The 245,846-nt window shown below is 54.4% G+C and overlaps 5 protein-coding genes across 6 annotated transcripts; 3 read left to right on the top strand and 2 right to left on the bottom strand.

Annotated features, from left to right (window-relative positions):
* The first annotated feature begins 4,456 nt into the window (after positions 1–4,456).
* Positions 4,457–115,518, top strand: RYR1 (ryanodine receptor 1). The gene is made up of 104 exons (XM_087421947.1): positions 4,457–4,504; positions 9,105–9,224; positions 10,171–10,275; positions 11,320–11,394; positions 11,486–11,564; positions 11,840–11,952; positions 12,267–12,360; positions 12,740–12,833; positions 12,982–13,056; positions 13,554–13,710; positions 13,847–14,011; positions 15,676–15,797; positions 16,244–16,439; positions 19,448–19,583; positions 19,665–19,760; positions 19,846–19,964; positions 20,637–20,770; positions 21,300–21,541; positions 22,076–22,268; positions 23,266–23,482; positions 24,787–24,891; positions 25,129–25,232; positions 25,670–25,753; positions 26,545–26,852; positions 27,459–27,661; positions 28,598–28,772; positions 28,966–29,174; positions 32,542–32,936; positions 33,861–33,993; positions 34,840–35,000; positions 35,447–35,612; positions 37,569–37,655; positions 37,817–38,043; positions 39,197–39,809; positions 41,850–42,116; positions 42,474–42,674; positions 43,019–43,130; positions 44,228–44,374; positions 46,128–46,401; positions 47,064–47,178; positions 47,262–47,394; positions 47,801–47,895; positions 49,156–49,291; positions 49,526–49,712; positions 49,794–49,902; positions 50,264–50,384; positions 50,484–50,653; positions 52,213–52,433; positions 52,522–52,612; positions 53,892–54,032; positions 54,430–54,593; positions 54,706–54,784; positions 55,055–55,144; positions 55,592–55,732; positions 56,076–56,150; positions 56,247–56,322; positions 56,528–56,651; positions 57,926–58,041; positions 59,744–59,811; positions 59,909–60,030; positions 60,504–60,553; positions 61,394–61,454; positions 61,560–61,798; positions 63,770–63,851; positions 64,360–64,490; positions 64,728–65,060; positions 65,907–66,147; positions 67,687–67,774; positions 67,880–67,972; positions 70,157–70,327; positions 71,910–71,969; positions 72,223–72,360; positions 73,137–73,249; positions 73,433–73,529; positions 73,778–73,884; positions 75,396–75,447; positions 75,572–75,637; positions 76,883–76,982; positions 77,284–77,363; positions 77,457–77,533; positions 78,184–78,257; positions 79,920–80,000; positions 83,596–83,684; positions 83,768–83,896; positions 83,982–84,086; positions 86,319–86,400; positions 87,975–88,162; positions 99,170–99,511; positions 102,061–102,867; positions 103,620–103,684; positions 104,240–104,396; positions 105,438–105,524; positions 106,534–106,785; positions 107,579–107,709; positions 109,891–109,933; positions 111,124–111,254; positions 111,356–111,416; positions 111,918–112,064; positions 112,297–112,431; positions 114,092–114,248; positions 114,654–114,718; positions 114,807–114,907; positions 115,073–115,124; positions 115,270–115,518. Exons 1-104 carry the CDS (start codon positions 4,457–4,459, stop codon positions 115,363–115,365), a joined length of 15,081 nt encoding a protein of 5,026 aa, XP_087278073.1. The 3' UTR covers positions 115,366–115,518.
* An 89-nt stretch (positions 115,519–115,607) lies between these two features.
* MAP4K1 (mitogen-activated protein kinase kinase kinase kinase 1) lies at positions 115,608–131,251 on the bottom strand. The gene is made up of 31 exons (XM_004441488.3): positions 131,027–131,251; positions 130,800–130,857; positions 130,589–130,679; positions 129,756–129,820; positions 128,094–128,149; positions 127,954–128,001; positions 127,755–127,797; positions 127,588–127,660; positions 126,944–127,075; positions 126,499–126,561; positions 126,319–126,400; positions 125,735–125,851; positions 125,425–125,503; positions 124,884–124,942; positions 124,764–124,807; positions 124,642–124,686; positions 123,651–123,693; positions 123,067–123,229; positions 122,891–122,973; positions 122,424–122,508; positions 121,481–121,557; positions 121,330–121,390; positions 120,314–120,422; positions 120,169–120,227; positions 119,874–119,977; positions 119,135–119,309; positions 118,801–118,863; positions 118,539–118,628; positions 118,385–118,455; positions 117,678–117,733; positions 115,608–115,786 (listed from the first exon to the last, which is right to left on the bottom strand). The coding sequence occupies exons 1-31, from the start codon at positions 131,123–131,125 to the stop codon at positions 115,717–115,719; spliced, it is 2,463 nt and encodes an 820-aa protein (XP_004441545.1). The 5' UTR covers positions 131,126–131,251; the 3' UTR covers positions 115,608–115,716.
* A 1,152-nt stretch (positions 131,252–132,403) lies between these two features.
* On the top strand, positions 132,404–142,552 carry EIF3K (eukaryotic translation initiation factor 3 subunit K). The gene is made up of 8 exons (XM_004441490.3): positions 132,404–132,560; positions 133,391–133,489; positions 134,708–134,828; positions 136,129–136,203; positions 138,620–138,686; positions 138,791–138,868; positions 140,672–140,797; positions 142,485–142,552. Exons 1-8 carry the CDS (start codon positions 132,502–132,504, stop codon positions 142,514–142,516), a joined length of 657 nt encoding a protein of 218 aa, XP_004441547.1. The 5' UTR covers positions 132,404–132,501; the 3' UTR covers positions 142,517–142,552.
* Positions 142,553–147,710: 5,158 nt separating this feature from the next.
* On the top strand, positions 147,711–221,123 carry ACTN4 (actinin alpha 4). 2 transcript variants are annotated; one of them, XM_087421796.1, is made up of 21 exons: positions 147,711–147,927; positions 191,914–192,028; positions 192,239–192,358; positions 195,545–195,631; positions 196,735–196,822; positions 198,462–198,540; positions 199,605–199,686; positions 201,499–201,584; positions 204,787–204,879; positions 206,558–206,788; positions 207,373–207,520; positions 211,300–211,450; positions 213,948–214,056; positions 214,250–214,390; positions 214,464–214,646; positions 214,732–214,866; positions 215,931–216,110; positions 216,869–217,015; positions 217,876–217,956; positions 219,576–219,734; positions 219,845–221,123. In XM_087421796.1, exons 1-21 carry the CDS (start codon positions 147,766–147,768, stop codon positions 220,001–220,003), a joined length of 2,736 nt encoding a protein of 911 aa, XP_087277922.1. In that variant the 5' UTR covers positions 147,711–147,765; the 3' UTR covers positions 220,004–221,123. The 2 variants fall into 2 exon arrangements, with proteins under 2 accessions (XP_087277922.1, XP_004441548.1); XM_004441491.3 differs by lacking the exon at positions 201,499–201,584 and adding an exon at positions 200,432–200,517.
* A 53-nt stretch (positions 221,124–221,176) lies between these two features.
* CAPN12 (calpain 12) lies at positions 221,177–233,096 on the bottom strand. Its single transcript, XM_087421798.1, has 21 exons — positions 232,860–233,096; positions 231,903–231,972; positions 231,653–231,771; positions 231,320–231,453; positions 230,420–230,588; positions 229,552–229,626; positions 229,388–229,473; positions 229,243–229,317; positions 228,473–228,636; positions 228,165–228,394; positions 227,422–227,433; positions 227,017–227,225; positions 226,758–226,800; positions 226,615–226,674; positions 226,080–226,137; positions 225,694–225,764; positions 225,532–225,594; positions 224,952–225,030; positions 221,884–222,000; positions 221,742–221,800; positions 221,177–221,663 (listed from the first exon to the last, which is right to left on the bottom strand). Exons 1-21 carry the CDS (start codon positions 233,094–233,096, stop codon positions 221,637–221,639), a joined length of 2,157 nt encoding a protein of 718 aa, XP_087277924.1. The 3' UTR covers positions 221,177–221,636.
* Between the last annotated feature and the right edge of the window lie 12,750 nt (positions 233,097–245,846).

The raw sequence follows: 245,846 nt of genomic DNA, 5'->3' as shown, positions 1-245,846 counted from the left end.
CATTTATGTAAAAGCACACACACAAAAGAAAAGTCTATATTTCTATAAGGTTCATGTATATAACGCACAAAGGTTTGAAAGGAAAGTCACAAGACAATATTTTGTATATTTCTTCTTATGTTTCTTTTATCCCTAGTTTAGTTTTAATAGTACCATTTGTACCCAGAAAAACATTTTCACTTTGTTACTTTTATTGTGACAAACCCTTATGTAGCGTGTACTGTATACCACACACTGTTCTAAGAGCTTTTAAAATATTAACTCATTTAATCCTCACGCCGTCTTAAAGACTGTTATCTTATTGTGAAAACATTACAGATGGAGGTAAATGCTCTGGGGCCCCCCTCCCCATCTCGCTGTCCCTCTTAGGCTGGGGTGACCAATATCACATATTGTTGGCTTTCATCTAATCTGTTGGCTGTGCATCTGTTTAGGTACATAAATAGGTGCTCATAGTAACCCAGACTTTTCTTTTGAGTATGTGTGTTTTTTTCTTTTACCTAAATGTGTCATGCTTGACATACTTTTTAACTGGTGTACAAAAAAGAGCAGAAATCAGAAGTGTTCATGTTGATGGAGGGTGACACACTTACCGTATCCATGTGACATTTGCACAAATCAAGAAACAGAACATTCCCACCCCCCACAAGTCCCTTGAGCCCCTTCCCCACACTAGCTCCTAAAACTTACCACTAGCCTGACTCGGGGAGCAGAATGGTTTTGCCCGTTTTTGAGCTGTATCTAAATGGAATAGTTTAATGTCTGGCTTCTTTCATTCAATAGCACGTCTTTTGTGATTCCTCCATGTTATTATATTTGGTCGTCATTTATTTCTTTTCGCTGCTGTAGAGTCTTCCATCTTGTGCATATTCCACGATTTATCGACCCATTCTCCTGTGGTGGACGTTTGTGTTGTTTCCAGTTTGGGCCTATTGTGAACATTCTAGCACCTGTCTTTTGAGGAACATTAACGTGTGCAGTTCTGTAGGCCAGATCCCCAGGAGGGGAATAAATGGGTCATAGTCATTAGCATGATTCTGCCAAACCTAGTCTGTTAGTCAATTCAACCAAAGCTCTAAGTATATTTTTGCCCTTTCTTTTTCTCACTAAAAGAAGTCACCATGGATGTTTTTTTCACACCAGAACATTTAGACAAACACAGAGCCCATTCTCTTTAGCTCTTCCAGACCCTCTGTCTCCATCTCTTCCTCTTCTGCCTCCTTCCTGCCCACCCCCGCCCGTCTCAAGCGGGGCTCTCCATGACGTGCTGTCTGTCTGTCTCTCGGCCCACCTCCTCAGCACCTGCATCCCACGAGGTGATGTAACGCTCCTGGCTGAGCCAAGCTTGTGGTGTGAGAGTGTCTCCAGGCCGCTGGGACTCAGGTCAGAAAAGGCCCTGGCACTGATACATATGCATGCCGCTGTCAGGGCCCCCAGGGATGGTTAATACCAACAATAACACCGACAACCACAAAGGAAAAGGCTGCTGAATCAAACCACAAAAACTCATAAGGCGGAAAAAGGATGCATTTGGTAACACACAAATAAGGATTTGTGTGTGTGTGTGTGTGTGTGAGAGGAAGATTAGCCCTGAGCTAACATCTGTTGCCAATCCTCCTCTTTTTGCTGAGGAAGATTGGCCCTAGGCTAACATCTGTGCCCATCTTCCTCTACTTTATATGTGAGACGCCTGCCACAGCATGGCTTGACAAGCGGCGCGTAGGTCCACACCCAGGATCCAGGCCTGTGAACCCCAGGCCGCCGAACCAGAGCACGCAAACTTAACCACTATGCCACCAGGCCGGCCCCAGAACTTCTTTTAATGATGACACCATGGGACAAATATCAGATGACAGGGCAGGAAAAGGCATTTACAATGTCTAAAATCAATGAGAAATTAATATGTAGAATGTAAAAGGAACAGCTGCAAGTCAGCAAGAAAAAAAGACAGCAATTCTGAGAGAAAACTGGGCAAAGAGTATGAGCAGGTGACGACGAAACCCCAAACTCGGACAGACACCTGAGAAAATGCTAGAAATTATTGGTAACAGATCAGGAAAGTGCAAATTAGAACAACTGTGAGTCATCCTATTGGTCTGGCAAGAATTAGAAGTTGGAAAATCCAAGTGAAGATTGGGGATGGGGGGACCTAGGAACCCTCACGCACCGAGAGTGGGCAGCCATTCCCCAGGGCCACTGGGCACTTCTTAGTCAAACCAAGTATACGTGGAGCCCTCACCCAGCAATAGCTCCCCGCCGTGCATAGTGGAACATTCTCCCTCAGTTCCATACAAGGATGTTCGCTGCAATGTTAGTTTCAGAGAGCTGGGGGCAGCCTGGGTGGCCACCCCCAGGGGAGTAGGTGAATCAATAGAAGGGGACAGTCACCAGGGAATCCTGCAAAGCCCCCACAGCCACAGACCAGGTGTCCACAGAGCAACACGGGTAGTAGGTCTCAAAACACATAATGATGACTGTCACAAAAAAGAAACACTATTAATATCTTATGATGTAAGGCACAATGACACAGAACAATTTTAGGTTATATATAAAATTCTAAGGAAAAATGTAATATTTAATATACAAGTGTGTATTATATAATGTATAATATATAATTGTACTATATAATTATATTAGCCTAAATATATAATTATATAATTATGCATTATATAATTCAGTAATATGATACAAACTTAAATGCCGTATATTACAATTGTATCAATATATCAATATTAATGATGTAACACATAGCAACCTATTATACACTTAATAGCATTTTACGGATAATTTTATTGAACTGTAAGATACTGTTTTGTATAACTTAATAGATACCATTACATGTTAATAATAATAATAATGATGATGATGATGATAATAATAGATCTCTGTATCAATCAGTTACCATGTGGTCGGCTCTAATCAGTTTCCTCACAGAATCTTCCCCCAACCCGGGAGGTGGGGACTATTCCAGGTTAGCCCAGTTGACAGATGAGAAAACCGAGGCCCAGAGGCACGAAGCTGCCTGCCTGGCAGGAGGCCCAGGTGTGTGTGGGGCGTCCTGCGTTGGGCCTCCAGGCCCCACCGCTTCTTGTTTTAGGGAACTGCAGAGGCCCTCTGCGCCAAGCTCCCCAGAGCCCACGCCTCCTCCAGCCCTGGGCAGCCAGGAGTGGGAAGGAGCTGCTTACCTGTCTCAGGACTCTCCTATTTACAAAGCCCAGGGTACTCATCTGCATAAACCGGTGGCCCCGCTAGTGGCCCTCGGTGGCTCAGGTAGCCCTTGGAGAGAGGGAGGGTTAGAACTCTGGGGAGCAGGGCCTGGCCCTGGGGAAGTGAGTTTTTGTTAAAATTGGGGGATTTTATGCAAATATGGAGACAGTAAAGGGGAATGGTTAAGAACCCTGGCTCTGGGTTCAAATCCCTGGCTCAGCCCTGTGTGACCTGGGGGAAGTTACTCCTCCTCTCTGTGCTCAGCTTGCCTCATCTGTAAAATGGGCACCACAGGAGTACTGACTTCACAAGATTGTTGTGAGAAATATATCATTTATTCCAGTTGTGTCCTTAAAACTATACAGGGGAAGGACTATACCTTTTTATTTCCTCCTCTAAACAATGTGGGTCATAGCAAGGTTATTGTGAGAACTAAATGAGAGGCAGCAAAAAGATCTTAGCTCAGGGCCTGAAATGCAGCAGGCACGAAAAAGACATCTGCTATGGCTATGATTCCTGCCTCATCAGTTTTTATAATAATGAGAATGCTGATGCTGATGTTCACAACACTCACATAACATTCACTATGCACTGGTACTGTATTAAGAGCTGTAAATAAATTATCTCGTTTCATCCTTGTAACAGCCCCGTGAGGTAGGTACTATTAATATCCTCCTTACCAGTTGGGGAAACTGAGGCACGGAGGGGCGAAGTGACTTGGCCGAGGTCACATGAGTGAGTGGCAAGGCTGGGATTCGGGTCCAGACTATCTCACTCAGAGTCTTTGCGTTTAATAACTTCTGAAGTCGGGAAACCTGGTGTGCATTCGGCTCTGCTGTAGGACATGAAGGAGAGGCTTCCCCGCTTACAGCCTCAGTTTTGCTCTCTGCGAAATGGGAGAACGATAGCACCCTCCTTACCACGGAGGTGGAGAGCAGGCAGCTACCTTCTAGACTCTCCTCCTACGCCGCCCCAGCCCCCCCGCGTGCCTCTGGCCACGGTCTAGGGCCTGTGGGCGGGGCTCCGGAGAAGGGGCGTGGCAGGCGTCGTCCTGGCCCAATGGGGGGCGGGGGGCGGGGCCATCCTCCCAGCTCTGTCCAGCACGCGCGTCCTCCTCGCAGTTCCATCTACCCCGCGGGTGCCTTCGGCGTCCCCAGAGGTCTCCGACCCCAGCCCGCCCGCCCACCCAGCCCGCGGCCCCCTCCTCCTATTCCCCGGCCTCAGCCCCGGCCCTTCGGGCCTCGACATCATGGGTGATGGAGGAGAGGGCGAGGATGAGGTCCAGTTTCTGCGGACGGTGAGTCTCTCTGCGTTGGGGCTGTCTCTCGGGACCCTCTGAGTGTCTCTCTGTCTCTGGATGTCTCTGTCCTGATTGCTGGTGGTCTGAGTCTCGGAGTCTCTTCCTCTGTCCCTTTGGGTGACTGTCACTCTTTCTTTCTCCGTTTTTATCTCTTAGTCTCCCCCACCTTTCTCACCACAGAGAATTAGCAGAATTGGGGGCCACAGATGGAGAGGGGGCTCTTCGGCCACCCTTTATTCTGACATTAGCGATTTGTCCTGGAGAAGGGGGGCCGCTGAAGGAGCACCCCCTCCCACCACCCTGGACGCAGGCACTTGGGGAAGGTGGTTCTAATTCCTGAGCTTAATTTAGCCGTCCCCCCTCCCCCCCACCTAGCCCTAATTCTCTTCTTGTTCCAGACTCTGACCCATTTAAAGTCTTGGGAAGGGGGTTGGGGTAGGCTGGAAGACCCAACTCCTTTGAACTCGCAGGCCTTGAGGGTCTCCTGGGAGTCCCTCTGGTTCTGGGTCTTCCTTCTTTCCTCCCCAAGTTTTGGGGAGGAGGTCAAATATGGCTGCTAACGGTCTCTGGGTGGTGTCTCTGCTTCTCGGTCTCTTTGGGTTGTCTCTATGTCTCTGTCTCTCTCCATCTCTGTCTCCTTGTCTCTGTTTTTGTTCTTTGGCTTCAGGCCTTCTGCGTTTCGCTCTGCCTTTCCAGCTCCGCGTCTCTGATCCTCGGCTGGGGGGCAGGGATGGGAATTGGAACAACAGGTGTCCCTCCCAGAATAGCCCGCTTTTCTGGGGCCTGGACAGGGGACAGGGAGAGGATGGGGGGAGGAGCTGCCCATCTCAGAGTCCTTCCCAGTTTTCCCAGTGGCTTCCCTTTCCTAGTGGCTCAGCCAGGTGTGGGGGTGTGAGTATGGGAGGGGACGTTCTCTCTTCTGGGCCAGGTCTGCTGACCCTGCGTTAGCCCCTCCCCACCCCCTCCTGACCCTGGGAAATGCTGACACAGCATTCTGGCCCCAGAATAGGACCCTGGTGAGCCGGGTCTGGTTTCCGGGGAGGGAGGAACTAACAGCTGAGGCTGGTGGTGAAGGATGGGGACAGCTGGACCTTCGGCCGTGGGGGGAGGCCTAGCTTCACCCTAGACTCTTGCCCCAGCTCCAGCCCCTTAGCAGACACTGTGGGTTGGGCTCTCCCCTCCTCGCTGGCCCTAACAAGACCATGAACATGGCCATCAGCCCCTGAGCAGCCACTCTACATCAGGCCCTGTGCCCAGGGCCTCGGCCTCCTGAGGCATCTAATTATATCTTTGCTGCCCTATCTTCTGAGGTAGGGCCCTATCTTTATCTCCCTGGGAGATCTGAGGGAAACCAAGGCCTGAGGGGTAGTCACTTGCCCAAGGTCAAGGGCAGTGTCATCTCTGGATGCCCCGGGGCCTAGCCCTCCATTCTTCCACTAGAGGAAAAGTGGGCTGAGACTTGCCAAGGTGGCCAATGCTGGCTTCTAGAGGCCTGGCCCTGGCGGTTCTTGGCTCCACGCTGGGTCTGTTTTTCTGCACTTACTGAGGATGCGTGGTAGTTTTCTCAAACTTTTTGGATGTCATCCTACCAGCAAGAAATATATTTTATATTGCAACCCAGTACATGCACATACACACATACATCATAAAACATCAACTTTATTGAGGAACAATTGACATGCAATGAGTTGTACCCGCTTCAGGTGTTACAGATCAGTGAGTTTTGACAAACTGTGCACACTCGTGTCACCACCATCACAATCAAGACATAGAATGTTTCCTTGACTCTGGAAGGTTCCCTCTTGCTCTTTGCAGTAGTCACCTGCCCACGTGCTTTACATCACTAGAGATTTCGTTAGTCACTTCCGGTGTTTCATATATACTATGGGCTCATTTGTCTTGATTCACTTCTCAGGGTAATATTTTTGACATTCAGCCGTGTAGCAGGTATCAAGCGTTCATTCCTTTTTTGTTGCTGAGTAGTATTCCGTCGAGGGAATGTGCCACAACTTGTTTATCAGTTCCCCTGCTGGTGGACACTGGAGTTGCCTCCCATTCATGCTCTAATGGCCAAATTAGGTGTATTCACACAGATCTATTTTTAACTGAAACCAGTTTTGTAAAATGTAGGTGGCCTTAGAGCACGAGGGGCATGTTGCTATTTTTGGTTCTTGCTCTACTTTATTTGCTTTTTAAGCTTGGTGGCCAGAGCCCTCCACACTGCTTCATTTCCCTTGGATGAGTGGCGATCTCTAGCCCTCCCGGGGCTGGGGTTTCTCAAAGCGTGCCCCACGTCAGAACCTCCTGGGGGCTGGTTACTGGTACAGACTCTCTGATCCGCTGAATCAGGCTCTGGTGTTGAGGCGGGCAGGAGGGAGCCTGGGCAGCAAGGAAGCTGTATTTTTAACCAGACTCCCCCTCATTCTGATGCAGGAGAAACTTTGATAATCATTGGGGTAGTGATCAGGCCCCTGACTCTGGTTTACATCCTAGCTTTGCCGTTTGCCTGCTTCCTAACTCTGGGCAAGTGATTTTTATTTTTCTCTCTGAGCCTCAATTTCCTAATCTGGAAAATGGGGACAAAATAGGTACCGTGAGGATTCATGGGGTACACGCAAATATTTCTCTGAGCACACCTCCTCCCACTTTCCCCCTCGCTCCTGCCGCCGTCCTCCAGTCTCCCTCGCCATCCTCAACACCTTGGCCCCAGGCCTTTGCACAGACTGCCCCATCTTCCTGGGGCATTCTTCCCCAGAGATGATAGGGCCTGATTCCTTCTCGTTACTTGGACAAGACTCTTCTCAAATGTCACCTCCTTGGAGAGGCTGTCCCTTCACCCCCTCACTGATGTCACCGCTACCCCAAAAGTCACTCTCTTACATCACCCTGGGTTATTTTTTCCATGACACTTCTCACTGACATTAAAATTATGAATCTGTTCACCTGTCGATTGTGTCTCGCCCACGAGGATGTCAGCTCCACGAGGACAGGGATTCTGTCTACTTGATTCACTGCTCTATATCCAGCTCCTAGACCAGTGCCTGGCACACAGCAGGTGCTCAATAAGTGTCAGATGAATGTAGAGTCCTGAGCAGAGGGACTAGCAGACAGTAAGTGCTTAATAAATGCAAGCTGTACGATTCCTATAAATACACAAGTGCACAGCATGTGCCAGGATGTTGGGCTTGAGGGTTCAGGCCAGAGCCATTGCGGGGCCTCCTGCCAACAGGTCAGAGCTCTCTCCCTCCTCCCAGGCTGGCTGGACAGACTGAGGGCTGCCTGTGTGGGTCGAAGCCCAGGACTGGAACATGCTTGTGTGATGTGCTGAAAGGGCTGGATGTGTGACCTCATGCCAGATGCCTAACCTCCTTGATCCTGTTTCCTCGGCTGTAAAACGGAATAACCACTGCCTTACTCCGTGGTTAACAGCTGGGATGTCCATCATTTTTGATGGAGACCTCTATCAGCAAAAATGTTGAACACCCCCCCATGTACATTTGTATGAGTTATAAATGTAGATATGGGCTACTACACTAATATGTTAAGAGGTAGTCTAGTGTTCTAAGAGAGTGGCATATGGAGCCACGGTGTTGGGATCAAATCCCAGCTATTCTCTAAGCCAGCTGTGTGACCTCAGGAAAGTTACTTCACCTCTCTGGGCATCTGGTTCACATAATAGGACTTATCTCAGTGGGTTGTTGTGAGGATTAAATGAGTTAATATATGTTAAGTTATTGTAAGGGACGCAGCACATAGAGAACGACTTTATTTTAGTTAAAATTCTAATTTATAATCTTGAAATCATTTCAAACTTAGAGAAAAGTGGCAAGGTTAGTTCAAAGAACTCCCATATGGCCTTCAGTCATTTTCCCCAAATGTTAAGACTTGGTATGTCTTCTTTATCTTTCCTTCCCTCTCTCCCTCTCTCTCTATTTTTTTCCTGGATGTTTTGAGAGTAAGTTGTGGACATGATACTCTTAACACCTAAACACATCAGTGTCTATTTCCTAAAAACCAGGGCAGTTTCTTAGCAAACCACAGGACAGTTATCAGAATTGGGAAGTTCAGTATAGCTCTGACCCACTATCTCATCCACAGTCCTAACTCAGCCTTCACCAGGCGTCGTGATGCTGCCCTTTATGGCATCTCCCCCATCCAGGATCCAGCCCAGGCTCGGCACTGCATTCAGGTGTCACTGGAAAGCACCCCTCAAATGATAACTGTTATTACAACAATGCACAAAAGAGAAATCAGAGAATGCTGGGCTTAAAAGCCATTTAATTCGAGGTGCTCATATTTTCTGCCCCGCTGGGAGGCCTCTGGACCAGCCAGACTTGGGTTCAAATCCCAGCTCCTCCTCCTGCCAGCTGGGTGGCCTTGGACAAGCCATGTCCCCTCTGAGCCTTGGTTTCCCCATTTGAGCACGGGGTGACACAGGCTCCTATCTCAGGGGGATGTCAGAAGCGTGTAGAGTGCTCAGCACGGGCCCTGGCTGGATAGACTGCGACCGAGGGGCTTATCACGAGGGGAAGGGTGGGGCGCGTGGCCCGTGGTAGCCGCGCGGGTTGGATGCTCTGACCCTCCGTCCCGCCCCCAGGACGACGAGGTGGTCCTGCAGTGCAGCGCCACCGTGCTCAAGGAGCAGCTCAAGCTCTGCCTGGCCGCCGAGGGCTTTGGCAACCGGCTCTGCTTCCTGGAGCCCACCAGCAATGCCCAGGTGTGTGCGGGAGGGAGGGCGGGGGGTCTGAAGGGGCGGAGAGTCTAGGGTCCAAAGAAGAGGGCTGTGGGACTCTGGAGGGTGCGTGCTGACAAGAGAGAAAACAGGGAGGGGGCTAAGAGGGAAAGGGGACCTGGGTCCGAGGTGGGTAGGGGTGGAGGTCTGAGGAGGGAGGCCAGAGGTCCCAGGGGTCTTAGGAAGTGGTGTCTGAGGGGGCAGAGGGCTGCGGATTCAAGGCCAAAGGGCCTGGGGGGGGACAGGGGGATGCTAGCAGGGGGCTGACTGGGGAGGGGGTTCAGAGGTGGAGGGAACCTGGGGTCTGAGGGTGAGGGGGACTCAGGGCCTGAGAGAGGAGGTGACCTGGGGGGAGGGGATGGGGAGTGGGAGAGGGAGGGATGTGGAGTCTGAGTGGGGCAGAGAGTCTTGGGTCCAAAGGGGAGGGCGTCTAGGAGTCTGAGGTGACCGGGCTGGGAGGCTGAGGAGGGAGGTGTGGGGTTGGACCCTCCTCTGATTTTGCAGTAGTGTTCACAGGTGTCTGAGGGAGAAGGAGGCACTGGGACTGTCTGATGGTGACATCTGGGGCTTCCTTTGGGACTGAAGAGATTGGGGTGCCACAGAGGAGCCTCCTGGAGTGGGAGGGGATGCAGTATGACTGAGTGGGGAGGCACAGGGCTGAGGCTTCTTATGACGTTAGAGTGGAGGGGTGGGGTACCTGAGCGGGGAGGGTAGTGTGGAAGCTTCTGTGAGGCTCTGGTGGGAGGAGGCGTAGCAGAGGTGTTTTCTGTGATGGTGTGGATTCAGGGCGTCTGAAGGGGATGGCAGAGGGCAGGGCTTCTTGGGGAGTTGGGATTGGGTCTGGGTCTCTAAGGGGTGTGGGTATTTAGACCACGATCAGGGAGTGCGCCAGTGCTCGGCCCCCACTCACATCTCCCCACCCCACCCCCAGAATGTGCCCCCCGATCTGGCCATCTGTTGCTTCGTCCTGGAGCAGTCCCTGTCCGTCCGAGCCCTGCAGGAGATGCTGGCCAACACCGTGGAGGCCGGCGTGGAGGTGAGGCGCCCACTCTGGGCAGGACCAGAGGGATGGGTGGGAGGACCTGGGGGTCGTTTACTTTCTGATCTTCTTCCTCTCTCTGCCCCGCCCCCCACAGGCCCTCAATTTGGATAAGTGGGTAGGTCTGGCCTCGGGTGTCACCTGTCCTTCCACCTCTCCTGACCCCAGGTCCGCCTCTTGGGCCCACATCCTGCACACAGGGGCTGGGGGTCTCCCCTACCCCGGGTGTCAGGAGCTGTGGAGCCCAGAACAGGCCAGGCAGGAAGGCAGGAAGGAAGGAGGTGGGGGCTTCAGAGCCCCCGTCCCCCCCTGCTCCTTTCTCCTCTTTCCCGTCCTCGTCCCCCCCCCCGACCCCAGCTCTTCTCCGCATGGGACCCCTCCCCTCCCCTCCCCCCCCATCCCACCTGTGGGCCCCCTCCGGTCCAGGAGTGGGTCCGCCATGTGATCACATGGCCCCATCACATGGTCCCTCAGAGCATGGGCATGTGAGAGCCGGGATGGGAGGCATGAGCCATCGGGCGACCAGGTGGACCTCTCCCAAGAGGGGCCGGGTGTCCTGGTGCTCAGGGGTGTGTGGCAGCACAGGACGGGTCCCCATGGGTGATGCTCACATATTTAACCACGGATAAGACTGTTCTGGGACACACTGCCCACAGCTCAGCCGTGTTATGACAGGTTAGAGCAGAGGCAGCTGAAGTCCATGGGACACGAGATACTGGGGCTCCCCCGAGCATCCCCAGGTACCCAGAGGAGGGGTCCAACCTCCCTGAGTGACTTTGGGGCCTGGTTAACCTGGCGAAGGAGGCAGGGAGGACAGACTGGGCTTCGGGGAACATAAAACACTCCATCCACAGGCTTCTCAGAGACAAGCCGCTGCTTCCATGGGCGGGGAAACTGAGGCAGAGAATCTGTTGAGGGTCTGAGCTGAGGCTTCCTTGCGGCCAGGCCTGAGCGTGGTATTTTATGGGGAGCATATTCCCACTTGGGGTAGGCCAGATGTCTCAGGGGTCTGTGCTGACTCTGCCCCTGCTCCTTCTGCAGTCGTCCCAGGGTGGGGGACACAGGACACTCCTGTATGGCCATGCCATCCTGCTCCGGCACGCGCACAGCGGCATGGTGAGTGCACCAGCGAGGGGTCACGGGCTGGGGGCAGGGGGCGCAGTGCCTGCCGGAGGAGACTGACACACCCCACCCTCTGCAACCCTAGTATCTGAGCTGCCTCACCACCTCCCGCTCCATGACTGACAAGCTGGCCTTCGATGTAGGACTGCAGGAGGACGCAATAGGTGCGGGGGTCGGGCATGGGATGCTCTGGGGGCAGCGATGGGGGGCTTGGAGCAGAGAGTCTGGGGCTGTGGATGGACACATTCTCGACAGGGAGACTTGGGCGAGCATGGGGAAACCCTAGGCAGAGAGCCTGAGAGCAGGAATGGGGGGCAGTGAGGCAGAGGGTTGGTGGCAGCAGTAGGAGAATATTGGGCAGAGGGCTCAGTGGCTGGGAGTGCCTTGGGGAACAGCACTCTGGGCTGCCATCATCCTGACACTTCCCCCCGCTCCATAGGAGAGGCCTGTTGGTGGACCACGCACCCTGCCTCCAAGCAGAGGTCGGAAGGAGAAAAGGTCCGCGTTGGGGATGACCTCATCCTCGTTAGTGTCTCCTCCGAGCGCTACCTGGTGAGCAATCCTACTCCCACCACGGCTCCTACTGCCCCCAGGGCTGGGCGCTCACAGGATTGGCCCCATCTCCTCATCACTGGTTTGCCTCCTCTCTGGCCCCAACGTCCTGACTCCCAATTTCCAGGTTCCTGACCTCTGACATCAATTTCTGGTTTCTGACCCCCCTTTCCCATTTCCTGGTCTATGACCTCTAATTTTCGGTCTCCCATCTGCTGGTTTCCTGGCTTCCACCCCTGCTTTCTGGCCTCTGACTCTGAAACAACTGCCCGCCCCACCATCGTCTCGGACCGCCACATCCCTGTGGCCCGCAGCATCTCTCGACGGCCAGTGGGGAGCTCCAGGTCGACGCCTCCTTCATGCAGACGCTGTGGAACATGAACCCCATCTGCTCTGGCTGCGAAGAGGGTGAGGGCCCCAGACCTCTGGCCCCCAGCCTGAGACCCCCAAAACAGACCTCCCACGCTGCCCCTCAGACATGCCCAGACTGAGCCTTGTAACCTCAGACCCCAACTATGACCGTCACACTTAGATTCCAGCTGACCCCAGATCCAGAACTCTAGAGCCCAGGCCCCCAAACCTGAAACTCAATAGCAGACTCCCAAACTCAGACCCCAAATCTCAGACCACCACTTCTCACCCTGAAACTCAGATTTCCAACTGCAAACCCCCAAACCCAGCCCCCAGCCTCCCACAGGAGAGAAGCAGGGCCCCCGGACTCTACTTTTGTTGTGGGCTTTCTGGGGCTCCAGCCCCACGGTGACCACCGTCCCTTGCTCCTCTCCAGGCTATGTGACCGGGGGCCACGTCCTCCGCCTCTTCCATGGACACATGGATGAGTGTCTGACCATTTCTCCTGCTGACAGCGATGACCAGCGCAGGTCAGGTTGGGGACAAGAGAGCCCGGGATCTCAGAGCGGGGGTTGGGCAACGATCGGCTGGGGGGCTAGGCCGTATGAGTGAGGTTGGGGTCAGATTCTGGGGGGCGGGAGCCTGAACCCCTGACCTCACTCTCTCCCATGTCCCCAGACTTGTCCACTACGAGGGGGGCGCTGTGTGCACCCACGCCCGCTCCCTCTGGAGACTGGAACCACTGAGAATCAGGTGGGGGCGGGAGCCGGGCTGGGAGAGGGGATTGGGGCCCCTGGGGGGCCTGGGAGGAGAGAGAGGGTCTTGAAGGAAGATCTGAGGAAGAGACTGGAGGGTTTCGATGGAAAACCTGGGGAGCCTAAGAGAGCAAGGAAGGTCCTCAGGGTTCTAGAATCTGGGAGGAAAAGGAGGTCTTAGGGGATGGTGGGGGGTCCTGAGGGAGAGATCAGGGGGTCCTGAGTGAAAATGTGGGGAGTGGAGGATGAGAAATGGAGGGTCTGGGAAAACTGGGGGCACTGGAGGCATCTGGCGGGGCCTGAGGAAGCTGTGAGGGCCTGAGAGGATTGGGGTTCCTGAAAGAGGACTGGGGGTCCTAAGAAAGATTTGAGGGCCCCAAGGAAGGTTTGGGGCACCCTGGAAGCGGGCTGGGGGCTTGAGGAGGTTTGGACCAAGACTGTGGTGTCCATGGGAGGATTGGGGGTCTTCTGACCCCTCGCCCTCACTCTCGGCAGCTGGAGTGGGAGCCACCTGCGCTGGGGCCAGCCGCTGCGCATCCGGCACGTCACCACCGGGCGGTACCTGGCGCTCACCGAGGACCAGGGCCTGATGGTGGTCGATGCCAGCAAGGCCCACACCAAGGCCACCTCCTTCTGCTTCCGCGTCTCCAAGGTCAGCGGCGTCAGGGTGCCCTCCCCCATCTGGAGCCCCAAATCCCGCCCCAGCCCCTGCTCTGCAGTCTCTTGGTGGGGCTCCCCCATGAAACACACAGGCAGAGGAGGCTGACCTCTGTCCCCTGTCCCTGCAGGAGAAGCTGGATATGGGCCCCAAACGAGACGTGGAGGGCATGGGCCCCCCGGAGATCAAGTATGGGGAGTCGCTGTGCTTTGTCCAGCACGTGGCCTCGGGCCTGTGGCTCACCTATGCCGCCCCCGACCCCAAGGCCCTGCGGCTCGGCGTGCTCAAGAAGAAGGTGGGCGCCTAGCAGGGAAGGGGTCGGGGGAAAGCACGGGAAGGAAGGGGACTGGGGGGTGGTCATGCTTGAGCCTTCACAAATTTGAGGACAGGACTGAGAGGAAGATGGCGGCTGGGAGAGAAACAGAGATTGAGAGAGACAGGAAAAATCAGAGGGATATATATGGGGGACAGGAGGGGGAGGGAGGAAGGGAGAGAGAGAAAGAAAGAGAGAGAAATAGAGACAGAGACAGGGAAAGGCAGAGACAAAAAGATATGGAAACAGAAAATAGAGAAAGATAGAGACAGAGAGAAAAAGGCAGATAGTGACAAACAGACTGAGAACAACATTCAACAAATTATTGAGTACCCAAGTTGTTCTGGATGTGTGTGGGGAGAAATAAGTGAGCTACACAGACCTGTTCCCTGCCCTCCCAGTGCTCAGACATGGTGAATAAACTGCCTTTAATGGAGTACACAGTTTTATAGCTACTTTTGACAGAGGGAACAGCATGTGCAAAGGCCCTGAGTGCAAATGAGGTTGGATCCAGTTTGGCTGGAGAGAGTGAGTGAGGGGCGAGCAGTGGGAGATGAGGACAGAGAGGTGATGGCTGCAGATTGTATGAGGCCTTATGAGCCATGGGGAGGTTCCTGGCTTTCACCCTGCGTGAGATGGAGCCACAAGAGTTTTGTGCAGGCCAGGGAGGTGACCTGACTCGGGTTCACAGGGTCCTTAACTGCTTTTGGGAACAGACTGTGGCTGAGCAGAGCTGGAGGAGGGAGACCAGGGAGCAGACTGCTGTAGTGGTACAGGTGGGAGATGACAGTGGACGGGGTGGGGCTGTGGAGTGGGGAAACCTGGCAGATTCTGGTTGTATTTTGAGGGTGGAGCCAACAGGATGTTCTGACAGATTGGATACGGGGTGAGAGAGAAGGGTTGAGGGTGACACTATGACATTCGCCCTGAGCAACTGGAAGGATGGAAGTGCCATGAACCGATCCGGGGAGAGCAAAGTGTCAGCTCAAGGGGACAGGAATCTGAAGTTTGACCCTCAGTGCCTAGAGCAGAGCCATTCAATAGGCGTGCTGAGTTAATGAGTGGGAAGATGAGGGAGCCGTCTGCAAAAAAACGAGGCCTGTAACTGGACACACGGGCAGAACATGTAGGTCTGGGCCCGAGGGGGACATGTGGGAGCCGTCAGCAGAAGGATGGTGTTTACAGCCTTGGGACTGGATGGGGCCCTGGGGAGGTGAGCTCAGGGGAAAGCCGGCCGCCATGATGGTCTCACCTCCCAGAAAGGTGTTCTGTTGGTTGTTCTGTCTGGGACCTGTTCAGTTTGGGGTGCTGTTAGAGCTCTCTGGTGGGGGGATATTACAAGAGTAGATACAAGTGGAGAGGGTCCGGCCTGAGACAGACAACAGACAAAACAGAGACAGAGAGGGAGAAGCAGAGACAGAATCAAAGAGGGACAGAGACAGAGAGAAAGAGAGACAGAGGCACAGAGGGACATAGACAGAGAAATTTGGGGCAAAGAGAGAGAATGAAAGACAGATAGATGGAGAGGGATAGAAGGATGGGCACTGGCAGAGATTCGCTGGAGGAGGGGCGGCTTTGGGGATAGAGTCTGGTGGCGTGGCCCTGAGTGGCAGGCCCCTCCTGATTTCTCTGTCCCCCACTGCCAGGCCATCCTGCACCAGGAAGGCCACATGGATGACGCACTGTCGCTGACCCGCTGCCAGCACGAAGAGTCCCAGGCGGCCCGCATGATTTACAGCACTGCTGGCCTCTACAACCAGTTCATCAAGTGAGCCGCCTGCCCGCTCTGCGCGGGTGCCGGGCCACACCTGGACCCCCTGCTCCTGGCGTTCATGTACCTGACCCCTTTAATCTCTGCCTCTGACAGCCACACCCCTGTGTAACATACACATGACCTCTAACCTCTAAACTCTGACCACTATACACTTGACTGCCAATCTGACCTCGACCACTATGACTCAGACCGATCACCACCTAACTTTCACACCCCTGATACCCAGACCCTTGACCCTGGACTTCCCCAGCCCTGACTCCTTCCACGAACCCCTGTGTGCGTCCCAGTCCCAGGTCTGCCCTTGGCAACTGTGTGACCTTCTCTCTACCCGTCTCAGTCTCCTCCTCTGTTGTGTCTGTGGGAGCGCCACGGGGGCCGGGGGTGGGGGGTACTCGCGGGCGCCTCCGGGCCCCTGGCTGACCAGGGCACGGTCTCCGCAGGGGCCTGGACAGCTTCAGCGGGAAGCCGCGGGGCTCGGGGTCGCCGGCCGGCACGGCGCTGCCCATCGAGGGCGTCATCCTGAGCCTGCAGGACCTCATCGGCTACATGGAGCCGCCCTCCGAGGAGCTGCAGCATGAGGAGAAGCAGAGCAAGCTACGCAGCCTGCGCAACCGCCAGAGCCTCTTCCAGGAGGAGGTGGGGCCGCGGCCAGGGAGGGGCGGGGCCTGCCGGCTCAGGGGCGGGGCCTGCGGGAGGGGCGGGGCCTGAGGGACCCGGGGATGCAGTGATCTGAGAGGGGCGGGGCAGGTGGAGCGGCACGAGCAGGGACCCCGGCGTGTGCGAGGGGGCGGAGCCTTGGGGGAGGGGCGGGGCCTGAGAGAGCCGGATGGAACCAGAACGATGAGGCGGCGCCGGCCTTGTACCCTCACCTGGAGGAGGGGTGGGGCCCAGGTGAAGCTCAGGGCCGAAGTGAAGGCGAGGTCTAGGAAGAAGTCAGAGCAAGAGCGGGGTGAGGCTGCCGGACTCAGAGGGCCGTGTCTGTGGGGGCGGGACCTGGGGGGTGAACGAGCAGAACCAGAACCCGGCACGCAAGGGGACGGCAGGGCCTGAGGTGAGTCTTTAGGCATCAGGGAGGGCAGTGTAGGGAGGGATCTCAGCGGAGGTGAGGGGCTGGGGGTCTGTGTGTTATGGGAGCACGAATGGAAGAGATGTTGGGGGGGGGTCTCCGCTCAGCACGGGGTCTGAGTGGGAGGGGCCGAGCGGGGTGGGAGGAGGGGAACTGGACAAAGGTCGGAGAGTCTGATGTCTCCATAGCATGATAAGAGTGCATCTTCATTTAAAGGCTTCCAACTTGGCCCCCCTCCTCTCCAGGACCTCCCAGTCTGATGGGGGAGGCAGACCCAGAAAGGATAATAAAACTTACTTATGGAGTGGAATTAGTGTATGCAAAGTGCCTAGAACAGGGTCAGCATATAGTCGATGCTATGTAAGTGTTGTTAGTGGTTATTATTACCTGGAATTTAGCCCTTACTGTGTGTTAGGGGTGCTATATACATGGTATCCTCTGGGTCACCCCATGGGGAATTGTAATTCCCATTTTACAGATGGGTCACTGAAGCGCAGAGAGATTAAATAACAGCCGTCTATGCAACAAATATGCCAGGGGGTGCAGCTGTCAACAAAACAGACAAAAATCCCTGTCCTTGTGGAGTTGACATGGGGGGAGGACAGATGATCAATAAAATAAATAAGTAAATTCTGTGGTATATTAGATGATGAAAAGTGCTAAGGAGAAAAAGAAAGCAGGGCAGCAACAGGGAGCCGTGGGGTTGTTGTGATTTAAAATAGAGTGGTCAGGGAGGGTGACCTGAAGGGAGAGAGGGAGCCAGGTGGACACCTTGGGCAGGGAGAGGGAGGAGACAGAGTGATGAGGAAGTGCAGAGGCCATGAGGTGGGCGTGTGCTTGGCAGTCTCCAGAATAAGAGGAGGCCGGGGCGACTCAAGCGGAGTGAACCTAGGGGAGGAGTGGGAGGAGATGAGGGTAGACAGGTGACAGGAGTCAGGCTATGGGATGACTTTCGCTTTGGGAGCCACAGGAGAGTTAGGTCTCCTACAGTCACAAATAGTGGCAGAGCTAGTCTGTGTGACTCCAGCCTGCCTGTGCTCTCTGCCACGATGCTCTGCCTCTCTTACTAGTGATGTGGGCCCCGGGATACAGATACAACAATGGTCATAGCAGCACTGCTTGTAAGAGCCTAAAACCAGAAACAGCCCAAATGTCCACCACCACTAGAATGGATCCACAAATGTAGCATATCCATACAATGGATATGGGTACCACTCAGCAATGAACAAGCTACAGCCACGTGAAACAGTGTACTTGAATCTTAAAGCATAATATTGAGCAAAAGAATCCATGTACAAAAGAATACATATTGTATATCTGAAGTTCCAAAACAGGCAAAACTCAATTAGACTGTTTCCATAAAATTCAGGATGACAGTTATCCCTAACAGAGAGGGCTGTGTGATCAGGAGGGGCATCCAGGGGCTTCTGGGTGGCTGGCAATGTTCACTTTCTTGACTTGGCTCATGGTTACACAGGTGCTCTTTATATCTGTTTTTTAAATCATATACATTTGCTCCTTATTATTCGCAGATTCTGTGTCTGAAAATTTGCCTACTTGCTAAAACTATTTTGTAACCCCCCAAATCAATACTTGCAACACATGTGTGGCATTTGTGGACATATGCAGAGTGGCAAAGAATTTGAGTCATCTGATGTGCATGTTCCCAGCTAAGGCTGAGCAAAGGATGCTCTGCCTTCTTGTTTCAGCTCTCAAAATGTAAACGAGTGTCCTTTTCATGGTCTATTTAGTGCCATGCTTTTTGCATTCTGGTGCTTTTTGTTGATTCACTAAGTATAGTGGTGAAGTGCAGCTAGTGTCCCTAAGTGTAAGAAGGCTGTGAGGTGCCTTACAGAGAAAATGCGTGTGTTAGATCAGCATCATTCAGGCATGAGTTATAGTGCTGTTGGCTGTGAATTTAATGTTAATGAATCAACAATATATACTAAATAAGTGTCTTTAAATAGGAAAACATGTAAAACAAGGGTGTGTATTGATTCATTGGCGAGAATGTTGCGACCACAGACTCAGAGGAACTCTCAGTATGTCCCCTGGGAGCCACAGTTCACATTCGCTAATTCAGCATTCGCGGTGACTTTATAGAACCTAACTACCACGAATAACAACAAATGACTGAATGTGTTTTATGTGCTTTTCTGTGTGTCTGTTATAATTCACAATAAAAGAAGACAAAAGACTAAAATGTAAAAAAAAGAGAAAGTGAAAAAATCTCTCTGATGGTTGGTGTGGAGAGTGAACTGGGCCAGTTAGGACCAGGAGAGGGGTGCTTGGAAGTGGATGGGATGGAAAGAAAATTGTGGAAAGAAGAAGACAGATTCGGTCCTGATGTTAATAAGGGTGTATTATGTTGGAGACAGAGGCAGAGAGGACAGATGTAGGGAGCTGAGGAGGAGAGGAGGGTGATGGGAGTGCAGGGGGACATGGAGCTAATGGCACTTGTTCAGGTCTGGGAACACAGTCACTCGTTGTTGAAGGCTTATGAATTAGAAAATCCAAGAAGACAAGGAAGGGAGGGCCTGGGACTCCTGTGGTGACCCCCCTGTTTTCCCCACCCCAGGGTATGCTCTCCCTGGTCCTGAATTGCATCGACCGCCTAAACGTCTATACTACTGCTGCCCACTTTGCAGAATTTGCAGGGGAGGAGGCAGCTGAGTCCTGGAAAGAGATTGTGAACCTGCTGTATGAACTTCTGGGTAAGGGGCCCCAGTCCTGACACTCCCTAGAGCCCCCCACGTCCCCAGTCCCACTGGTATGACCCCTCTTTCCACCCCCAGCCTCCCTGATCCGTGGCAATCGTACCAACTGTGCCCTTTTCTCCAACAACCTGGATTGGCTGGTCAGCAAACTGGATCGGCTGGAGGCCTCGTCTGGTAGGAGAACCCAGGGGGAGGGGACAGGGACTTGGGGGAGGGGAGGGCTGCAGCCGCCTCCCCTCTCACTCTGCCACCTGTGCAGGGATCCTGGAGGTGCTGTACTGTGTCCTGATTGAGAGTCCTGAGGTCCTGAACATCATCCAAGAGAACCACATCAAGTCCATCATCTCCCTCCTGGACAAGCATGGGAGGAACCACAAGGTTGGCCCCTCACCCCTGACCTCTCATCCCCTGAACTCTGAACCCTGACCTCTCCCCATGGCCCTGGAACTCCCCACTCCCTTCACTCCCCTCCCGCATCTCATCTCTTACCTGGATTCTCTCCCACATGCTTCCATCTCAACACAAGGGTCTCAAATTCATGGTTCTTAAGTGGATTCTGGGCCGCAGATGTGTTTCATTAGATCTCTGAAATGTTTTTTGAATTTTCCAATTATACACTCTCCAGTTTGCCGCAGGTCCTACTGGGCCCCACTGCATTGTTTCACCACTTCACATATTTACATTATCCATCTGGCCCCTGAAGACCCAAGTTTGCAACCCTGGCTGATCTCAGGTCTCATCGAGATCCCTGTGCTCTCTTGCTGACCCGACCCTTTCACACTTCCGCTGACCTCTTACCTCTTACTCCAGTCTCTCCTTTCTTACACTGCTGATGCCTCATCCCACCTCATATGACCCCCAGCCTCTCCCTTGACCTTTCTCTTTGACCCTCGACCTTTCTCTGTGATCCCTAACCTCCCACTTTTACCACGTCCTCTCAGTCTAAATCTCCATCTCCTGTCCTGACACATCATCATTGACTTCCCACACTGGACCTTCCATAAACCCCCACCATGCCCTCACACCCTGACCTCTGACCTTGACATCCAGGTCCTGGACGTGCTGTGTTCCCTGTGTGTGTGCAATGGCGTGGCCGTGCGCTCCAACCAAGATCTCATTACCGAGAACTTGCTCCCTGGCCGTGAGCTTCTGCTGCAGACAAACCTCATCAACTATGTCACCAGGTCTGGCCCCTAACCCCTGACCCCAGTCTGACCTCACCCTGACCCCAGAACTCAGACCTCTCAACCCTCCCTCTGCCTCAGAGGCTCCACACCCAGGTGGATGTCTCTTCCTCCATCTCCCACCCCAGGACACAATGCCCGGTCCTCGCAGATGTCCACTCTTGCCCCAGCCCACCCCTGGCTCCCCACTCCTCTGTTCTCGTTCTCTGCTCCATGTCTGCCTCTGTCTGTTCCTCTCCTTTTCTGTCTCTCTTTCTGTGTTTGCTCTTTTTGTCTTTGTCTGTTCCTTCTCTCTCTCTCTCCTTTGTCTCTCTGTCTCTCTCTCCATTTCTGTCTCTCTCAATTTCTCCTCCATGTCTTTTTCCCTGTCTCTCTCCCATCTCTCTCTGTCTCTTACTCTCTGTCTCCATGTCTTTGCCTTTCTTTTTTTTCCTGTGTATCTATTTCTTTCTCCCTTCCCTCCCCACCGCCAGCCTGGCTCTCCTCTCCATCTCTCCCTTATCCCCCTCCTGTCCCGTCTCTCCTGCAGCATCCGCCCCAACATCTTTGTGGGCCGAGCAGAGGGCACCACGCAGTACGGCAAATGGTACTTTGAGGTGATGGTGGACGAGGTGGCTCCATTCCTGACAGCCCAGGCCACCCACCTGCGGGTGGGCTGGGCCCTCACTGAGGGCTACACCCCCTACCCTGGGGGCGGCGAGGGCTGGGGCGGCAACGGGGTCGGCGACGACCTCTATTCCTACGGCTTTGATGGGCTGCATCTCTGGACAGGTACCTGGACCCTTCTGGAGGACCCTCAACCCTGATCATTGACCCCAGAGTTTCCAGGATTCTTACCACACACCTTGGAACTTTGGGATCCTGACCCCCAAAACAGGCCAACTTTTGGCCCCTTAATCCTCATTTCCCAAGACCCTAGCCCTAGAGCTTCCAAAATCCTATCCCTAAAACGTTTCTTCATAGCCTCTAGAACTCGGACCCCAGAGGATGTATGATCTCTGACCCTAGAAATCCCAGAAAACTGCCCAGATTATGACCTCTGATCTTTGACTTTTGACCCCAGAGGTTCCAGAATCCTAACTCCAGGAGGATTTTAATCTCTGACTCCACAGCTCTCAGGATCCTAACCTCAGGGGAACCTTGACCTCTGCCCCTAGTTTCAGAGCTACAGGACCCTCCATGGGAACACTTGACCTTAGAGATTCAGACCCCAGAGGATGCTTTGACATCTGCCCCTTGTCTCTTGAGACCATTGGTTTCACGGGACCTCTGACTTCTGACCCCTCCCTGGTGACCCTGGTGCAGGACACGTGCCACGCCTGGTGACTTCCCCAGGGCAGCACCTCCTGGCCCCTGAGGACGTGGTCAGCTGCTGCCTGGACCTCAGCGTGCCTTCCATCTCCTTCCGCATCAATGGCTGTCCTGTGCAGGGCGTCTTTGAGAACTTCAACCTCGATGGGCTCTTCTTCCCCGTCGTCAGCTTCTCGGCTGGTATCAAGTAAGGACTTGTCCCTGTCTCCGTGCCAGTCCCCAGACCGGGACTGTCCTGAGACAGCCTCCGCAGTCACTCCAGGGCCTCCTCTGAGGCCAGGACCTGGCAGCCTACCCTCTGACCCCTACATGAAGGTCCCAGTGACCTCTACATGATCCCAGACACTTTCAGTGTCCTCCCAATGACCCAGACCCTCCCAGTGACCTCAGCTTCTCCCCAACACCATGTCCTTCCAGTGACCTCCAAGTGTCCCCAAAATTTCACAATGACCTTCTAATAACCCCAGACTCTCCCAGTAACCTCCTAAATGACCTCAGAATCTCCCAATGACTCTATACCATTCCAATGACTTCCAAATGACTCTAGAATCTGACAATGATCTTCTAATGACCTCAGACCCTTCTAATGACCCTCCAATGATCTTGGACTCTCCCAATGACTCCATGCTCTTAACAACTTCTCAGTGACGCCAGCATCTCCCAATGATCTTCCAATTCGTCCAAAATTCTCCAGTGACCCCTCAATGACCCCAGTTATTTCAAAGACCTCTCAGTAAGTGAGTCTTTTCCCAATGACCCCAAGCTCTGTGAATGACTTCCCAACCACCATTCAGTGGCGATTATGGTTCTCTCATAGTTACACCAGATTCTTGGTGACTTCCAAATGACCTTCTTGGTCTCCTCCCCCAAACCTTCCAATGTCCCCAAACACTCTGTTGACCCAGGGTCTCTTCCAGAGGACCTTCCCGTGACCTTGCATTAACTCCACAGTGACTCCACACTTTTCTTTTTTGATCCTCCAATGATTCCCATTGGCCTCGGATATACCTTTGACCTTAGACTTTCCTTTCTGACTCCTAAATGACCTCCAAGACCCCATGACCGCCCAGTGACCTCAGGTCTCCCCAGAACCTTCCACTGATCCCAGGATTTCTGTCCTACCCCCCTGAGCACAGAATCTCCCCTGTAAACTAACCCACAAGTGACCCCGCTCTCCCATCCAGGGTGCGGTTCCTCCTTGGTGGTCGCCACGGTGAATTCAAGTTCCTCCCTCCCCCTGGCTACGCCCCATGCCATGAGGCTGTGCTCCCGAGAGAGCGACTCCATCTGGAACCCATCAAGGAGTATCGGAGGGAGGGGCCCCGGGGGCCCCACCTGGTGGGCCCCAGCCGCTGTCTCTCACATACCGACTTTGTGCCCTGCCCCGTGGACACTGTCCAGGTACTGCCTGCCCTGCAACGGTTTCCTGGTGAGGCAGACTCTCTCAGGAGAGCTCCTCTGGAGCTGGGCTGGAAGCTGGGGACCTTGTTGTTTAACAGATGGGGAAACTGAGGCAGAGAGGAGGCATGGGACTCGCTCAAGGGAGAATCCCAGTTTAGCTTCCTAAAGAAAGGAATATTAGTGCCCCCAATTTACAGTTGAGGAAAGTGAGGCCCAGAGAGGTTAAGCAAGCTGTGCAGGTCACACAGCTGATTTGAACCCAGTGCGGTCTGATCCCAAAGCCTGTGCTCTTACCCACTGCCATCTGCCGGACATCTCTCCCACCCCTCTTATCCTAGCTTGAATTCCCAACCACCCCCAAGCATGTCCCCATAGGAGGGGATATAGTCGTGTTTAAGAGCCTGACTGCAAGGGCCACCGTGGGCATGTGGCTTCTCTTCTCTCTGCCTCAGTTTCCTCATCTGTGAGGAAAAGGGGATAACCATAGAACTGACCTCACAGCATTGTTGTGAAGATCAGATGAATTAATGTATGCAAAGTGCTAGCATGGTCCTGAGTAAACAGTGGGTACTCGATGCAGTTACAGTATTGTAATATTATCTCAGGGATGAACTTGCCAGCCCCCTGCAGCCAGGCCAGAGCCCTGGGCCTCCTTCTGGACGTCTCCCTCCCCTCCCCCAGCCCGTCAGCCTCATGTGCGGTCACTTGGCCTCCTGGACATCCCTCCCGCCCCCTCCTCTCCTCACCATGGCCCGCCCTGGTCCAACCATCATTATCTCTTGTCTGCAGAACACCAACAATGTAAATATTTATTAGGTGCCTACTGTGTGCCAGGCATTTATATAAACTATACAACATTTAGTAGTTTATGTAAATGGTTTCAATGAATCCTTATGAGGTGAGTATTATGAGTTAATATTGTTTTTTGATCCTCATTGTACAGAAAGGGAAAGGGACTCGTCCATTCATTCAGCAAACATTTCTCGAGCTTCTCCTCTCGGCCTGGATCCAGGCTGGGCAGGCTGGGCAGATGGTGGAGACTGAGGCGGCCCCAGGCCCTGCCTCATGGAGCTCCCAGCCCACAGGGGAGACAGACCCATTCCCAGATAATTCCTTAATTCTGATGATGCAGAGTCCTTACTCAGTGGGGTGTCAACCCTGCAGGCAGGGCTGTGGAGTAACAGGAAAGGTCCAGAGAGCGTGCTGGGGGCCCTGTCCTGGGCTCGTACATTTTCTTGGGAAGAGGGGTCACAGTGCAGGCTGGAGGGAGCTCAGGGACCTCACGAATGTCCCGTCATCCCCAGATTGTCCTGCCTCCCCATCTGGAGCGTATTCGGGAGAAGCTGGCAGAGAACATCCATGAACTCTGGGCGCTGACTCGCATCGAGCAGGGCTGGACCTATGGCCCGGTGAGGGGCTGCCTGCAGCAGGAGGGAGTCAGGCTAGACCTGCAGTGGGAGGAGTGAGATGGGCTCACTGGCAGGGAGGGGTCAGGGGTGGGGGGGAGGGACTTTAGGGCTCCAGGGGGGTCCCTGGGTTTCAGGGGGCAGAACTAAGGCTTGGAGGTCGGGGGTCCCTGTGTGGGGGTGTTGGGGGTGTTGGGGGAGGGAAAGGGAAGCGAGGAGTTGACCCTGGGGCTTCCCCAGGTTCGGGATGACAACAAGAGGCTGCACCCGTGTCTTGTGGACTTCCACAGCCTGCCAGAGCCCGAGAGGAACTACAACCTGCAGATGTCGGGCGAGACGCTCAAGTGAGGGGGGCCGGGAGCAGGGCACCGGGGAGGAGGGCAAGGAGAGGCGGAGACTGAGAGAGGGCGAGAGAGACAGCGAGAGAGACAGAGAAAGAGAGAGGGAGACAGAGATAGTGAGGCAGAAACTGACAGAGGGCAAGGAAGAGAGAGATGCAGAAAGAGACAAGAGAGAAGCAGACAGGAAAAGATGGACACAATCAAAGAGATACAGAGACAAAGAGACTGGGAAAGACAGGAGTCAGAGGGACAGAGACCGAGACAGAGAGAGATGGGGACAAAGACACCCAGAAAGTCAGAGAAGAGATGTGGAGAGAGCTGGAGACCCAAAGACAGAGACGACAGGGGCGGGAGGAGGAGGGAACCCCAGCTGGAGGAGAGGGGGCCAAGGGCAGAGAGGCTGTGTGGGGCATGACCCTGTCCCCCCGCCTGCACCCCAGGACTCTGCTGGCGCTGGGCTGCCATGTGGGCATGGCCGATGAGAAGGCGGAGGACAACCTGAAGAAGACGAAGCTCCCCAAGACGTGAGTGTGGGCGGCTAGGTCCCATCTGGGGAGTAGGATGCGGGGCTGCGAATGCCATGGTGAGGACTGGGGCAGTCGCAGGGTCTTGTGGGAAGGCTGAGGTCAGAGATGAAGGGGCTGCGGGTTGGGGTGAAGGTCGTAGTGTCAGGGTTCAGGCTCTGGGGTCAGTGGTGAGTCCTGGAGAGGTGTCAGGGTGGCAGAGGTGGGAGTTCCAGAGACAGAGTGGGAAGGAGTCAAGACCGGGGGTCAGAGTCTGCCGTGGAGTCCAGGAAAATGAGAGAGCAGAGGTGATATCTCTACGTTAGCAGCAAGGGGTCAGTGGAAAGGGGTGAGAAGTTGTTGGCGTTGTAAGTAAAGGATCCTAAAATTACAGGTGAGAGGTCAGAGGTCCTGAGGTTGGAGATGAGAGTTCAGAGTCAAGGACTCCAAAGCCAGGAGTTTGGAGTAATAGGGTCCTGGGGTCAGAGATAAGAAACCTCAGTTAGGTGAGAGGTCAGAGACTTCCAGGGTCAGAGATGAGGCTCTGAAAATCAAGATGAAGGGGTCACAGAGGCCGGAGGTCAGTGAAGTCAAAGCCCTTGCTGAGGTCACAGGATCCTGGGGTCAGAGGTCAGGTATCTCAAAGCTTGTTTGAGGGAGTCGGAGAACCCTGATGTCAAAGGTCAGAAATTCCAAAGCTTAAGGCTCAGGATCTGGGATCCTGGGGACAGGGGCCGGAAGTCAGGGATCCCACAGCACAGAGTCCAGAGCAGAGGGGAGGGTCTGACTCCACTGAGCTCCGCCACCCGCAGGTATATGATGAGCAACGGGTACAAACCGGCACCGCTGGACCTGAGCCACGTGCGCCTGACACCGGCGCAGACGACGCTGGTGGACCGGCTGGCAGAGAACGGGCACAACGTGTGGGCCCGAGACCGCGTGGCCCAGGGCTGGAGCTACAGCGCCGTGCAGGACATCCCCGCACGCCGAAACCCCCGCCTTGTGCCCTACCGCCTGCTGGACGAGGCTACCAAGCGCAGCAACCGGGACAGCCTCTGCCAGGCCGTGCGCACCCTGCTGGGCTACGGCTATAACATCGAGCCGCCAGACCAGGAGCCCAGTGAGCACTAGCCTCTGACTCCAACTCCTGAGCCCTAGCTAGGACCCCTAACCCCTAACCTCTGGGCTATAGCTACAACATGGGGCCACCCAACCAAGGACTCAGAGAGCCTCTAACTCCTACCCCTAAACTGACCCCTGACCTATCAGTGACTCCATCCCAGCCTTGACCCCTAACCCTGGCTGTGGTCCTCAGTCTTCAATTTAGCAACCCCTGGCCCCAACCCCAATTTCTATCCCCTCCCTGACTCTGACTCCTTCTCCCCGATCCTGTTCTCAGTCCGTGATTCTAAACATCGACCTTAGTCTTGACTCTTAACCCCAGACCATGACCGTGACTGACCCCACTTTCTCCCTCTGTATTTCTGTCAGTATCTCTTCTCTGAGAGCTCTGACTGCCAAAGACACGAGGGAGGAGTCTCCCTCACCAGATCCCTCCTACCTCTCTCTGACGAGTCTGAGATTCCCCAATTCTTCTTCTCTAACACCAAGAAATTGTCCCTCGTCCCCCAAGGCCCTTACCTTCCCTGGTCTCTCCCATCAGCCTTGTGATGTCTTGGGTTCCACACCCCACCCAGCCTCTGACTCTGCCTGGCCCCATTTGTAGGTCTGGTGGAGAGCCAGTCTCGTTGGGACCGGATGCGCATCTTCCGGGCAGAGAAATCCTATGCTGTGCAGAGTGGCCGCTGGTACTTTGAGTTCGAGGCGGTCACCACGGGCGAGATGCGAGTGGGCTGGGCGAGGCCTGAGCTGCGGCCTGACGTGGAGCTGGGGGCTGATGAGCTGGCCTATGTCTTCAATGGGCACCGCGTGGGTACCTCCCCGGGCTCTGCTCTGCCAGGCCCTGTGGTCCCTCCCACAGCTCATGCACTCCATCCCTGCCTCTATCTGTGCCTCGCTGCATCCACCCATCCCTGCACCTGCCTTACCACTCATCCATCCATCCCTCCCTCCCTCTCTCTCTGTCCATGCCTATATCCATCCATAATCCATCTCTCTACACAACCATCCAACTGTCCATCCATCCATCCACAAATCCAACCATGCATCCATCTGCTCATCTGTCCACATAATCATCTAACCATCCCCTATTCCATCTATGTTTTCATTTATTAGTTCAGCCATGCACTTATTTAACCAGTCTGTGGTTTCATTTATCTATCTATTCATCTAGCCAGTAATTTAATGCAGGCATCCATCAACTCATCCATCCATCCATCCATCCATCCACCCACCCACCCACCCATCCATCCATTTGTCTGTATATACTTTCTCCCTTCCCTGCATCAACCCACATAGACTCTCGGCTTGCATTTCATTCTTCCATCCAGCCATACCTCCAGCTTCCCAGCCATCCACCTCATTATCCACTCATTTATTCCGGGGGCATATGGGTCTATGTGGATCTGTATGGGGGACATGATAGGTTCGTTGTTCTTTTCTATCTCTCTACTTGCTGCTGCCCCCAGGCCCCCACTACCACTTTGGTGGCCTGCATAACCCCAGCCCCAGCCACAGAAACAGTAGAGAACTCAGGCAGTAGGGATGAGTTACAGAGATTAGTAGAAGGGAAAGCATGAAATCCTATCCCTTATATTCCAAGGATCGTGGATGCAAAAGTGGGGAAAGATGGGGGACACTGGACCTGATGCCTTGCATGTGTACATTTACACGTCTCTCCTTGCTTCCATATCTCTCCATTTCTCTGTGTCTCCCACACCACGTCTTCCCTGCGGCTCCTCACAGGGTCAGCGCTGGCACTTGGGCAGTGAACTATTTGGGCGTCCCTGGCAGTCGGGCGATGTCGTGGGCTGCATGATCGACCTCACGGAGAACACTATTATCTTCACCCTCAATGGTGAGATCCTCATGTCCGATTCAGGCTTGGAAACAGCCTTCCGGGATATTGAGATTGGAGATGGTGAGCGCTGGCCTCATGGCCCCTGAGACCCCTTCATATGCCCTTTTTGGTTTTCCCCCATCTCACCTGACCCTCCACTGCCCCCTCCAGCCTCCCGCTCCTCCATTCCTTCCTTCCACAGTAACCCCTCCCCACAGCTGCCCTTGCCCTGCCCACCTACCCTCACCCCTGCCCATCTATCCCCTCCCACCAGGTTTCCTGCCCGTCTGCAGCTTGGGACCTGGCCAGGTGGGTCACCTGAACCTGGGCCAAGACGTGAGCTCCCTGAGGTTCTTTGCCATCTGCGGCCTCCAGGAAGGCTTTGAGCCATTTGCCATCAACATGCAGCGCCCAGTCACCACCTGGTTCAGCAAAAGCCTTCCCCAATTTGAGGCCGTGCCCCTTGAGCACCCCCACTATGAGGTGAGGACCGACCCCACTCAGTACCCTCTGGTCTGCCTCCAAACCTCATTCCTCCCGTAATTCTCTTCCCTGAGTTTCTCCTTTCCTTCTGTGTTAGCCCACAAACCTTGAAGAAGGGATGTCAGGATAATGGGTTCCCAGGGCTGCCTTGTAGGGTTTAACTTTGGCAAACCACCACCTTTCTGAGCTCCAGGTCCCTCACCTATAAAGTGGGGGAAGGGAGAAAAGAGCAGCTGGATTAAGTGACCCCAATGGAAATTTCCAGTCCTTATAACTATCTGATCCTACAACAAGGTTTAAAGAAATACAAACCCCTGGGTACCTTTTGGCACCTTCTTACTCATTGTTATCTGTGTATATATATTTTTGGTTTATTTGTTTTTAGTAGCTCTTTATTAATCTGAGTGTCCTAATTTTTAGACTCTAGTGTCTTTTTGCCCCCAAGGTTAAAGTCAAGGTCAAACTCTGACCACAAACACTCCCACACAGACAAAGTGATAGTCCTTCTCTCAACCTGGGAAGAACTTGAACTCTATGTGACTGAGCTTCAGTGGGTATTTTAGAATCAGACAGACCTGGAGTTGGTCTCTTACCTGCTGTGTGGCCTTGGGCAGGTGACTGTCTCTTCCTGAGCCTCAGTTTTCCCATCCAGGGCATTGTTTGGATCTGCCACTCACATAATCTCTCTCTTTCTTTCTCTTTTCTGAATCATTGAGTAAGCTAGGGACAGCATGTGTCTTTACCCCTAAATATTTCAAAGTGCATTTCTTCAGAACAGGCTATGCTCTTACAGAACGGCATACAGCACAGTTATGAACGTCGGGAAATTTACCATTGATACATACTATTTCCTAATTCAGAATCCATATTCAAACTTGGTTAATTGTGGCAATAATGTCCCTTTTTATTTTTCCGGTCCAGGATCCACTCCAGGATTACAACTTTCATTTAATGGTTATGTCTCTTTAGTCTTTAAAGGAGAATGTTTCTGAGTCTCTGTCTTTCATGAGATTGATATTTTTTAAGAGTACAGGCCATTTATTTGGAGCACAGTCCTCAATTTGGGTTTGTCTGATGTTCCCTCATGATTCAGCTCAGGTCACACATATTTGGCAAGAATGCCACAGAAGCGATGTGTCCTGCCTGATGTAGGATATCAGGTGGCACATAGTGTCGCCGTGTCGTATTACTAATTACGTTAACTTAGATGATTTGCTTAAGGTACAGGTTTCTCCACTGTAAAGTTTCTTCTTTTTCTTTCTTTAATAAGTAATTTGTGGTGAGGCATAAGACTAGGTAAAAATGGAAGAGTTTTAAGCAGGGAGATGTCTAGTCTAGCTTTGAGTTTTGGAAAGGGCCTTATGAACAGTGGACTGTAGGAGGCTAGAGTGGAGGCAGATACACCAGAGAGGTGGCTGGGGCAGGAGAGGATGGTGGAATAGACGTGAACCTCCCCATCCATGCCATGGTCAGAGGGTGTTCTCAACCCAGAGAACAGAATTGCCAGACAGCAGTGGGAACCTACACACAACCAAGTAGAGGAATCTCACAGACTCAATGTTGAGTGAAAGAAGCCAGACCCAAAAGAGCATGTCCTGTGGGATCCCATTCATAGAAAGTTCAAGAGCAGGCCGGGCTAATCTGTGGTGTGATAAGTCAGGAAGGTGTTACTGTGAAAGAATAACTCAGAGACATTTGGTTACTTTGCACACAATCACAGGCGGGAGATGGTCAGCAGACCATTGTCAAGGATCAGATTTATAAGAGAGGGGAGAGAGAGGAGAGGAAAAGACCCTGCAGACAGTCTGGGAACAGCCAATCTTGGTTGCGCAGTTTTGGGGTGAATTCACTTGCTGATGAGGACCACAGAGGTCCATCTCGACAATGGGTCCTGAGGGGGGGCATCAAAGAAACCACTCCAGTTGTTTCTGGAGTCTCCAAAAAACTTTTGAGAGTCTGTGTTTGCAGCTCACAGGCCAGGCGTCTGTCCCTCTGTCGGCTCCTGTCCCTCATTTAGGCCAGGTTGGTGCATTTCTCATCAGAAGGCCTCACTGTCTTTGAGAGCGTACTGACTAAGTGGGCACTGAGGGGGCCCCTGGGGGGCTTGGTCATGCTCTGTTTCTCTCTCTGGGTGCCGGGCACACAGGCATGTTCACTCTGAAAACTCATCGTACTGTGCACTTAGGATGTGTGTGCTTTTCTGAGTGTTGCATTTCCACATACAAGAAGTTTAACAAAACTTCATCTGGGAGCCTTTACCCTTCTGGGCTGCTCTCTTCAAGAAGTCTTCCCGAGAGGCCAGGAGGGCAGGGCCTTTGTTCTGCTCACTGATGTGTCCCGGCACCTGGAACAGGGCCTGGCACACAGTAGGTGCTCAGTGAATATCTGTGGAGTGGATGGACAGGAAGATGGAGGGGTGGATGGATGGGTGGATGGACGGGTGGATGGACAGGAAGATGGACGGGTGGATGGATGGGTGGATGGAGGGCTGGATGGAGGGGTGGATGGACAGGAAGATGGAGGGGTGGATGGAGGGGTGGATGGATGGGTAGATAGATGGGTAGATGGATGGGTGGATGGACTGGTGGATTGAGGGGTGGATGGACAGGAAGATGGAGGGGTGGGTGGAGGGGTGGATGGAGGGGAGGATGCACGAGTGGATGGACAGGAAGATGGAGGGGTGGATGGATGGGTGGATGGAGGGGTGGATGGATGGGTGGATGGAGGGTGGATGGACAGGAAGATGGATGGACGGGTGGATGGATGGGTGGATGGAGGGGTGGATGGACGGTGGATGGATGGGTGGATGGGACGGTGGATGCAGGGGTGGATGCAGGGGTGGATAGATGGGTGGGTGGACAGGTGAATGCAGGGGTGGATGGACAGTAAGATGGAGGAGTGGATGGACGGGTGGATGGAGGGATGAATGGACAGGAAGATGGAGGGTGGATGGATAGAAAGATGGACGGGTGGATGGACAGGAAGATGGACGGGTGGATGGATGGGTGGATGGACGGGTGGATGGAGGGGTGGATGGACAGGAAGATGGACGGGTGGATGGACGGGTGGATGGACGGGTAGATGACTTGGTCTGGAGTGAGGACTGTACATAGATAGGTTTTGAAAGCTCCCCAAGTGATCCCAGTGCCTGACCAGGGCTGCCACTGCTCAAGGTGCCCAGACAAAGGTTGACAGAGGGCTGAACGCTGCCCATGGCCAAGCTGTTTGCCCCTCTGCTCAGAGGGGTGAGTCTCTGGCTAATTCTCACACAGGTGCTCTCAGGCCTAATGGCGGCTCTGTGCGTAACCAGTTTTAGGACCTATGGCCTAGTCCACCCGCCTGGCTCAGTGCTTCCTGTCCCCTCCAGGTGGCCCGTGTGGATGGCACCGTGGATACACCCCCCTGCCTGCGCCTGACGCACCGCACCTGGGGCTCCCAGAACAGTCTAGTGGAGATGCTCTTTCTCCGGCTGAGCCTTCCAGTCCAGTTCCACCAGCACTTCCGCTGCACTGCAGGGGCTACCCCCCTGGCACCCCCCGGCCTGCAGCCCCCTGCTGAGGATGAGGCCCGGGCAGCGGAACCTGACCCCGACTATGAAAACCTACGCCGCTCAGCTGGGCGCTGGGGCGAGGCCGAGGGGAGCAAAGAGGGAAATGCCAAGGAAGGGGCACCCGGAGGCACCCCCCAGGCTGGGGTGGAGGCCCAGCCCGCCAGGGTGGAGAATGAGAAGGATGCCACCACAGAGAAGAACAAGAAGAGAGGGTGAGTCAACGTTGGGACAGGGTGGGGTTTGGGGTCTGTCCTGGGAGCCCCAATTAGGCAACCTCAATAGCTTGAGAAATCCCGTTGAATCCCAAAGTGGCCCCATATATGCTAAGTGGGGTCAGAATACTGAGGGAGCCCATAATGTCTCAAGTGAACGCCATTACTTCCCCGAGAATGCAAAATTGGGGTACCCCACTATATCTATGGAGAACCCCACTGTCCTTGGAGTACCTCGTGGGCCCCAAAGCTTTTCACCTAATGGACTTCATTATCCAGGGACATGAAAGGGACCTTAGTACCTTGGGAGAGATGACTGTACTCCAAGGTAGCCCAGTGAACGCCATTGGCCTTCTAAATTGGGGTCATTACTGTGTCTCAAATGTGTTCCCCAAAAACTAACTTCAAAGAGACCCTTGAAGGGCACTGAACTTGAATTGAAACGAAATCTGCTTTTCCCCTACTATGGCAGTGGTTTTCAATGGGATGTAGTTCTGTGTCTCTTGGTGGGGGGGTTGGAAGTGAGGGAAAATTTTGGGTTATCACAGTTTTGGGGGGAGGTGCTGGTGCTGGGGGGGGCTCTACATGCCTTCAGTGTACAAGACAGTGCCACATAATGAAGAACTGCCCTTTCCCAAATGCTTCAGCACCCGTAGGAGTGATATATATGAGAAATGCTGACTTAGGAGGACCACTGTATGACCCAAAGGGAACCTCTAAATTTGGGTGACCCGGCATCCACAAGCAAGGAGCACAGCACCTCCAGAATGGATTAGGCTGGTGCAGTTGGGAATTCCATCCCTTGGGTATTAGACATGGGGTGTAGTTAGGACGGATATGGGGGCATGAATGTTGTGGTGGGGAGGGCCGGGGCGCTGGGCTTGAGAGCTGGTTCTCATGGCAGCCTCTCCTTCTCACCACCAGGTTCCTATTCAAGGCCAAGAAGGCTGCCATGATGACCCAGCCACCAGCCACCCCTACGCTGCCCAGACTCCCTCACGAGGTGGTGCCCACCAATGACCGCGATGACCCCGAGATCATCCTCAACACTACCACGGTGTGAACCGGGGACCTTCAACTGTGGGACTCCTCAGATTTCCAAATTTCATGCTGCAATCCCCAGTAACCACCCAGACCTGAGGACACCCCAGTATACAGTGGGACCACAAAATACAGCACACACTTATTTAATCCTTTGAACCCCTAAATCCATAGAGCCAGGGGCCTAAAAATTGCAGGGAACACAATGAAGCTATGAAGCACACTGATATAACTCCCAAGGATCCCAAAATCCAAGGGATAAACCAATATAGACTCAGGACCCCAATATTGGGGTTCACTCATATAAACTCAATACTCCCAAATTTAATAGCTATTCTAGTATACTCCTGGGAACCAAATTTTACAATTATCTCAACATAGTCTTGGGATTCCCCAAATCTGGAATATTTTCTGAGACAAATAGCCTAGTGGTTAGGATCTTGGGCTTTCTGGGTGCCACTTGGGTGAGTCACCTCACGGCTTTATGCCTTCCCTTCTATGGAAGCTCTGTAGTTTCGCCATCAGTAAAATGGGGATGAAAATTGTAGCACTTGAGGGTGATTGTAGGGTTGAGTTATTTTGTGAGCTAATTTGTGAGCTATTATTTACTTATAACTTTGCTGTAACCTGAAGAGGGGCCCAATTTGGGGTATCACAAAATAGTCCCAAAGGATTCTTGAATCTAGAAATACATCAGTAGACACAGAAACAGAGGGACATAGAGTCAGAGGGTCTCAAATCCAGCAACTTCTTGTTAAACTCCCAGAGGACACAGAATCCAGAGAAACCAACTTAGAGTCCCAGGGAAGCCCTGTGTCACCACACTTCCGGACTTACCACTGGTCCCCCTTTGCCTCTCCAGTACTATTACTCCGTGAGGGTCTTCGCTGGCCAGGAGCCCAGCTGCGTGTGGGTGGGCTGGGTCACCCCCGACTACCATCAGCATGACATGAACTTCGACCTCAGCAAAGTCCGGGCAGTGACAGTGACCATGGGGGACGAACAAGGCAACGTCCACAGCAGGTGCGGGCGAGGGGTGGGGACTGTGGAGGTGGGAGGTCAGCGCTGGGCACCTGCTCAGAGGCTCCCCGCCTCCCCTCCTCTCCTCTTCCTGTTTATCTTCCAGTGGCCCCTGCTCTGTGTTTTTCTTCTTCCTCTTCTTCTATTTCTTCTTTTCCATTTTCTCCTCCTTTTCCATTTCGCCCTCCTCTGTCTACGTTACCTCCTTTATTCTCTCCTCCTGCTCCCTTTCCTTCTCCCCCTTCCAGAAGCCCCCACCAGCTTCTAAAAATCTAGCTCCGAGGGCTGAGGTTCTGGGGTGAGGGGTGTCAGTGCTCAGGTCTGCAGGTGGTGGCTGTCTGCGGATGGGCTCTGAGGTCGTGGTATTCCGGGAGCTCGGGAAGGGGGTCTCCAGGGTCCTGAGCTCCTCAGCCGAGGATCCGTGCAGTGACCGCTCATGTCTCCTCCAGCCTCAAGTGCAGCAACTGCTACATGGTGTGGGGCGGAGACTTCGTGAGCCCCGGGCAGCAGGGCCGGATCAGCCACATGGACCTTGTCATTGGCTGCCTGGTGGACTTGGCCACTGGCCTAATGACCTTTACGGCCAATGGCAAAGAGAGCAACACCTTTTTCCAGGTGAGCCCAGCCCTCAGCAACTTAGCAATAGCGTCTGCGTGTTCCGGCATCCCGGGACCACCATTCCAGACACACACAGAGGCCAGACCCCAGAGAGTCAGCTCCTAGTCTGTCCTCAGGACAGGCCAGAGCCGGGAGGCCCCTGGGGAACTGCCTAGTTGAGCCATCCATTGAACTGAAGGCCAGAAAGGAGCAGACAGAACACAGCCTTGACCTTGGAGAGAGATCCATATTCCCTCTTAGGCTGGGGGACGCCAGTCACCACCTTTTCACCAATCAGGGGACACCCTAGGAGGCGCCGGAATCCTAAGGTGGGCTTCTCCTTTTCAACATTTTATTATGGAAGATTTCAAGCACACAGCAAAATTAAAGGAACCGTACAATGAACGCCCATATACCCACTACCAAAAATCCGTGTTTTACTACACTGGCTTTATCACATATTTATCCGCCTATCCAGCCATTAATCCATCTAACTTGGACTTTATAAAACTTTATTTTAAATGGAGAATTTAAAAAATAGAATAGCAAACCGTCCCCAATACACAGCTTCCGCTCCCACCACTCACAGTCAGTCTAGTTTCATCTTCACCCCCACACCCCCCTTCACCCCCACACCCCACTTCACCCCCACACCCACCTTCACCCCCACACCCCCACACCCACCTTCACCCCACACCCACCTTCACCCCCACACCCACCTTCCCCCACACCCCCTTCACCCCCACACCCACCTTCACCCCCACACCCCACCTTCACCCCCACACCCACCTTCACCCCCACACCCCTTCACCCCCACACCCACCTTCACCCCCACACCCACCTTCACCCCCACACCCCCACACCCACCTTCACCCCACACCCACCTTCACCCCCACACCCACCTTCACCCCCACACCCCCTTTCACCCCCACACCCACTGGGAGATTTTGAAGGAAATCCCAGGTATCATACGTTTCATCTCTCTCCAGCATGTAGCTCTAAAAGATAAGGATTCTCTTCCACAGCATAACCACAATACCACTATCACCTAAAAAAACCCTAATATTTCCCAAATATCTAGTCCATGCTCAGATTTCTCTGGTTGTCTCAAAAATGTCTTTTTACTATTTATTTGCTTGAATCAGAATCTAAATAAGGTCATATATTTTAGTTGGTTGCTGCGACCCTTGAGTCTCTTTTCACATGTAGATTTCCCTTCCATCTCTCTCTCTCTCTTTTTTTTTTTCCTTTGAAATGTATTTGTTGAAGAAGCCGGGCTGTCTGTCCTGTAGAAGCTTTGCTCCTCAAACTGTGGTCCCTGGACCAGCAGGGTCTGCATCCACTGGGAGCTCCTTAGAAATGCAGAATCTCACGTCCCTCCTCAGACCCGCCCAATCAGAATCCAAATTGTAACAAACCCCGGGGGGATTCGTGGGCACACTGCATCTGAACAGTGCCGGCCTAGCTGCCCACAGTCTGGATCTGGCCGATGAATCCTTGCAGTGTCACTTTAACGTTTTCCTCTGTCGCCTGTATTTCCTGTAAACTGGGAGATGGGTCCAGGGGTGCAATTAGATTTGGGTTTGGCAAGGCTGCTTCACAGATGGTGGTGTTTGTGGTGGTGGAGTCTGGGTGGGTTCCACTGCAAAAATCAGAGGGGCTGGAGGGAAGGGGCAGTCAGAGGACGCTTTCTGGATTTGGAGAATGAGTACTCTTGGGAGAGAAACGGGAATGGCATCCGTGGTGGGGGCAAGATGTGCGCAAAGACGCAGACAACAGGTTGCCCTGGGGGAGCTGGAGGAGATTGGCCTGGCTGGATCAGAGGGGATCATTGTGGACCCTCCAGGGCCTGAGTCTGGATCTGCAGATCCAGCAGGATCAGGAGGGGGCCCTCAGCCCCAGAGTTTGGGATCCAGAGTCAACACCACTCCCAGCTCACCTTCTTCTTCACCCTGCCCTCTTCCCCCTTGCCAGGTGGAACCCAACACGAAGCTGTTTCCTGCCGTCTTTGTCCTGCCCACCCACCAGAACGTCATCCAGTTTGAGCTGGGGAAGCAGAAGGTAAGAGTGCCCTGAGGGGGCAGGCCGGGCGGGAGGGGCGGGCGGTCAGGCTGGCAGAGTGGCTGAAGGGGAGGGGGCAATCAGGGAGGTCTCCCCGGAAGCGGGGTGGCAGGACGGAGAGGGCGGGGAATCCTGACCCGTGCCCCGCTCCGCGCCCCCAGAACATCATGCCGCTGTCCGCCGCCATGTTTCTGAGCGAGCGCAAGAACCCGGCGCCGCAGTGCCCGCCGCGGCTCGAGGTGCAGATGCTGATGCCCGTCTCCTGGAGCCGCATGCCCAACCACTTCCTGCAGGTGGAGACGCGGCGCGCCGGCGAGCGCCTGGGCTGGGCCGTGCAGTGCCGGGAGCCGCTGACCATGATGGCGCTGCACGTCCCCGAGGAGAACCGGTCAGGGCCCGCCCAGCCGCGGGGGTGGGGCGGGTTCCGCAAGCCTCTGGGGTCTGGATCCAACTCAGTGCCCCCACTACTACCCCGGGACTCCAGACCTACCTTACTATCCCCAGATAACACCCCAAATCAGCCCAGATCCACCTCAGTGGACCACAGACCCACCCCAGGGCTCCAGACCCAGCCCACAGGGCTCCACTCATCTCCGGGAGCCCAGCTCTTCATCAAGGAGTCCACACAATACCCCATGGGCCTCAGGTGCACCTCAGAGGGTTTTGGACATTATTGGAGAGGCCTGGATCATCCCAGGGTCTCTCCGGCATACACAGGGAGATTTTAGGTGTATCCAAGGAGATGTGAAACCCCCTCCAGGGGACCCAGACACACCCAGGGCTAGAGATGTGCTCACATGGATGGCAAGAATGCTCTTAAGGACTCTGATCACGGCCAGGGATCCCAGACTTACCCCAGGAGGCTTCCGACATGCCTCATCTTTCCTTTATTCATTCGTTGGACAATTAGCTCTGAGCCCCTCCTGTGTGACTGGTGGCATGCTAGGCTGCAGACACCAAGCCCTTGTGAATGCACATTCTCCTAATGCTCAGGTGTAACTCAAGGGGCTCAGACCTGCCCAAGGGGACTCCCCAGGGGCCTCAGACACACCTGTTTATTCATTTATTGATTCAACAGGTATTTATTGAGCACTCACTATGTGCCAAGTCCTGTTTAGGTGTTGGGAATATAGCAAAAACAAAAACAAAAACAAAAACCCAAACAGGCAGAAACGTCCTACCCTGTAGAGTTTACATTCTAGTGGTGCTCAGACATAACCAGGGGACTCAGACCTGCCAGAAGGGTTCAGACCCAACCTGGGGATCCCAGATATGTCTCAGGGTCACCAGATCTTCTCCCTGGTCTCTCAGATACTCCAGATTCGCAGACCATCCCAGGAATCTCAGATGTATCCCAGGGGCCCCCCAGACCCCTCAGGGACTTCCAGAACCACTGGAAGAGTCCTAGACCCAGCAGAACACTGGGAGTCCCTGCGGAGCCACTACACTCACCAAGCACCTCTTTACCTCTCTGTGGTCTATGTCTCTCTCCCATCTCCTCTGCCCGCTGTGTTCCCGTCTGTGGCCCATCGCCGCCGCAGGTGCATGGACATCCTGGAGCTGTCGGAGCGCCTGGACCTGCAGAGGTTCCACTCCCACACCCTCCGCCTCTACCGCGCCGTGTGCGCCCTGGGCAACAACCGCGTGGCGCATGCTCTGTGCAGCCACGTGGACCAGGCGCAGCTGCTGCACGCCCTGGAGGACGCGCACCTGCCCGGGCCCCTGCGTGCAGGCTACTACGACCTCCTCATCAGCATCCACCTCGAAAGTGCCTGCCGCAGCCGCCGCTCCATGCTCTCTGAGTACATCGTGCCCCTCACGCCTGAGACCCGCGCCATCACGCTCTTCCCTCCTGGAAGAAGCGCGGAGAATGGTCCCCGCCGCTACGGCCTGCCGGGCGTTGGTGTCACCACCTCGCTGCGGCCTCCACACCATTTCTCAGCCCCCTGTTTCGTTGCTGCCCTGCCAGCTGCTGGGTTGGCGGAAGCCCCTGCCCGCCTCAGCCCCAGCATCCCTCTGGAGGCCCTGAGGGACAAGGCACTGAGAATGCTGGGGGAGGCGGTGCGAGACGGTGGGCAGCACGCTCGCGACCCTGTCGGGGGCTCTGTGGAGTTCCAGTTTGTGCCTGTGCTCAAGCTTGTGTCGACCCTGCTGGTAATGGCTTCCTCCTGCTCCCCTCTGTCCCATTCTTCTTTCACATTCCAAATCATCCGTCCATCCATCCACAACGTACATCCCCTTCCCGTTTATCATCCAACCACCCATTCACCTTTCCATCTGTAGGTCCTCCACCTCTCAATTTATCCTCCTATCGTCTCCTCATCCTTCATCCACTTTTCCTGTCATCCATTCCCTGTCATCTATTCATATGTTTATTAATCTCTTATTCCTTCTTTCCATTCATCCATCCAATCCAATCATTCATCCATCCATCCATCATCCATCCACTTCCCATCCATCCATCTATTCGTTCAAACATACCCCCATCTTCCCAACTGCAAGTCCATCCATCTATTTATCCTTCCATTCTCCACCCACATATCCATCCATACATACATACATGTGTCCATCTATCCAACTTTATTTTTTGTGTGTGTGAGGAAGATCAGCCCTGAGCTAACATCTGCCAATCCTCCTCTTTTTGCTGAGGAAGACTGGCCCTGGGCTAACATCCGTGCCCATCTTCCTCCACTTTATATGGGACGCCACCACAGCATGGCTTGACAAGTGGTGTGTCAGTGCACACGCGCAGGATCCAAACCCAGGCTGCCAGCAGCGGATCATGCGCACTTAACGGCTGCGCCACTGGGCTGCCCCCCAACTTTCTTTCTTTTTTTTTTAAAGATTTTATTTATTTATTTTTTCCCCCCAAAGCCCCAGTAGATAGTTGTATGTCATAGCTGCACATCCTTCTAGTTGCTGTGTGTGGGATGCGGCCTCAGCATGGCCGGAGAAGCGGTGCGTCGGGGCGCGCCCGGGATCCTAACCCGGCCGCCAGCAGTGGAGCGCGCGCACTTAACTGCTAAGCCACGGGGCCGGCCCCCAACTTTCAATCTAATTGTCCATCCAGCCTTCCATTCACTCATACATCAGTCCATCCACCATTCCATCTATTCATCTATCCACCTACCCATTTATTTATTAATCTTTCCTTTCATACATCTAATCATCATCCTCCTTCTACCTGTGCCTCCATCCATCCATACATACATGCATCCACCCATGCAGAGATCCATCCATTCTTTCATCTTCCACCTACCTGTCCATCCATTCATGCATCTCTCTATCCATATGTATGTACACCCGTCCACCTACTGACATCCATCCAAACATCTACGGCTATTCATCCACCCACCCATCCACCCATTCTCCATCCTATCTGTCCTCTATTTCATGTACCCCTTCATTCATAACCCATCTAATAATGACTCACCCACATATCCATCCATCCAGTTTCATATACGAACCTATCCACCCATCCATCCATCCCACCCCACCCTATGGCTATTTACCTATTTATCTATTTACCCATCCACTCATTTGCTTGCTCATGCATCTATCAAACCATCCATCCACCTACCCATCTCTCTATACATCACTTATCCTCTGTCATCCATCCACGCACCATCTCTTTCTCCACCTTTACCTTCACTTTTCCATCCATTGTCCACCCACCCATCCATCTCCCCTTCCATGTATTAATTCCATCTATTAGTTCAGCCACCCAGCCACCCAGTCCTCCCCCCATTCATCCTTCTCTCTCTTTCCCAAGTCTTCTTCCCTTTCATCCTCCCACTCTCCTTCCACCTGTTAGCACCTTCATTATGTTGATTGAGAGCTGGCGTATCTTGGGAGCTATGAGGGCCTCCATCAGGTGTAGGGTCTGTCCTGTTCCAGAGTCACATATGCTCGAGCTTGGGAGAAAAAACACTTACTTGTGTAGGGAGAGGTGCTCATGTTGGGCTGTGTGGTCTAGCCATGTGGGTGGGACACAGGTTGTGGATGTGGGGGGATCTTAAGGTGGGTGGATGGCAGGGCAGGGGGATGCCGTTCCTGCTTGTGGGAGGAATAATATACAGCCAATGCAGGGGTGGATCTGGCATGTGCAGGAGAAGCAGGTCTGGGAAGTGAGGCTGGGACTTGATTATGGAGGCTCTGCAGGCCACAGTGGAGGACCCAGGATTTGTCCTGTAGGTGATGGGCATCTTTGGTGATGAGGATGTGAAACAGATATTGAAGATGATTGAGCCTGAAGTGTTCACTGAGGAGGAAGAGGAAGAGGAGGAGGAAGAGGAGGAGGAAGAAGAAGACGAGGAGGAGAAGGAGGAGGATGAGGAGGAGGAGGCACAGGAGAAGGAAGATGAAGAAAAAGAGGAAGAGGAGCCAGCAGAAGGGGAAAAAGAAGAAAGCCTGGAGGAGGGGCTGCTCCAGATGAAGTTGCCGGAGTCTGTGAAGTTACAGGTGGGCTAGTTCTTCCTGTTTCCCAGCCTCCATCCATCTGGGCTGGGAGACACAGGGTCTGGTGAGGCGTGAGTCTGGACTCTGTCCTGAGGCAGTGGGGAGCTGTGGAAGTGCACAGAGCAGTGGGGTGCTGCTGGCTTGGAATGATCTCTCTGGTTTCCAAGTGGGAGGTGAATTGGAGGGATGAGGCCATGGAGAGGTCTGGCCTAAGGATCCAGGTGGGAGACGATGGTGGCTGGACCAGGGCACAGCCATGGAGAGTGGGACCATGGAGAGGGGGAGAAAGCACGAAAAGTTTCAAGGGAGTCCTGATGGTCTCACCACCATCCTTCCTACTGCATGGCTGTCTTCCCACAGATGTGCCACCTGCTGGAGTATTTCTGTGACCAAGAGCTGCAGCACCGTGTGGAGTCCCTGGCGGCCTTTGCAGAGCGCTACGTGGACAAGCTCCAGGCCAACCAGCGGGACCGCTACGGCCTCCTCATGAAAGCCTTCACCATGTCTGCAGCTGAGACTGCCCGACGTACTCGCGAGTTCCGCTCCCCACCCCAGGAGCAGGTCCTCTGACCCCTGATCCCGCTGGCCTTACTGTATAAACCCCAACCTTAACCTCTCTTCTACTCTGATCACTAATGGTGCTCGACCTCTAAACCTGTGCTTGGTCTCTGACCCTATTGATAGATTTATCTCCCACTCTCCCACCTCTCTGGACCAGCCCGACCTCGGAGTCACCCCAGACTGTCCCTGATCCCTTTCAAACCTCTAGTCTCCCAGATATTCTTCACTACCTCACACTTTGACTCATGACCTTAGACAGGGAGTCACAATTGGATCTTTGATCCTTAACCTCAGAGTTCCTGCTCTGAGGTCTCTGACACACAACCTAACCTTTGACCTTCTAGATCAACATGCTATTGCACTTCAAAGACGTTGAGGATGAGGAAGATTGTCTTCTCCCTGAAGAGATTCGACAGGATTTGCTCGAATTTCATCAAGACCTGCTGGCACACTGTGGTAAGGAGAGGGGATCAGAGAACCATCCTGCCAGACTTTCTCTTGAGACCTCTCCTGAAGTTTCCTTAAGATTTCCTAATCCTAAACATCTATAGTATTGGTGCTATATAACTGTTGGTTGGTTGAATGAATGGATGAAAGAATGAATAGAAGTATTAGTGATCAGATAGATGATGAAATGAAGGATATGTTTATATAGGTGTTTGGGTGGATGTATATATGGATGGATGGCTATAGGCAGATGGATGAGAGTGGAGAGATGGCTGGCTGGAGGGATGGATGGATGACCTCTATTGTTTCTAGTGTCAGCTAATAATCTTACTGAGATTCCCTTATGATGTGTTGTTTTCTGTGGCTGGCTTTCAAGATTTTCTCTTCGCCTTTGCCTTTGCACAGTTTGAGTATGATGTGTCTAGGTGTGGAGCTCTTTGAATTTATCCTACTTGGAGTTTGCTGAGTTTCTTGGATGTGCAGATTAATATTTTTCATCAAATTTGGGACTTTTTGGCCATATTTCTCCAAATCTTTTTTTGCCCCTTTCTTGTCTCTCCTGGGACTCCCATTATACATATATTGGTACACTTGGTGGTGTCTCATGGTCTCTGAGGCTCTGTTAGTTTTTCTTTATTTTATTTTCCTGTTCTTCAGACTCAATAATCTATATTCCTACCTTCAAGTTCACTGATTCTTTCTCCTACCAGCTCAAATATGCTGTTGTATCCTTCTAGTGAATTTCAGTTATTGTACTTTTCAACTCCAGAATTTCTATATGGTTATTTTTTATATTATCTACCTCTTTATTAGTATTCTGCATTTGATGAGTCATTGTCATCATGCTTCTATTTAATACTTTAGATGTGGTTTCCTTTAGTTCTTTGAACATGTTTATAGTAGACGATTTAAAAGACAAATGCTTCAAAGAACGAATAAAGGAACGAACATATGAACATATAAAGAAATAAATGAAAACCCCCATGAATGCACACATGAATGAGAGATGAATGAATAAACAGATGAATGAATGAAGAAGTGAATAATTGAGCAGACAAATAAGCAAACGGATGGATGACACTCCCTCCCTTCTCGACCACCTCCAGGAATTCAGCTGGAGGGGGAGGAGGAGGAACCAGAGGAAGAGGCCACCCTGGGCAGCCGCCTGATGAGCCTGTTGGAGAAAGTGCGGCTGGTGAAGAAGAAGAAGGAGAAATCTGAGGAGGAGGGGCCTGCAGAGGAGAGCAAACCCCGTGAGGACTGGGACCACCAGGAGGGGGCTGGGGGGGGCAGCCCTGTGCTTGGGGAACATCTGGGTCCAAGACAGGTCATGAGGAGTAGTGCAAGGGAGGGGTAGATGGGTATTAATGAGAGAGGAGGCGTGCTGGAGGTGTGGCCCAAATGTGGGGGCTGCACAGTATGTGTGTTGGACCAGGGTGGCATGTGGTCCTCCAGAGCATCCAACCTTGGGATGGTGGCAACTCCTGCACCACCGTGGTTTTCAGGTCCTCGTGGCTTTTCTTTGTTTTTCTTTTCTTTCTTGGTGAAACGATGACCATGCTGAGGGATTAGAAAACCAGTCGTGATCAATGTTGGTCCAATGGGTCATTATGCAAACTATATATTAGCCCCATCTGACAAGGACAGAGTCCCTGACGTTGATACAGGGTTTATTCTACAACATTCAGGAAACTTTTATTGGGCCAACTCTAGGCCAGGCACTGTTGGCAGGGCTGGAGAATACAGTAGGGGAAGAAATGCCCCTGCCATCAGGGAGTTTAGATATTACAACAGATATAAGTATACGTATACCATAATGTCAGGTGGCCATGGGTGCTAAGGAGAAAAATGAAACTGAGTGAGAGGAGAGGGAGAGGAACAAAGATAGGGAGGTTGGGTTGGGGGAGTGAGGTTTACAAAGATCTGGGGAAGGATGATTGGTACAGAGGGAACAGCCCATGCAAAGGCCCTGAGGCAGGGACACGCTTGGTGTGTTTAGAGGCCAGTGTGGTTGGAGAAGAGTGAGCAAGGGGGAGAGGGGCAGGAGATGAGGTCAGAAGTGACAGAGCCAGATTGTATGGGGCCACTGGAAGGAAGGTAGGATTAACGTTGCAGGTCATGAATTGAATTCACACCATCGTTCAGTGCTAGTGCATGGAGGTTTCTCCTAACCCTGAGACATGGGACATGTGTCTTCTCTCCCAGAAATCCTGGGAAGGAAAAGGGTTGGGAGAGAAAGAGAGACAGAGAGATAAATGGATGTTGGACATAGGAGAGGTGAGTCCCAGGGAGATCGTCAGGGAAAATAAAACAGGTTTGTTTGTTTGTTTGTTTGTTTGTTTGAGGAAGATTGGCCCTGAGCTCACATCTGTTGCCGATATTCCTCTTTTTCTTTTTTCTTCCCAAAGCCCCAATACATAGTTGTATGTCCTAGTTGTAGATCCTTCTAGTTCTTCTATGTGGGATGCCGCCTCAGCACGGCTTGATGAGCAGTGAGTAGGTCCGCGCCCGGGATCCAAACCAGCGAACAACCCCGGGCCACCGAAGCAGAATGCACGGACTTAACCCCTACGCCACCGGGCCAACCCCCAAGTTGTTTTGACATCATTTTCAAATGATACCAAAGTCCTCCCAGTTTTTCTTTGTGTCTGTTGTCTCTCTTGGTGAAATATTGGTGGTATTTTTACAGAACAAATGGAATCGAGACTTGAATTTTCAAAGGTGCACAGTGAACTGCTTATAATAGTGCTCTGCTGTTTTGAGTGATACAATTCCTTCTTCCTCTTGAAACTTGTGGGGGGCCCTAGGGAATGGGTATTAGGGTGAAGAGAACAGAGGCTCTTAGGGCAACAGGAGAAAATCTGCCGGGATCTGCCCACTCCTGGCAGGTGGAGGGTGGGGGCGGTTAGTAACCGAGGAGCCTTCTGGAAAGGGGGCCCCTTCCGCATTACTCTGGCTCAAGGCCCTGGCCAGGCAGAGTGTCCCGACCCCCGTGTCCCCTTCCAGAGTCACTGCAGGAGCTGGTGTCCCACACAGTGGTGCGCTGGGCCCAAGAGGACTTCGTGCAGAGCCCCGAGCTGGTGCGGGCCATGTTCAGCCTCCTGCACCGGCAGTACGACGGCCTCGGGGAGCTGCTCCGGGCCCTGCCCCGGGCCTACACCATCTCGCCGTCGTCCATGGAGGACACCATGAGCCTGCTCGAGTGCCTCGGCCAGATCCGCTCGCTGCTCATCGTGCAGATGGGCCCGCAGGAGGAGAACCTGATGATCCAGAGCATCGGGTGGGCGCCGCCCCTCCCCTGACTCTGCGTGTGCCCGAGGAGGAGCGGGAGCCTTCCCGGATCCAGCTTGCCCCCCCTGGGTCGTGTCCCCTCCCCTTACCTCTCCATCCACCCCCACAGTGACGGCTCCTACTCACCTGCCACTCTTGGCACAAAGTTTACCCTCTTTGAGCTTCAGTTCCCTCATCTCTAAAATGGCGAGAGCGTCGTCTCCCTCGTGGAGTCATGGTGTGGCTTAGGGAGCTCATGCAGCAGTAGTAATAATAATAATGATATTATTAATGCCATTGAGCACCCACTCAGTGTCAAGTGTGCCTCCTTCATTCACTCAGCAAGCACTGAGCACCTACTGTGTGCCAGGTCCTTTCGAGGCACTTACAATGGGCAACAGGACGGAGGTCTCCTCCCTAGGGGAGCCCACCTTGGATCCAGGCCTTGGTTTGCTCATCTGTGAAATAGGGGCGATTACAATCCCTCTCCGCACAGAGTGGACATAGAGTGGACAAGTTCAGATCTGTCAGGGGGGCCGGGCCGGGCACAGAGTAGGAGCTCACTAAATGTTAACTGGCATCACGTGGTGGCGACAGCGCCCCCGAGGGGCTGGGCTCTCCCTGTGGTTGGGCCCCGCCCGGCCCCTGGTAACCGACGCGCTCTGTCTGCAGGAACATCATGAACAACAAGGTCTTCTACCAACACCCGAACCTGATGCGGGCGCTGGGCATGCACGAGACGGTCATGGAGGTCATGGTGAACGTCCTCGGGGGTGGCGAGTCCAAGGTAGGGGGCCTGCGTGGGCCGGGGGTTCCGGGGAGGGGCCACGGAGGGCAGCGCTGACCACCGGCCCACCCTGCCTGCCCCAGGAGATCCGCTTCCCCAAGATGGTGACGAGCTGCTGCCGCTTCCTCTGCTACTTCTGCCGCATCAGCCGGCAGAACCAGCGCTCCATGTTCGACCACCTGAGCTACCTGCTGGAGAACAGCGGCATCGGCCTAGGTGAGAACCCTCAAGCCCGGGGCTGCCCCCCAGAGCCCACTCCTCATGGTCCATCCAGGCCCATCCCATTCTCCACTGGCTCAGTCACTCATTCAGTCATTCAACAAACACTAGCTCTCAACCCACCCTGGATCTGGGCCTGTCATGGGCGGTGCTGGGGACACCCAGACAGCCCTGGGCCTGGCCCTCATGAAGCTTATAGTGCAGTGGGAAAGAGACCCATCCCAGACAGTGACAGCTCGGAGTGGTCAGCCTGGGATGGGAAAGCACAGGCCAGAGGAGGCACCTGACCCAGGCGGGAAAAGGGGTGGTCAGGGAGGGCTTCCTGGAGGAGGTGAGATAAGCAGGAATGAGACAGGCTGCTGCTCACCTCCAAAGAGCATTCTCATGGCCTCTCCCCCCACAGGCATGCAGGGCTCCACGCCCCTGGACGTGGCCGCCGCCTCCGTCATTGACAATAATGAGCTGGCCCTGGCACTGCAGGAGCAGGACCTGGAGAAGGTGTGGAGGGAGGAGGCCTGGCCCCTCCTTGGCCCCTTGGGGTGCCTGGTGACTTGGGACCCACTCTGAGGGGCGATTCTGGATGGTCCAGGACCCAGTCAGAAGGGGAACACTTTGCTGGGCGAGAACAGGACTCAGTCAATCACTCATGAGGCTGGGCGCGAATCCACGCTCCCCCCTCCCCAGCCCCGTGGCCTTGGGGGGCTACTTGGCCCTCTGTGCCCCCTGTTTCTGTGGGTAGTGGGGAAGGGCCTGGGTGCTGGAGTTCAGTGACTTAGGTTAACAAACTCTGCTCCCTTGCTGTGTGGCCTTGGACAAGTGACTTAAATTCTCCAGGCCTCCGTCTCCTCGTCTGGAGAATGAATATCACAATAGAAACCACTTCACAGAGTTGTTCTGAGGATTAAATGAGTTAATCCATGGAAGCGTTTATAAAACAGTAAGCACTTAATAACAGCTAGCCACTGTTATATTATTATTTATTTAACAAATATTTATCGAGCACTTACATGCATCAGGATCTGTCCAAGGCCGTAGGGGCGTGACAGTGACTGGGACAGTCAAACAGCCTTGTCCTTGTGAAGCTGACCTTCTAGTTGGGAGATGGGTGATAAACAAGATGAATAAGTAAAATATACAGGGTATTAGCTGGTGACAAGTGTTAAGGAGGGAAAAACTGAGCAGGGGAGAGAAATATCGTGTCAGCGGGGTGTCCGAGTGTAGACAAGAATGGTTAGAGAAAGCCTCATCGAGAAAGTGACCTATATGGACATCTGGGGAAGAGCATTCCAGGCCTGGAACGACCAGTGCAAAGGCCCTGAGGCAGGAATGAACTTCATGAGTTTGAGGAACAGCCAAGTGCGGCTGGAGCAGAGGGAGCTCGGGGTGAGCGGTGGGAGGTGAGGGCAGGGAGGTGACAGGGGCAGATTGTGTGGAGGGTCTTATGGGCTCCAGTGAGGGCTTCGGCTTTGACCCTAAGTGAGATGGCACCACGGGAGGGTTCTGATAAGGGGAGGGACGTGACCTGACCCTAGTGTTTGCAGGCGCCCTCTGACTGTGTGTGGGGGACGGACTGGAGGGGAGGGCAGGGAGCCCAGGGAGGAGGCCACTGCAATGGTCCAACTGGACAGTGAGAGTTATTGTTTGCCGAGGGATGCAGAGATGAATCGGATTGCGGAGCTCCAGGGATGGGCAGGGAGCTGAGCCTTGGGGAGGAAGGTGGTGTGGGTCTGGCCCTGGCTGAGTCCCCTCTGCCCCCAGGTGGTGTCCTACCTGGCAGGCTGTGGCCTCCAAAGCTGCCCCATGCTCCTGGCCAAAGGATACCCGGACATCGGCTGGAACCCCTGCGGCGGTGAGCGCTACCTGGACTTCCTGCGCTTCGCTGTCTTCGTCAATGGTGAGGCAGGGGGTGGAGGTGGCAGGGCGGGAGGCGGGGGGCACTGGTCAAAGCTCCCCTGGGGGTGAGGTCCACAGCCTGGCCTGGGCCGGGATCCCTCCCAGTGGGCACGGGGCAGGGTCCAGAGGCCAACAGGGGCCTGGCGTTAAGCCCTGAGGTGCTGGGTCCTGGGCTGCCTGGGGATGGTCCCTGGGCGGTGGCTCACGGGGCCTCCTGACCCCGTGCGCCGGCCAGGTGAGAGCGTGGAGGAGAACGCCAACGTGGTGGTGCGGCTGCTCATCCGGAAGCCCGAGTGTTTCGGGCCGGCCCTGCGAGGGGAGGGCGGCTCGGGGCTGCTGGCCACCATCGAAGAGGCCATCCGCATCTCCGAGGACCCCGCGCGGGACGGCCCGGGCGTCCGCAGGGACCGGCGGCGCGAGCAGTGAGTCTCCGCCCCTCCTCCACAGAACGGCCCGCCCTCCCGGGCGTGCTGCCTCCCCCACACCACCGCCTTCCCCTGCAGCTTCGGCGAGGAGCCCCCCGAGGAAAACCGGGTGCACCTGGGACACGCCATCATGTCCTTCTACGCTGCCTTGATCGACCTGCTCGGACGCTGTGCACCGGAGATGCATGTGAGAGCCCGAAGGCCGGGGCCGGGAGGGGCGTGCATGGCAACCTTGGACCTCTTCATTCAGACATAACAGCACTGATTGAGCTCCCTCTTCGGGGGCTGGCCCTAGGCTAGGCAATCCTGGGGACACACCACTGACCAAGAGAGCCCAGGCCCCACTCTCACGGAGCTCCCAGTCCTGGAGGAGACCAGGCAATGAGAGCTGGGGTGGGCAGGGCTGCAGTGGGGAAGCACAGGCCGAGGGGGCAGCTGGGAATTCTAGAGTTAGCCCTCCCACCCCAGGAGGCCTGCTCTACCTGCCAGTGTGTGAGGAAGCGATGGATGGAGTAATGACCAAATGTGCCCGCACCCCCCCCCTCCAGCTCATCCAAGCCGGCAAAGGCGAAGCCCTGCGGATCCGCGCCATCCTGCGCTCCCTCGTGCCCCTGGACGACCTCGTGGGCATCATCAGCCTCCCACTGCAGATCCCCACCCTGGGCAAAGGTGCGGAGGATGGGGCGGGACTCAGCAAGGGAGTGGTGCCAGGGAGGGAGCGGATGGGGCGGAAGGGCATCCCTGACCCCCTGCCCTCTTCCCCGACAGATGGCGCTCTGGTGCAGCCCAAGATGTCAGCATCTTTCGTGCCGGACCACAAGGCGTCCATGGTGCTCTTCCTGGACCGCGTGTACGGCATCGATAACCAAGACTTCTTGTTGCACGTACTGGACGTGGGGTTCCTGCCCGACATGCGGGCGGCCGCCTCGCTGGACACGGTGAGCAGCCTGGCCACCCTCCCTGTCCAGGGTGGGATGTGAGATGGGTCATGGGACTAGCAGCAGCACGTTTGTTTGTTCTGAAATTGTGTATATATCATAATCCTCCTTCCCCATCATCAAGACAGAAAACAAAAACCAAGAAAAACTCTGAGTTCTGGGAAAGGGTGGGTGGAAATCTCCAACATCTCGGGTTATAAGAAATAATCATTCTTACTGATGGCTCAGCACATGAAGACATGCAGACCTGTGCACGACAACAGTCACAGTAACAGAAGGTGACAAGGCCAAGTAAGATGAGGACTGAGAACTGGCCGATGGTTTGGCCTCACAGAGGTCACTGGTGACCTTGACAAGCAGTGTCAAGGTGGGGAAAGCCTTACTGAGAGCCTGGGAGGTGAGATCTTGGACAGCCAGTGTCCACAGTTCTTTACACAAGTTGGTGACAGAGGAGGCAGAGGGATGGTGATATGCTGGAGGGGAAACTTGGTCAAGAGAAGGCTCTTCTGAAAATGGGAGAAATAACTGTGGACCCATTAACTGGCAAAGGGAACCCTGGAGCTTGGCTCTGTAACTGCCAGTTCATCAGAAATCCTGGGGGCAGAGGAACAAGTTAACGGACACCACCGGGAAGCGACCAGCCAAAGCCAAAACCTAGAAAATTCCACTGGACGAATGACCCAGTTTCTCTAGCAAATAAATAGCATGAAAAAGGGGGGGAGGGAGGGACAGTTACAGATGAAAAGAACTAAGAGAGCCATCAGCCAAATACAGTCTGTGTCAGGGGCCGGCCCATTGGCGCAGCGGTTAAGTGCGCGCGCTCTGCTTCGGTGGCCCGGGGTTCGCAGGTTCGGATCCCAGGCGCGCACCAACGCACTGTCAAGCCATGCTGTGGCAGCGTCCCATATAAAGTAGAGGAAGATGGGCACGGATGTTAGCTCAGGGCCAGTCTTCCTCAGCAAAAAAAGAGGAGGATTGGCAACAGATGTTAGCTCAGGGCTGATCTTCCTCACACACACACAAATAAATAAATAAAATAAAATAAAATAAATACAGTCTGTGGACCTTCCTGAGCCCCTGATCCAGACAATCCCAGCTAAATGCAAAGCAATTTTTGAGACAATTGGAGAAAGCTGATCATGAATAGTGAGAGATTGTTCTGTTAGGTGTGATAATGGCAGGGTGGAATGTTAAATAGAAGCTCTTGTCTGAATGGAGACACATATTTACGTATATATGGGTAAAATGGTATATGGCTGGGGGTTGCATGAAAATATTACAGGAAAAAAGGTGAGGGTTAGAGAGGAAATAAACACGCAGAAGGTGGATGTCTGCCCAACAGTCCAGTCTGGGTGATGAGGGTTCATTAACTGGCCTCTCAACTTTTACGTGTGTTTGAAAATTTGCATAGTCCAGAGTCATAAGGGGAGTAGAGACTGGGAGGAGCAGGTTTGGGGGAAGATCAGAAGCTGGGTCGTTTGCCCAGAGTTGTCCAGGGCGGGTGCCAGGGCAGCCCCAGGAGCGCACAGCGGGCCTGATGTCCCCACTCTGTGCCCCAGGCCACTTTCAGCACCACGGAGATGGCGCTGGCGCTGAACCGCTACCTGTGCCTGGCCGTGCTGCCGCTCATCACCAAGTGCGCGCCGCTCTTCGCGGGAACGGAGCACCGCGCCATCATGGTGGACTCCATGCTTCACACGGTGTACCGCCTGTCCCGCGGCCGCTCGCTCACCAAGGCGCAGCGCGACGTCATCGAGGACTGCCTCATGTCGCTCTGCAGGTGGGGCGGGACCCCAGGGCGTGGCGGGCCGCGGGGTGGGGCGGGCCTCGAGGTGAGGCCCACCCGCGCCCGGTGCTTGTCCCCGCAGGTACATCCGCCCGTCCATGCTGCAGCACCTGCTGCGGCGCCTCGTGTTCGACGTGCCCATCCTTAACGCGTTCGCCAAGATGCCACTCAAGGTGAGGGCGAACCCTCTTTAGCGTGCTTATTTGCATGCCCCACCCACCCGCTACCTCTGCCCTCGGACATTTATCTCACACCACCCAGGCCAATTAACCTGCCCATGTGAGGGCAGCCGCCCGGTAGAAACCTCTTTGGCATTCTCATTTGCATACTAGGATTCCCAGGACATTCACTTTGCATCATTGGTGTCTCTAACATTCCCTAATTAGCGTTTAATTTGCCTAACAGTGAGCCAGCCCCCGCCTCAATTAGCATATATTCGCATGGGGCACACTACTTTTCCTAATTAGCTTGCTTATTCGCATGCTCAGACCACCAGCCTTCCACTATTCAAATGAGTGCATTTATTTGAATAAACAGTACCACAGCTATTCTGAATATTTGCACACTGTCTCTCCTACATTTTTTTATTTGCATGCTAGTTTGCATAAGGAGATAACCCCAACTCGGATAGCTTGACTATTTTGCATAACACATCTAAATCAGTCCCTACTTCAGATTTGCATATTGGATGGTGGAGGCCCATTTACCATATATTTGCTTCCCAATTACCATATATTTGCTTCCAAATTACCATATATTTGCATGGGGTGCTGTCTATGTTTCTGTTTGCCATGGTAATTCACATAAGCACAGATCACTCCATCCATATGCTTATTTGCACACGACCCTACCCATGGATTAACATTAGCATGCTTATTTGTGTAAAGCAACACCAGACAAATCCAGATCTGGTTTAATGCCCATCTTGACTCTAAATTAGAATGCCAGGGGCCAGCCCCGTGGCTTAGCGGTTAAGTGCGTGCGCTCCGCTACTGGCGGCCCGGGTTTGGATCCCAGGTGCGTGCCGACGCACCGTTTTTCCTGCCATGCTGAGGCTGTGTCCCACATACAGCAACTAGAAGGATGTGCAACTATGACATATAACTATCTACTGGGGCTTTGGGGAAAAAAAAAAGGAGGAGGATTGGCAATAGATGTTAGCTCAGAGCCAATCTTCCTCAGCAAAAAGAGGAGGATTAGCATGGATGTTAGCTCAGGGCTAATCTTCCTCACGAAAAAAAAAAAAAAAGAATACCAAATCTGCATAATAAAGTGTCCAGGACCATTCCCCAATAAGCATAGTATTTACCCTTATTACCATATCATTTGCATAACCCACACTTCCTTCATAAATTAAAAGCAGTGGCACCCCTGGGCCTCCCTGGACCTTCATTTGCCTGACACCTGCTTATGCCCCCCTCATTTGTGTGTCTCCCTCTTGCTCCCACCCAGCTCCTCACCAACCACTATGAGCGTTGTTGGAAGTACTACTGTCTCCCCACGGGCTGGGCCAACTTCGGGGTCACCTCGGAGGAAGAGCTGCACCTCACGCGTAAACTGTTCTGGGGCATCTTTGACTCGCTGGCCCATAAGGTCTGGGCACACAGGGACCTTGAAAGGGGCCTGTTGGGAGGGTTGTGGGCCCAAAGTTGGGGATCCAGAATGAAATCCCCAAATTTGGAGGTTCAGGGAGGGAGGCAGTTCTGCAGATGTGGATCTAGGAGAATCTATGAGTGGGGTCTCCAGTTTGGGTGTTATGGAAGAGGGGAGCGCCTCCTAGTTTGGGGACTTGGAGAGGGGTGATATAGGGGTGGTTTGAGGGTCCAGGTGAGTCTGAGGTTTGAGTTTTAGGCAGAGGGACCATACTTTGTGTTTGCGGGCTCAAGGAAGAGGGTTGATGATTGGAGGGGTGAGTGTGAGGTCCTGGAGCTCCAGGATTTGAAGGCTCAGCCAGGCCTGCAGTGACCTCCCCCCCCCCCGGCATCCTCAGAAATATGACCAAGAGCTGTACCGCATGGCTATGCCTTGTCTGTGCGCCATCGCAGGGGCCCTGCCCCCCGACTATGTGGACGCCTCGTACTCATCCAAGGCCGAGAAAAAAGCCACGGTGGACGCTGAAGGCAACTTTGATCCTCGGCCTGTGGAGACCCTCAAGTGAGGCCTGGGGCAGGAGAGGGGTGGGGCCTGGGGCCTGGGAGAAGGAGGTGGTCTCAGAGGTGGGAGGAGTGGCCCGCCCCAGCATCTGCTGACCCTGTCCCCCTAATAGCGTGATCATCCCAGAGAAGCTGGACTCCTTCATCAATAAGTTCGCAGAGTACACACATGAGAAGTGGGCCTTCGACAAGGTTGGCCTCAGGGTCCTCCCTCCTCAGGAACCCCCACCCCTGCCAGCCTCCTTCAAGACCCCAGCTTTCCCCAGACCCAGGTCTTCCTTGAGGCCCCCAGATTTCCCCAAGACCCCTAACTCTTTCTGGGACCCACAGCCTCCTCTGGATCCCTCAGCCCCTTCCAGGGTTCCCGCTCTGTGTCCCCCAGGCTGCTGTCTACCCCTCATCCTGCCCCCACCCCCAGCTCCATAGTGGCACTGCCTCCACCCGAACCCTCTCCACCTCCAGATCCAGAACAACTGGTCCTATGGGGAGAACATAGATGAGGAACTGAAGACCCATCCCATGCTGAGGCCCTACAAGACCTTCTCAGAGAAGGTGACCATGCCTTGGGGCCCAATGTTGGGGGTCCAGAATGAAACCTCAAAATTTGGGGGTTCAGGGAGGAGTGAGTCTGCTTCACGGGCTTGGATCTAGCTCGATCTGCAGGTTGAGGCTCTCCGTCCCTCAAACTTGGCTGCCTCCTCTAGATCCCAGACTCCTAGTGTCCTTCTCTTAGAGTCAGAGAGACTGGGTTTGCTTCCTTGACTGTACAACGTAAATTCTCATGTGTAAGATGGGATAATGAGAGTTTGTTTGGGAGGCTCTGTTACAGAGCAGGTAGGAGGCCTGGGTTCGAATCCGAGCTGGACCACTTCCTAGCCACGTGGTCGGGGCTTTCCCCTTCTTGGGACACTGCAGGCCAGTGAGGCTGAGCCAGGGGCTCCTACCTCCACCTCCCTCTCACCCCATTCCGCCAATTCTGCTCCCTCCTGTCCACCCCAGGATAAAGAGATTTACCGCTGGCCCATCAAGGAGTCCTTGAAGGCCATGATCGCCTGGGAATGGACGATAGAGAAGGCCAGGGAGGGCGAGGAGGAGAAGACGGAGAAGAAGAAAACGCGGAAGATATCCCAAAGTGCCCAGGTGGAGGCGGGGCCGCGGCAGAGGGCGGGGTCATGAGGGGGTGGTGAGCGGCTAGAGTAAGGGGCGGGGCCAGGCAGGGGGTGGGTCGAGAGGGAAGAAGGGCCAAGGGAGGGAGGCAGGGTCAGGGGAAGGGGGCAGGGCAGGAAGGCTGAGAGATCTGGGAAAGGAGAGGGCATGATCTGAAGAACTGCAAACGGCAGAGGAGAGGAGAGGGTGGCTTAGAGACAGGGCCTTAATGGGGGAGCAACAGAGCAGGGGTCTAGGGCCAGGTTGGGGGCAGATTGGGTGGGGCCTGGGCTTCCTGCTAGCCCATCAAGCCCCCATCTCCGTCTTGTCCTCCCAGACCTACGATCCGCGAGAAGGCTACAACCCGCAGCCCCCCGACCTCAGCGGAGTTACCCTGTCCCGGGAGCTGCAGGTGAGACCCCTGATCCTTTATTTGGGGGCATGGAGATGTCTATTGGGGTGGAGAGGGTCCTCTGAATCTGGGCCTTGACTCTGCATCCATGCCCAGGCCATGGCAGAACAACTGGCAGAAAATTACCACAACACGTGGGGGCGGAAGAAGAAGCAGGAGCTGGAGGCTAAGGGTGAGGCACCCATCCGACCCTGCATAGACCCCCCTTCCCCGCAGTCCCCTCGTCTTAGGCTCTGGCGTCATAGGGCATAGAGATAAGTTACGCTTCTCTCTGTCTTTATTACTATAATTATGCACGCCTCAACTGCAGGAACCACTTCAGTGAGAGTGGCCTGGGTCCCCCCAAGCCTCCTGATATCTGGTCTTTGCCGCTCCAGGTGGTGGGACCCACCCCCTGCTGGTGCCCTACGACACACTCACGGCCAAGGAGAAGGCACGAGATCGAGAGAAGGCCCAGGAGCTGCTGAAGTTCCTGCAGATGAATGGCTATGCAGTCACCAGGCAAGTGGGCTGGGAGCAGGACCTGGGAGCAGCGGGCAATGTGGGTGGAACCTGCAGGACAAAAGCTGGGAGAAGAGAGAAGCCCAGCTGGAGTAGCAGAGGCGGGGCCAGAGAGGAAGAGGCTGAGGGGTGGGGCCTGGGGGGGAGGGGCAGACGGGGAGGAGCTGAAGGTGGGGCCTGGAGAGCATGGGAGGGGCCAGAGAGGGGAAGAGGCAAAGAGGGGTGGGGCCTGCAGATCAGGGGCGGGGCCAGAGAGGGGAAGAGGCTAAGAGGGTGGGCCCTGGAGAACAGGGGTGGGGCCAGAGAGGGAGGAGGCTAAGAGGGTGGGGCCTGGAGCTCAGGGGCGGGGCCAGAGGGGAGGCTAAGAGGGTGGGGCCTGGAGAGCAGGGGCGGGGCCATAGAGGGGAGGAGCTAAGAGAAGTGGTGCCTGGAGGGCATGGGAGGGGCCAGAGGGGGGAGGAGGCAAAGAGGGGTGGGGCCTGGAGGGGGCGGGGCCAGAGAGGGGAGGAGCTAAGAGGGGTGGGGCCTGCAAAGCAGGGGTGGGGCCATAGAGGGAAGAGACTAAGAGGAGTGGTGCCTGGAGAGCAGGGGTGGGGCCAGAGAGGGGAAGAGCTAAGAGGGTGGGCCCTGCAGAGCAGGGGCTGGGCCAGAGAGGAGAGGAGGCAAAGAGGGGTGGGGTGGGGCCTGCAGAGCAGGGGCGGGGCCATAGAGGGAAGAGGCTAAGAGAAGTGGTGCCTGGAGAGCAGGGGTGGGGCCAGAGAGGGGAGGAGGCAAAGAGGGGTGGGGCCTGGAGAGCGGGGGTGGGGCCAAAGAGGGGAAGAGTCTAAGAGGGGTGGAGCCTGGAGAGCAGCGAGGGGGCCAGAGAGGGGAGGAGCTAAGGGGGGGCGCCTGGGAGCAGGGGCGGGGCCAGAGGGGGAGGAGCTAAGAGGGGTGGGGCCTGGAGGGGGGGGGTGGGGGGAAAGAGGGGAAGAGTCTAAGAGGGGTGGGGCCTGGAGAGCAGGGAGGGGGCCAGAGAGAGGAGGAGCTAAGAGGGGTGGGGCCTGGGAGCAGGGGCGGGGCCAGAGAGGGCTGGAGGCTAAGAGGAGTGGGGCTTGGAGAGAGGGGAGGAGGCTAAGTGGGTTGGGACCAGGGAGGAGCAGGGAAGTCGAGGGGGCCTGGGGTGAGGCAGAAGCCTGTAGAGTCAGGGCCTGGGGAGCGGAGTTGGAACTGGAGAGGAGTGGGAAACAGGGCAGGCGTGCGTCTGGGCTGAGCCCTCCCTCTGCCTGTCCACGCAGAGGCCTTAAGGACATGGAGCTGGACACGTCTTCCATTGAGAAACGCTTCGCCTTCGGCTTCCTGCAGCAGTTGCTGCGCTGGATGGACATTTCCCAAGAGTTTATCGCCCACCTGGGTATGGAGAAGTCCCTCCCCGGTGCCCGCCCTCCCTGCGGTTGCACCCAGGGACCCGGTCATGCATTTCTCCTTCCTCCCCTCTTCTAATTAGTGTGCCAGACACTGTCCTAGGTGTTGAGAACACAGCAGTGAACGAGACAAAGACAGGACTGCAACTTACAGTCCTGTGGTGGATTCAGACAATTAATGTCAGAAATAACGCAATCACTTCGCGTGTTAGAAGGTGGTTAGTGTTATGGGAAGAATACACTAGGGCCAGCTGAGGAGGATTGGGAGTGTGGGGCAGTGGAGCAGGTGAAAATTTAAATAGAATATTCTGGAAGACTTTGAAGGAGCTGGGTGGGAGCCGTATGGACATCTGGGGAGTATTCCAGGCAGAAGAACAGACAGTGCAAAGGCTGTGAGAGGTCGCGGGTATGAGCATTAGGAGGCCGTGTGGCTGCAGCAGAGTGACTGAGGGAGAATGAGAGGAAATGGGGTTAGGTGACGGGGCAGATCGTGTAGGGCTTGCAGGCTATGGTGAGGACTGTGGGTTTTGCTCTGAGTGAGATGGCGCCCTGGGCGGGTTCTGAGCAGGAGAGGGCCCTGTCTGACTCCGTGTTCACAGGCTCCCACTGGCTGCCTGTGGGAACAGACTGGGGGCAGGAGGAGAAGAGGGTGGGAAACGGGCAGATTCTGGATCTAGTTTGAAGGCTGAAGCTGCTGGAGATGCCCCACAGATGCCTCTTATGTACCACTAAGAGTCCTGGCTGGGGCCCTATAGTCCCTTCCAGCTTCCCCCAGAGAGCCCCAGCATCCCCCTCAAGAGCCCCCCAGGAACCCCCAAATTCCCTTCAGGCGAGTGGTGGAGCAGGATTCACCCTCATACATCTCCCCTCAGATCCCACGTGCTGAACCTCTGTGCTGCACACCTCCTGGCAATTCCCCCCTTCTCTGAACCTCAGTTTCCTCATCTGTAAAATGGGGGACCAACTATAGAGACCTCCAAGTTGGGGGGAGATTGTGCAAGGACGACATTTCTTTTTTTTTTTTATTTTTCCCCTAAAGCCCCAGTCGATAGTTGTAAGTCATAGTTGCACATTCTTCTAGTTGCTGTATGTGGGACGCGGCCTCAGCATGGCCAGAGAAGCAGTGCGTCTGTGCGCGCCCGGGATCCGAACCCGGGCCGCCTGCATCAGAGCGCACGCCCTTAACCGCTAAGCCACAGGGCCGGCCCCATGGACGACATTTCTCACAGTGCCACAGACATAGCAAGTGTTTAGTAATTGGGGCCAGTATTATTATTTTAATAGTATTAATTATTACTATCACATTATTATTATGTTTGAAATTGATTTCCATTTTAAAATTATCTATATTGACTTCGTGTTTCATTTGGCCCATTCATTCATTAATTTATTTCAGATTTACTCAGTGCAAGTTCAGGAAGAAAAAGGCTTGTGATAGGTCAGGAGGAGGATGTTCCAAGGCTTAGCCCATCTCGGTTTGTCCTTGTCCCCATTTTCAGCCTCAGGAAGGGTTTGATCAAGGAGTTAGAGGATCAGATGGAAGGTAGGGGAGAGAGGTTTATCTCAAAGCCAACTGAGGTAACTTCATACCAAGAATCTATCCTGCATCATTTCCTAACTCTGCCCCATCAGAACACCCTGAGTTCCCCAGCCTTGAACCCACCATGACCCCTCTTTGCCCTCCCCCATCAGAGGCTGTGGTCAGCAGTGGACGAGTGGAAAAGTCCCCGCACGAACAGGAGATAAAATTCTTTGCCAAGGTGAGAGGTGGGCTCAGAAGCTGGAGGGGCTAAGGACGGGGGGGCTCTCCCCACCCTTTACCTAGTCCCCTTCATCTCTCCCTCCCCGCCCCCCCAGATCCTGCTCCCTTTGATCAACCAGTACTTCACCAACCACTGCCTCTATTTCCTGTCCACGCCGGCCAAAGTGCTGGGCAGTGGCGGCCACGCCTCCAACAAGGAGAAGGAAATGATCACCAGGTGGGCCGCCCTGTGACCTCTGACCCAGCCCCCTGACCTCATAGTATTGCAATCCTGGACCTGTTCCTCCCAACCTTGAACCTCAGGGGCTCTGTCCAGGTGCTGGGCCCTGAGCACTCTCCCTGCAGAAGTGATTCAAGGGCTAGGGTGACTGACCATCGTGGTGTGCCTGGGACTGAGGAGTTTCCTAGGCAACCGAGGACCAACTGGTCCTCCTTCAGAAAGGCGGGTCAGCCTCCCCACCCGCCAGCATCCCACTTCCTGCCTGTGACTTTCAAGCTTGCTCATCTCTGCCCCTCCCCACCCCTCCTGTCTCCATTTTCTTCTCCATCATCCGACCTCCCCCTGGCCCTGTCTTCTGTCCCTCTCTCCCTGTCTTCCCTGTCCCTGCCTCTAAGTGTCACCGCTGTCCTTGTCTCCTTGGTGTCCTCACTCCGTTTCCCCTGTCCTCCTGTCCCTCTCTCTTTCTTCAGCCTCTTCTGCAAGCTCGCCGCCCTTGTCCGTCACCGGGTCTCTCTCTTTGGTAAGTGGCTCTGCTCCCCGAGCCTTTCTCCCCCATCCTCCCTCTCCTCCTCTCATCACCAACCCCACCCTGGGGAAATATGGCCCAGGCTCATGCCTCAACTTGAGAACCTTCACTGTGTTCTTCCTCTGGTCCTGGGCATGGACTGGGTAGTCCTGGGGGCAGGGCAGTGACTGGGACCGCCCTGGGCCCTGCCCTCATGGAGCTCCCAGGCCAGTGGGGGAGACAGACTCATCACCAGGCAGTGACAGCCTGAGGGGTCAGGGCCGGGATGGGGGGCACAGGCAGAGGGGACAGGGCCGGGATGGGGGGGCGCAGGCAGAGGGGTCAGGGCCGGGATGGGGGGCGCAGGCAGAGGGGTCAGGGCCGGGATGGGGGGGCGCAGGCAGAGGGGTCAGGGCCGGGATGCGGGGCGCAGGCAGAGGGGTCAGGGCCGGGATGCGGGGCGCAGGCAGAGGGTCAGGGCCGGGATGGGGGGCGCAGGCAGAGGGGTCAGGGCCGGGATGGGGGGCGCAGGCAGAGGGGTCAGGGCCGGGATGCGGGGCGCAGGCAGAGGGGTCAGGGCCGGGATGGCGGGCGCAGGCAGAGGGGTCAGGGCCGGGATGTGGGGCGCAGGCAGAGGGGTCAGGGCCGGGATGCGGGGAGCAGGCAGAGGGGTCAGGGTGGGATGGGGGGGCACAGGCAGAGGAGTCAGGGCTGGGATGGGGGAGGGATGGGGTCTATGGGAGTCCAGGTAGGGGTGGGGTGGGTTGGGGTGGGGAGAGATTGGGTGGGGCGGATGTGGAGGGAGGTGCTGTGCTCGTAGCCCTTCCTTCACCCTGGCCCGTCTTCCTCTCCCAGGGACAGATGCTCCAGCTGTGGTCAACTGTCTTCACATCCTGGCCCGCTCCCTGGATGCCAGGTAGGGCCGTGGGTCACGGTGCCCACCCCCAGCCCCATTCTCCTAGACTCTCCGAAACCTAGAATCTCAGATTCTAGAACCGGGGTGCCCCCGCTTCCCTCCCAGGACAGTGATGAAGTCAGGCCCTGAGATCGTGAAGGCTGGCCTCCGCTCCTTCTTCGAGAGCGCCTCGGAGGACATCGAGAAGATGGTGGAGAACCTGCGCCTGGGCAAGGTGTCGCAGGCACGCACGCAGGTGAAGGGCGTGGGCCAGAACCTCACCTACACCACCGTGGCCCTGCTGCCCGTCCTCACCACGCTCTTCCAGCACATCGCCCAGCACCAGTTCGGAGACGATGTCATCCGTAAGGGCTCCTGACCCCGAGGGCAGGGGTCGTGCGCCTGATGGAATCCCCGGGTGTTTGAGTGTGTATTTATAGCTGTAAGCAAAGCGTGCTATCAGGAAATTGGCAGGTAACGGAATGAGTTAATTACAGGTTCAGCAGCTCTACCAAAAGCCTGTAATGACTGTAGCTTAAACAAGATACAATGTATTTCTTTCTCATGTAACAATCTACTTGTAAGTGGATCATGATGTCAGCAGCCCTGGTTCCCTCCACCTTGTTGCTCTGCCATCTCTGAACGGTTGCCTTTATCCATATGATGGATCCGTATCCATACCCATAAGATAGCACACCGCTGCATCCTCATTCTGGCCAGTAGGAGAGGGGAAAAAGCAAAGAGGAGGGCACTTCAGTTCTGTTAAAGGAACAATCTAGAAGTGGTCGGCATCACTTCTGCCTACATCCATCCTAGTGGCCAGAACTTGGCACATGGCCACCTGTGGCTGCAAGGGATCCTGGGAGAGTAGTCTTTATTCTAGGAGGTCATGGGTTGAGCTAAATATTGGAGGTCTGTGACTAGGAGGACGAGCAGTTATTGGGAGTCAGTTGGCAGCGTCTGCAGTGTTTATCTTACCAAATGGCACCCAGAGTGTGTGACCCAGCCCGGGGTGTGTGGCACAGCACACACAGGGTGTAACATACTGTTGTTAGTGAGACACAGGCAAGATGGAACACCGGGTGGGGTGGCATGACATCTTGTGCACAGGTGCTCAAAAGAGCCTTAGAAGATGTGGCCTGGACCAAGGTTGGGCCGAGGGAAGGACAGGAGGGGCTGGTGGGAGAGACGCTGAGGAGGCCGAGGAGATGAGCTGTGGACGGGAGGCGTCCAGAGTGAGGCCCAAGACCCTGGCCTGGGGACCTGGGGACACTGGGGCCTGCAGGAGACAGACTAGAAGAAGTAACACGTTTGGGGGAGATGCCCAGGTTGTGAGGGGCCCAGGGAATGCCTGGGGGAGGCGTCCAGGATAGGCTGTAGGGCTGATGGGCTGTGGGGACCAAGGGAGAGTGAAGCCATGTCTCAGCTCTCTGTTTATTTGAAATTAGAACCTACTGATAAAAGCAAGAAAAGTAGTTCTCCCCCACTCCAACATTTTATTTCGAAAATTTAAAAACATACAGAAAAGTAAAAAAAAAAAGAATTGTTAGCGCTGTGCCCCATTTGCTTTCCTTTCACTTTATGGGGAAAGTATCTACAAACTTTTTTGCTGAACTTTTGAATGTGAGTTGCACACGCAGTGACATCCATCCCTGAACAGTCAGCCTGCATCCACTGGGATAAGAACCTTCTCGTATGGAACCACAACATCAGTATCACACCTAGCCTGACTATACTTAAATTTCCCTGTTACCCTCCAAATGTCTTTGAGTTTTTCAAAACAATTCAGAATCCAGTGAAGTTTCTCCACTGCGTTTGGTTGTTAGGTCTCTGTTGTCTCTTTTCAATCTAGAACAGCCCCTCTGCCCACTGTCTGCCCTCATGACATTAGTGAAATTGATGAGGTTCTTCACCTGGCCTTCTAGAGGGTTTGTGGATCACCTAGAATCGTAGTCAGGATTGGATTTTTGCTTGCTTTCTTCTGGAGAGAGCGTCCATCACTCTCATCAAAGAGATCCACGAGTCCTCTCCAAGGAAAGAACAACAACTAGCCTTTATGCAGTGCCTGCTGTATGCCCTGTTCCAACTGCTTTCCAAGTAGTAACTCATTTAATCCTCACAACCACCCCATGAGGAAGACACTATAATTATCCCCATTTTACAGATAGGGAAACTGAGGTCAAGAGAGAGATGGTCCTTGCTCAAGTCACAAAACTAGTAAACGGCAGGCTGGCCCTACAGCCCCTGCTCCTACCCTCTATTGGAGACGAGTGAGGGGTGGGGGACGACGCGTGTGGCAGGCGCATCCCCGACCCTCGCCTCCCTCCCTCCCTCAGTGGATGACGTCCAGGTCTCTTGCTACCGAACGCTGTGCAGTATCTACTCTCTGGGAACCACCAGGAACCCTTACGTGGAAAAGTAAGGCTGGCGAGCCCTGGTTGGGGGCTGGGGTGGGTACTGTAAGGGCTCAGGGAGGGGAGAGCGCAGGAGAAGATAGGGGAGTGAAAAGCGGGGGAGACGGTCAGGCTACAGCCACAGACATGCGCACTGTGGCAGCTGCAGTTCCCCAAAGCGGCCACGTGAGGGCGCTCAGGGGGAAGGCCAGCGAAGGAAGTGGAGGCCACAAGCTGGGGCCAGGTGGGCAGGCACTTGCAGGCCAGGGTGCCAGGTTGCGTGGTCCACAGGAGCCACGGCACGCTGGGGGCACTGGGGAGGGCCCCTGGCAGTGCCCACATGGGCTCTCCTGAGCCAGCATCACTGGTGGAGCAAGGGGGCAGTCAGGAAACCCCAGAAAAATGCCACATCAATGCCCACCGGTGCCCAGCGCTGCTCCGAAGGGCTCTGGGGACAGGCACTTCTGTGGAGGAAGGGCTGGGACCCAGGACCAGGCAGAGGGGGCGTGGGAGCTAAGAAGCCCCTCTTCCAGGCTGCGGCCAGCCCTGGGGGAGTGCCTGGCCCGCCTGGCAGCAGCGATGCCGGTGGCGTTCCTGGAGCCTCAGCTGAACGAGTACAACGCCTGCTCCGTGTACACCACCAAGTCCCCCCGGGAGCGGGCCAGTAAGTTGTGTGGGGCTGGGGCAGTTGTCAGGGTGGCGTCCCACCCCACAGAGGCCCAGGGGAGAGCCCACTTTGGGGGCAGTGTGGCCCAGTCTGGGCTCTGAGGGGCAGAGGATTCCCCAGGTTGGGGGCGCTCCAGATTGGGAAGTCCCAGAGTTTGTGGGGGCCCTGGTTTGTGGTGTGGACGCTGAGGTCTGGGGCGATGGGCTGGCCTGCCCTGACCCCCCTGCACCCCAGTCCTGGGGCTCCCCAACAGCGTGGAGGAGATGTGTCCTGACATCCCGGTGCTGGAGCGGCTCATGGCAGACATCGGGGGACTGGCCGAGTCGGGCGCCCGCTACACAGAGATGCCGCACGTCATCGAGATCACACTGCCCATGCTGTGCAGCTACCTGCCCCGCTGGTGGGAGCGTGGGCCCGAGGCGCCCCCGCCCGCCCTGCCCGCCGGGGCCCCCCCGCCCTGCACAGCCGTCACCTCTGACCACCTCAACTCCCTGCTGGGGAACATTCTGCGGATCATCGTCAACAACCTGGGCATCGACGAGGCCACGTGGATGAAGCGGCTTGCTGGTGGGTCTGGGGCGCCTGGCTCTTGAGGGCTGGGGCCAGTGTCCTGGGCCTTGGGTCCCTCGATCTGATGGTCTGAGAGGGAGATCCCAGGGTCCATGGTCTTCTGGGAGTTGAGAGGAGTCAGAGTCTAGGTTTTCTCAGGGTCAGAAGGTCAGGGGTCACTGCAAGGGGTCAGAATCTCAGGGTCATAGGGTCTGAGGTGGATGGATGGGTCCTGGGAGCCCTCCAGACTGGATTCTGAATTTCTGGAGCCTGGAGAGGATTAGGCCAGGGGTTAGGAGCTGGGTCAGAAGCCTGAGTTCCTTATATAAAGCGTCAGAGGACCAGGTCAAGTGTCAGGGTCCTGATATGGTCAGCTATGGTTCTAGGTCACTAAATGAGTCTTTAAAGAGTTGAGATTCCTGGTTCAGAAGTTCCGTGTCAGGAATCAGGTTTTGGATCGTGGTCAAGCTAGAGATAGGGGCTGAGGTCAGAGGTCAGAGGCTGGGGTAAGAAGCCAGGGGTCATAGGTCATAGTGGGAAATCATGCAGTGAGGTAAGAGTCTGGGTATGGGCCAGGTCAGGGGTGAGAGGTCACGGGCTAGGGTAAGAGATCAGGTTAGGATTAAATTGTTGGGGTCAGAGGTCAGGGGCTGTGTCAGAGGTCAGGCCCAAGGTCAGGAGTGGGATCAGAGGTAGATGCTGGGGTTAGAAGCCAGGGTCAGGCTGGGGTCAATGATAGCTGCTAGATCAAAGGTACAGGTCAGGGGTCTGGGATGGGAACAGAGGTCAGGGGTGGGGTCAGAGGTCATAGGTCAGCTGCCGGAGTTGGAGGCCAGCAGCGAGCGCCCCCGTTTGCTTCTGCAGTGTTCGCCCAGCCCATCGTGAGCCGGGCCCGGCCCGAGCTCCTGCACTCGCACTTCATCCCCACCATCGGGCGGCTGCGCAAGCGCGCGGGGAAGGTGGTGGCCGAGGAGGAGCAGCTGCGCCTGGAGGCCAAGGCCGAGGCCCAGGAGGGGGAGCTCCTGGTGCGGGACGAGTTCTCCGTGCTCTGCCGGGACCTGTACGCCCTCTACCCACTGCTCATCCGCTATGTGGACAACAACAGGTCAGCATGTCCCCCGCATCCCCCACACCCAGGCCAACCCCCCCCGACCCCTCACCTTCTGACTTGCTATAAACCTGCAGTTCTCACCTGACCCCATCCAGCCTTCTGACTCCCCACCTCAATTGCTTCTGGCCCAACAAAACACAGCCCGCCGGCGTTTGCTCCCCTTCTGCTCCCCACCCCTCCTGAATCTGAGCCCCTGGGGGCTTGTGGTGTGGCCATAAGGAGCCCCACTTTTCCCCTCCAGGCTTGGGTAGACGGGGCTGTCTGATTTGTGCAGTGAAGCCTAATGGGCAGGGCTTCCTCCATCACTGAGAGAAGAAAGGAAGACAGTCCAGTCTGGCCAGGCTAATTTCCCCAGAAACACAGGTCTTAGATAAAAGGGCAAGCACAGGTATTAACCAGTAGCTAACATCTCCCTAAAATCAGAAGCACTGTTAAAGAATTATTAACTCCAAGGGGCAGCCTAACCCAGGGAGAGCAAATAAATTTCAACTCCAAGCTCCATCCTGGTTGAAACAGATTCTAAGGTTGCACCGGGGCTTTGTGAGAAAGGGTGCTCTGATTGATTAGTTATGTCTGTCAGGAGAGCAGAAAGGGGAAGCAGTGGTATGCATGCTGTATAGATCCTTGCACATCCATCTTTGTGCTCATGAGTGGGCCTTGCTATAGGACCGATTCCTAGGAGTGGGAGTGCAGGGTTAAAGAGTCTGAACAAGGGCCGGCCCTGTGGCTTGGTGGTTAAGTGCACGCGCTGCGATGCTGGCGGCCCAGGTTCGGATCCCGGGTGCGCATCGAGGCACCACTTCTCTGTCCAGCCTGAGGCCGAGTCCCACATACAGCAACTAGAAGGATGTGCAGCTGTGACATACAACTATCTACTGGGGCTTTGGGGGCAAAAAATAAATAAAATCTTTAAAAAAAAAAAAAAAAAGAGTCTGAACAAGTAAACTGTGGTATATTCAGACAGTAGAATACTACACGGCAGTGAAAGGGGACAGCCTGTTGCAACACACGACAACATGGATGAATCTCACAAACATCAGGTTGACTGAACGAAGTCCAAAGAATAAAAAATAGAGTACATGTCATATCATCTATTTATGTAACATTCAAGAACAGACAAAAATAATTTATAGTCTAGAAATCAAGGATGAGGGTCATCTTTCAAGAGGAGGGAAGGGGGAGTGGCTGGGGGGACACGAGGGTACCTCTGGGGACTGCAAATGGTCTATCTTTTGACTTGGGTGGTGGTTATGCAAGTGTGTTCACTTTGTGATAATTCCTCAAGTTGACACTTTATATTTATGTTTTACTTCAATAAAAAGGTCAGAGAAAGAAAATTTTTTTTGAAAAGGAAATGGTCATTTAAAAATTTTAAATCATCTGAATGCCAGATTCCCCTAGAAAACTCTATCCCTCCCATTGCAGTCTCCTGGTCCCCTGATCCCCTCCCCTGAGATGTGTGTGGCCCCCTCTCCTGGGCTTCCCCACCCCCATCGGCCCCATCGCTCACCAGTCCCTTCCCTGCCTGCCTAGGGCGCACTGGCTCACGGAGCCCAATCCCAGCGCGGAGGAGCTGTTCAGGATGGTGGGCGAGATCTTCATCTACTGGTCCAAGTCCCACGTGAGTCCCCGCCCACTCCGCCCCTCCTCTCCATAACCCCGACGCTGCTGCCCCAAGACGCCCTGCCCCTCCCTGTCTGATCCCCAATGCTGCCTCCCCCACCAGAACTTTAAGCGCGAGGAGCAGAACTTTGTGGTCCAGAACGAGATCAACAACATGTCATTCCTGACTGCCGACAACAAGAGCAAAATGGCCAAGGTGGGTGCTCTGCTCCGGGAGGAGGGCTTAGTAGGGGGAGGGGATACCCTCCAGGGCTTCCTACCCGACCTTCCTCACCTGGCCAGCCTGTCCCGTCCTGCTCACATTCCCTGCTGTCCTCACAGCCGCCCCATCTCCCTCTTCTCTCTTCCCCGTCTCCTCCCCCCTCCCCATCTGCCTTTTCCTCCCCATCTCCCTCCTCCCAGTCTCCCTCCTCTTCATTTCCCTCCTCTCAGTCTTCCTCCTCCCTGTCATCCTCATCCCCGTCTCCCTCCTCCCCATCTCTCTTGCTCCTCATCTTTCTCTTCCCTCCTCCCTGTCTCCCTCCTCTTCATCTTCCTCCTCCCAGTCTTCCTCCTCCCTATCTCCTTCCTTCCCATCTCCCTCCTCCCCATCTCCCTTGTTCCTCATCTTTCTCCCCCTCCTCCCCATCTCCCTCCTCCCAGTCACCCTCCTCCCGTCTCCCTTGTTCTTCATCTTTCTCCCCCTCCTCCCCATCTCCCTCCTCCCAGTCACCCTCCTCCCCATCTCCCTTGTTCTTCATCTTTCTCCTCCCTCCTCCCCATCTCCCTCCTCCCAGTCACCCTCCTCCGCATCTCCCTTGTTCTTCATCTTTCTCCCCTCCTCCCCATCTCCCTCCTCCCAGTCACCCTCCTCCCCATCTCCCTTGTTCTTCATCTTTCTCCCCCCTCCTCCCCATCTCCCTCCTCCCAGTCACCCTCTTCCCCATCTCCCTTGTTCCTCATCTTTCTCCTCCCTCCTCCCTATCTCCCACTTCTTTCCTCATCTCCCCCCTTTCCTCTCCCCGTATCCTTCTCAGAACTGCCCTCTTCAGGGTCCTAAAGAACAAACCCATCCTCCTGGAGTCAAGGTCTAGAAAGGCCCAGCTAGGGGAGGCGAGTCGGATGGGGCAGAGGAGCTAGGGTGGGGCCGGCTTGGAGGGGGCCTGGGCTTCTCTGAGGGACTGGGGTAACCCTTCTTGTCTCTGTCTGCAACCTGACGAAGCAGGCGGGAGATGTACAGGTCAGCCCCACGTCTGCGACCTTCCGCATGGCTCTTGGCTAATACCCTCTTCACCCCCAAACCCCCGCTCCTGCTCCCCACCTTGGCTCCCAGCCTCCACCCTCTTTCTCTTCCTCCCTGCACCCCCCCCAAACCTTCCATTCCCTTCCCAACCCTCAGCATTTGGCAACTTAACTTTTTTTTTTTTAACTATTGTTTAAAAAAACCTAGCACCTCTCAGCTTTCCATGAAGCATCATCGCAGCATTGTGGGCTGAGGTCACGGGGGATGGGACGACGGGGGGGGAAAGGCACGCGCATGGTTGGGTTTAAGGCTTGGGCTCTGGAGTCACACAGACTTGGGTTAGAATCCTGACTCTTGGCAGTTAGCTGTGTGACCTTGGTCAAGTGTCATCCTTTTGAGCCTCGGATGGCATCCGGCCAGCGGCCCCCGGCCGCAGGGCTCTGCAAGGACTCAGTGAGACGCTGCATGTGCGGCCCACAGGGGTCACGCTCGATACCATGAGCCGGCGTGGATGTGGCTCTGGCCGAAGCTTGTCAGCGGGGCTTCCCATTGGCATGACTGGGCCGGCCCTGGCCGCGGGTCTGCACACGAGGCTCCAGAACACGGCTGTGGGACTCTGTGCCCCGTGTTTCTGCCTCCGATCTTTCTGGATCTCTCTTGCATCTTCTATCTTCCTGTCTCCTTGTCTGTCTCAGTTTCTCAGTCTCTCTTTTTCTTCCAACTTCTCTTGTCTCTTGAGACTCTTTATGGTTCTGCGCCTTCATCTCATTCTTGGGAACTCAGTCTTGGGACATGAAATGTGGGGTTGTGCGGGGTGGGGGGATGAGGGAGCGGCACTGGAGTTCTTAGGGAATTCTGGGAGAAGACTGCCAGAGGTTGAGAAAGGCTTGGAATTTGGGTGGTATCTGGAAGGGTTTGGGATAGAAGTTGGGATTTTGGGATAGGGGCTTGGGTCCGGGAGGGTCTAGGGTCTGGGCGGAGGGTGTGAAGTGAAAGATCAGCAAGGTCTGGGGTGGAAACTGAGGCAGGCTCTTAGATCGGGGAGGGGTGCCTGGTGTCCAGGCTGGGGGCGGGAGTGTGGACCATGGCTGCAGGTTGGGGCTGGGGCACAGGGCTGGGCTGGGTCTCGGGCTGGCGCTGAGCCCCGTGTCCCCACAGTCGGGTGGCTCGGACCAGGAACGCACCAAGAAGAAGCGCCGGGGGGACCGGTACTCCGTGCAGACGTCCCTGATCGTGGCCACGCTCAAGAAGATGCTGCCCATCGGCCTGAACATGTGTGCACCCACTGACCAGGACCTCATCGCGCTGGCCAAGACCCGCTACGCCCTGGTGCCTGCCCAGCCCCATTCCGGGACCCTGCCAGATCCCGCTCAGCACCCCACCGAGCCCCGGGACCCTACTGAACTCCAGGATCCCCCTGGACCCTGAGGACTCACTGGGCCCCCTAGGATGCCCTCAATCATCCCCTGGGTTGCTGAGGACCCCACTCAGGATACTGCCAGGGCCCTGGGACCGAAGGACCCTAACTGGGACCCCTAACTAGAAAGGCCACTAAGACCCCTGGGACCCAAGGGCCACATTGAGCCGTCAGTCCCCCTACTGAACATCCCCCCACCCCAGGACCACGCCAAACCTGCTGGGACCCTGAGGACCCCACCCGAGACACCACGAGCCCCCGAGACTCCTCCGAGCCCTCTACCAGGAACTCCCCTAACCCCTTGGGACCCACCAAACCCCTCATGATCCCACTGGCCCTCCCCTGAACCTCTGGGGCCCCACTGAGCTCTCCAGCTCACCACCTCTTTCCCTCAGGATCCTGCTGACCCCTTCCCCTGGACTCTGTTGACACCTGGCTGAGCCCCCAAAGACTCTCAGGGGCCCAGTGAGCACCCTGTGATGCTAAGTAGCCCCCCAGGATCCTAATGGCCCCTTCCCCAGGGCCACACTCAAACCTCTGAGGTCTCAAGGACCCTGAGGATCAACTGACCCACCCCTGAACCCTCTTAAGCCCTCTGGGACCCCAAAGAGGCCTCCCAGGACCCCACTTACCCCTTCTATGGGACAGCAACCTCCCCACCCAGATCCTTTTCAGCTTCAGGGACCCTAAGGAGCCCTTCCAGGATCCTGCTCTTAGACGCCTAGAACCTTCCCCCGGGACACTCCTAAGCACCCTGACAACCTACTAACTCCCCTGGGGCCCTGAAGACCACTGACTTCTCCCCTGGTATCATGAGCACCCCCTTTCCTGGAACCCTAAAGTCTCCTTCCCTCAGGACCACAGGTCCTTCCTAGGACCTGCTGAGTCCTGCCAAGACCCCAAAGAGCCCTCCAGGGCCCCTCTGACCCTTCTGCTTGGTCTCCCTCTCCTGGGACCCCTCCTAGACCTCTCCTTAAGGGCTCCCCTCTCTGGGAGCCTAAGGAACCCCCACCTGCTGACCCCTCCTTTGGCCTCCGTGTAAACCCCATCAGTGACATGGCTGATCTGCCTGAGCCCCCATAACCTCTGCTGACCTGTGTCTCCCTTATAACCCCCCTCCTGCCTCTGATCTTCAGACACTCCCTGCCCATCTCCCACTTACTCCCAGCCCCACTCTGACCCTCCTCTGACCCCCGATAGTCCCTCTGAGGCCTATTTGACCTTTGAGGATATTCTCGTGTCACCCCCTACCTCATGCCCCCCACGAGGCCCCTCTAATTTTATGGTCTCTTCTCAGTGCTTCCGTGGCCTCCGATGCTCTCCAGGACCCCCTCTGATCCTCCTGACCTTTGGTCCTTCCAGTTGCTCTCAGACCCTCCCCACGCAAGCCTCCCACGAGCTGCTGGGGTGACGGGCCTAGAAGGGAAGGGGCTGTGGGTCAAGGAGGACGCTGGGCGCCCTCCGGAGTGACCCGGCCTGGCCATGTCTCCCCAGAAAGACACAGACGAGGAGGTCCGGGAATTTCTGCAAAACAACCTTCACCTTCAGGGAAAGGTACGCCCCCTCAGTCTGCAACGCCAGGCGCACGTCAGGATATGGCAACAATAATGGCCAACGTTCGAGCGCTTACTGTGTACCAGGCATCGGAGGGCCTGACTTGTACTCACCCACTGCACCGTCACAGCACTGGAAGGGGGCGGGCGGCCGGGGAAGCCCGGCCGCGCGGAGGGGCCCTCGGAGCAGCCCGGCCGAGGGGCGCAGCGGTCAGGGGAGGGGTCCTCACTCCGGCGGCCGTCTCTCCTCGCAGGTCGAAGGCTCCCCTTCCCTGCGCTGGCAGATGGCCCTGTACCGGGGCCTCCCTGGCCGCGAGGAGGACGCCGACGACCCCGAGAAGATCGTGCGCAGAGTCCAGGAAGTGTCTGCGGTGCTCTACCATCTGGAGCAGGTGGGCGGGTCCCGAGAGGTCTCCCTGCGGGGTGCCGGAGCTCGGGTCTCTGGGCGGGGCCAGGGGCGGGCCTCGACTCTGTGGGCGGGGCCGGCGGATGAACCTCAGGCTTCTGGGCGGGGCAGGGGGCGGGCCTTGGGTGTGTGGGCGGGGCCTGCGGGTGAATTTCAGGCCTCTGAAGGGGGGAGCGGGGGAGCGGTGGGCCTTCACTCTGTGGGCGTGGCATGTTGGTGAACCTTGGGTCTCTGAGCGGGGCAGGGGCGGGCCTTGGGTGTGTGGGGGGGGCCTGGGGGTGAATTTCAGGCCTCTGAGGGGGGGAGGGGGGGGGGGGAGCGGTGGGCCTTCACTCTGTGGGCGTGGCATGTTGGTGAACCTTGGGTCTCTGAGCGGGGCAAGGGGCGGGCCTTGAGTTTAAAACAAGGCTTAGAATGTAAACTCGGCTTTGGGGGCAGGCGCTGGTGCTTAATCTTGGGCCTGGGGGCGGGGCCAGGGGGCAGAACTTTGGGTCTGGGAGTGGGGCCTGGGGAAGACGCGTGACTCAGTGGGCAGGGTCTTGGGTGGGTCTTGGATTGGAGCGGAGCCTGGGTAGCAGCCCTGGGTCTGGGGCGGCGCCAGGTCTGGAAGCAGAGCCCAGGTCAGAACCTCGACTCTATCAGTGGAGCCAGGATGTTCCTTCGGCCCGTGAGTCGGGCCTGAATTTGGACCTGGGCACAGATGGGCAGCTTTGCCTGGGGAGGGGCAGGGTCGGGGGACATGACAGATTGTCCCGCCCCCAGATCGAGCACCCTTACAAGTCCAAGAAGGCCGTGTGGCACAAGCTCTTGTCCAAGCAGCGCCGGAGGGCAGTCGTCGCCTGTTTCCGTATGACGCCCCTGTACAACCTGCCCACGTAAGACCCCCGGGAAGGAGGATAGCTTGAGGGGCTGTGGAAAAAGGGTGGCTGAGGAGGCGGGAGGATGGAGTGCCCACACGATGCGGTCTTGAGGAATGGTTGGGGGAGGCAGATGCGTGGCGGGCCAGAGGGGGTGTGGAGGGGAGAAGGTCTCAGTGTCGCCCCACCTTCCCCTTGCAGGCACCGGGCATGTAACATGTTCCTGGAGAGCTACAAGGCGGCGTGGATCCTGACTGAAGACCACAGTTTTGAGGACCGCATGATAGATGACCTTTCAGTGAGCTGGGGCCTGCCTGGGAGTGTGGGGCAGAGCTGGATGGGGCAGGGGCCGAGCTGTTCATTGCACACCCCCCGGGGTGGCCCTCCACATTGAGGGGTGTGGGAATGGCAGCCTCTGGCCGGGGCAGAACCAGGGGAGGGGGCAGGATGTGTGGGAGGAGAAAAAATTCCAGCCCTGCAGGGCTATGGGGGGAGACAGGAGGGGACTCTAGAAGCCCCTCCCCCAAGTCCCACCCCTCCCTCCAGAAAGCTGGGGAGGAGGAGGAGGAAGAGGAGGAAGTGGAGGAGAAGAAGCCAGACCCCCTGCACCAGCTGGTCCTGCACTTCAGCCGTGCTGCCCTGACTGAAAAGAGGTGAAGACCCTTCCTAGGTCCTGGAAGGAACTCGCTCCCCCACCCCCACCCCAGCAACCTCCTCTTCCTCAAGAGAGACCCTCTGTGTCCTGGGGGAGCCCCCGGCTGCTCTTCTAATGTCATTTGACTAGGACAGGCAGGGTCCCATGTACTGTTGTGCAGGCTGAGCACTTCACAAGGGTTCACATCACAGTTGATATCGATTCAGGCTTTTCTAGAAAAAAGTGTCTTGCTCAGACAAAATCAGTATATTAGAGGGGAGAAATCAGTATATTATGACAAATTCATAACAGACGGAAGTGAGGAAGGGGCGCCTTTTTCTAAACACAAAGGCTTCCTATGGACTAATGGCAGTCTGGGAATAAATAACAGTGATAAGGATGCCGCCGCTGATGCTGATAACAGGCGACATTTATCAAAGGCTTATTGTGTCAGCACCACGCTGAGCACTTGATATGTATATTCTCTCACTCAATCTTCACACTATGAGGTAGATACTATTATCAACGCGTTTTTGTGCATGAGGAAATGCAGGCACAGGGATTTATTTTCCTCACATACGTGAAGTCAGGAGGGAGGATGTCCAGGGCGGGGTAGTGACACCATGACGCTGACAGGGACCCAGGTTCATTCAGGCTTCCTGCCCTGCCACTCGGAGCTGTTGTCTTGTGGTCACAAGATGGATGCTGACTTCCAGACATGACCACATGCCAGGCAGACAGAAGGGGCAAGGCTCTCCTCTAAGCAAGACCAAACCTTTTCCTCCAAGGAAAGCTCTCCCTGGTGGGCTTGCGCGCATATCTCATTGGCCGGAATTCTGACATTAGGCCACCACTAGCTGCAAGGGAGGCTGGGAGCTGAGGGGCCTGTTTTCCATCCTCTGGGAAAGCAAGGACTCTGGAGTTAGACTATCCAGGTTTGAATCTCAATACAGGCTGTGTGACCTTGGCCAAGAAGGATCTTTGCACCTCAGTTGCCTCATCTGTAAAATGGGGCTAGTAATATATCTACCTAATCGAATTACTGGGAGGATTAATTTGTTAATATCTATAAAGCACTCAGAACAAGGACTAACACGTTGGCCATTATTTCTATTATTATTATGATCAATATTATAGAGGAGACCCAAGGAGAAGTGGTTGGTCATGCTTGTCAAGTGAGCCAACAGGTGCCAAGATGGCCCCGGAAGCTCCAGGCTTCCATTGCACCATTGTAGTAGTGATCCCAGTGGAAAGGGAGCACCTCTACCAATAGCCCCAGCAAAACTCCCGGAATGAATTCCATGGGACCAGCCTGGATCACATGACCATCTCTGACCTACCGTGGTGGCCAAGCAGACAGAAGGTCCCGATCGGCTCAGCCTTCATCACATGCCCACTCCGGCAGTGGACAGTCACATGGGGTAGACACCCCATGTGAACCACTCAGCCTGAGCGTGGGGACAGGTGGCTGTTATAAGATGGGGGTCCTCTCCTCTGGGGTCCTTACTCTCTCCCCACTTACTCCCTCAGCAAACTGGAAGAGGATTACCTGTATATGGCGTACGCTGATATCATGGCAAAGGTGAGGCCCTGCCCCCGTCCAGGGCAGGGAGCCTCCCCACTACAAGACTCGTCCACTGAAAGGGCTGGGAGTGGCCTGGGCTGTCTCCTCTGTTCGCCATCTCTAACTGATGCCCCATCCCCAGAGCTGCCACCTGGAGGAGGGAGAGGAGAACACCGAGGCGGAAGACGAGGTTGAGGTTTCCTTTGAGGTACGTGGGATCAGGAGGTCTTGGAGGAAAGGGATGGCGGACCCCGACTTCAGTCATCCCCATTCATTCAGCATGCTCACAGAGCAAGGCTCTGGGTCCGGCCCTGGGCTGGGTGATGTTGGGGACACAGCAGTGACCAAGTCAGTCCACTTGGGAGACAGATACATCAACCAGACGGTAACAGCAGAGAGTGTTCACAGTGATGAGGGAGACTCAGGCAGAGGGGTCGGGGGGGATGGGGGGGCACCAGCAGAGGGGTCAGGACTGGGAAAGCCAGAGAAATTCAGGGGGCCCTGGGGGAAGTCCATGGGGCTGTGGGAGCCCAGGTAAGGCGCTTGACCCAGCCTGTGGGGACGGGTATCAGGAGGGGCTTCTCAGAGGAGGCCATGTCTGAGCAGAAAGATCAAAGGAGTGTCCACTTGAGGAAAAGGAGAAAGGTGTTCCAGGTAGGGGGCACAGCATATGCAAAGGCCAGGCAGTGAGAAAGAGCTAGTACACACAGCAAACCCATCCATCCATCCTGAAGGCAGTCGGCAAGCATGTCCCTGAGTTTCTTAACCGTTTTTATGCCAGGGTGCCTTTTGGCATCTGACGAAGTCTTTCTCAGAATCATGTTTGTTTTTAAACGTAAAGAATGAATTCATAACAGAGGAAACAAGCATATTGAAGGAGTTATCAATATATTGTTTAAAAAATTTGTGGCACAGTAATATCTGCATTCTTTATTCATCTCTCAAATAACCAGATCTAACAGTGGGTCTGATAGCTACTGTAATTGATGGATAGTGATGACCATAAGCGATATTTCGAGATGTCGCAAAAATAATGCGACATGGAGTCATTTGTGGTTCTTATTGGTGACATGACCACAGGTTCTGCCAATATTGCTGTGATTTACGGCCTCACCCATAATGGAGGGAAATGCCACATTTCAGTTAGAGGAGGGTAAATGTAAAAATATAACTTTTTCCATCCAAGTTCACAGACCTCCTGGATTTTATCCATTGACCCCTTGGAAGTCCATGGGCCCAGGTTAAGATTGCTCCATGCCCGGCCGGGCACTGAGTGCAGGAGGCAAATCCGGGACCTCAGACGGAGGGGACAGAGGGAGCTCACAGCTGAAGGAAGGAGCCAATGGCTGTGGCTGGAGCAGGGAGGGCAGGCGTGAGGGACTAGGCTATGAGGGGAAAGGCTGGCCTGGTGAGCCTGGAGTCACTCGGTGCTGCGGGCCTGGCTCTGCCCCAGGAGAAGGAGATGGAGAAGCAGAGGCTGCTGTACCAGCAGGCGCGGCTGCACACCCGGGGGGCCGCGGAGATGGTGCTCCAGATGATCAGTGCCTGCAAAGGTGCCCTCGCGCATGCGCCGAGCTCACCCACCCTGTCCTCACTCTCCCCGCCCATGCACTCCCTGTGGACCCAGCAGGCACACTCTGTCACCCCTGCGTGCTTGCGGTTTGCACACATACCCCAGCCCTTGCGTGTCCCACTTGCCTTTGGAATTTCTGACTTCTCCTTCAATCACGATCACCCCTGCATGCACACTCCTGCTCCCCCTTCTCTCCCATCCCCTGGGATGGCCGTTTTCTGGTGGGTGGAGAACACTGCTCCCAAACTGAGCGGGCCATCTTTTGCCCCCGCCCCCTCCAGGAGAGACGGGTGCCATGGTGTCCTCCACCCTAAAGCTGGGCATCTCCATCCTAAATGGAGGCAATGCTGACGTTCAGCAGGTAACAGGCGAAGGGACCTGGGAGGAGGGCTGAGAGGGGCAGGAGGTTCCTGCGTGACTCCCAGTTCCCCCTCCCCTCCTGCCCCCTTTGCAGAAAATGCTGGATTATCTGAAGGACAAGAAGGAAGTTGGCTTCTTCCAGAGCATCCAGGCACTGATGCAAACTTGCAGGTAGGCTCTCGTGAACATCTTTCAGTGAAACTGTTTGGTCTGGCTGAGCCCCTACTCGTGGTACCACTTCCGGTTCCGGTTCTACTGCCTTGGTTCTGGGAACAGAGACCCACTCAGAGCAGCTCACATAACAGGGAGTTTATATTATAAGAATTCACATGGAACAATAAGGGAGGCAACGTGCCACAGGCTTTGCGAATGAGTTGTGTGGGGCCGCCCGGTGGCATAGCGGTTAAGTGCACATGCTCTGCTGCAGCGGCCCAGGGTTCGCGGGTTCAGATCCCGGGCACAGACCTACGCACGGCTTGCCGAGCCATGCTGTGGCAGTGGCAGCGTCCCCTATAAAGTAGAGGAAGATGGGCACAGATTTTAGCCCAGGGCCAGTCTTCCTCAGCAAAAAGAGGATGTTAGCTCAGGGCTCATCTTCCTCACCAAAAAAAGAAAAAAAAAAAAGAGAGAGAGAATGAATTGTGTTATGGATCCAGACAGCTGGGACAGGAAGGTTGTTGAGAATCCAAGGGGCACCCAGCAGCAGGGAATAGGGGCTCCGATGACCCTAGTAATGTGACTCTACTCCTGTCTGCCTTTCTTCTCTCTTGCTGTCGGCTGACTTGCTCTATCCCTCTGAGGCTTTCCTTTCTTCCCCTCAGCGTCCTGGATCTCAATGCCTTTGAGAGACAGAACAAGGCAGAGGGGCTGGGCATGGTGAACGAGGACGGAACCGGTGAGGCCCTCTTCTGGGCGTCCCTCTCCCCAGGACATCCTCTTCCTTCGGGATCCGCCTCCACCCCCATGCTGCCCAGCGCTCCCTTCCTCCAAGGCTCCCCCTCCCCAAGAGCATCCCCAGATTCCCCCCTGCAGTGGTCCCCAGTCCTGCCCCACCATGGTCCCCACCCCTGGGTGTCCTTCTGTCTGGGTTCTCCTGCCCATCACCACATGAAGCCTGCCCTGAACGTGCCCCCGACCTCCCGTCCTGGTTGGTGTTCCCTCATTAATGTCCCTAATCCCGGTTAATCGACTCCCTTCTTTGCCGTGTTGTGACGTATCTAACCTTTCTGCCCTGACCCCGCCTCCTGCCTCTCACCTCTACCTGTCCATCTCTCTCGCTCTCTCCCCTCTTCTTTTTTCCCTCCGCTTTTACCTTCATTTCCCACTCTCTTCCTTGCTCTTTACCACTCTCTCTCTCTGGGTTGTTTCTCTCTGTGTGTCTATGTCTTCATCTCTGACCGTCTCACCGTGTGTGTTTTTCTGTGTCTGTCTCTCTGTCTCCTTCGGTCTCTCTTGTTCCCTCTTTTCTCCTGCTTCCTCCTCCCATCCTGTGGCTGCCCCAGTCATCAACCGCCAGAACGGTAATTCCCCGCCCGTAACCCCTTGCTGTGCGACTGCCACCCCTTCCCTTCTAACCCCCAACCGCCCTCCACCTGGGGGCTGAGGATCTGGGACAGCCGGGGAGGGAGGGACCTTTCCGTGGGGGCACCATGCCCGCGGAAAGTCTGAGGTCAGAGGTCCAGAGACCAGGATGCGGGTCCCAGATTAGCCACCAACACCACCTGGGACTATGAACAAGTCTCACCTTCCGGAAGCCTCAGTTTCCCCATGTGTAAAGTAAAAGCTAGCGAAGATGGCGCAGATCCCTTTCCAGCTGGATGTTCTGGCACTTCCAGACCCAGATTCGCAGTCCCGGGGTGGGTTGACCCCACTCCCAGCGACCCAGCTTTCTGCGGCGCGACCCCACACTGGTGGGGTCTGCGGTGCCCATCCACCAACCGGATTGGTTGCTCCAGCTCCACTCTGATTGGTCTGCATGCCCCCTCTGCGCCTGCTCTGGTTGGCCCATTCACCTCTCTTCCCGCCCCTACAGCCCACCGTGATTGGCTTCTTTCAGAGGCGCATTCTGATTGGCCCATGTTTACACGCCCCCCGCTCTGCTTCTCCTAGATTGGCTGCTTTCAAGGCATCTGAGCCACTTGACTGGCTTTCAATCCCATCCTCAGCCCAATCCCTTCCTGCTCAGAGCCTTTGCGTGAAAGCGGCCCCAACCCCATAATCCATTAACCTCCACGGCCCTGAACCTCTGCTGGGTCGGCAGACACTCCCGGACGTCACATAAATGGGGACATCACGGGGATACTGATGTTGTAGAAAGACCCTTGAGGCCCCAGCCTCATGACTCAGGGCCCCTCAGGTCTCCATGGACTCGGAGGTCGGGACCCCCCTGGTGTCACGGGTGCTTGTGGCCCTCACAGTGTCTTTGAAGTGGTGGCTGCCCCTCCCAGCGCCCCTATGCCCTGTGCATGAGGGTGCAGTGTGCATGGGCCGTGTGCATGCGTGTGCTGTGTGTTGGCACATCTGAGCCCTTCTGGGCCCTGCCCCCTCTTCCACCCAGGAGAGAAGGTCATGGCAGATGATGAATTCACCCAAGATCTGTTCCGATTCCTGCAACTGCTCTGCGAGGGGCACAATAATGGTGAGGAGGAGGGGCGGGTGGAGAGGAGGCCGAGGTTTGGGTCAGTCTGGAAGGGTTGCCTGAGTTAATCTCCAGTCTCCTCCTCTGCTTATCAGTGATGCCTCACCACCCATCCTGGCCTTGCCCTCACCCCATTGCCCTTCATCCTTGACTTTCAGCCACCATCAAGGCGTGTCCACCCACCTTACTAAGTCTCTCTTGAATTTCTGGAATCTAGCCACTTTCCTTCTCTTTCACCGCCTCTGGCCAGTCCAATGCCCCAATTCCCCATGCGTGCACAGCAGACGCATGCACACAACCCAAAAGCGATCTGCCAAAAACCCATCTGGCCAAGAATCGATTTGCCCAAATGAGCAATTAGCCACATGCCATTTTTCCACTGGCATTTTGCAGCAGCTGCCAAAGTTCAGTAAATGTGGCAGATTTCCATGGTTTGGTTCCGTAGAGGAAAAAAAATCACGTGACATTTTAAACGAGTCTATTCGAATCCCTTATGAATCTTGCTTATAAAATGCTTTGCCAGGAGGAAGGCCTACAGATTCTTTCCTAACTTAAACCAGAGTTTTCGCAGCTTTTGTTTTGGTTCAGGCGATTGAACCGGATCAAGGATGACATGCAAGTTAATTAAACACATCCGTTGGTGAGCAAATATAAGCCTGAGTAGCACAAGTAGCTTGCGACATGAAAGGGACAGCCAAAATGCTGTACGACGAACATTCTACCAAATGCCGTTTCCTATAACAAACATGTACAGTCTTGAGGTTGTGGTTGTGACACTTAGCAGGTGATTATGAAACCACAGACTGCCCAGAAATTAAGCTGCATGACGAGAATGGAAGCAATTATACATCTAATTCCATAGAAGCTGCACCCCACTTGGCTAGTGTTCTTTAAGGTAACTGATTAATAAATATCTTTAATCTTCACTCTTTGCTTTTCAACAAAGGATACAGCATGATCCATAGCTTTGCATTCTCAAAAGCTCTTATGTCCATAACTAGTTTTTCTTCAAAGTTTCTTAAATACCTTTGTGCCACATGACTAGGGTTTCCTTTCTTTAATTTTAACTAAGGTAGAATCAGTCTTTGGGGTTTTAAATGAACTTTATTTTCTGGGTCTATTACTTTTTAGAAATGAGAATGTTCTTATGGGTGGGATTTCTCTCTCCCCACCAATTGGCAGTCCAGTCCTCTGCCTAAATTCATGGATTCACTAACCAGCCCAATCAAATAAATATTTGAAATATCTTTCAAATCTCACATGCCTTGCATGTCTTGAGTATTTAGTGCCATTCAAAGCAGACAAAGGTTTGTCTCTTGTTTATTTGCACATGTCGATGACAGTGTCTTCAGCTAACAGAGTCCTTTACAGGTGGGAGGAGCTGTATATGTAACCATTTAGGCATATGGTCTGATTTAAATTAACACAAAGGAGTTAGAAAACAGGATTGATGAGAAAACCTGTACATTTGCTTATAAAATCTCTAATATGTGAGTATACTCTTCGTCTGTAATGTGAAACCAGGCAAAATGGACATTCACCCTGATAGAGCGATTGTGAAATGGCTATAGGGATGTCAGGTGGAAAGTAAAACTTTGGAGGAAACAAAAACTTTCCAGGGCTGTGAAAGCCATCCTATGCAACGTGACACTGCTGTCAACATTCAAAAGACTTAACTGAAGCCCTTCTTTGTTGTCTTGATAATTTGATGAATGGGTCATTTGGCAAATGGGTCTACAGAGGTGGTTCTTAAACTTAAGTATGCCTAAGAATCACCTGGAGGCCTTGTTAAAATACAGACTTCTGGGCCCCCACCCCAGAATTTCTGAATTAGTAGTTCTGGGGTGGAGCCCAGGAATGTACATTTCTAACACGTTCCCAGGAGATGCTGCTGCCGCTGCTCGGGGGCCACACTTTGAGAACCACTGCTCCGAAGTGCAGCTCTTAACCTCAGCTCTTTCTTTAAGGCCCTTTAAGAACAGTTTATTGATATCCCAGTTGCTGGCCCAAATCCTTTATGCATATTAAAGCATTAAAACCTCACAAGAGCTCCAGAAAGTAGAGTCTGTTGTGACCACCATGTTACATCTGGGGGAACTGAGGCACAGTCTGTGCTACACAGAGAAGTTCAATAACTTGCCTGAGGTCACACAGCTGGGAATTCACGCAGCCAACTCCTACTTATCTTTCAGGTCACAGCTCAGAGGTCTCCTCCTCCAGGGAGCCTTCTCTGACCACCTAGGCTGGGTCAGGTATCTCCTCTGGGCAGCCCCAGCCCCCTAGCTTCCCCCCCAATTCTGATCATTCCTGCCCAGTATTCACCAGCGCCACCCCTGCCACCCATGACGTGTTTTAGTAGTAGTAGTAGTAGTAGTAGTAGTAGTAGTAGTATTCTAGAACTTCTCAACGACACACTGAAGTAGAGAGAATGGTCTAGTAACTCCCCAAGTCCCCATCACTCAGCTCGAACAGTTACCAACTTTCTGCCAGAGAACAATGGTTTTCAAATACTGGTGGGAACCAACTCAGCAGAGGGTTGTGACTCAGTTTATCACAGAGGTTCTCACCCTGTGCTTTAAAAGACACTTAAGCCCGGGTTTCACCCCTAGAGATTCTAATTTAATTGGTCTTGGGTGGGGCTTCAGCACTGGGATTTTTAAAAGTCTCCAAGTGATGCTAATGTGCAGCCAAGAGAGAGGCTGAGGACTACAAATTTAGTGGGTTGAGATCAGAATTCTTTTGTAGCTAACTAGACTAGTACAGGATGGAAAATTCTAGAATGCAGGGCACATAGTAAGGGGATGTGACACTTCTGTTTCAGGTACGTATAGTTCCAGATTACATGCGTGCACCAGGTCTCAAAGTAAAATGGATTTTCTACTGTAGGTTACAGTTAGAAAAGACTGAAAAATTACCACACAAGAATATAAACTTCACAAGGGCAGGGACTTTGTTTACCTTTACTGCTGTATCCCCAGGACCCAGAACAGTGCCTGGCAGATAGTAAATGCTCGATAAATTTGTAGTACCAAAGAATAAGTGGCCAGTCTCCATCTCCCAAGAGCATAAAGTATATGCTCGATAAATATATATTGAATAAATGAACCCATAAATGACAGATGCTTATCTCCTCTGGCTTTTGGTAGGTGCTCAATAGATATCTGTTGGATAAATGAATAAATAAATAATCTTCCATCTCCCCCAGCACATAGTAGGAATTCAATAAAAATTTTTGGAAACAAATGGAGAACTGAATCTCCATTTTCTCCTGCTACATTGTAGGTCAATGAAACATGTAGCTCGAGAAACATATTTTGGAAAAAAGTGAATGAATAAATAATTGACCCTCCACCACATCTGGCTTGTAGTAGACCCTCAATAAATACTTATTACGTAAATGAATAAATGATCTTCGTCTTCCTCTGACGCAGTAGATAATTGATAACGAGTTATTATATAAATTAATGATTATATGCCTTCTGGCATACAGTAGGCACTCAATAAACTTATTGCATAAATGAATAAATGACCCACTGTCCACCTCCCCTAGCACACGACAGACTGTCAATGAATGAATGACTTTTCGTCTCCCTAGATTTCCAGAACTACCTACGGACACAGACAGGGAACACTACCACTATTAACATCATCATCTGCACGGTGGACTACCTCCTGCGGCTGCAGGTGAGGATGGGCGGCCGTCCAGGAGTGACCTGGGTCGGGGGCTGCGTGGCCCCGGCACCCCCTCACACCCTGTCGGCCCCCAGGAGTCCATCAGCGACTTCTACTGGTACTACTCCGGCAAGGATGTCATTGAGGAGCAGGGCAAGAGGAACTTTTCCAAGGCCATGTCGGTGGCTAAACAGGTGTTCAACAGCCTCACCGAGTACATCCAGGTAGGGCCCGCCCGCGGGGATGGGGCGGGCGGGGCGGTCCCGCGTCCGCGCCCTGCCCGGCGCTCACGCAGCCCTCCGCCCCCAGGGCCCCTGCACCGGGAACCAGCAGAGCCTGGCGCACAGCCGCCTCTGGGACGCCGTGGTGGGCTTCCTGCACGTGTTTGCCCACATGATGATGAAGCTCGCTCAGGTTCGGGCCCCTCTGTCTTCCTGCAACTGCTTCCGGGCATCCCCCAAGGGGCGCGTTTCCAAGTCTTGCCCCCCTCGGTCAATTTCTCACCCACGAGCTCCGGGCAAGTTCCAGATCGGTTCCCTCCCCGTGTCCAAATCCATCTTCTTTCCTGATTGGCTCTCTGCCTGACCCCGCCTCCTCCTCTGCCACCGCCAATCGGCTGGTTTCCCATCCGCACGTCCATTGGTCTGACGTTTGGGCCCCGCCCCCTGGCCCTGAGCTCCTCTATGATTGGTTGGTGTTCTTTTCTCTCTGATGAGGTCATCTCAGGTTCAGACAGCCCTGGGGACAGGATGGGGGCCGGCTTGTAGATCAGGGCCTGGGGCTGAACGAGTGTCTTGCTTCTTTATTCTGCGTGCGGCAGATGACGCCCATCCCGGGCATCCGTGATGTAAGGTCCCTGCCGAGCCCCATCTCCCATCTCGAGAATCTTCGTGCTCCCCTTTTCCCCACCACCCCCGCCCCTCTGCATTCTTGTCAGTGTCTCACGAACACCTTATCCATTTGTTCTGCTTCTGTCTGGTAAACACATTCAAGGCTGCCACACACTGCACCAGGGCTCAATTCTTAAGATATCATACAAATGTCGGTGTATTTATTACAACAGTTTTCCAGCAGATGGCAGTAAAGCGTCCTGTATATTACAGTTTCCCAACAGGACGAGTCCTGAGGAAGGGAAGCCTTTTTCTAATTCACTCAAAGGTGCCAAGGGCTGGCAGTAACTCTGTCTGGTATTATCTGACTTTTGAAAGGAGTTGAACTTAAGAATGCAATTCCTCAGTGTCAGTGCAGTTGAAGTCAGGCTGTTGGCGTAATCTTAGAATTCTAGAGAATGGTAGTATCTTAGTGTTACAAATCCTGCAGTGTTAATTCATCAGCTATGGTCTATGGATAGGTTACAAAGGCTAGAAATCCGATGCAAAGTGGTGGCTTACGAAAAGAAAAAGAATTTATCAGTTCACATCACAGATCCGGGGCCTAGAGTGATGTCGCAGAAATGTCCCTCTCCTCTCTGGCTTCATTCTCCAGCAGGCTCTCCCTACAAGCTGGAAAACTGGCGCCCCAGGGTTCCATGCACCCCACTAACAGCTCCAGAGGGAAGAGAACCCCCTTTCATGGGAGCTCCAGGAAGACCTTAGATTCTCTCTGATTGGACAATCGGGTCACATGCCTATCCCTGAACCAATCACCGTGGACAGAGGAGAGAAAGCTCTGATTGGCCAGACCTGGTTATATACCCACCTCTAGGACCAGGAAGGTGGGGTTAGCCCCATGCACTCTTGAGAGTGGAATTAAGAGAAGCCAGGAGGTGGATCACGGTGCACACCACAGGCACCCGCCCATCTTAGGATCTTGAGATCCTGGAATTTTGGAATCTTAGAGTCAAAATGTGGAGCTTTGGAAGTGTGGAAATGTGTTAGGATTAGAATCAGTGACTCTTGAACTAGCATTGGGGTAGAAGGAGCCTTACATCCCATTTGTCTAGCATCCTTCCCCCTCCTCCATTTTATTAGGTAGAACCTTATGAAATTACCACTTTGTGGGTCAAAAATGGTGGAATATTGGAATTTTATAGCTCAACCTAATACAAATAAGGATCATGAGGCAGAACTTTGACCATTTTGGAGACTTCTGTGGATTCTACATGAGGCACTGTGACAGGGGAATGTGTCCCCACATTCTTCCTAAATGGCTTACCAGAAAACACTTGGCTGTGTCCTCCAGCCTTTTTCCTGAACTCAGAGTCCCACCTTTTCCATCACACATTCATTCAACAAACACGTGTCAAGCACCCACCATAGGCCAGGTGCAGTGCTGAGCTCTCTCCCTTCCCAGATCTGTGTCTCTATCCCAAGTATTTGCCCCTGTCTGTCTCTGTCTCTCTCGGCCCCAAGGACTCCGAGCCCCCTCCTCCTCCCAATCCTTCTCGTCTGCCAGCCCTTGCCCCCACACATCACCTGTAGGGCCTGCTTCCCCCAAAGTGCCAACTCACTCCCACAATCTTGTCTCTCTGCCCCTTCCCTTGCTTCCGAGGAACATGTCTGGACTGGGGTCCCCTCGGAGGTAAGAGGGGAGAACAAAGGGGTCTTAGGCCCTGCTGGGCAGGTGAGGAAGGGTGGAAGCTACTGGAGTGGGGGAGGCGTCTCTGCAGAGACCAGCGCTCACATAGCTGGGATGGGGGGTCTCTAGGACTCGAGCCAGATCGAGCTGTTGAAGGAGCTGCTGGATCTGCAGAAGGACATGGTGGTGATGTTGCTGTCACTACTAGAAGGTAAATGCCCAGCGGCTGAGGGTATAGGGAGGGTACAAAGGTGCAGACAAGCCTAAGAATGGCCCTCTGAGGCCCAGGAGACCCTAACCTTCCACCCCATCTGACATCATGTCCGGGTCAAAGTCACAGTAACAGGCCCAGCAAACACGTGCTGAGTGCTATTATGTGCCTGGACATATAGTAGTTTACTGAATCCTCAGAGAAATCTTAATAAGATGGGTGGCCTGGACACTCTTTTTACTTATGTACTTATTGATTTGCTAAATGTATCAGTTAGCTTTTGCTGCCTAACAAATATACCCACAATTTAGTGACTTAAAACGACTATAATTTATTACTGATTAATAAAACAATTTAACTAATAGACAGATTTTTTTCTATGGAGGTTCGTGAGAGTGTCCTCAACCTTTTATATGGCTGCATAGAACTCCACTGTGTGGGTATACAGGGATTCATTTAACCACAACCCTATCGATGGACATTCAAAGGTTTTAAAAAATGTTTTGCTGTTACAAACAATGTTGCAATGAATAATCTTCCTACAGTGTTTCAATTTTTTTGTAACTAGTCCTTTGCTTTTAAAAATCAGAAGCTTCCCTTTTAACATCAGATTTCCAGCTTGTCTTGAAAAATTGAAAGATGTGGTGACCCTGGATCCACATTCTTACATGGCAAAAATCAGCTGGCCTGGATTAAATAACTGAATTATATCATTGTTAAATCTCCTGATTTTGATGACTGTGCTATGATTATGTAAAAGAATGTCCTTTCTTTTAGGACAGATATAGTGAAATGTTTAGGGCTAAAAAGACCTCATGTCTGCCACTTACTCTCAAGTGGTTCAGGGAAGAAATATCTGTGGGGAGGGAAATTATAAAGCAGATGTGGCAAAATATAAACAATTGGTGAATCTGGAATATGTGAGGGTTCCTTGCACTATTCTTGCAAGTTTCATGTAAATTTGAAATTATATTAAAATTGAAAGGTGTAAAGGAAGCTGGAGCCAGTTTGCTTTCGAGGGGTGTGGGAGCCCAGTTTGCCACAGTCTCCACCTCTCCCTGCTGTCTTACCCTTTGGCCTGCTCCACTCGTCTGTGGACCTCCTTGGCCTCTGTGGGCTAGTGGAAGGCTTAGGGGTGTGAGCTCTGAGGTCATGTAGCTCAGGGTTCAAGTCCTCCTCACCCCCTTACTGGCTAAGTAACCCTGAGTGTGTGACTTGCTCTGAGCCTCAGTTTCTTCTGTAAAAACAGATAGTAATTCACCTCCCCTATAAGGATGAGACCATGCCAGAGCAGCACTGGGCATGGTGGCTGGCTTATGCCATTGTCCTCTTTATTGATGACTCCCCCAGCTATCAGAGGAGGTGGATAAAGACAGGATCAGCCAGGTTCACATGATGCTGATGCAGATCAGCAAGTGACCCATGCCCTTAGAGTGGAGACCTGGGAACTGGTCCAAGAAGCTTCCACCAGCATGGTGGATCCTTGTGGCTCCTGAACTGGAGAGAGAGCCAAGCCGGGTGGGGCTCCAGAAAGGAGGCTCTGCTGGGCTGCACTGACCTGGGGCCGCCCACAGGGAACGTGGTGAACGGCATGATTGCCCGGCAGATGGTGGACATGCTCGTGGAATCCTCATCCAACGTGGAGATGATTCTCAAGTTCTTTGACATGTTCCTGAAGCTCAAGGACATTGTGGGCTCTGAGGCCTTCCAGGACTATGTCACTGATCCCCGTGGCCTCATCTCCAAGAAGGACTTCCAGAAGGTGGGTGCTGGAAGGCAGATGGGTGGGGGTGCCAAGGGCCAGTGGTGCCCTTCCTGGCTGCCTGCCTGCCTTGGGCGAGAGACTTCTCTGCGAGCCTCAGTTTCTTTATCTGTAAAATGGGATAAAACAGTCCTTGGTTGTTTCGAAGATGAAAGGCATTAACACAGATGAGAACCATTATTTCTATTATCATTATTAATAGTCATAATATTATCCTCGTTATAAATAGAGATCAGTTATTCAGTTGGTAAACATCTACTGGCTTTCTCCTCTGTGCTGGGCCCTGTGCTGGTTCCATGGACACAGCAATGACTGAGACAGACACAGCCCTGCCTTCATGAGGCTCATAGTCTAATGAGGGAGACAGTCACTAATGACCATTGCAAGTCTAAATAATGAGGCTGTTAGGAGGGAAATGCAGAAACCAGCTTTATCCAGAGCCCACTCATCTGCCTCTGTCCACCCTTCCACTCCATCTCAGCCGTTTCTTCCTGTGTAACCCCAGGTAAGTCACTTGTCTGCTCTGAGCCTCATTTTCCTCCTCTGTGGAATGGGCTAGGACAATGACATTAACTATCTCCCAGGACGGCTGTGACAGTAGACAGTGCCTGGCACACAGGAGCACTCCAGATGTTAACCACTCTTATTACTGCCAGATCATTTCCATCACTGTTTTGTTAACTTTTTTTTTGAAATAACTTCAGGCTAATAGACAAGTTGCCAGAACAGTACATAGAGTTTCTGCATACCCTTCACCCAGATTGCCCAAATGTTAACTTTTTACCACTTTTGCTCTATCACGAGTTCCCTTTACCCCTAAATACTTCAGCATGTATGTCTAAGAACAAGTGCATTCTCTTACATGACCACAGAACAATTATGCAAATCAGGAAATTAACATTGACACAATGCAGCTGTCTATAGACCTTATTCAATTGTCACTCATGGAAGAAATTCTTTTCCCCGTCAAGGATCCAATCCAGGATCAGGGATCGCATTTAGGCATGCAGTCTCTTTAGCCTCCTTCAATCCCAAACGATTCCCTTGGTCTGTCTGTCTTTCATGACCTTGACATTTTTGAAAAGGTCAGTTGTTTGATAGAATGGCCCTCAGTGTGGGTTTGTCTGAATTTGCCTCAGGATTCGACATATCTTTGGCAGGAATATCATGGAGGTGACGTGTCCTTCTCAGTGCGTCATATCAGGAGGCACGTGATGTTGGTCCTCCCCATTGCTGTGGATGTTAACGTGGCTCCCGTGGTTACGGTGGAGTTGACCAGGGTCTCCACTGTAAACATACTACCATTCCCTTCCATATATTGTGAGGACGTGCTTTGAGACTCTGAATATCCTGCTCACCCTCTAGGGTTAGCATCCATTGATGATTCTTGCCTGAAACAGTTATCACTATGGTAATTGACAAATGGTGAGTTTCTCATTTGACCATACCCTTTACATTGATCAATTCTTATTTGACTGTAAGGAAAGAGTTTTTCCTCTCTCTTCCATTTGTTTACTCATTCATCCACTTATGTATCTACATCAGTGTAGACTTGGGGCTTCTTATTTTGTTCTAGGGGTGGCAGTCGCTACTGTGCATCAGCACTTAAGAAGCTCAGGGGCTCCTGTCTTAAAAATAAAGTGCCCATACCTCCCAGCCGTCCTCCGAGGAGCCTTCCTGCACCTCTCCCCCCTCCTCAGCCATGCCTCCCAAGAGCTGTCTACCCTCACTCACTCCCTTCTCACCTCCCACTCCTTCCCTGACTCAGGGCTTCTGTCCCTGTCACTCTCCTGAAACTCCCCCCAGCAAGATCATCAGTGACCTCTTAACCCCCGAATCTCTCCTCTGACTTGTCATCTTGGCAGCATTTGCCACACTCGGCCATTTCCTCCCCCAGCAATGCCTGCTCCCCTGGGCATCTGAGCCACACACTCCCAGGACCCCCACCTTCCCTGCCAATCCCTCACAGCCTCTTTTTTTTTTTTTTTTAAAGATTTTATTTATTTATTTTTTTCCCCTTAAAGCCCCAGTAGATAGTTGTATGTCATAGCTGCACATCCTTCTAGTTGCTGTATGTGGGACGCGGCCTCAGCATGGCCGGAGAAGCGGTGCGTTGGTGTGCGCCCAGGATCCGAACCCGGGCCGCCAGCAGCGGAGCGCGCGCACCTAACCGCTAAGCCACGGGGCCGGCCCCCTCACAGCCTCTTAAACATTGCTGGCCCGCGCTCTCCACCTTCGGGAAGAAGAGCTAACGTTTATCGTATTCTCCCTCTGTGCCAGGTCCTGTGTGTAAATGAACTGGTTCATTGAATTCTTACAGCAACCCTAGGTGGTAAGGACTGTTTTTTATTCCCATTTTACAGAAGTGGAAACTGAGGCAAGGGGAGGTGAAGTGACATGCTCAAGGTCACACAGCTAAGTGACAAAGCTGGGATTAGAACTCAGGCAGTCCAGGGGCCGGCACCGTGGCTTAGCGGTTAAGTGCGTGCGTTCCGATACTGGCGGCCCGGGTTCGGATCCTGGGCGCGCACCGACGCACCGCTTCTCCGGCCATGCTGAGGCTGCGTCCCACATACAGCAACTAAAAGGATGTGCAACTATGACGTAAAACTATCTACTGGGGCTTTGGGGAAAAAAAGGAGGAGGATTGGCAATAGATGTTAGCTCAGAGCCGGTCTTCCTCACACACACACACACACAATAAATAAATAAATAAACAAACAAATAAAGAACTCAGGCAGTCTGGCTCCAGAGTACACTGCCTCCGGATTCACCCATCAATCTAGTCCAGTAAATGGTCAGTGAGCACCTCCTGGGTGCCAGGCCCTGGCTGGGCGTCCCCACCCTACTCCCAGCACTGGCGGGTTTAGGGAGACAGTCTCAGTGGGGCTGTAAGACAACCGAAAAGCACTCTGCAAGAGTGAAAGTGCACAGCATTCCTAATTTAGAAGTGATTCTGCTCAGCAGAAGAAGCCATCAACAAAATGAAAAGGCAGCCTAATGAATGGGAGAAAATAGTTGCAAACTGCGTATCTGATAAGGGGTTAATATGCAAAATATACAAGGAATTCATACAACTCAAAAGCAATAAAACCAATAACCCAATTTAAAAATGGGCAGAGGACCTGAATAGACATTTTTCCAAAGAAGACATACAAATAATCAACAGATACATGAAAAGATGCTTGACATCTCTAATCATCAGGGAAATGCAAATCAAAACCACAATGAGATATCCCCTCACACCTGTTAGGATGGCTATCATCAAAAAGACAGGAAATAACAAGTGTTGGTGCGGATGTGCAGAAAAGGGAACCTTTGTCCACTGCTGGTGAGAGTGCAAACTGGTGCAGCCACTTTGGAAAACAGTATGGAGGTTCCTCAAGAAATTAAAAATAGAACTACCATACAATCCAGCAATCTCACTTCTGGGTATATGTCCAAAGGAAATGAAACTATTATCTCAAAGAGATATCTGCACTCCCATGTTCGTTGCAGCGTTATTCACAATAGCCAAGGTATGGAAACCACCTGAGTGTCAGTGGAGGAATGGGTGAAGAAGATGTGGTGTATATATAACAATGGAATGTTAGTCAGCCTTTTAAAAAAGGGAAATCCTGTGATTTGCAACAACATGGGTGAACCTGGAGGGCAGTATGAAATCAGCCAGCCAGAGAAAGACACATGCTGCGTGATCTCACTTATCTGTGGATTCTAAAAAAGCCAAATCATAGAAACAGAGAGTAGAAAAGTGAGTGGTTGCCAGGGGCTGGGAGACGGGGGAATAGAGAAAGGTGGGTAAAAGGGTACAAACTTTCAGTTATAAGATGAAGTTTTTAAATATAGCTAAAGATCGCTCCTGACTCTTCAGGGCTTCACAAATCACAAGATTTGATGTCGCGTACACAGCATTTTGTAGCTCAACATCTCTGTTTCACAAAGTTACAACCTGTAACTTTAAAAGTGCATTGAGTTTCTTTTTTGAATAAATAATACATTCACACGATTAAAAAGTAGCATATAACAAGGTATGAAGTGAGAAGTCTCACCCCCACCCCTTTCTCAACCTGCCCTTCCCCCACTCCCACCACTGTAAGTATTAGTTTCTTTTGTATTTTTCCATCATTTTTTTTCAGACACTGTTATTTTCCTCCTTCCTTACATAATAGGTAATGAACTACATACACTAGTCTGTATCACCTAACCATATATTCTGGAGAGACAGGGAGTGTCCTCATTATTTTTTTACAGGTGCCCAATATCCCACTTAGTACATATATTATGATTTATTTGATTGTCTTTGCTTTTACTTTTATAACGCATGCTGTAGTCAGGGCTGCCGTGGATAGTTGTGCAAGTTGTGCACTGTACAAAGGTGCAGTTTATAGCACAGATATTGTAAATTGGTACTGCAGATTTCCAGCAGATGGAAGTAAGTGTGCTGAGGAAGGCTCCATGTGGGCTGCTAACAATGCTGGCTACAATGATTACCCTTGTACATGCGTCGTTCTGTATATGCAGTCATATTGAAGGATAAGCTTCCAAAAGTGAAATTGCTCAGTTAAAGAGTAAATGCATTTGTCATTTGGACAGATTTTGCCCTCCATTTTTCCCTCTCATTAGCAACATGTGAGAGCACCTGTTTCCCCACAGCCTTGCCACCAGACTGCATTGTCAAATATTTGGATTTTTGCCAATCTGATAGGTAAAAATGGCGTTACAGTGCAGTGTTAATTCACATTTCTCCTGTTTGAGTGCAGTCAAGCATCTTTTCATGTTATTGCTTTTGTATTACTTGTTCAGTGAACTGACTATGTCCTTGGCTTATTTTTCTATTGGGATGTTGGTATTTTTCTTCTTGATTTCTAGGAGCTCTTTATATATTAGGCTGATTATAACTTTGTTGGTGATAGGAGTTGCACTTGTTTTTCCTAGTTCATCATTTGTTTTTTGACTTTGCTTATGGTGTTTTCTTTTGGCCATGAAGAATACTTGATTTTTATGTAGAAAACTTATTTAAAATATTTTATTAATTTTTAACAAAATAGGAAATACAGGAATACATTCCTCTTGTAAAGAAATTTGGATCAGTACAGCTATGCTTGAGGCCACTTTTGGCCCCCACCCCCAATCCTGTTCTCATCCCACCTCTCCAAAGGCTGTCACTGTTATCCACTTGGTATACGTCTCTCCAGAGGTTTATTTCTGCATTTCCGTTCATATGTAAATCTGCATTAAAAATATATAGAATTGTTTCAGAGTTTCCCAAGTTCTTCATGGTTGACAGAATTCTCGACAGTCTGCAAAGCACATCTCCATTAATAAGTACTTTGCAGATTCCAAAACATCAGTACATTTTGGAAAGCCCTTTCTGGTGGTTGAAGACACATTTCAGGCTCCTAATTTAGTCTTGGTCAGTATCGTTTTGAGATTTTCTTTATTTTTTTATTTGAAAATATTTTTGTATGTATCTTTAAATTAAAATACTTCCTTTTAAAGACATCTTTGTTGAGATATAATTCACATACCCTGAAAGTCACCCATCTAAAATGTACAATTCAATAGGTTTTTAGTTCACAGAATTGTGCAACCATCACTACAATCTAATTTTAGAACATTTTAGTCACCCCCCAAAAAGAAACCCTGTACTCATTAGCAATTACTTCCCATTTCCCTCACCAGGCCCCTGGCAACCACTCATCTACTCTCTGCCTCTATAGATTTGCCTATTCTGGACACTTGATATACATGGAATTGTACAATATATGGTCTTAAAAGGCTTTCCTTTTATTTAACAAGCCACGGTGTCATTATGATGCCTAACCAAAAGCAAAACAATAAAAACAAAATGAAAAATATCCACTATTCCTTAAAGTAGCAAACATCTAGTCAGTGTTCAAATTTCCAAATCTCGTGAATATCACATACAAGCTTTTGCAGTGTTTTTGAGCCAGGATCCAAACAAGGCCCACTCATAGCAATCGGTTGATATTTCTTTAAGCCTCCTTTTGTCTACTGCTGGCCATCCATCACTTTTCCTTTTCCTTGTAGTTTATATGCTGGAGACCTGGGTTGTCAGCCTGGGCAGCTCTGCCTGATAGAAATACGATGTATAATTTAAAATTTCCTAGTACCCACACTTTAAAAAAAAAGTAAAAAGAAATGTGAAGTTATTCTTTTTTTTATTTATTTTTTATTTATTTATTTATTTCCCCCAAAGCCCCAGTAGACAGTTGTATGTCATAGCTGCATATCCCTCTAGTTGCTGTATGTGGGGCGCTGCCCCACCATGGCCGGAGAAGCGGTGTGTCGGTACGCGCCCGGGATCCAAACCTGGGCCGCCAGCAGCGGAGCACGCGCACTCAACCGCCAAGCCACGGGGCCGGCCCATGAAGTTATTCTTAATGATGTGTTTTATTTAACCTTTGTTGTTAGTGCTATCAAGTCAATTCTGACTCCTAGTGACCCTGTGTACAGCAGAACAGATTCCTGCCTGCCTGGTCTATTTGCACCATCCTGTCACCTCTGGCGCTCTATCAGACAATGCTCTGCTGCTATTGGTAGAGTTTTCATAGCCAATTTTTTCAGAAGTGGGGGCCAGGTCCTTCTTCCTAGTCTGTCTCAGTCTGGAAGCTCCACTGAAACCTGTCCACCATGGGTGACCCTGCTGGTATGTGAACCACGGTGGCAGAGCTTCCAGCATCAAAGCAACACGCAGCGGCCACAGTATGACAACCTGACAGACAGGCGAGTGATGTGGTTCCCTGACCAGGAAACTAACCCAGGCCGTGGCGGTCAAAGCGCCAAATCTTAACCACCATCAGACCACCAGGGCTGGCTTTTACTTAACCTAGTAGATCCAAAATGTGCTTTCCACATGTAATCAACATAAACAATTATTAGATATTTTACATTCTTTTTTCATACTTAAGTCTTCAAAATCGAGGTTGTATCTTACACCGTCGCACATCTCCATTTGCAGCAGCCACGATTCAAGAGCTCAGCAGCCACCTGTGGCTCATGGCTCTCATGGATGGCTCGGTCCTCTCTGTAGAGTTTCCACAGCCCGGGTCTGGCTGGTGCATCCTTGTGGTGTCATTTAACGTGTTCCTCTGTCCCCTGTGCTTCCTGTAAACTGGGACCGAGGTCAAGAAGCTCAATGAGATACAGACTTGGGGTTTTGGTTTTAGCTTCTTGCCAGCACCTTCCTTTCTGGTGCGCACATCCATCAGGAGGCACAGCCTGTCCCAAGGTCTTTCCTTTTGTGATGCCAGCAGCCACTGATGTGCAACGCCCATGTTAGCTCATTAGAGATGGCAGAATGGCAACACCCTCATGTCTGAATGTTTGACCATCTACCAAACCTCATATGGTTTCCCAAACACAAAACATCATATAGTTTCCCAGACTCCTTACAAATCTTGTATTTTACACCATGCTTTTCAGTTTCTTTGTGGCTTAAAAGACAAGTTCAGGAATTTTTTAGAGAACTTTTTTTTTTTTTAATAATTTTATTTATTTATTTATTTTCCCCCCAAAGCCCCAGTAGGTAGTTGCATGTCATAGCTGCACATCCTTGTAGTTGCTGTATGTGGGACGTGGTCTCAGCATGGCCGGACAAGTGGTGCGTCGGTGCGTGCCCGGGATCCAAACCCGGGCCACCAGCAGCGGAGCGCGTGCACTTAACCACTAAGCCAGGGGGCCGGCCAAGTTCAGGATGTTTTTTGGAGAACTTTTTAATTTTCAAAAGTTGTAACAGAGTTAAAAACTCTTCTCAGTTCTCAAGATGCTGAATTCATTTGACAAATATGTATTGAGCACCTACTGTGTGAAGTAGCAAGCAACACAGATCCCACCCTCAGAGAGATAGCCAGCCCAGTGGGGAGGGGCAGAGGAAAATAAGTAAATAACCAAAATAATTTCAGTTTATAATCTGTGGTCTGAAGGAAATGAGCAGGGTGGCGTGCGAGAGAGCATTGGTGGAGTAAGCCCTGTATGCTGGGTGGTCAGGGAAGGCCTTTCTAGAAGAGGACACCGAAGCCGAGAGCTGAAAGGTACCATGTGCAGGTGGGGGAGGTTGTGGAATTCCAGGCCAAGGGGACGGCGAGTGCAAATGCCGACAGGTGGGAACGAGAGGGATTCAGAGGAAGCCATTGTGGCTGGAGAGGGCTGCTGAGGAGGAGAGAGGAAGCAACAAAGTCTGAGAGGTGAGGGGGGCAGGCCTGCAGGGCCTGGTTGACTACAGGGAGGACTTTGACTTTTAACCTGAATGAGACGGAGCCAAGGAGGATACTGAGCAAGGGAAGGATGTGGCCTGACTCAGATGTTTACAGGGTCCCTCCAGCTGTGTGTGGGGACAGACGAGGAGCAAGGAGACCAGGGAGGAGGTTGCTGTGATGGTCCAATGGGAGACAATGGGGAACAAAACCAGGGTGGGGGCCACAGAGGGGGCAGAAGTGTGTACCTACACACCTAGATCTGTTGAAAGCAGAGCTGACAGATTTGCTGATGGATCGGGTGTGGGTAGAGATAAAAGAGAAGAATCAAGGATGACTCAAAGATTTTAGCTTAAGCACCTGGGTGGGTGGGTGGTGATGCTATTCCTGAGATGGGTAAGACTGTGGGAGGAGAGGTTCTGAAATTAAGAGTTCAGTTTTGGCCATTCCCAATTTGGGGTACAGAGCCACAAAGACACGTCAGATTGGGCTTCGGCTGAAAGTGTCTGGCTTCTGGGAGCAGTGAGGGCTGAGATGTAGACTTGCTGATCGTTGGCTTGGGATGACATTCAGAGCTTTGGGCCTCAATGATATCTCCATGAAGAGTGTATATCTCAAGAAAGGGGTGCAAATTGCAAGCCTGGAACCCACCCCCCCAAGCTTTAGAGGTCTGGAAGGGAAACTGACAACAGTCAGAGAAGAAGGTATTTCCAAAGAAGGGGGTGGGCTAATGGATGATGACAAAGAGAGCAGCAAATCCCGAGAGCAGAGTCCAGGACTGAATGGAGGGGATGGAGTCCCAGGCCCTTAAGGAAGAGGGGGGGCACTTTTAAGAGGGGCAGTGTCACACTGCATCATAAGGGGAGAAGGCAAGTCGGTGGAGTGAGGGTAGAAGGTGAGGAGTTCCTGTGTGATTATGTCTCCACACTCTGTGGTTTCTAGAGCCCTTCATGACTTGCAAAGCACGTTACTCATTTAGAAAGCATTTTGCAAAGTTCTTGGCTACAAAGCACTTTTTAGAGCCAGAGAATTTCGCTTCTGTTCATACCCCCAAGCAGCATTTCTCAAAGTGCAGGTTGCAGCCCATCTGTAGGTCACGAAATTAATTAAGTCATGACCAGCATCTTTAAAAATAAAAGAGACTAGAGCATTGCAGAGTGTGTTGCATAGCAAAAGTCAGCTCTGTGTCACGAAACCTTTTTTTTTTTTTTTTTTGAGTCACATCGTAAAATGTATTCTTACCATGGGTGCGGTCAAAACATTTCAAAAACTGCCCTAGGGAACCTCTTGCAAAAAGTTCCCGGGAGATCAGCACAAGAATGTTCCAGGAAAGTGTTGTCTGCAAAGCCAAAAACTGGAAAAAACCTAAATTTCCATCATCAGGAGAATAGATAGAGTCTTATATTTATAAAACAGGAATACTACACAGCAGTGAAAAGGAATTCATTTGATCTATACAGCAACGTGGATAGATCTTGAAAACACACAGTTGAGTGAAAAAAAGCCAGTTTCAAATGATGTGATTATAACAGCAATTCTTTAAATCAAAAAATGCACAGGATACTATATACTTTTTGTAAGAAAATGATGGGATATGGGTAGTAGAAGCATTGACATATTTCGAAGGATATGCCAACTTCTGGATAGCAGTTACCTTGGGGAAGGGTTGGGGGATGAAGCAAGAGAAGGGTGCAGGGAGGCCTCCACTCACACCTGTAAAGTTTTAGTCTTAAAAAAAAAGGTATTTGAAAAAAATATGTCGAGCCAGCCCTGATGGCCTAGTGGTTACAAGTTCGGTGCTCTCACTGCTTTGGCAGCCTGGGTTTGTTTCCCGGTCGCGGAACCACACCACCCATCTGTCAGTCGTCATGCTGTGGTAGCCGCTCACATAGAAGAACTAGAAGGACTTACAACTAGGATATACAACCATGCACTGGGGCTTTGGGGAGAGAAAAAAAAAAAGAGGAAGATTGCCAACAGATGTTAGCTCAGGGCAAATCTTTCCCTGCAAAAAAAAAAGTCACCATGAGCATTTGTTAATTCTGGGGTGATGGGCACATGACTCTTTGTTTCAAGAAGCCTCCACTGTGTCAAGTGTCAATCATTTAGTTGCTAGAAATGGGGATGGAGGCAAAGGGCCTTGGGGAAGGGGTGGAGGTGGCAGCATGTATGAGTCAGGGCCCAGCCTTGGGGGGGGGGCCTAGAGGAAAGAGAAGTACCTAACTGGGAGACGGAAGGAGCTGTGAGGGCAGGGCTGCAGGACTGACCTTTGAGTGAGGGACTCCACCAGCAGAGGGAGGAAGCTGGGGGAGAAATGCCACTGCCCCATTCTCCTCCTGCTCCCTGACCCCAACTGAATGGACCCCACCTGAAGCCAGAGGGCTGAGAGAGCCTCTGGCGCAGACCACAGGTGCCATCGAGCGGGGAGGATGGGTGGAGAGCCGGCCTGCAGGGGCACGCAGGATGGTACGTGGAGAGCTTGGGGCAACATCTCTCTACCAGTTGCTACCTAGGTGCCGACTCTCATCAATTCACATCTCACCATCTCTGAAAATGGAGTGTGTCTTACCGTGGATGGCGGCTCAGCTTTATTGAAATGCAGCATTTCAGTATTTTATTGGCTGGTACAGCCTTACCAGTGCCAACCTGCTGGGTGTCAGCCTTGGGTGCTGGTTATATGATTGTGGACTTTTCTGCCTCTATGAAAAGTCCACAGTTATTTTAAGAAGAGCATCGAGGGTCCCCAGGCCAGCCCTCTGACCTCCCCTGTCTATCCCTGCCCACCCCCCAGGCCATGGACAGCCAGAAGCAGTTCACCGGTCCAGAAATCCAGTTCCTGCTGTCGTGCTCCGAGGCGGATGAGAACGAGATGATCGACTTTGAGGAGTTCGCCAACCGCTTCCAGGAGCCAGCCCGCGACATCGGCTTCAACGTGGCGGTGCTGCTGACCAACCTGTCGGAGCACGTGCCGCACGACCCGCGCCTGCGCAACTTCCTGGAGCTGGCCGAGAGCATCCTGGAGTATTTCCGGCCCTACCTGGGCCGCATCGAGATCATGGGCGCCTCGCGCCGCATCGAGCGCATCTACTTCGAGATCTCGGAGACCAACCGCACCCAGTGGGAGATGCCCCAGGTCGGCGGACCTGCGCACGGGCACGCGCGCCTCCCAGGGCTTTGGGGCATGCTCCTCGCATGCTTGGACCCCACATGGGGGTGTGCATGCTTTGCGCATCTGCTCTGCAGACCCTGGTGGGCCCTCGCTCTGCTTGTGCAAGCCCATGACCACCCTTCTGCATATTTTATGGGCCCTGCTGTGCCGTTGCACATCTGGCTCTCCCATGCGCACCTCCTACAGACTTGGCTCCTTATACATGCAGCAGCACTGGTGTGCCCTCACTGTGGCTGCTGGCACTCCACTCCTACCTCTTGCACACTCACCCTGGGAGCTCTGGCATGCCCTTCTAGTTCTGATACAACCGCACCCACACCCTCGAGCACTGGACTCCACATGGTTGTACACCTCTGCTCACCTTCCCAGCAACTGTGGTGTGCCCTCTCTTGGCCCTGGCCTACCCGTGCCCAGTCTTTTGCACACTCACTTTGGGGGCCTCTGGGATGCTCTGGTATGCTGGCCCATACCTCACAGTCACTGCGTATGCCCCCAAACGCCCTCTGGGGTCCTGGCACGCAATGCCCATCCTACTTATTCTGGGCCCACATGTGTGTACACACCTGTTGCACACTGCCCCTGAGGACGCAGCCCTGGCACATCGTATTCTTGTCCACCTCTCACTCATTCACCTCCCAGCTGCCCTCACGGAAGCCCTGGCATACCCCTGCTCACCCATGCACACTTGGCCCACCCTCTCAAACTCACACCAGAGCCCCCGCGTGTCCCTGGGGGCCAGGTCGTCCCCCTGGCCTGATGTGCCCTGTCTCAGCCCCTCATGGACCCGGCCCACATGGCTGAATGCCCCTTACACATCCACTTGCCCCAGGAGTACACTCACGTGGCCCTGGCGTGCCCCCAGCCCACCTGACACACTTAGCTCGCATGTGGTTCCCATCCACCATTCTCTTGCACTCCCACATGGCCCCCACACACGCTCGGCCCCCAGCCCTGGCCCTGCGGCCCCTGCCGCCCTCCTGCTCACACTCACGCTGCGTGCCCAGCCTGCCCCCCCTTGCGTGCCCCTCGTGTTCACACTTCCTTTTTGTTCCTCAGATGCCCCAGGCACCTGCACACTCCTCCCACATGCTCTTGCACACTCCTTCCCATCTCACACTGTGGTCCCTGAGGCTTGCACTCCCATCACCTCTTCAACGACTGGGCCCCACGTGTTTCCTGCTCAGGGACACCTGGCTCACGTCCCACACTCAGCCCTGTCCTCACGGGCCAGGCCCTCTCACACTGACTCCCGCGTCCACTTGCACGCTCATGCCTACCTCACATCCACTGACCCTGTGTATGATGGACCCCCCCCCCCCGCATTAACACTGCCCTCCATTTTGGCCCCAGGCCCTCGCCTGCCTGCCCCGTGGGCCGACGTGCACCGTGCACACTGAGCCCCACATGGGTGCACACTGCCCACACCCTCCCACGCCGCCACACCCTCCTCACGCCCGATTCCTCCCATAGCCCCTGCTGCCTTCTCGCAAGGCTCTTGTACATCAGCCCCCTAACATGCTCCACAGGACCCTCAAGACTTTGCACACTCACCTGTTTCCCTTGGGGCACCACCGCATACTCAGCCCGCCAATCTGGCATAAAAGTGGTTGCAGTTGTCCTCCTTGCCCCCAGGACGTCTGCCGCACCCTGCACGTGCCGGAAGCCCAGGCTCACCACAGGCCCTTCACACACTTGTGCTTGCTGTGGGAGCTCCACCCCCGACCTCTCACGTGCTCCCCGCGTGCACACTCTTCTTCCCCTAGTGTTATTCCTCCAAACACGCACTTCCGCCTGCTCACCCCTTCCCACTCGCACTCTCCCCTGCCGGTCAAGAGTCCATGTAAGCCGGCGTGGACTTGGAGCATGCACACAGCCGTGTAATAATAGCGACCCCAGTATGGCATTTATTAGGCTCCAGGCGCTATTCTAACCCCTCAGCACCTATTAACTCGTTTAATCCTCACACCAACCCTATAACATCGGTCCTAGTATTATCCCCCAATTTACAGAGGGGGAAACTCAGGCCCAGAGGGTTACGTCTAAATTACCCAGCTACTCAGTGGCAGAATCAGGATCCAAACCCAGGCAGGCTGGCTGGCAGGAGAACTTCTGCCCTCAGCCACTATGCTCTGTCTCTCAAAGGAGCTAGAAACATCCATTCTGGAGCCAGCTTGTTGGGATTTCGAATCCTACATCTGCCACCTCTCAGCTGCGCCACCCTGGGCATGGGACCTTCCGGGCCTCCATTACCTCGTCTGTGAAATGGGCATAAGAGCCCCTCCCTCTAGGATTGTTGGCGGGGAGTAAATGAGACCATCTATGTAAAATGCTTGGTACAGGGCCTGGCCTGATGGAAGTTCTCGCAACAGCACCTGCAGCGAGCGCTGCCTAGGTTTGCCATTAACACTAAAAATAACCACCGTGCGTTGAGAGCAGCGGCTGCCGCGGTGAGCACGTGCAGCCGCCTTGGCTGCTGTCGCAAGTCGCCCTCGCGCCCCTCGGTCCCCCCGCAGGTGAAGGAGTCGAAGCGCCAGTTCATCTTCGACGTGGTGAACGAGGGCGGCGAGTCGGAGAAGATGGAGCTGTTCGTGAGCTTCTGCGAGGACACGATCTTCGAGATGCAGATCGCCGCGCAGATCTCGGAGCCCGACGGCGAGCCCGAGGGGGACGAGGACGAGGGCGCGGCCGAGGCGGGCGCCGAGGGCGCGGAGGAGGGCGCGGCGGGGCCCGAGGGCGCGGCGGGCTCGGCGGCGGCGGGCGTCACGGCCGGCCTGGCGGCGGCGGCGGCGCGCGCCCTGCGGGGCCTCAGCTACCGGAGCCTGCGGCGGCGCGTGCGGCGGCTGCGGCGGCTCACGGCGCGCGAGGCGGCCGCGGCGGTGGCGGCGCTGCTCTGGGCGGCGATGGCGCGCGCGGGCGCGGCGGGCGCGGGGGCGGCGGCGGGCGCGCTGCGCCTGCTCTGGGGCTCGCTCTTCGGCGGCGGCCTGGTGGAGGGAGCCAAGAAGGTGACGGTGACGGAGCTCCTGGCCGGCATGCCCGACCCCACGAGCGACGAGGTGCACGGCGAGCAGCCGGCCGGGCCCGGGGGCGACGCGGACGGCCAGGGCGCCGGCGAGGGCGCAGGCGACGCCGCGGAGGGCGCGGGCGACGAGGAGGTGGCGGTGCACGAGGCCGGGCCGGGAGGCCCCGACGGGGCTGTGGCCGTGGCCGAGGGGGGCTCCTTCCGGCCCGAAGGGGCCGGCGGCCTCGGGGACATGGGTGACACGACGCCGGCGGAGCCACCCACGCCCGAGGGCTCCCCCATTCTCAAGAGGAAGCTGGGGGTGAGAGCGTAGGCGGGGGCTTGGGGGTTTTGGAGAGATTGGGGGTAGGTGGGGGGAAGAGAGGGGAAGAGAGACTCTGAGAGACAGGTGGGTGGAGATGCGCAGAGAGAGGAGAAAGAGAAAAGGCGGGGAGTCTGAGAACGAGGCAAGCGATAGGCTCCCGAGAGACGTACACAGAGACAGAGAAAGCAGAGAGACACTCGGAGAGAAATGGACTCAGCAATGGAAACCTAGAGAGAGGCTTTAAGTGAAAAAGGTCGTGTTTCTGGGAGAGACAGAGGAAAAGCAGATCTGGAGGCAGAGACCAAATTAGAGGGGAAAGGGGATGAAAATCTAAAAAGACCCCGGATAGCGTCAGGGACGCTGGAAAAGACCCTCAGAGAGACAGATGGTTGTGGGGAGTTGAACAGCCCACAGGATGAGGGACGAAACCCCTAAAGCATCCTCATCCCTTGGCGGGATGAGTGCCATGGGAGTGCAGTTGTCAAGGTGATGGGAAGCCGAGGGAGAAGAGCTCCACTGGGAGACAGCCTGACCCTGCACAGTGCTTTGGGCCCAGTTCCCCACCTCTCTGAGCCTCAGTTTCCCCTCTGTAAAATGAGAAGCATAATCCCTCTTTCTTCTGGTGGGGGGAGAGTAGAACTTAGATTGCCCAGAGGAGATGACCGGAAGGGGACACAGAGAGGAGCGGGCGGGTCGGCACTGAGGAGCGCTGGGCGTGGGGCCCGCCCTGATGCTTGCTCTGCCACCAGGTGGATGGAGAGGAAGAGGAACTGCCTGCAGAACCAGAGCCGGAGCCCGAGCCTGAGAAAGCTGAGTGAGTGGCCTTGGGGTCCAAGGGGCCCAGCCCTATCACTGCCTCCCTCTTGGACTGGGAGCCTCCTGAGGTCAGGACCTGAGGCTGTCCTGGTCACCATGTGTCCTCTGCATCATCCAACCCAGGCCCAGGCCCAGGCCCAGAGGAGGGGCTCCGTGACAGGCAGTAGAGAGATGAATGCTCCTGTCTTCCCCCAAGCCTTTGTATGGGCTGTTCCCTCCCCGGAACACTGTCCCCCAAGCTTCGTCTTCATCTTCATCTTCAACATCACCCCCAAGTTGAAGCGGTGTCTCCTCCGGGCTCCCATACCCCCTGAGCTTCCCCCCTCCTAGCCCTGGCACTCTGGGCTGCCAGTGCCTGGTAGCAGGTCTGTAGCCCATTGGATGGAGCCCCATGGGGACAGGGCCTGAGATTGTCTCATCACTGTGTCCCCAACACCATCTAGACCTAGGCCAGGCATGGGGTGGCCCCCAGTGCTTGGCTTTGAATGAATGAATGAATGAGTGAATGAATGCATTGCCCAGGCACCTCCTCACTCTGTGTCCTGCCCTGCAGTGCCGAGAATGGGGAGAAGGAAGAAGTCCCCGAGCCCCCACCAGAGCCCCCCAAGAAGACAGAAGCCCCTCCTCCACCCCCTCCAAAGAAGGAGGAAGCCAGGGGCGGGGGCCTGGAATTCTGGGGAGAGCTGGAGGTGCAGAGGGTGAAATTCTTGGTGAGGACCCAGGAAGGGCACGCTGAAACTTCCCCTCCCCGGGAGACCCCGCACTGCCACCACCTCTCCTCCCCACCCTGTTCTTGAGCCCACCTGTGCCAGGCTCATCTTTGAGGGGAAGCCAGGCTGGGGAGAGAGCAGAGATGTCCCCAGACAGAGCCAGGCCCTGGGCACAGGGCAGCATTTTCAGGCGGTCCCCACTTGGCTCCTCTGCCCCTCCCTGCTCACGATCCCTATTCCTACCTCTGCACCTTTGCTCACTTGGGGCCACCTGCCCAGGCTTCCCCCATCCTAAATCCAGATGAGGCCATGGCTCTGTTCCTCCCACCGTGGCCTGTTTCTTGGCTCTCAGCCGTTGAGTCGGAGCCCCCACACTGGCCCCAGCTCCTCCTGTGTGTGGGAGGGGGAGGACTCGGCTCCTCATCCAGGCCAGGAAGAGGGCGGAGCATTTGGGAAGGCAGGGCCCAGGGCTCCGCCTGTCCCGTCTCCTCTCCAGGCCCAGCCCGACAGGAGAGCTGAGAAAAATAGGTTGGACAGAAGGTGGTTCAGTGAGGGTTCATGGGAAGAATGGGGGACGGAGAGAAAGGCGGAGAGAAAAAGAAGGGGGAGATGGAAGGAGGCATCCTCTGCCCCGGGTAAGGCAGACAGGGTCACCTCTCATGGGAAGCAACAGAGCAGAGCGGTCGGGAGTGTGGACTCTGGAGCTTCACTGCCTGGCTTCCAATCCCAGGTCTGCTACTTCTTGGCTATGTGATCTTGAGCAAGACACCCCACATCCCTGAGCCTCAGTTTCCTCCTCCATAAAGTGGGGATATCAGCAGGACCCACTTCATAGGGTTGTGGGGAGAATCAAACAGGTTCATGCAAATAAAGCTCCTAGCCCAGGTCTTGGTATACAGTAAGCCCTCGATAAATAGGAGGTTGCGGGACCGGATCTTGAGGTCCGGTGCTTGGGTAGTGGGTGAATGACGGGATGAATTCTCCGGGGAGGAGGGTGGAGCGTGAGCTCTCTTTCTCTGTCTGTTTCTCTCCGCATCTCAGAACTACCTCTCCAGGAACTTTTACACCCTGCGATTCCTTGCCCTCTTCCTGGCCTTTGCCATCAACTTCATCTTGCTGTTTTATAAGGTGCTCATCACGAGGGGCCAGGAGGATCGGGCGCTTATCCTGGCCGTGAGGTGGGAGGCTCAGCCCCTGACGGGTTCCCAGGGCCCCTGCAGGTCACCAGGGACAAGGTGTTGGGCCCAGGGTTCCCAGGAGGGTTCAGGCTGGACGCCTGGATCTTGGGACACCCATGGGGGTGAGTGTGGGTGTCTGGTCCATCTGGGAGATGCCTGAGCGCCTGTGGGAGTTAGAGCATGGAGCTGGTTCTGGGTTCCATGCTCAGCCTTGTGCCCTGGGGTGCAGGCATTCACCTCTCCGTAACCCACTGGTTCAGTCAAGCTCCTTTGCTTTCACATAAGCTACAGAGAAATTTGTGGGGAGGAGGAAATGGGAAGCTCATAGAATGGAAGGAAAAGGCTAAGAACCAGACCTCCCGAAGGGCAAAGGGACCCCCGGGATCTTGCCAGGGATCTAGATAACAGGACAGAGAGGCAGTCGAGCAGAGTGGTCAGCGTGTGGCTTCTGTGGGATCGAATCCTGACTCCACCACTCACTGGCTGGGTGATGGTGGGCAAAGAGCCTAACCTCTCTGTGCTTCAATTTCCTCCTCTGTAAAATGGAATAAGAATAGTATCTACCTCTTAGAGCTGTGGGGATTCAAAGAGGGTTAATATGTGTAAAGCACTTAGAACAGTACCTGGCATATAGCAAGTGCTACATAAATGTTAGCTATGACTAATTGTAGTGTTAGTGTTAATACTAGCAGTCAGTCTCTGTCGGGCTCCACTATCGTGATGAATCAACTCTGTTTTCAGTCCTGTCACTCAGTTCAGTAGTCAAATTCCCAAGGCAGAGTCTGATTTGCTAGCTAAGGTCTTGGGCCCGCCCCTTGATGCTGATTGACAGTCCCACTAAGACTGTTTCTGACAGGGGCCCCGTGCAACCTCAGCAATGGAGGCTGTTGATTTTGTTCATGGGTTCTGAGTGTGGCAGACCCAGGGTCCCCGCCCTGACTGACGTCTGATCCCTTCAGGTCTCAGACTCTCCACCAGGGGAGGATGACATGGAGGGCTCAGCAGCTGGGGACCTGTCGGGCGCAGGGTCTGGTGGCGGCTCCGGCTGGGGCTCGGGGGCCGGTGAGGAGGCGGAGGGCGACGAGGATGAGAACATGGTATACTACTTCCTGGAGGAGAGCACGGGCTACATGGAGCCCGCCTTGCGTTGCCTGAGCCTGCTGCATACACTGGTGGCCTTCCTCTGCATCATTGGCTATAACTGTCTCAAGGTGGGCCATAACCACGGTTCTGGGGCAGGGGTTTGTGTGTGTGTGTGTTGGGGGGGTGCTGGGGCACTGGCTGAGAGGATCTGGAGGCTCACACAGCAGTTGGGACAGGGTTGGGGTAAGGACTGGGGTACAGGGTACAGGTTTGGGGTCTTCAGCAAGGATGACATTCAAACTGGGAGTGGTTGTGGGTCACAGCTCAGGAGCCAGGTCCTGTGACTATGTTTGTTAATTCCTGGATCAAGAGGCACAGTTTGTCATTGGGATTATTCATTTCTGCATTCATATTCATCAGTTGGAGAATTAAGATCTGTGGGGGTCTGTGGGGTCTCAGACATAATGTGCTGCTCTTGGGGGGATGTGGATTCTGACATCAGCTATGCCTGAGGTGCGTGATGCCCCATATGGCGTGTTATGAGAGCTTCCATTTGGGTCCCATGAGGTAGCAAATCTTGGTACTTCACGATTGGATGAACAGAGATCTTTTGGCGTAGAACTTTTGCATATGCTGTTCCCTCTGCCTGGAATGCTTTGCCCCACGTCCCCCTCCTGTCGCCTGCCTGTTTTATTCAACCTCCTCCCTTGGGAAGCCCCAGGCTGCATCAGGCACCACTTCTGGGCTCTGCCGTTGTTCTCCCATCCCAGCCCAGACGCCTCTACTGGCGCTGCCCCGTCTCTACCCCATCACTGTGGTGTGGGGTCTCCCACAGGTTCCAGCAAGGTCTCCTGGCTCCTGCTGGAGCTGTGGTCTCCCGAGGCGCCTGACACGCACCCCTTTGCCCCCTGCTCAATCTAGGTGCCCCTCGTGATCTTTAAGCGGGAGAAGGAGCTGGCCCGAAAGCTGGAGTTTGACGGCCTCTACATCACGGAGCAGCCTGAGGACGATGACGTGAAGGGGCAGTGGGATCGCCTGGTGCTCAACACGCCGTAAGGGCCCGGCCCCCAGCGCGGGGTGGGTGGGGGGCCAGAGCTGCGCTTCCACTCCAGTCGGGGCTGGGCCTCAGAAAACGGGCTTCCAGGGGCCAGCCCGGTGGCGCAAGCGGTTAAGTGCGCGTGCTCCAGCTGCAGTGGCCCGGGGTTCACTGGTTCGCATCCCGGGCGCGCACCGACTCACGGCTTGTCAAGCCATGCTGTGGCGGCGTCCCTCATAAAGTGGAGGAAGATGGCCATGGATGTTAGCCCAGGGCCAGTCTTCCTCAGCAAAAAAAGAGGGGGATTGGCAGATGTTGGCTCAGGGCTGATCGCCTCACAAAAAAAAAAAAAAAAAAAGACGGGCTTCCAGTCACCGCCGGTCCTGACCCATTCTCCTGGTGCCTCAGTCTTCCTCTCCATGATACAGACAAATTTCTCGAGCATGGAAGCCCCTGTGGGGGTGCTGGTGGCACGCGGAGATTCCTGGGCCCCAGCCCTGGGACTCTGGTTCATCGAGTCTCGGGTGGCACCCAGGAACCTGCATTTTATTTTTTATTTATTTATTTATTTATTTTTGTGAGGAGGACCAGCCCTGAGCTAACATCCATGCCAATCCTCCTCTTTTTTTTTTTTTTTTTTGGCTGAGGAAGACTGGCCCTGCCCATCTTCCTCTACTTTATATGGGACGCCGCCACAGCATGGCTCAAAAAGCGGTGCGTTGGTGCGCGCCCGGGATCGGAACCGGCGAACCCCGGGCCGCCGCAGCAGAGCGTGCGCACTTAACCACTTGCACCACCAGGCCGGCCCCAGAACCTGCATTTTAAACCCCACCCCCAAGTGTGATTCTCGCCCAGGTGCCAGGAGTGGGAAATATGAAATGACTTGGTTTTTCAACTGAGCCCAGAGAGGTAGTGAGGGTGTGTGAGGGCCATGTGGGGGACCCCACACCCCCAAAGTGCTCTCCCACCCCACTCTGTTTTCCCCCAGATTGAGTCCCATTTCATGTATTTATACAGCAGGGCTGCACCGTGAGAGGGGACATCTCTAGAATAAGAACATCAGGTCGAGTTCGAATCCTGAGTTGGCCACACCCTAGCTGGGAATTCTTGGTCACGTCACTTAGCCTCATTGTGCCTCATTTCCTCATCTGTAAAATGGGGATAAATAACAGCACTGACCTCACAAGGATCTTGTAATGATTAAATGAGTTAATGTAGTTTCTGGGGCACAGTTGAGTCCCAGGTGAGGTTGGAAGTTATGGTACTCTGGGGTCCTGCCTAGTAGAGCTGGTGTGAGGAGGAAGGAAGAGAAGCCACACCAAGCATTTCTTATGTCTCGTTGTCACCATCAAAGGCACGTGTAACTTACACACGTTCGAGTACACGTGCTTAAACAAATGAGAGAGAGAGACACACCTGTTTAAAACAGTGTCTGCCCAAGACCTTGACTTCTAAATGCCATTTCCCACGAAAAGGATCCAGTCTGCTTGAAGTGGCAGATATCAGGGCTGGGGTGGGAATTACAAGATAAGGCTGGATTCTCTTGTGTCAGCAAGCAAGATGTGCTCAGTGAAAAATGGCGAGGGGCCGGAAACACCCAGCCACCAGGCAGCAGGGGCTCCCACTGGACCACTCAGGACAACTTACGCATCAGCAAGGAAGGGCAGTGCAGCGTACTGGAACACGTCAGATAGGTCTCAGTCCCTGGATTCGTGATAACCCTCCACTCCCACCTCCTCGCCCTCCCCAAAGCAAAAGTCATCGGCCACCTTTGCAGGGGGCTAGGGTATCAACTCGTCATTCAGAAAACTCGTAAATAAAGGGCCAGGATCATCCACAAAAATGAAATGAAACAGTGTGAGAAGGCGCATCGTTCGCCTTGGAGAGGGTCAGGCTGCCGGCTCCGACTCCTCCTCCCCTTCACACGCAAGAGTCTCCCCCAGCTCCTGGCTGCGCCTCTGTGCCTTTTTGCACATCTGGCTCTGAATGCAAGCCCCTGCCTCACCTGGGCTCCATCAAAGACGGCAGTGGGCGAACTTCACCTGGCATGGGGTCTTTAAGGCCTGACCCCAAGTCAGATGCGACCCCACTGTGAGGGGTCCCCTATAAGAAAAGCCTTGGAATTTCGAGCCACTCCGGCCTGGCTGGTGGCCCCTATTCCCTCTGCCCTAACATCTCGCGGTCTCTCCCTCGGCAGGTCCTTCCCCAGCAACTACTGGGACAAGTTTGTCAAGCGGAAGGTGAGAGGACGTGGCTGGGGAGGCGGGAGGGCCTCCCGCGCTGCATCCCTTGCTGCCACTGGGCCATCCCAGCCCCGTCAAGCACTTGCTTTGTGTGCGACCTTGGGCAGGGCACTTTGCATCTCTGAGGAGCACCTCAGTTTGCCCTTCTGGAAATGGGCACGATAACCACACCTCCCTCTCTCGAATGAGATGATAGAGTGGAACAAGCAGAGCAGAGTGCCCGGCGTGGAATAAGCACTTAGTAAACACTAGTGATGAGGGAGGGAGGGAGCCATATTATTTTAAGCCGGATTCCCTGCTTGTCTACACCGAGCCATGTCAACCTTTCAGAAGTGCCTCCGTTTCCCTCATATTCAAAGTGAGGTAATCAGAGGGCTGACCCCATGGGGTGTTGTCAGGTTTATATGACCTACTATGTGAACAATATCTGGCATATAGGAAAACACTAGATAAGCTTTGGCTGTTACAATCATTCATTCACTCAACATATGTTTATTGAGAACCTACTGTGTGCCAGGAACCATCTTAGGGACCTGGAATCCAGCAGTAAACAATAGTGATTCTGACATTTGAGTTGGAAAGACAGAGGATGAACACGTTTATAACATCCGAGTGGCGATAAGGGCTACAGAAGAAAGAGAGCAGTGGAGAGGGGTGGAGAGTGTGTGTGTGTGCATGCACCCCAGGAGAGGTTGCTCTTTTGTGTAGGGTGGTCAGGAAAGGTCACGCTAATTAATGAGGAGGGGAGGGAGTGAGCCAGATGGGGGAATCTGGGGGAAGAATGTCCTAGGCAGGGGAAATTGCCAGTGCAAAGGCCCTGGGGCAGGAACGTGCCTGGTGTATTGGAGGAACTTCGAGGAGGCCCATGTTTGGCTGAAGCAGAGTGAGGGAGGGGGTGATGGGAGGAGATAAGTTCACAGATGACGGAGGGCCCAGTTATATAGGATTCCTTGTTTACTTACCTAATAATAATAAATTATCTCAATTAATTTGGCTAATGAATCAGCTACACCTTTGTCACTTTTGGAGCCTCCCCCTGAAGAGCTGAAGAAAGCTCTGGCCCTTTTCCCCAGAAACATGCACCCCAATTTCTCACACAAAGTTCAGCTGTCCCCAGAATCCCCCTGCGGGCTGTGACCCTCCCCCACTCCGGCCGTGTCTGCATGGCCCCACGCTCTCCTGCACAGGTCCTGGACAAGCACGGGGACATCTACGGGCGGGAGCGGATCGCAGAGCTGCTGGGCATGGATCTGGCCACGCTGGTGATCACAGCCCACAATGAGCGCAAGCCTGAGCCACCGCCGGGGCTGCTCACCTGGTGAGCCAGGACGGCCCTGCGCAGGCCTGGGGTGGGCAGGGCGGGTGGCCAGGTTCTGACCCCTGGGCATCTGGCCATCCCTCTTCCCCCACCCCGCACAGGCTCATGTCCATCGACGTCAAGTACCAGATCTGGAAGTTCGGGGTCATCTTCACAGACAATGTGAGGAGGGGCCCGTAGGCGGGGGAGGGACCGCAGGAGAAGGGCCCTAGGGGGGTTGGGGGCTCCACCCCGGTATTCCTGACTGGGGACTGACTCCTGAGCCCCCGTGCACCTCTATTCTAGGGTACCCTCTGACCTCCCCCAAGGTGCCTTATCCCCAGAGTGCTCTTGAATTCCCAGATGATGTCCTTCTGCAGAGGGTTCCCTGACTCCTCCCAGGATGGCTGCTCACCCAGAATGCTCACGATCCTCCAGATACTCTCTAGCCAGAACTGGCACCCTGACCCCCAGAGTACTCCCAACCCTCTCGAATGTTCCCAGACCCCTTCAGTGTCCTGTTTCCCAGAGTGCTCCTTGACCCTCTTGAGTGCTCCCTGACCCTCATGAGTGCTCCCTGACCCCCCCGAGTGCTCCTTGACCCTCATGATTGCTCCCTGACCCCCAGAGTGCTCCCCATGAGTCCCATCTGCTCCCCTGACTCCTGACCCTGTGTGCCCACAGTCTTTCCTGTACCTGGGCTGGTACATGGTGATGTCCCTCCTGGGCCACTACAACAACTTCTTCTTCGCTGCCCACCTCCTGGACATCGCGATGGGGGTCAAGACGCTGCGCACCATCCTCTCCTCCGTCACCCACAACGGGAAACAGGTGTGAGCCTAGTGGTCTGGGCAGGGGTGGAGGGGTGAGGGCTGGGCAGCTGGGGTGAGGAGGGGTGAGGCTGGGCGGGCTGAGCCAGGGCGGGTGTGGGGAGTGAGACCCCGGCGGGGGGGGGGTGGAGGGGGAGGGCCACATGGGCTGAACGCGGATAAGGACCAGGATGGCCGGGCACGGGGGCGGGGCAAGGCGATGGCGGAGCTGACGGGCCCCTGCGCGCCCCCAGCTGGTGATGACCGTGGGCCTCCTGGCGGTGGTGGTCTACCTGTACACGGTGGTGGCCTTCAACTTCTTCCGCAAGTTCTACAACAAGAGCGAGGACGAGGATGAGCCTGACATGAAGTGTGACGACATGATGACGGTGAGCCCCTGTCCCAACGCTCTGGGGCCACTTACCGACCAGCCCTGACCCTTCGTTTTCCCGGCCCTAAGGGGGGCTCATCATAGTACATGCCTCGCAGACTTACTGTGAGGGTTCACAGAGCTGACACCTGCGAGGTACTTTGAGCAGGGCCAGACACGTCATCGGTGTTGAATAAACATTAGCCACGGTTGTAATATTCTTTGAGCCTTAAAGCTGTTATTATTTGCTCAGGCAAAGTGCCCTGCCACCTCTGAACCACGTGATTTGGGGCAGGCTACTTAACTTCCCCATGCTCTGGTGTCCTCCCTGTAAAATGGGTGTATAATGAACGGTGCCTACATCCTAGGGCTGCTTTTAGGACTCAGTGATGCTCCTTGACCGTTAAGACTTAAAAGTCTTAGAATAGTGCTTGGTGTGTATTAAGGATTCCATAGATGTTAGTGCCTGTCATCATTATAATTAAAAATTTCACCCAAAGAACTAGCATGCCCTGCGTGTTTCTATTTTCTCTTCTATTCTAATAATGGTAGTCAGAACCCAAATTGAGTTTAACCTACTAGAGGCATGGGCCCCAGCTGAAAGAATCATCCCAGCGCTCTCTCCCAGATGTCTTGTAAGCTGGCACCATGCTCTCAGGACCCAGCCCAGCTCCTCAGCCTGATGTTTGAGGCCCTACCAGACCTGATCTTGCCACTCGTAGCTTTGTTCCTGCCACCGTCGCTGGCCTTTGCTCTTACCCAAGACAACCGGGTTCTCTGCCTTCCTGGGGACACAGAAAGAATGAGTGTCAAGGCTTTCCCAAGGGCCAGGCAAACCATGTCCTCCTGTTTGCTCAGAACCTTCTTGTGGCTCTCCAATACCATGTGGATAAAATCGAATCCCCTTGCCATGGCTTTCAAAGCCAGGGAAAAGCTAGTCTTGTCTGAGTCTAACCACAGTCCTTCTTGCTTTTTGCTGTCTGGCTGCTGGTTCTCTTTCAGTTCCCCTAACACCATGTGTTTCCTCCTGACCCAAGCCCTTTGCATCTGACCTTCTCTCTGCCCATGCCCCCACCGCAGGCCCTATGTACACACACACTCCCTCACGTGACACCTCACGTTTCACCTTAAATGCTGCCTCCTACAGGAAGCCCTCCCTGACCCTTGGCTGGGCCTCCTTTCTCTCCCTGCTCTTGCTCACAGGAGCTCTGTTTTCCACCCTCACTGGACCTCTTTCAGTTCCTCACAGGAGAAAATGTATTCTTTCCTCCCCGGTGGTGACGTAGAACATGTGGTTTGCTCTGCCTGGAACATTCTCTCCCACCTAACACCTCCTTCAAGTTCCGGGTCTCACATGTCCCCTCTTCTAGGCAGTCTTGCCTGATGACCCAGGCTGGGCCAGGCTTTCAAAGCTTCCTGCGCTCCCCCCGTCCACCTCTGCTCACACTGTGCCTCCCCGTCCCGGCCCTGCCCCTCTGCCTGTGCTTTGCCTTTCACAGCCCCGAGCATTTCTATGGTGTCGCTGCCCGATGCCATGTTTGTGAGCCCCGTGAGGGCAGGGCCCGGGCCTGGCTCAGTTATGGCTACATCTCCTGTCCCCCTCGCCCAGCGCCCTGTAGGTGCTCAGTGAATGTCGAATGATCGAATGCGTGCCAATGCTTCTCACCCTTCCCCCGCAGTGTTACCTGTTCCACATGTATGTGGGTGTCCGAGCTGGTGGGGGCATCGGGGACGAGATTGAGGACCCAGCAGGCGATGAATATGAGCTGTACCGAGTGGTCTTTGACATCACCTTCTTCTTCTTTGTCATCGTCATCCTGCTGGCCATCATCCAGGGTCAGTGCTGGTCCGGGTTGTGGGGGTGGGGGCTTAGTGTTTAGAGCCAGACTGGCTCCTTTAAGAGTGCATCCCAAGATCCAGTCTGCCTGGGGCATATCCTGGCTCTGCCTGTTCCTACTATGAGACTTCCGGCAAGTCACCTCTCTGGGTCTCAGTTTCTCCATCTGTAAAATGCAGATGTTAATCATACTAACCTCATAGGGTTGTTGTGAGAATAAGTCATTTCATACCTATTAAGTGTCTGGCTCCTTAAGCGCTCAATAAACGTTAGGTATTATTTTTGGGAAGCAGCGTGAGAGTAGGGAGATGACGGGTGGGGGGCAAGGCTCAGAGGTCGCCAGAAGAGGGAGGCGTCTGAACTGGGCCAGAGGTTGGGCGCTGAGCTGCGCCCTCCCACCCCAGGTCTGATCATTGACGCCTTTGGCGAGCTCCGAGACCAACAAGAGCAAGTGAGGGAAGATATGGAGGTAGGTCATGTCTGGGGGCGACCCAGAGGGGTTACGGGACCCTGGGGGGTCAAATGGGCCTCGACTCTGATGTCTCCGCCACCCCCAGACCAAGTGCTTCATCTGCGGCATCGGCAGCGATTACTTCGACACGACGCCGCACGGGTTCGAGACCCACACGCTAGAGGAGCACAACTTGGCCAATTACATGTGAGCATGGGCCCGCTGGCCAATCAGGAGGGTGGGGGCGTGGCCGCTGACAGCCGGGATACTGGGCATTGGCCAGTTAGGGAAGGGGGTGTGGCGTCCCAGCCAGCCAATCAGGAGAAGGTGAGGGTGGTCCTGACCAGTCTCCCGCTGCCCTCTGATCCCCAGGTTTTTCCTGATGTATCTGATAAACAAGGACGAGACAGAACACACGGGGCAGGTAAGGGGGGTGTTAACGGGAGGCCATGGGCAGGGACACGGAGAGTTTTAACATAAGGCCAATCAGCAGGTGGCGGTAAAAAGCTCCTATCAGTATCAAGCGTTTGAAGATGTGATTAACAACTCTTCTCATCCCCCAACCCTAGGAGTCTTATGTCTGGAAGATGTACCAAGAGCGATGCTGGGATTTCTTCCCAGCTGGCGATTGTTTCCGCAAGCAGTACGAGGACCAGCTTAGCTGAGACCGCCCCCCGCCACCCCCAGCTGGCCCTTCACCCCCACCTCAAGTGCCTTATTCTTACAGCAAGCCGCTTAGCCCCCATACCCCTCCCCGCAAGGCGGCTGGGAGAGGGGTGACCATGTACTGGAGAAATAAAGTCTGTGCTACACCCCGACATCACTGTGTTAGACTGTTGACATTGGGGGGGGGGGTGGGCATCCAGGAATTCTGCCCTCCCCCCTCCAGAAAAACAAGATGACAGCGGAGGCTGAAGTCATGTTTATTGAGGACAGGACATGTCATGACCACTAATGTGTGTCCCTTGGGGAGGAGCGGGGTGCAGGGACTGGTTCCTGACACCCCCCCCAGGGACTCATTCCTGGATGTAGAGGTTGCTGGGGGCAGTAGGATCGTCTGCTGGACGTGTCTCCACCACCACAGGCCTGGAGAAGGAAGAGAGAAGTCAGTTTGTTCATTCATTTCTTCCTTCATTCACAAAGGAGTTAATAGAGGCTGTGCCAACACAATGCTGGGCTATGGCAATGAACAAGCAGACGTGGTCCCTGCCCGTGGAGAGCTTTAGAGTGGGAGACCAACATGAATCAGAGAATTACATGAGTGCAAAGAAGCATGGGACACACAGCAGAGAAACCTAGCCCAAGGGGTCAGTCAGCCAAGGTGCCCCCAAGGAATGGATGGTGGAGCCTGAAAGAGGCTCAGGAGGGAACTTGGTGAAAGGCAGGGAAGAGTGTTCTAGGCAGAGGGAACAGCCTGTGCAAAGACCCTGAACTGGGAGGGAGCCTGGGGCTTGGCTGCAGAAGTCATGGTCTTGTGGGCTGTGGCCAGGACTGAGTGTTTATCTTGAGGCCACAGGAGGGTTTTAAATAGAGGGAGAGTGACACAATCAGATTTAGATTTTAAAGGACTCCTCTGGCATGTCAAAAGGTCACAGGGGATCCTTGAAGGGGCTCTCACTGGCTAAATCTGGGAGTATTTGTGCCTCAAAATAAATAAGGGTAGTAATAGATTAGAATCCATAGAATAAAATGGAAATCCATGAGACTGCTGAAATACATACATACATATGTACACACATACATACATGTATAAATGGTGGAGAAGGGACAACTCCTCCCTACAGTAGTAACGTAGTAGGGAAAACAGTAATAAATGTAGAAGGAATGATAGAAAGAGAAAATCACCATTTAGTAACCATCCCAACAGATTCAGGCAAAAATCATCAATAGATGCTAAAACTAGTGGGTAAGAGTCTGATGAGAAACAGTGTATTGACATAGTCTCAGCAAATCGCCCAAAAAGATACTTAATACAAAGGAAAAAAAGAATAACTTTGTAGTGGAGAAACCTGGCTGACTCCACTTTAACCAAATGATCAAAGATAACGTCACCAGTAGTGGGACAGACTGACGTGGGCCTCCTGATAACGATGCACCACGAAGGACACAAGATCACTTGTGCGGTATTCCTGCCCAAAATGCTTATCCTGGAAACCTCAAACCCAATTGAGTGATCTTCTGTAAAACAACTTTCCTGTACTCGACAAAAGTGTCAAGGTCATGAAAAAGAAAGTAAGTCTGAAGGATCGTTCCAGGAGAAAGACTAAAGAAACATGACTCGGAGATGCAACCCATCATCCTGGATTGTATCCTGGACCAGAAAATAAAGTATGATTTTTTTGGTTATAAAGAGTATCATTGGGGCAACTGGTGAGACTTGAATGGGTGTGTGGACTAGAAGGTATGATGTCTCGGTGTCATTTTCTTGATTTTGACAACTGCACTGAGGTTTCTATGAGTGTGTCCTTGCTTTGATTTAGGAAACATACACTAAAATAAATAAAATCTTTAAAAAAAAAAAAAAAAGGAAACATACACTGAAGTATTTAGAGGTAAATGGGCATCGTGTGTGCAATTCACACCCAAATAGTCAGAAAGAATTTATATACAAAATATATATAAATATATAAATATATATATATGGAAAAGAAGGATAAAGCAAATATGGTAAAAAAAAAAAAGTTAACATCTGGAGAATCTGGGTGAAGAGGATACAAGAAATTTTTAATTTATTTTTGCCACTTCTCTGTGAGTCTAAAGTTATGTCAAAATAAAAAGTTAAAATAAAAATAAAAAATGAAACTACCCCCTTGGCTGCTGTGTGGGGAATGGACTATAGGGGGCAGAGATGGAAGCAGGAAGACCAGGTGAAAGAATGTCCAGGCCAAAGATACAGATGACTGGGGCCACCTCAGGATGCCCTCTCCACATCAGAAGCCCCCGCCCAGGTCCTCTGTCCCCTTCCCCAAGCCCGTACCTGGGAGAGCCAAGCAGACGGAAGGTGAGGGTGGGGTCTCTCAGCTCCTGCAGCAGCTGGGGGAAAGGGTGTGTGTGTTAGCATCTAGAAGACTCCACCCCTCTCCTTCAAAGCGAGCAAGGGGGAGGTCTCTGAACTTCTAGCCTCAGGTCCAGAAATAACCATTCTTGCTAATACCACTCACTAGCTGAGTGACCTCAAGCAAGTTACTTAACCTCTCTGTGCTTCAGATTACTAACCTGTGAAATCATAGTACCTACCTGGTAGGTGATCATGAAGATTAAATAAAATATAAACACGTAGGGGCAGAGTCTGACACATAGTATTCTATGAGCTAAGCACCACTTTTTGCTCCATTTTCCAGATGAGGAAAGTAAGGCACGGGAAGGTTAAGTCACTTGCCTAAGGTCACTCAGCTGGATTCCAACCCAGGCATGCTCTTAACCACACACATATCTCTACAGTGACCCCCATTTTATAGTTGGAAGACTGAGGCTCAAAGAGAAGCAACGTCCCTTGCACGAGGTCACACAGTGGCCCGGGATGAGCTCAGGACTCGAGACCCTGGGGTGGAGAAGGGGACCTGAGACTGGAGGAAGCTTTCCTCCAGGACCTTACACCCTAACTCAGGTCTCCCAGTGCGTCTGATGAATGGGGTGACTGTGGTGGGAGGGACGGGTGGTGGGCATTGGGATGGAGGCACTTACCTGGTCGGAGCCGAGAGCCCACACCTGCACACCATGCTTCCAGAAGGCCTGGAGCCGCCCCCCGACCATAGCTGGGAGGAAATTGGTGCCTGTTACCTTGGGTATCACTTGAGCCTCCCCTCTGGACCCTGGGCCCTCCCATCCCGGCACGTACCCACGGCCTCCACCGCTTCTGTCATGGGGATCTCCGGAGTTCGAAGTCCCCGGACTGGGGCCCCCTCTGGGGTCACCAGCTTCAGAGACCCTAGAAGTGGGTAGAGAGAGGGCTTTAAGAGCGGGGCTTGGAAGGTTACTGAGGGACTGGACAATACATTCAGTGTGAGAAGCAGGACAAGACAGGGTAGGACCTGAAGGAGGCAGGGTCTGGGGGCGGAGATCCAGAACAGTGGGGTAAAGAGAGGGAGGAGGGTCCTTACCGTCCATCAACACCATCACCTTGTCTTCCTCTACCTGGGTCACCTGTACTGGGCCCTTGTGCTCTGTTCGAGAGGAGGGGGTTCAAGGAGCAATTCCGCCTCGCTCCACCTTCCTCGGCTAGGCACCCTCTCCATACCCCACCCAGCAGGCTAAACCCCGCCCATCATAGCGGCCCCGCCCGGCCATCAATCTCACCAACTATACATGCCCGCCTTTCTCCCGTCCCCTCTAGGTTCGACCTCCTTCCCAGTGACGCCTCAGGCTAAGCCCCTCCCAGCCACCCAGACCCACCTCCCAGCAGCCCCGCCCCCAGCGAGACCCCGCCCCACTCACCTGTGCTCATCTCGCCCAGCCAGCAGGAGAGCGCGCCGAAGCGCACGGTGTGGAACAGCACCGACTTCGCCGGCCGCCCCGGGCTCACGCCGATGCACACGGCGGGCAGCTCGGAGCCTGGCCCGGTCAGCAGCGCGAACACCGGCAGAGGCGTGGGGAGCGGGAACAGCACCTGCTGCGGGCCGCACACGGAGGGGCGGGCTCAGCGGGGGCCGGGGGCGGGGCCCGGGGGCGAGACCCGGGAGGACGGCGGGCCTGGGGCTTCCCAAGTATTTCCTGGGCCCTCAGTCTTGGGAGGTGCCATCTAGAAATTTCAGGGGGTGAGGCCGCAGCGGGCTTCGGTGGTGCCTCCTTAGAAATTGACGAGTGTGGCCTCAGAGTGGGCGCAGCTTCCCTTTGGGGGCGCGCCGCCTTGGTGACAAAAAGGCAGGGCCCCCCGGGGGGCGTGGCCTCAAAAGCAGCAAAGTCTCCTTAGAGACTCAAAGGACCTGAATGGGGTCTCCTTAGAGACCGGAGGGGGCAGAGCATAGGGCTCGAAGAATAACTAGTCCAGGGGCGAGGGGCGAAACATAAGGATCAGGAAGACATCAGAACGAGGAGCTTTTGGGTGGGCGGGGCCTTGGGGGTGGGCGGGGCCTCGGGTGGAAGCGGGGCTTCACGGAGCTCTCAGCCGAAGCGCAAGGGGTGGAAGGCCCTGGCCACCGAACCTCAGAGTCCCCAGCCTCTACAGGCCCCCTACCCGGACCAGCAGGAACTTGTTCATGGGCTGGTACCACTGAAGCAGGACCACGGACGTCTCCAGTGCCCCGCACAGGAACGGGCCCCCGGAGCTAGCGCCCTCCGCTGTGGGGGTGGGTAAGGATGGGTTAGGGTCGATCCTCTCTCCCCTTCCCCGTCCCTGAAAGGCCACACACCTTTCCCCGAGCTCTGGACACCCTGCTTAACTCTGCAAGCCTCTCGGGCGGATGCAGTCTGAGCCCCGCGCCTGGCCCCGCCCCGCCCCCTCTCTGCACGCCCATGGGGCTCTCTCTCACCCACACAGCACGCGCGGCAGCCTTTGGTGTCCTGGATCTTGGTGGAGACCATGTTCTTCCTGCAGAAGAGGATAAGCGTGAATGGCGGGAGGGACAGCAGAAAGGGGGGATTACAGGGGTCTGTGGTGCCATTAGGGGCTGGTACCTCGCCAGCAGCCGGTGGGGGCTAATGTGAGCGATGGGGCTTCCTGCTCTGGTCTCTTTCCGTTCCAGCAGACCCAGGATGCTATGAGAATACAGGTGGGGGGTCTTTCCTGCAGCATGTGTGTATGTAGGGGGAAGCAGGCAGTTATAGGACACTGGACACTCCCACCTGGCCCCATCCCTTCACTGTGCCCCATCCCTCTGTCTGAAACTCCCACGCCTTCAAGTGTCAAACACTTTTCATTTATGCATTTTTTCACTCAGCATGTTTTAAATGCCCACCGTGGGCCAGGCACTGCGCTTGGTTCTGGTGAGCAGTGGTGAGTAAAATAAATATGTCCCATAGCCTTGTGGTGCTCACAGCCACAGGAGAAACTGTGGACACTTAACCAGTCAGATGAGGTTACACACATTACACAATTTAAGAAGAAACCAATCTAACAGAAGCTGAAATATACTAATATACACCTGAAATTCACACAATGTTGTAAACCAATGTGACCTCAATAAAGTAATTTAAACAAAGAAGAAACCAATCTAGGAATTCTTCTAAAGTTTGTCATCACTGATGTGACATTAACTAGTTCATGAATCCTATTTAGCTTGGCATTTCCCCATAAGTTAGAAATTCTTTTACACAAAACGTTTATAAAACAATGACACAAAATTTTAATCTATAACTTGCTCACTCTATTTTAGTAAAGGGTGGAATAAGTTCTGTCATCTGGACATCGAAGAAATGTAAAAACAAACCTATTGTAGGAATGACCTCAAAACTGACTTGAGAGGTGAGGACTATTAGTGAGCCCCATTCTACAGATGGGGAAACTGAGGCTCAGGGAGCAGACATCTCTTGTCCCAAGTTCCACAGTGAAAAGTGGGTGGGATGTGAACCACAGGCTCTGAGAAGCAGGAGCCTAAGATTTTTTTCAGTTGTGCCCATCTACCTCCCAACCCCCTGACCCTGGACCCCTTAACTTCTGACGCCCACCCCTCCCACCCAACCCACAGCCAGACCTGAGAGGGACATGAGGACATTGTTGATGGAGTACACCCAGGTAGTCCGGCTAGGAAAGAGCTGCAGAGAAGGGAGGAGATGGCTCCTTTGAGACCCCATAACCCCCAACTCCAGCCCCCGCCCTCGGCCCCCCTGGGTCCCGTCCCTCACCATCTCCAGCGTGGCCTCCTGATCGTTCCGGTTCAAGATGAAAATGCCTTCCTCGGCCCCCAGGAGCAGGTGCTGGTCTGGGGGATAGACATGAGGACGCTGGGACCTGCCTCATCCTGGGGGACCTCCTAGACCCCTACCGTCTGACCCCAAACACCAGCACCCTGTCCCCCAGCCCTGACCCTCAATTCTCTAACTCTCATCCTACACCGACACTCCCAGCCTCTGTTTCCCCAAATCGGAGCTGAAACCCTGACTGGTCCCTTGAGCTGGTCTCAGTCTTGCCTACCTCTGCCTTCCCAGCTTCGGGTGGTTCCTCCATCTCTGACCCGGAATCCTGATGCTCTGACTCCTCAACTCTGACCCCAGCATTAGACACGCCTCCCCAAACAGCCATCTAAGTTCTGTCTCTCTTTCTCTCCAGTCCTGGTCCCAGAATGCTAATCCTGTCTTAGCACAGGATCCTCAACCTCAGACCCCCCTACATATGACTTTTTCTGCCCAGTGTGACTCCCCAAACTCTCCTTTCTTTAACATTTTACCCCACAAGGACCTTCTCTCCACATCTTTGATCCCCAAACTCTGTCCCTTCCAGCTCCATTCTGATCCCTAAAACTTCTGACCTCCAAATGCTGATCCCAGTCTCTCTACCATTAACCTCCAACTGGGGTTAGTGGGGTTCACTGTCCCCCATCTTGTACTCCCAACTCTGTCCTTTCTGTTAGACTCTGACACCCCTGGCCCCCAAACTCTCATCTTCCTAGTTTTCACTCTCAAACTCATCTTCACTCTTCCCATCTTTGATCCCCAAACCCCAACTGTAACTTGGCTCAGCTCTGCCACTCCCCACCCTATTAAGACCCTCCCCTGTCCCTGCCTTTCGGCCTTCCATTAGGGTCCCTTCCCGTCCCTCTATGCTCCCCTAACCCTCCTGAATGCCCACCTTTGGTGGAGGGGTGTGTCCAGGCGGCCGTGCTGTGGATCCGGAGGGGACAGCCATTGAACAACTTTACGAGAAGGGCACATCCCTGGGCAGGCCATGGGGGGTGGCAACAGATCCAGCAAAAGGGAGGAGGGGACAGGAAGGTGCAGTGGTTAAGACTCTGGAGCAAGAATGCCAGGGCTCAAATCCTGCCTCTGCCTCCTCAAAGGTTTATGACCTTGGCAAGCTACTTACTGCTCTGTGCCTCAGTTTCCCCATCTGTGAAATGGGGGATAATTTCTATCTTTGTGACGTCTACCTCTATCTCTGGAGGTTTACGCCATGTAAAGACATGAGATCAGTGTCTGGCACAGAGGAACTGCTCAACTACTGTCACTACTATCATTATTAGTCTTCCCACCCCCCCACCCCCACCAGGCATCCCCAGCCCGTCCAGAGGTGCAAGTCCTCAGCAGAGCCAGCCTCACCTTTCTCTTCATCTTCTCCTTCTTAGGGGGCAACAGTGGGGGCTGGTCAGGCTCCCGGGGGGGTGGGCTCCAGAGTGAGGGTTCTGAAATGGGTAGAGGAAAATCAGCTCTCAAACCCCCCCATTCCTGCCCACCCCCGCCCTTTGCTCACCCCCCACCCCAGCTTGTCCCATTACCTGAATGGGCAGTTAGGTGGGGACTGCGGGTGGCTGGCGGAGGCCCAAGATGGGGGCTGCGTGGGGGAGGCCCACTGGCACACCGGACCAGCACCCCCGGGCTCAGCTGCCCCTCATCCCCAGTCCCCCCGGGACCCTCGTCAGATGGAGAACGGAACTTCGGCTTCGGAGATAGGGAAGGGGCGTGGGAAATACATTAGATGATCTCAGAGGGAGGGCACCATGCCTTCCCAACCCCCCGTCGGCCAGAACCGACATTGGCCATGGCTCTGACCCTCCCCACAATGTCCTACCACCACCCACCACTCCAGCCTTCCCCTCCCGCCCGCCCCTGACATCAACTCATGACCGCAACAAAGGAATCAACCCAGCAATTAATGCTGGATGGAATAGTGCCAGGGGTTCCTAGGACAGTGTCCATCACGCTAAATACTTTGAATCCCACCCCTAGGTTCAGGGAGACCACTTCCGGATCCCAGTGTGCTCATCAGCCCAGATTTCAACGGACCTGGTGTCCCAGACCCCAGCATCTAAGGGCCCTAGCCTCCTGGCCCCCAGCCCCCAGCTCTGGCCTGGGGCCTTACCTTGGGGGGCAGTGGAGGAGGTATGTCCTCTGCAGGGGTGGGGCTGAAACACAATGATGGGGTAAGCAGGTGCAGTGTGGGGAACAAGGATGGGGGAAGATGGGCGGTTCAGGGCTGGAAGTCTGAGGTCAGGAGGGTTGGGGTGACTTGGTCTGGGCTGGCGCTGAGGACTAAAGGACCAATAACCGTGGTGATAATCGTGACAGCAACTCTTAGACATCAAGTGCCAACAATGCATCAAGTCCCTGAACCTTCACAGCCCCCTAGTCACACAGATCACAGGAGCTCTGGGTGCCAGGTTCTAGCTTGGTGCCTGGCGCCACACTGGAGCCAGTTACAGATGAGATGTGTGGATGGGCGAGTGGGCCCTGAGGCTGACACTGGGGGCCTGGGCTGACTGTTGGGATTGAGGTTGGGGTCTGGGACTCAGCGTCTGGGGTGGGGGAAATTCCCAGGGCCCAAGGTTCAGTCTGAGGTTGGGTAAGAAGATGAAGATGAAGGCCAGGGGTGGAGGGTTAGGGCTGCAGTTGAGGTCTAGGGGTTGGAGCAACATCTAGGAGGAGCTAGGGGACGCGGTGGAGGGCCCAGGGCTGAGCAGGATAGGTGGGGAAAGATCTCGGGCTGGAGCAGAAGGCTATTCTGGAAGGAACTGGGGTTGAGGGCAAGCGAGGTTGAGGGCTGAAGTTGAGAGTCAGGTCAAAGGTCATATAAGAAGGTGGGAGCTGAGGTTAGGGTCCTGATCACAGTCAGGTATGAAGGAAGGTGGGGCTGGAGTTGGGAACATGTTGGGGGTCAGGTGTCTGAGGTGAAGGAAGGTGAAGATGAGGTTGGGTGGGGTTAGGAACAGGGGTTGGAGAGGAAGGAGAGTGGGGGCTGGGTTGGGGGTTGGGCTGGGGTCAGGGGGAGAAGGGAGGCAGGTGGCGGGGGGCAAGGGGGGTTGCAGGCAGGTGGGGCTGGTGAGGGCCTGGGAGCTGGCCCCGGCCTCTCTTACATGTCCACGTCGTCGTAGTCATCATCGGACTCCGACAAGGTCCTCCTGAGGAGCGACAGGCATGAGCCTCAGGCGGTTCCCCCACATCCCAGCACCCTCCCCCAACCCTGTGAGCCCCTGACCTCGGACTGCTGCTCCGGAAGTCTCCAGGGGGCTGTAAGCGGGCCTGTGGGACAGTAAAGGGTCAGCAGTGGCCTGGGGAAGGGGAGGGCATCTGGGGCGAGCAGGGGGAGGCATCTCACGGTGTCGGCTGCGGGTCTGGACTCCATTCCCCTGAGCTTCCTGAACTCCATGTGCCGCCCTGGAGGGGTGAGGGGTCGGGTAACACACATGGATTTGAGAACAGAAAGAGTAGAATTTGGGGGGCTGGGGTCAGGATCTTAGGACTGGAGCTGTCCCTTACGGGGGAGGGATCTTGGTTTACAGGGGTCTCCTTTGGGGGTCAGGGTTTGGGATCAGGGAGGTAGGGACTCAAAGTGGTTACAGAGTGTTTGTTTTTGAGTTCCATTTGGGTGTCAGGGATCTGACAGATTTCTGAGGACTCTTTGGGGGTCAGGGCGGTGATAGGAAGTCTCATGGGGTCTGTGTGCACGTCAGAGAGGTGGGGGTCTCTATAGTCATCTTGTAGGTCAGGTGATGAGGTTCTCTGGGGTCTCTTGTGGGGTCAGATGGTGATGGGGGTCTCTGAGGGTCTTTTTGGAAGTGATGGGTGATGGGGGTCAAGGGGGGTCTCTTAGATCTATTATAGGGTCAGGTGTCCCCAAGCTTAGGATCTCTACTCACGACAGCAATCTGCATCTGGGACCCCCAGAGAGCTGGCTCGATGGGTGGATCTGATCCGCCGGGGGACGGCAGGGGGAAGCTGGGCAGAGCGGCAAGTGCATCAGGCCCACGGCCCACCAGCGCCCCCACCACCCTGTGGGCCAGCCTGGGGCCCTCAGCTCTCCCGTAACCTCTGTGCCCCAGCCCTGTGCAAGCCCCCCCCTCTCTTTTTTCCTTCTAAGAGAGGCAACAGGAAGGCACTCCAGGCAGGGGGCACAGCCTGAGCAAAGGCTGGAAGGTTCCAGTCCTTTCGTCAGCAGGGCACCCTCACCTCGGGCTCCTCATCTTCAATCTCGCCAACAGGAACCCCCTTCCCTGGGTTCCTCAGTTTGTCCAGAAGATCTAGGATTAGGCCTCTATTTAGCCCGGGCTGGGACACCAGCTGATGCTGCGGGAGGGGAGGAGGGTGTCAGCGGACAGATGGCGGGTGTGCAGGGGGAGGCTGGGACGGGGGCTTGAGAAGAGAATTTTATGGGGAAGGTGCCAACCGAGGGAGAAGGCAGGAGCTGTGAGGAGCTGCGGCCTGGGAATTCTGAGGAGTTAGATGAATTTAGGGGTCCTGCGGGGGCACTTGGAGAATTCCAGAGGTGTCTCAGAGGGCACTGGGCTTCCCCTGGAATTCCAGAGTACACCCAGGAAAGGGTCTCAAGGCCCTTGGGAATTTGTTTTAACAACTCTGGATATCTTGGAAAAAGGTCTGAGGTACAATCTGGAGGGTCTTGGGGGCACTGGGGAATTCTGAGGGACTGGGTCTTTCAAAGGGGGTTCTGTGGAACTAAATTATCAACGTTCTAGGAAGGCCCTGGGAATTCTGGGGCAAGAGTCTGGGAGAGGCTTCGGGGAGGGGAGGTTTACGCTGAGCATCTTGGTGGCGCTGGGTCGTTTCTTGGGGCTCTTAGTGAGGGTGACTTTGACAAAGTTGTGGAAGGCGGCCGACCTTGGGAGGAAGAAGCCAAGTTCCGGGGTGAGGGGACTGAGACCTGCCCATCAGACCATCAACCCTGGCTCTGCCCACCGCCCATCACTCTCTCCTACCATTTGCCTTTTTCCTTTAGCCGCGGGGGCTGGTAGCCACTCTTGGTCATGAGGAAGAGAACTCTAGAAGAGTAAGGAGAGAACATGGGGTTCAGACTCACAGTGGGGGTCACACATCATGGCTCGAGGGGTCCCCACTAGCTCTGAGGTCAGCAGAGAGCCAAGTGAGGGACAGAACGAGAATGAGGTTCAGGTTTTACAATGCACTAGGATGCCACTACCAGGGGACGCCGTTTATCACAGTAGGGAGTGACAGTGTCGCAGAGTGAGGCTCAAGGCGGGTTCCCTGCGCTGGGGGTGCCTGGTGTGCAGGGCTGAAGAAAAGGCTTCTGGGTTGAGGGAATCCTTGGGGGTCTCCTGTAGGGAGGTCTTGATGTGGGGAAGCAGGCTGGGGGCAGTGGTCAGGGTTGGGGATCCCTCCAGGGGGACCCGCCACGCCACCTACCTGAGAGGATGCACATCAAAGAGTGGCGGCTGTAGCTCTGCCAGCTCGATGGCTGTGATGCCCAGGGACCAGATGTCACACAGCTCGTTGTACCCCCCCTTCAGGGCCACGGCCGCCACTTCTGGAGCCATCCTGGGGGCAGAGACCCTCAGAGAGTCGGGGTGACACAAGGAGGGGGGAGGAAACTCCTTGGTGTGGGGAGTGGGGGCAGGAGAGAGACGAAGAGAGAGAAGACTGGGGCAGAGAGAGAGCCAGATGCAGAGAGAGACATAAAGACGGAGAGAGACAGAAATACAGACAGACACAGAGAGGTAAAGATAGAGAGACAGAGATAGACTGGAAGACAGAGAGAGAGAGAGAGAGACAGGAACAGAGAAACAGAGAGAGCCACAGACTGAGGCAGAGGGAAAAGACAGAGACAGACAGATACGGAGAGACAGAGAGATCAGGAAAAAATCAACACAACACTGAGAGAAATAGGTGGAGAGGGCCCAGAGAGACCTCAGTACACGGAGACTCAAGAGAAGACAGAACAGTCAACAGAGAACGGCAGAGCAGGGGAAAGGCGCCGGGAAGGAGATTCCCAGAGATCCGGCGTGGGAAAAGCCACCACCCCCCACCAGCTGCCCGCCAGGCACCCTCACCAGTAGGGCGTCCCAATGAAAGAGAGGCGTCGAGCGAGTGTTGCCCCGATCTGGGCCGAGATACCAAAGTCAGCTAGAGGCGGAGGGAGAGACAGAGTGACCTGGGGTCCCTGCTCCCCTTGCGCCCCCAGCCAGGCCCCCTGCCGACCCCCACCAGCCACACTCACCCAGTCTGACCTCCCCAGAGTCGTTGATGAGGATGTTGGCTCCCTGAGGACAAGAGGGGGGATTAGAGGCTATCAGAGACACCCCCCAGCCCAACACTGCCTCCACCCCCTGGTCCCCCCCACCCCCCCCACAGCTCAATAGCACTCCTGTCTCATGAGCCCCCCACCCACCAAGGCCCCCTTTCTGCCCCCAGACCACCTTGATGTCCCGGTGTATCTTCTTCTGTGAGTGCAGATAAGCCAGGCCCTGGGGACGAGGGTAGACATGGGGCCGTGAGTGCCTGGGGGCTGGAGCAGGGTCCTGCCCCACCCCCCCAGGCCCACCAGACCCCTCCTCACCTGGAGCACCTCCCGGCAGACGTAGCTGATCTGGAGCTCTGACAGGGAGCCTGTCACTGCAAAGGTCACCCCAGTGCGGTGTTGGGTGGGACTCAGGCAACACGGGCCCAGGAGCCCCTGGCCCCCACTCACACTGGCTGAGAGGGTGCCACATGGGGAAGGGGAAACAGGACAGGACAAGCGAGAGGGGAAGACGGAGGGGTGGTCAGCCACAGGGAGAGGCAGCAATGCAGGGAACCAGAGGCCGGGGAGACAGATTCATTCAGCAGATATTTACTGCTTGTCTACTGCGTGCCAGGCCCTATGGTCAGCACGGGGGATACAGCTGCAGATGAAAGAGACAGAGATCCCTGCCCTTGTGGAGAGAACATTGCAGATGGGGAGACCGACAGTAAACAAGATCAATAAGTAAAAGATGTGGTACGTGAGACGCTAATAAATAGTAAGAAGAAAAATAAAGCAAGAAAAGACAACAGGAAATATGTGTGGGAAGGGGTATGACATTTTACACAGAGTGGTCAGCGAAGATTGCTCTAAGAAGGTGACAGGGTGAAGCTGTGAGCAGTCCTGCTTGGCTCCAAGGGGGAACAAGGAGAGCCAGAGCAAAGGCCGGGAGGTAGGAGAGTGTCTGGCGGGCCTGGAAAGCAGCAAAGTGAGTGGAGTGGAGTTCAGGGTAGGAAAGTGGCAGGAGGTGAGGTCAGTCGGCTGGTGGCGAGGGGGGGCGGGTCAGACTCTGGGGCCGGACGAGGAGTCTGGTCTTCTCTTCGGAGGGAAATGGAAGCCATGTGGGGACTCTGAGCAGGGGGTGATGTGACGCTGCAAAATGAGGAAAAGCAGAGAGAGAGGGAGAGAGGGAGAGGGAGAGAGGGAGAGAGGGAGAGGGAGAGAGGAAGAGGGAGAGAGGGAGAGAGGGAAAGAGGGAGAGAGACACAAAGAGAAGCAGGAACAGATCCAAATTGAGACAGAGAAAGAAAGAGACGGTCAGAAACCAAAAAGTAGGAAGACAGAGATATTGAGAAAAAGAGAGACACAGAGGGCTGGAGAGACAGACAACAGACAAAGAGAGGGGGTCAGAGACCAGGTCTGACAGACCGGCTGTGAATCACTTTCTCTCTGTGGGCCTCAGTTTCCCCCCGAGGACTTCTTAATGAAGTCCTTCCTTTTCTGACATTTGAGGTCTTGGGCTGGAGGGAGACAGGGAGATGGTTGAAGACAGAGGCGGGCATCAGAAATTGAGAGGTGATCAGCCCACCCCACCCACACCCTCAAATTCTCCAAGAGAATGAAAAGCAGGCTGAGAGAGAGAAATCAGAAATTCATTCACTCATTCAACGAAAATGTGGGCACCAACTATGAGCCAGAAATGCAGCAATACTCAAACACACGCATGGACCTTGGCGAGAAAATGCAGACACAGAGGAAGACGCGGAGGGGAAGTAGCAGGGATCGCCACACACAGAAAGATTAAGGCTGGACTGTCCAGTCCCAGCGGACAGGGCCTAGGGCCCACTCAGTCACCACAGTATCCCCAGCATCATCCAGGCCAGGCCCAGAAGAGGGGCTCATTGTGTGAAACATGGACCAGAAAAAAGGAACACAGAGAGACAGGAGAGATGACTGGAGGGGCAGGGGCTGCCTGGATGCCCTTAGCCCTCCTCTCACCTTGGTAGATGTCCTGGAGAGAACCAGCCCCACAGAATTCCATGCAGATCCAGAGCTTCTGCAGCCTACAACAGTTCAAGAGTAACAATAATAATAATAATAATAATAATAATAATAATAACAGCGGTAATAAATTATTATTTATAGGACAGCCCCTGGCTCACTGTCTTGTTCTAGTTCAACAGGAGCTTTAATATAACAGCTGTCATCTCTCTACCTCCCCTTGCCCACCAGAGAGAGAACACCCCACTTCCATTTTATAGATGGGCAAGTTGAGGCTCAGAGAGGAAATATATACTCAGGGTCAACTGGACTCAAACCCAGGTCTTTGGGCTCCTAACCCAGGGCACCCTCTGCTGTCCCACGCTAAGCCAGGAGAGAGGGCAGAGATCTCAAAGGTTGTGGAGGTCGGGAGGGGACAGAGGTGCCCAGGGTCACAGGCCTGGGGGACACAGGTCATTATTGGGGCATATAGGATATTAATTTGGGGGTCAGGGAATTTAGGGGCTTACATTAAAGGAGCAGAGAGTGAAACTAGGGGGCCCGAAGGGCAGGATGATGAGAGATTAGTTTTAGGGGACTTGGTTTCAGGTTTGGTTACTAGGAAGGGATCAATATTGGGGACCCCTGGTTAGAAAAGGGAGTTCTGGATTGGGGATTAGATTAGCGGTTGCTCTGGTCAGAAAAGAGGGGCTTCCAACTGGGAAGTTAAGTTAGGGGTGCCCCAGTTAAAAATGCGAGTCCAGGATTGGAGATCGGGTTAGGGGATGCCCTGGTCAGGAACAGGGGTTCTGGGCTAGGGGCTGGGTGGGGTCAGATCTGAGGCTCATCACCAGAGATAACTCCCATGGTAGGCCACGATGTTGGCATGCCGGCAAGTTTTCAAGATGAGGATTTCCTTCTGCAGTGTGGAAACATCGTCATCTGCGAGGAGGGGCAGGAGAGAAAAGGCGGCTGCAGGGAGGGGGCACGGGGGAGATCCATGTCCCAGAAGGTGGGGGTGGGGGTGGGGGTGGGGAAGGAGCTCCTGGGTCCTCTCCTCACCAGGCTCCATCTTCACCATCTTCAATGCAACCAGGTCCCCCGACACCTTGTCTCGAGCCTTGGAAAGGGGAAGTTGGCAGTCAGGCAGGCTCCATTCGCCTGAGCTCTCCCTCAGCATCCCTGAGTCAAAGCCGAGGGCTGGGACCCTCTCGCATCCCCTTCCCTTCTTGGGCCTCACCCCAAAGGTCACTGGTTTGAGGGTGATGGAGAAGGAGGGGGGTCCTCACCTTGAAGACTTCCCCATAGGTGCCGCCACCCAGCCGCTGTAGCAGGTCATAGTGTTCCCGGGGGTCCTTATTAAAGATGTCGGGGTCCACGAGGTCCATCCCTGGGGGCCGGAGCTGGGCCTGCGCCCAGCGGCCAGCAGGGCCTCAGGGCTCGAGTGCTGGCACCTCCCTCCCTCCCCACAAGCCCTGCACCCGCCTTGCCTCCACCGGCTGTGGCCTCCCCCCTCCCCACTCTCGCTTCCTGCCCCAGCGCAGGGCTGTGCAGCCGGCTCCACCCCCTGTCCCCTGAGAGCCTGTGAGGGGCAGCTTGCTTTGGGACCCAGGGGACCCCCCCCTCCACCTCCAGGGCCCTGAGCTGAATGTAAACCAGATGCAAACTATCTTAATTGTGACTTGGGGGGTGCCCTAGCACCCCCCTCCCCTCCCCGCCAGCGTTCTGTTTCTGGGCGGCGACTAGGAACCACAGTTGAACCTCTGCTGAGTGCTTGAGGGTTTGGCCACAACCCAGAGATGGCAAGTCTGCACAACGACGGCCATGCAGCGTACATTACTGTTCACTTGGGGCACACACACGCGCTTAGTGCTACTCCCCTGTGCGGTGCGCAGACCAGTCGACGTGCACGTGCCTGGATACCTGTGTGCACACATGTGGATTTACCCAGAGCACATACCTCCACATATATGACACATGCGTGTGCATTCAGGCCTGCAGTGTGCAGAATTTGTACACACATAACTCATGATGGCACACATGGGCGCTCGCCTTCACCCACAAGACTGGAGCCTATGGGGACTGGGCGCAATCCGGCGGGGTCCAGGAGCCCCTCACTCCAGACCCCGCCGGGCAGAGCACAACAGATTTGCAGGCCCCTACCCCTAGAGTTAGGGTGGGGTATGGGGACCAGACTCAAGGCTTGAAACTGCGGAGCTCCCGGTCCTGCCTCGGGGACCCAGGCCTGGGGCAAAGGGAACTTTAGAGAGCACCGCCCTCGGGACCTGGTCAAGGCCCAAACGGAAAGCTACTACGTGCATCCCAGTAGTTCCGTGAGTTCACGGCCGCGCGCAACGCGACGTGCGCGCACGCCGTTAGAGCTCCATCTCCTTCCTGGCGAGTTCGCGCGCACGTCCTGGGAGCTAGAACTGGCTACGCGAGGCCCGGGAAAAGCTTAGCCCCGCCTCCTCGCCTGAGACGGCGCCTGCGCACTGGACTAGACGAAACTTTCTCATGCCGTTGGTCGAGCTCGGGTGGAGCGTGTGCGCACGCGCCAACTGCGCCCGAGGGGCAGAAGTCACGTGACAGCCGGAAAGCGTGGCGGCCGCCGCAACAGCCGTCCCCTTCTCCACCCCCCGGGGCTGGCTGGAGGGACAACAAAGACGTAGTTCCGTTTCCGCCGCCTCTTCCTTTTCCGGTCCTCGAGGACGCCGTGCCAGCCGGGTCTTCGGCTCCAGCCCCGGTGTGGGAGGCGACGGCAGTCATGGCGATGTTTGAACAGATGAGAGCGAACGTGGGCAAGTTGCTTAAGGGCATCGACAGGTCTGAGCCCGGTTGGAGGGAGCGCTTCTGGCCCAGCGGGGTGGAGGAGAAGGTTTTCGGGGACAGCAAGGGGTGGTCAGGGTCCTGGGCTTGCCCTGGGGTGGCATTTCCCCGTTGTCTTGGAGACGTTTCAGGAAACAGCGCTGCAAAGGCCTAAAGGCAGGAGATAGTCTTGTCTTCCACCCAGTCCCTGCCTCTTTGTTTTAAAACTCTTTCTCTGTCCCTTAGTTTTCTCTCTCTCTGCTTCTCAGTCTCTCACTGTGTTTTTTCATCTCTCATTCTTTTCCTTTTATGTCATTCATTCAGTACGTGTTCGCTAAAATCTACTCTGTCAGTGCTGAGGACCAGAGGTGACCAGTACAGCTGCAAGTCATGATTTCCTGGAGTTCCCAGTTCAGAGTCCAGACAAACCGGCCAGTAGACAGTGATAGCCAGGAGTGGTCAGGGCTGTGATGGGGGAAGCCAGGCAGGAGAGGATGGGGCTGGACCAGAGTGGGGGCCTGGGGAGGGGAACAAGGGGTGGGTGGCAAAGATGTCCAGGAGGCCAGGTATACAGGCTGCCATGACTGATTGGCTGAGAGGCTGGGGAGGCGTCCTAGGAACGACCCAGGGCTTTGATGGGCTTTAGAGCTTAGCTTTAGATCTGGGATGTGGATAAGTTTTATTAGAGGTTATAGGGCTGATTCCAGACTTGGGTAGAGTAGGTGACCAGTACCAGATTTAGAGAGAAGAGAGGGAGAGAGGGAGGAGCAGGTTACAGTGCCCACCTGCACCCTAGTCCCGTAAAGTGACTGGCCTCAGCTCCTGTGTCCATCTTGAATCCCCCCTAGGTACAATCCTGAGAATCTGGCCACCCTGGAGCGCTACGTGGAGACGCAGGCCAAGGAGAATGCCTATGATTTGGAAGCCAACCTGGCTGTCCTAAAGCTGTGAGTGTCTGTCTCCATCCCGACCCTCTTGCCAGCAGGGTGCACTCCTAACACTGGGTGGGGTGGGAGTTGGAGTGGCCTGCAGGATGTGGCTTTTCTTGGTGTGCAAATCTAGGAAGCCAAGGAAGTTGGGGCAGGGGGAGGATGGTTTTTAAAATATTCATTACAAGACACACATACGGGCTAGTACATAAAACAAATAGGTAGTCTATCAAGTAATTATAAATGAACACTCACATCGTGATCACCATCCATATTGCAAAATTGAGTATTGCTAGTGTTTTGGGCCTTTGTCCCATATGCTTTGTGCCAACCACCCCATCCCCCACTCTAGTAACCACTCTTATGCTCTCCTGGCCTGCCTTTATGTGAGTTTACCACACATGCATGCATCCTGGTTAGCCTAGCTCAGGTTTTCCTGCTTTGAATGGGACACAAATGTAGTCATTCAGCACATGCTGTTCTGCGTCTGGCATCTTCCACTCAGCACTGGGTCTGTGAGATCCATCCGTTGTCTGTGTGGCTGCAGTTTGTATGTTGTCATTGCTGTATCGTGTTCCACTGTGCGACTGTGTCCTGATTATCCGTTGTTCTGTGGATGGACGTTGGGGTTCTCCCCGCCTTAGTGCTTTATTGACAGGCTACTGCCTGGGTGATTTTTACAGATTGTATAGCCTCGGTTTTGACACCTATAAAGTGGTGATAACAGCACTTGTATTTGTGGCTTGTTTAGATTGTTATTGGTGATGACCACTGTTTCATGAGCACTCACTGAACGGAGCTATGGTGCTATAAGCTTTGTATGTGTGAACTCACTTAGGTGCTATATTGCCCTTGTGAGGTAGACATGGTTGTTATCGTCGTTGTTATTTGCAAGGGAAGAAATTGACGTACAGAGAGTTTAAAGTAAGTAGCCCAGGGACACTCAGCAGGGAAGCGTATACCCACTACTCCGGGCTGCTATTTCTGTACTCACTTGTTTGTGATCCACGGAACAGTGTGTGTCTGACTAGCCACACTATCCCCATATACGGAGCAGGAAAGGAGGCTCAGGGAGGTTAAGGTCACATGACCAGAGAGGGCTGTGGTTGGGATAGGAGTCCAGGCATGTCCAGCTGCCAAGCTCTGGGCCAAAGCAGTGGGCAGCCTGCCTGGCAGCTGGTGAGGTCCAGGGACCCGGAGATGCCACTGTTGCTATGTCTCTGTTCCCCTTCTCAGGTACCAGTTCAACCCAGCCTTCTTCCAGACCACGGTCACTGCCCAGATCCTGCTGAAGGCCCTCACCAACCTGCCCCACACCGACTTCACGCTGTGCAAGTGCATGATCGACCAGGCACACGTATCCCTCCAGCTCCCAGGCTGGTGTGTGTGGGAGGGGGCGTGGCCTGGTAGATGAACTCACCTGGAAGTGGTCTGTCAGTTCAGCCACAAACACTGCGTGCCTGATCTGGGCTTCGCCCGGTGCTGGGTGGGGCTGGGACACTGCCCTCATGCAGCTCACTGCCCAGTGGGGGAGACAGGCCCCTGTCGGTGACAGCCTGGAGCAGTCAGGGCTTGGGGTTAGAGGGGCCAGAGGAGGCACCTGACCCTGTCTGGGTGTTAGGGAAAGCTTCCTGGAGGAGGGAGCATCTGAGAGATGAAGAGTCAGGTGAAGCAGCAGGGAAGGGTGATCCAGGCAGAGGGAACAGTACGTAGGGAGGCCTGGAGGAAAAGAAGAGCTCAGTGCTGTGCTTTAGAGGCAGTAGAGGAAGTTTGCCATAGCCGCACCACAGATTTCAAGGTGGAGTTTGGTCAGATTCAGAAAGGGCACTGGGGAGCCATAGAAGGCTTTAAAGCTGCAGAGTGATATGGGGAGATGTATGCTTTAGAAAGTTCCCATGAGGGTGCCTAGCTGAGTAAAGACCGCCAGGCAAGAGGCAGGAGTCCTGAAGAGCTAGATTGTCAGCTGAACTTCATTATACGTATCCCGTCTCTTGACGAACTTGGCAGAGTCCCCCACCCATGCTGGGCCCTGTGCTTGTACCTGCTGGATGGCGGCTGAGCTGAGACATGCTGGCTTACTCATTGAACCTGCTCTGCCAGGTGGTCCGTGGGAGTGCCTGCCTTCCGAGAGATGGCCCACCTTCCCCAGGGGTCTGTTTTGGTGGCTTAAAAAAAAAAGGCATACAATACGCTGTTAAAAGTACAAAAAAGCGTACAGTGAAAAGCAATAGAGCTTCCTCCCTCCCCTGTCCCACAGCCATCTCACTCTTCTCCGAGGAGGCAATAGTTGTTTGCAGTTCTTCGGTACCTTTCCACAGATAGCCTCTAGATGTGTACACGTGTGTGTGTTTATATACAGGTGTCCCCCCACCCAAGTGGTAGGCTACTATGCATGTTGTTCTGCATCTTGCTTTTTTCACAGTGTGTCTTGTCACGTTCTCCACCTCAGTTCTGTAAGAGTTGACTCGATCTCAGTGTGTGGATGGGCCGTTGTTGATTTCATTGTCCCCATCATCAGATCGTTAGCTTGTTCTCACCTTTGCGGTTACAGACCGTGCTGCGGGATACAGAAGGTGGGCAGGGAGGGACGCTCTAGGACTCAGCAGCAGCCCCCTCAGGCTCCCAGGCCATTTTTCCTTAACACTTCCTCCTCCCAGCAAGAAGAACGGCCGATCCGGCAGATTTTGTACCTCGGAGACCTACTGGAGACCTGCCACTTCCAGGCCTTCTGGGTAACTTCCCTTGGGTGCCGGGACGCGGGGGGTGACTGGGCACTCGGAGCAGACTGCTAAAAGTAACGACTGTGTACATTTCTGGCTGCCTGGTGATGAGCCCTGTGTGCGTGATCTCGTGGAGTTGTCATCCTCACGCGGCGCCAGGACTCCCAGGCCGTCCTCTGGGCCCACAAGGCTCAGGCTTACACACACACCCATCTTTCCTGCAGAAATCCTCCATCCTTTGAACGCTCTGTCTCTTTCTTGCTCTAACTGGAGCCCGGCCTCCACTTCTGCGGCTTCCCAAGTGGGAGGCCGACGAGCTCCTTGCTTCTCACCGCCTCTCCCAGACCCGTCTCCCTCCCCTCCTGAAACCCCCCAGCCCTGAAGGTCGTGTGTCCTCGCCTCCTGCCCCACTTGGTGGGGTCAGCCCCCAGGTGACTGCTCATCATTGCATGAGGGATTTAGCTGCTGCTCATTGCCACCCTTTTCTCCTCTCCTCATTCTCAGATGCTTGGAAAGCCAGATTGGTGATCCTCCCACCGCCCTGGCCTCTCGTTTCCTCGATCTCGTATCCTCCATGTGGCCTCTGCCCCTCACTCCCAGTCTAGCCTAGACCAGTTCTGAGCACACTGGACCCCTGAGGAGTTAAAAAAAAATACTAACACTTGAGTCCTGCCCTTGCAGAGTCCGATGTAATTGGTCTGGGTGTGATCTAGGCTGTGGGATTTTAAACAATTATCCCAAGTGATTGTGACGCCCAGCTAAGGCTGGGAGCCACTGCCCTGTACTTGTCTTCACCGATAATTGCCCTGTCCTCTGCTCATGAATGTCACACATTTCCACCCTCTGACCACTTCCTCCTAGCTTCCCAGCTCACCCCCTTGAGGTCTCCAGCCCAACATTCTTGGGTCTGACCAGCAGCTCTAGTCCTCTGCTCTGCTGCCTTCTTGAGCATAAATCTTGAGCGTTTCTCCTCTGATGAGCAAGACTGGAGAACAGCCCACCAGGAGCCCGTGGCAACGCAGATCCACAGTCCTCAGCCCCTCTGAGCCTAGGGTCTTGCTTCCCTCCCCGCTCTCCTGGACAGCCCTTCACACCTCCTCATCTGTCCCTCCCTTCTTCTCACCTCACCTTATGGTCTGGCTCCTTATTTCGTGGGAAAATAGAAGCAGCGAAGGCAGAACTCGCATGCGTTCCTGCCCTGATATCTGCCAACAGGTGACCAAGCACTTCTCTGTTTTAGTGGGTGACCTGTCCCTCCTCCCATCTCAGGCCAGCCCCCTCTCTACGCACTGACCCCCCCTTCCCTCTCACCCACTCGGGCGTCACCCCAGCGGCTCTCCCTGCTCTCTTGTAACAGCAGACTTGGCCTTCCTGGGTAGCTTCTGTCACCGTAGAACACCTGCCCTGCACTGAGTTCTAGCCTAAAGAAGAGAGCTCGCCAGCGACCTCCGCGTTCCCCGCCAGCTCCGCCTCCTGCCGCCTTTCTCTGCTCCGCTTACAGCCACGCTGCTGGCTGTGCTGCGTTGCCTGGGTCTTCCCTGGTTTTAAAGCGGAAAGTCTCACACCCCAGGAAACCCCTCAGTTGCCAGTGAACTGGGACTGTTGGTCACCCGCTCCTGGGACAGGTTGCCTGTGCTCAGTCTCCCCTTCTCCCCTGAAACCACTCCATTCAGCCCATGCAGGCTTTTGTGACCCTCTGCCCCCCAATTCCCACCCCACACACATGCTCCGTGAGACTGCTCTGTCGAGATCAGCAGTCGTCCCTGTTGCTGGATCCAGCAGGCGGTCCTCAGGCCCCGTCCTACTGTCGGCTGCCCCCGATAGGGCCCCTCACGCACTGCTCCCTCAAACCCTTTCAGGTCAGCTGCTCTCCTGGCTCTCCTCCTGCCTCACTGGCTGCTCGCTCCCACTGTCCTCGCGGGCTCCTCATTTCCCTCACCAGTGTTGGAGGGGCCCTTGCTGGGAAGGTGACATTTGAGCAGAAGCCTGAAGGAGTGGGGGTGCTAGCCACGGGGGAGGAGAGTGCCAGACCCGAGAACAGCCAGCACAAAGGCCCCAAGGTGGGCGGGCGCCTGTTGTGTCTGAGGAGCGAGGAGGCCCCTGTGGCTGGAGTGAGGGGGAGGTGACGGGCAGATCCTTGGGGCCTTGTGGGCCATGGAAAGACACTTGGCCTTTGCTCCGAGTGAGCCAGGAGCAAGGGGACGTGGTTGAATGTGGATTTGGGGCAAATCCCTGAGCTGCTGTGAGCCTTGGTTTCTTCATCTCTAAAATGGGCATAAAAATAGTGTCTGTTACATCATAAGGTAGCACACAGAAGGATGGCTGGCATGTGGGGTGAATGCTGAAGTGTTAGCTTCTATTATTCTTAATGTTACTAATATTAATATCCTTGATATTGTTGATATGAACATTACCATTCCCCTCACAGCAAGCCCTAGATGAAAACATGGACCTCTTGGAAGGTATAACTGGCTTTGAAGACTCTGTCCGAAAATGTAAGTCCCTCTCCGAGCCTGGGCTCCCCAGGGAGACAGGGTAGGGAGTGGCAGCAGGGTCCTGGTGTGTGGCTCTTCACCGTCTTTGTCCCTGTCATCCGCAGTCATCTGCCATGTCGTGGGCATCACTTATCAGCACATCGACCGCTGGCTGCTGGCCGAGATGCTCGGGGATCTGACGGGTGAGGCGCTCTCTGGGTCCCTCGTGTCCGTCGCGCAGGTTGGGGGTGGTCAGGGGCCGTGGGCCTCAGCCAGCTTCTCAGATGGACCCGTCCCTGCCTCACCAGGTCATTGTTGAAGGCCCAGGTTAGGGAGGAAATAAGGAATTGGTAATAAAGCGTTCCTTCCTTGGGGAGAGCCTACCACATTCATTCATGTGTTCTGCATAAATTAATTGAACGCCTCCTCTGTGCCAGCCACTGTTCGAGGCCCTGGGGACATGGCAGTGAACAAACGGAATGGCCCAGATTCGGTCTCATGGAGGCAGCAAAACAGATAGCAAGTTAAGATGCACATGTCCACTGGTGGTTCATGCAAGACAGCTCAGAGGGGGTCAGGGGGCGGGGGCGCATGGGGGTGAGGAGGGCACAGTGTTTGACAGTTACCTCAGTGGAGTGAGGTGGGCAGCCTGCGGGCAGAGCACACATGCAATCCTCAGGCTGGGGTGTGCCTGTCGTGTTCACAGAGCAGCCGGGGCGCCTGTGGCAGGAGCCTGGTGAGCGAGGGGGCGTGCCCAGGGCAGAGGTGTTGGCGGGGGGAGATCTTCAGATACTGTGGGGCCTCTTGACAACTTGGTCCTTCACCCTGAGTGAGATGGAGCCACCGAAGGGTTCTGAGCAGGGAGGGACAGGGTCAGACTTATGTTTCAAAAGATCCTTCCAAAAAGAAAAAAATACTGTTGGTATATATGGTTATTTTTGCAAAAAGAAACACAGGAAGGAAAATTTAAGAACTAAGGAGAAGGTTTAGTCCTTGGGGATGAGGGGTGAGAAGCGGGAGGAGAGAGATGGGGATGAGGTTACTCTGAGTATCTTCTTAGTTTTGTCTTTTGATCCAGATAGTTTTTTTGTGTGGGATTGTGGGGCTTTTTAAATTTACTTTTGTTTTTTATTTGGTAGAAGCTAATTTTTTTTTTTAGCATCCCTTTTTTTATTGTGGTAAAACATCTATAACGTAAAATTTTCCATTTTAACCATTTTTTTATTGATGTCATAATAGTTTATAACATTATGAGATTCCAGTTGTACATTATTTATCAGTCACCATATAAATGCACCCCTTCACCCCTTGTGCCCACCCCCCAGTAGAAGCTAATTTTTATTGGACACTTTGTGTCAGGCACTATATCAAGTGCTTTACATCGGGTAGATGGGTTATATATTTTAAAAGTGAAATTAAATCAAAAGGCTGAAACAACCCTCCAAATTAAATATAAAGAGAAGCAGTTGTAATGCTTATCAAATTGATAATAGTCACGCAGAAAAGAATTATTTCAAGTAGCAGAACAGTCTCTGGCCAGCCATCCTTACTGGTACGTTTTCTAAGGACAGAAAAGAATTGCAAAGAAGTTCTCAAACCTGATGCCATGGGCATATTGCTAGTGATAACGATGACATCATGATTTTGAGACCATTTCGTGTAGGTTATGGGGTAAAGCAGATAGATAAATGCGCGGCTGTTACTGGGAACCGAGATTTGCACTGGGAGAGAAAAGAGAGCTAGAGAATAAAAGGAGCTAAGCCAAGGCCCTGTGTTGGTAAGGATGCGAAGGCTGAAGGCTCCCTCTGGCTGCCGTCTGGAGAATGAACTCTAGAAGCGCAGGGCCGGCAGCCCGAGACCAGCTCAGCTGCTGCCGCTGTGCAAACGGGATACTGTGGCTTCTGAAGCAGTGGGGCAAGGGGGGTGCCCCGCCTTTGGCTCCGGGGCCCCCTGATACTGTGGGATTGGGGTCACCGAAGCCCCTGTGCTGCCTGTGTCGCCTGCAGACAGCCAGCTGAAGGTGTGGATGAGCAAGTACGGCTGGAGTGCCGACGAGTTGGGCCAGATCTTCATCTGTAGCCAGGAAGAGAGCATTAAGCCCAAGAACATCGTGGAGAAGATCGACTTTGACAGTGAGTGGTGGCCCGAGGCCTCAGACCGTGGGGCTGAGGGTGCCCTTGGACAGACCACGGCTGGGGCCTGAAGGATCTGGGTAGATAACTTCTGGTTCAGGGCCAGGAACCTGCCCAGGGAGGAATGGTGGGGGGTGCGGGGTGTCCTTCCCTGGGACTTCCCCGGGCCTGAGGCACCTTGCAGGGCTCTCCACACCCTTACTGCTCCCGGGGACTCTGTCCTTAGGGCTCTCGGGGCTCAGCCCTGGCATCTGCTGAAACACAGCAGAGCACCAACTGCAGGCTCTGGAGTCGGGTTAGCTGGGTGGGGATCTTGGTTCTCTCCTTCGTAGCTGTGTAGCTTTGGGCAAGTGATTTCACCTCTCTGTGCCTCAGTTTTCTCATCCAAAAAGTGGAGATGGCAGCACCGATAGTTAGGACAAACACTGGTAGTCCTTTACACTTACTAAGTCGTTGGTCTTCACATCAACGTGTAAGGTACGTGCCCTTATTATGAGTTAGTGACTAATATCATAATACCCACCTCGTGGAGATATGAGCGTGAAGCGAGACAGTCCAGGTGTGACACTTGGCAAAGAGCCAGTCACAGTTCAGTGAGTGTAACCGTTGTTGTCATTGCCGTCACACACACGTTGAACTCACACAGACTCCACTGATGACTCATCTGAGAAGAGGGTGAAATAGTCCTTCAGTTAGCATGCGCGCGCTCCCCCTTCTGCTCACCACACCGACGTCTTGGAGTGAGTGAGACCCAGGGGTGCACCAGTGGGCTGCTCCCTGGGACCCTGGGTCTCCTCCCCACCCTCTTGAATGGGATTCTTTTTTTTTTTTTTTTTTTTTGTGAGGAAGATCAGCCCTGAGCTAACATCTGCCAATCCTCCTCTTTTTGCTGAGGAAGACTGGCCCTGGGCTAACATCCATGCCCATCTTCCTCCACTTTATATCGGATGCCGCCACAGCATGGCTTGACAAGCGGTGTGTCGGTGCGCGCCTGGGATCCGAACCAGCGAACCCCGGGCCGCCGCCGTGAAGCGCACGCACTTAACCGCTTGTGCCACTGGGCTGCCCTTGAATGGGATTCTGGTGTTTTAAAGATACATCCTGGTACACTGTGGCTTCTCGGTCCAGACCAGCTAATTTGGTACCTAACTGAGGAACAAGATTGAGTGGGCAGTCGTCTCTGCACGTGGGGACCGTGGACCCCCAGTCTAGATGATATGCGCCCACTGTGTTGGGTTCTGTGTGAGAGGTCACTGGAGCAGAGGGCTCTGCAGTGAGGACATGCCGGTCCAGCACTTAGAGTGTCCTGCGTGTAGTCCAGAGTAAATGGTCATGATAGTGACGATAATACTAAAAATAGTGACTTACTGAGCACCAGGCAGTGTTCTAAGCACAGCATTTAATCCTACCATCCTATAGGGTAGGTGCTTCACACAGATGGGGAAACTGATGCTCAGTAACTTGCCCGGGGTCACCCACCTGGTACAAGGCAGAGCTGCGATTTGAACCTAGGCCTCCTTGCTCCAGAGTCCAGGCCTTTGCTGCCCGAAACTGCCTTTGCGATGGTGACCAGGGCCCCTAAGGCATTTATGGTCTGAATTGTGGGTGCTGTGGTTGGTGGCTGGAGGTTCGTCTCCCGGGAGGCTCTTCCCATATTGACTCTCATCCTGCCTTCTCTTCTCCGCAGGTGTGTCCAGCATCATGGCCTCCTCCCAGTAACTGCAGGCCTTTAATAAAGATTTGTTGACTTCTTAACCCTGCTGTCTCCTCCTGCTCTTTGGCTTCCTGCCTCTGCCCCTCGCCTGCCAGAGGGAGCCCAGGAGTGGGCCTCTGCGACTGTGCTGGAGCTGCCTGGGTTCTGGCTGGGGCCCCCCAGTGGCACCTCCTTTGCCCTCCTCCCCTGCCCTGCCCCAGCAGCCGAACTCCCACCCCCACCTTCCCGAGCAGTCAGGTCACAAGTGGGAGGGCAGGCGGCCATGAGTCAGCAAGGAGGGAGATGTGAATGGGCTGAAGGAGCCCAGCCCTGCAGCTGGGGCTGGCTTGGGCTGTTCCACCCCTCTAGGTGAACAGGGCTGGGTGCCTCACACATCCGGGCACTAGGGGCCCTGGGGCAGTGGCTGGAGGGGTGAGTAGGGGAGGCAGGCCTGGCTGCTGCTCAATCCACTGTGTGTCCTTGGTCTGGTGACTCTCTCTGTTCTTCAATTTCCTCATCTGTGAAAGGGGGAGAAGGGTGCACCCTTGTCAGAATCATGAGGATCCCGTGAGCTCTTGACTGTGAAGGTCTCAGACCAGGGCCTGGCCTGTTCTTGGCGCTTAGGAAAGGAGAGCTGTTCATTTCAGACTCAGAAAGACTTCGTCCCCAAGGTTGTAGACTAGTCCCCAGCGCTCTTCTGTTTGCAGAGACTTCACAGGAAAATCGGGATTTTCAACCCCGCCGTGCCTCTCCATCCCTGAGTCTCATCCTCCACCAGCCAGGAGGCCTGGTTCATGTCACCTGATCTTAGCTGGGTTGGTTATTCCCCGTTTTACACGAGGCATTCCAGACCTTCTGGCAGAGTGACCTCGGGCAGGTGTCTTCCCCTCTGAGCCTGGTGTCTGCAGGAAAAGGGAGTGGGGACAGCGGTGACTGCCTTTTGGGGAAAATGGAGGAAGTCAAATGGCATGATAGGTGCGCAGCCCTTAGTGTAGACGGGTGGCTGCCCTGAGGGAGTGGCTCGCTCTCGGATCCAGGGTATGTGGACTTTGTGGAGGGTGCTGGCCGTGCCTGAGCTGCCAGCCTTCCCAGCCCTCCCCGCTCCACTGCACACACACCCGTTCTTCGTCCGAGGGCACTGGCTTGGGGAGCCAGGGCAGGGCAGGACACCCTTTGCCCTGGGCTCCGGACCTGAGCGGCAGCCAGGAACTAGGGCGTGCCCAAACCCTGGGGACAAAGGCTGCTTCTGCAGCTCAGGACTCAGGAGCCAGCTGTCAGGGGGTAGAAGGGGAACAGACTGGGGGGCTGCTGCCCACCCATTTGGTTGTGTGAATTAGCAAAAGGCACCCCCTCTGGGTGGGCACAACTACCCCTCACCCACTTGGCAGGTGCCCTTGTGTAGGCTACAACCTGCGCAACTGGCCATGGCCGCTCTGCAGGGGAAGAGGAAATGACCTTTATCTCTTGGAAGCCACATAGTGTCCTGCTTCCTGATCTGCTTTTGCTCCAGGAGGATCATCCTTGGAGCAGCTAAGAGGAAGACTGCTCAGTTTGAACCCCAGCCTAGTGGCTTTGGGCAATTAGTTAACCTCCCTGTGGCTGTTTTACAGCTGGGGAGAGAACCCACTGTAGTAGTTGCTGTGAGTTAAGGCTCTCGAAGAGAGAAGAACAGCATGGCACATGTAAGAGAACATGAACTTAGCACCTGTCTGCACCCTCAGCTCAGGGCTGCTGTTCCAGCTGCTTCCATAGCCACCTCTAGACATCCCAGTATCTGTTCGTGTCCCACCCTTTGAGGACAGCCCTCTCTCCTTTGGCCTGAGTACAGCACTTAAGTTCTGACTCAAGTCTTGAGAACTTCAAGAAGTGGTGGTGCAGACATGGTGGACCTAAAGCTATGGCCCATTGGCCATAGCCCTTCCCTCAGAGCCCCTTCTGGTCTCTTCCTGCCCCCTCTGAGCCCCTCCCTGCTGCCCCTTGACCTTCAATAGACAGCGGCTATTATTACTGCACTGACCGTGGATGGCTGCCAGGAAGTGGCCTCGAAGCTGGCAATTAAAGGCAGCCTTTAATTTAAACCTCATTGGCTAGGGCCAGCCACTTCCATCTCCGAGCCCTTGGTCTGGGAGGTTTCTCAGTGTCCACCCGGAGCAGGCAGGCAGGGGCAGATGGCCCATTGCCCGAGAGGCTCTTCCCTGCTGACCAGGCCCAGCATGAGAGTCCTGGGCTTGTTCTCCAGGTCCCGCAGGAAGAGGCTGCCTGCCCCAGCTCAGCCCAGCCCAGCTTTGGAAGCAGCCAACACTCCTGGGTCTTTGATTAGGTCCCGGCATCCTCTGGGAAAGTGGGCTGCTGCCCAGGCCTTACCCCCCTCCTTTGCTTGCTGTTGGGTCCCTTCCGGTGCCTTTGAGAGAGGTGGGGAGAGCCTTGCAGCTCCCATACCTGGTGGAGCTGTCTTCCAGTCCTCATGCCCAGAAGTTGACTGTGACACAGTCCCTGCCTTTTATACTGTCTGCCAGTTCCCGCTCGAATCTAACCCAAACCCTTACCGTCTTACTTTCCCTGAAAACCACACCCTCAAGTCCTTTTCTGAGTTCGCTAAACTTCTTTATACTCCTCTGTTTCTCAGGTCCCAAGCCCAGGAGCCATCTTGAGTTTTGATTCTTCCCTCATCCCCACCCCTCATCAAATTCATGACAGTAACTGATCAGCTCCATGTCCCCAAATCCTCCCACTGCCCCTCCTCCACAGCTCTCTCTTCCTCCTGGCCCCTGGTTCTGTCCACCGTCATGCGGATCATTGTAGCAGCCTCCTCGTGCCCACTCCACCTTCTACAGTCTGTTCCCTTTGTGTGGCCAGAGGGACCGTGTGAACTGCTGAATCAGATCCCAGCCCTGCTTAAAATCCTCCCTTAACTTCCCATTGCTTTTAGAATAAAGTTCATTACATATCAATTACATCTCAATATAAGAAAAATTTAAATTCCTCACCATGGTTGTAAGTCTGTTCCTTCATTACCCTAGGATTCACCTCAGCTGCTCTCGTGCCAGACACTGCTTCAGAGACTAGGGACACAGTAGTGACTGAAGATGCCCACCCTCATGGACTGACATTCTTGGGAGGGAGACGATTAACACAATAAAATAAACCCTTTGTGTTCCCTTTGTGTGGCCAGAGGGACCGTGTGAACCGCTGAATCAGATCCCAGCCCTACTTAAAATCCTCCCTTAACTTCCCATTGCATTTAGAATAAAGTTCATTACATATCAATTACATCTCAATATAAGAAAAATTTAAATTCCTCACCATGGTTGTAAGTCTGTTCATTCATTCCCCTAGGATTCACCTAAGCTGCTCTCGTGCCAGACACTGCTTCAGAGACTAGGGACACAGTAGTGACCAAAGATGCCCACCCTCATGGACTGACATTCTTGGGAAGGAGATGATAAACACAATAAAATAAACCAGTCCTGTAGTATGTTAAATGCTGATCAGTACTCTCTGAAAAAGAAAGCAGGGAAGATGTGGGATGCTTTTTAAAACAAAGTGGTCAGGGAAGGTCTCACCGAGGAGGTGGTATTCTGCAGACCTGCGGGAGAGGAAGCTGTGGGCCCTGGGGTTCCGGTATCTGGGGAAAGTGTTCCAGGCAGTGGTAACAAGACCAGGTACAAAGGCCCTGAGGCTGGAGCACACCTGGTGTGTTAGAGGAACAGCAAGGAGGTGAGGTGAGCAGCAAGTGGGGAGCTCAGAGAGTGAGCGGGGGAGTGGGAGGTGAGCTGGGAGAGGAAACGGAGACCAGGACGACCAGGACTTGGAAGGCCGTGTGGGTCTGGCTGAAGCCCCAGGGCAGGGAAGACTCCTGCAGCCTTTCCCCTTTTCCTTGACTTTGACTGGTACCCTGAGTGTGGCGCCATGGGAGCATTCTGAGCAGAGGAGGCAGTGAGTCGATCTGACCAGGTGTTCACAGGCTCCCTCTGGCTTCTCGTGGGAATCAGAGTAGGGGACTGTAGGGGGAGCAGGGAGACGAGAGGAGGCTGCTCAGTGGTCCCAGCGAAGACAAGGCTGGGTGGGCAGGACCAGGGTGGGGCTGTGGGGGCAGGAGGAAGTGGGTGGATTATTCTGTGTATACTTTGAAGATAGAACTGACAGAATTTCCTGAAGAACTGGATGTGGGGTGTGAAGAGGAGTCACGGGTGACTGCAAGGTTTTGCTGCCTGCGCAGCTGGAAAGATGGAGGCACCATTAACTGAGATGCGGATGACTGTGGGGTGACCAGGTTTGGGAGGAAGATCAGGAGCTCAGCTTTGAATATTTAAATTTGAGACCACTATTAATGTGGCAGTGTCATTTATCTGTATTTGTTATTTATTGTTGCCCCCCTCCTCCCCCACCCCTGCAGTGCTAGCCACTTGAGAACTAATCATGCTTATCATACTCAGCACTATATCACCAGCGCCCAAGAACAGTGCCTGGCACTCAGTAGGTGCTCAATAAATGTTTGTTGAGTGAATGAAAATAGACAAGTCCAAAAACTCCTCTACTTTCCCGGTCAGCCAGTATCTGTTCCAATCTACCCAACGCCCATGGCCATTTCGTGAATCCCTCAGGTCTTTGTTCAAATGTCCTTCTCCGAGAAGCCTACCCTGACTGCTTCATTTACATTCCAGCTCATGCTTGGTTTTTCTCCATAACACTTATCACCTTGGAATATATTATAGACTTCTTAAAATTTTCTCTCTCTTCGCTAGAAGGTAGTTCCATCGGGGCAGGGATTTCTGTCGATTTTGTTTGGTGCCAAGGCGTAAAACGTGGTCTGGCATACAGCAGGCGTTTAATAAATATTTGTTGAATTTGTGTGGCTGAATGGGGATACATTCCACGCCCGAGCAGGTTAAGGCCTGATGGGGAGACCTGCCTCATGAATCATTCATAACTCTGGCCCCGCCCACACGCGGAGGACACACGCGCGCGCTCCCGCGGCGAGGGGGCGCTGCTCGTGCACGAGCCGAGGGGGCGGCGGGGGACGTGGCCTCTGCGCAGGCGCCGAGCTCCCCGAGGCCTTCTCAGGGCCTTTCTGGTGGGGAGGCGCGCGCGCGCGCGCGGGAGGGCGGCGGCGGCGGCGCGGTGCGCAGGCGCGGCGGGAAGTGCGCAGGCGCGAGAGGAGGGCGGGCTGAAGCAGCTGAAGCGGCGGCGACGGCGGCGGCGGCGGCAGCTCGGGCAGAGGGGCGGGAGCTGAGGCGGGAGCGGACGGGCTGGTGGGCGAGCGAGAGGCGGCGGAATGGTGGACTACCACGCGGCGAACCAGTCGTACCAGTACGGCCCCAGCAGCGGGGGCAATGGCGCCGGCGGCGGGGGTAGCATGGGCGACTACATGGCCCAGGAGGACGACTGGGACCGGGACCTGCTGCTGGACCCGGCCTGGGAGAAGCAGCAGCGCAAGGTGCGCGGCCCGCGGGCCGGACGGGCTGGAGGGGGGCTTCCGAGGGAGGCTGGGGGCCTGGAAGGGGCTCGGAGGTCCTGAGAGGGAACTGGCGGGGCTGTGATGGGAATCGGGGGTCCTGAGAAGGAAGCGGCGGGGCTGGGAGGGGGTTTGGAGTCCTGAAAAGGAGTCGCAGAACTCGAACAAGGAATTGGGAGTCTGAAAAAACCATTGGCGGCCGAAGAGGGCATATGGAGCTCTCCAAAAAGGAATCGGGGAGCCGGGTGAAGGCATTGGGGGGTCTGGGCGGGGAATTGGGGGAACCGAGATGATTGGGGGATCTAAAATGGAATTGGGGTCTGCGGCGGGATTGAAGGGTCGGAGGACGAGAGAGAAACAGAGGAGTCTGGAATTGTGGGTCAGGATAGAATTAGGGTTCGTGGGAGGCTGAAGAGGAGCTCGAGGGTGGAGGGGGCTATTTGGGGTGCAGGAAAGTCTGAAGAGGATTGGAATTGTGGGAGTCCCAGGTTGGGGGAGTTCTAAAGAGGATGGAGCCCCTGGAAGTCTGAAGATGGAGGAGGGGTACTAAGGAAGGATTGTGGAGTCTGAAGGGTAGTGGGAGGACTGGGGAGAGGAAAGGAGAACAGAGGCTAAGGAAAGAAGTGGGTGTGAGAAGACCTGGGGTGTAGGGATGGGTAGGGGCACAAAGGAGGGCTGGGACTAGGGGTCTGATGGGAGAAGTTAGGGACCTATGAATAAGAAGTTTTTGAAGGGGTGAGACTTATTTGGGGTCCCTGTTCTAAAAGGAAGAGGAGAGGATGGGAGATAGGAAGAGTAAGAGAAATTGATGAGGGATGGAGAGGCTGAAGGGGCATAGAGTATTTGGAGTGATTCGAAGAGGGGTTTCTGAAGAATTGATGGAAGGCTGAACAGCTCAGCAAAGCGTTGGAGGTGCCTGAGAAAAGGTATTCTGGAAAAGGTGAGGATGGTGGGAGAGAAGGTGAGCGGAATGGCGGATCATGGGAGGGAGGTTAGTTAGGAAAAAGGAAAGTCCCATTAGAAAGGGACTCAGCGATGGAGACTGAGAAGGGAATTTTGGAGGAGAGGGCTTCTCCCAGGACTGGAGATTGTGTGCGTGCCATGAAGGGAGAATAGGAGTTTGGGGAGAAAGAGGTGAGAATGTCCAGGAAGAGATGTGTCTTTTCAGGGGGAGGGGGTGAAGGGATCCTAAAGCAGGGTCTGTTTTCAGGTGGCATTTTAGGGTGTGGAAGCGATTTAGGGGGACCCACAGTAATGAAAGGGAGATTAAAAGGAGTGAGAGGCCCCGGGGTGGTTTGTGTCGGGGGAGGGAGGATAATCCAAGGTTGTTGAGGGGGAGATCATATAAGAGAGGGTTTGAGTGTGTGCAGGCAGAGCTCGAGGAAGGTGTTGAGTGGGTGTGTGTGCTGGCAGGGGGTTGTTTAAAAGTGTATGTGAAGAAGGTGGGAGGTACTTGAAGTTAGAGGCATTTATTGTGTTCCGGAGATCTGAATTTTCTTCCCAGATTTGTTACTAATCAGCTCCAGGGCCTTGGGCAAGACCCTTGATCTCTCAGTGCAGTCCTGTCATCTGGAAAACGAGGAGGGTCGAGGGGTCCCTTCTGTGGTTCTACGAAGATGGATGTGTATGGCGTTGGGACTTTGAGGGTGGGTTTGGTGGAGCTGTTTCAGCAACATGGGGGCATTCCAGGGGTTGGAGCGGTGAGCTGAGGAAAGAGTGGAGCGTGACTGGAATGGAAGCCTCCAGAGGGTGTGCGTGGGTGCTCTGGGGCTCGGTGCAGGCAGCCAGGCTGGAGGGGAAAGAGTGAGAGGAGCAGCTGTTCCAGGGCAGCCTGGGGTGGGGCCTGGCATAACCTTGGGTAAATGACCAACCTCGGTTTGAATTTCCTCATCAAGAGTTGGAGGAAGGGGGTTGGTGGTGGTGTCCTTATCCGTTGCCCCACCTACCGCAGGGTGGGCAGGTTGAGATAATCTGACAGAAAAATGCTTGTGGAGGGGAAAGGGAGACCTAATCGGCAGTCCCAACAATAACTTATTGCCTGAGGCAGTGCCGGGGTGGAAAAGGTTAAGAGTTGCCAAGAGACTTGGGAATTTGGGAGGGGAGCAGGGGGCCACGATTGTTTTCGAGAATGTCTGTTGCTTGGGGAAATGAGCCCCTGGCCTTTTTTTCTTAGGTGCTGGGAGTGGGAGCCCTTCCTTTTTCCTCCCTTCCTGTCTTCTGTTCCCCAAGTGACTCCCTTTGCTAGCTCAGTTCCACTGCCTCCTGGGAGTTAGGGTGTGTGCTCCTTCGTGGTTCTAGTCTCCCTTGCACAGAGGGTGAGGCTGGGGCGCCATTCAGGTCCTGGGCGGGAACCAGGACTCACCGGAACCCCAAGGCCTTGCTGCCATGTGTCGTTCTCCCTCCTCCCTTCCTCAAGGACCAGGCAAGGTTGAGGGAAAGGCTGGTTCACAGCGTCCTCTGATACCAGCTGCTTTAGATTCTCACTAAGGGCCAGATTCTACTATGTCCTGCTTTATACCTGCTGCAGCAAATATGTACACCTCACTGTTCTTTGGGGAAAAATATGACTTCACTGCTGTACACTTTCCTATTCTGGGATAGAAATCCTTTATGAAATGGGGGAAGGAGTAATGCAATGGAATATGTACACAAGTTTATACTGTTCTCTCCCTTCCAAGAGGAACCTCCCTCCCCGCAAAGAGGCTGGCTGGATTTTTCTACGTTGCAGTGTCACTCGAGTGGTCAACAGACTGCCCTTTTTGCCTCTGCAAGGCTGAGCCACTGGGCAGAGGAAGAGTGGCAGTGCTGTGAGGGTGCTGTGCATACTCGCATACTCTAAACATCTGTGTCCAGGACAGCTGTAGGCTCTTAAAGCAAGTGGAATTGAATTCTAGGAACTAAGCAAGGGTTGGCGCAAGTCTGAGGGGGCGTGTGGCTCCTGGTGGTTTTCATGTCCACCTGAAGCCCTTTGCTCTGACTTCTAAGGACCCCTGTAACCTAGGCATTACCTGATAAGTAGGTTATGCAACAGTTCTGACGTGGGAAGGCCCTATGTGTTCTCCTGGGGGATGGGGGAAGGACTGGTCTGGTTTTCTGAGCAACTTCTTGAGGAGTTATAATTCAGGGCCACAGTTCCCTCTCCTAATTTCTGAAAGGGGCCTGGGTAGCCCTGCCATCCCCTGCTCCCCTGGATGGGTGAGGTCTATTGACAGCTGCTCCCAAACTTCTAATCACAGCAGGAGGAAATGCCTCCTTTGCTAAGCATCCGTGTTCATTGAAACATCAATGCCTGCAGGGCCTCAGCGTTTGGACCCCGACCCCTGGCTCGGGCTGTATTGGGTGTGAGTTAATTATTTGAAAGTTCTGATGGTGTTTTGTTTTTCTCCAAGTAGATTTTTTTGTAGGCTGATAATGGAGGCCCCAAAGTAGCCGTCTGATATTTTGTTCCATTACTCTAATTGCTTGCTTCTTAGGATCTGGCTAAGACTAACAGGTCCTTAGCAGTTTTCAAAACTAAATAACGTACTTACAAAAAACCGCCCCCCCAAAACAAAAAAAAAAAACCCCAAACTCAATTGTCATCTAGAAATAAGATTGTAAATATGTGAGGGGGGTGGGTATACGTTGTCTGCCCTCTTGGGAGGGGGGGGGTAGGGGAAGCTACTCAACTGCTAGCACTCTACGCCCGCCCCGCGCCCATGTGTGTGAGAACATGGCTTTTCTGATGAGAGCAGAAGAGAGGAGCTGTGGGACAATGGCCTGGGAGTACAGCGCCCCTTGGAACAACACACACTCATTGGTTGAGAGGTGAAATCCTGTTGGTGCCTTGGAGTGGCACCTGCTGCCTTCCCTAATCCTAAACGGTCCAGGGCGTGGGTGCGGGATTGCCCTCTGCCTTTTGAATCACCCTGCCTGGTTCCGGCTTCCAAGGCCAAGAAGGAGGCCACTTGGGCAGCAGGGAGCTGACTCACTCTCCAGTTGGAACTGGCGCTGAATGGTTTCGTTTAATGGCAGCCCATTGCCTGGCCTGGAGTGGACCGCCTTGTGGGAAAGTTTAGTGGAAGTGTTAGAGGGAAACAGCCCAGGAGTTGAGGGCGGTGTTGTAATATCCAGGTGTGGCTGGTACTGTGGAACTCCAGGATGCAGTGGTGGTGGTGGGGGGTCAGTTAATGTGCAGGCTTGCGCTCGAAAAATGTCCTCTTCGTCGGATGTCAGGGGAGCGGGGACGAGTCTGGCTTGCAGTCTTAAGCCCCTGGGGTGGGGAGTTCTGCCATTTAAACATAGACTCCAGTCCTGGCCGACTCTGGCCAGACTGTGCCCTTTTCAGAGTTAACTGAGTGTCTAGTACAAGTGATCTGGCAGGGCCAACCAGCAGATGACAGCGAAGAGAATGGAGCCAAAAAGGAATTGATTTGGGAAGGCTCACGGCATTTCTGAGACTACTGAGGTGAACGCTTTAGGCTTTTGCTATATTAATTTATAATGTGCTGGGAATTGTACAAGCCTTTGACCAGATCTTAGCTTTGTTCTTTAAAAAAACGATTCCCTTGCTGCTTTTATTTGGGGGTGGGGGGTGGGGAGAGGGGAAGGACAAGAATAATTAGCACACACTTGTTTACTTTAGTATCGCATACTGGGTCGAGTTTTCTGAATAGCTAAAATATCAACATGTTTAGCTCTTCCCTGGCATTTAGTATATTCTAGATCAGTGCTTCCCCCAGCTTTATTCTTGTTTCCTTCACTTAGTGATGTCCACGTTCTCGTCAGTCCCATTCAGCTCCCTTCCCTCAGTTTCCTCCCGGGGCCTTTGTGTATGTATTTATTTTACAGAATAACAAAAGCACTCTTGTTACCTTGGTTTAAGTCCTCCTCCCCGCCTTTTCTTTTTTCATGGAAATCGGAGGCAAGTTGAGAGCAAGTTGGTAATTCAATGGCGGTGGTAACTGAAACACTGACCTACTAAAAGGTAGGCGGAAGTATCTACTAGAGCAGATACAATCCTGTCATCCACGGAGGCTTGAAAGAAGTGTTTATATCACGGATAGTTTGAGAGCTCAAGATTAGTCTCCCTTAGGATGAGTTTCAACTTTGAAACATCAAAGGGCCGTCATAAGGAAACTTAGTTTTTGAAACATCAAAGTGGAGGTTATAAGGAAACTTAGTTTTACAGTGTTGGCAGTCTAGGTGCCAGAATTTGTTATAAAGTATCTGAAAGTGGCATAGAAGGTTTATGAGTTACATTTTAGTCAGTATCCCAGGTATCAAGTTGTGTAAGGTTCAGTGAATCCAGAGAAACAGAACCATTTTAATTTCCAGCCTCTGTTTAAAGAGTGATCTTATTGGGGGAGAAAAATTAACCAACTGGCTGGGAGAAGGATCCTGCCTCTTCCAGAAAGTGAAATCTTTGCATACATTTAACTGGCAAGAGTGTCCTTACAGCAGGGCTTGGGAAGTTGTATCTATGTAGCCGCCTCCCTGGGATTATAAAAATCCCTGCGACGTTGTCTCGGTGTGGTGCCTTTTTTGGTTGTGTTGTTCTTGCGCGTCCTCCCCCTCCCCTTTCCCTCATAAACAACAGATGCATTAACTTGGAATGTCCGTGGAAAGCCTTTAAAAGCTGGTTGGTGTAACTTGGTTGCCTCCTCTTTAGTCTGAGCAGCAGTTACTCTGGAAGAGGCCAGTGGCCTTTCTCTTAGATGTAATTTATTGAAGTGTTAGCTAAAGGTGACTGGATTGACCTTATTTGGGATTTGCTGTTTGCCACCTATTTCTGTGCTGGCTCCTGCCTTCCTGAGATGAGCCCCATCCCCCTAAGAGTGAGGGACCATCCTGTGTTTCCAGAAGGGGCAGTAGTCCCCAGCCAGAGCAGTCTCCCTGCACTCGCTCTGTCCCTGTACATCCTGAACTTCAGTCGTGTGTGGTTTTTCCATACCCACTTTTACTTCTGTCTACTTAATAATCTTCTTTAAGTCAATTTGCCTTTTTTTTTGGAGGAAGGTTGGCCCCGAGCTAACGTCTGTTGCTGATCTTCCTCCTTTTTTTCCCTTTTTTCTCCCCAAAGCCTCAGTAGATAGTTGTATGTCCTAGCTGTACATCCTCCTAGTTGCTCTATGTGGGATGCTGCCTCAGCATGGCTTGATGAGCGCTGCGTAGGTCCGCACCCAAGATCCGAACCAGCTAACCCCAGGCCGCCGAAGCAGGGTGTGCGAACTTAACCGCTATGCCACCGGGCTGGCCCCCAGTTTGCCTTTTTTTAACTTAGATTTTAAAAGGAAAATTTAACGAGTGTGCTAAATGGAAAACCCAGCTTCCCTGGCCCTTAATAGAAGGAAACTGCAAACATAAACACACTGGAAACAACAATGTGAAGTTCTTGCCAGGTACTGTTCCTGCTGAAGGCTCGGCCTGAGGCCTGCTCCCTTTGTTGAAAAGAGAGATTGGGGAGGTGCTGAAGACCCACCGGACCAAGCAGAGACTTTCTCTTTGAAGTCATCAGAAGGCTTACAAGATACTCAAAGAATAAGCTTCTCACTGTGGTTCAAGCTTTAATGGAGGATGTGGATAACCCTGACAGTCTCCCAAGTGGGCATGCCACCCTTGGAAGAAACTTGATCTCCTTTGACCCAGGAAGCATTCCATGAGTGGCAGGGCAGAGTGACTTACCCGGGTACACACAGCCCATCCTGCGTGCCCAACATCCCTCCACACTAGACTTGAACATGTCACTCATGATTGCCTGACCCTGGATTTAGCTTTGCTTTCAAGTGTTAGGGTTTTTAAGAAACTAGGGCCATGTGGTAAATAGAAGAGTTGTGGGCTTATCGCTTGCTCCTCACACAGCTTTTTCTTTTTAAGACTAACTTGCTTACACATATACACTTCAAGTTTGCCTGCTCCCATTAATAAAGCACTCCGCTACCCCATCTGGGTATCTGAATCCTAAATTCTGAAAGGAAAGCAGTGCCCTCCTGTCGAGTTAAGAATGGCTTATTTAAATGTTTATCTTCTAAATATCAGAGCAGAACAGATTCTTTGTCTTCCGGTGGAACCATCCGCACGGGGCAGAAGTCGTTGGAAGTGGCAGTTACTACTCCGCAGAACACAATGAAGTCATCTTGGGAAATATCGTTGACAGTGTTGAAATGATTGAATGGGACGCCAGAACACCAGCAGTACAATAGCATTTGTGTCTTCAGCTTCGGGCAGGAATAAAGAAGACATTGTGGTTTGTTTTATGCTTTTTAAAGTTTCCCCCCCAAAGGTGTGGGGCTGAGTGATGTCTGTCGCTGGCTTTCTAGTGGGTTTTTCTTTTCATCTTCTCCTCCCTGAGAGGGGGTGGAAGCCACAGCCCAGGTGATGGGAGGCAGGCGGTGGGCCTTACTCCTCAGTCTCCACAGGGGAAGGCAACACATGCAGTTTGTTAATCTCCAAAAAGCCCAGGGTAAAGCGTTTCCATGTCGTACCTCCTGAGCAGCCTTGACTTGGAGTCTAGCTCTGAATGTCTTAATTAGCAGCCATCCAGGACGGGGGCACGGCAGGAAGTAAAATAGATGCGTTTCTCTTTTTTTTTAACTCCGAGCTTCATTTCGATGGTGGCAAGGCCGGTTTGAGGTTAGGAGAAACATCATGGGAGGAAGCTTGCGAGTGATTCAACAACCAGCCACGCAGGGCGGTTGCTTGAGGGTGTGTCACTCTGGGAGCGTTGTGGGTCTTCGGCGTGCGTTATTGAAATGACAGGCCTTCCTTTACCAGACACCAGGCCAATCTCACTCAGTGTCAAAGGCCTCGGGGTATGCATGTATGTAATTGTCAACACATTAGTGCTCCATGATCAGTCTAAATCTGGGAGTGAGTCAAAGGAATTTAGTTGATATCACCATGGAAACTAGTTGCTTGCTCACTGTCTTGGGGAGTGCCTCCGTACCAGAGGCAGCACTAGTGGTGGAATGTTGGGCTCCTGGGCAGAAATACGATGCTGCCAACAGGTCTCGCAGGAAAATATCCCCGCGCATGGTGGCCATGCTGGGTAGGGGACAAGGGGCCTCTATTCCCTGGCGCAGGAGTTGGGCCAGTCCATTTTATCAACGAAGGGTGTGTATTTGCACATGAGAGAGGCAGAAGAAAAAGGAGAGTGCTCCGTGAAAGCCGCTGTTGGCTTTGTGGCTGGGACGTGTGCTTTTTCTCTGGGCATTTGGAGTTGGAATCTCAGCTATGTGACTTCTTAATAGCAGGGCAAAATGTGCCTGCAACTTTTGCCTGCTTTCACAAACACTGACAAATTAAAAAGAACTCTGAAGTTTCCAGCAATTCCCAGGCGCACAGTTCATTCCATGATAACATTTTTTTTTTTTTTTAATCCACATCCTTCCTCCCCCAACTCTGACAGTAAATAAACCTTTTTCTCCCTATCACTCCCTGCTCTTTCTTTGAAGGAAATGAGTATCTTTACATTAAACTCTGTGTCTGATGAAAATATTAAATGCTTTCACAAAGTGCCTCTTTGGCTGTTGCCGGCATGGATTGTGTTTGGAAGAGTCAGGTTTTTTTTTTTTTTAATTTTATAGGCTTGTATGATCTTCCAGTTCTGGCCTATGAAATAAACTCAATTTCAAAATTCAAAATGTCTGGAAGTGGCCGGCTTGCCAGGGTACTTCAAGGGCACTCTGATGAATCAACCCTTCTTACCGGCTGTCTGCTAACCAGCTCTGGAAGGTATCCAGATGGTAAACATCACCAGGATTGTGAGGCAGTTTTTTTTTTTTTTAATCATTTGAGCTATGCTGCCAAGTCTGGTAGGATTTGACTTTCTGTAGAGCAGAAAGCTCTGTATCAAGATGTCTTTTTCAGAGATGGCAGCCTGTAGTCACCCAGCACTGCGTCTGCTGGTGGGGTAAGAGGAAATGCCTAGACCAGTTGGAGAAGGACCTTGACCATTTGGGGAAACGAATTTTCCCTTTCCTTAAGTAACTTTCATTAAGTCACTGACTCCGAGACAACACACGGAAGAGAGAATTCAGCCCATTGAGAGCTGTGAACCCTTTTAGGGATGACTGGTTAATGGATTATGGCCCAAAGCTGCGGAAGGTCAGGGAGTGGTGCTCGGCTCTGCCTGCTGCACAGAGACACCCAGATTCGAAGGGAACAAGGTTTGACCATGAAAACAGAAGACGTGCAGCGCATTGAGTTCTCCTCACAGCTACTGTGGACTTCAGCAAGTTCTGGGCCCCTTTAATAAACAACCACAAAGCCATCCTTGCCAAATACGGCCTGCGCCAGGGCCACGGGGTTAGCTTCAGAGACAACTTTCTTGCCTAAAAATAAATGCGTGTTCCTATCGAACATTCCAAGCATAGTTTAAACATGAGACCTCTGAGTAGCAGCTCAGGCTTCAGTTGTGGGTTCAGCAGTGGGTTCAGTTGTGTCAGAGCGTGGGCAGCCGAGGGTCTTTGGGATTGGCCAGTGGCCACCAAGGAAATCAGATGACCCAGTGCAAACCATTGTCCATCTCATTTCTGTATGTTCTTGGTCTGCTCACAGGCTGGTGGGGGAGACAGCAAGCATGTAAATAAGGCAAGGTAATTTCAGATAGGGTTATGTGCTATGAATTGAATAATAATAATAGCTAGCATATTGCTCTGTGCTAGACGCCATTCTGAGTGCTTTACGTAGACTGACTCGTGTAATCCTGTGAGGGAGGTGGTGTTCCCCTTGCAGGATAGGTGCAGGAATGGATCCGTGGAGGTTTAACCCACCTGCCCAAGTGACAGTGCAAGGATTTGGGCGTAGAAGGTCTGGCTTCAAGCCCGTGCTCTCATTTCTGCACCGCGCTACAGTCTAGTGCTTGGGAAGGGTCTGGGGAGAGCTCAGTGAGGGAGGAGGGTGCTGCAGGTACCTTAGATCAAGAGGAAGATCTCTGAAGACCTGCCGTTTTAGCTGTTCCCTGAGGGAGGAGAGAGAGAGAGCCGAGAGAGCACTTGGAGAAGGCTGTTCCAGGCAGAGGGAACTAAAGCGTGGAGGCCCTGAGGGGCAGAAAGAAGGCCAGAGTGGTCAGAGCAGGAAAAGATGCCCACGGCCAGATCTCTGAGAGCTTTGTTGTGGAAATGGTGATGAGGCCTGGAGCCTGCAAATTCAGTCCTCCTTAGACTCCAGTAGGCCGGGAACCTTGTGCTTCCAGAACTCTCACTGCAACCCTTCCTCTAAGGCCGCCTGGACAGGCCAAACCAGAACTGACTTCTAAGCTGGGAACCCCGGGACGGTAGAGCATTAAACCAAACAAAAGCTTCAGTTATCTCTGTGATCATGGTTGCAGCGGACACCTGTGTTTGATTAAAGCATTGGTAACTTTTGGATCTGGAGTTTATGGCACTGTACTCATGTGGCTTTGTAGTGTTTCTTAGAGAGCTTAACTTCTACCCCATGAACAAAGTCCAGCCCCTTTCGGCCCCGTCCAGGGGCCACTTGACTTACAAAGCATCTTTCGTAAAATTTTGTGCCTCCCCCTTTGAAGCAGGAAGTCAGGAAGCCTGATTTTTAAACTGGCTCTTCTCCTAGGTCCTCCCTTTCTCTGTACGCCCCTCTTGCATATGCTCTGTGTTTCCCCGTTGTTCCTTTTGGTCAGGTGGAGCTGTAGCGAGGGTGGTTCTTGTTCAGAGAGAGGCATGCCGGCTGACTCACTCTGCGGCGTCCAGCTTCCAGTAGCCCCTGGAAGCCAGTCCAGGAAGATGGTAGATTCCGTATGGCCCACGGCTCCCCATTTGAAGGCACATCTTGTCAGACTAGCTATGTGGCTTCTACCCAGGGAGGGAGGAACAGTGACAGAGCTTGGGGCTGTCAGTAGAGACTCCTGACTGTACACACAGTGCCCAGCAAGAAGCTAGGTTCATGGGTCATACAGTGTCCATTGTGACGTGGGCTGGGATTCTCTGCCCTACCGTTGGTGTGATTCGGCAGCGAAAATCATCCCTGTCCTCAGAATATAAAGGAGCGAACGAGGATGAAGCTGTCCTGTAATGGCATGGCCAGCCCAGCTGCATCAGCTGGAAAGATGAGGAGGTTTCCATTTTCCTGGCGGCATACCCATGTGAACTGTAAATCTTTTAAGTAACTGCATAGGAGGGGAGAGAAGTGTGTGTGTGTTTATCCTTATCCCCTTAAATACAAAAATAAAAGTTTTCCTTTATAAAATTGATTCAGAGTGGGAAGAAAGCATATGGCAAGTGGAAAATGTGTCCGATTATGTTGAGTCCTACCCCACGTTTGGGATACAGCTGTCAGTTTCCATGGTAGGTGGCTTATGATGCATTTATGCTGAGCTGAACCTGCTCCAAGTTGTTCCTGCAGATAGAAAAGGCTTTCTTGGGGAGGAGGGTACTGTCTCTTTCCATCACACTGTAAAGTCTTGGAATATCTTTTGAAAGACTTCAGCAGCTGTCACTTGGGCAGCAGAATGAGGGGCCGCTGACCAGAGCGGGCCTGCATTTTATAGCCAACCAGCATCTTGTGTAACATGAGTTGGGGCTTCGCGGGCCCTGGAGTCCAGTGTGCAGGTAGAAACATGACCGCCAGGGCCAGACGACAGCCCTCGCCGGGCCCCTCTGCAGAGTGGAGCCCGCGCCGCGCCTTTGGGGTATGAGAAACCGGAGACCAGGCCCATGCTCTCGAGGAGCTCCCAGTGTGGCTGGGAGAGCTCAAAGCCACATGAGCCCTCAGCAGGACACTGAGTACACACCGCCACGCCTGCAGCGCTCTAGCTGTGTGCCGGGAGAGGAGAGGGGTGAATAAGGGCAGGTGGGGTCGGTCATGGAAACTTTCATAAAGGAGGTGAGTGTGCAGGAGGGTGGGCCTCTGCTGCAGCGGTGGGAAGGTTTCTGGGGGCAGGTATTAGGGGGTCCTGCATGTGCAATTGAGCAGCACTCCCTCGCTGCCTCTTGTGGTCAGTCCTACCAGTTCCTTCCCTGATGAGCGCTGTCTTTGGGGAGTCTCACGTTTGAGGCACCTTGTTCCGTATATCTTAGCCTTGCCTAGAACCTCTGAAGAGCAAGACCCCAGCTTCTCAATCCGTCTCCGTTCACAGGTCCTGTCGCTTCCCAGCTGTAGTGGGCAGGCCAGACCCTCCCCGGGGGGGTCTGCCCTGACTGTGCCTTCTGAGGCATTTGCTTTGAGCTCGCTGAGGGTCCCTTCAGAATAAGCACAGGCTTCACAAAAGAGGAACAGAGGGACTCCCTTCTTATGTCCCAGGGGCTCTCCAAGCCTGTGCCTTCTGGCTCCTCCAGGTGTGTGATCTCCGCAGCCTCCTAGTCCAGAGGACCACTCACAACTGGGGGCAGGTCTGTGTTGAGATCTGGGAGTGAGGGGGTCGACTCCCGCAGGTTTGGGGTCCGCAGTTGACGTGCTGTCCCTGGGGTGAGGGCACTTGGGAGCATGCTGCCGTAGTTTATTCTCGCCTGCCCAGCTCCGCTGCCAGGTGCTATTCTTTTCTCTAAGTGCTTTCGAGCTGGCTTGTGGAACTTAGAGTTCCCATCCCAGGAAATACTCCAGCGTGTTTAAAAAAAAAACAACAGAACTCATTCAGATGCTCATGGCCAAATGTGTGACTAAACACCGCAGTGCCCTTGATAACGCTTTCCCAAAATTGACACACTTGAGCTGCACTCCGGCCCCACTGCAAGATAAGGCTGGGGTCACTGGCCCGTGCCTCTTTCTTTGTCTGTGTGGTTTCAGGTTGGGTTTTTCCTGCCTTCAGATGGTGCTTGAGAGCGTAACATAGCTCAGCTCGTGCAAGGAAAGTAGTGGCCGAAATCATCCAGCAGAACCTGGCCTCCATCTTTAGGACTGCCTGGGATCAGTAGGTCTGCTGTGGAAGGATTTGGTGGCCTTGGTGAGGGTGGCAGGTGTTGCCTGGAATGAGCCAGTCTCTGCATCTTGGGCAATGAAGCACTCCCCATGCCATGAGGGGCAGAGCTGCAGGACGTTAGCACAGCCAGTCTCTGCTTCCTTTTCCAGCTTGGTACCCCTTCCAGGCAGGCTCTGCCTGACAGTGCTTAAGAGGTGCTTCTTCCCCCCTTTTGAAAGGCGGAGATCGTAGGGAGGTGGACATCCTTCCAAGAGAGAACCGGGGGCTCGTTAGTGGTAGTTGGGGAATGAATTGCTTCACCCCCCTTTTGGAAGAGGTTTCTGGGGGAGAGGTTGCAAAACATTCAGGGTAAGAAAGTTTCTTGCAGGAAGCCACGTGCTGGAGGAGATGCCTGCTCAGCCAGTGGGTTAGCTGATAGCACCCAGCCTACCCAGCAGAGGATAGGAGGCGGCTCAGGTGTCACTGGGATTTAGGCTGTCTCCTGGCCCAAGCGGCTGCCACCCGGGAGGGGGTGTCAAGAGCTCCGAAGCTCCTGTGGGAGGGAGCTTCTGGCACCCCCGTCTCCATGCTTGGTTCTGGCGACAGAACCAGGGGGTAGTGAAAGGTGTGGGGTTGGAAGCGGGCCGGGGTCAGAGGGAGACAGACCTGGGTTCTGCACCTGTCTCCTCCACCTCCTGGCTTTGTGACCCTGGGCAAGTGACAGGGGTTAAGCCTCAGTGTCCTCCTTTGAAAAGCGCCATTGTCCTACCTCACAGGGTGATTCTGGGATTAAATGAGATAAATAGTGTGCACGAAGCACTTGGCATAGTGCCTGGCACACTGTCAGTGTGTAGTAAACGTAGCTTCTCGGAGTCATGTCAGCGGCTCACCATCCTACATCCAGGTGGGGTCTGCTGCTTGTGTCTCCTCTTTAAAGGAGTTGAAAGAGTCTGTTGAAGTGTGCAGATCAGTGGAAAACCAAAACATATACGCCTTTTCCTGAAATCCTCCCCCAGGGAGCTCCGAACCCTAAACCCAGCCAGCAACTTCCAAGAAGCATCCTGTGTCAAGTGGCAACTCACACTGCAAGTGACATACCATGGCCCTCTCCCCAGCCTCTGGTCCATCTGGGCCTCCTCACCTGAGAGGTGGCCTCTCGTTTCAGAGTTGCAAGCCCTGAGCAGTTTCGTGTCTGGATGAGCCATCGGCAGTGCCAGCAAGGCTCTTTCATGAGTAACTCAGCTTGTTATTAAGTCTGGGATCAGCCAAGGGACTCTTTCCCCGGGTTCCCTTGTCCCCAAAGCAAAAAAAAAAAATCCTTATTGACTCAAGTTAGATACAGCCCACAGTCTCGAGTCAGGCCGTCTTTCAACTGGTAATGATGTAGAAACAGGAAGGGCTTCCCACTGATAACCCCCGCCAAAAAACCACCCAGAAATGCTGTCAAACAGGGCCTAGAGGTGTGCAGGAGCCTGTGCCCAGCTGCGGACCCAGAACGTGGGACCTTCTAGAGGGCTTAGCGGAGCCATACCTCTTCCAGGCCTCCTTCCCCAGTGCTTCTCACGCCTGCTGCTGCATCCTCTGTTCTGCCTTCCTCCTGGCCCCCCTTTCCCGAGGTCACTTCCTGATGCCATTCCTCAACTTAGCCCCTATTCCCCCCAAAAGCAATGAAATCCACAACCTAATAAGGCAAAAGAATGAGGAGAATGTCCGCCTCCCAGCCTCTCCCCTTACAGGGCGCAGGCCCGCAGCAAATTTGGAAAATGTTACAAGGAGCGACAACTGACTGGAGGCGGGGGGGTGGGCAACCATTTTTAGGAGCTGCCCATTGTTGGCAGCAGGCGGGACCCTATGGGAGGGCCACCCGGCTTGCGCTTTCCAAATCAGGCAGTTGACACTCCGCTTACACAGAAAGTGTATGGAAAGTAACAGCCTGAGTCAGCTGCACCTCCAGTTGGGGATTGCACGCCAGGAGAGCACGAAGCGCAGACATGAGGAGTCTGCGGTGGGAGCCGGAGAGATCTCCCCTCATCGCCACCGGGACTGTGCAGATCCAAACACTTCTGCCTCTGAGATGAGCAGTTTTCTTCCTCTGTGCCAGGGTTAAATTAGCCTGGGCGTTAATTAAAACTTGTCAACACTTAGAGCGGGGCCCCCCAGAAACCTGTCACCCCTCTTACATCATTATCCCCGGCAGATCAGCCCTCTCCCGGCGCAGTTTCCACTCTCCATTGGGAGAAGGAGGAACAAGCCCCTCTCCCAGGGAACCCTGGGGGAGGGGGCTGACTGGGCCAGACCTACTTTGTTCTGGAAGGTCAAGGTTAGTAATTAACCTGAGCGCTTCGGGGAGGGGCCAAGGAGAAGGAACCAGGTCTAAGGGTGTGCCTAGTCTTTCAAATAGCTAATTAGCAGCAGGCATGAGGTCATCTGTAAATATATTTAATTCTTGAGCTGTAATTAAGGTTCTCATTAAAAGTGCAGGGGAGTTTTGTTTTTTTAAAAGGAAAAAACACAAAAAGCCTTTGTTTCGACTTGACAGGATGGCTCAGAACAGGGGGAGGAATCAAGGCACAGGACTAGTTTCCTGCCTCAGGAGCCTTTACAGGAAATTCACTGCAAACAATATTGGTGACCCTGCCAAAGAGGCAAACCTGGGTGATGTCATTGTCCGAGGCTGTCACCACCAAGCCGGCCTTGGGGGAGGAGGGTTGGTGGGATTGAAACAAGAGTTTGTGAATGTGTGTTTGTGTGTGTGTGTGTGTGTGTGTGTGTGTGTTTTGCTGTTTCTGGAAGAGGCAAGTCAATTGAAAAGGTGGGCGGGAGAGAAATCACAGGTGGGGGGGTCTTTGAAATATTCTTAGCTAGGTTCAACTTTCCTTGTTTTTCCAAGTTTAAAAAATTCTTACTATTTTTGCTGCTCAGAATGCTGCTGCTTTTTCAGAGACAGCCTTTTTCAAGCCATTTCCCGTTTAGTGCTTCCTTTCTTGGGTGACTGGCTGTTGTAGCCTGAGATTTGTGGCCCACGACGCGGGTGCTAAGTTAGGCTCAAGGTAAATGCTTCCTGCTGCTTTTCTGAGGCCGAGAGGCTCCATTGTCAAGAAGTGTGGAAACTGAGTCACAGGACTAGTTTAATGTGTCTGTTTCTGCCACAAAAACCATTTTGGAAAGCCACCCAGTGCCAGTGAATTGGCATCTAGGGGTTGTTAATCTTCACATGTGCCTCCAGGAGCCGTCTGGAGCATCTCTGAAAAAAGGACAAGCTTTGCGTCTTGTCATTTTTCTTCTGGCTGGAAGTCTGAGAGGCATAAACACAGTCTTAAAATGAAAGCAACAAAAATAAACTCGAACCAGCCTGCGTGAAGACATTAATGCAAAATATGCAAGCTGGCTTACTATTTATATGGCAGAAAGCAGTCATAAGAAGATCCAGGCCTGGTTCAGGAGAGTTATGTCTTTTGAGGTGCCTGTTCCTTAGAATTCCAAATAAACCATGGGTGATTTACTCAGATGAGGTTATAATGTGGTGTCTTGTTTCATGCTTTGCACAGTCCAGTTTCTTGATGAAACCTCTAAAATGCTAATGCAGGATCAGGATGCACCCCACACCCTCCCCTCCTTAAAAAACATCCTAACAGCTTCAGAAGGAAGTTTAAGGATCAAATAGGAGAGCCATGTAAGTTTCCTGTGGTTCACATCCTGTGATCTGTCCTTTTTTTTTTTTTTCATTCAAGTGACATTTACCCAGACACTGTGTTAGGCTTAAAGATACAGTGAGAAGGAAAACCAACCTAGCTTTTGTCCTCAGGGCAGCTACATTCTAGAGGGGAAGATGGGCAATGAATTAACTGATGGGAGTGAACCGGATATTAGGGTGACAGGTAGACGTGAATGTGGCCTTGGTTTACTGTTCTCAGTCTAACTTAACTAGGCCCATTGACATGGCTTTCCTGGGCTCGGAAAGGATCTTCCCGACATGCTGCATGTGTCTAGGAGCTCAGGTGTTCAGGGCCACCTCTCTTATCCATCGACCTCCAGGTGAGCCCTGAAAGTTTGGTTCTTGGTGTGTGGTTCCATAAGTTCCCCAGGGCTGAGGAGTCACCTTGGGATTCACCTTTTCCTGGAACTCTTCTGGGTTGGGACGTGTTGTAGGAAAGGGATGACATATCTAGGCAAGAAGGATGCATCTCCTGACCAAGGAAACCAGAGTTTGCAGGTGCCCCCCGTCGATGGCATCTAGAATTTCTGTGTAGGAGAAGCTTAGGTGGCCCAGTCTGGTCTTGAGTGGATGGTCTCTACCATCCACTCGAGAAGCTGCAGGCATGCTGTTTTTACCCAGATTGTGTGTGTATGTGAGGCAACTGGGGAGGAGCTGGTGGAGATCGTGGTGGGGTGGTGGCAGAAGCTACAGCCATTGTCGGGAAGATGGTTGCACTTGAATTTCTCAAGCTGCTCCTTGATTCTAGAGTTGCCTGGTGCCCTTGGAGCCATGTTTTTGTGGTAACCGCCAGGAAGTTGGCCTCAGGAAGTTGGTGCGGTTAGCACCACTTTTTGATGGGCTGGTAATAGTACCAGGACTGATGCCTCCTGGTCGTAGCCCTGGGATTCTGTTCTTTGGGGACACTTTGGGCATTGTCTCTTGGAATGCTGGCTCACTTGCTCATGAGGTAGTTTGAAGCAAGAGCTGAGGGAAGGAAGGAGAGGAAATTATAGCCCAGCCCGAAATCTCGAGGCTCGGTCTTCAATGTATGGAAACTTGCGTGCATTTCTGATCTTTACTGGAAATAGCTGTTCACTCTTAGCACCAATTGGAAAGCGTTGGCAGCTGAAGGGGGTTGATCCCTCAGGGCCCTGCAGAGCCAGTATACCTGGTGTTTCTAACCACACCTTTCTCCTGCATTCGTCCCATCTCTGCCTCCCAGCCCCACCATTTGGATAGGGTGCCTGAAAAGAGTGTCTCCTACGTCCCCCAGGAAATTGAGTGTTTCTGCTCAGGGGAGTTGGGGACCACGTGACACCCTCCCCTCCCACCCAGGGTTTCAGGCCGTCTGTGGGAGTGCAGGAGCGTGGTGGGATGGGGTCAGAGGAAGCTAGAAGCTGAGCCGGGGCAGCTCTGCCCTCAGCCCCTCTCAGGAATAGTGAGGACAGGGTGGCGCCGTCCTGGCATGTATCGTGTCCCCCGTGGGTGGGCCTGTCATTTGGGCCATTGTGAGAGGAATGGATGTAAGTGCTCCTGGTTTTCTTCTGGAGCTGAGGGACTATGGTCCTGGATTATCATAGGGCAGGTGACAAAAACTGGGGAAGTAGCCTGGGTGGGGACAGGGCAGCCACTACCCATCTTCAGCTGATTGTGGCCTGGCGGGAATGAGGCCCAGCCTGGGACTTCATTTTCCAAGATTTGGAAATCCAGAGTTTCATGGGGCAATTAATTCAACTTAAAAAACAAAACAAAGCAAAACTGCAGGCCATACAAAAGGGGGCCTGTTTGACCCCAAGAGCTACCCATTTGTGACCTCTGACCTTGGACATTTGCATGGTCTTGATCCTGGCTCTGCCTCTCCTTTAAAAGTTCCTTCTTTCCTCTTGACTGGATTCTGCTGCTTAATCCTCTTACCGAGAAGGAGAAAATCCATTTTTCTTTTGCTCCTTGGTGACAGCTCTGATAAAAGATGGGTGAAATGAATGGCAGTGAGAAGGGGCTGCCTTATTTGTGGTTTTCCATCTCCGGACTCTTCCCTTTTCCCCATTACCATAGAGAATGAAGAGTTGGCTCCTCAAAATTCCTTTCACCATTGACGTATTTTTAGGATCTGGCTCCCTGTTTCTGTGAACAAAAATAGTGGAAAGTTTTTTTGTTTTGTTTCAGAAGGCTCCGAACAACACTTTCCTACAAAGGCGGCTATTCTGTACACACAATACCCTGGTGAACAATGCCAACCTTCAAAATTAACTGCCAGTTCAAAATTTGCCCCCAAGTGGCAGATGTACAGAAATATTCATTTAGGATTGATTGCTTAAATTTGAATTCTGGAAGATATTGGCAATCCAGGTTTTGTGAAAGAGACCAATTCTAAGATCTGTGTAGACAGAAAAGCCAGAACACAGCACTAATTACTGAGGAGAGAGTTGATGGATATTAGAAAAATGGGATTTACTAGGTGTGCAATAAATCTGTTGACTTTTGAAAAAAATTTTGACACTTTATCATTGAAAAATCCATGTAATTTTTTTTCTAAGCTCTGAGTCCCTTGTTAATTGGATTAATGGCCCCATGGAAAAGGATCGTTATCACACTTTGCGTTTGGAGCTGTGTGTCTGGGAAAAGCCAGGAAACTCACCATAAAGGCATCGCCCTGGCCTTTACCTTTGTTGGGCTCTGTTGCCTCCATGCTAGTTTGAGTATTTCCTGGCTCGATTGTTTTCTCATGCTGCTCTTGAGTCCTTAGATGTTATTTGTGTGCCTCGAAATAGCTGGAGGAAAAATGGTTGTAATGCTTTGCATTGCTCACTGCCTCTCCGAGGATGGAAACTCTCTGTGAGGGAAAGCGCTTTCCACCCAGAAAGGCAGCTGGCTGGAGAGACTTCATTGCCTCCGGCTGGCCTATCCCATTTTTCCAGCAGGGCTCTGGCTGTGTACCACAGTGATTAGGATGAGAAAGTTTCCAGCTCTCCGTAGATGGGCAGCCCAAAGTTCATTAGGGTAGAGACCACAGCAGCAGGAGTTCCTGTAAGTGGGCTTCGCTGCCAGCCATAGGGCCACACCAGGGTGTGTGTTACTTGAGGTTCTATTTTTTGATCTGTGTCCCTTTTGGTGGATTTCGAATGAATGGAGGAGGAAGGAAATGAGTTGTGGAGGGGAAGGGAGAGGTAGAGCCGCAGATTGATAAGGGAGGAGAGGCCTTCTCACCATTGTTTAGTAATTGATCCCAGCACGATTGATGGAGAAGACTGGGGTCATCCATCTATTCAGTGTTTACCCAGCATGTGCCGTAAACAAGGTCCTGGGTAGAGAGCCGTGAGCGAAATAGCCCTTCCTGTCCTTGTGGAGCTGACAGCCCCTTGGGGAAGATAGGCATTAAATTGCAGAAACCACAAAAATCCTAACCAGATAGTGGTCCAAATTGTGATCATTTTTATGAAGGAAAAGAGCAGAATCCTTTAGGAGGGTATGGTGGGGTAGATTGAGCAAGAGCCATGAGAGGGGGCCCTTTCTGTGATGGTGGCAGTGAAGTGAGACCTGGAGGGTGAGCGGGAGCCAGCCTGGAGAGGAGGGTACCAGGCAGGAGGGCCGAGGAGCGTGGGAGGAGAGACGTGGAGACCAGGGTGGTCCGGGCTGAGTGGGGAAGGAGGTGTGAGACCAGGTCAAAAAGGTGACAGCAGCCAGAACATGCCCCAAGCGAGGATCTTGGATTTTATTCTAAATGCAACGAGAAAGCATTGATTCCACAAATATTTCTTTCATACCGGTTAGTGTTTTAGGCCCTGGATATACAGCTGTGAAAAAAACCAATCAGAACCATCCCTGCCCTCTTGGGGCTCCCAGTTGAGTGGAACGCCATGGAAGTGGATCTTTTTTTTTGATGCTGGGACAGATCCCATGACAGCTCATAGAGCCTGTAGCACTTTCCCACCAATTCCTTCAGCATTGTGTTTTTATCCCCACCTTACAGATGAGGAAACTGAGATTCAGAGAGGTTACATGACTCGCCACAGGTCACTCAGCCAATAAATGACAGAACCGAGAATCAAACCGTCCCCTTCTCCTTTTAGGTTTGTTCTCCCACGTCGGGGCTGAGCGATTGGTTCTCTTCTTGGTCGCTCCGTACCCCTCGTAGGAAGACTCAGGGGTCTCGGTGGTCCTTGGTCTTCAGGCATGGGGTAGCATCAAAGCACCTGCAGTTTGGGTCCTGGAGGATGGGGTTGGTGAGAGGACAGAGGTGGGGGCATCCTTGCTTCGATAGCCTGGAGTCCTGCCCGTCCCTGGGCATTTCACCTCCACCTCAGCGCCTTAGGTTGGAGACAAGCCTTTGACTGAGCACCACCTCTGGGGACCCCGGCTAATCCGTGGTAAGAAGTTGGATAGTGGACACGGCTCTCCGGCCAAGCCTTCTGGCCTCAGTCTGCCTATATATGGCTTCGTCTCTGAGAACAGGTGATGGCCGTAGGAGTTGTTTTCCATGTTGCTGGTGGGAGGTGCCCAGCCACATTCCTTTGCAGACAAGCACAAACTAGATATTTTTGAAATTGAAGTTCTGAAACCAGCCAAAGAATTAATCTCGGTCTAAAAAGCATATGGTGAGAGTACAGCAAACCTGGCTTGGGTGTTGCCTTCTCGACTTTGTTGCTTTTTAATAAGCCTAGAAATATCTCTTGAGAGGGAGGATCTTGGTGAACATCTCAAGCCGCGTTCTTTCTGGCTGACAGTGGAGGCCTCCAGCTATCGGAAGGGCTCAAGTCCATCTTGCTATCGTGTGCACTTTGGCTGATGAGGTGCTGGGCAGACGTTTCAGCCGCTACCAGAGGGTTTCCCGAGGAAAGGTCAGCTGGATGGGCCCAGCTCCTCATCACCCAGCCAAGAGGCCTCGTAGCAGAGAGGGGGCTCCTGAAGTGCATGACTGGGACGAGCAGAGGCTGCAGCTGGACCGGCGAATGTCGTGCGTTGGAGGCTGTAGACTTGGCTTCTTACAAACACAGACCGTGAAGCCAGAGACTCAGATGCTGATCCTGGCCCAGTACTTAACTGCCTGAGGGACTTAGAGCAAGGAAACCTTGGTTTCCTCAACTATGGAACAGGGCCAATGATGCGTCTACCCCGGGGTTTTCAGGATTCAGTGAGGCGGTGGCATGAGTCGTGTCTGGCACGTTGTAGAGATCAGTAAATGGTGGCTGTTTTAATTATGACTGTGTCCACTGGGGTGGGGGGTTTGGGGTGGTGTTTCCTGAGGTCTCATCCTGCAGGATCTGGGGTCAACCAGTGACTGGTTGGGGGAGTAGGGAACCTTTCTTCAACTGGAAACTACAACCAAAGAACTAAGGCAAGAGAACTGACTTAGGATGACTAAATTTGAAGCCAGCTGCTCTTTGAAGATTGACCCTGAGTTCTAGCAAGTTCAACTGCTGGATATGTAAGCATTAGGCATTTCAGGGGTCCTGGAACTCAGATTCTTAGAAGGAGGCAGCAATCGCTTACTCATCCTGATTATCTCAGGCACAGGGTGGTAGATGGAGCCCCTGTGGTTTCGGGGCAGACTCTGGGCGTTGCTGGGCGAGAATGCTAAGCCAGGAGAGCAGGTGGGCTGGAGGCTTTACTGAGGGTGGCCGGTGGGCCCCCGGTGCCTCTGAGGACGCCAGATGAGCTGTTGTGTGTCCTGCAGAACGCAACATGGGTCCTTCCCTCTGGGAAGCCTTCCACCCGGGCAGGGCCTCTGGGGCCGGATGTGAAAGGTAAACAGGCAGCCTTTCTGCTCTTTACCACAGACAGGCCCGGAAAGGCCTGAGTTGCAGCTTTTCATCTCAGGAAGCCCTGAGGTCTCCCCAGCTCTCCTGAAGCAGCCTCATTGTCCCTTTGCAGGAGCATAACCAGGTGCTCCAGTGGAGAACCAGTGCGGCCCAGGTGCCAGTGCTGAAGTTTGAGCAACACCAACCCCTGGCCCTCTCCAATCCATTCTCCACACAGAAGCCAGATAATATTCAGCTTCAAATCTTGATCAATATCCCTTGCCCCCAGGATCAGATCTGGAAGACCACTGGGCCCTGCAGGAGCTCTCCTCCCCTCTCCAGCCTCCTCTCTCTCCCGCTGCCATCACACCACTGTACTCCAGGCACTCCAGCTGCTTCTCTGCTCCATGGTCTTTCCTACCTGTGGAACCCTCTCTCCCCCTACAGATCCCCACCCAGCTCCTCTTCATTCTTTTTTTTTGTTTTTTTGTGAGGAAGATCAGCCCTGAGCTAACATCCATGCCAATCTTCCTCTTTTTGCTGAAGAAGTCAGGCCCTGAGCTAGCATCTGTGCCCATCTTCCTCTACTTTATCTGGGACGCTGCCACAGCATGGCCTGACAACTGGTGTGTCAGTCCGCGCCCAGGATCCGAACGCGGGCCGCCAGCAGCAGAGCGTGCGCACTCAACCGCTATGCCACGGAGCCAGCCCCCATCCTCCTCATTCTTTAAAGATTTTATTTATTTTATTTTTTTTCCCCCAAAGCCCCAGTAGATAGTTGTATGTCATAGCTGCACATCCTTCTAGTTGCTGTATGTGGGACTCGGCCTCAGGATGGACGGAGAAGTGGTGCCTCGATGCACACCCGGGATCCGAACCCGGGCCACCAGCATCGCAGCGCACGCACTTAACCACCAAGCCACAGGGCCGGCCCGTCATTCTTTAGATCTGAGTTTATACTCCTGTTTGTAGGGAGGTCATGCCTGACCCCTCCAGCCTACGGTTCGGTCCCTCTCTTTGTGCCTATCACCTCCACTTCTCCTTTTAGCTCTAACCTTCCTTTACTCTCTCCACCTGCCATGAGACTGTGAGGGCCTTGAGAGCAGAGACTACATCTATGTGGTCCACTGCTGTGTCCCTAGCATGTGGGACAATGTCTGGCAGATACAGGTGCTCAATAAATCAATAGTCATTGAATGAATGGGTAAATAGCCAGCCAATTGGGCAGGGAGAATGGACCTACCACTCATCTGTCCGTCTACTTGTTTGAGTGTCTCCCATGGGACAGCACCTCTGCTTGGTGTTAGGGGTAGAGATTGGTCACCCACAGTTCCTCTGCTGGGAAAGAGGGCACTGTCACTTTCTGGGCCCAGGTCACCTCTGCAGGCAGGGTGAGTCCCATCTAAAAGCTGGCCTCATGCTAAGCTGTGTGCTCTGGAAAGTCATAAGAAGTCCTCCCCCTAGGGCCAGCTTGGTAGTGTAGTGGTTAAGTTCGTGTGCTCCACTTCGGTGGCCTGGGGTTCACAGGTTCAGATCCTGGGCACGGACCTACACACCACTCGTCAAGCCATGATGTGGCGGTGTCCCACATACAAAGTAGAGGAGGATGGGCACAGATGTTAGCTCAGGGACAATCTTCCTCAAGCAAAAAGAGGAGGATTGGCAATAGGTGTTAGCTCAGGGCCAATCTTCCTCACCGAAAAAACAAAAACAGAAGTCCTCCCCTGGGATACTTCCAGATGCTTCCAGTGGGCAGCTAGCTGTCCTCACAGAGTTCTGCATCAGTGCCTGCTAGTTATGATGCACAAATAGGATGCTTTTTGAGTGGGGAAAGGTGGAAGACATCACTGTCGCCTGGAGAGGTGGGAAAATCATCAAGACAGAATTCATCCTATTTTGTGCAAACATTTACCAAGCTAGGTGTCCATGTGTTATGTGCCAGGCGTGGGCCTAGGCAGCAGAGACCCAGTGGTAATTGTGACCAGAGACAGCACCTGCCCTCAAAATGATGCAGTGGCTAAACGCAGGGAGACGTTTTTTTTCCTTCGTTTTTTAACTTTTCCCTCTTATACAGAAATTACTACCTATAGGTCAAATTAACTTACATAGTAAGAGACAGTAAAGTGTTTTGTCTCAAGGGATAGCTAAAAACGTAAAGGCAGCCCTGTGGTTTATCTGGCTGGCCACCTTCCTGAAACCCAGCTGACAGTTGGACCATGTTCTGGGGCAGCCGGCTCGTCTCCCTGTCCTGAGCTGAGCCTGGAGACCTGCGACCAGGAGGGGAAGCACAGTCTGGGCCGTCTTTGGTGGCTATTGTTATTTATGGGGCATTGGCAGAGAAGTCAGCACCACGGAAACTCAAGAGAAAGATAGAGGCTGCACAGCGTGGTTGAGCAGAATCCGATACCTTCTCAGTGTTCTCCGGGCCGTGGGACCCAGAATGACACAGCCACCCTGACCCTGCTGTCGGGCTTGGCCTCGGGCTTTGTCTACCCTGTTCCTCCACACCTCCTTTCCTGTCGGTATGAGTGATGCCCCGGGAATGAGCCCCTCTGCCTTCCGAGCCCCTGCCCCTGGGACCTTCTCTCTGTTCAGGAGACAAAACCTGAGACTGTTTCTCCTTTTAAATGCAACTTTGTTCTGCAGGAGAGGAGAAAAGCGAGCAAGACATGGCTTGTTTGTCTGAAGATAGCAAGGTGTGCTCCGATGTGCCTTTGAAAAGGCCCAGGTAGGGCCGGCCCCGTGGCTTAGCGGTTGGGTGCGCGTGCTCCGCTACTGGCGGCCCGGGTTCGCATCCCGGGCGCACACCGACGCACCGCTTCTCCGGCCTTGCTGGGGCCGAGTCCCATATACAGCAACTGGAAGGATGTGCAACTATGACGTACAACTATCTGCTGGGGCTTTGGGGGGGGGCGGGAAGAAAAGGCCCATGTGCCCCAGCAGCCTTTACTGGATGAGGGGAGGAGAAGGAGGGGAAGGAGAGGAGGGGAACACGGGGAACTTGTGGGAATCTGAAACTGGGGGGGCAGGCGGGAGGAGTTCAGCTCTGCCTTGGAGCAGTCGAGTCTGTGTCTCTTGTAGGAAAATAGAATGGTGCTGGATGGCCCACAAGCTGGGTTCTGTCCTGGGAAAAAGAAACGTGCTTGCGTATTGGCCTTGGTGCATTTGAAGAATGTGTGAGCCTTTGTTCGCTGATTCCATTTCCTCACTTCCTGCATACTTCTCAGCCCCGGGGGCTCAGCTCCCCTGAGTCTGCTCTCTCAAAGATCTCTAAAGACTCGCTGATTTCCATCCCTGAGAATGTGCACAGCCCCGCCTGATCAGGATGGATGTGGGGCCCCTCCTATGTGCCAGGCACTGTCTTAGGCACTGGGGATGCAGGTGGTGGTCCCTGCCCTCTCTTCTCAACCTCTCTGCGGTGCACAATCCTTTCAAAAAACTGCGCACACACGCACACACACATTTATGAACATATGCAGAAGTAGAGAGAATCCTTATGTACCTATCACCCAGCATCGACAATTATCATTTTCTCTCAACACACTCTCCCTCAGAGTTTTTATTTTATTTTATTTTTATTTATTTATTTGGTGAGGAAGATTAGCCCTGAGCTAACATCTGTTGCCAATCCCTCTCTTTTTGCTGAGGAATGTTGGCCCTGGGCTAACATCTGTGCCCATCTTCTTCTACTTTATATGTGGGACACCTGCCACGGCATGGCCTGATGAGCGGTGCATTGGTACGCCTGGGATCCGAACCTGCGAACCCCGGGCCGCTGAAGGGGAGCATGCAAACTTAACCAATATGCCACTGGGCCAGCCACCTCCCTCAGAGTATTTTAAAGACAGCCCCAGACATCACCCATAGATGCTTCAGTGTGTTTCTCTAATAAATGTGGATGTCTGTGGTTTTTATATAACCACACACTGTTATACTCGATGCTTCTGCCCATGTCTTAAGAAAACAAAACCTCCTTCCCTTTGCCTTCCTTGACATCACCTCTTTACTTCTCTGACTCTTCCTTCTAATCCCCGTCTCTGAGTCCTTACTCGCCTCCCCCCTCTGGAATGTGGGCATCTCACAATGCCCTTTTCCCTGGGGGATTTTATCTCCCGCCTTCCCCCGGCCTTGGGTGTCATGTCAGTGTGCAGGACTCCAGGTCTCCAGTCCTGACCTACTTATCAGTCTCTGGTGCAATTGTTTACTAACACGTCTCTGTCCCCTGTGGGACTTCGATGTCTTCCATATGGAGGAAGCTTGTCTCGTTTCTCCCTGTATCCCCAGCGCCAGCACCAGGCCTGACCATAAGAGAAGCTCGGGAAATGTTTGAATGACAGGAATGCATGTGTGAATAGGTGACCTTATTGCCGAGTTCTAGACTTCAGTTTTTGTATGCCGGCTGGTTGGGCAGCACCTACTCCACTTTTGGCTTGTCCCAAATGAACTCATTCTCCAGCCCCTCTCTCTGGCTTTTCCATTCCTGGGTGCGACATGGCCCCATCCATGTCATCCAAGTCAGAAACAGTGGAATCCTCTTTTGACTCCTCACTCTGTGATGGGCACCAAGTTTTCCTTCTTTCTCTCAGATGCCTCCTGGAATCCTACTTCCACAGCATCCTCTACTTGTGGAGAGAAGCCAAAGAAAAAAGGAAGAACTAAAGGCAGAGAGAATGAGAAATCCTTACTTTACTTAACTAAACATCTACTAAGGCAAAAGTGGTCCCCAGGTAGCTTCCCATCTCCTGGGGAGCTGAGGTTCAGGACGAGTAAAGAGAACCTCCACCTGCAAGTCTTGCCTGAGCTGTGCTGTTGTCCTGACGCAGGACCACATGGCGAGTGCTCAGAGTGCAGCTTCTAAAGTCAGAGGGCCTGGGTGCTGTGTGGCTTCGGGGAAACGCCTCAACCACTCTGAGGATAATGTCTGCCTCCGCGGGCTGTGGTGAGACTCCAGTGAGTTAGCGAGCGCTTGTGTGCCCTTTGCGCATGCCTGGCTCACAGGAAGGGCTCTGATGGTGGCTCCCATCACCGTCATCATCATCTCTGTTGTGCCATCCGCGGCCAGGTCTCCTGCAGCGGCCTCCTAACTGGCCTCACTCCAGCCTCCTAGTTCAGCTCGGTGGCTCCGTGAACGTTATTTTGCTGAGACTCAGATCTAACCAGGGCACTCTGAGAAACCTTTCCGTGCCTGGCTGCCCGAGCACAGGTTCTGAGATCTTCAGCCTCTCCACCTCTGACCCCAACTGGCACCTTGGGGTCACTGCCACTTCCCCTTAGGGGTCCCCAGACATCTGCACATTTGTGGTTTTGCTCCAGATATTCCCGCTGCATGGAACGACCTTCTTCCCAGGTCACCACCCATCGGAACAGTGCTCCTCTTTCAGGGCCCAGATCAGGTGTCACCTGACCCCTGCTGTCCTCGGATCACACTGCCCTGCAGTGACTGGCTTACTGGTGTCCCACTCCAGCCGGCCCGTGTGTTCCTCCAGGACAGAACTGTCAGGTTCCGCAGGTCTCCCTGACCCTTGGTGGAGGTTCTCTGTGCTTGTCCTGAACCTCAGTTCCCCCAGGAGATGGGAAGCTGCCGGAAGACCACTTTCACCTTAGTCCATGTTTAGTTAAGTAAAGTAAGGATTTCTCATTCTCTCTGCCTTTAGTTCTTCCTTTTCCTTTGTTTTCTCTCCACGAGTAGAGGATGCCGTGGAAGTTAGAAACTCATGGCGAGGGTCTGCTCCCGCCGAGGAGAATGGCTGCCGACTGGCAACTCGGCTGCGAGTTCCGGCTGCTGCTCTCTGGCTCCCCCCAGCAGGTTCCATCCGTGGGCTCCAGGCCAGACACTGGGAGAGCGTCGGGATACAGGCCTTCTTATCTTCCCTTTGTTTGTTGCTCCACCTTACAGAAGGGAGCAGGCCTCAGCCATCCAGACTGGAACGGCAGCACATGTGGTGTCTGCCTTCCTGCAGCTGCCGCCACCCACGGAGCAGAGAGGATCAAAGGCTTTAGCGGGGAGGAGAGGGATGGGATTTCCCATCTGTAGAACCAGAAACTCCTCTTTGCCCTTCCGTAGCTCGTCCTGATGGAGCCCTGTCCTCCCTCAGTCTGGTGGGATGGACCATTGGGAATAGATTTTGCACGGAGGATTTAAGGTTTAAAGCGATGATATTTTTCAACAGCACAACTGTTTTTGAAGTTGTGTCTCACGTGGATCTGCCATGTTATAAAATTGATGAAAGAGCTGCTGAGGTTAAATTTGAGTCAGGGGCAGCCACCCTCACCCCTGGCACCCCTCAAGGCCCAGCTCTTTGGGGAGTGCTGTTTGAACATCACTCCTTGGCATAACTCCCACTTCTCTGCTAAAGGAAGCATTCCACTGCTGTGTGAAGTCCGTGTGGTTCACCCTCAGGCCTGTGTGTTTCTAAAGAAGACGGGGTGTGGGGGTGGGGGGTAGGGGGAGAAGAGCAGGGGTCCGGGGTCTGCACTTGGACGCAGCTTTGTGCTATGTGGAACCTCATTGCCCCGGCCTCCTGGTTCTCTGGATGGAGGGGGGCTTTGACTCTGCTTCAGAGTTCTCTCTGTATTCACTGCTGTAACCCTGCCGTCCACACGGCTACCAGGGGGTCTTCCCACACCATTCCTCTGGTCATGCTACTCCCCTGTGAGACCCTCCAAAGGCTGCCTGCTGCTCTTAGAATAAGACCCAACCCCTCCATGGCCTATAAGGCACCAGTGAACCAGCCCCTCCTCCTCTTCCTCTAGGCTCCCTCTGCTCTGGCCATGTCCACCGGGCCTGTTCCCACCTGGGGCCTTTCCTCCTGGAATGATCTCTCTCCTGCTGGTCAACCAGTCAGCCCTTTCTGTCTGTTCAGGCTCAAATGTCACCTCCACAGAGAGGTTCTCCTTGACCGGCTGAACTCGATTCCCTCCCTGTCCCCGTCCTCCAGTCGCTCTTTGTTACGTTACCCTGTTTTCCTGCACCATCACTGTCTAGTTACCTTCTCTTATGTACTCTCTCCTCCACTCGACCGTAAACTTCGTGAAGGCAGGGGTGTTTGTCTGTTTAATCCCAGTGCTCAGAACAGTAGGCGGCGAGTGGTCGATGCCCAGTACGTTTTAAAATTGGAATGGATGAATGAAGTTTGGGAGAGGCTCAGAGCAGTGAGTCTCCTCTTCTGGGGGCTGGGGGGCTGCCTGGGAGGAGGCATCTGATGCCAGCATTTTGGGCCCAGGTGGGGATGACTGGAGTCCCATGAGGCCCAGTTGGCTTCTTTGGTGCTCATGCCGTCTCAGGGCACTCAGACCCCGCCGTTTTGTCCCCTGCTGGCCCGGAAGGCGGTGCGTCCAGTGCAGCCCCTGCCTCTCCTCCTTTGGGCCCCCCTGGGAGAGAGCAGGTGCTCGGGGCTCTCTGAGCCCAGACAGGACTTGCTGTGCTGCTGCAGCCTGAAATCGATTTCCTCCAGGCCTGCCTGCCACGTATGGGGAGGAGAGTGATACAGCCACTGGGCCTGGGAGCCACTAGCTTTCCCCCCTTCTCTAAAAGGCACACAGTGGCAGTTGGGCTGCACCTTTGTTTTATGAGTCACTGGCAATAGCCCGTCATGAATTGTCATTTCCTATACTTTCAGAGCAGCTTTATCAGTGTCTCCTATGCAATCCGGGAAAGGATTTGATACAGGGTCAGTTAACACGTTGTGTTGAAATCTGTCATTGTGCCCGTATAAGGCAAACTCCTCAGGTTACTTTTTACCTTGGCAGAATCACAGGAATGTCAAGGTAACCAGGCCACCTCAGCATAGCTCTGCTTCTCGCCTGGTCACCTGACTCCCCTCCCTCTCCGGTGACTCACCCCGCAGCCCAGCGCTGGGCCTGCTCGCTTGTGGTGGGTGGAATCGGCCAAGGGCCTCGGGGCCCACTCTTGGTTGTGTGTCTTCCTTAGAGTGGATCAGATGAGAGAAACTCTGCGAGGTGCCTCCCATGGACCTGACAGGTGAGAACCAGCAACAGAAAGCAGCCTTGGCCAGACTTGAGGTTAGTTAGGAGACAAGGGGGGTCCAGTTTTGATACCTGCCAGCTGTGTGACCCTGGGCGAGCACTCAGGTTTTGGAGCCTTATCTGTAAAATGTAGAACACTCAGAACATATCCTGGTACACAGTAAAGGCTCAGTAAATGTGAGTCACCCGTACAATTATATTAGTGTAAGCCCTACGCCCCACCCAGTCATAAAAACACCTCTTGCCGCCTTTGTTTGAGGCCCAGCCCCTTAGTAGCTTTAATGGGGCAGATTAAGCTGATTTGATGAGTCCTTCCCTGGAAAACTGAACCCACACCTTCATGAGGGCACTCCATGCCCCCTGCACCCCTGCCTCAGGCACACACACACACACAGCGACACACACACACACCCCGACACTCCTCTGTTGTTACAGGGCCAGGAGTCAGATCTGCCCCTGAGAGCAGCAGGGGCCCCTTTCTCCTCTGACGTCACACTGCTCCTGGAGGCAGCCGCCCCTCATGACTGCCGTGTGGTTTGGCCAGGCCTTAGGACCAGCCCCAGGAAGGCCTGGAGGTGGGGTGAGCCTGGGTGAGAGTCTAGCCCTGCCCCTCTGCCAAGGCAAATGGTTTCACCATTTTTAATGGAGCAGTTATGAGTCAGAGGTTTCAGTCTCTCTCTACTGGTTCCTCCCAAACCTGTAATTACCCTTTGACTATAGAACCTTATTTTGGTTTTTCTTTTTTTAAATCCTGCCAAGACACTGTTAATATTGTCCATCTCATGTGTCCAGGGAGTCTAAGATGGAGTGAATATGGTAAAGAAAAAAAAGAGACCCCAAATGCGGAGTGATTTCTTTTTCTTTTTTTTTTTTTTGTGAGATCAGCCCTGAGCTAACATCCATGCCAATCCTCCTCTTTTTGCCGAGGAAGACTGGCACTGAGCTAACATTTATTGCCAGTCTTCCTCCTTTTTTTCCCCAAAGCCCCAGTATATAGTTGTATGTCATAGCTGCACAACCTTCTAGTTGCTGTATGTGGGACTCGGCCTCAGCATGGCCGGAGAAGCGGTGCGTTGGTGTGCGCCCGGGATCCGACCCCAGGCCACCAGTAGCGGAGTGTGCGCACTTAACCGCTAAGCCACGGGGCCGGCCCCCGGAGTGATTTCTTAACCACATTGTGGCCGCACACAGTCCTAATGCCTGCGTGGTGGGAAGTAGAGCCAGTGCTGCTCACGCAAGGCTAAGGGCGCAAGTGGATAAGTCTAAACACCACCAGTTGCCTCTTAGCAAACTCTAGACTCCAAGCCTGGAAGTTCTGGGTGAGGCAGCTCCACACCTCCCAGATTGACTGATGGGTTCATTCACTCCCTCAGCCAATACTCACTGAGCCCCTGCTCGGTGACAGCCCCAAAGAGGAGCAATGCTGAGCCTCAGTGAAGGGCAGTTAGCACCTTCACAGGCCCCCTGCCAGTGCTAGTCCACTCAAGAGACGAGAGGATTGATCATGTGGATGAATGCCCTGTATTCTCTCAGCCTGCAGACTCGCCCTGCTTCTCAGAGGGCTCGTCTTACACCCGGGTTCTGAGACTGGAAGCTGGTGGGCCAGTCTAGATGAAACAAGCGCGTGTCTGTGAGCGCTGCCCCAGGCTCTGGTTCCCCCAGGGTGTCAAGAGCACAGACTTCTAGACCAACGGCTCCACCTAGCCGTGTCGCCCACCCCCAGACGCCCCTCCTTGCTCTTACTGGAGTAGGAGAAGGCTTCTGATCTAACCGGTGAACCGATGAATCAGAACATCCCCAAACAGGAAAAAGGAAAAGGATCACCAAGGAGGAGTTTCAGTTGTCAAACTGAAACCACTGTTAGAGATCAAACCACGCCACTGTTAAGAGATCACTCCTGGGCCTGGCGTCATTGCCCTTCCGCCAACAAGGCCCCGTGTATGGATCATGTACATTTCAGCAGAAAACAAGCTGTCTGCCAGAAGGTGGACAGAGGGAGAAGCGAATGGGAGTGTTTGCCCTGCCTCCAGATGCCTCTGGCCCGTAGCACTCTGTACCTCTCGATTCTGTTGGGGAGTTCCTGAGGTGGGCCTTGGTGGCTCAGGGCAGAAGTAGCACTCGCGTGAACGACACTTGAGTGCCGTCAGTGCCTCCTCTGACTTTTCTCCCCAAATGCCTGTTATCTGAATGAGCAAGTCCATGGGTGGATTTGTCCAGGCTAAAATGTGAATTCTAAAGCCTGGTCCGCTCAGGCACTTGTTAGGATTCCAAGCCACACGGTCTCAAGGCCAGAATTGGCTCACTCGGCTATCTTTTTAAAGGATCAAAGTTTAAACCAGACGATCTTTAATCTTCCCTCCTACCCAGAAACCTGAGCTCAGCTGTAAGCCATTGAAAGTAAATGGGGTTTTTGTAGCTCAGACGCCCTGTTCTCCAGGTGAAGGGCCCCCTGTGCCCGATCGTTTCACAGCAAAATGCCAGATGGGGCCAGAGGAGGCGGAGGGCAGGGCCCCAGCCTCTGCTGCTGCCCTAATTTAAAAGCTCCTTTTTGGGAGTGGAAGTTTTCTCTTTTAAAGATGGCTATTTCAAGGTAGGCCTCACCCATCTCCTCTTCCTGCTGAGAAGCTCTCCTGTGAGAGCTGAGCACTGTCTCCTCCCTCTGCCCTGTGGCCCCACCTGCCTGTGATTCAGACCCTTATCTCCCTGTGGACTCTGTAGAGAGGGCGGCTCTTCCCCCTTGGACAGCACCCAGTTGTTTGCAGTGTAATCTGAGTGGCTTTGGGTTGGTTGGTTGGTTTTCCATGTGTGGGATGGCTCTGGAAAAGTTCGTTTGAGAACAGAGACAAGCTCAGACTGGGGCACCTCCCTACCCTGGGCTGCCTATCACCTGCTTCTCTGGGGTTTCTTTTAGCTCCCAGGGTCCAGTCCAGTCTAACAACCAGTGGCAAGGGCTCCTTGGTTCTACCTGGGCCTCAGATCCCTCGTTTATAGAATGAGGGGTCCAATTAGAGTGGTGGTTCTCAACCCTGGCTTCGTGTTAGACTCACTTCGTGAGTTTTGTAAACTATCGTTCAAGACCTACCTCCGGGAAATCTGATTCGTTTGGCCTAGAGTGAAGTTCAGGTATTTTTAAGCTCCTAGGTCCCCTACATTTATTGTCAAGTGATTTTCAACAAGGGTGCAAGATGTATCCAATGGGGAAAGAATAGTCTTTTCAGTAAATAATGCTGAAAGAACTGGATATCCACATGCAAAGAATGGAGTTGGACCCCTACCTCACACCATATACAAAAAAGTACCTGCAACTGGATCAAAGACCTAAATGTAAGAGCTAAAACTATAGAACTTAGAAGAAAACATAGGCATAAGTCTTCATGACCTTGGAGTAAGCAATAGTTTATTAGCTATGACACCAAAAACATAAGCAACCAAAGAAAAATAGATAAATTAGACTTCATCGAAATTAAAAACTTTTTTCCTTCAAAGGACACTGTTAAGAAAGTGAAGAAACATTCCTCAGAGCAGGAGAGAATGTTTGCAAATGATGCATCTGATAAATGTCTAGTGTCCAGAATGTATAAGAACCCTTCCCCTGCAACAATGAAAACACAAATAACCCAGTTAAAAATGGGCAAAGGACTAGAATAGACATTTCTCCAAAGAAGATATACAAATGGTAATGGCACATGAAAAGATGCACAACATCATTAGTCATTAGGGATGCAAATCAAAACCACAATGAGATAGCACCTCATACCCACTAGGATGACTGTAATCAAAAAGTCAGATAATAACAAGTGTTGGCGAAGATGTTGAGAAATTGGAACCCTCACACATTGCTGGTGGGAATGTAAAATGGTGCAGCCTGTTGGAAAAACAGTCTAGCAGTTCCTCAAATGATTAAACGTAGAGTTACCCTGTGACCCAGCAATTCCACTCCTAGGTATATACCCAAGAACTGGAAACATATGTCCACATGAAAACTTGCACATGAATGTTCATAGCAGCATTATTATAATAACAGAGGTATATAATAGCAAATGTAGAAATAACCCAAATGTCCATCAACTGATGAGTGGATAAACAAAATGTGGTATATCCATACAATGGAATATTATTCAGACAAAAAGGAATGAAGTACTGACTCATGCTACAACGAGGATGAACTTTGAAAACATGCTGAATAAAGAAGCCAGACACAAAAGGCCACATATTGTGTGATTCCATTTATATGAAGCGTCTGGAAGAGGCAAATCCATAGAGGCAGAAAGTGGTTGTCGGGGGCTAGGAGGGGCGGGAAAAAGGGGAGCGACTGCTCACAGTTTTAGGGTGATGAAACTGTTCTGGCATTAGATAGTGGTGATAGTTGTACAGCCTTGTGAATATACTAAAACTCACTGACTTTTATACGTTAAAGGTGTGAATTTTATGTGAATTGTAACTCAGTAAAAAAAATATTGATTCTCCACACTATGCACATGATTAAAAAGAGTATACACCTGTGATCTGGCAACTCTGCTGCTATGTTGTGTAAGTTATCTATTGTCGTATAACAAATTGCCTCAAAGCTTAGTGGCTTAAAACAATATTCATTATCTAGAAAAAGAAAAGAAAATCAAAAGCTCCCAGGTGATTCTAATGGATAGCCAGGGTTGAGAACCACTGGATTTGAAGGCTCTTGGGAAGCAAGAAGGGCCAGCTCTGAGAGTTACATTGCTTTACTCGTTTGGTGGTCGAGTGGCAGGCTAAGAGAGGGGAGGTGTGGGGAAGGTTACTTTGTGTCAGCCACCCGAATGCAGCCAGCAACTCGGGGAATCCTAGGGAGGTCTGGCTTCACCTGCAGTGCTAATACCAACAGTGGTACCTCCCAGAATAGGAATAACATAGCCATGAACACAGCATCCGTTGATCGCTCACTCTCTGCCAGGCTGTGCGTGTAGTGCTTTCTCTGTATCAGCCTGTTAAATGCTCACATCGTGTCTGATATCCTCATTGTACAAAGGAGGAACCTGAAGTCTGGAGAGGTGAAGTTTGTTTTCTGCGGCCACCCACAATAAGTGGCGAAGCGAGGATTTGAACCCACGTTTGTTTAGACTCGAGAGCCCTTGCTTGGCGCACTGTGCCACATTGTCCTCCCCTCACCCTTGTAGACCTGGCAGACTGATGTCTGGACAGCGTCTGTCAGCTCCTCAACCTCCTCCTAGCCCACCCTCTGTACCCGCTGTGTGGGCCCAGCCCTGCTTGACCCAGGATCTCTGCAAGTCCACTGGCCTCAGATGCCTAGCGAAGAGGGCTGCTGAGGGCTCCTCTCTTCCACTGGCGTGGCAAGCTGAGAGCAGTGCCTTCCCTGGCTTGTTTTTGGAATATCTACAGCGCTAAGGTTATTTCTGTGAACTCCTGAAAGCAAGCACTTTCCGTTCATCCTAGGATATACTGAGCACCTACCATATGCAAGGCACCATTCCAGCCCGCGGGTCCTGCAGCACGCAGGAGCCCGCTCTCCCGGGGCGTGTTTTGCACTCGAGAGGGAGCGTGGGTATGGACAGAACATGATTTCTGATGGTGCCAAGTCCAGTGGAGGAAAAGCAGAGGGGCACGATAGCGTGGTGGAGAGAGCAGGCCAGGGGGGGCCCCGTGGGATGACGGCCTCGGGGGGAAGGTGTGAGCAGCGAGAGACAGCCAGCCCTGTGAAGAGCTAGAAGCAAGGCTTGGACCAGCGTTTCTCACTAGGAAGGGACTGCATTCCAAATTCAGTCCGTTGCAGCAGCAGCATACGCGCTTTCTTGGCGCCTCGCAGGGGATTGGCCGAGGCGGGAATGTTGGCTACTGGGAGGGGGCGTGGGGGAGAGCGCTGGTTTCTGGGTGGACACGCAGGCCTTTTGGAATGCTCGCTGCCTCACTCCGCGGTATTTATGCCTCTCCTCCGACCGGGAAGTCGGAGCTTTTTCATGTAGGCCGAGAAAACTCCGAATAAGGCAACGTCAGGCCAGAACATAAGAAGCATTCCATATTTCTCTGTAATCACTTTCAAATTAGCTTATGGCGTCATGGGGCAGGCGCACACGGCGTGCCCGCTCTGCCCCTGGCTGGATATGGAGTTGGATCCCGTTGTGTCCCTGTGCTGTAGTGCCACCAGCCCCAATGGCTCATGCTGGCAGGGCTGAGTCCCATGATGCTGTCCCCGTCTTAAGTTGTGGCCGTGTCATCAAGACCGGTTCATTTCCTGTTCTCTCAACCCAGTCCCTGGTTTCTGTCTCCTTCAGAATCTGTTAAAGGTGATGGATCTTTAAAAAAGTGCTCACATGTGCAATCTCAGAGCTGTTCAGAGGCTTCCCAGACGCCCTAGATGGATCCACGCAGAGGTTGCCAGGGTGAGCGCCTTGTCACCTGGGCTGCTGGTAACCCAGATTCCAGAAGGCTTAGCCGGCAGGCCCTGGAAGCGTCTTTATAGCTGGTGATGAGGCCCAGGGGCCGGGGGAGCAGTCTCTGCTTTCAGGAACTAAAAAGATGCCCCACTGGGGCCAGGCCTTGCCTGAGGCCTGGCAGTAGCCTGGCAGATGGGCGATAAGAAGGGTGGATGCCTACCCTAGGAATAAATAGCTGTTGCTCCCCTGTGTCCAAGCCCCGGACACCTTTCCTGAGGACCTGAGGAAGCAGGAACCATGGGCAGCGTCAGAGGCCACAGCAGGCAAGGTGGGAGTTCAAGAGGTGGGACGGCGCCCTCCCCCTCAAAGCAGCCGATGCCCCAGCGGAGCGGCAACCCCAACACGGTATTGCAGAGACAGGTTTGCAAACTCCCAGCACCCTAGGGAGCCCTGTCTTGCCTCCATGTGCCCTGGGGGAGTTTGCTGTGGCCAGTTCCAGTGAGCCCTGGGCCTGGGGGAAGGATGTGCAGCTGGTCCTTCTTGGTCAGGCTGTCGGCCTGTGACATCCCGCTAAGGGGGTGGGTGGTGTACACAGCGGAAGGCGGGGGAGCAGCATGAGGCAGTGAACAGGTTTTCCTAAAATCTTGTCAAGCTTGGAGTCCATGGAATCCACATGTGAGCATCTGCTAGGTGGGTGGAAACAGTGGAGCCTCCCACCCTGGTCCAGGACCCTCCTTTGACAGTGACAGTAATCAAAGCCAGCGCCCTCGCCCTGCCTAGGGACTCAGGGGAGCCTTTTCTTGGCCCAAACGGATTTTGCAAGAGACTCTCTTTTTTCTGGGCTTAGTGAAATTCCAGCTTCCAACAGACGTCTCCCTCCACACCACCCCCATCAGCACTAAGAACGTGTTTTGTAACAGAAGTCATTGGGTAGAAAAGGGAAGGAAAGTTTCTTCAGCTGGTTCAGCTGAACCCCCGCCCCTCCCGACCGGATTCTCTCTTCTTGAACTCACCATCACTCTGCCCACCGGAACACCACTTGGTTGCCCCGGCTCTCTGAGTGTTTGTTTCTTATTCAGTGCCTGTCCCAGAGTAGAGAGGGCTTACCTCTTTGGGTTTGGGGAGGGAGTCATCGATGAATGGCTCATTAAAGCCCACTGCTGCCACATTCCTGGCCGCTTAGGTCACCTCCCGAACAATATCCATCATTCATTCACCCAGCCACCACACATCCTGGCAACTGGGAGGGGTCCCTGTGACACAGGAAGGACTTTATGACCAGCGATGCTCAGCCTCTTCCCTCTCCCCCAGCACCCGGAGTGACAAAGCAGGAACAGCTCTGGGGCCCCTCTAAAGCTTGCCTTGCCTGTGCACCGCAGGCCTCAGCACAGGCAGCATTGATGGTCACAGTGGGTCCCAAACGAAGCAACAAGCTCCTCTTTCTCCCCCCCGCCCGCCACTTACACCCTGTGCTATTTTAGCGACTGGAGAAGAACCGTCAACAGCTGCCAGTGTGCAGAGGCGAGTTCTGAAGGCTCTTCTCTGTGGTTTATTTCACGTGTGTTCTCAAAGGCAGACGAGTCCACATCCTTCCTTCCTCCCTAGATAGGTCAAGGGCTGGGTGCAAACTCCCTTCACAGGATGGCAGGGCCAGGCTGGGAGTGGCAGGCCACTGTTGGCATTGTTATGCCTGCCCTGGCCACCCTTGAAGAAACAGCTCTGCCCACCCACCTTGCATTGTGAGCTCCCCTCCAGCTCGGGGACTGAGGTGGGGCCGGAGCCCTTCTTGACTTGGTTCTGCCAGATGTGCTCTGCCAGGCTGGCACCAATCACTCCACTCAGACGTTGCAGAATGAATGGCCACCCTCTGTTTGTGTTTATTAGTGGTGTGGCCTTGGGGTAGTCACTCAGTCTCCCTGCCTCTGTTTCTTCGTCTGTGAAAGGGAGATGATAACATCTCTGGTGACCATGGGGTTGGAGGTTTTATAGAGTTATTCTGTGTAAATAGTAAGAACTAGCAATCAGCAGTTTTTGCATAATTACCTTCAGCATGCCCCCCCCCCATGAGAATGTAAATTCTGTGTCTGTCTTGCTTCCTCCCATGCCCAGGACCTCACAGGGACTCCAGGTGAGCGTGTCGGCCAGGTGAAAGGGTTGAGCGCCTCTCAGGTGAGGCGCTGGGGGCCTGGACCCCACTCAGAGTCAGTGCTGCCCCTGGGAAATACCTTGACAATAAAACCCAGAGTAGCTCACTGCTTTTTGCCTTTCCCTCATCCCACAGAGGGCCAGTAGCTCTGGCCCCCCCAAATGAAATTGAAAAGCGTTTCTCAGTAATGATAGTCAGCATCTCTGACACGGCTCCTCTGCCTTCCTCCTCCTGCTGAGTTTCTCTCCCAGGCTCTTCACCCTCTTTTTTTCCCAGTCATCACACGTTGACCCTTGCCCCCTTCCGCTAGGTCCCCACATAGCAGCAGCCTGCCTGACCTTTTGAAGGCCCAAAGAATGAGGTCACGCCTGCCAGCCTCCCGGCACAGCTCTCTATCCCTCATTCCCTTCTTTCCTCTCTCCAGCGGGGCTCTGTCCCCTCTGCTGGAAGGCCTTTGCACATGCCATTCCCATTATCTGGAGAGTGTCCCTTATTTTTGGTCTCATTAACTCATTCTCAGTCAGATCAGAGTTTGCGAATCACCTCAGGGAAACTTCCCCGTGTCTGCCCTGCCGTCTGCCCTGCCCCCAGATCAGGAGCTGTCCCTCACCGTGCTGAACATCTTCAGCTCACTTTCTGGGGAGCGGGGAGGGAGGAGGCCAATGCAGCATAATACCTCAGAGCATGGCCTCTGGAGCTGGAGCACCTGGTTTTAAATCCAGCTCTGTAACTTTCCAAGTGTGTGACTGACAGTGGGCAAGTCTCTTCACCTCTCAGACCCTCAGTCTCCTCATCTGTAAAATGGGGCAATAATAGCAACTACCTCACAAGATAGTGAGGATGTGAGAAGTTACTGCATGACAAAGTGCCTAGAGCAGCGTCCGGCACATAGTTAGCTCTACTGCAGTGTCTGTCGTGGTTGTTGCTATTACCACTTTTCCTAAGGGTGTTACTTCTGCGGTTGGGTAGTTGCTTGATTAATGAGATCCTCTCCCTCATCAGCCTGGAAGCTCCATAGAGTGCAGCCTGTGTCTGCTTTGGCTCACCATGACGTATTTGGCATGGGACCTGGCCCTGGGTTGATACTCAGCCATTGCCTGTTGAGGGGATGGCTGTGGACTGACGCCACGGTGGCCTGAGGCGTCATGGAGCTGGTGGGGCCTGTTGGCAGTGGGCTGTAGCTCATGCTCTGAGAGTTTTGCATAGTGGAGGGGGATGGTGGGCACACGAGGCCTCCATCTATGGAAACCGCCTCTCCACACATCTTAGCCTAAACTGGGTAGGGAGAGGGAGAGTAGAAGGATGTTATTTTTGTAACCAACCAGAAAGAGCTATGAATTTTTTTTTCCTCGGGGGAAGATTCACCCTACGCTGACATCTGTTGCCAGTCTTCCTCCTCCCCTGCCTCCAAAGCCCCAGTACATAGTTGTGTATCCTAGTTGAAAGTCCTTCTCGTTCTTCTATGTGAGCCGCTGCCACAGCATGGCTACTGACAGATGGGTGGTGTGGTTCTGCACCCAGGAACCGAACCCGGGCCACCGAAGCAGAGCGCGCCGAACTTGAACCGCTAGGCCATCAGGGGTGGCTCAGAGTGATGAATTTTTAACATCCCGTTCCGACTCCAGCTCCTACTCAGCAGTCACGCTGCGTGGAGAAGTGGCCGCCCGAGGTTGACTCCTTGCCCGAGGGTGGCCTCATGGGGTCGTTCCTCCTTGCCCAGAGCTCAGTGCTTCCCATTCTGGGTCTGTCAGGTTCCGGAGGGAGTTCCTCCTCACCCCCCAGGCCAGGCGAGTGGGTGTTCTCCCCCAGCACGTGCTCTGTGCTCTCTTGGGCCTCTGCCTGCTGCCAGCCGGGCAGACAGAGTGTGTGGCAGTGACCGTTGATTTAAAGCAGACCTTCCCTTGACGTGTGTATAACACTGAGTACTTAACTGTGCCAGGCACAGTCGTAAGTGATTTACTCGCATTGTTTTGTTTAATCTGCATTTAAGAGGAGAGATTATTGCCTCCATTTCATCAGCGAGGAACCTGAGGCTCATTGCTTGTGCGGGGTTACCCTGCTGGCTGGTTGCCTCAATGGCAGAGGCAGGATTTGCACCCAGACAATCTGTGTGATCCCCGAGCCAGAGCTCTTGTTTGCTGCCCAGAGAAGAGAGCAAAGGTGCGGAGATGGACGCGTATTTAGGGGGTGGGCAGTGTGGGGGCTGTGTGAGGACAGATGGCCTGAACCCAACAAGGCGAGCTTTGTTCAGAACCTCCCCAGGTTGGAGTAGGGGCTGTCTTGTAGGGTCTCCTGCAATCTTGTTTCTGCTCCAAACCATGGGGGAGGGGTAAGGGCCTTTGCAGAGAGACCAGATCCCACCCTTCCCGGGGATTGAGCGGGAAGCAGCGAGTGGACGTGTGCGTGTGCACAATTCTCTGGCACTTACCTTATGCCAGGCACTGGATCGGATGCTTTAAAGGATTTTTCCCCCCGTTTAATCCTTACAGCAACTACAGGAGGTAGATTCTCATAAGTCCATTCTGCAGAGATGGAAACTGAGGTGTGAGTCGGGCAGGTGACTTGATTGCAAGCAGAACAAGTAAGCCGAGGAGCTGGCATGCAGACCCAGTCTGTGCCCCTTCAGAGCATGCAGGCCTAGCCCAGGCAGGCCGAGGTGCTGAGCGGTGCCGTGTAGACACGTGCCTGGCCCTGCCTGCAGACCAGGTGCCTGGGTCTCGGCCCCAACAGTGCCAGAGCATCGAGGGGCTTGCTCTCTGGCAGCTCCCCTCTTGCACCCTCAGCCATGGGATCCGATTGGCCACTTGGCTGCCCAGCAGCATCTTTCAGGCACATGCACGAGCAGAGGCCCAGCGCCCCCTGCTCCTGCCTCTGCCTGCCCTAGCCCTGCCTGCTGCCTGCCACCGAGGCCGGCTGTGCTTTGGGCATTATAAAGGCAGGTGAGGGGAGACATAATTCTGACCCACTGGGAATGTGCACATGTGCACGTAACATCCAGGAAGACCCAAAACGACTGGAGAATGCTGTCAGAGAGATGCTGAGCACGGTGTGTCGGGGTGAGGGCGGCCAGGGAACAGAGAAAGCGCTCTATGGAAGAGGCGGGCGGGATTTCGAGAGAGGAGGCGGTCTAGGGGCACAGGGATATCCAGAGAACTCCTGTTGATTGAGCACCTGCCATGTGCTCTCAGGCACTGTCGCCTCCAGTCCTCCCATTGACCATGCCCAGGTGGTGTCTATCGCCGCATGACAGATGAGGAAACGGACGTTAGGAAGGTTGAGTAACTTGCCCCCACAAGTGATGTAGCCAGCAGCCTGGCCCTGGTTTGTGTGAATTCAGAGTCGGAGGGAAGAAGCGTGGGAAATGTGGTGGGGCAGGCGGTCCATGCGTTCCGGATGGGAACCTGCTCGCAGCCAGAGCTCAGCGTAGCTCACGGCTGTGGGGAGCAGAAGACGACGCATGACTGTTGAGAGGCCAGAGAGAAGGGTGCTGTGAGGAGATCTGCACAGAGGAGGGGACGTCCCAGTCAGAAGCCGGTGTGGGCGTCTGGAGGAGCTGCCCTTTGGGCTGACTTGAGGGATGGTTGGGAGCCGGCTCAGGCAAGGCAGAGCAGAGCAGGGCAGGGCGGCCTTAGCTGAGGGAACAGCCAGCCTCACGCAGGGGGTGGTCCTCTGTTTCATTGGCGGAAGAACTGTTTCATGTTGGCGAGAGGCAGGGTGGGGGGCCCTGGCTTGAATACAGACCCCCCCCTTCAGCTTTGGAAGGAAACCTTGTGCCAGTCTTCACTGTGGTGCAGCGTGTTAATTAGGCAGCCTCTTTGTCTGCGAGGGGCCTTGTGTTAGTCTCTGAATGAGCAGGACTGATGACAGTTGTCAAAATACATGGTGCTTGGCCAGAGGCTCCTCGGAAGCCCCTCGCACCACACGGTCTCTGCCTGCGCCAGGCATGGAGTGTGCTCTCGCGCCATCCTGGCATCTGCCCGCGTCCACACCGGCCCCTGCAGATTGAGGGGGACAGGGCGGGTGTGGGGTATGGGGCTCCCGTGAGAAACAGAGGTGTGGGGTTTTTCCCAAACCCTGCTGTGGAGGCTGAGGGGGCCGGTTTCCCCAAGAGGCGTCTGGACACGTCCACGTTAACTGACGTACCGCACTTCCCAGGCGCTGATGTCTGGTAACGTGCCCAAGCCAGCAGGGGCCGAGTGGCCCGTGCCCTGTCCTTGGGGGTTCTGTGTTCTGGTTTGGAATTCAGCCTTCTCGTTTCTGGCCTTCTCTACCCGAAAGTGCCCTTTCACCTTCCAAAGTCTGCATGCCTTGTGTTCCACAGAGACTTCCTCCTCCGATATGGCTGCCTAACTAACCCTGGGGAGGTGGGGGTTCGCCTGCCTCCCACGTGCCTTCTGGCCCCCTCTAAGGCACATTGAATCTTAAGATTTGGAAGTGGAATGTTCTCCGGGGAACGAAGGGCATCGGGCCTGTAGGGGAACAAGCTCGGTGGGGCGTGCACAGGGCTCTGGAGCTGTGCTCCTGCCTTTCAGGGAGGTGCCTGCTGTTGGGCCACCCAAAGTGCGAAGACACTGACTTGAGGAAACCTTGAGTTTACAGGAGGCTTCTGTTTTCCAACTGCTTTCCTGTCTTGGGTCATCTCTGGGCCAGTGATGGGGAAATGCTGCCCAAGTTCCTCCCTGGGGGTCGGGGGCAGGAGCCAGCACTGGTGGTGAATCTGCGCCCCAGGTGCACGAGGAGCTGGTGGGTCTGTCCAAGAGAACGGAAGCCCCCCAAGAGCAGGGCCCTGGCTCTTGTTGCCACACTCGGGGCCTGGCATCGTCGAGTTTGAGGGGCTGGACTAGCACGCGGGCCGGGGCGCCTCTGTCTGATGCATGTCCTGTGCTCACTCAAGGTGCTGTGGAGAGAGCACTAGCGCTAAGGGTGACAGACTCGGGTCCAGTCCGCGCTCTGCCACTTACCACCCGGCTGATCGTGGGGTGGGTCTGTTAACTCTCCCCAGCCTCAGCTTCCTCAGATCCACCTGCCTGGGTGGTGGTGAAGACCAGAAACAGTGTATGTCAAGGGCGGAGCCAGGGCCTGGCGCCGAGCGAGGGCCCCGTGGTGGCCGCTGTTGTCTGGGGTCAGGCTGTAGCGCAGCCCTTTTGTTGGAGAGCCCCACAGCCGTGCTGACCCTGCAGCCATTCTCTGTTCTCCCTCCCCAGACCTTCACAGCCTGGTGCAACTCCCACCTGCGGAAGGCCGGCACGCAGATCGAGAACATCGACGAGGACTTCCGAGACGGGCTCAAGCTCATGCTCCTCCTGGAGGTCATTTCAGGTGAGGGGCCTCCCCGACAAAACGTGTCACACAGCGGGAACGGGTGCCCTGTCCGTGTCCCGCTGTGCTGGGAGGAGAGCGAGGCCTCACGGCTGCAGGGGCAGTGTGTCTGGGCGTCAGCCTGTCCTGGGGCAGCAGGTTCTGGAGAGCAGTGGGGCCCCTAACGCTTATCTCTCTCTCTCCCCGTCTTTCTCTGTGCGCGGCGCTCAGGGGAGCGGTTACCCAAGCCGGAGCGGGGCAAGATGAGAGTGCACAAGATCAACAACGTGAACAAGGCGCTGGACTTCATCGCCAGCAAGGGCGTCAAGCTGGTCTCCATCGGGGCCGAAGGTGAGCTGGGCCACACAGCTGTGCTCCAGAGCTGCAGGGTCTGAGCCCGACTTCTGCAATCGGAACAGAAGTTGTGTTGGTGACAGAGCACTTGGGGTGCTTATAGCCCCAGTGCATGTCCAGCAGTGACCACAGTGACCGCCCTCCATGTGGTGTTGGACCCACAAGCTGCCCTTCCCTCCACCCACAGTGTAACCCAGGCCAGGCCTGGGGAGTCCGGTGCACCCAGCCGTGCGGGGCAGGCTGCTGCTGCAGGGGAGGGATGGCTTTGACTTGGAGCCTGGACACCCTCCCTCGCCCCCCACGTGCCGGGCCTGAGAGATGTCATCAGACAGTGACATGGCCTCTCTCTCTGCTGGGAGCACCTTTGCCCTTGGGCCCTGCCCGGTGTCTGTGGGCAGGAGGGAACGCAAAGAGAGGGCACTGGAGGCCCAGGCTCAGGGTCTGGGGCAGGGAGTCTAGGCCCGAAGGTCAGCACCCAGACTCTGCTGGGCACACAGGCTGGGAGAGTTTGACCTCTGACTGGATACCCGAGCCGTGTGTGCCCTGTGGGGATACCCAGGGCTGCGATCCTCCCCCCAGGCCCTCCCGCAGAGCAGCAACGGCTGTCCCTCAGCCCCGGGCTCTCGTCTGAGCTCACAGGCACCTCTCGAGACTAGGCGAGGCCCGATGGAGCCCAGCAGCTCCCCGTCAGCCTGGGGTCACAGTTCTGTTCAATCGTCAGAGCAGGGTTTCCTACCCTACGGCCCGACATCCATGTTGTCCCAGCTTTTAGAAAAACAAAGGAAACTAATTGCCATTAATGACGGGGCTTGGAGAGTTTGGCCAAGACTCCAGGCCAGAATGCATGTACCGGGTTCCAAGGCTCTGCCCCCACTGGGGACCTCTCGGGGAGGGGTGCCAAGCCTCTCATGCCACAGTTGAGGTGGCTGGTGTTTGTTTAAAAACATCAAAACCCCAAACTTCAGTCAGGCCCTGAGAATTTCTGTCTTTTATGGATCTTTCCTCCTGGCTCCCCTCCAGCCTTCTGCTTCTCACAGCTGCATCTATGTTGCTCAAATGCTAGCTTGTGAATGCAGGGGGGTTAGAGGACAGACCCCTGGCAGCCATCAGTTTTCATCTGGAGAAAAACTCGGTTTAGAAATGTTCTCTGTTCATGCCCAAATTGGTTCCCTCCCAGCCCTTGTGACCTTCAGGCCTTGGAACAAAGCTGGAGGGCAGCCTACTGGAGACATTTGAGGCCTTTGGGGTGCCTGAGAACCCAGCCCCCAGCCACCCCCGTCTCCCCACAGTCTGGGCCGTTGCAGGAACAGGCTTCCCGGTGGGGGTTATGAGAGGGGACAGGAGTCAGAGGCACAGCTGCAGGTCCGAGAAGCAGCTGGTGGCTGTGTCGTGAGAGAAACCGGCTTCCTCCCCTCGCAGGAACTCTCTAAGCCCTCCGTGACGAGCTTCCTCGTGTAACCAGATGGGAATGGGAGCTGCGGCCTCCTCTCCAGACTGTGCCCGTCCCCTGGCTCTGGGCGCCTGACACTTGAGGGACACAGCCTAGATCTCCTGAGTGAATCTCTGCCTTTGCTGCATGCTGGGAAGGGGCAGGTGGCTCTGCCTGGTTTCCTGCCCTTGGGAAAGGACTGAGAACAGGCACGGTGTCCTTTCCTCGCCTCTGGGCAGCAGGCTGAGCATATTTCCTTATCCAGAAACTCTGAAGTTGAAAGCTGCCCTTGGCCGTCAGCCCATGACTTGGCCATGGGGAGCTTCTCCACTGTGGCTCCTAGAGCCCCCACCCTTTCCTCTCTAGTGTGTCCTTGGGGAAGGTTGGGCCCATCCTCTGGGTGACACTCTCTCTCCTTTCCAATCAGGCCCACCCTAGAGTTTTCTGTTCTCGAGGGTCAGTGAGCAGGTCTCATGAAGTGCCCTCCGTTGTCCTGTCGTTCTCCTTGCATTTGGGGTGCTGGATGTGGGGGCAGAGGCCGCTAGAGGCCTGCTGGAGGCACGTCTGGCCCCTGGACTCTGGGCTGATGCTGCTTACCCTCACTTCCCTCCCAGCACCTGGGGCCCTGAGTGGGGCAGAGGTGATTTTCTCTAAGTCGCTGAAGCTGAAGCGTGTGTGGTCCGGGCCCTTCCCTCTCGCTCGCAGAAGTGTGCGAGAGCGGTTGGTTAAGAAAGCGTGTGCCTAGAGCTAGGCCTGTTGTCCCCGCTCTCCCCTTCCTGCAGCGTCACATCTTTCTTGGGGGCCGGGCCCAAGTACTGGGGATACAGTGGTGATCACGAAGAACAGTGGACTAGTAAATAGACCACCAAATCCACGCTAACAAATGGCGATCTGTGTGTGAGAGGAAGGGGGCTGCTGGGAGAGGCACCAGGACGGGCGGGGAGGTCAGGGGAGCCATCTTGGAGAGTGACGAGTAAGCAGAGACTGGCAGGACAGGAAGGACAGGCCACTGAGGAAAGGGGGTGTGGGTGCACCTTGTGGGCGGACAGAGGCAAGAGCCTGGCTTGCCAGAAGGACACAGCTAGAGAGCACGGGGATGGGGGCCAGGTCACCCAGGGCAGGCCTTGTAAGCTGGACCCCAGAACACTGGCTCTGAGTTCGGCGTTTTAGTGGAGCTTTAAGCAGGCGAGTGACACAATCTGTTGCACCTTTGAAAACGACCACGCTGGCTGCTGTGTAGAGTGGATTGCAGTGGGGTGTAGGAGGCACTGTGCTGAACTCTGGGGGAGACAACAGTGGCTTGGACAAATGGCAGCAATGGGGTTGGAAGGAAGTGGGCAGATTCTCAACAGACAGTAGCACAGCAGGCTACCCGCTAGTGGAGAGACTTGTCCGTGGGGGTGGTGACAGAGGTGTACGCAGAGGACTGGGCACACAGGCCAATGCCAGGACAGGCCTCAGCCAGGAGCAGTCCCCTGAGCTGGGGCAAGAGAATGAGCGGGCCGGGTGGGAAGAGGGCTGCACGGCCGAGGACACGTGTGCAGAAGCCTGAAAGCACTGAGCAGCAGAAGGGTTTGGGGCCAGTGCCTCTCAGAGCGTTCAGGGGACACCTCCCAGTAGGGGTGGTGGAGGACAGGCGGGGCGGCTCTCTCCGACGATCAGAGCTCATCTCTAGACAGGGCTGGAAGGCTGCCGGAAGAGTCTCACTCTGGTTTAACGACCATTTCACCCTCTACCCCTTTCCCTGTGTGCAGAGATTGTGGACGGCAATGCAAAGATGACCCTGGGAATGATTTGGACCATCATCCTCAGGTTCGCCATCCAGGACATCTCTGTGGAAGGTAAGAGCCAGGAGCCTGCTGACAGACAAAGAACTGCCTTTCTCCCCACCCCGGCTCCCCCCGAGTTGGGCCGAGTTAGATTAGGATTCCAGGAGTTTGGTCTTCATGCTTCAAGGCTCTTCCCTGTTTCCTGGCGTCACCCACGGGGCTGGCCCCGCGCAGGAGTTGGTAGTGGAGATGCCGGCCCAGCTGCAGGTGAAGGGGGGTCCCGGCCGTGGTGTGCATCCAGAGCACTTTTGCACTTACTGCCTCTATCTTGGAGGACCCTCCTCACACCACCCTTGTCAGGCGGGCATGATTGGCCCCATTTTACAGTCAAGGAGCCTGAGTCACAGAGCAAATTAGAGATGGAGTGAGGCCTGGCCTGGTTCTGCTGAGTGTCAGCGCCTGCACGTTTCCCCTCCACAGCCCCGCCCTCAGACTTTGCCTCCGGGCCACCCAGGAACAAGCTGCTTCACTTCCCTCCAAGCGCCTGTGTGCACCACAGGAGGAGGAAAGCCCCTCGGGCCAGTGTGTAGAGGGGGCTCCTGGGGACAGGCCATAGCAGTGACTAGGACAGATGTGTGCCCTGCCCTCATAGCACTCCCAGTCTGTCGGGGAAGGGAAGGCAAACGGAAGGACTGCCTAAGCCCCCCACTTTGCTTCCCTGACACCATGGCCAGGTCTGGGAGGCCTGGCGTGGGCGGGGCCTGGGGCTCATGGCCCTCGGCTGGTTCTTCATTCAGCCCTGAGGAGGCTGAGGCCAGCATCAAGGCCTGTTGGCGGTGTGTTCCGGCCGTTAAAGGCACAGGCTTTGTGGTCAGAAACACGGCACAAGGTCAGGTCCTGATGCTCTCCTGTCACTGCCACTTCCTGGGGTGACCCCCGGGCAAGTGACTTCTCTTGGGGCCGTGCATGTGGATCAGCGTTAGGATCAGCAGAGGCCTGCTGGTGTCTGGAACAGAGGGGCTGTTACTGCTGGTACTGCTGTTGCTGTCTGTCTGACGCCGTCTGCCCCGGCTCCTGTCTGACCCCTGTGCCTGACCTGAAAGTGTGATCCCCCTGGGCCTGCCCCCCAGGGTTTCCTTCTGAGCCAGTGCTCACCATGCTCATGTGTCTTGCAGAGACCTCTGCCAAGGAAGGGCTCCTTCTCTGGTGCCAGAGAAAGACGGCCCCGTATAAGAACGTCAACGTGCAGAACTTCCACATCAGGTGAGTGCCTGCCCGCCAGGGCCGCCCAGCCCATCTCGTTCCCTCACTTCCTCCTGGGACCTGCGCCGCTGTCCTCCCGCTGCCCTTGTCTCCTGTGTTTTTGTCATGGTCTGTGAGATGCCAGCCCTCAGGGAGCCCCTCCCCTGCCACGGGCCCCTGTGAGCCCCTTAGAGGTCCCTGCGTCCTCTCCGAGCAGTTGCCATGCTGGCCTGGGCTGAAGGCTTTAAGGCCCGGCTCTCTGGTGGGCCTTGTAGAATCTTCTTCCTCACCCAGCAAGGTAACTTAGAAGCAGCAACAAAGCTCTGCCTTTGTTTTGACCTCTCAAGAGGGACCCATCCTTAGAGTTGCCGGTGAATTTAGTGTGGGGAAAATGGACTCTGCGTCCACCAAGATGAGCAAGACTCAGCCCCACCATGAGCCTGCTCTCCCTCGGGAGAGACAGGCAAGTGAGATGTGTCCACCTGCGCCTTCCCACGAGCTGAGCATGGTCAGTGCCGCACGAGAGCCAGGGTGCGACAGGAGGCGGTGTGGGGTCGGGAGCGAGTGTTTGGGGGTGCCCTGAGGTCAGATCTGGCTTGGCCCCTTGACTTCACCCCTCTGAGCCTCTGGTGTCCCCCTGGGGGTGGGGGTGGACCAGGGACAGGGCGCACATCAGAGTGAAGAATGGGGCCTGCACTGGGGTTGGGGACCATTCCATTGTGCTCCCCCATATAATAGCATGTGGTCCCTTCCTGATGTCCACTGTGTGTCTCCTTCCTTTTCCTGCCACCAACTGCCTGGTCCTCTCTGCACTTCTCCCTCATTGATTTCTTCCATCGGTACATGTCTGTGGAGGGCCTGCCCCATGCCGAGAGTGGGACCAAAATGAGTCCCGCCCTTGGAAAGTTCTGCTGCAGCTGAGGGCCCAGTAGTTGACAGAGGTGCACAGCTGCAGGTGGCGAGACACAAGACAGGACGAGGTGGTAGACAGTGACTGGGGACAGCACCTCCGTCAGGGTGGCCTTCTCGAGGAGGTCCACTAAGCTTGAGCCCAGCAGGAACAGCCCTCAGAGGATCTCAGGGACGAAGATGTGACCAGTCTAGCTTGTGACCAGCATCATCCTCTGAACAGAGACCTTCATGCCAAGCCACACTCTGGCATTCCGCCAGCCCGTGGGTCAGGTCAGCCAGGGTGCAGAGGTCACGAGCGTAGGCCCTGGCCTCCCGCAGTGGGCCATCTCCCCCAGGGGCTTGTCCAGGTCCTCAGAGCCCTCCTTGTGTGTGCAGCACACAGCAGCTTACAGCCCTCCCAATAGCTGCAGTCACAAAGTGCCCGTCACGGCCCAGGCACTAAGTGTTCACATGTTCGCTCTTTTCCTCCTCACCACGACCCTCAGAATGAGGTGCTGTTACTATCCCCATTTTACAGACAGGGAAACTGAGGGACTTGCCCCAGGTCGCGCTGACAGTAGTGGGAGAGCCAGGATTCGACCCCAGACCGTGCGGATCCAGCGGTCATGCTCATGGCCGCTCTGCCATGCTGTCCCCTGCAGGGCCTGAGCCCACACTCAGCTGCCCCGATAAACGGGAATCGATTGTCCCTATAGGTGCTCAGGGTCTCTGGGTGCCCTCCTCATGACCTTTGCCTTTCCATCTGCAGCTGGAAGGACGGTCTTGCCTTCAATGCTCTGATCCACCGGCACAGACCAGAGCTGATCGAGTATGACAAGCTGAGAAAGGTATGCATCTCGCGCTCCCCTCCATGGCCACAGACACCCCGAGTCTGACCCTAACTCTTGGTCACCTCCCCCAAGCCCATCCATCGCTGGCATCCAGAGCTGGATTCTGGGCTCAGACCGGCCAGCCGGGAGAGAGCCTTGTACCAGCTGCCGGCAGACCCCAGGCTCGGTGGCTGATTCTCACCTCCCTTGTTCCTCTTGGGGACTGTCCCCTTCTCCCTCCAGGGGCACTGCAACTGCCCCGGGTTATTTAGGGCCTGGCCAGCCATGCCTTCCAGCTTCCCTTCCGCTTCTAGATTCTGGAAGCCTTCCTTCTGCCCATGGGGGAGAGGGGTAAGGAATTTGAAACCATCACCACCAGCAGACATTTCCCAGGCAGTCTGTTCTGATTTGCCTGTACAAGACTTGTCACCTTACCTGTAAGACCGAGGCCATGCACGTGCTCAGGCTGAATGGGGGTGGCAGGGGGATAGGACTGGACAATGCTGCAGAGGAAGGATGGCGGACCTGAGCTGGCATGAGTGGGAAGGGCCTCTGGAGGGGGAAGCAGCCTTGAGCCAGAGAGAGGGCATAATTCCAGGTGGGGGAGGCACATGAGAGAGGGTCGGAGTGGGGTGGGCTTTAATCCCATAAGCAGTGGGAAGCATCCCGTACAGGATGCTTTCGGGAGGTGGGCACGTGGAACCTCAGTTTGCTTCCTACCTCACCCCCACTCCAGTGCGCTCCCAGGCCTGGACCACTGTCTGAGTTTCAGGACAGGGGTCTTTATCTGGGGTCTGTGGATGCCTGGAAATTGGAAGAAAAGAGCACACCTGCATTTTTTTCTGGAGAGAAGGACCATAGTTACGTCACAAAGATTTCCAGAGGGAGTCCTCTGGGTAGAAATTGACTTTGTCCCAGTGTCCCCACTCCCTGCAGCAGCACAGGTGGCTGAGAACTACCTAAAGGAACTTTCCAGTCCCATCCCTTCCCAAGTCTACCCTCCCAGGCCAGCCCTATTCCCTCTGCTTCTCCACCCGGCCCCTGACGGAGTTCTTCTTCCTTCCCTCACCAACCTCCCCCAGGACGACCCAGTCACCAACCTGAACAATGCCTTTGAAGTGGCCGAGAAATACCTAGACATCCCCAAGATGTTGGATGCAGAGGGTAAGTACATCCCTTTTGTTCAGTCAACACCCTGTGCTGTGGGCATGTCTTGCAGTAGCTTCAGGGAGCTGGCAGAGCCAGCCAGAATGGCTGAATGAGTCCGGGTGAACTGGGGACAGTGGTGTTGCCTGGGGAGCCAGAGCGGGCAGCCTGAGCAGGCCAGACACGCTCAGGGCTGGAGAAGGTTGGGGCCGGGAGAGCTTGAAGAGGATCGGCTCTCGGGGCTGCGTCTTGGGCCTGGCCCAGGCACCCTGCCTGACGGTCCTACCTCCCTCGGGAGGGGCGAGCGGGGTGGCTAGGAGGGCTGCCTCCTGCGAATAACCAAGGCCTCTCCTTCCCTGCCTGCTGCAGGCTCAGAGTCCAGAGCCCCCTGATGTGGACTGTTTTGTTTTTTCCTTTTCCGGCCTTGCTCGGTTTCCCAGCCGTGTACCACCCCCAGGCAGGACCCCTGCCTCTGGCCTCTGGGGGCCCTTGGGGTTGACTTTCCAGCAGCCCCTTGAGACCATTCTCAGAGAGAGGAAGTGGCCTCATTCCGATCCGGTCCCACAGCTTTGGCCTTTCTCAAGACCATGGGGGCTGGAGGGGCCGAGGCTGTGGCCAAGCCCTCCGGAGTCACCAGGGGTCACTGGAGCAGCTCTGAGGGTCCTTCTCCGGGATGGCTGTGGCCTTGGGAGCCTCTGGATCCCGTGAGCCCCTGCCCCTCCTGCCCCTGCTGGGCGGATTAACCCTTGTCGTTCGCTTGCAGACATCGTGAACACGGCCCGGCCAGACGAGAAGGCCATAATGACCTATGTGTCCAGCTTCTACCATGCCTTTTCAGGAGCGCAGAAGGTACCGGGCAGGGCCAGGCAGGCCCACCTCGCCACCACTGCCCACTGCCGCTGCTGCCTCCCACGCTTACCTCGTTTCTCTTGCAGACGGCGGTGGCCTCTCTCCGACTGGAAGCCACCCCCCGCTCCTTGGCATTGCTGCCCGTTTAGTCTTGGCCACACTGCCTCTCGAGTGCCTGCTCTGTGCCAGGCTCTGCTGCAGGCGCTGAGGATACAGTAGGGACTGAGTCAGGCAGGGTCCCTGCTCCCCGGGTGCTGACATTCTAGTGGACGAGACAGGTGGTAGGTGGGTCCACAGGGAATTTCATATGGTGACCAGTGCAGTGGAGAGTGTGGGACAAGATGGTGGGATAGAGGTGCCTGGCGGCCACGTTAGCTCTGAACAGTGACGTGAGCAGGCACTGGGAGTGATGAGCAGAATCTGTAGGAAAATTGCTCCAGGCAGAGGGCAGAGCAAGTGCAAAGGCCCTGAGGCAGAAATCAGCTTGGCTTATCCAAGGAATGGCTGGAGAGGAGTAAGTGAGGAGAGGAGAGTTGGAAAATGAGGTTGGAGAAGATGACAGGGCCAGGCCGTGTAGGACCGTTGCCATCTGGGATTAGGAGTTTGGGTTTATTTTGAGGCCCCCAGGAGACTGTTAGACAGTTTATGCTAAGGTGGTGGGTGGTTGAGAAAGATATGATCTTACTTACGTTTTCAGAAAGATCAGTTAGCGTTTGACCTCTCCAGCCCCAAACAAGCCTCTCTTTCTAGAGCCAATGGCTAGTGTCACAAACCCAGGCCTGGTTAGAAGAGGAATCCACCTATTCAGACCCCCCACCTGCTCTCTTAAAAACCTCGGCAAGACGTGCCGCACGGCCAGAGCTGGGGTTTGGCTTCCAGTCCCGAGCAAGCGCTGTTCCTCCTGCATGAGCCTCGGCCGGCCGCCCTCCTGCTCTTCACGCTCTCCTGCCTCTCTCTCTCCCTGTCTCTCTCTCTGTGCAGATATTGTAGGCACTCTGAGGCCAGACGAGAAAGCCATCATGACTTACGTGTCCTGCTTCTACCACGCTTTCTCAGGGGCTCAAAAGGTGAGCTGAGGTGGGACCACCTCTTGCTGCTGTGACTGGAGACTGGCCCCTCTTTGTCCCCTCACGTCCCCACCGCCCGGCTGTGGTTGGAGCCCTGGCCCAGCCGCCACGGCGTGAGGACTGACCGGGTCAGGCAGGTCTCTCGTGACCGTGGGCCTCTAGTGCCACCTCCAGTGCTGATAGGCCACAGATAATCTGAATACGGCCCACCCTCTGAGGTGGGGGGACACCCCAGTTTCCAGACGAGGCAGCAGAGTCCCAGCACCACATTAATGACAGAGCTGCAGTGTGGACCTGTGCTCCTTACCGCTCAGCTGCACCCCCGTCTCTTTCCGGGATCCACGCTGGGCCCTTCCTCCGGGCAGCACTGGCTTTTCCACCCTCTCTGTGTCTCCTTCCCTCCCAGACGCCCCAGGAGAGGCTCGGCGTGAGCAGGCCGGACTCCTCTCAAGGGCCTGCCCCTGCTGACCCAGCTGCCCTGGCCCTGTCCCCGCAGCCCCGCTGACGCAGGCAGAGCTGTCGGAAGTGTCTGTTCCCAGAGGCCCCTCTCCCTGAGCCTGGCTGACCTCACGCTGCCCCCGCTGCACCTGTGGGGGGCCCTCCACTCCCCGGGGGAAGGCACCCGGCTGCACCTGGGTATAGAGGCCCGCATGGAGGCCTGAGCACCTCTGTCTCCTCCGCTTGCCTCCTGGTCTCTGGTCTTGGGCAGGAGAGTACTAGTGACTTGATTTTGTGTCACAGTTGGCAGGTGGGCAGGGAGGAGGAGGAGGAAAAATGAGCTTCTTACTGAGCACTTACCGCCTGCTAGGTACTCCTCCGAGGGCCCCACATGCCCAGGCTCTACGAGAGTCCCAGGGAGGGGTGGGTGCCATTGTCCCCTCTTAAAAGAGGAACATCACAGGACAGGGACTGTGCCAGTTGCCTCCTGTGGATCTCCTCCTTCAGAGCCCAGGTCCAGCAGGGCCTTCCTGCGGGCGGTCTGCCCCGGCCCCCGCTCTGCCACCCCTTAGCAGTGTGACCTCAGATAAGTCACCTCCCCTCAGTTTCCCCATCTGTGAAATGGGAGTCATACAGTTCCCGTCTCAGGATTGTTCTGAGGTGAAATGAGCTCATGCAAGGGAAGGCCTTAGACCAGCATCTGGCCCCGTCAGTGCTCCGTAGATGGTCAGGTAGTCAGAGCAGCCGGGCCCCCGCCCCCCGGGGAGCTTCCCAGCCCCCTGTCCAGGGAGCCTGGTTTCATAGCCTCTCACCACCTACCCAGCATGCGGTTGGAGCTCATGTTTGCCGTGTTCTGGTGAAGGGGACCCCACAGTGGGAAGGCGGGGTGGGGGTGGACAGCGATAGAAGATTCTCACCACAAACCCTGACTAACAGCACGTTTGCCGTTGGGCTCAGCCCTCTGCGGCCCTGAGCCAGCCTGTGCCCACCACAGTGCCCTCACAGGAGTGAGTGTTTTCTGCCCGGACTGCTGAGAGCTGGACTCCAGTGTGCTGGGGGATGGGGGGCCTTGATGGACCATGGGAGCAGATACTGGCAGGAAAGCCCAAGTCAGAGCCTTTGGGGGTTTTTGAGGCAGGGGGGCCCCTCTTATGAGGGAGGAAATAAAGTTCAAGCTTCCCCAGCTAGGAGTCTGGCTTCCCCCAACCTGTTTCTATTCTCAGGACGGCCTGGTGATGCTTTTTATGATCGCTGCTGTCTTTTCCCCAGAGATTCAATCTGGTTTCTTAAAGAGCGCTCTCTGGGCTTAGTCTTGTTTGTAAGTGCGAGGTGAACCCCAGGCCTGGCTCCGAGCATGCCATTCGCTCCTGATAGTTTATTTCTAGTCACTAAAGCATTTGCTCCTTGCTCCTCTGCTCACGCATTCATTCATCAACACTGAGTACCTCAAGCACACCAAGCCCCGAGCTGGGTGCCAGGAATTCAGCAGCAAAACAAAGCACCTCCAACCGCAGCCCCCACCTTCATGGGTCTGCACAACGGAGTGGATTTCAGCTCGGGGTGCCAGTGGTTTCTTCCCAGTTAGGGGTCAGGGACTAACCTCTGCGACTCCCTCACAAGCTGCGACCTTGGCTCTGCTTCCACTGTCACCCCGGCCGGCTGTTCATCGGCTGAGCCCTCATGAACCTCATCTCTGAGGAGCACTGCGTGGTTGTCCACGTGTGTCCTGCAGCATGATGCAGGGTGTGTGTACACGTGCGTGTGCACACACCAACCTCGGCTGGTCCCCCGCTCGGCTCCCCGCCTGTCCCCGACGCAGCATGCGGACGGGAGTGGCGGGCCGCGGTGCCTGCAGCAGCTGGGGCCGGGGCCGGAGCCATCCCCATCCCCAAGCTCTCTGTTTTCCTTCCCCACTACTGTGTAGACCCTCCTCACTATTTCTGTTCCTGTTCTGTTGCCGTTTCAACTCTTCCTCTTGGACCCTTTCTGTGCTTCCTGAAAGGTACCTGGTCTCTCCTCCCCCGTGTGGCTCCCCTCACCCTCCTCCTCCTCCGCTCCTCGAACTTTCCCCCAGCAGGACAAGGCGGGACATTGTCCCGTGGTTCTGGGCAGAGACTAGTCACTGTCTCCATCACTCTGCTCTCCAAGGCCCTGGCTCCCTTCTGCCCTGTGGATTGTGACTTCTACCCAACGAGCTGTCAACACCCACCTCCAAGGGGAGGATTAGGCAGGGGCCGGGCGTGCTCTGCCTGTGCACTGACCACCAGGCTTCTTTGAGGGGGGGGCACCAGTACCCGCACCTTTGCCCACCCCCGCAACTCTCTGGCCTGCCGTCCCTGCAGCCCACCCTCCCCCCAAGGGGAAGACTCCTTCCAGGGCTTGGCCTAGGAGAGGGCCCCACCTAGCCTCACCCACCCCTCCTGTTCGTGGGCCACTAGAGGGCCTGTTAATCCATTTCCGCTACAATGGGAGGGCTCCCCAACTCCCCTCAGCACCTCTAGGGTCCAGGCCAAGAGAGCTGAGGGGCCCGGCTGTCTGGATGCGGCCTTTGGCAGTAAGCTGTGGGGACACCAGCAAGGCCTCTCAGGACATGGCCACTCGGCGTGGCCACACGGCACCATCTTGCTGGAGCTACGCTTCCTTTCTTTCCCTTCTCGGGGAGTTCTGTGTGGGCCATGGATGAGCTAGCTTTCAAGGGACGGGCCTGTCAGGAGGGAGGGTCGCCAGCCCCCAGGCAGCCCTGACTCTGCTTCCCCCACCCCAGGCTGAGACTGCCGCCAACCGGATCTGCAAGGTGCTGGCTGTCAATCAGGAGAATGAACACCTGATGGAAGACTACGAGAGGCTGGCCAGCGACGTAAGTGTGCCGCTCATGCCCCCTCGGGTGGCCCCGCTGGAGCTGAAAGGCCTGGTTGCCTCTGGTTACCCTTGGCCAGAGGTCATGTGACTTGCAGAGGGGAGAACAGGTATGGCAGTGAGACTTTCTACAAAAGGTCATAAGGTTACAGGCAGTGTTTGCCCAAGCCGGTATGTGACCTCTTGGGTTGGTGTCACAGGTCAGACTGGAATGTCACCCTGCTGGCTGGCTCCTGGGGTCTCGAACTTGGGTTCCTACAGAGACACTCAAGGACAGTTTCCTGAGCACTGCTTTAGAATCATCTGGGGAGCTTTTTAAAAATTCCCGTTCCCATGCCCTAGCCCGGAGGGACTGGTCAGGAGGATGGAGAGAGCCCCGAGAGCTGACACAGGGACGGCAGGATTGCAGTTCATCATGCAGGCCCCGTGCCAGCTCTCCGTGTGCAGGATCTGCTGTCTCCACAGCAGACCTGTGAGGAGGCAACTCCTGTCACCCCCTTTTCTGAGTGAGGAAACTGAGGCCAGAGAGGGTCCAGGCACATGTCCATCATCACACAGCCAGTGGGACAGAGCTGGGGTTCAAACCGAGGCAGCCTCGCTCCAGCACCTGAGCCTGGACGTCAGTTGGGAATGTGGGTGTTTAGGACGCCCCTTCTAGATTCACTCTGTTATTTTTTTAAGTTTCCATATTAAAAAAATAAAAACATTTAAGCTCCCTAAGGGCAGTAGTTTGACTGCTCTTCTAGACCAGTGGTTCCCAGACCTTGAGATTTCACGGACCAGGAAAATTTGGAAAAATGTTTGACAGCCAACCCATGGTGGCCAACTTTTTATTTTGCCAAGTTAAGGATATTTTAAAAAGAAAAGGCTGCCATCTGTTAGCACCATCATTTCTAACACCCAGAAGAGGCAAAAAGGTTACAAATCTTAGAATCTCAGCCCTTCCCAAGAGAGGGCAGTTTGCACCGTGCGTCGACATAAACACACACAGACACCTTTGTCCTTGGTTTTCTCCTTTGCCAGAGGCTGGCATTTGGGAACTTCTCCGAGCATGTCTATGTTGCACAATAACCGATTTTACTTTCCTAGGATTGTTCTAGAATGTCCAGTTTGATTGTTTGTACCCTGTCCTCACTCAATCAAAGACACGAGTAGCTCATAAAAATAATGTCACTTTCTTTTTCAGTTTTACTTGCTAGTTTTTTATGCCCCAGACCCTGTACGTGGCACTCACAGAGTGAGCCAGTTGTGCTGTGGGCCCTGCCCTTAGGCGCCCGCTGTCAGTGAACAGGGAGCCGTGAGATTCAGATAGTGCAGAGCCCAGTGAGGGTGGCGACAGTGGGGTCACATGGTGGGCTGTGATGGGGAGGCCCTCCAAGGAGGGATGTTTGAGTTCAAGGCACCCTGCTTAGATCTAAGGAAAAGGAAGACCCAGAGCAGAGCCATGAAGGGGAGGTAGCCAGAGAACAGCACAGTGGTTCAGAGAGGGCACACATTCTAGAAGTCCTTACTGTCGGATCCCAAAGGGAATTTTGGGGAAGTCGGGCTGGGAAGCAGGAGGGATCCCCACCATGGGGCCCTCAAAGATCCAGATCCCATGTGCCCATGAGCCAGGGGTGGCCCTGTCAGCGCCCTGAGGGGCCCCTGCAGAGGCCTCCATGCTTCTTGTGGGCCCACAGCTCCTGGAGTGGATCCGGCGCACCATCCCCTGGCTGGAGGACCGCGTGCCCCAGAAGACCATCCAGGAGATGCAGCAAAAGCTGGAGGACTTCCGTGACTACCGGCGCGTGCACAAGCCGCCCAAGGTGCAGGAGAAGTGCCAGCTGGAGATCAACTTTAACACGCTGCAGACCAAGCTGCGCCTCAGCAACCGGCCCGCCTTCATGCCCTCCGAGGGCAAGATGGTCTCGGTGAGTGTCTGGGGGTGAAGGCGGGCCGGGGCCCGGGAGGCGTGGCCTGCGGAGCTGCGAGGGGCAGCGGGGCGGCTCCAGACCACCCCCAGGCTTACTGTTTGGCCAGCACAGTCTCTCTTAATTCTCTCGTGGAATGCACAGCCTGTGGGGTGCAGGGGTGGGGTGGGGGTGCACTTGATCCTTTATCATGTTCTCCCCATCACTCCCTAGAATTTTACATCCATCCCCAAACCACACCATAGTTTGTGTGGAATTGTTTGAATTTGGACCTGCGGTCGGCCATAACTCCAGGTCCACCAAGTGCTTGAGGGCCCTTCTCAGGGGAGGGACGACATCCCCTGGACAGTCACCTTCTGGCTCCCATAGCCCCATCTGTGTCATTCATTCATTCATTTAATCCCAAAGAATTGATTGCGCCTGCCATGTGCTGGGCCCTGTCTAGGCACGTGGATACAGCGAAACGGGGCAGACGTGACCCCAGCCCATGTCTGCCATGTTCCCGTCAGCATCCCCCGGGGAGGCATTGCCCTGCTGGGTGCCCGAGTCCCCCTATGACAGCCCTGCCCTCTCCTGCCCCGCAGGACATCAACAATGGCTGGCAGCACCTGGAGCAGGCGGAGAAGGGCTACGAGGAGTGGCTGCTGAACGAGATCCGCAGGCTGGAGAGGCTCGACCACCTGGCCGAGAAGTTCCGGCAGAAGGCCTCCATCCACGAGGCCTGGACCGATGGTACGGTCCTCCCAGCTCCCTTGCTCCTTTCTCTTCTCTGTGAGACACACACACACACACACACACACACACACACACACACACACACACACACACACACACACACACACACACACACACACACACACACACACACACACACACACACACACACACACACACACACACACACACACACACACACACACACACACACACACACACACACACACACACACACACACACACACACACACACACACACACACACACACACACACACACACACACACACACACACACACACACACACACACACACACACACACACACACACACACACACACACACACACACACACACACACACACACACACACACACACACACACACACACACACACACACACACACACACACACACACACACACACACACACACCCAGCCCCTCCTGCTTTGGGTCTGTTTGTCAGGCCCCCTTTCCTGCTGCTTGAGGACGTGCATGTCAGAAATGCTGCATCAGGTCATCCAGTCCCAGGCAGCAAGGAGCAGTCTGGGGCCAGGTCCTCCTGGTTGTCCAGTCTGCTCTGGCCCAGATATTACGTACAGGTGGGCGCCTTCCTGGGTCATCAAAGGCCAGGCATCCAGAAATGGAGCTGATCCCATCCCAGCTCCATGGGGAAGTGAGCCCTGCCCCACCCACTCTGCCCTGTTTTCCCTGAGGCCGGTGCCCCTCCTCGGCCAGGGCGGGTGTGGGAGTGGGCTCACCCACCCCCTGGCAGCCTGTGTGCAGACAGTCTGCCTTCTCTCTCCCACACCCTTTGTGACTGTGGACTTCACACCGAATAGCCCGTGCTGGATGGACCTGTGTTCCCGAGCACGGTCCTTAAAGGCCAGCCCAGGGAGCTACCCCCGGCTCTGCTGCCTGACCCGAAGACGGTGCTCTCTGACTGCCAGCTGCCCGCCCTTCGGCGTGGCCCACCCTGGGAGCTCTCTCTCCCCTTGTGCCCTGTCCCAGAGCCTCCTTCCCAGGGGCCCAGCGCCCCTGCAGGATGGCTTCTCCCCAAAGGGCAGCAGTGCCTCCTGTTTCTCAGCAGCTGCCTGTTCCCTTGGCTCAGGATGTGGAATTCCATCACGTCCCTGGCCCTCGGTCGGGACCCACACCATGGCTGAGATTCCAGATCCCAGGGGCCTGTAAGCCGTCAGAAAGCGGCCGGTGCCTGGGAAAGCTGAGAGCATCCACAGGACACCTGCCCTCCCGCTTCTGGCTGCCTCCTTGCCCACTCTGTCTCTGCCCTCCTGCCACCGCCCTGCCCAGCTGAGTTCACGCTTCTCCGCTTCGCTCAGTGTTGTTTCTCATCCCTCCCACCCCACAGCTCCCCGTGAGAGCCTCACTGAGCCTTCTCCAGCCCCCACCCACCCAGCTGTTTGGCAGGCAGCCCCAACGCTAGCCAGATACGAAGACCTACCCAGAGGCACCCATATGGAGCCCGTCCCGCCCCTGCCAGCCTGTGAACACCTAACTCGGTGTGATCTGCAGACCCGGGCCCACGTCAGCTGTGTCCCTGGCTGCAGCCCAGCTAATGCCCTCCTCACATTCGCTCAGGCCGGCTGTTCCCCGGCAGCAGCTGCCAGATCCAGAGCCATACCCCGATGCCTCCTATGCCAGGGAGAGGATGCAGAGGAGGAGAACCCGGAAGGGGAGGCAAGGGAGAGCTGGCCTGGGCCGGGGCTGCAGGCGCCGCCCCCACACCTCGCAGAAATGGTGCCCAGGGGTTCTACCCCACACCCACCAAAGGAGGGCTGTTGGTATTTAGCTCATTTATCCGTTCATTCAAAACAAATCCCTCCTGAGCCTCTTCCTGTGCACAGGAGTTTCCCAGGTAGGCGAGGTCCCTGCCCGGGGAACTCACAGGCCGGATTTGGGCATTTCTCTTGATCTGGGCATTTCTCTTGTCGGGGGCCCTTGGGCACAGAAGTGATTTTATAGCACCCGCGTCCCACGCTTGGACTGAGCTGTCTCCTCATTATCCACGCCCTCCATCTCTGTCATCCTTCTGCGGGCTCTAGGCGTCATCCCTGTGGATTTCCCTTCTGGGGGCCTCTTGGCACACGTTATCAGCCCTGCAGTCCTCGCCTGGGGCTCCCGGAGGCCCTGGGAAGATGCCTTCTTGCGGCTGAGGGGTGCGGGTGTGCCGGCCACCAGACCTCCTTCCCTGGTAATGACCCCGGGGCCCGCCTTCATCTGAAGGTGTTCAGGAGGAGCCGGCCCAGTCCCCAGCCAGGGCCCAACTGGTTCAGTGGCCTCCACGTGCCCCTGCCCCACCCCTTTGGCATCTGGCCCTGCCCCTCGAGTCAGCCCAGGGCCCCCAGGCAGTCCTATCTGCTCATTCCCAAGACTGGGAGCTTCTGTTCTCTGAACCACCCAACAGACCGGCCTCCCACCCCCTCAGCACCCCTGGGACCCAGTTGTGTGAGCCTCCTTACCCTGGGGGTTGGGCCCAGAGGGTGGGTTGAGCCATCATCATTCTGGGTCCTCCTCACCATACCCCACAGCCTGCAGGGGTGAGGGTCTGTGTGGACACCTCACAGAGGGTCTTGGATTGTTTCGGGAAAAAAACAGAAACGAGCCCACATGCCCCTCTGCTGCCCTCGGCCTGAGTCCAAGGCAGCCATGGCCGGGCCCACTCCCGAGTCTCCAGTGTGCCTCTTGCCAGCTCCCTTGCTGAAACTCTGCTGAGGTGGAGAAGTGGTAACCTACTATTTCGGGTTCCCACCCTTGGGAGAAAGCAATCTGGAGAAGGGAATTGCAAGCTTGCCTTTGTGGTTGAGCCTCGTGCCTCAGGGCTGGGGCCGTAGGGCCAGTGCAGTCAGTCTCCCGGGCTGCCGCCCCCTGCCTGTGGGTGCCGGGCCGTGTCCTCGGGGTGGCTGAGATGGCACTGGCCCCGTTTTATAAATGAGGGACAGGCGGGGAGAGGCTGCGTGACCCCCCACTGCTCCGACGGCCTCTGTTGGTCAGATGCTCTGGTGCCGAGCTGAGGAGGGGATCTCTAGCTGCCACTCTAGGGGTAGCCTGAGGTGGCCCACCTGAAGCAGGGCATGTCAGGAGCTGGGGGTCTCAGCCACCTTCCCAGGCTGGCGTTTTCCCCTTGGTTCTCTGCAGGACCTTACTGTGCCTGCAGGCCTTCCATGAGCTCCTGCCCTCGGGTATATAATTAGGCAGGCTCCAGGACTAATAACAGTGTTCCTCCTTCCTTCAAAGGGCCTGACAGTGGGCCCTGCTGCTCCACACAGAGCAAGCCCTTAGGAGCAGCGTGGGGCACGTAGACGCACGATGGCACCACCATCCTGAGAGGGGCAGGCCCCGGGGTCAGGCTCCCAGAAGAAGCCTGACTCGAACACTTCCCTTCCCGCTACTGCTGAGGCACGGGCTGCAACCCCAGCTGCTTCCCTAGGTCACGACCCTCCACAGATGGGTGTCCTCCTCTCCAGCCATGGAGCATAGTCCTGTTCTTATGGTCTTCTCCCACTGAAGGGCACTAAGTTGAGGACACACAGTGAATTGGGACGTCCGTCTTAGGCCCACCAACCCCACAGTGTCTCCCAGCTCCATCCAGGATATAGTCGGGCTTAGAGATCCCTGGAAAGGGCAAAGAAAAAGATTCCAGAACTTTCTAGCTGTCATGGCACCGTCCACGACGAGGCAGGATGTGGGGTCTGCACCTGTTACCCTCTTCTGGCTGGATGGCCCTCTGGGCTCCCGCGGTGCTGTTGTCTAAGCACGCCTGTGCCCCCTCCAGGGAAAGAGGCCATGCTGAAGCAGCGGGACTATGAGACGGCCACCCTCTCGGACATCAAAGCCCTCATCCGCAAGCACGAGGCCTTCGAGAGCGACCTGGCCGCACACCAGGACCGCGTGGAGCAGATCGCGGCCATTGCCCAGGAGCTCAAGTACGTGTGGGCCCACGGTGCCCTGTCGCCTGTGTCCCCTCCGGCTCCCCGCCTGGAGCAGCAGTGGGGCAGCCTCCTGAGGGCCAGCCTAGGGCCTGGAGCGGGGTCTCCCGCCCTCTCCACCCTCAGCCCCTCCTCTTACATGCCGGGGAAGGGCCGATGGGGGGATGCCTTTTTCCCTTCTTCTCTTAACCCGGGATGAGAAACATAGAGGAACCTGGATTCTCTGGTGGAAGGGAGGTCTCGGACCCCTTGTCCTGATTCCTCAGGCTGTGGGGGTCCCTGGGGCTCTACCTCTTCTGCCTGCCAAGCCCAGGGGACCCACTGGTCCGCTGATGTGGGGGGTGGCCTAGCCCCCACCCGCCCCTCCCTGAGGGAATCGGGCTGCACAGAGAGCCCATTGTTCTGCCGGGCCCCTTCCTTCTGCTGCTCAGAATACACTTATTGTAAGGGCTTCCAGGCAGCCGGGTTCTTTGCCCGCCTGTCCCCGCCCTGGTCAGATAAACTTGCGCACACAATTAGTACACTGAGCCTCCAGAGCCAGTGAATGAGCCCTTATTCCCCCAGTGCGTGGCCGGCAGCAGGGACGGCCCAGGGAGTGGGAGGCCCAGGCCATTACTTCATGGAAAATCCACAGGCCCTGGAAGGGCGGCAGGGCTCCCAAAATAGCTGTCTGCTCCAAAATAGGAGCCTTGGCTGGAACTGCCCTTTCCACAGACACCCACTACCCCGCCATAGTCATCCCCAAAGTCCTTGTTCCTACAAGGTTGGGGCTGGGCCTCGACGCCTGGTGGAGCCCCATGCCAGGCAGGGCCGGTTTCCTCCCCGACTCGCTCCCTCCACACTGCCCAGTTGCTCTGGGGGTCCCCCGTTTGCTCACGCCGAGGCGGAAGTACCGTGGGGCCTCCATATCCATTCTGGGCACTCTTGGGGGCTCCCCTTGGGGTCCTGCAGCCTCTCCTAGGAGCGAGCCCCCGCACCTGGCATGCTTGGGCCGAGATGAGGTCACAGAGGCAGACGTCCGCAACGGGTGGGGGTGGGATGTGGGTAGGTTCCCCTGTTGGCAGGCAAGCCCCTGGAAGCGAGTAGGAAACAGATTTGGAGGGAGTCCTAGGCCGGCCCACTTCTCAGGCTCAGGGAACAGCCATGTGAAAGCCATTACCCTGAGCCCGGGAACAGGCACTTCTGAAGCAGCTCTCTGGACAGTAACCCTGCAGGAGAAAGGGAGGGCTGTTTGGGGTGCTATCCATTCCCCTAAAGATGAGTCAGAGGGCCGAGGGTCCACCAGGACCAGCCAGCCAGGATGGACAGCCGGCTGAGCATGGATTAACGGCAATGACGAAAACTCAGCACTCGGTGCTGTGCACGTCCCAGCTCCTTTAATCCGCCAGCCACCGTGTAACAGAGGGGGCTGGGGCACAGAGAGGCCAAGGGCTTGCCTAAGGTCACACAGCTAGGGAATGGTTGGGACAGGAATGGAACCAGGCCGCCTGGGGCCTCCTTGGAGCACAGCCTCACTCCCTCTCCCAGCCCTTGCATGTGCCCCCTGCCCCTGTATCCTGCCTGCCCGTCTGGCTCACCAGGCAGGCGAGACCATCCCCAGGGCCTGTTTCTCCCCAGAGTTGTTCCCTGCTCCCCACCCCTCACCAGGCCCCCAAGGTCCTGCCTGTACACTGACTCCCTAGGAACGTGCTGCTAAGAATATCCACGTGTCTGGACCCCAGGAGAAAGGAGTCCTGGGGCTGATGCGAGGGAATGGAGGGGCGGGGGGCTTGGGGGCCAGGAACTCCTGTATGTATCAGCCCTGCGTTTCCTAAACCCCAGTCATTCCAATAATCGTACGTACTCCCTGATCAGCTCACTTTTTTCTTAAATATATTATTCATTGCTTAGAATGACATTTCAGGCTAGTTATGTGTTTTCTTTAATCGCTATTAAAATAAATACAGAACCTTTAATAAATAACTGTTGCTAGTTTTACCTGCTGGGTGCCACGGGCTGCTCTCAGCCTTCACAGGCGTCAGGTAACTTGCTCTCCACCGTCACCCTCTCCATTTCACAGATGAGAACACTGAGGTGTCCAGATTAGGGGGTTTACTCGCCCAGGGTCACACAAGTACAGGATCAGAGCCAGAATTCAAACCCGGGGGACCTGGCCCTGGAGCCCGCTCCTTACCCAGTGCATGCTGCTAGACTTGCTTTAAGTGGAAAAGCAATCCTGATAACAGGCGTGGTTGAGGGCCGCACTCGGGGGCCCCCGAGGTAGCTTATAGCAACAGAGGGAGTCATGGAGCGAGTGCACAGGAGGAACCCCTGCCCCTGTTATCCGCCCAGATTCCTCCTTCCCTTGGGGGCCATGGGCCAGAGGGGTGACTGATGACTGATGTCCTTAAGTGTTGGTGTCCCCTGGCCCCAGGGCCTGGGACACCTGGGGGTGTGGGTCCGAGCACACCTTGACTCCCCGTGCTGGTCTCATCGCCGTCTTCCCGGCCCACAGCGAGCTGGATTACTACGACTCCCACAACGTCAACACGCGGTGCCAGAAGATCTGCGACCAGTGGGACACCCTCGGCTCTCTGACCCACAGTCGCAGGGAAGCCCTGGAGGTGAGGGGGGATGTCGCCCACAGAGCCCTGTGTCCCCGCCACCCTGGACTGGTGGGGGTGGGTGATGATGTCCTGACCCCCTCAGAGGGGACCTTCTCTGACTCCTTGGTGCCCCTGGCCCTCCCCACTGTCCACCTGTTCCTGCTGTCTGAGTGACCTCCCTCCTCTGTCCCTGCCCCTCCCCACACCCCAGAAAACAGAGAAGCAGCTGGAGACCATTGACCAGCTGCACCTGGAGTATGCCAAGCGGGCAGCCCCCTTCAACAACTGGATGGAGAGTGCCATGGAGGACCTGCAGGACATGTTCATCGTCCACACAATCGAGGAGATCGAGGTCCGTGCCCGCCACCCCTCTCCTGGGGCCTCCGGGGGGCTGGCTGGCCCCCTCACTCCTTCTCCTCCCCCAGGGCCTGATCTCAGCCCACGACCAGTTCAAGTCCACCCTGCCAGACGCCGACAGGGAGCGGGAGGCCATCCTGGCCATCCACAAGGAGGCCCAGAGGATCGCGGAGAGCAACCACATCAAGCTGTCGGGCAGTAATCCCTACACCACCGTCACCCCCCAGATCATCAACTCCAAGTGGGAGAAGGTGAGGGGCCTGTCCGAGGGGCGGGGCGGGGCCGGCCAGGTGAGGGAGCCGCCCCCTGACTGCTGCTGCGCACGTCCCGCCTCAGGTGCAGCAGCTGGTGCCCAAGAGGGACCAGGCCCTGCTGGAGGAGCAGAGCAAGCAGCAGTCCAATGAGCGCCTGCGCCGCCAGTTTGCCAGCCAGGCCAACATCGTGGGGCCCTGGATCCAGACCAAGATGGAGGTGAGGGGCCGGCGCCCGGCCATGCGAGCCCAGGAGGACCTGGCAGGGCAGAGCTGGGAGAGAGCCCCCAGTGCTCCCGGGGCGGGCGGCCATGGAGGCCTGCTGGATCGGGCTCCCAGCTCTCAGCAGGGATTAGGAGGGTCCATAAGGGGCCTTGTGGGATTGGGAGGGTCAATGCAGTTATATCGGTGGAAATGGCAGGGCCATCCAGAGGGAGGCTTGGCTGAGGAGTCAGAGAGAGGGGGGTTCAGGTCTCAACTCTGCCCTGGACTGTCGATCGTGAGCTCGGGCACAGCCTAACCGCTGCTCCTCAGTTTCCTCCTCTCTAAAATGGGCCTGAAAGTAGTTCCTCATCCCTCAGCAAATGCGTCTGGGCCGTGCTCTGTGCCGGCCCTGCTGTGGGCATTGTGGTGCAGCTGTGACCCAGGTGGTCCGAGCTCAGACCCTCACAGCGTGCTCGCTGTGACTGACCCTGTGACCCCACTACGGGAAGGTTTGTAAAGAGGCCGATGGCGACTCTGGCCACCACTTCCCGAGTGCTCACTGTGCACCAGGCACCGTGGTGACCAGAGCGGCCTCGCTTAAACTCCGAAAGCCCGGGCGGGGTGCAGGCGGGTCAGCCTTGAGGCTTAGTGCCGGCTGCACAGTGTGGCCACTGTGGGAGCCAAGGCACAGGGGGCCACGGGCTCTGACGTCAGCCAGGCCTGTATTCACATCGCGACTCGGCCTCTGACTGGGACATGTTGCTCCCTTTGGGCCTCCAATTCCACTTCCGCAGCCCGGGCTGCTCACAGTCCCTGGGCGTCGCAGGGAGTAGAGGGTGCAGTGAGGTCGGACATGAAACACGTGGCACAGAAACTCTCCGTCCTGGCTGCTTTTATACTAGCACAGGCCTGGGGGGACAGTCAGCCAGCTGCAGGCCTTCAGGACGGGGGCCCTTGGGCAGAGGCCCCAGGCTGGAGGCCCCTGGCAGTGGGGCAGCCAGCGACAGAGGGACCTCCTCTGGGTGGCGGGAGTGGCCGAGGGCCCACCAGCCTCCCCCAGCGGCAGCGCCTTCTGTGCAGGAGATCGGGCGCATCTCCATCGAGATGAACGGGACCCTGGAGGACCAGCTGAACCACCTGAAGCAGTACGAGCGCAGCATCGTGGACTACAAGCCCAACCTGGACCTGCTCGAGCAGCAGCACCAGCTCATCCAGGAGGCGCTCATCTTCGACAACAAGCACACCAACTACACCATGGAGGTACGCCGCTGCCCTCCCCGGTCCCCCCCACCCCTCCCCGCTGTGGGGACCCCGGAGGCCGCCTGCGCCAGGCCACCTCATGCCAAATGGTTTTGGCCAGTAGAGGAGGTGTTTGCTGCCTCCTGTCCCCTCTTTTACTTGGACCCAAAAGACTAGGTCAGACGTTCACACATTTCAGAAAATCACAGTTTTCCTACCGCCACTCTCCCACCACCATGACAACGTACATCTCAGGAGAGGCTCCCAGGGGAGCTGGGAGGGCAGCACCTGCCCCACTGCGGCCTCAGCAGTTTCGTCCTCGCTTGAGGACGCAGAGCCAACCAGCGTGTGCCGGAGTCCGTGTGCGCCGGCTCACTGCGGCCCGGTTAAAGTGTCGGGCTGGTTGCCATCATCTGGGTAGCTTAAAATTGTCCATGGTGACCGTATTTACACCATGCAAACCGCAGATACCACAAACGGCTGTTGTCCCCCGCCAGCCAGTTAAACATTGCCCAGGATACCTTTGCGAAGTTCCCAGGTGGATCCTGGACCACCCTCTGCTGCGTCCGTCACCGGGACATATACTAACGCACCCTGCGGGTTGGCAGAGGCCGCAGGGAGGCGCCGTGTCTGTTCCTCTGTGCAGATGAGGGGCACAGGAGTGCACGGGCCCATCGGTGTTTGGGGGAGAGTCCGGGTGGGCCTGACTCCAGGCCACACCCCCTCGTGAGGAGGCTACAGTGGGCCCAGCACCCCAGTCACACCCTCTCCTCCCCCAGCACATCCGTGTGGGCTGGGAGCAGCTGCTCACCACCATCGCCCGCACCATCAATGAGGTGGAGAACCAGATCCTCACCCGCGACGCCAAGGGCATCAGCCAGGAGCAGATGCAGGAGTTCCGGGCCTCCTTCAACCACTTCGACAAGGTGAGCGGCTCCCTCTGCCCCTGGCGTCTTGCCTACCCGCCCCCCCGCCCAGCCCCATCCCGTCCAGCCCCCTCCGTCGTCTTTGCATCTGTCTGTTCGTTCACATGGCAGTGGCTGAGTATCAGCGCCGCTCACAGCGCCTGGCAGGGCCTCAGCTACTGACGGGGTGCAGAGGTGCCTGACCTTGACCCCCAGCATGGGCAGGCTCCCTGGCAGGAGATGGGGAGGTCCCACACCCTGCCTCTGGGGTGAACCCTTGTCAACCTGCTGATGAGACCCGGGGACAGACTAAGTCCCAGCACACCCGAGACTCAGAACCTCCCCCGGAACCTGGTGCACCCACACACACACACACAGTGTTCCTAACATGTAGATTCTCTCTGGCAGCCCCATACAGGGGCCCTGAGCACCAGCATTCGCCCCAGTGCCCCCGCCCCGCTGGGCTGAGCACACCCGAGACTCAGAACCTCCCCAGGAGGTTCTGCTGCCTTCCCTGGGCAGGCGGGTGCGACCTCAGCTCTGCACCATCAGCAGGGACCCCGACGTCCCAAGCAGGATGGGGTGCAGTCCCTTTTCTCCCACCCCAAATCCTGGGGGTGGGGAGAGCTCCCGCTCCATCCACGAGTCCTGGACTCGAGTCATCCCCAGTTCTGACCTCAGCTCCCGCCCCTGCTCTGGCCCAGGGGCCTCTGACTGCCCTCCAGGCCACCCAGCCCCTCCACCTGCCCCTCCCGTCCCTCGCGTCTAACTCTGTGTTTCCTGCCCCATGTGTTCCCCTCCCCCTGCCCTCTGCATGGGACCCTGGCCCCTCTCCCCACCTCTCTGCGGCGGCCTGGTCTCCACGGACGCCCACCCGGCAGGACCACGGCGGGGCGCTGGGCCCGGAGGAGTTCAAGGCCTGCCTCATCAGCCTGGGCTACGACGTGGAGAATGACCGGCAGGTACGCGCCCGCGCCCGCCGACCATGGCATTAACCGCTCTTCTCTCTTTCTCTCCTGTCTCCCCTCCTCCTCGCCATCCCACCCCTTGTCACTGCGTGTGCCGTCACCCGCTCTCCTGCCTCCTCCCCGCCCTGTGTCTCTCTGGACACCTTCCCTTACCTGGTCTCTCGGGGCCGCCTCCGTCTCCCCCGCTCCCTGCCACTGTCCTGTTTCCCCGCTGTGCACATGGGGCGGCCCTCTTGCCTACTCTGGGCCTGGTCTCCTCTGCTGTCCCTGCGTCCTCGAGCAGAAACAGACAGGCAGCATGGACTCCGATGACTTCAGGGCTCTGCTTATCTCCACAGGATACAGCCTGGTATGCGGCCTCTGCCTCCCCTCGCTGCTGTGCTCTCCTCCTCCTCCTCTCTCCCCTCCTCCTCTCTCCCCTTCCCCTCTCCCCTCCCCTCCTCTCTCCCTTTCCCCTCCTCTCTCCCCTCCCCTCCTCACTCCCCTCCTCTCCCCCTCCTCTCCCCTCCCTCTCCCCTCCCCCTCCTCTCTCCCCTTTCCCCTCCTCTCTCCCCTCCCCTCCTCTCTCCCCTCCTCTCCCCACCCCCTCCTCTCTCCCCACCCCCTCCTCTCCCCACCCCCTCCTCTCTCCCCACCCCCTCCTCTCTCCCCACCCCCTCCTCTCTCCCCTCCTCTCTCCCCACCCCCTCCTCTCTCCCCCCTCCTCTCTCCCCCCCTCCTCTCTCCCCACCCCCTCCTCTCCCCACCCCCTCCTCTCTCCCCACCCCCTCCTCTCTCCCCTCCTCTCTCCCCACCCCCTCCTCTCTCCCCACCCCCTCCTCTCTCTCTCCCCTCCTCTCTCCCCACCCCCTCCTCTCTCCCCCCACCCCCTCCTCTCTCCCCCCACCCCTCCTCTCTCCCCACCCCCTCTCTCCCCACCCCTCCCTCTCCCCTCCCCCTCCCCTCCCCTCTCCCCTCCCCTCTCCCCTCCCCTCCCCTCCCCCTCTCCCTCTCCCCCTCCCCTCTCCCCTCCCCTCTCCCCTCCTCTCTCCCTCTCCTCCCTCCCCCCACCTTCCTCTTCCTCCTCCTCTTTGCCGCTTCCCCCTCCCTGTCACTGCCTCCAGTCTCCATGTCCTCGGGGACACTCCACCAGAGCAGTGCAGCCTCGCCTCCCTCCCCCTCCCCCCCTCCTTCTCCTTTTCTGCTGCATCTGCTGGGCTGGGGTCCCTCGACGACTCCCTGAGCCTCCCACCTCCTTTCCTAAAAGTCTGCAGAGAGGGGGTCAGGCCTCTGGCTTGCCCCCTTTTCTTTCTCTTTCTCTCTTTCCCATCCTCCAGAGCTAACTGTGAGCCTAGGGCTGAGGAGCAGGAGACCTGTTTGATCCACACCCAGCTCCCCACTTCCCAAACACATGGGAGGGAGGCACAGAGGGGGCCGTCCACGGCCTGGGGTGCACTGGGCAGTCGGCCTGGGGGACCAAGACCCTCAGAGGCAGGCTGACAACGGCGGCTTGGTGGGCCAGGGCCGGGCCCTGTTCTCCTGGCTCGGTTCTACTGGGGGAGCCTCCCCCGGGAGGGCCTGGCCGCCCTGCCTGGCTCATGTGCTCTGTCCCCTGCCCCACCCCCACCTCTCAGGGTGACGCGGAGTTCAACCGCATCATGAGCATGGTTGACCCCAACCACAGCGGCCTCGTGACCTTCCAAGCCTTCATTGACTTCATGTCCAGGGAGACCACCGACACAGACACGGCCGACCAGGTCATTGCCTCCTTCAAGGTCCTGGCAGGGGACAAGGTAAGTAAGATGCCTCGGAGGCACCCGGTGGCCGGGGAGGACTGGCATGAGGGCCGGGGTGGGTCATGTGGGCGTGGGGGTGGCCCAGAGTCCTGCCCTGCCGCCCCCAGAACTTCATCACAGCCGAGGAGCTACGGAGAGAGCTGCCCCCGGACCAGGCTGAGTACTGCATTGCCCGTATGGCGCCCTACCAGGGCCCCGACGCCGTGCCCGGCGCCCTCGACTACAAGTCCTTCTCCACGGCCCTGTACGGCGAGAGCGACCTGTGAGGCCCCACCGGAGAGACCCTGAGCACCGCCCCCTCCTCACAGCCTCCCGGAGGGGCTGGGGGAGCCTTCCGCCCCCTCCCCACTTCGGGGTCGCTCCTCTGACTCTGTATCTATGCAAGCACTCTCTGTCAGTCCTTTCTGGGGGGGTGGGCAGGGAGGGGCTGGGGCCGGCTCTCTCCTCTCTCTCCGCTTGGCCCGGGGCTCTCTCCTCCTCCCCCTGGATGGGGTACGGGAGACTTGGGTCAGTGCTTCTGGTCTGGTAAATATATATGATGTGTTGTTTTTTTAACTATGTGGAGGGGACAGTGGATCCCCACAGCAAAACAGGTCCCCTCTGAGCCCCAGGAATGCCCTCCACACCCTGTCCCTTCCTTTGTCCCTGAGGTCCCTTCCAGGCCTCCACATCCAGGCCAAAGCCCGACGTGCCTTGTCCAGGAGCCGCCCGGGCCGGCGATGGGCCCAGCAGAGGGCGCCACGGCTCCCGCCAGGAAAGGGGACCCCCCCCCACTCCTGTCTCCCCGCCCCCCCACCCCACCCCACCCCACAGGCACCTGCCAGGAGATGAGAGGGTGCAGCTCAGCGCCCCCATCTCTGCAGCAGAGGAGTAGGGTGGGCAGCCCAGCCTCTCACCCCCAGCCAGCCCCACCTTGCTTCCTCTGGACCTGCGTCTCTCAGATTTTCTAAGGACCAAACAAAAAAAAAAAAAAAACAAAAAAAAAACAAAAAATCCACACACACCAAAAAAAAACCTATAAAAAAAAAGAATTAAAAACTTTCAGAGAATTACTATTTACTTTATTAACTTACGGATTTATTATATAAATATATATTCACCTAGCAACGTATCTTTGCCGCCTCGCTCATAATGAAGACATAGCCGACTGCCCCCACCCCAACCACGCTGGTCTCTCTCTTGTCTGTGTCGAGCAAGGGTCTCTGGGACCCTCCGGAGGTGGAGGGTGGGCTGCTGGCCTGGCTGCCTGTTAGTTGATGGTTTTGCTCCCTTCCCCCTCCCCCCCTTTTTTGAGTTTATTCTGATTGATTATTTTTTTTCTCGGTTTCTGGATAAACCACCCTTCTGGGGACAGGATAATAAAACATGTAATATTTTTAAGAAGGATTCTTACAGTGTCCTCTCTTTTTCTCTCTCCTGTCTCCATTCTCTGCCTTTTAGGAGAGCAATGATGGAACACCTCTGCCCAGAGCAAGGTGGGGCCTGGGGGGGGGCACAGTCCCTGTTTCTCTGAGTGTGTAAAAATGAGTGCTGCCGGGAACCCACTCGGGGCCAGGCACTGTTCTGAGCGAGTAATTGGTGTGTAGCCCGCACCACAAAGGCCCTGTGGCCATCCCGTTTACAGGTGAGAGCAGAGCCCAGAGAGGTGTGGTGACTGGCCCAGTGTCGCCCAGCTGGCGAGTGTCGGGGCCAGAAATCACCTCCAGGCAGGCTGGCACCCGAGCCCATGCTCTGAACCACGCTTAACGTCAGAGCATCGGCCCCCAGCCAGGCAGGGAGGTGGAGGGGCAGGAGGAGGGTGGTTATGCTCAGATCCCCCGCCCTGCAGAATAAACCCTGGTCCAGGCTGGGGGAGGGGAAAGGCAGGGCCTCCGGCAGCAGGTGCTCTGAGTGGAGATCCTAGGAGAAGGTGGCCACCTCCATCCACTGGGTGAAAGAAGACAGCCGGCTTAGGTGGGGGTCTCCTGGGACCCCGCGCCACCCTCCCCCTCAGCCCGGGCTCACCTGTCTGTGGGTCAGGCACACGACCCCCTCGCCCCCATCCAGCTGCTGGCTGCAGTGGCCTGTACAGAGGGGGTGGGGTGAGCGCCCAGCAGCCCAGCCCCCTGTGGGGAGCCCCCCCCTCTGCCCCCGCGGGGGCACTCACGGAAGATGCAGGTGAGCTGAGCCACACAGGACACGAAGCGCTCGAAGTCCACGCGCAGGCGGCTGTCCCGGTAGCGGCTGGTCAGGGCCTGGGTCAGCTGGTTGTTCAGGTGGAAGCCTGGGGGGAGGCGGCCCCTGAGCCCAGGCCCCCACCTCAGCATTGCATCTGACTCCCCAGGGGAGACACGCACCACAGGGGCCTGTTCCCACCCTCACGTCCCAGCTGTGTGGCCACGGACTTCTCCCTGCACTCTGGGCCTCGGTTTCCTCATCTGTCAAATGGGGACTCGGACAGCCCTGAGCCCGCAAGGCTGTGAAGCTGTTACACGGAGAGAACAGTGTCGGGAACATCACACTGGGTCCATGTTACGAGTCCTTTATGCGGAATCTCTGCTGGTGGACACTGGAGAATGTTCTCTGCAGCAGAACACGGTTGTCAGTCCCACCCGGAGTCGACTGCATTATGCTCCATCTCGGGCGACTTCCCCAGTTCAGAAGTCAGCTCTGATGAGGACTCTCAACAGAGGCGTTTAAAAGCTAGAAACAGTGTCACAGGTGACCCTCCAAGACCCGAGGCTGTATGGTGACTCCATGCCCGCGTGTCCAGAGAAACAGAGCTGAGGGTCACCGCGTGGGCTCCTGCTGCCCCCCTTCTGTGCATACACTCATTTGACAAACACAGGTCAGAGCCGTCACACACTGTGCCTTGTTTTAGGGGCCGCGGCCCCGCCCTGGCCGTGTGACCTCCCCCAGGTCGCTCTCCCTCTGGCCTTCCTCTGCCCTCGGGATTGGGGGGGATGCTGTGCCCGGGGCTGCGGGCAACCCCAGCCACGGAGGCTGAAGGACCCTCAGCTGCCGGCTGCCTCTGAGCGCTGTCGTGGCTCGTGTGTCTTGTGCTGCCTGGTGGGGGGGCCTCCCCTGGACCTCGTGGAACCCCTTATCTCGTTCCCTGGGCCCTGGTGACCATGAGCTCCTGGTTCCCCCTCCCCAGGGACCCCATTGTCCTCAGCGGCCCGGTGGCCTCACCGGCCACACCTCGTCTCCCGCTCCCCTCCTTGCCTCCTCTGCACCTGCTGTTTCCTCTGCCCAGAACACCTTGTTCTCTCGGCCCAGAGCATCCTACTCTTAGGACACCCCTCCTTCAGGAAGCCCTCTCAGATACCCCCCAGCACGCAGCGTCGAGACCTCCTCTGGGCTCCCACGGCTCCCTGTGCCTCCCCCGTCCTGGGCCTGACGCCTCTGGGCTGTCACTGTCATTGGCGGCTCTGGCTGCCCTTGCACTAGAAGCGTGGGAGCTCAGGGAAGGGTCTCTGGTCCCCACTGAGTCCCCAGCATCAGCTGGCACAGGGCGGGGGCAGAGCGGGTGTGCAGGGATGTTTGTGGAGCGCAGAACGTGACTCAGTTGAATTCAGCAGGTTATTTCTCCCACCAGTCCCCCCACCCCGAGACTGCCCGCCTGACCCTGGGCTCCCCGGAGCTGGCTTCCTCCTGGCCTGTGGCACTGCCTCCTCCACACACAGCGCAAATCTTCCCCTGCCTGTCGGCTCCAGCCCTATGTGCCCTGATCCTTGGACTTGCCTGTCCCTCCTCCCTCTCATATGTATAAAGAGCTGGAGTCCTCCCGAGGCCTCATGGGGCTCTACTGCCACCCCCCACCAATCTTTCCTCTCTGACCACCTCCCCCTCCCCAGCCTCCTGTTCCTCCAGCCACACTGGTCCCCTATCCTCACCTCCATCACTGGGCCCCTCGTTCACTTCACTGCCTCCACACCAGCCTCTTCGAAGCTATTCCAACAGGGCTGCACGTTCCCACCTCAGGGCCTTTGCACTGGCTGTTCCCTCTGTCTGGACCCCTCTTGTCCCAGTGACCCCAAGGCTCACTCCCCTTCCTTCACGTCTCTGCTCAAACATCACCTTCTCCATGAGGCCCTCCCTGACCGCCTGTCCCAGGCCGCACCCCACTCCTACACGCCCTGGCGCCCCGGCCTGTTTTCTTTTTCTGCCACAGCCCTAGAGGTTCTTGTTTGCAGTCTGTCTGCGACCCCAGAGCGTCGGCCCTCCAGAGCACTTCACCAGTTTTCTCCTGCCTAGAATCACTCCGGGCACGTCCCAGGCTCAGTAATGCTGAACGGGCGGTACAGACCTCAAAAGCTCCCCTTGTCCTCCGGCCTCTGCTCCTGTCGGTCCAACTCCCATTCTCACCATCTCATGTCTCCCGATCTTCTGCTCTCTGACTCCACCTCTCCCCCTCTGGTGGGCTCCTTCCTTTTCTTGTGTGTCCCTGGACCTTGGACCTGCCCCCTCGGGGGTCTCCTTCTGACTCTCAGACTCTGGGTCCCAGGCCCCCCCCAGCCTCCCATCTCCCACGTCTCACGCTTCACTTGGCTGTGGCAGATGAGCCCGGGTCGGGTGGCGGACCCGGGAGTTCCGTGTCCGATCGCGGTCGCCCCTCCAGCCCCCACACAAGGCCAAGGGCGGGTGCACGCCTGCACTTCTCTAACTTGCTTTGGAGCCCAGGAAAAGCGTGGCTCTGGCTCCACGCAGGCGGAAGGGGCTGTTCTTCCTCCCGGGGAGGACGCCGCCTTTCTCTGGGCCCTGGGCACACGGTCGTGGAAGGGCATCCCCCCAGCACCAGCCCGACAGGCTTCCTTCCGCAGGCTCCTCCCAGCCACCCTGGGTAGGAGCCACCTTACAGAGAGGGAAACGGAGGCTCAAGGAGCTGGGCTCACCAGCCCGGGCCACCCGAGGAGTAAGTCAGTAGAGTTAGGATTCCAATCCAAGCTCAGAGGGATTCCGGGACACTCGCGGTGCCTTGGGGGCTGGAGCCTCAGACGCGGGCCCCCAGCCTCCCCCATCTTCCCCTCCCCCGTGCCCTCCCAGGCCCACCCCCTCACACCCGCTTCTCCCCACACAGAGGATTTTCTCCCCATTTGCCTCTCTGGGTCACCCAGGCCCTGCCCAGAGCTGGCAACAAACCAAGATGTGGGCTCTGTGGATGGCCGGGGGCAGCCGGGACTCCAAAGGGACAGGATGGGGGGAGCAGATCCCGTCCCAGGACCCCGTCCACACCTGCCGCATTCAGTGCCAGCCTCAGCTCGTAGGAGTTCATGGTTCCTGAGGCGTCCTCGTCGAACCTGTCGAATGTGGCCTGGGCGGGGAGGCAGGTACGGGTCAGCCCCCCCCACCCCGCCCCCCGCCGCCAGGCCCTGTGCTCTCGACCTCAGAGTATTTAGTGCCCCTAGAGGGACCTGTCGAATGTGGCCTGGGCGGGGAGGCAGGTACGGGTCAGCCCCCCCCCCACCCCGCCCCCCGCCGCCAGGCCCTGTGCTCTCGACCTCAGAGTATTTAGTGCCCCTAGAGGGACCTGTCGAATGTGGCCTGGGCGGGGAGGCAGGTACGGGTCAGCCCCCCCCCCACCCCCCGCCGCCAGGCCCTGTGCTCTCGACCTCAGAGTATTTAGTGCCCCTAGAGGGACCACGCAGGGGTGGATGGGCAGGGACGTCCCAGCCAGATCCCTCCCAGCTGGCGTGGGGTGGTCCAGTTCCCGCATCTCCCTGGGGCCCTGCTGGCCCACAGAGCACCTATGTCTCTATTAGTAAGGGTGTCTCTTCCTCCGGGAGGAGGGTGCCCCGCCCAGCCCCCATCTTACCTGCCACTCCAGGAGGTGACACCAGAGCTGCTGGAAGTGGTGCAGGGCCAGGCTCCCCCCGTGCTGGGGAGGGGGCATCTGGTTAAAGGCAATGTCACCAAAATGGGGGCAGAGGCCCCTGCATCCCCATCCTGCCTCCCCAGGCACTGCCCCATCATGTACCCCAAAACACTGCAGCAGCTGCTCGCAGGTCCTCACCCCGAGCTCTGCTGGGGGCCGGGCATGGGCCCTGGCTACAGGAAACAAAAGAAAACACCGGAACTTCCTGGGTGCCAGCTGTCATTGTAAGTGCTAGGGATTATTGCTACCCCCATTTTAGAGACACTGAGGCACAGAGAGCCAAGTGAACCCAGGTAAGGGGGTTCCAAGTCTGTGTTCACGGCAGCTACCCTCCCTGCCTTCCCCTTAGAGGAGGGGGGCTTACGAATGATCCTGGCCTTGGCCCCGAGTCCTACCACAGGACCCACACATGGGGAGATGCTGCCAGCTGAGTCCCAGCAGCATCATGGATTAACACACACAGGGGTCCACTCTGGCCCCCAACTCACCAGGCTCCAGGGCAATGCTTAGTAAGGTCTGGAGCTGAGGAGCACTGAGTTCTTCCTCCTGGTCACAGAGAGAGCTGGTTGTGAGGCCATTCACTCAGACAGCCACTCAACAAACAGCTCGGAGCCTGGCCCAAACAGCACGCTGAGCAGTGAAATAACCCCGGGCCTGCCCTTTCAGAGCTGATGGTCCAGGGAGGGAGAGTGGTCAGGGCTGCACTGGGGAGACAGTGGGCTGTGGGAGCTGACCAGCCTGGGGAAGGGGCGGGAGAGCTTCCAGAAGGGGCACATTAGAAAGATGAGGCCTTAGCCAGGCAGAGGGTGTGAAGGGAGAGAAGGTGGTCCCGGCAGAGGGACAGACTTGAACAAAGGCCCTGAGGCAGGGAAGAGCTGTGAGCACTTCCAGACAAGAAGGTCATGAGATTTAAGCTCAGAGAGAGAGAGAGAGGGAGAAACTAAAGCAAAATGAGACATCCAGGACGAGGGAGGGGCTCAAGGGGAGGGGTGGGACCCCCTTAACCCTGTCCCCCATCCTCACCTCTCCTGCCAGCTCCTGAAACAGCTGCTCCAACCCCAGCTCCAGGGGAACGGAGGGGACCTGTGGGGTGGGGGGAGTCTTGGCCAGAACTCAACTCCCCCCACCCCACTCTCGTCGTGCCTCCTCCCAGGGCAGCCCCTCACCGCGAGGGCGCGCAGGTCGGCGCTGATCACGTCGTCGACCTCCCTGCAAATGACAGACGGGAGTGGGGGGCTGCTCAGCGCGGGACTGGGGCTGTGGGGCGCGCGGGGTCTCAGCCGAGGAATCAGTGGGGTCTAGGTGGGATCCTGAGGGCTCTGGGCTGATGCACGCGGGGCTGGGATTCCGGGGGGCCCGGGAAGCGGGGCTACGGGGCTCTGGCGGGTCTGGGGGTCCCCAGGGCGGATGGGGGGCCCGGCTCACCGGGCGGCGTGGCGGCGCTCGGAGAAGACGCGCAGCGTGAAGTCGGCCTCGTCGCCGGCGCGGGCGGCGCTGGGCACCACCAGGTAGTGGCCGGGGCGCAGGCGGCAGCGGCGGCTCACGTCGCGGCGCGCGCAGAAGGGCGAGCGGTCGGCGCGCAGCAGGCCCGGCAGGAGCGCGCGGCTGCGCGGGGAGTCCCAGAGGCCCAGCAGCTGGGGGGCCGGGCCGGCGTGACCACGACGCCCCAGTCCATCCCCCGGCCCCACCCCGGCCCTCCGACCCACCCACCGCACGCTGCAGGGCGCCCTGTCCAAACCCACTCGTCCACCCATCACCCGCCCTGCCCCCCGCGCGGGCAGTCCGATCCCCGGGGGCTGGTTCAGGGATGGATGGAGTCTGGGGACCCACCTCCTCTGGGATCTGTGAGAAGGAAGAGAAAGGGAAGACAGGGCCAGGGGGCCGCAGCCACTCCTCAGAGTCCCCTCCCTGCCCCCTCCACAGCCTCCACCTCCCAGACCCCTTCCTCTCTGTTCTTCCCATGCCACCCTCATTAAGCCCCTGCCCCTCCGTGCGGGTCCCAGCTCCTCCTGGACCACCCCCACCCTGTCCCCGCTGTGCCCTCATGTACCTCCTCTGCTCCTTGGTCCCCGTCCCCCTCGACGCTCAGTCCCCAGCCCTTTCTCTGACTCCTTTTTTTTTTTTTTTTGTGAGGAAGATCAGCCCTCAGCTAACATCCATGCCAATCCTCCTCTTTTTGCTGAGGAAGACTGGCCCTGGGCTAATATCCGTGCCCACCTTCCTCCACTTTACCTGGGCCGCCGCCACAGCATGGCCTGACAAGCGGTTAGTCGGTGCGCGCCGGGATCCCAACCCGGGTCGCCAGCAGCAGAGCGCGCGCACTCAACCGCTAAGCCATGGGGCCGGCCCTCTGACTCCTTTCTGACCCCTCATCTTCTCCCTCTTCTGAGCCCCAGCCTCTCTGTGCCCTCTCTAGCCCCTGGCTCTCTCCCTGACCCTCCTTCTGATTCTCTCGGCTCTCTCTCCATCTCTGACCCTTGGCCCCCATCCTCTACCCCTCGGATCCCCTCTTGGCCCCCTGCCCCTCCGTGCCTCCCTGTGCCTTGCTGCCTCTGCTCAGCCGGGGGGCCCACCTGGAAGACGTGGAAGCCCACGGTGAGGTAGGTGAGGCCCTGGGCCCTCAGGCGCCGCTGGTTCCGCTGGATGAGCGACAGGAGGACAGTGCACCTGGGGGTGCGGCCCCCCTGCACAGGGCCCCGCGCCCCTGCTGCCCCCCAGCTCCCCCAGGGCCCCTCCTCGTCCTCGTCCTCCTCATCGGGCTCCAGCAGCGTCAGCCGGAACTGGGGGTTGGTCCAGAAGGTTTCTAACAGAGGAGAAAGAAATGGGGTTCCCCGGCCAGCCATAGCCCCCCGGCTAGCCTCCCAGGGCCCCCGGGCCTCACCGGCGCCGGGCTGGCTCCCGCCAGAGTTGAAGCCGCGCACCCAGCGGCCGTGGAAGGTGTGGATGTGCCAGCCGCCTCCCGCCGGGCTCGGGCCCAGCACCTCCGGGCTCAGCGAGCAGATCTGGACGGTGTCGAAGTGGCAGAGGAAGTCCCGCAGCTCCATCCTGGCAGGGGCCGCCGTCAGACCCCGCCCGCCCCGGTCTCCCAGATATCTCAGACCCCCCAAGTCAAAAAGCCCCTCAAATTCCTTAAATATTGCCAAGTACCCTTCAGTCCCCTAAATAATACCACGTCTCCAGAAATGACCCCCAGTCACTGAGCCCCCAGTTCCCCCAGATTTCTCCAAGTCCTCAGAAATGCACCAGACAGCCGAGATCTACAAACTGCCCCCAAATATTGTCACATTGCCTTCAGCCGCCAAAATCAAGACCCTCAGACTCTCAATTACCAACAAGTATCCTTCCACCCCTTAATATTGCCAAGTCACAAGAAATGCCCAGATGTCACCTAGCCCCCCTCAATTGCCCTAAATGTTACCCCACCCCCTTTAATCACCCAAAGGTTACTATTCCTCCAAATTTCCCTAATATTACTACCAATTCTTCCTTGACTCCCCAAATAGAACCCAACCCCCCAATTACCACTGATAGGGGCAGTTTCTCCCCACGCACTTCTGCCGCATCCCGGCAAGCAAGACACCCCCACCCTGAGCCCCATTGGCCTGGTGCCCCCCTTCCCCCTGAGGTGGGGCTGGGACCTGCCCCACTCACCAGAACTCGCCATCCTCTTTCTTCACCAGCAGGGCATCTCGCCACTCGGTGGGGAGCGTGTCCCAGCGTGGGCAACTGGGGAGACTGGGGTGTGAGGGGTGGGCGGGAGTGGGCAAACCCTCCACCCCCCCCAGATCCATCCCACCTGTCACTCCAGGCCCCGGTCCACTCCACGCGGCCCCATGGGTTCCGCAGCCGCAGCAGCCGCACATTGGTGAAGCCCAGGGACACCTGAGGGCGGCATGGTGAGTGGTGGGCGGGGGGGTGACATTGGACGCCCCCTGCCAGCCCACCCAAGGGGACACTCACCTTGTGCGTGCCCGTGACTGAATATGCGTGTCCCTTCACCAGCCCATCTTCTGTTCGGTACTCGCCCCGATCACTCTGGGCGGAGGACAGGGGACGGTAAGGCCACAGTGGGGGACAGGAGAGTGGCTGCTCCTCTCTGCCCCCCCCCACCTCCTGCCACCAAAGCACGAGTCAACCAGAGCCCCCAGTTGAATGACACAGGGCTTGGAGAGGGTGTGGGAGTTGGTGAGTGAAGACAAGAGATGAAAGAGAGAGAGGCAGATGGAGACCAGACAAAAATAGATGGAAAGAGAAGGAGAGAGAGACGTAGAGACAAAGAGAAACACAGAAACAGAGAGATGGGAAGAGGCAGAGAAACACACACGACAAAGAGAATCAGTAACTGAGTAGAAGATTAAGTAAATGAATGAGTGGATGAGTTAGACCGACTCAATGAATGAATATGTGATTGGGTCACAGATGAACATATGACCCAAGCTGAGCCCATGAAAATCAATCCTGGGACTTTTGCTGAAATTCTCAGAAAGAGGCACTTTTTTTTTTTTACCCTCCAGGTGGTGGGAGGTATCTGCAGCTGTGGGGGCCCCTTTTGTGCCTATGATGGGAAAGTCTGCCTGAGAGTGAAGCTAACCCAGAACCAGGAATAGAAAAACACATTTGCAACATCCATTGAGCACCTGGATCCAGCTATGCCTGAAGCAAGCATGGTTAGTTCTGAGAATCCTTTTGACTTGCTCGTGTTTGATTTGTGAGAGGGAATAAGCCAACAGTGAAAGCAGAAAGGAGGACTTAGGATGCATCTCCCCTCCAGCCATGACTGTGCTCTGGTCCTGGTGGGGGGGTCTCCATGGGAGTCTGACTTTCTCACCAGGGCAGTGGCGCCCACGAGGGACTCCTTGGCCAGGGCACGGCGCAGGGCGGAGAAGAGGCCTGGGCTGTCTTGCCTCAGGTAGAGCACCTCACCCACGCCGCCTGTGAAGTCCACGAAAGCCTCATTCATGTGGCCACCTCGCATCACCTCATAGGAGCCGTGGAGCCTGTGGGAGCAGGTTGGGGTAGGGGTGTCTGAGGCATGTGCGAGCATCTCGGGCAACCCCTGGGATCTGGGGGGCCTTTGTCCCAGGGTGTGAGGTCCCAGGGCTATCCCTGAAATTTGCAAACTCTCAAGATGGGGACTGCGGCACATTCTAGAAGCCCTTAGAAATCGGGCTTCTGGTCCCTGGGGCCACCAGGACTGTGATTTGGGGATCTTGGGCTGTCAGAATTCTGGGCATCCCGGGTCTGTGTCTGAAACTCTGACTCTCTGTGTGATGTCTGCTTTGCAGGTAATCCCTGTGGGCTTGTCAGGGATCTCAGAGCTGCAGGATGGGAAAAAGCAAAGATTTGAGGGTCCCGGGAACCACACTCAATATTTCGGCGGTGCTTTGGGTTTCTCGATGGATCAGAAGAGACCGTCTGAGATTACAGGCCCCCAAGGGGATAAATCTCAGATTTGGTGACTCTAGGGCCTGATAAATGAGATCTCAGGCTCCGTAAGGATAATGGGTGTCTGCTAGGTCTCTAGGGATGCTCCGTGTGACATGATGATGGAGGGAGGTGTCTATTTGGAGGTCCTCAGGGGAGAATGTGACATTAGGGTCCCGAGGCTGTGACTTGGTTTGGGATCCTTGGTGGGGTGTCTAGAAGATTCCAGAGGCTCGGGGGCTCCCTGGTGGCTTGGGGCTGCTGGCTGGGCCTGGGGGCTGCCGCGGGGCCCTGCAGTCCTTACTTGGCGTACGCCTTCTCCAGGAGCGGGGCCCAGAACTCGTTCCGCTGGTCCGAGCGCACGAACATCAGCTTCCCCTCACGCACGGGCAGCCTGTCGTCCACCACGACGTCCACCCAGCTGCCGAACTGCCAGAGCTGGCGGGAGAGGGGGCGGGGCCCAGGCTCGGCCTCTGACCTCCGACCTCAAGCCCTGCCTGGGCCTCAGCTTCTGATCCCTGACCCCTGACCCTGCCGCACTAGGCCAAGGATTGCAACCCCAAGGGGACAGTGTCAACTGTGAAATCCATGTTACCATGGGGGAAACTGAGGCACGGACAGAGGAACAAAGCTTTACCTGGAAGTGGAAGGCACCTGCATAGCCGTCCTGGAAACCCTGTCCAGGGGGGACCACCCGGCACAGGAGTCGGGGGTACAGAGTGAGGGAGGCCGCGGCAGCGAGGAACCAGCAGTTACCTGGGAGGAAAGGCTAGGACTGGGTAAGGGTGGAAAGGGGGAGACTGAGGGACGGGGAGGGGGGAGACAGAGGGCTGGAGCTGTCAGGGTCCCAGCTGATGTGGGGGCTCAGGATGGGTCGGGGGTCTCACCCAGGCTCCCCTGACACACGTCTGTCCGGCGCATGTCCTCACAGATGAACTGGGGCTCAGCACAAAACTCCTGGGGGTGATGGGGGATTCCAGGCCTCAGCCAGGGAAGGGAGGGAGGGGGCCACTGGGAGGTCAGATGCCTGGTCCTCTCCTGCCCTCACTGCCCCAGAGTAACGAGCGCCTTCAGCCCGGGAGAGGCTTGTAAAGCCTGTGGGCAGGCGTCTGGCTTCCCTGGGCCTCTCCCGACCCACCCGGATGCCTGAGCCTGCTCTGAGCTGGCCCCACCGTGACCCCTCCTCCCTCAGACCCAGGAGTCCAGGCCCCCAGCCCCTCCTCCCTCAGAGCAGGAGTCCAGATCCCCAGCCCCTCCTCCCTCAGACCAGGAGTCCAGATCCCCAGCCCCTCCTCCCTCAGACCAGGAGTCCAGATCCCCAGCCCCTCCTCCCTCAGACCCAGGGGTCCAGGCCCCCAGCCCCTCCTCCCTCAGACCAGGAGTCCAGATCCCCAGCCCCTCCTCCCTCAGACCAGGGGTCCAGGTCCCCAGCCCCTCCTCCCTCAGACCCAGGGGTCCAGGCCCCCAGCCCCTCCTCCCTCAGACCAGGAGTCCAGGCCCCCAGCCCCTCCTCCCTCAGACCCAGGGGTCCAGGCCCCCAGCCCCTCCTCCCTCAGACCAGGAGTCCAGATCCCCAGCCCCTCCTCCCTCAGACCAGGGGTCCAGGTCCCCAGCCCCTCCTCCCTCAGACCCAGGGGTCCAGGTCCCCAGCCCCTCCTCCCTCAGACCCAGGGGTCCAGGCCCCCAGCCCCTCCTCCCTCAGACCAGGAGTCCAGGCCCCCAGCCCCTCCTCCCTCAGACCCAGGGGTCCAGGCCCCGAGACCCTCCTCCCTCAGACCAGGAGTCCAGATCCCCAGCCCCTCCTCCCTCAGACCCAGGAGTCCAGGCCCCCAGCCACACTTTACATGGGGCCGCATCCATTTCACCCCTTTGGTCTTCTCCGAGTCCGGGCCCAGCTTGTCATAGCCAAGGGCATCAGGCCCAGCAGGGAAGTAGGGATCGCAGAAGAGAACCCCCTCATCCAGGCAGCCCACTCGGATTGCCTCGTAGCTCTGGCCCCGAAAGGGCTTTGGGCCCCTGGTTCCAGGCCCTGCCTCCTCATCCACCAGCTGGATGGTGACCCTCCCGCTGTCACAAGCCATTCCGACACTCTGGGCTCACAGGCTGGCCCCAAGCCCTTTAACCTCATGAGTCACAGGGGGCGGAGCTTCCTCTCCATCTGACCCTACTGGGGGTCTCTAGGCTTGAGGAGCCTTCCCTCGTTAATACTAATTGACGGTTTGGGTACGGGGGACAGGGACGCCTCATGAGTGGTTTCCTCCCCAGGGCGTGGGGCCTTCAGTTGTGGCCAGGGTAGCAGCTTAATGGGCTTGGCCAGCAGCAGGAAGGAAGGCAGGCAGAGCTGAGGGAGGACCGGCTGCCACTGTGGGAGTGCCTAGAAGGAGGTCAGTGTGGGGGGTGACTTTCTGCCAGCCTGCCCCTGCGTGTCCCCCTCTATGGGGCTGAGGAGGGCAGGGATGGGGAGAGGGGCGTGTTTACCGCTGTGTCTGTATCTCTCCCTGTCTCTCCATCTGACAGCTTCTCTCAGCGCCTGCCATCCATGTCTCTGCTCCGTCTCAGCCTCACTGTCTCTCTCTGTTGTCTCCTTTTGTCTTTCTCTGTTTTTCTTTGTCTCTGTCTGTATCTGTCTGTGACTTGCTCTGTCTCTATCCCTGTCTCTTGGTATCTCTTTCTATGTCTCTGTTTCCCTCTGTGGCTGGCTGTCTTGTGCAGGCTTCACCGTCTGTCCCTCTCCATTCCTCTCTCTGTCCTTGTAACTCCTCAATCCCCCGCAGCGAGACCCTGAGCCGTCAGGGCCCCCGTCTCCCTCCTCCTGACACCTCAGCCTGCTCACCCCATCCTTCCCTCTAAATCGACCAACAGGGCCGGCCCCGTGGCTTAGTGGTTGGGTGCATGCGCTCCGCTGCTGGCGGCCCGGGTTTGGATCCCGGGCGCGCACTGACACACTGCTTCTCCGGCCATGCTGAGGCCAGGTCCCACATACAGCAACTAGAAGGATGTGCAGCTATGACATAGAGCTATCTACTGGGGCTTTGGGGGAAAAAATAAATAAATAAAATTATTAAATCGACCAACAGATGTTGTCTGAGCCCCCGGCTGTGTGGCCACCAAAAGGGGGTTATAAGACAGATTTTCTTCCCTTAGAATTGCCAGGACTGCCCCCACCCCCATGTGAGGCAGGTGACAGTGGTTATGAACACGTGCCAGGGTTAGGAGCCAGAGGGTTCGAATCCTAGCTCTGCCACTTAGAACCATGCATTTTGGGCAAGTCACTTAACCTCTCTGTGCCTCAGTTTCCTCATCTCTACAATGGGGGTAATAATGGGACATCTCTCGGAGGCTTGTTGAGAGAAGTCAATGAGTTAACATGTGGGACACGTTCAGAGCAGTGCCTGATTCAGTAGGGGCTCAGCGCACGTTGGATGTTATGACCACGTGCTGAGGTTCCATCCCTGGTCACCTGTCACCTCTGGCTGTGGCCGCTGTTTCTGCCACTTCCCACGGTCACCTCTGCCATCCCACTATCTGTTCTTCACATTCCTACCCCACAAGGTCACAGCTTTCTCCCCTTTGTTTGCCCCAACGCACCACCAACAGTAGGAGGAAGCTTTTAATAAAATCTGACTGACTCTTGCAGTGACCAGGTGACAAAGACCTGTGAAAACTGCCTGTCAGATCATCGGGCCATTTGTCACTGCCTTCATCTGCAGGCCGCTCCTGGCTGCTGCTCTTCTAGCTCCCTGTCGGCTGCCACGTTCCAGGGCTCTAGTCACACCCTACAAACAAGAGTTCCCTTGATTATCACTCATGACCCCTTACATCCCGGGTCCCAAATACGCTTTCCCTGGCCAACGTGAGAAAAACGCATTGATACCATTGTAGTGGATGTCTGTTGCTTTGAGAGCCCAGCTTTTTTTCTGGAACCAGCATCCTCATTATGTTGTGGGGACCCACCGGTCCCTTATTCTCAAGCTACGTGGCTCTGCTAGGGCGGGCCCGGCCCCCCAGCTCCAGGGGAGTCCATGGAACCCAGACCAGCCAATCGGAGCAGCGCAGCCCCTGGCCACGCCCCTGGCCACGCCCCCTGGTTCCGGGCCGGGGACCACGGCGGGGCTTCTCTTTTCCTGGGGCCTCTAAGCTGGAGGGATGTAAGCGCCGAGTGGCGGGGCTCACCTTGGCCACTTCTTTGTCGGGAGACCCTGCCTGAGAATGAGGACAACGGTGAGCAAAGCGGAGCCAGGCGACGGGGAGAGACAAGATTCCCACGAGCATAGAACCCCTCAATCCGGGTGTGTTGAAACCAGACTTTTACACCAAAGGAGTCAATCAATTCTGCTCCTCTCTTTTTCCCAGTTTTTATTTTATTTTTTTTTCACTAGCAACCAAAAGAAACCTTCCTAATTCGGTAGTTGGCATGGGAATGTCCAGGACATCAATGCCCTTTGCAGTAAGGGATCTGACACAGCCGTGGAGTAATGGACCTGGTGCCAGTTACTCCCTTTCCACCCCGCCTCCTTACCTACCGGGCGACGTGGAGCGTGTTCCTGCTTCACCAAGTTAAGGCTGCACCTGAGCCATTAAAAAAAAACTTCTGCCTAAAACACTCCCATGAAAATGAAACGACGCACCACAGAGAGAGAGCAGATATTATTACGGCTGGCAGACAGCCACCTTCTTGCTGTATCTTCCCATGGTGGAGACAGAGAATTCTGGTGTCTCTTCTTCTTCTTATAAGGGCACTAATCTCATCATGGGGGCCCCACCCTCATGACCTCACCTAATTACCTCCCAAAGGCCCCACCTCTTAATACCATCTCATTGCGGGTTACAGCTTCAACATATGAATTTTGCGGGAACACATTCAGTCCCTAGCAAGAGGTAAAGTTTACAGTGACCCCATTTTACAGATGAGGAAACTGAGGTACAGAGAAGTGTGGTGTTTGTCTGTGATCTCACAGTTGCAGAATCAGGATTTGAATCCAGTGGTGTGGCTTACCAATTATACTATGTTGCCTCTCAAAAGATTAGTATTCAGAATATATGAAGAGCTCCTATAAATAAACAACAGTTGACTCAATAGCAAATGGGCAAAAGACATGAATAAGCAATCGCAGAATCAATGGCCGATAAGCACATGAAAACATGCTCAACCTCAAGGAAATGCTGATTAAGACTGTATGAAATACCATTAACCCACTAGATTAGGAAGAAAGCTAAGGAGTCTGAAAATAGCAAGTGTTGGCAGGGATGTGGGGCAGCATAAATGCTGATAGAGAGGTGTAACTTGCTACAAACAGTTTGGAGTAATTTGGCATTGCTCAGTACATGCCTACCCTATGACCCAGCAGTTCCACTCCAGGTATGTGTATCCTACAGAAATACATGCACCTGCGTCCCAGGAGACACGTGCAAAAATGTTCATAGCAGCATGGCTTGTAATAGCAAAAAACTAAAAACAACTCAAATATCTAGTGTCACCAAAATGAGAAAATGGTGCTATATTCACGCATGGGAAGACTACGCAGAAGTGAAAATTGGATGAACAGCAGCTAGGACATGAGTGCATCTTTGAAACGTAATGTTGAGTGAAGAGGTAAGCCCTAGAATACCCACAGTCTGATTCCGTTCTCTAAAAAGTACTTTTTGTTAGGGAAATTTAAAACTTAAACGAAAGTAGACAGAATGGTATAATGAACCCCCAAGTCCCCATCACCTAGCTTCAATAATTGTTTTTTTTTTGGTGAGGAAGATCAGCCCTGAGCTAACATCTGCCAATCCTCCTCTTTTTGCTGAGGAAGACTGGCCCTGAGCTAACATCCATGCCCATCTTCCTCTACTTTATAGGGGACGCCACCACAGCATGGCCTGACAAGCGGTGTGTTGGTGCGTGCCTGGGATCCGAACCTGCAAACCCCGGGCAGCCGAAGCGGAGCGCGCACACTTAACTGCTTGTGCCACCGGGCTGGCCCCAACAATTGTTAACTCATGCCAATTCAGCTTCACTTACACCCACCCCACCCCACCCCTCCTGCATAATTTTGAAGCAAATCCCAGACATCGTTTCATTTACTCAGTAAATATTTCAATATATTTCCCCAAAAGATAAAAACTCTTAAAGAGAACCATAGCCTGAATACCATTGTCACACCAAGAAAATGAAGAATAATTCCTTAAAATCATCAAATATCTGGTTGGTATCCACATTTCCAATTGTCTCATAAAGGTCATAAAATTGTTAGTAATTTATTTGAATCAAGACCCAAATAAGGTGGATTCATTGCAATTGATGGACATGTCTTTTAAATCTCTTAACCTGTAGGTTTCTCCCTTCAGCTCTTTTTTTTTCCTTACAATTTTTGCTGAAGACCCAGCTCTTTTGTCCTGGAGAATTCCCCAATCTGGATCTGGCTGATGCACCCCTAGTGGCATTGAACACACGCTTCTGTCTCCTGTAATCCCTGTAAGTTGGGCATGAGATCTAGACGCTTCATTGGCTGCAGGCTCAGTGTTTTTGGCAGGATGATGCCCCAGGAGGGGCTTGGTTTCTCCATCTGGTTGTCTCTGCATTTGTGATGTTAGAAGCAGGTGCTTGCTGCTGACCACCATTGATGCAAGATGGGGATGGCAAAAGGGTGATGTTCTAATCCTATCGTTTCATCTTCTTGTAGTAGCTGGAACATTATATAAAGGGGATCTGCTGTTCGGCTGCCCTGGCGTAGTGTTCATAAAAGAAAGGATAATTTCTTGGTTCTTTCCTATTTACCACTTTTCAGAGCAACAATTGTTTATTAAATATCTCTATATGTGTCAGAACTCCTTTTGAGAGCTTTCCTTGTAACAAATTACCTAGTAGTGAGCCGGGGCAGGGGACCTACCTCTAATTCTTGGCGGCTACAGATACCCACCCAAAAGAACTGATACCTGAACATGCTAAATTGGCTTAAGTCTATTTGCATCAAGAGGCGAGTGTGCTCCAGAATGAGGTCCACACAGAGGGAAGCAGAGTGGAGACCCGACCAGCCCAGACCAGCTAGAGACAAAGCAGTTGTCGATGATGGTTAATAGCAGGCAGGGGCAGAACAGCCTCACAACCTGCTCTGTCAGGTTGGTGAGGTCCCAGCAGGCTATCCTTCCGGGTGCTCTGAACTCACCTTTCATAAAAGGAGCATTGGAGGTGAACTTGATCACATCCTTGAGGACTATATTCATTTAGCCTTTAGCTGGTATCAGGTGACCAGAATCCTTCTGGAACTGTTGACCAAACACAGGAGCATTTCGAACTCATTCCCTGGGCACCATTCCTGAAGGTGAACCATCAAGGTTTACTCGATTCATATAGACTGTTCAAACAAGGGTGGGAGTGTCTAAAATATTTTAGCCAACGTTGCATGCTACCAATTTCACCAGTAAGATCCCGTTTTTAACACCCACTCTGCTAATTATTAACAAGCCACGCAATACACAAATGAAAACCCATTTCTAGCATCTATCATGCAATTAATGAAGTCTCTGGTGTTTCGCAAAGATAAACAGTTGAAGCCCTTGTGGCAATTGCCTATTTGGCTTTTGATCAGAGGCTGGCTGACTATTCTGGAAGTGTGTATTCCAGCTAAGGCCAACTGACAGCCCCTCGAGTGTAACTTAAATGACACATGTATTTGTATCCCCCCGGGTCTTAGGGTGAGTTCCTTACAAACAGACTCTGAGACAGAGAGTTGCATGCAGAAGGGTGATTGGAGAGTGGCCTCAGGTGACATCCCTAAAAGGACGCGAGGGGGCAGGATCGGGCAGATGGTTGTAAGGTAGACTCAGAAATGCCACGGGGAGCTCTGGAGCTGGGATGGGGGTCAGAGTCATCTCAAACTGAGTCAAGAGAGCCAGGGCTTTGTATCCAGCACCTTCCAGTCGTTGGCATGGGCCACCACCTGGGTGGGGCATGATGATGGGTGAGGCTGTTCCCTGCGACAGAGGGCACTTCCCACTGAGGGACGTGGCTGTGAGAGGTCAGTAGCCCAAAGCCCCAGCATTTTGTAGCTCTGTCCACCGAGAGGGCCTGTATGGGGGAACTTTTCGGTAAGTTTGTGATTATTTCAAAATCAAAACAAATATAATCTTAAAATGATTGAAATGATTATTAAAAATGATTCTGCAGGCTGGGCTCGTCTTTTTGTTTTCCATGCTGCTTTGGTGGCCAGATAGAGGCCCCACATACTGGGGAAGAAGGGGCAAAGAATAATAATAAAACCCTAAATTATATCAACAAAAACTGGAATGAATTATCGGGAAGAAAAATTACATTATCTCCCTCATATTACCTGGGGAGAGTTAACAGATAACATTTAATTCTTGACATTGATAATTAAGAAACCATAGGTTCAAGTATGGGCTTAAAAAAATCTATAGTTAATCACCAGAAGAATAAGAAGAGGGTGTATAAGTTTCAAATCAGTAGAATAGCTTGAAAAGAGAAGAAAATATAATCCATATGGCAAAGATCAAAAACCAAAGGAAAATGCAGAGAATCGTAAAAAGTAAAAACAGAAAGCATGAAACAATGACCAAAGTAAAGCCAAGTACATCAGTTATAACAATATTATGCAAACGTGCAAAACTTACTATGGTGAGTCAACAAACAAAATTGTGTTGTAGTGATGGTTGCACAACTCAGTGAATATGCTAAAAAAAATTGGATCATACACTTTAAATAAGTGAATCGTATGGCATGTGAACTCTATCTCAAACTGTTATTTAAAAAAACCCAATGGGATTGGGGTTTGGGGCAAGAAGAGAGTTGAAACATTCATTCTAAAGTGTCTCTGAAGGCAAACTTAATAATTAGGACTTACCCTACTAGATATTAACATGTATTATAAAAGTAAAATAAACGATGTTATAGTGATACAAAAAAAGAACAATGGAAGGGAAGAGAGAGTCTAGAAATTACACCCTATCATATTTAAGAATTTGGTGTACAATTAAGGTGTCGACTCATGTCAATGACAAAGCAACCAACAAACTTTTCAGTGAACACTTTGAAAAGTATATCAATTCAAGAAGGATGAAAGAATGAAATTTAAAATTTACAAAGAGGGGCCGGCCCCGTGGCGTAGCAGTTAAGTGCGCGTGCTCCGCTGCTGGTGGCCTGGGTTTGGATCCCGGGCACGCATGGACACACCACTTGTCAGGCCATGCTGTGGTGGCACCCTATATAAAGTGGAGGAAGATGGGCACAGATGTTAGCCCAGGGCCAGTCTTCCTCAGCAAAAAGAGGAGGATTGGCATGGATGTTAGCTCAGGGCTGATCTTCCTGACACACACACAAAAAGTAAAATTTACAAAGAAATGAAAATATCTTATCTCAGAGTTCAGAAGAATTTTATAAGCATAAAAATAGTGTATGAAATTGCAAGGGAAAACCAGTAAATTTGTCTATGTAAAAAATCAAAAGCGTCTATAAATCAGAAAAGCATTTAAATAATATTTAAATGCAAGTGACAATAGGAAATGGGGAGATATGTGCAACATACTTACAACATATGTGACAGAAAAGAGTTTAGTGTCTTTCATTAATAAAGAGTTCTGACAAACAAATACTCAAAATTCCACAATAATAAAATGAACATATACAAAAGCAATAAAATTGATCAAAATGTGAAAAAAACGCATTAATAAAAAATTCAAAATAAAACAGTGAGATATTTTTGGCTATAATATTCAAAATTGACAAGTGTGTTAGTCAGCATTCTCCAGGGAATCAGAACCAATAGGAGAGCTATCTGTCTATCTATCTATCTATCTATCTATCTATCTATCTATCTATCTATCGAGAGATTTATTATAGGAATTTGCTCATGTGGTTATGGAGGCCGAGAAGTCCCACAATCTGCTATCTGCAAGCTGGAGACCCAGGAAAGCCTGGGATATAATTCAGTCCGAGGCTGAAGGCCTGAGAAGTTGAGAGGGCACAGGTGTAAGTCCCGGAGTCCCAAGTCCTGAGAACCAGGAGCTCAGATGTCCAAGGGCAGGAGAAGATGGATGTCCCAGCTCAAGAAGAGAGAAAGAATTCCCTCTTCCTCTGCGTTTTTGTTCTATTCAGGCCCTTAAAGGCTTGGATGATGTCTGCCCACATTGGTAAGGGCGGATCTTTTTTGCTCACTCTACTCTTTCAAACGCTACTCTCTTTTAGAACACCCTCACAGACGCACCCAGAAATAGCGTTTTACCAGCTATCTGGGCATCCCTTAGTCCAGTCACGTTGACACATAAAATTCACCATCACAGCACAGTTTGCCAACCCCTCTACCGATGGTTTGACTGTAACTTCATGAGAAATCTTGAACCACGACCACCCAGGCAAGCCAGTCCCAGATTCCTAACTTCAGAAATTGTGTCAGGTGATAAATATTTGTTGTTTCATGGTGCTAAGTTTGAGGGTAATTTGTTATGTGGCAATACATAACTAATACATCGTCAGGCTAGATAAGAAAGCAAGATTGAACTAAATGCTGTCTATAAAAGACAATTTAGATCTAAACAGAGAAATATGTTGAAGGTAAAAGGATGGAAAAATATATACAATGCAAACAGTAAACATAAGAGAATCAGACACAATAGATGTTAAAAGAAATATTACTAGAGACAGAGAGACATTTAGTAATGATAAAATGGTGAATACATCAGATACATATGTATATATCAAATATTTATATCCAGTAAAAATGTATACTAACAACAGATCCCAAAATACATAACAGAATTGAAAAGATAGACAATTAACAATTATAATTGTAGATATAAACACCTCTCTTTCAGTAATTGATAGAACAGCCAACAGAAATGAGTAAGGATATAGAAGACATAGACACTGTCAACCAGTTTGACCTAACACTTAACACTCCACCTAATAAAAGCAGAATATACATTATTTTCAAGCACACTTGGAAAATTCCCCAGAGTAGACCATTGTTATGAAAGGTTCGGGGATTCGATCGGAGACGTAAAAGGCACTTTCCACTCCAAACAAATGGACTGAAGGTATATTTTATTATATAGAGGATAGTAAAGGCGATAGTCTGCAAACAGATCCAAATAGGTCAAATATTAAGAGGGAAAAAACATCAGCCTGACTGGAAAGGGAAAACACCCACATCGGCTGAAGAGAAATGACACAAATCAACCGGAAAGAGAAACACCAGGTTGACCGAAAAGAGAACACATCAAATCAATTACTTCATATCAAATCAATTACTTCACATCAAATCAATTACTCACAACATCCACGCCCCACTGCCGGGAGAGCCCTGTCAATCGATGCGGCTAGGCAAGGATCACACGTCCTGGGCAAGGTGTCCCTTCCACAGGTGGAACTCTCACTAGGGCTCAGTTTCCAGCAGTTTTTATACCATCAGTAATTTTCAGAGTAAGCAATTACAGAGTTTGCAGAGCAAGCATTTAGTGTTTCCATGCACAAATGGTTATCAGTGGCATACGTGCACTGAGCCCCCTGGCTAACGTCCCAGCACAGTAGTTGTGTACGTGTATTGTTCTCTTTGGTTATCGTCTCAGCCCGGCACAGATGGCCAGTCCATTCCGGGCTACGACGCTCCAAGAGCCTTGAAATGTTACAACTTGCAACTCTCTCCATGGGAGAAAGGCCAGTTCCCCGGAAAAGGCCAGTTCCCACCACACAGAAAGCAGCTCTGTATTTCTTTTTCGTGCTGGTGGCTGTAGGTCAATGGAGCGGCCAAACATGGCTGTACTCATGTCAAGACAACCATTTTCAAAGCCATAATATAAATCATAATAATTTTATACAAATTGAAATCATACAAAGTACGCTTTCTAACCATAGTGGAATTAAACTAGGAGCCAACCCATTAAAAAAAATTTTAGGAGTCTCTAAATATGTGGAAACTAAACAACACATTTCTAGATGACCCATGTGTCAAAGGAAAAATCAAAAGAGAATTTAGAAAATATCTTGAGCTGAGAAAAACAAAAATGCAACATAACAAAATGTATAGGATGCAGCTACAGCAGTTTTTAGAGGGAAATTTTTAACCTTTAAATACATATTAGAATGTAAAAAAGACCTAAAATCAATCTACGTTTCCACCTCAAGAACTAGAAAAAGAAGAGTAAATCAAACCCCAAGTAAATAGAAAGAAGGAAATACTAAAGATCAGAGTGGAAATCAATGAATAGAAAATATAAAAACAATAGAGAAAATTAATGAAACCAAAAAGTGGCTCTTTGAAAAGATCAAAAAAATTGACAAACTTTAGCTAGATTGACCAAGAAATAAAATAAAAGACAAAAATAACCAAAATAAAAAATGAAGGAAGGAACTCCACTAACAACCCCACAGAAATAAAAAAAGGATTATATAGGAATATTATGAACAGCTTTAGGCCAACAAATTAGGCAACTTGGATGAAATAGACAAATTCTTACAAAAGCAAAAATTACCAAACTGACTCAAGAAGAAATAGAAAATATGAATAGACCTATAACAGCTAGAAATTGAATAAGTAATTTAAAAATATTCCCACAAAGAAAAGCCCAGACCCAGATGGTTTCACTGGTAAATTCTATCAAATATTAAAGGAAAAATAATACAAATCCTATATAAACTCTTTCAGAAATATTGAGGCAGAGGAAATACTTCCCAAATCATTTTGTGAGGTGATTACTGATACCAAAGACAAAGATATCACAAGAAAAGAAAACTACAGATCAATATCTCTCACAAACATATGAAAAAATCCTTAACAAAATATTAAGAAATTGAATCCATCCTATGTACAAAAATTATTATACCCCAATACCAAATGGGATTTATACCAGAAATGCAAGGTTGGTTCAACATCAGAAAATCAAATCTGGTAATTAAAACAAAATGACATGAAAATCTCAATAGACACAGAAAAAGCGTTTAACAAAATCCAACACCCATTTACAATAAAAAAGAAAAGAAAAGAAAAACTTTCAACAAACAAGAAACAGAAGGGAACTTCCTCAACCTGATAAAGGGCATCTACCAAAAACCTGCAGCCAACATCATACTTCGTGGTGAAAGGCGAGATGTTTTTGCACTAAGATTGGTCACAAGGGAAAGATGTCTGTTCCTACCACATCCATTCAACATAGCCCCGGAGGTCCTAGCCAGTGCAATCAGGCAAGTAAAAGAAATGAAGGGCATAAAGATTGGAAAATAAGAGGTAAATCTGTTTTATTCACAGACGACATGATTGTGTACATGTAGAAATTTCTAAGCAATCTACAGAAAAAGCTATAAGAACTAAAAAGTGAATTTAGCAAGGTTGCAGGATATAAGGTTAATATACAAAGCAAAACAAAAAACAGTCTTTTTATGTGGTAGCAGTGAAATGGAAGTTGAAATTTAAAAAACAATGCCATTTACAAAAGCATCCCAAAACACATAAACTTAGATATAATTTAATGAAACATTTGCAAGACCTCTATAGTGAAAACTTTGAAGCATTGATGAGAGAAATTCCAAAGACCTAAGTAAATGGGCTGATATACCATATTCATAGATGGGAAGTATCAATATTAAGATGTCAATTCTTCCCAAATTGATTTATACATTCAATACAATCCCAATCAAAATCCCAACAGACTTTTTTTGGTGAAAATGGTGATAACATTTTAAAAAATGTATATGAAAACAAAAAAGACCTAGAATAATCAAAATAATTTTGAAAAGAAGAACAAAGTTGCAAGACTTATACTATGTGATTTTAAGACTTACTATAAAGCTATGGTAATCAAGAGTATTATATTGGCATAAGAAGAGACAAAGATATCAATGAATCAGTAGGGTGAGGCTATAAATAAACCCACACATATATGGTCAATAAATTTTTGACAAAATTGCCAGGATAATTCGATGGGAGAAAAGATAGTCTTTTCAACAAATGCTGTTGAAACAATTGGAAGTCCATATGGTAAGAAATGAACCTTGACCCTTACCTCACGCCATACATGAAAATTAACTAAAAATAGATCATAGATTTAAACACAAATGCTAAAACTATAAAAACAGCTAAAAGAAAACATTAAAAAAAATGTGACCTTAGGTAGGCAAAGATTTCTTTTTTTTTTTTTTTTTTAAGATTTTATTTATTTATTTTTTCCCCCCAAAGCCCCAGTAGATAGTTGCATGTCATAGCTGCACATCCTTCTAGTTGCTGTACGTGGGACGCGGCCTCAGCATGGCCGGAGAAGCGGTGCGTCGGTGCGCGCCCGGGATCCGAACCCCGGCCGCCAGCAGCGGAGCGCACGCACTTAACCGCTAAGCCACGGGGCCGGCCCTAGGCAAAGATTTCTTAAATGGTACACAAAAGCACAAACCATAGCAGAAAAAAATTGATAACATGGATTTCATCAATTAAAGACTTTTGCTCTGAGAAAGACAGAGTTGAAAAAATGAAAAGGCTAAACATGGGGGAGAATATACTCACATTACATGCATTTGACAAAGGACTATATCCAAAAAATATAAAGAACTCTTGTAACCCAATAATAAGAAAACAAATAATCTAATTAGAAATGGGCAAAAGTCCGTAGCGTGGTGGTTAGGTGAGCGTACTCTGCTGCTGGCGGCCCAGGTTCGGATCCCGGGCGTGCACCAATGCACTGCTTGTCAGGCCATGCTGTGGCGGCGTCCCATATAAAGTGGAGGAAGATGGGCACAGACGTTAGCCCAGGGCCGGTCTTCCTCAGCAAAAAAGGAGGAGGATTGGCATGGATGTTAGCTCAGGGCTGATCTTCCTCACACACACACACACAAAAAAGAAATGGGCAAA

This window comes from Ceratotherium simum, chromosome 33 (assembly GCF_057802395.1).
Source record: "Ceratotherium simum simum isolate JZ-2026a chromosome 33, ASM5780239v1, whole genome shotgun sequence".
In the NCBI taxonomy this organism is placed as follows: Eukaryota; Metazoa; Chordata; class Mammalia; order Perissodactyla; family Rhinocerotidae; genus Ceratotherium; species Ceratotherium simum.
This window is presented reverse-complemented; position numbering and strand designations above follow the sequence as displayed.

Excerpts from the sequence above, each read along its gene's own strand:
- MAP4K1 (XM_004441488.3), bottom strand. The coding sequence starts at position 131,125 with ATGGACCTCGTGGACCCCGACATCTTTAATAAGGACCCCCGGGAACAC. Across the intron at positions 125,852-126,318 it reads GCGCCACCAAGATGCTCAGC|CATCAGCTGGTGTCCCAGCC; the intron begins GTAAACCTCCCC and ends CCCCTCCCGCAG. Across the intron at positions 124,943-125,424 it reads CCCAGATGCAGATTGCTGTC|GGCGGCACATGGAGTTCAGG; the intron begins GTGAGTAGAGAT and ends TCACCCCTCCAG.
- EIF3K (XM_004441490.3), top strand. The coding sequence starts at position 132,502 with ATGGCGATGTTTGAACAGATGAGAGCGAACGTGGGCAAGTTGCTTAAG. Across the intron at positions 134,829-136,128 it reads GCATGATCGACCAGGCACAC|CAAGAAGAACGGCCGATCCG; the intron begins GTATCCCTCCAG and ends TCCTCCTCCCAG. Across the intron at positions 138,687-138,790 it reads TGAAGACTCTGTCCGAAAAT|TCATCTGCCATGTCGTGGGC; the intron begins GTAAGTCCCTCT and ends TGTCATCCGCAG.
- ACTN4 (XM_087421796.1), top strand. The coding sequence starts at position 147,766 with ATGGTGGACTACCACGCGGCGAACCAGTCGTACCAGTACGGCCCCAGC. Across the intron at positions 201,585-204,786 it reads CTTTCTCAGGGGCTCAAAAG|GCTGAGACTGCCGCCAACCG; the intron begins GTGAGCTGAGGT and ends CCCCCACCCCAG. Across the intron at positions 214,057-214,249 it reads GTCGCAGGGAAGCCCTGGAG|AAAACAGAGAAGCAGCTGGA; the intron begins GTGAGGGGGGAT and ends CCCACACCCCAG.
- CAPN12 (XM_087421798.1), bottom strand. The coding sequence starts at position 233,096 with ATGGCTTGTGACAGCGGGAGGGTCACCATCCAGCTGGTGGATGAGGAG. Across the intron at positions 231,973-232,859 it reads TGAAATGGATGCGGCCCCAT|GAGTTTTGTGCTGAGCCCCA; the intron begins GTAAAGTGTGGC and ends CATCACCCCCAG. Across the intron at positions 228,637-229,242 it reads AAAGAGGATGGCGAGTTCTG|GATGGAGCTGCGGGACTTCC; the intron begins GTGAGTGGGGCA and ends GGCCCCTGCCAG.
- RYR1 (XM_087421947.1), top strand. The coding sequence starts at position 4,457 with ATGGGTGATGGAGGAGAGGGCGAGGATGAGGTCCAGTTTCTGCGGACG. Across the intron at positions 4,505-9,104 it reads AGGTCCAGTTTCTGCGGACG|GACGACGAGGTGGTCCTGCA; the intron begins GTGAGTCTCTCT and ends TCCCGCCCCCAG. Across the intron at positions 61,455-61,559 it reads GCCCGCTCCCTGGATGCCAG|GACAGTGATGAAGTCAGGCC; the intron begins GTAGGGCCGTGG and ends CTTCCCTCCCAG.